The sequence below is a fragment of the Falco rusticolus genome, chromosome 10 (genome assembly GCF_015220075.1).
Source record: "Falco rusticolus isolate bFalRus1 chromosome 10, bFalRus1.pri, whole genome shotgun sequence".
Lineage (NCBI taxonomy): Eukaryota > Metazoa > Chordata > Aves > Falconiformes > Falconidae > Falco > Falco rusticolus.
The window spans coordinates 23,739,016-24,027,373 of NC_051196.1; the positions used below are offsets into that span (position 1 = coordinate 23,739,016).

The window sequence follows — 288,358 nt, forward strand, 5'->3', positions numbered from 1 at the left end:
AGCACTTTTCGTCCTCAGTAGAGTAAGAACATTCTGCACGTAATAAGCCATCAGTTTGTCAAAGAAATCACATTCTAGAATAAACACGGGGATTTCTCTACTAGACAGTAGCTTTTGTATATATGAGTTTATATATTACTTACATATGCACGGATATGTGCTCGTATGCTTCAGAGAGAAGTACAATAAGAAACAGTGCTGGCTTTTTCTTCAAACAAATGAAAAAGTGGTAACTATTGCTGTGTGTCTGAGCTGAAAGCCACTGCTGATTTCCGCAAGCTGGCAACCTTGCCCTGTCTCTGATAAGACATGCATTAAAAGTATTAATGATGATAACAAAGAGAAAAGTGGGATGATTAAAAATGGAATAAAATAGCAGGGGAGGGAGGAGGTCTGGAAAGTGCATCAGAGACTGTTTTCAGAGATACAAAATGGGCAAACCAACCCCTTTTTCACATTTTTAGAAAAACTTCTGTCAGACGAGCCGCCCGATGTGATGCCTGCCCAGTTGCCCACACTGTAAAAGCACATCCCATGGTGGGTGATCACAGCCCACCCAGCAGAAGGGGGTTCTGCAAGGATGGGTTTGCCTTCCTGCGTGAACCTGCAGATAAATAAAAAAGCAATGGGTCTGCGAAGCTCTGCAATGCTTTTGCAATGCGAAAGCACTGGTAAGATGAGGATTTTATTCAGTGTTATCTTTTCTCTGGTAGTAGTAAAGCTGGTTTAAGACACTTCAGCTGTCTGTCACTGAGGGCTGCCCTTCCCATTACAGTGCTTTTTTTTTTCTTTTCTTTTTTTTATTGAACCCTAACTGTAAAAACCAAAATACTTTATTTCAGTGATTGATTTTACACCCTAAGCTGCGCAGTTAGCACAGCTGGTGGAGGGTAAAGGATCAGAATTAGCAAAGCTGGAGAAAATGTAATAGCAAATTGCATGCCAAGAATCCTACTGCCGAGATCCTGATCGTCCCAGTGGTGCTAATCGGGAGGCTGCTGGTGTCGTTAACAGCGCTGCCGTTTCAGGGGCGATCAGGAGCTCCGTTAGATGAGCCCAAGGAAACTAGCCAGTGCTATGCCTCTTCCCCAAGGTCCAACTGCACCTTTGGGATGCCTTTGTAGAGATGTTTGTGACAGGGCAAGGCCTTTGCAATCATTTAAACTTACAGATATATATATGGGTCGCTCTGAGGTGATGTGATGTAACCGGTGAATTGTTCCAAGAGTTCTTAACACCTGTTGAGAAGTAAATTCATGTGAAAATAAGCTGGTTTGTAGTAAATTGTATGAGTGTGCCACAGAGTCCTTTTGGTGACCTCCCGCGGTGCTTTGCATCCTTCTCTGGCAAATAGATTCATTAACTTGTATGGCCTCTGCTGCTTGAGGGTCAGGATGGGTGTCTTTTCACCTCATGCTGAATGCTTCAGGAGTCAAGCATAGTTTACTTGTTGTTGTTGTTGTTGTTGACCCTATACCGTGTTTGGTAATAGTACCTCACAGATTTATGTTTGACTTTAATGGACTTGGACTCAACAGTCCTTACGGGTCCCTTCCAGCTTGGGATATTCCATGATTGTATGATTGATTCTGTGTACTTGAATCTTGGCCAGCACAGTTAAGATATGACTTCCAGAAGGTGAGGGAACCGCTCTGACTGGGGTCTTTGAATTGATGTACCTAGATCTGAGAATCCGTCTGTCTTTTAACAACCAAGTAGTGAATTCAAGGACTATGGCTAAAAAACCTCATCTTTACTCCAACATAGTGACTAAAGCTGGAATTTCCTCTTATGACCCTACACTCATATTACACTCGCATACAAAGCCCTGGGAAATTGAATGGTATTTTAGGTGCCATTTGCCTGGAATTTGTTCCCATATGCATCAGTTGCAAAACTCTTGTGGAAGATAATAGGTACAAAATGAGGTCTTTCTGTTCCTCACCTGCCATTCCCATTCGTCTGTGGATTTTCAGGATGTGTGGAGGGAAGGATGCAGGGAGCGTAACTCCCAGTTAGCACCATCTGGCACAGCTCATGCTTGGGCTTCCCTGTATGTGATCACAGCCATGCAACTGTTCCGTCCCCACATAGATGGGGGCCTGTGCGTGCTGCTGGCACTGCGTGTTCTGAAAGGAGTTTCTGCTTTTGTTTAAAAGAAACAAAACACAAACAAAACCATCACCATTAGAACAGGGAAATGAGGGAGAGAACACAAAAAGCAGAATTCCAGCAGCTCTTTGAAAAAAAGAATTGTTTGTTTAGGGCATGAGGGGTTGTGGAACATGATGTTAAGAACTGAAATACAGCTCCCTGCCCTAGGGAGCTCTCTGTCTTACCTTACTGCCTTTTGTTCTGCTCCAGACAAGCTGGCTGTATTGCACCATCCTGGGAATCATTTCCTTCTGACATGGAAAGTTTCCATTAATACCTTCCTGCTTGCATCTTTGTTTCTGGGCAATTTCCAGAGCATTAAGCCACAGCACATCCACTTATTCTAGGACTCCCCATCTCAGTCATTAGCTTCTTTTGCAAAGCCTTGTCCACTGCATGCTGCAAACCTAATTGTGCTCTGCCTGTTTCCTCCACTTTGAGTGCTGTAGCAGTTACAGCCTCAAAGAGCTCCATCAGATTAACCACAACTGTTCCTAGCTGAAACCACCTTGGTCCCTATTACTCAAGCTGTGCTTTTGCATTTGATCTTTTAAATGCTTTGTAATGCTTACCCCACCTTTGACGTGAAGCTAATTGGAATGTAACTTCCTACAGCACTTCTAGATCTTTTCCTGAAATGACGCCAAAAGCCTTTTTTTTTTTTTTATCTCTGGGGTCTGCACCTGAGTTTAGCTGCAAAATAACAGGCTTCCAGGAGGCAAAGTTTTGCATCAGGATTTTGGTGGTGTAAATGTCTGACTTTGCCTAGCCATCAATTGCTGGCTGCACTGGGAAAAGGGGGAGCCTCCGCTGTGAAGGGCTCGTGCTGCCAGCAGGCAGTCTCTAGCAAAAGTCTGCCAGGCAGCATGGTAAAAGAGCCCCCTGTGTCCTTCTGCTTCCACTGGCCAGTTTCCAGTGCTTCCTTGCTACATCCCATTTCCACACACATAGACACAGGCATTATTAATGATTTCTGGACACTTAGGTGTCAACTTCTCATGCCTTGCACTGTGAGCCTGCGACATGGTTGCACCTGGGTTCGGCAGCCTTTTGCCTTGGCATCAGCACTGCACAGCCTCCTGCAGCAGGACCCCATGGGATGTCTTTTATGAGGGTATCAAGCAACAAAGAACCCCTCTAAAAGGGATGTTGCCCATTTACAAGCGTGTGATACAAGTCCTCTTTCCTGTGAGCTGAGGTACAGGCTTTTGACAAATTCTCTCATGTGCACATAACCCCTCCTTTCCCTTGGTTCTGGTTTTTTCCCCATCTGAATGCAAGAGATTTGACACATCATGTTGGGTGATTTCTGTAGATATCATTTAAATATCGCTTCTCATTTGGAGATGCTGTTGGGAAGAAGGTGAGCTAGGTGCCAGCTTCTTGTGTTGTGCAATAGCTAAAATCAAGCTTAGTAGCTGCAAGCAAGCCTTTGATCCCTTCCTTGCAGAAAAGGTGAACATGTCTAAATCAGCTGGCATTTCCATATGGGAAGGGATACCAGCTTTCCTGGAATGAGGTGGTAGGGGCAGATTGGAGGTCACCACTGTGCTGCAGTCTCCCTGGAGGCTGAGTATTGCAGTTAACTTGGGAAGGGCAAGGTTGGGGAGGGGGGACCTTGCACTGTCTCTGGGGTCTGGGAATGGAGAAGGACCACACTGATGTGGTGCTCGGTTGGAAAATTCTGTGGAAATGACTGGAAGGAGGGAGAACTAGTTGCTCAGCTAAGGGTGAGCTAGGCGAGGAGACGGTAACCTTCAGCTGGTCTGTTCATCGCAGCGCTAACTGGCAGGCCCGCGGGAAGGGCCGTGTTCCCCTCACGCTTCCAGCCTCGGCACTGTAGACACGGGCACTGGGCCGTCATCCCGCGCCTCCGCGGAACCCGCAGCCCCGGCATCCCCTCTCCTGCCTGCAAGATACAGGACCCGAGCATGAGCACGGCTGGTGTTCTGGGTGTTCGGAGGGGGCAGGGCACGCAGGGAAGGAACCGGGGCGCGTATCCTCCGCACAGAGGAGCAGTTCACGCCTGCCCTGCTCGTGCCTCGCAGCTCGTTTCCCCGCAGGGTCCCGCAGGGTCCCGCAGCCCCTGGCTAAGGTGGAGAGCGAGCGCCACCTCGTGCTCAGCGCCAGCCGTGCCGGCCAGGGAGAGCCCAGCGCGGCTGGCACCTTCCGGGGGGACACTGGGCACCAGGAGGCAATAGGGCTGGCTGTGGGGGCTGCGGGGCTGGCTTCAGGGCGGGCTGTCGGGCTGGCTGCAGGGCTGGCTATCGGGCTGGCTACTTGGATGGCTACTTGGATGGCTATTGGGTTGGCTGCAGGGCTGGCTATCAGGCTGGCTATCGGGCTGGCTACTTGGATGGCTAATGGGCTGGCTATCGGGCTGGCTACTTGGATGGCTATTGGGTTGGCTGCAGGGCTGGCTATCAGGCTGGCTATCGGGCTGGCTACTTGGATGGCTAATGGGCTGGCTAATGGGCTGGCTATCGCGCTGGCTACTTGGCTGGCTAATGGGCTGGCTATCGGGCTGGCTACTTGGATGGCTAATGGGCTGGCTAATGGGCTGGCTATCGCGCTGGCTACTTGGCTGGCTAATGGGCTGGCTGCAGGGCTGGCTACTTGGCTGGCTAATGGGCTGGCTATCGGGGTGGCCTGGCTCTTTTCCTCGGTAAGACCGGGAGGGTTTCAGAACTGAGGCAGAGTAGCAGAGCTGATAGGGGATGGGGAGGATGGACTAGAAAGGCGAGGGTGAAAGAATCTGGTAGAGCATCGCCTGTGGCTGTCGCTGTGAATGCCAGAGCAGAGCGGTGGCTCTCGCCGCTGAGAAAGCAGGACTGGGCTGGCAGGAGGAGGCAGAATTGCCGCCTCGATTCAGAATGAAATTTAATTCAAGCCACAGTCGGTGGCTGCGTACATCCAGGATACGGGATCATTCCTGGGCGGTGGAGCGGCAGAAGCACCGCCCGGGTGGCCACCGCGCTGGTAGCGCATCCCCAGGGGCTGGGGGCGCCCCGGGGGCAGCTCCTGGCACAGGGGCGATGTCCCCCGGGAGGGTGGCACTGGTGCCATCCTGCGGTCACCCGGCCCTTTGCAAGAGAGAGGGTGGCTTTGTCCCGCTGTTGTTTTCTCTGCTTCTGCAGGAACTGGTTTTATCTTGGTTTTCTTTTTGTAATAAAGGCGATAGAAGTTGAAGCAGGTATTGCCCACTGCAGCGGGGCGGCAGCTGGCGGGGGGGTAGGGGGTTATGGGTGCCCTGAGGAAACGAAGCGGCTGCTCTCGCAGCCCTACAGCCGCTCTGCAAACTGCAGGGGAAGGCTGCTCTAAAGCACAGGCAAGCCCTGCAGTGGGGGAGGCTGTCACCTTCAGGGTCCCTTGGCCTCCTGGTGTCGAAACCCTGGCAGCCCAGGTTGGGGAAGCTGCGCTGCGGGAGAGGTGAATCGTTCTGATCGCCTAAAAAAATCTCCTCTCACCTGCCTGGAGGGTAGGGCAGAGTCTGAGGTCCTTGAGTGAGGGCTTTGAGTCCTTCCCTGTCCAGCTTTGCAAGTGCCCTGGGCACGTCCTTTTCAGGGGACAAGAAAGCTGCAGATACAGCTGTATTACATATATATATATATATAAAGATATATATATATATATATAATCCTACACACATCAGATGATTGCTGTTTTCCCTCTGTTTCTGCAGACATACCCAGGAAGGTGTGCAGTACATGGAAAGGAAGCTATTAGGAGGTGAAAGAAAATAGTAGTCCCTCTGGGATGTCACCTGGGGGTATTATACCTTGGTAATGCTCTCAATTGGTGTTGAGCTGGCTTGGGACAAACTGTGTGATGAAGTAATCCTAAACAGGATTACTTCCATAGGATTGATGAAGGTACATCCCATTTCTGTCTTTCCAGAAGAAAGTGACACCTTGAATTTAATCACTTCTATTGGGATGCCTCAACCTTGCTCTTATATGAGGATGGCAAGCCTGAGCTTTCACAGACAATGCATTTGGTCATCGCCACTCGAGTGGTGGTACCTTTCCAGTTCTCTGTGGTGACACAGACAAACCCTTTGGGCTTAGGAAAAGATGTGAAGGTGGCTGGGGGCTTATTCATCCTTCCAGGGGAAATAGATGTGTGATGCCACCTTCTGCACAAGGCTGGAGGGACCAGTGCTGCCTTGGGACTCCTGCTAGGTGCTTCTCCACTATCTTCTGTAGGCAGGAATTTCTCCTCCTTCAGGTTGTTCCCGTGCTTCCCTGTCCTTTCCACCAGAAAACTCTTTTCCTAGTACCTGCATCATCCCTGCTGCAGGTCAGGCCTGGTACTACCTACACACCTACGGAAATAGGGTGGTTCCCTACCCTTACAGCAGCCTTCCATGTGCTTGATTTACCCTCTTTCCCCTAACCTCTTTCTTTCTTAGGTTTACCCACCCATGTCATAAAACCTTCATTTAAGATCGGGCCTCTGCCCAGATTTGTTTCTCCTTATCCTATTTGCAAGCAGTCCCTGTATTTCTCGATGCAGGTCAAACCTGAGGCCTCCCTGGCACACACAGTGGGACGACAAGATGGCTCCATCTGCCGTGGGGTGATCTGAGAGCAAAGATCCAAAGGTATTTTTTTTTAACCTGTCCTTAATGACTGATGTCAGGACTTGTATAGGGTGAGGCCATCATATGCAAAGCCATTCCCTGTGCGATTGTCTTAGGAATGAGGAGTGGAGACTGGTGCTTTGTGTACATCTACAGGGAAGGGGTGCTTAGGGGCCTGGGGTAAATCTTCCTTCTTGCCCCATCTTGGACCCAGCTGTGCTTTTCCCCGGGGAGCGGAAGCTGTGTAGCTCTCCTGAGTGTGGAGGAACAGTACAGGGGAAATAAGGTGGTGATTTCTCCTCTGTGGTGACTCCATCATGGACTGGCCTGATCCAGCCCCACCGTTGCAAAGACAAGCTCATATTCCCCAAGGCTTTTCCATCAGGAAACTGGACTTGGCTAAAGCTGAGGCTGGCACAGGGGTACGTCAGATCTTGGATAAACCCTCCTTCTGAAGGAGGGGCTGCCTGGAACCGGGGGTGACTTGGTGTCAGCGCTGTCTTTGCTGTGTGACTAGTGGTGTTGCTCTGGGGGCTTTTGTCATCTAACCAGCCTGCAGGATGTGTGACCTCCTGGAGGAGGTGCCCCCAGCTGAACCCTGAGCCAAGCCAGCCAGGAATCGCTGTAGGATCAGGCTAAGGAGATCTCTGGGATCTCTGACAGCAAAGTGGGACCATATCCCTGAGACCGTGGGATCACACCGCTGAGCAGAGCACACGATGGGGGAGGTGGGGGGCAGCTTTATGGACATCCACAGCCCCCTCTGCAGGAACCCTCTGCTCCCAGGCGACTGAGCCTTGACTTACCCAAACAAAGGGGGGTCAGTACACCGGCAGAATACGTGCAAAGTGAAGCCGTGGCTGGCTCCATCACCAGCCTTTCTTGCTTTCCCATCTGCCAGCCGTAGCTGCTCTGACTCTTGCTGGCTCGTGCTCTTGTCTCCCTTGATTTCAGACTGCCGTGAAAGGCTTGTTGCAGTGCAGCAGCCCCGCAGCGCATGACCGTGCTTGGTGGGGTGGGTGTGAGCCAGCCCCCCTTCGCCATGCTGCAGCCATCGGCTTGTGCACGCGCAGCGGGGAGCACGTTTGGGGCAGTTGTGCTGACCCCCAGCTGCAGCCTGGGGATGGGGAGTGCTATTGCCACACTGGAGCAATACACATGATGGCCTCGGAGGGGGCTTTGTGTGGGGGAAGAGGGTTATGTCTAAGCGGTCTAACCTCCTAAATCCCATCTTGGCTAAGAAGAAGGGGACACATGGGAAGCCCAAGGGAGGAGAGGACATGTGAGCATCGAGGCAGTCCTGCTTGCTGAGGAGTCTGTGCGACTCCCTCCCCTGCAGACCTGGAGAGGGGTCTGGTCCAGGATGAGCATCTGCCTTGTGCCATCTTGGCACAATCGATCTTGATTCTCAATCCCCGTCGTGCCCCAATCTGGGGACCTGGCCCAGTCCAGTCCATGGGGCCCCACACAGCCCCCAGTTACCTGCGTTCCTTCAGAGCTGTCCTTGGCCTCTTGGTCCCTGGAGGAAGCCAGCAGCTTTCCTGCTGCGCTGTAGATTACCTTGGAGTGACTTGCTCCCTTCTGTCTCTCAGTGCCAGTTTTAGGTTTACTGGGGTCTGACTCCCTGCACTTGGCTTCTCATCCCTCACTACCTGCTTTGCAAAGAACCTTGGACTCGTTCAAGAGCAAAACTGCCCCGTGGCTGGATATCTGCCCCTGCAGGGTTGCGTGGAAGAGATCAGGGTGGTATGGGTGTCCCTTCCCCCAGCAGTGAATCCAGTCACTGCATAGCCCCTGACTTACGGTGGGGGCAAATGAGGTCAAAATGTGTCCTGTGACCTCGCAGCGCTTGATGGACGTGGGAGCAAGTGGGTCTCCGACACCTTGGTACTTGCGCTGATCTACTGGGAAAGAGGGAGGGGAAAAAATCCAGCTTCTTTTAAGGATCTCTGTGCCTCTAGAGCCCTCCTGATGAAGCTGAGCCCTCCTGCACCTTGCAGTCTCTTGCCCTGTGAGCTTCTGCAGTTACACGGTACCTGGCCTTGCTGGAGCAACGCTCAGGATCAGGTCCACAGGAGGAATGGGTTGCTGCACCGCTTGATGTAGCCGTATGGGCATCGCGTGCTTCCTCACTCCTGCCTCTTGCCAGGGTTGGAGGCATGACCCGTTTGCAACCACTTGGTTGTGCGACGCCTCTGCTGCAAAACAGCCTCGAGAGCGGGGGCAGCTACCTTCCTCAACACCGCTGCTGTCCTCCGAGGCCCGCGTCCTCTGCTTCTTCCCTTTCCTTGTAATGCTTCCCCCAGGAGCCCTACCTAAAAGCGCCTGCTTTTCACAGGCGAGCATGAAATCAAGTAATCCCACAAAGTACAGTAAGGCTTTTCTTTTCCCCCTCTCCTAAACAAGGAAAGTGTTCTGCTACTGACATCTCCGTTGCAGACAAGGTCGTTGTCCCACGTCAAGCACTGCAGGGATGGAGGATGGAGATGTCTGTGGACTTGGTTCCTTGGACAGACGCAATGCTGATAAAAGTGGAGCAGAGATGAAGAGGGGAGGGGGTGCAGAGAGTTGTGTGTATGCGGCTGAATCCAGCTATAGGGCTTTTTGCAGCCAAATAATTAAATCTTCCCTTGCCCAAGCACAGCTCTCAGAAGGCTCAGACTTGGGGCTCGGCATGTCTTTAGGAAGCTGAAAACACGAGTCTTACAACAGAGATTTATTGAGGTCTAAAACCTAACCTAAGAACCGACGTGGGCGACTGCAGTCTTGCTGGAGACTGCAAAAGGGGGGGCGTCCCACCTTGCGGGCTGCAGTGCTGGGGCCAGGAGTGGCACTGGGGTGGCTGCGGTACCGCACCCCCTCGCCCTGCTGGACCCATCCGGCTTTTGGAAAAAAGGAGGCTCGTAATTTAGTTCGGAGAAGAGTTGAGTCGCCGAGGGGCTCTGAGGGGGGGCGGGCGGGCAGGACAGGACCGTGGACCCGTGTTGCGGCTCCGCAGCGCAGCAGGGGCTGCATGGCCGAGGCCCCGCGCAGGGCAGGAGCGGTGCAGGGATATGGGAGCGGGGCTGCAGGGGGGCAACGGCCAAAATAATGAAAGAAAAAACTAAAAAAAAAAAAAAAAAAAAAAAGCAAGTGAAAAAAATAAAGCTAAAAGCACCCCCCCTCCCATAAAACTTCCGAAGGGGTGGGTTTTTTGGGGAGCTCCTGTCGAAGCGCTGGGACGGAGGGGTGTCCCTTGCGCTGGAGGGGGGTCCCCCGCTCTGCAGCGAGGGGCCGCTTGCCCCCCGCCCCCGCCCCGCCGCCGGAGCGCGCGCTGCCCGCGCCCCCCAGCCCTGCCCGCATTGTCCTGCCGCTCCCCCGGCCCTTTGTGGGGCGGGAGCCCCCGCAGCCCTGGCGGGGCCGGAGCAGGGCCGCCCTCCCGCCTCCCCCCCTGCCCCCGGTAATGCGAGGAGACAGCTGCCCGGCCGGGCTGCCGGCATTGTTACTCCTATTTGTCAAAAGGCCGAGGATGCTCCATAGATCGCTCCGTGGCTGTTGTTAAGTGTAATTAGAGGGTTTATGTCCCCAATTTCCATGAAAATGAAGCTGTGAGGCTCCTCTCTTGGCATTCACCGCGTGCCTTAATTGTATGGACATTAAATCAAGGTCCGCTGTGAACACGCAGAGAGGGGCTCGGGCTGTCCCCGCTCGGAACGGGGCAGGCGGCGAGCGGGGCTTGCGGGAGAGAGGGGGGGAGAGAGAAAGAGAGAGAGAGGCTGTCAGTGCAGGGTCCACCCCGCCGGGATCGCCGTGGCCCCCCTTCCCCGACCCCCCCCCCCCCTTCGCCCCGCCGCCCGGGGCCCCCCTCCGCCGGGGCGGCCGCGGAGGCGCGGCGGGGCCGGAGGCGGCGGAGGGGGGGGTGGGGGGGGGTGGGGTGTGCGGGGGGAGGTGGGGGGGTGGGGGGGTTGCTTGCGGCTGGGTGCCGCTGCCGTCGCCCCCCTCCTCGCCCTGCCAGGGTCAGCAACACCCCCCAGGCTCCGCCAGCCGCCCCGCTGCATCGCACCCGGGCAGATGCTGAGCGCTGGGCGCGGAACGGCCCCGGGGGCAGAGCGACCCCCCGAGCCGGCCCTACCAGCGATAAAAATGCGGCTGAGAATAATAATATTAATAGTAAATAAATAACTAATAACGATAATCAAGATAATAATCGTAAAGGTAGTAATAAAAGCCGATAGCGCCGAGGACAGCTCGCAACAAACCTCCGCTGCCGCTGCCGGTCCCGGCGCGGAGGCAGGAGCCGCCGCAAAGCGCCCGCAGATGCTTCGCAGCCCCCCGGCTCCGGGCTGCGGGAGCGGGTCCCCCCGCCGGGCCGCCGCCGTCCGAGCCCCGGGCAGCCGGCGGGGGGCTGCGGGGGGCGCAGGGACCCCGCTCCCTCCCCGGAGCAAAAGGAAAATCCCGCTCGGGTGTTTCTCCTTGCTCGCAAGGCAAAGGAGCCGGTTTCTCTCCTCCTGAAGGGAAACCGGCGGAGGTTAAACACGCGTTTCTCAGCTTTCCGCTCCGCCGCGGTTCGGCACAATAATCGCTCCACTTAAAAAAAAAAAAAAATAATAAAATATATATATATGCAAAAATAAAATATTGGGAGGGATTGAAATGGGGTAAAGCAATTCAACCGGTTTCGCTGATCGCCGTCGGACTTAGAGGCGCCTTATGAATTTAGGACGATTTCTCTCTCTAGATACCGCGTCTGAAAAATCCTCACCCCCTCCCCTTCCTCCCCTTCCTTTTTGTCCAAAAAAGAAAAAAGAAAAAAGAAAAAAAAAAAAAGCATCACAAGCCCATTAAGGTCGCTTGCACAAGGGGAGAAAAAAATCCTGATGCTCTTCCAAGTTAGCAATAGAGCTGGGTCGCTCTCCCACCATTGTCGCCCAAACCCCGTAATTACAGCTCGGCAAGCCTAGCTCTTAGCAGATTTACCCACTCCAGTGGAAGCAGCGCTCGGCTCCGGCGGCACAAACTCTGCTGCCTCGCTCAGATCCAGTGCAAACGCCCTCCCGTGGCTCAGGACGCTTGTTTTTGTGTAGGCAAGCTGGAGATGAATAAGAAAGGCGCCTAGTCTCTCATTATCTTTGAATTTCAGACTTTTTTTTCCTCTCTTTTTTTTTTTTTCCTTTTCTTTTTTTTTTTTTTTTTTTTCCTTCTCTCTCCTCCTGCCCTGGAACAATGCAGAAGGACCTCATCAGAGTGAAAACCAGGCTCCCGCTAGGCTTTAAAAGCAAGATGAACTTGGTGCACCACCCATCTTTCTCTTCTCTTCTCCAAAGCTCTTTAAAGGGGTTATGAGGCGTCTCTCTCAATTTATCCCTTTTCTCTTGATCTTCCTAGCAGAGGGGTTTGGGGTCTAGTCCTGGCTGTTTCAGCTGATCTCATCCAGTCTAAGGGATTAGAGCTTCTTCTCCGCATCCCGGCTCTCAGCACATCTGCTGATTGGGTTCAGCACAAGAGGATTACATTGGGACCCAATGACGTCACCGCTAGGACATAAGTTCTCCTCCATTAACCAAATCCTCATCAGCAAGATGTCCTTGAAACTGGAGGAGTAACATTCAGGACTCCATCGCCAGCCCGTCCCCACCTTCCTCCCGGGCGGGCTGCTGGGGCTTTCGGAAAAAATATTGTTTAAGCTTTGAGCACTTGCAGCTGCATCAATAATGTACCACTGCAGGCTGGAGGATCGAGGCGTTATAGGAGAGCGCGTACCCTATAAATAGGGTTCTGCACCTAAACTGTTAATCAGAGGAGCTTTATATATTCTGTTGCTTTTTCTTTTTTTTTTTTTCTCTCTTTTTTTTTTTTTTTTTTGGTTGGGAAGGGAGGGGGTGGAGGGGCAGAGGGGGAGGGGAAAAGCTGCATCCTACAGTTATATTTCCAAGCTCAAAAAGACATCAGCGATAATTTTCTTTAAAGCTGACATGGATGTAATTTTAAAATATGTTTTCTTTTTTTTTTAAGGAATGTGTAGGATTTCACCCCCGTTCTCTCCAAGAAGAGACAATGTGTCCTGAGTTATATAAAGTAAGAGGTTCCCTTTAAATATACAATATGAATTTTATATTTTGGGGTTTAATGCTAGATTTTTCTTAATATTACATGAGCACAGACTCACAGGAGCAAGGACCTGAAAGGAGATGGCTTTGACTTCAAAGTGACAAATCAAAAGAGTATTTTTTTTTTCTCTACGTTAAGACTTCCACCTGGAAAATGCTGAAAGCACCTATAGATCTGCTACCCTCAACCTGCTCTAACCTATGCCGTGGCATCCAGGCAGCTCTCCTCACCGTGCCATCCCTCTCGGGCATCCTGCGCTTGCAGTTTAGCTGATGTCTCACTACATCCTTCCACCACATCCATTTTGCGAGCTGGAGAGCAGTCAGACATGGGTTTGCTGTGGCTCTTGTCCATTAAACTTACAGATCTCATCACAGGGTGGCTGTTACAATGGAAATGGGCACTGCGATTTGTTTATTTATCTAGGGTCGCCGAATTTCATCTCTGGGGAGAGAAAATGTGTTTAGCAACAAGCAGGCTATGTCCAGCTAGGAGAGGTCTTGCTTAGAAGCCTTACGTGCATTTAATTTTTCGGTAAGCAAGCCGCTTCTTCACTGCTAATTATCCAACCCTCTCCCTCCAAATGCTCCCCCCCCCAAAAAAAAAAAAAGAAAAAAAAAAGGAGCATGTGCTCACACACTCACATTGGTTTTTGTGATGGGAGGTGTAGGTCAGTGGGTTTCTACACATCCTTATTCCCCATCTAGAGTAACTTTTATGGCCAGCAGTGCTATGCGTATTTGTTAGAACAGCTTTCAGGCAAGGATTTATTTGCCTGTGTGTATTTCCAAGCACTGTGGTATTTTCCTTCTTCTTAGGAATGGGGTAAGGCGGGGGGAGGCAGGATACAATTGTTTTGATGGAAGGCATCTTGCTACAGCTCTGGAAGTCTCTCCCTGCCCCAGCAGCATGAGCATTTCCAGGACAGCTGGGTAATTGCTGGAAGAGAGATCTAGTCCCTTCCACACTATATCAAAACAATTGTTTTGAGGACAGCGTCTCCCCTTCTGAGAGCCGTGCCACGCCAGACCAGGCTCCGAGGGGGAAGCTGCCTCCAAATAGCATCTCGTAAAAAGCTGGTGGGCCATGTTTGGCTACCGATGAATGAGCAAAATTACTCTGCAGAGAGGTGAAATATCACCTTCCGCGCTCAAAAGCCATATTTAAGAGGCAGCCACAGTGCTGCAAGCCTCTGTCCCTATTTGTGTGCATTTTTATCTTCCTCTTTTATAACGCTGCAGTTCATGACATAAGCACCAAACCAGGGACAGTCAAGTATTTGACATTACGCAGTGAAGGGAATTTTCCCTTCACTTTTCGTCTTCTGAAACTTAAAAAAAAATAAATATCTGCTTATTTAGAGCCTGTTCCATATTGACCTATTTACTCCAACAGACCAAGGCTCTCAATCTTTTATCGATTTAAAAGAAAACAACCTAAACAAATTAACAGGGAGGAAACCGCTCTTCTTATCCCCAGGGCTGACCGCCTGCACGCCCCCCCCCCCGCCCCGCCCCGGGTCAGGCTCAGCCTGGCCTCCGCACCCAGCCCCGGGGCTGCGGCCTGCCAGGCCTGCGCTGGGCCGGGGGAAGCTCCGGGGGCCCCGGGCTGTGCATGGCAGCCTCCCCCCGACCCCGACACGGCCTCAGCCCCGGACTGGACCGGTCTTACCCCCGGCCTTAACCCTGGCCCGGGCCGGCCTTACCCCCGGCCTTGGCCCCGGCCTCTCCCCGGCCCGGCCCGGCCCCAGCCCGGCCTTACCCCCGACCTTAGCCCCGGGCCTGGCCTTACCCCCGGCCTCTCCCCGGCCTTACCCCCGGCCTTGCCCCCGGCCCAGCCCGGCCTTACCCCTGGCCTCTCCCCGGCCTCCCCCCGGCCCGGCCCGGCCCCGGCTTCGCTGTCCATGGTATTGAAGGAGCGGGACGGCGGCAGCGCGGCGCGGGGGCGCCCGGCTTGGGGCGGGGGCGCGGCGGCCGTGCCTCCCCATGGAGCCGGGCAGGCGGGGGGGGGGCCCTTCGTGCCCCCCTCCAGACGGGCCTGCGCTCAGCTGAGGGGCCCTGCGGGGCAGGCCGGTCTGTCTGTGCGGGCACAGCGCGCTCCCTCACCCGCCTCCCCCCCAGCGCTCCGCGAGGACCCATGGGGTTCAGTTTATGCCCCCCCGCAGCGAAGCGGGGACGGGGTATTTTAACCCCCTGTCGGAGCCAAGCCCCGTGCCCGTGCTGAGCCGTGTCACCCGGCGGTGGGGCAGCGCTGCTCGGCGGGCTGGCGGCGGGGGCTTTATTTCTCCTTTAAAACAAACCCCACCAACAGCTCAGCCCCTCGAAAGTTTGCCATTAAATACCTTCCCCCCCCCCCCCCCCCCAGCTTCCCCCTCAGTTCCAGGCTTTAAAGGCAGGCTGGGCTTTGGCTGCTATTTTATTAACATTTCCAGTGAGACATTTTGTCTTAAGCATGGCCCTTCCTTAATCTCTAATGCAGCATTTCTACATCCCAGAAGAAAATAGTCAGATGATTTGCAAAGGGCCATTTTTTTCCCCTCTCTTTTTCATTTCTTTCTTCTTCTCCCCCTCTTTCGCTCTCTGCCTTTTTAAACCTACCACCTACTGTTCCCCGAACAAAGAAATCCCAGAGACAAGCAACATGCCTCCACTTTCCTTCCATTTCCAAACCCCGACTCCGCCATGCGTAGATGACCACATTAGAAAAATACACAAGATTGAACCTGAAATCAACTGCGGCAAAACAAACCCTAGAAAAACGTACGCTTAGCCCCGTCCCGGCCAACGTGACACACACGTACACACACACACGCATACACACACACACACTGCGGAGCGCTCACAAAACACCCGAAAAATTTCATCACCCTCCTCATTTCTGCTGAATAAGTCAATAACAAAACAGCCTTTGTCTGTTTGTTTGCCACCAGGATGCGGCCCAGGTACCGGAGCGGCTCTCAGCAGCCGCTGCCCCGTCGCCATCCCGAGCATCGCCTCGGAGCTGACCCGCAGGCTGGAGGAGAAAGCAAAATCTCTGTAAAATGAAGCTCCGATCTCTTTCCAACCTCAGATAAAGGTTCTGCAGATTCTAGGCCTCTGGTTTCTGCCCCAGAAATCTTGCTGCGTAGGAAAGAGATTAACAGAATTTGGTCCCTGCTATAATTTCAGGCATTCTTCTACATTTTTTTTTCTTTTTCTTAGAAAGCAATTCATTTTCTTAGAAAGTAATTACACTTACAAGAGGTTTGGGAATCAGATTTTTCTATCAAGTCTCCTCTCCCTCTTTTTCTCTCTCTGTCTCCTTTTGGTCTTCATGGCTGCTGCAGGGCTCTTCCCCCCCCCCCCCCCCCCCCGATCTGTAATAAAAAAAAAATAAATACCCCCCGTCCCTCCCCTCTTCCCCTAGAAATATACAATTTGCTGATTTGCAAAGCCTCTTCCTATGTGGAGGGAAGCTGCTTGCTCTCCCCACGACTCGCTTTCCTGGCCTCCCAGCTCCTTGAGAAAGGAGGAGGGCCTTGTGCATTACAATTCCATTCAATCTCATTCATTCTTGCCTCTTTCTAACGGTCTTTGGACAGCAAATCCACACCAACGGGGGGTCCGAGCCCCCTCCTCATGGCCCCCCCTAGCCTTAAACACACACAATAGCCGTCAGCTAACAGCACAGCAGCAACTTTGAAACATTCAAGCTTCTGAAGTGAAGAATGCCCGCAGCTCCCCAACCCCCACCCCCTCCACTTGTTCCTGGGCTTGACATTTAAAAAACATATAATGATCTTAATTTTAAAAAGGGGAAGTAAAAAAAAAAACCCACCAATTCCTCACTTGGGTCACACATGGTTTCACAGGGCAGAATTCTGGTGTCAAGAATTTCCTCTGCAGGAGAGGATTGCTCCATCACATAGCTAATTACCTGCTTCCCCTCTCAGTGCTCCACGCTGGAGAAAGTTTTTTTTTTTTCTTCCCCCCTTTCCCTAGAGATGTTTATTTGGTTGTATCAATCACCAGGATGGTTTCCAACCTAATTTTTCCCAGTCACCTCGTGAAGGCACGGCCTAAGACCGGGAGCTGCTGAGCTTGGGGAGGGCTCCTGGTTATTGTGTGCCTGTGGTGCAGTATGGACACTGCGTTTGTGCTAGCGGGGCTGGGAGTGGGGACCGGCATCTCCAACATGGGCAGAGCGGGGGCTGCCCTGGGGGTCACCCCATCTGGGCACAAGGGGGGGACACAGCCCCTCCCTGGCTGAGGTGGGACAACTGGGATGAGGGGTGCATCCCAGCAGGGATGGGGAACCCTCTCCCCATCTCTGCATGGAGCGAGGTGTCTCCTACCTTTTGGGTGGGATGTGAGCAACGTGCCACTGTGTCCCCCCAGAAGTGCTGCCCCTGGCCACAGCTCACTGCCTGCTCCCTGCCAGCTTGGGCTGGGGAACTCAGCCCCACTGCCTCAGCCCCATCTCCAGCCTCCACTGGCTGCTGCTGCCTTGGGCAGGCTTTTCACCATTTCCCCACACTATCACCACCTTTTGCTTTGAAGCTTATGTATTTTCTCCTCTTTCCATTTCCTAAGTGAAGAAGGTTGCTTGGAGCACCTCTAACCCACTGCTCACCCCCTCCTTCCCCAGGGAGCACCCCTGATTCCAGAAGTGCTCCCCCAAGCCCCAGGACATTGTCCCAGGGTGGGTTTTGTCTGAGAATGGGGAGGAAAGAGGTCCCTGTGTGTAAGCCCCCACTGCCGCTCTCTCTGAAATCGGGATGTCTTTGGTTAAGGTCTTGGCTCAGGGCTTCAGCGGTGGTGGCGGGGGTCCCTGCCCTCAGCACCCCTGGCTCCCCTGGCTCTCCAGGCACTGCTGACTCCCCTGACCAAGGCTGGAGCCACTGTCCCCTGCCTGTGGAGGGGGAGAGGCCCAGGGATGCTCCTGTCCCTCAGGGGTCAGCCCGGCTCTGCTGGCACCCCCCGGAGATTGAGGCTCCCCAGCCAGGAGGAGCAGGGATCGGGGCAGTGCAGGCACCTCCTGGTTTGGTTTGGCTTCCTGGAAGGGGAAGAGGAAAGGGCTGAGGAAGGGAAAAGGGAAGAGGAAGGGGAAGGAGTGCACAGCGGGGTCAGGGCTCTGCTGTCTCCACTCGCTCCTGCACTGGGATTTTGTGGTGGCTGCAAGCGTGAGCATGAGGGGGAGGCCAAGTCTTTGCTGTACATATTTGAGGGAAAAGTCCAGTCCTAGAGGCAGCTTGTGGCTACTGCAATTCTTTTAATACAATTAAAAATCAATGACACTCTGTGCACGCACACAAATAAACATCACCCCTCTGCATCCCTGCTTCCCTGCCCACCCCCTCTTGAGGCCAGTGGGGAAAGCATCTTCTCCAGAGCCTGTTCATTACTGCTCTACTTAGGTGGGGAATTGCTTAACCGGTCTTTCTCCAGTAAATCATATTAACTCCAAGCACAGCTATTTATAAAATGTTCCACAGCCCAAGAGTACGGCATCCAGATCACTCGAAGAAAATTAGGCGATTAGGCGTGCATAATCCAAGCCCAGTGCGTCTATGTACAAAGCCTCGCCAGCCAGCCTGCCTTCAGCTATTCACTGACATTAAAGAAATCACCGTTTTTATTGGAAGCCCAGCCCGGGCCTGAGTCCCAGCCAGGGACAGGGAAATAACCTTTTGCAGGGCAGAGCATTCCTGGGTGGCTTCTGATGGCTGGGAAATGAAGCCCAACTTGGGAAAGTCTCCCCCCCCAGGCCTTCTCCTTTCCTTCCTGCAGAAGAGCCCCTCCAGACATAAAATGCAGCTCTCCAGGCTGGGTTTCTCCCCCCCTCCTCCTTTTGCGACCCATTAAACGTCTTCTATACATTTCCTCTTCATCTTGTCAAGGCCAGTTGCTCTATGACTGCTGGTTTCCCAGGCAAATCACACCAATTTCTGAGTTGATGTTGAAGGTCCACATTGGCTCAGCGGGGGTCCCAGTGAAGCACTCATCCATGGAGCCGGAGGTCAGGCTCTGCCCTGCTTTGCCAGCTGAATTATTATTATTTTTTTTTAAAGTCGTGTTGCTCTTTGAACATTTACAGATCTGTTAGTGATGGGGAAAACAACAATAACCAAAGGAAGGGCGTCCTTGCTGCAGACGTGCTTCTGAGCTGTTCTGATAGCGAGGATGCTGAGCAGGATGCGGCTCCTCCATCTTTATTTCAGCCTAAACCCTTAAAGCAAGAGGTTCTTAGGAGGAGACCGACGGCGTGCACATGTGCACCGCCCCCACATCTACCCCAGCTGAGAGCCTTGCCCGGAGCACTGGGCAGCTGCAGGCGCCCGCTGCACGGCCGTGCCCCTCAGGGTCTGTCCACGCGCATCCAAGGTTGCATTCCCATTTTAACAACATAATTTGCTGAAGGGTATTTGGATGCCTCATCTGTGCCTTGGCCCAGGAGCGCAGGCACACGTACGGCCGTGGGCAGCGTGTGCTGCCGTGCAGGCGGGCGCGGATGCCATGTGTGCGCAGGCAGGAGCGCGGGTACTGCCCCACATGCCCCAGCCCTGCATGGTCAGCGTTGTGCTGCTGCAGAGGTGAAAAATAAACTAAACCCGGCTGCTACTTTTGCACTCTTATGCTCTTTTTCCTTTTCTCCCTTCCCCTTTGCCAGCTTTAACATTTTTAATTAAATTACAAGCCTCAATAATGTTTTCCTAACTACAGTTCCGCGCTTCCTTGTGGAGTAGCGTGCGGAAAGGTATAATTTTGCAAACAGTTTCTTTAAGAGCTGGGCCTGAAGTACCATCAGCAATGTGTGTGAATAGAAAAAGAAACACCTCCACAAAAGAAGGGATTGTTAATGGAGGACAATCCAAAGGGGGCCCACTAAGGCCTGTCCTTTACAATAACGATGGAGGGCGATGATTTGAATGCAGGGGGCCCTACTTTCAAATCTGGACAAAAACAAAATGGTAATAAGGGTTGAATCCCTCACTGGTCAAAGCAGTGGGCAGCAACTGGTCTCTTTAACTCCCCCCACCCCCTCCTTCCCCCAAATCAGACCCCAAACAAGAGGAGCTCTCCTCCTCTTTAACTTTATTTCCTTGATTAGCTCTAAAAAAATAATCGCCTGGGTGGACTTAGGGGAAATTTTTTAGGGCTGTTTGAAAGGAGAGGGCTCCTCTTCTGCAGGTGGTGAGGGGACGTGCCTCGCGGCGGGCAGGTAAGCACCAAGGGGCTTCTCTTTCTTACCACACTTGGAGGCTTCCGAAGGCTGCCCGGGATTTACGAGGCAGAAGCCGGGATGCGGCTCGGTAGGGCCCTTCCCATCAGCGCAGGCTGCACATACGGATGCTCCGCAGAGATGCTCTTGCCTCCCTGGCTGCCCTGCCTCCAGATGTTGCATCATTTTGCGGGGTCAGTTCATTTTATAACACTGCTTGTAGCTTCCTCGTCTTGGAGCCAATTAAACCCTCGCATTCAAGGGGGGGCGGGGGGGATGTGGGGGGAATTAATAATTACAGCGCTATGTTTAAATACCGCTCGCCACTTATTTAATGGGGTTTCTGCAAAATATTGGTAAATGGCTCTGGAAAACCGGGTGCAGGCTCTGCCTGCATCGAGGGCTGCGGGAGGGGGCTCTGGCTGTGAATGGGCCCTGGATGCCGGGCAGAGGGTGTGAGGGCTGTCCCCCTCTCTGGGGACATCTCTGGCTGGTGTTGACTCCCCCCCCCATCCAAGGACACCCCATAATTACCCACCCACCCCACCCCCCATCCCTCTGGTTTTGCTTTCCCTTGATACCCCCCCCCCCCCCAAGTCCAGCCATGGATGTTTATTCCAGCTGGGGGGTACAGAATGGGGGTGCTCAGACCTCCCCCCGTACCTTGGCACAGCCCCTGATCCGCCTGGCCCCGTACCCCTGCCCCACTCCCCACCACCTGCTTGGGCAGCCCCATGGCTGCACGTGGATCTGCCTCGGGGAAGGCAAAACGGGAGCAAATGCCCCCACGGCACGGGTGGGCTCAGCTGCAGCCCATCTCCCACGCGTACTATGCTGCCCACTTGTCAGGGAAAGCTTTATAGCTCCGTTTGCGTGGCTATACTGAATGCACAGGGGTTTATTTATGTATCTCTCTCTCTCTAATGCATATATAATTGGGGCGGCACATATATTTATACGGCCAGGCTGCATGTGTGTTTACGCACCATGTGTGCTTGTAACGCCCTGCATGCTCCAAATCTTTCCAGCTGTGTTTGTACAACTTGCATGGCTTATTTACTGCGTGCAATATATATCTAGTTTATGGAGATATTTTGCAGAATATATCTTTAAATTCCTGTAGCTCCCGTGGGTACCGAGCCGGTATGTCTGTGCTGCTGTCCATCTGTCCGTACAGGCGGGGACACCTCTCGTGTTGGAGGTCTCTGCAGCCGCGTCTTCCCGATTCATGTGTAATTTTGGTGTTGTAGCCCTCAGTTTCCCCTCGGAAGTTGAGCAGTGGCATTAGCATGGTCATTCCTCCACCTTGGAGCAGTGACTGAGCAGGGGACAGCCGGGGCTGAGCCCAAGCCAGGCTGCTGCTCTGCAGTGGGGGCATCCTTGCACCCCCTCCCCTCCAACCCTGCACCCCTTCCAGGAGGTGACTTCAGTACTCAGCTCTGTGTTCGGGAGAGCAACATGGCATTAGGTAGTGCCACCACATAGGCTGTGGGAAGTCCTTTTTCCTAGAAAAAAACATACAGAAAAAAAAAATTCCCCCTGTTAGGGAATAGATTTACCTCAAGCCATCCCTAGGAATATGCTTCTGGCTGTGGGGGCTTTGGAGAGATTGTTTTACTCTAAGGAATGGGGCGGGGGTGGGAAGTATTGCCATCGTGGGTTTCCCACCTTCCCTCACCAAATCAGCCCATCTCTCTAATGAGGGTCCCAGTAATGGGGAAAGGCACCTTCCTGCTCCTGATGCTCCACTCGCCAAGCAACTGCTGAGGGGACAAACACACATTTGTGTTTTGCTGGGCATCACTGCCGTCCCCTTTTCCTCTTCCTTTATTTACCAGGAGTGCTTTAAGAAGGAAAAAAGATCTCCCACCCACCTCAAGTTTCACCTCTCCTTAAATATTTGCCCTAAAAATATTAGTCTTTAATGGAGGCAGGAGCCTGTTTGATTAAAGAGAGCTTTCCAAACAAATTCAGCAGCCTGTCAACAGCCCGGCAGCATTTGCCCCGAGGTACCCGGCGCCACTGCAAGCCGCTGCTGCAGTCCCTGAGCTGCAGCATCCTGCGCCGGGGCTTGCACGGGGAGAAATCAAGTGCAAATAGCTGCAAATACCACTCTGCCAGACAGCTCTGCCTTTGATTCCTCTGTGACAAGCATGACAATCCACTGAAATGAAGGCACCTCAGAGTTCATTATGAGAGAGTAAAACTACTGTATCTTTGCTGCTGCAGCATCAGATCTGTATTTTCTCCAGCAGAGTTGTTTTTTTTTTTTTTTTGGGGGGGGGGGGGGCAGGGTGTGGGTGGGTGGTACATGGGTTTAGTGTGCATTGACCTGACGCTTTGGTGCTACCTCCAACCATCAGTTCCATCTATTTGGGATTCTGGGTAGAGGTTTCAGTCTCGGGGGTTGGTTGTGCTCTTTGATGCAGTAGTTTCTAGAGGGAAGAGTGTGTTTGTAAACACCACCTCTGCTGCTGAAGGGCTGGCTGGGGTAACGCCGGGTGAGGCACGGTTACGGCGCTGTGTCAGTCCTGCGCTCCCCACCAAAGGCGCTGATAATCTCAGTTTAATGCCGAGTTTTCAGGTGGAGGAATAACGCCAAATAATTCTTTGTGCGGGGAGAATTCGTATAATGAATAAATGCAAGCTCAAATATTCCTCGTTCAGACAAAACAAGAACATATTTAACAATGCCTAGTTAAAAATAAAGGAGAAATCTATTAATGTAATAACTAAATTGCTATTATAGGCATCAAAGCACCCTGATGCTTTGAGGTAACTTTACTTCCATCAGTCTTTTTAAAGAGCACAACATTAAAAAAAAAACAAACAGCAAACCCTTACCATCGTGCCTCACTGAAACCCTGCCATTTTACTCATTAATTTTGTAATTAATCAGTTAAGAAGTTCTGACTTATTGGATTAAAGGGACAGGGAAATGCAATTCCGCCCAGCCTAATTTCAATACACGATTGTGAAATTGCTCTTTTGAGCCTCCTGCCTCGGCTCCCTGCCTGCCCCGAGGTGTGGGGCCAGGGGGACCCTCCGGCTACAGCCCCCCCAGCCCCGGGGACCTCCCGCAGAGGGCAGGCGCTTCCTCGGCCCTTTGCAGCAGCAGGGGCGGGGGGGGGGGGGGAGGCACAGGGGGTCTCCTTCCCCCGGGGGTCCCCTCGTCCCCTCCCCAGGCTGCGAGCAGCCCTCCCGGGAGAGAGCCACTGCCTGCCACCGCTGGCCCAGGACATGGCCTGGCTCCCAAAATCCTGGCAGAGAGGCACTCCCCCCTTCCCTGGCTACCTGGAAGCCATCCCTGCCTGTCCCTGCCTATTCCTGCCTGCCCTGCCTGCTCCTGCCCTGCCTGTCCCTGCCTATTCCTGCCCTGCCTGTCCCTGCCTATTCCTGCTCTGCCTGTCCCTGCCAATTCCTGCTCTGCCTGTCCCTGCCCTGCCTGTCCCTGCCTATTCCTGCTCTGGCTGTCCCTGCCCTGCCTGCCCCTACCCTGCCTACTCCTGCCTGCCCTGCGTGCTCCTGCCCTGCCTGTCCTTCCCTGCCTTTGCTCTACATACGCCTGCCCTGCCTATTCCTGCCCTGCCTGCCCCTGCTCTGCTCTGCTCATCCCTGCCCTGCCCTTGCTCGGCCTGTCCCTGTCCTGCCTGTTAGTGTCCTTGTCCTGCCTGTCCCTGCCCTGGTTGTCCCTACGCCTGCCCTGCCTGCCCTGCCCACCCTGCCCGCCCTGCCCGCCCCTGTCCCCTTGCCAGCCTGCACATCCCCCCTCCTGCTGGTGGCCTCTGCCCTGTCCCGGGCGGTGGGGACAGCTCCAGGGGGATTTGGAGGGAGGGTGGCTGCAGTTTGGGGTGGACAAACTGCAGAGCCCACCCGGCCGTCGGGCGTTTGGGGAGGGGGCAGACGTGCAAGGGAATCCGGCCTCTCCCCATCGCCTGTAAAAACACACTCGGGCATTTGCATCCCAGAGGTTTTTTCCTCTGAGCGAGCATCGAGTGGCAACGAGCTGGCGTGTCCCCAGAGTGCCACCCCGGGTGTCACGGCCAGCGGCCCGGTGACCTGCTCCGAGCTCTCTCCTCCAAAGGCTCCGCGTTTGCCCTCGCTGGGCGACGCGCTGGCGCAGCGGGCAGCACCGCGCAGGCAGCGCTGCAGCATCACCGTGGCCATTCCCCGCCACCGCTTGCGCAGCAGACCCAGCGCTCTGCAGAAGGCAGGGAGCAAGTGAAACAGCCAGAGATTCATTTTTTATTTTACCATATACACTTTGCAATTAGACACGTCCGGTGGCTTATTTCTCTACCTCTGCCTTTGATCTTTTGAAAACTAGGCAGCTTTATAAATACCATTCCTCTGTTTTCAGCCATTTTGCATCCCTTGCACAATTAATGTACAGCAGCGATCTGTTTCTTTTCTTCTTCTTTTGCCAGTTCTTTTCAGAACAAACAGGCCCTCGTGTCCACACTGTCCCCGTGAGATTTATTTCCTCTTTCTCTTTGTGTCATCACCGACACACTAGAATTAAAAAGTATGTATTTTGCTGGACAATTTTGATGAAATTATGGTTGAGGTGTAAACCCAATGCCCCGAACCTACAACATGAGATCTGTTAATATTATTAATTTGTAAGCCTGGCAAGAATTACATACACAAATGGATGCTTTATGATAATTATTTAGTACAGATTTATTTATTTTTTTTTCAGCAGCAGCAAATCTCTGGAGTTTCTGCATTTGTTTTGCACTTAAAAGAACTTGGTGCAAATGTAATCAGCACATTAAAGTGCATCTTTCATTAGAGGACAGGATGCAGGGAGGAAATTGTCCCACCCGCCTCCATGCCAGGTGACCTTGGAAGAGTTCATTCATGTGGAGTTCTGTGTTTGGGTTCTATTAATATTATTGTTGTTGTTGTTGTTATTATTTTTAGTAGCAGTACCCTCTTTTTCCCCCTCCCTATAGATTTCCCACCCTCTCCCAAGGCATTCAGGGAAATTCTGCAGGGTTAAAGCACTTTCCCTGGCTTTGCTGCTAGAGATGTGGCTTGTTGCCTCCAGAGGTGGAGGTGGTGTGGGGTGGTGGGGAGGTGGATGGGGCTCCACACCAGACTCTCCAGCACCGTGGGGACCTCCACTTCTCTATCTGTGGAGATGGTAATATGCAAAGGCAAAAGAGTTTTTCTTGGAGTGGAGATGGGTTGAGGGGGACTTAAGAGATCTTGAGTGGTTTTTTATCCAGGTCACTCTTTTGTTACATAAAAATAAAACACAAAAAATGTTGTCCCTCCTCTTGCTCTGCACACAGATGTGAGAGAAAGGGGCAGCTGGGGAGGTGACCAGGGCAGGGAGCCTGTGTAGGACCTGCCCGCAGAGATGTCAGGTCTAGACTCAGCAGAGTGGCAGCAGGGAAAAATTATCTGAATGTCACCCTATTTGGCACTGAAACCTTCCTTTATCAGTTTCAGCTCTGTCTCTTACCCTGCTGGGCTTCTCCCATCCTGTCCCTCTATACCTTGCAGGTCCTCCTAAAGCATCTCTTCATTCTCCCTCAAAAAACAGACGAGCAGAGACCTTGTCCTGCTTCTTTCTCTTTTTGGCCTCTTTCTTTCCCTTGTGTTGGTTTCTGCTCCTCTTTTACTTCTTTCTGGCAGTCCTTGCCCCCTCTCTCTCTGCAATCCCTTTCTGTGAGAAAGCTGTTCTTGATGGGCATGGAGGTGAAAATCCAGCTGGAGACAATAAAATCCACTGGCTTGGCTATTTTTACACCTGAAGATCATCCCTCAGAGAGACAGGAGAGAGAGCCAGACATCGTAAAGGCATTTTCTCACTCAGCCTAAGCCATGAATTTTAAGTCCTCGGGACTGAGACCATTCATAAGGTGTGTGTTTGTGCAGATTCAGCACAAGACAGGGACCATACTGTTATTTCCCCAATATTTCCACTTCCCTTACTCCTACTGTGCCACTGTTTCATCTTTACTAGAGACACATGCATTTTTACATCACTCTTTTTCTTGCCATGCATCTGTCTGACTTTGTTCTTCGAGGTTTATAGTTTTAGACATTGTTTATTATTCATAGTATTAATAACAGGTATCATCCTGCTATAGCGATTAAATAATTACACAACTCATTCCGGTTTGGTCAGTCAGAATGCCCTGTAGGGTAGAAATATTCCTTATAACGTGAAGAACTAAGCATGTCCATAGCTGGCACCAAGTGTTCAGTTTTGCTTTCCATAAACTTAAATATGTGCATTTCTTATCCAGTCGGATCCTCCGTAGACTCATAAAACAAGTGATACAGTGATCTGCTCTTAAGATGCTCTAAGAGCTTGGAGAAATTTGTTGAGTGCTACTTCTGTAGGCTCTTGTTACCATGAATTGGTGATGAGATTCACTGTTTGCCTTTACATCCACTTCTCTGGGCTTTCCCAAGCCCCAGGTATCCTCTTGTTGGAACCAGGGCACCATTTGTGACACTGGTTTTTGTGAGATGCTGCTGAAAAAGGATCATTGCCCTCATTCTCTAACAGCTGATCCACTGCCCAATGGTCCTCATGCTACCCTGATCCACCCCTCACCTGCCCAAGAACCACACTATCTGGGGCAGACGACTGGACCGATGCACACCCCAATTGGCGCAGCACATAGATGTGAAACTCATGAAGCAGTAGAGCCCAGCCTGCCTGAGAAAGCATCTCCCCACTCATCCATCCTTCACTGACTCTCCACTTGGCAACAGACGTGGTTTCATTATGGCACAAGGAGTTCCCAAGGCTTGGAGAGGCTGCTGGTGGTAGAGACCCTTCACTGCACTGAATCACAGCCATTTGCAAATGCCAAGTGGATTTTTCTCTTCCTCAAATAAAGAAGAGAGGCTGAAGATTGTGAGAAGAGAATCAGAGATGTCAGAGGTCTGAAGGGTGTTTTCCGTGCCTGAAGGTCTGTATTAGGTCTAGCTGGGACAGCCTGAGCTCTGTATCCCTGCATGTCCCTGCCACCCTTCTGAGGATGGGAGAGGAGGTGAATTTTCAGCCTCTTCACTTTGCTCCTTTCCCATGACATGACAGTTCTAGTCCAGCAGAAAGCTCATTATTTTATGCCCTGATTTCATTCTTGGACCTTTTCTTCCCATCAGATTCTGGTATTCTCTGTGTGTGTGGTAATTCACTTGTGTATTAGCAGAGCCAGACCCTGAGTGATGCAGTGTTGCCCATGCCCATTGCTCACGAACTCTCAGAACAATGGACTCAATGCAGTCAGCACTGAAAACAGTATTATTCACTTTTCACCTTGCTGTCACTTAGCTGGGATCATAGTTATAGCAAACTTGAGGACAAGATAAAAAAACTCACCTAAGTAGGTGTAGATACTCAGTGAGGTCTGCGGAGCTAAACCAGCTTCCATGGGTCCAGGACTGGGTGGGAGACACGGACCACACCAGTATCTCTGGGGTGTGCAAACCAAAGGCTGAAAGCTTCTAAAGAGGATGCAAATGGAAAAGTGATAATTATCCATGCTTTTAATACTTCTTTCTATCTTGATGATATAAACCTCTAAAAGGTTAAGAAATAAGGGCTTGATTGGAGTCAGAGTAAATAGTAAAGGAAAAGAGAAGTTCACTCGCAAAAAGTGAATTATTTGTTTTCCCCCCTTTACACTCTTTCTCCCCTCTGTATCTGAAGGACAAACTTTGTCCACACACCAGAGTTTAGTAAAACTGGACTAAAACCCCATAGAAGTGAACCATGACATTCTAAACATACAAATAGAGCCAGCAACTTTTTGCCAGCTACTCCTTTGTTTAAAGAAAGGGGAAAACATCTTTTTTATTGTGCACTATTTCAATAAATCTGATTTCTACACTCGAATATGCAAACCTGAATTTCAATGAGGTGTCTGTGTCCAGAAAAGATCAAGCCTTGAAGGTTTTTCAGAATTCCTCGGTAAGAATTTGTATGACCTGATCAAATAGTTTTAAAAGCCAGCATTAGGAAAAAGAAAACAAACTGTTGATGACCTAGAACATATATATAGAACGAATCAGATGATATAGCTACAAGGTCATAAATGTTTGGAATATTAAAATAAATAGCAGAGCTCTTGAGTTAATGAAAAGCCAGTTAGGCCAATAAACATCTAAAAGAACACATATGAACAAACATCCATCTTCTTAGTTCATCGAATGTGTGCTCTTTACAGCTTTCCCAGATTTTAGGGCCCGTTCCCATTGGAGTGGGCAGTAAACAAGTGAATCAGATGGTTGCGGTGCTGGCCGAATATCTCAGCCATATATAACGGAGTCCAACAACAGGCATCCCTGCCTAACTGCTGAGCATCCACGGAAATGCAGGGATGCTGCACGCCTGTGTGGGTGCAATGTGTGTGGGGCTGCGTTCATACACCTGACACCCTGTGCGCAGCCTAATGGGTTGCATACAAAGGAGATATGAATATATGACAAAAGGGAATCCAGCATCAACCCTGAAGGCAGAGCTTGAAATCTCTTCTGCGTAGTTAATATCCAGCGCTGGCCTAGGGGCTGGAGCCTTTCTGCACGGCATAAGGCTGAGCCCATGTATTCAAATGATAGCAGGTCAATCAGGAATATTTCTTGTCCCTTCTTTTATTTTGCTGCAACCTCCCTCTGTGTTTTTTATCCAACAAAGAGCTGGTACCCAGACTGGGTATTCGCCTCGGTGGTACGATGTCCTCCTTGGCCACTTTGCACTCCAGCTAGGAGTGATCCGAGAGTTACCCAGTGCGTTCAATTTCACCCCCAGTATATGTGGGGAAGGGAGGAAGGGTGCAGTTTGCATTTTAAATCCTGAAAACATATTTTAAGGGCTCTGCTTCTGTCTGTTCTCCAGTTCCTGAGAAAAACTCAGCTAAGGAAAGATTTTGGTAGAAACCCAAAACTGACATTCGCCTGCCTTTTCCAGGTAATGCATATGCATGCATGCAAAACTCAGGCATTGGTTGTTTCTGCCTCAGGATTAAAAGCTATGGCATGAACAGAAATAGAAGCCCATCTTTACAAAATTGCTTTTAAAAATTCCATATGCCAGTTGCATACCCTGCAAAAATGTAGAGCTTGAGTAGTGGTAAGGAGATGGGGCTGCCAGCCAGGAACATGAGCAATAAGCTCAGCTTCCTGGCAGGTCTGTTCGTCGTCTTTGGGTCATTTCTCCCTCCCCAGATGGTTTTTCCACCTCTAGAAGGTAGGAGGTTAATGCTAAGTATTTACTTGTGTCTCAGAACAGTCCTCAACAGGAACACTTTGTCTGTGACCAGGTGATTGACCCAAAATTGCCCAGATCTTCTGAATTCCTGTGAATGGACATTCATGTTTGGCATGTGCAAGAAACACACGGATGCTGCTACTTAAAACCTGCTGCTACTTAAAACCCAGGTGGGGTAATAATAATAAGTAAATGGCCCATCAGAGTACCAGGAGTTATGTCAGAAGAAGATGTGTAGGACAGCTTCCTGAAACACAGAAAAAAAGTGAGATTATTTTGGAAGAGAAGTGAAAGTGCCCTAAACCCCTCTGCAACTTAGCAAAAAAGCAGCTCTGACTTTAGTTGTTGTTAGGAAAACAGCAAACCAAGTCCTGCTTGTTCTCCATCCTACTTTGAATGACTTCTGGGTAGAATAAATCTTTTTGGCTTTCAAAATAAATGAGAGAGCTTCACAATGCCAGGGCCATTTAAATTTACAGTGACATAACGCCAGGAAACGATTTGGGCTCCAATTTGTATTCCCAGTGTTTTCCCCCAGCTGAGGAACACAAAGTTACACTTTCGCCTGTGGCTTGGTGCTGAGCGTCCGGCCCCGCCGCCCTGCAAAGCTGATCAGAATGCAAAAGCGGAGAGTGAAGGAGCCGTCCGGAGCAGAGGGTGCAACTTGGCTTTCCCGAGAATCTGCAAACGGAGCATCCTCCTCAAGGTCACACCCTGCAAGGGACTTTTCCCTTCCCCTGGATGCAGAAGGGGATGGGAGAGCAGGGCTGGGCGGCTGCTTCCATCTGCCTCCCCCAACTCTTTGTTTATCACAAAAGATGAACCTTCCCGGGAATGCTGCGAGCAGCGCTACAGCGCAGGAAATGTTCAGCAGCTAAAAGGTTTATGATTTTTGTCAGATGCAATCGAACCCCCCCCCCAACAAACCACAACCAAACCAAATGAACTAAACAAGGCATTGGAACCTTGTAGATAAAATACTGCAGTCATTTGGGGGGGGCGGGATAGGCTGGATTTACAGTCAGGAGACTGGAAATAGTGGGATGGTTTTCTCTTGCCCTTTGCTGAGTGGTGGTGCAATATTTTGGAGTGTGCATTTTTCCTCTTTCTAGGCACCTATCACAGAAAAGATTTCTTTGGGTTGTTTGGGGAGGTCTGGGAACTGCCATTTTCTTTCCCTGCAAAACTCCTATTGGAAATGTCAGGAGCCTTCCTGATGATTTTCCTGGCCCTTCATTAATCCATTTGATTTAATTTTCTTTGAAGGAAAAATGAGGTGTTTCCTGCTTATTTCTAGCAAAATTCTCCAGTCTGCTTTTGTAGCTGCTACAGCTTTATTTTTGAAAACTCGGCTTTTAATCTGAGAAAACATTTTGAAGTGGCGTGCTTTTAGCGTGGAGATTTGCATTAGCTCTAAATGTGTGTGCGTGATTCTTAATAGCGGAAGTTTTATATTTCCTAGAACTTTCATGATGTTTTAAGTCAATCAAAGGGAAAGGTTTTAGGGAGGGGTAACTGAAAATACCCTCTGCAGGAACAATTTGAAATAGGTTTCGTCTTTTTCAAAAGATTTCAGCTTTCTGAGATCCGGGTTGGAGCCTCCTTCTCCTGTGACTAACGGCGGCATCGCTGTTGTCTCCATGCAAGTATGAACTAGTGCCTTTTTGTTAGTCTTTTGAAGTCAGTTTGGAGGATGAATACTCAGACCCAAATTGCTAATGTGAAGCTGTGCAGTCCTGGGGAGAAAAAAAAAAAAAAAAAAGGCAATGATGTTAGCAGGCAGCTCAGTGAATACCTGTTCATGGTGCTCTTTGAACAAAGGTAGGTGAGCGGTACGAAAATGTGATGGCACATAAATTGGGGATGAGGGTACGATATTTTTTCTATATTTACATTTTCAGACTTGGAGCTCAAAACTGGTTTGAAGTTTTTGTGTCAGTTGTGAGCAAGCTCAGCAAATTCCCGGATTCCAGCAGGATGTGGTCTCATCCTTTGGGTAGATAAAGCGGCAAATAGAAAAGAGTGGCTAAGGAAGTTTTGCATCATTAAGGCATGAAAAGAAGATGCACATAAAACAGGTTTTTCACTCTTCCCTCTCTCCTTCCTTGCATTGGGATGATTTCTATTTTGTTTATGGATGTTGAAGAAAAGAGTTTCCTTTTTTCCCCTCTAACAAAAAAACCCCACAAGAAACAAAGAAATTAGAGCTGATTTGAGCTAAGAGATCAACATTTGAAAACTCAGCTAAACTTGCCCGTTCCCCCTCCCATCATTATTCTGCATAAGCTGGATCAATTTTTCCCCACTGCAATCAGCTGTGAAGGAGAACTTCCATTGATTTCAGTAGGAACAAGCTGGAACATGTTAGATGTAAATATTTGAATCCTCAGCTGTGCTACCCAGGCACATCAATCTGTCTTAATACTTTATTTCAGGTTATTATATTTACAAAATTCAGTGATATGCTATAACAAAATTGCATTACATGCTATCTCTGTGTTTTCAGCTATCATACTCTGTAGGCACTGGCAATCCTGCTCTGTGTGCAAGCGATCGTATGTGAGCTCTTTCTCTAAATCCACTTTGAATATGCTATATTTTTAATTCTTCAAGAAAAAAAAATAATCTTTTGGAACAACAACCAAACACACACACACCCCTTCTTAGATTGCGAAGAGGGATTCTCTCAGATTTATATCTCAAATAATACAGAGAGAAAGAGCAAACGCTCTGGGGTTGGATATAGGTTGTCAGGTGTTACAGCAAACTGTGCTGAGGGATACTTCAGCCAAGAGAATCCAAATTAGTGACCTATATTAGGAATAAACTGGTAATGCACTGCAAACATGATTCTGTAATTAAAACCCTCCCTGGTACAGGCACAATTGATGCACAGGGTGTGCGTCGAGGCATACAAAGCAAAGGAACTTCGCTGGGAGAGTGAACTTTTTAAATCTGGTGTCTGATGAGATGTTGAAAATACAAGTTGGAACGTACAGGGGAGCATCAGTTCTTCCTAGCCCTGAGGTACACAACTCGGACGCACACATGGCTGCAGGGAAGGAAAAGCAAGCAAGGGAACAAATACAAACCAGATCCAAATGTGGAGCTTAATCCCTCTATTATTTAGAGACAGAGAGTCCGTTGCTGCATACCAGCCTCTCCCGGTTTCACTTAGAAACCCTCTCTTTCTAAACTGGGGCTAATTCTGCAAAGCATGTTTTTGGCTTTCGGTGCAGACTGTCCCGGGCTTTGCTCGCCTCTGCTCGGGGTGAATTCCAGCACTGCTGGGGCTGCTCTGACATCAGGCGCCTTTGCTGAGTCAGGTTCTGCTGCACATCCAGCCACGCAGCACACTGCATCTGCTGGGAGAGAACACCCCTCCAAAAAAACCACAAAAAAAAACCCCAACCAAAAAAAAAAGTTAATTTTTAACTATTTAATGCATGAGGTCATACTGCAGCGATCGGCTGTGCTGCAAGGGAGCCAACGTTGCCTGCACCAGGGCTGCTGGCTGGGGATGGTCACCCCAGGAGCTGCCTCTGTGGAGTCTTTCTTCTCCAACAGACGATTTAACCCGTTCAGCTTTCTGACAGCTGAATAAATAGGCAAATGAAGCAGGGCTTAATCTAGTGTCCACCCCCTCCAAAGGCCCTGTATTAAAGAACTTAAGGAACTAATTGCTTCTGTAGTGCTATTGCTGCCCTGCGACTGCTGAAAGACTCCTGGAGGTTTGCCTTCGGTCTGTGCTTTAAGCGCCAGCCTTATTTTGTTAGAATTTACTATATTTCCATATTAAAACAGCCAGGCTGGAGGGGGAAAAAATGGAAGAAGAAAAGGAAAAGAAAAAGAGAGACTCATTAAAACTGCATCATGTCACCCAGCTGAACTTCCCATCCCTCCGCTTCCCCCTTCAATCAGCAGCAAGGATAACAATTAGATGTGATCACTATTCCTAATAGGCGGCAGTTAGCGCTCGCTGCTCCAGCTCGGGCTAAAGCAGAAGAGCCCTAGCTCATCCCCTACGAGTTTATAACTGATGAGGCACAGATTGCCAAGTAAACCTCTCCCAAGCAGGATAGGAACCGCAGGGCTTTACCCCCTCCATCTTTCTGGCATGGCAGCGTCAGTGAGTGGCACAGCCCGTCCCGGGGCTGCGGCTTCCATCCTGCCCCCGGAGCTGGGGACCCCCGGCCAGGGCGGCAGCACCACTCGGCATCCCTCAGCCAGAAAATTTGGTATTAGGAGTGGGAGAAAAGGTCACCTTGGAGGATCAGAGATAGAGAGTTAAAAGAAAGGGGCTGGGAGTGGGGGAGAGGGAGGAGGTAGTGGGGGAAGGTTGAGGAGGGAAGGGGGGAAGGGGACGCAGGACTTCTAAGCAGGCCTGACCCGGGAGGATAAAATATCCTGTTTTCATTGGTTCAAATGAACCATTAGGGAGAGAGTAATTTGTTGACCTTTTTGCTGCCTTATCATGAGATGAACAGCCTTAACATGGGCTTCACGTTTGCCTTAACCCCACCGTAAATCATAGAAGAATCGATTTTGATTTTTTTTTTTTTTTTTTGGCAAAATATATAAATAAATAACAACAACCAGGAAACCAGCTTGTATTTCAAGATGATTTAGCAAAGCAAGGCCGGGTAGACATGTGCATTGGTTAGATTCTGCGGATGACATCACCCACCTTCTTATTCGTTTTTGTTCTCTTTTGGCTAAGTGAGTGGGAACCTGGGCTGTGCAAAGGCACTGCCTCCTTTGGGAATTAAAACTGGAAGACCGTGATTTTCCTCTTATTTCCATCAGCCTAGCTTGGCAGTAGTTCCAGTGAAGTCAGTTTACACTCTCTAAAGCCAGTCTCTTTCCCCAGCTCCTGCAGATAGTCTGGCATGATTTTGGCCTAAGAAAGGCAGGACCGACATGAGCGTTTGGTTGAAATGACAGTTTTAGAGTTCACTGTGGACCTTCCATGCAAGGTTGCCATCTGTGCAAGGAAATCGAGCTCACGGAGTCTGGAATATGTCAGCTTGCTGGGGGTGTACCCAGGGGCTGCTCATCGCTGAGCCCAAACCACTCTGGTCGCGCCAAGGGCTGCCCGCTCTTGGTTTCCACTCCAAACCTTGACTTTCAACCTTCAGAGGCTTCACAGAAGTCTGGGCACTGAACATCAACGACAAATTCACCCCATATATTGCAGCAGACCCAAGCATTTTCAAAAAACATTGGAAGTGTCTGTTTTGGCGTCGGCAGAGACCACCAAAAGGCTTTCCCTTCGTGCAGCACGGGTTTGGCTTACCAGCCCTAGGGTCACTTGCGTTTGCTGTTGAGTAGCTGTTAGGGATGAGATGGGATCCTGCCAGACAGTTCCGGCACTTTGAGGAAAATCAGACTCAGCTGCAAGTCCATAGCCACGACTCCCACCCAGCTGAGCTGGTTCAATGGTTCAATCTGTCTATAGTGTTTTGCTCAACTTCACTTGCAATATTTTGTTGTCTCTCTCCGGCACACTAGGGGAACCGTACCACTTCCACACTGAAAAAATTGACCAACTCCGAATAGAAAATTACTTGAAATTGTAGGTTAGCTATGATTTTTTACTTTGTGACACAGGTATGTTTTGTGCTTCCATTGAGTCTCTTATTATAGGAAATTTAGATATGGAGCAGAAGCATCTGGCCTTCAAAGAACTCTGAAATTGCCATGGGATGTTATGATAATGCTGCTTTTATGTGACTGATCTTTTCCATTTGTCCTTTGCTCTCTAGGTAACAGCTTGGAAAATGTCACCTTTTTGTAGGTAAAGAGAATGCTGTTCTGTGTAGGGTTTGTGATACGAACTTCTATTATAATCATTCTACATGAGATGCGGATCTTTAAGCAGCCAGCAAATTCTTGTCAAATGAACCCAAATCAGGAAGGTCAAATGTTCTCATGGAGAATGTGAGATAAGGACGACTTCTGTGCCTGTTCTTGAATATAGCATCTTCTTTGATTGTTCAGAAAGATATTTAAAATTACTTCTAGCAGCAGGCTGGGTAACAATATACCCGTGTGTGCCAGGCTAAAAATAACTGTTGGAACTGCATTTGTACTACGCTGTGAAGTATGTGATCACTGGGAGAGATTTCAAAACTTACTTTCTTTTTCGCTTTCTGTCTTACATTAATTACACTTTTCCTACACATCTTTAACGTATCGCATGTTAGGTTTTCTTTCTCAGTTGCACATTCACCTTGGGTTTTGGAAGGCGTTGCTAGATTTTTAGTGGTTGTGTGGCTATTATGAAGGTGGATTTTATTACATTAAGAGTTTAAAGAAGTTACTGTCATAATAAATTACAACCCAAAGAACAAACACATAGAAATAGGGTTTTATAAAGCCCTATAGCAATGGCATAGATCCTGTAGTTTAAACAAAAAAATGAAAAATCAATTATAGAGCTTTATTTTAAGACTGTTCCTATGCAGTGCTTGCAAACTAAACATTACAACATTATAGGAAAGCAAAAAATGTATTAGTTAATCCATCTTCTAAACCAAAGTGGAAAGTGAATGAAACATGTCTAAAGTGAAAAAGAGGAAAAAAAAAAAAAAGACAACACAGAGGAAATGAAGGGAGGAAAAATCCCTTCTAATCATCTTTATTTTCTGTTGTTTTGTGTTTTTTTAACTGGTAACATCCTTGTACTGAGCTTCAAAGTAAGAGTGAATGAGTGACTGAATATGTGTGTGTGTGTCTGTAGGACTCCCTGACACCTCTGAACATGTCTATGATGATGGTTGATCTTCATCCCCATTCACACCCAGGTGCTGGCTCAGAGCATCCTTGGGGATGGAAATCTGCACCTTTCTGGTACCTTCCTGGGGCCTTTCATCCTCCATGAGGTCCTGGTACACCAGGGCTCCTGCCAAGGGACAGGGACACCCACAGCTCAAGATACTGCCGTGGTCAAGCCCCCAGTGGTTCCAAGAACATGCAGGTTGTATGATCAAAGCTCTGGCCAATTTTCTGCTAGCAGTGCAGATGTAATCAGAGGGACTCTGGAGCTGTGCAAATTTATGGTAGGATGAGAATCTGGTTCTCCTAAGCCCCGAGGTATTTTGTACCCATGGCATGATGCCATCCCATTTGGCTGCTCCCTCTGAAGCCCAGCTACCCTAAAGGAAAGCAGGCTGGAAGTTTTTATTAAGGCCTTGAAATTTCTGTAGTAAATACAGACCGTTAACAGCAGCAAGAGAGCCAGAGACATTGTTCGTTGTTCGTGTGGCCAGGAGAGCCCTGGGAGCGCCCAAGGGAGGAGAGGCGGCCTGGCTGTCCCTGTTTGCTGTTGAGGAAACTGAGGCATAAACTGTGGTGGCACAGGCTGAAATCCTAAATTAAGATGAGGAGGGGACTGGGCCCCTGTGGAGGAGCCTGAGGAGGTGTGAGGGGCCTCAGGCTCCGCGACAGCTCCCGGCACTGCAGATGGTCCTCGCTGGGCTGCAGCCGAGGCATCTCCAGCGCCCAGCACCCACAGATGCATCCACACAGCATCCGCAGTCCTTCCCTGCGGGGCTGCCGGCATCACCTTTGTTTCCAGAACTTTAACAAATACCTGAAGCACAGCAGGTGGCTGCTCACACCTTTCCTCCTAAAATGTAGCTAAAAAATGAATTCCAGATTTCATGAAAACCAAAGAGGACAGGAAAGAGGCTGAATCTGTCCACCCCCTTCCCGGTGCCTACAGAAAATGCTCGGAAGTAGCTGTCAGAAGCTATATTTTGATAATAAGAATGAAATGAACATGTGTACACAGTTGTTTTCCCTGACTGGGGTCTGTGTAGTTCTTCCGGAAGGTTAATAAATGGTATGCAAATCCTCTTAAATGGCCGTGTTTACACCAGAGCTTAGTGGCTCCAGCCATGTCCTCTACTTTTAACTCCGTTAAGTTTTAGTGCAAAAAGAATTTGCTTCCCCACGCTTTTTAGAGCTCTCCCAGGTTTTGTTCCTGCTTTTGTTCAGCTATCCATTCTTGGGATTGTAAAGGACATCACCAGAGGAAAAAAAAAAAAAAGAAGCTAAATTTGCTTCATTGGGAAAAAAAACGGAAAAAATAATGTTTTGCTTAAAGACAGGAGGCTACTGTAGTGTAAAATGAATGATTAATAAGGATAAGAAAAACCTAGTTCAACAGGGCAAATGCTCAATAACAGCTCGTTTAATCATTGGCAGATTAGCTGCAAATGCAAAGTGTCTGCAGCAGCACTGTGTTAACTCCTGCTGTAAAGTGTTGGCTATTCCTTTAATGACAGCATAACCTTTCATTGTGCATTTGTTTTAAAATCCAGTCCTTAAATGCTGGTATGTTTGAGGGTTTTTTTTCTAACACCCCCCCACCCCCACCACCCCCCCTTCTCCTGCTCTCAATGAATTTTAGACAGGGATACACACTGAGTTGTGTCACCTTTGCAAATATTGCTGGGCTGGAATTGTGTCTTTGGGGGAGAGTCAGATTTCAAAAGGTACAAGCTCAGCTTTGGCAACCACTGACTTCTCTCTCTTTATATCATTTTCTGGCAGCACTGATGCTGTCCTTGCGTAACTGTCCTTATGAGAACCAAGTACACCATAACAAGTGCATTTATTTGTTACCATGAGGAAAGTTGTCCAGCTTTGAGAAAGACATTGATGTAAGATCTCTTGAGCAATGTAATCATTGCAAACAGAGTTCATGAAGGTGCTTTTAAAAATATATACTTATTTCTCTTGGTAATTGCCCGAAGGATCATTTGTTGTATATGGATTGTATTTATTACTTGCATTCGTGATGAACATAGGAGTCTCTTACTAATGGGCAGTGGGCACTTGGAGGAAAGGTCTAAGTAGCTTTCCAAGGTGGTGATGTGCAGCTTTCCAGACTGAGGGAGACAGCTAACAGCATCATCTATGGCCTCAAGTTTGCAAGGCCAGACACGGCAGGCTCTCTCCCTCTCTTTTTTAAGAGAAGGGGCTGTTTCCCCACATTGCTAAGTAGCCCTTCTCTGCACCTACCTCAGCTTCACTTTACTTTGCTTAAGCATGGACTACCACATCTGAGTTAGTGTGGGACACAAATAAAGGTATTGTTGTAAAAAAAGAAGGTCTTGGGCAAATAAAAGGACAGAACTGGTGACTGAATCAGTACAAAGATTGACACAGAGAGCTGGGCTGGGCAAGGATCTGTGTTACTCACGGTGGCCTCTGTGAGCAAGCCCTGGTGCATGGAAACACCATGGCTGCTACTCGTCACATCTTTTGTGGCACCGGCCACTTCAGCCTCATGGCATCACTCCCCACGTGCAGGTTAAGTGCTGTGATGATAGCATAAGCAAGAGGCAATTTCCCTGAAGACACATAAACATTTCTGCTCAAATTCATAGCGTAAAGGAAAAACAGTTTGAAAAAGGGTGGGTGAGCAGCGGGGCAAGCATTGTAAATACTAGTTCACAGTAATGTCAAGAATGATTCTGTTTCACATTAGGTTTTTTGTTATTCATCATCATCCTCCAGAGTTTTCAGATAGCAGGGATTGTTTATCAGTAGTGTACTCCTTAACCAAGCTCAGGGTTCTGTCACTCCTCAAACGTGTTTGACCAGCTCTCCTGGCAATCATGATTTCTGTCGCATTGTAATTCTGCAGGTCGCCTGTCACGTTGCCGAAGAGATAGAACCAAAGTAGTGTGTATAGGAATTTGATCATTTGAGCTGGTTTTAAGCTCATTTCAATTAACTTGGTACACTATTGGAGATAAGCTGCCTCCGCCTGGAGTCACCTTCACTGATAGTCAGTGTAAAGGATGTGAGGTGTATGAAGTTCACCATAGATTCAAATTTATCACCAATAACTATACAGCGATGAGAGGCTGATAATGCACACTCTGTCATTATCTTTAGCACGTTATATATATATTTGGCTTCCATAGCAGAAATGTTCTCATGGCTGTTGTAAGTGAGGCATCACCTGTGTAACAGATTTTCTGACGCTTCCACTTGCTTCTCAAATTCCGAACTAGAGGTGTGAGCGCGATGGGCTCCAAAGGTGGTGGGAAGAATGAGGAAGACACAGGAGAATCACAGTAGCTATCAGAAGGTCTTATGCAGACTGGAAGCGTTTGCATTCCCTCTTTGCAGGTGGGACTGCATCACAAAATCTGCTTGTAGGCGCATGACAGCATTATTCCGCAGCAGGACAGGGCTTTCCAAAGCATCTAACTGCCTTACGAGCACAAGTCCATGGCCTCTGGAATCTGCAGAAACCTTTTCCTGGCAGCCACCTGGGTCTGAAGAGACAGTAGCGTGAGCAACTCCATAGAAATCAAGACCAACATGAACAAGCGTGTCAGGAGCTTCATAGATGTGCTGTTTCCTAAAACTTCATTGTTAAGTCCCATATAAAAGGCTGAGGTCCCCTACAGCCCACCACAGCCAAAGACCTGCTTTTTTAAACCATTCTGCAGGGAAGCTGTGCTGCAACAGGCGTTAGCTGGCCAGAGACCCCCAGGCACTGGCATTTTCAGAGGGGATCTCTATTTTAGAGATCGAAGCTCGTGATGGGGTGTAGTTACATTCAGGAGGCAGGTGATCAGGGATTAAAACTTTGCTTTGGAAAGATGGGCTTGGCATAGGAAACGTGGAGTAATGCTGAGATTTCTTCTTTGACTGCTGGCCACAAGTGGAGGATAACACTGCAGTTAGTAACTGAGTACCTGGAGAGGGAAAGTTCACTGCAGGTGGCTCAGCTGTACTGTGCACACTGAGGTCTTGTTGTATTTCCCATCCCATAGAGGACTTTTAAAAAAACAAAATACATAACCAAACTGCCAGAATTTGGTTAATAAGCAATTCTTTTATCTGGCACACATCCCCCCCCCCCCTTTTTTTTTTAATTATTTGAAAGGAAGCGTAAAAATCTAGATACATGCCCTTTGTTGCCCTTGGACTGATGTTTGTTTCAGTATAAAGCAGCACAGACATTCGGCTTCTGCTGGCTTTCAAAGCAGCGATAGCAGAGCTGTTATAATCAGGGAGCAAGGAGTGCTGCTGGGCACGGGGAAAAGCAGCTTTGCTCCCCGCCCCCCCCGGCATACCCTCTCTCTATGGGGGACGCAACCCAGCTGTACAGAAACTATTAAAAAAGCCTGTGGATGATGCCACTGAGTTTTTGGCGTACGTGTTCTGATCTTTTCCACAAAGCACTTAGGCTGTGTCCTTCTGTATGCCTGTGTTTTTTGTGTTTCTCTGACACCAGGCCCATGCTATTAACTGTTGGGTTCTCTCTGGTGGGGAATGGAGAGGGTGATCGATAACCAATATGTATTTCATAAACACTTAGCCAAGGTCAGTAAAACAAACACAGGAGCAGATACACAGTACCCTCTCGCTAGGTCCATAGGTCTCTCAGGAATATTCATTGCTATTGGGGTGCAGGTGTTATTTCTGCTTCTCTGTTTTAATTCAGTTGGTCCCTGAAGAATCCTTATGGGCTTTGGAGACCTTCTGGCCACACCTTTTATCAGCTAACGCTATCCATCTGTGGCGCTGAGCTGGCCTTCCGTGTGACCTATCTTCTGTGTGACCTTGATTTTGCCCCACCACTAATCTGTAGAGTCAGTTCTGGCCCCTCAACTATTTAACCCTTCAGTATTGTACATCTGCTTTTTCTTGCACCACAATGGGAACAGAAAGCCAGCTGTACGAGCAGCTTCTGCGGCTGCAGGCAGGGCCGTAAGCAAGGGAGGCAGGTCGGTAAGCAATGGAAGCAGGTCCGTAACCAAGGGGGGCAGGTGATCACATTTAACTAACAGGTTTTGCTGGGGCATTTGGGCCAGTCGTTGCAGACAGCCACTGGGGGTTATTGGAAACACCTGGGGGTGATGCTGAGTGCCTTACCCAGGTGGGACCACTCAAGTCCAGTGGTGCAGTTAGGTTTATAAAGCCAGTAAGAGGAGATGTTATGTTTCCTCTCTGACCCTTGAGCCACCAGATCTGCCTGCTTCTGAAGTCACAAGGTGATAGCTCCATCTTTCATTCTTTTTGCCTTTAACAGTTCTTTAAAGAAATTTTGTTGGACTTCTTCCCCAGGCCTTGGAGTAACCAAAATATGGCTTGACTATTTGGATTAGTTTAGTTGTTTGAAAAAACTGCCATCCTAAATAAGAGACAGTGTATCTGCATGTTAGTGATTAAGCCCTGGTATGGCTCTGCTCAGATTAAAAGCCCTGTTTCTCTCCCTGTCAAACAGTGTAAGGAAGGAACTTCATCTCGGTAAACCAGCCAGTTTAAGTATTTGAACACTAAGTGGAAGTTTCTGGTGATCAAAGTAATTTCCTTGAATAATGTATTCATACATAAACCTGAAAGAAATGTCATAATTGCAATAAGGTGTCTCTGGAGAGTTTGGTTATCATGATATAATCACATCCCTGGAGAGCAAGAGGCATGAGGCATAGCCTTGTGCTTAATAACACCCCAAGGGTGTGATTATCTCATAGCAATTGCACCCTCGTTGTGCCATGTGGCCTGAAGAGCTGCAACAGGGGTGGAAATCCACAAAATTTAAGTAGAGGCGACAAAAACATGGAAACCTTGGGTGTTTGGACACCAGTTTCTGCATTTGTTTAGGTAAAAAGAAAAAAGCGAGGAGCAGCATGAAAAACAGCAGAGAGTGAAGCTGTTCTCTTGCAGAGCAAGAAAGAATGGGACGCAGTATCTGTCCTCAGCCATCTGCTATGCCTTGTCCTGCCTTCCCTCTTTTATTTTTTTTTTTTTAATCCACCAAGTTGAATTAATGTGGTAGGGCTCGTTCTGATGCGGCACAGATCTGACAGTGCGTTGGCAAAGTGGCATGCTGCCTGTGGTACCTGGGCACAGGAGGCAGATTGCTTCCTTCTATGGAGAAAAGCTTGCAGGGATGGGCGAGGGGTGGAGGATGGGGAGTGGAGGGCTCTGCGCAAACCCTCCCTCTCCCCATCCTCCTCTCCTCTCCCAGAGTCCTTCTGCTCCAGGGCAGCGGAGAGGGAAGGTACAGGCTTGTGCCTCATGGGGAAGGCAGGTGGGATGCCACGTTGGATGGTAGCCGTGCTGCTTGTGTGGGAGGCTCGGGAACCCGGGGACCCCGCTCCTCGGGGCCGATCTGCTGGCGCGTCTGGAAGCTGGATCTAGAGGAGAGGCTTCCTTGCAACAGCCAATACAGCTTAAAGTTGCATTATCTTCTGTGCAGCCTCTCTGTTGGTTTCCACCCCCCTGGATGTGAAGGAAGGGTGTTAACAGGGTATTTGCTCCTTGCCCTGCTGCCACTGTTGCTCCCCGTCTGCAGATGCAGAGCATGTTACAAGACCTTTGGATGCTATTGCCAAGGCTGTGGTGAACAGTTTTGGCAATAGCACGTGGATGGGACAATGAGGTGTGATATGAAAAGAAAATCACTGAGGTTTGGTTGTGTTTAACCATAAAGGCAAGAGGAAGAAGTAATGAATGCCCAGCACTATTGCTTTGGAGGCAGTCTGCTCTTGTTGCTTATGGAGGTGATTTCTGAGATCCACTCACACATCTTGCCCTGAAGGTGTCCTGCTACGCTTATCAGGAAAAAGGACAGTCATAAATGCAAAAAACCTTGAGTTTTATGATAGTATTTTCCCTAATTCTCAGGCACAGCCCATCTAATATATAACTGTATGGGCCTAGTGCTGTAGGATTTGATTGGACGCATATATTGTTCATCAGGGAGAGTCAACATCTTGCCTCTCTAAGTCTTTCTTTGTCTCTGTGATTGAAAAGAGCCATAATTTGACTCCCTTTTGATAATGTACAAATAAAGCAGTTCCCCAGAAAACAGGGGTTTGTAGCTTTCCTCCTGCCTTTCCCTGCCCCAGCTCCACACGTACAATCTTTGTGTGCAAACCAGAGGCACCCGCTATACTCACAGGATGCTGCAGAAAATACATCATGTTTATAGCTGTTAAAAAAAAAAAAAACAAACCACAAAAACCCTGTTGTTTAAATCTATTGTATGCTCTCGAAGGTTTGCAAAATCGGAACTGTTTGGGAAAGAACCATTTTTTAATTATTTTTTTTAGAGAGCTGCAAGGTGGCTATGTAGGTATGAGGGGAAAAAAGATATTTCATTGCGTGCTTTGTGCTTTGCAGTGACTTGCAGATGTGGGTTGGAAGGATGAGAAGAGCCAAAATTCTAGCAGTGCCACAGTGCAGCATTTCTGGGCTGTTTCCGATGGTGGCCTGAAGGGTTTTGTAACAAAATCATTGTTGTTTTCTGTAGCACAACCTCTCCCTGACTTAGTGTGCCCTGTCACTGCTTTACTCTGCTTTTAACGGCTGCAGAAGATGAAGGAGGGTTTTGGGGAGCTAATGAATTGCACCCAGAGTCATCCGGGGTGGCAAGTTTTCAAAGCAAAGGGGTGTGCTGGGTGTCAGGCAGTACTTGTTTTGGGTGCTCAATTCAAGTCGGCCACCACTGAGCAGGCTGGCCACGCTCCCCTCCATGTCCTGGCTCTAAGCTTCGCTGTCCTCTGTGACTGTGAGCTTGGAGTTTTTTATTGATTGGATGCTTCTCCTTAGTTTGTTGGATTGTTCGCATATTTCACAGGGCTGATAAAAGTTGGGTAACAGGCGTGGTAGGAGCTTGCTGTCTCAGCCGGGTGTCAGACCAGATCTGGCGATGGGAAGAGAAGGTGTTTCTCTTCTGAATAGTTACTTTGCGGTTTGGGCACTGGGAAGCCTTTTCTAGAGACTTTTTTTTTTTTAATTTGGCTTTGGGAAAAACACTCTGTGGACAAATCTAGTGCGAAACCCTGCGGGGGGAGAGAAGAATAAAAGAAATTTGAGAGGTTGGGTGCTTATTGCCTAGTCAGCTTATTAGATTTCTTCTACAATGTTTTTTTTTTTAAATCTGAAAGCCCCCAAGGTGTAACTAGCATGCTTTATGTTTTTATAGAGTCTAGGCAATTTCCACAAATTGAAAAATCATTTTAAGCTTTCAGAACATGTCAGGATGATGAAATGAGTAAATTCTGTCTATTTTTTTATGACATTTTCTCATTCTTGCGCATGGTAGGCTTATTTTTGTTTACTGTTAGGTGATGTCAATGAGTTCTGAGATGCGTTGTTCATTGTTAAAATAACAAAATGTACATTTGATCTGAGGGGAAGAATGCATGTGAATGCAGATCCAGCACACACAGGGGAGCGAGGGAACGGCTGGTCAGGCTGACCGCTCTTGACAATGTCTCTTTAAGAAAGCTCTGTACTCTCTTGCAATGTTAAAGTTGCTAAGGTAACTGTGCATTTTTTTAGAGCACAGCAAAGTAAATAGGTACATGACCTGTATAAATTCTCAGTGCATAAATTACTAAAGCCCTCAAGCTAGTCTAACTTATACACTTCCTTATTTCCAAATGACTTTTTAGCTTCTCTGCATGTCTAATGCATAACAATTTGATATGCACAGTTCAGGCTGCAAAACATCCCCAAGAAAACCTGGGGCACTGCTTTCTCCTGTGGGTTTGGTGCAAAGGGGAACCAGTGGGGCTTAATGGCTTGTAATGGGCCCTCAGGGGAAGGAGGGGCGGCTGGGTGGTCTGTGCCCCTCCAGACCTGCACTCCAGCAAGTCTCGCCAAGTCATTTCTGCATGGAAAAGGGTTGGCATGAGCCTTGTGTTTAGCAGGCAAAGAAGCTTGGGCTCTCACTGGAGATCTGTGTCTTCTGCTGCAGCTTTGCCTGATCACGCATCTGGGTGCGATTCCAGGAGTGGTTTGGAATAGGCTGGTGGGTCCAGAACTGGTAAGTCTGAGGTGCTGTAGCAAGTCCTACAGCGTGTGCACGGGTCCAGTCTGCATCACTCACAGCAGGGCTCTTCAGTGGCAGCTCTGCACGGTACCTTTTCTGTGCTCCTTGGGTTGCGAGAGGCCAGACTCTGTTAGAAAAACTGAAGTTGAACAGCTTCTGCTTTGATGCCAAATTCTACAACCCGCATCCGTGTCCTTTGTCCTCTTTTGCTATTGTATTTTTGCAGCTTCCCTGAATGCAGAGTTGCTGGAGGGGATAATGCAGCTCAGTTAATTTTATGCCTGTGCACACTGTTGCTGTGTCTGCACACAAATTGTATGCGTGGCTTCAGAGCAGTGTCGGATGTTTGGGACCTGCTGTCTTATGATAAAAGGTGTCATGCTCCTGATGGAGGTTCCTTGTACAGAAATATGTGCGTATACACCGGGTAACACATGTACAGTGATTTTTCAAGCTGTGTTAGGCCTGCTGCACATATGCTGCAAAAATAGCTTGACCACTTGCAGCAAACCCAAATGCGCCAAGATGATCTGTGTGTGCACGGGGCCACTCGTCTGGAATTTCTGGGTGCCTGTGTGGCCAAAATTTTCATACTCTATCCAGACAAAATGTCCTGGAAAAGGGCATGGATAGGCATGTCCAGAGGTAAGACAGCCCTAGCTTGGTGGGGCTTACTAATGGTTACCAATTAGGTGAAGGTGATACAATTTTATTTCTAGAATTATCTGCTTGCTAACATCAGACTACCCACATGTGCCTAGCAACATCCAGAACACAGCTCTGCGGTGAGGTCATGGACCACCGCGGGGAACGCAGGACTGGCAGTGCCAGTTCCACAGGCTCATTGTCAACAATACCATCTGCTGGATGGATCACTGCTTGGAAAGGGATCGGAGGACATGGCATCTGACCATGGCGTGCAAGACTTATTTCATACTTACCTGTGGATACAGAAGGGCCTCTGTATAAAGAAATGCTTTGGCAAGGTGGCAGATTACCCCCCGCTCCCTGTTCGTTTCCATGATAGCAGTTACCAGGGGTCTGGCTGAGACTACCTGGATCTCCAAAGCAGAATCAGCTTGTGCTGGAACAGATGTCGGGTTGGAGAAATAATTTATCATGGAAACTTTTAGATTGGAGAAGACATTCAGGGTCATACAGTCCAACTGTTATTTAACTTGCTCCTTTCCTTTGGTTCCTGAGTCCTTTCTTCTTTATCAGCCAGAGAAATGTCTCCAGAGACTTCTTGTATGGCATGAGAAGGTGTGAGCAGCCCGATGCCGACAGACCCGAATGGTGCCTGAAGTCAGGGGATCTGCTGGGAGCCATTTTGGGAGGGCTGCTCCTCCCCAGGCACCAGGGCTTGATGTACAGGCAGGTTCACTCCTACTGATGACACACAAGGTCCTAAATCAGCAATTTCATCCTCAGGCTGCTGGTTCTTCCCTTGTGTTGTGGTTTTACAGTGATAGTGTGGGAGGAGTGACCTGAGAGCACATCGCAGCAAGCTGGGAGCCCAGTTTAGGCTAGACATTTGAGTAGAAACCATTTTGGGAACAGAAGGTTAGAAGGAGCTGCTGTGGGGAGAAGTCTGATGCCACAACTGGACTGATCAGTGTTTGCTCACATTGTTGTATATTGTCTTATTTTTAAGACAGAAATAAGCTGATCTGAAAGTCCCATCTGCTCTCTCAGGGATGGAGCTGGTAAGTTCTGGTACAATTATACTGAGACTCAGTGGAAAATACCGGAGAAGTTATGCAGAGATTTTTTTCAAGCAAACCAACAGGAGGTGGGAACACTCCTTCCCTCAGCTTTCAAGGAGAGTTGCTGTCTTATGACTCCTCACTGCAATGAAAAGTTATTTCCTTTCTCCAGGGCAGGAGTTTTGCAACCAGATTAGCTTAAATCAAATAGGAAAATTTAGCAGCTGATGCGTTGCTTTCTCCCCAAATCCTGCGGGCTGGTTCCTGGTCTGTGGGTCTCCCATCCGCAGTGGGGGACAAAGCTGTCCCCCGAGTCTGTGCAAGCAGGGGGGTGTGCAGGTTTTTTTTTTTAATTTTTTAACTGGTGCACTATTTTCAGGAGGAGATGGACTGAGCTGGCGCAGGGCCAGAGGCAGCCCTCTCCTTGCCAGGAAGCCAGATGCATGGTCACATTGCCTGGCTCTCCCTGGCAAGGCTGGGAAAGCTTCAGCAGGTGTGATCAAACAGCATGCGGGAGCTGCAGGTTCAGAGCAGCCTGCCTCCGAGGTACCACTAGATTTGTCGTCATGCCGCGGAAGCCCCTGGACAGCAAATGTCACTGCATTAAAACAAAAAAGTCCTTGGTGAGTGTCCCTCCTCCCCGACCGGGCTGGTGCATCCTCCATCAGGCTCGCATGCTATGGCTTTAAGGGATGGCTTTGGAGCAAGGAGCAGCAGCAGGATGAAAAGGCTCTTTCCCCTGCCCTCCTCCCCCGCAAAGCCTTCCACCTCCTCAGCAATGTTGCGGAGAGAGCAGAGACTCACAGTCAGCAGACTGCAGTGACAGATGGCAGGTCATAAGCCCTCTCGCTAATCTAACACTGCAAAAGAAAATAGGGCTGGGGGTGATTCAGCTGCTAGGCCTCAAAGCGAGAGGATGACGGGATAGCATGCTCCTCTGACATGTCCTTGAAGGATGCTGCATCCCAGAGGACCGCGGGAACAAAAGTAAAGTGACGATGAAGCAAAAATCTGTTTGCAGAATAAGGCAAATTTTGCTAAAAATGGATAATGTGCTCAGAGTCATTCTGAGTAATTGGATTTCTATTAGCAAGATGCAAATATTACTAATAGAATTCTCTAGCAGGAATAATTTGTGCTCCGGATCTGAAGCTACCCGGGCATTGTCATCTTCCCATCCTTAATTGTTCAGTGACCAGAGCTGTCTGCACCCCTAAAAGTATTTATCTATCAAACTGTCTCTTTATATGCGCAGGTCTGAAAGCAAGCTGAATCCATTTAATTCAGCACAGCATTCTGGAAACATTCATGTGGCAAGAGGAATTTCTTGGCATTTATAAGCTGCGACTTGCATTTAAAACTAATATTAATTTTTTTTCCCAAGAAGGCATACAGGCTGCATCCTGAGCCGCCTGCTCCTGCTGGCAAGCACCCATCTTGCTGAAGTGGCAAAGCTTGTGACACTATTGGAGGCAAACGTCAGAGCCTGTCGGTTGCCTCCATCCTACCATGAAATCGGTTTAAGGTCGGGAGATGAGCGTTACTGATTCGCAGGAAAAACCTTGCAGGGGGCATGGAGGATGCTAAGGCTACGGATGCTTCTGAACTGGGTGGCCCTGGTGAAACCAGTGGGTTTTTTGCTATGGGAGGCTACTTGTTAAGGAGGGGACAAATAAGATTTTTTTAAGTGTCTGGGAGTAGGGATGATGGGCCAGGTTTGCAGCTATAAAGCACCATGGCTCTGCTGAAATGGCTAGAGCTGTGGACATGGTGGTCCTGGTTGCTGAGGCTGCGATGGGAGCCCCGTGCCCCGGTTCGTGTCTAGCTGGCAGGGCAGGTACCGCTAGCCCTGCTCAGTCACTGCTGAGGCCACCCTGGGGGAAAAACAACCAACCCCCTTTTTTTTTTTTTTTAAACTGATTTCTGAAAAGAGTATTTTCAGGATTCTTAAAATGAAAATGTCTTTCAGTGGAATGAGTACCTGTATGTGATGTTCTTCATATTTTCTGGGGAGGATCCCCCCCACTTATTTTAAAACAGCTTTTGCAATAAGTGTTATGGGGCTTTTGAAATTACAATTCAATTATTTTTAACTGAAATGTTTCAGTTGTTGCCCCCCCAAAACTTCTTTAAAAATTTTTGGTCTTGAAAACATTTTAAAGTGATAGGAAATCAGGAAGTTCTAAAAAATATTTTGCTGGAGGAGAAACACTTGTGGGCTGGTAGAGATTGTGACATCGATTCTGATTTTTAACTTGGTGACAAGCTTGAACTAGCTGAATGCAGAGCAATTTGTTCTGGTCGTTGCTGGTTCCGGTTGGCTTTCTGCTGGGAGGAGGAAGGAAAAAGAGAGAAGACATCTCCTGCTTGTACACTTCTGTATCCTGGTGGCGTTATAATGTGGGAAAAGGTATACAGAGAAGGAAAAAAATCTTGTCACAGCATATAGCAACACCAAAACATAATATTGAAATTCTGTTGGCTTTTGAGACCTTTAGGAATATTGTCAGTGCTGAAGTAGCCCAAGTTCATGCCATTTTGAAGGTCTGTCCTGAAGTTTATCTTAATGTGGTGGCAAATTGACTTTACACAAAGAAATTATTTTTAAAAAGTGTCAGGAAATTGAATGCTTCTTTTTCGGTAATGTTGAAACAAATGTCAATGTTCACATGAAGGTTTGGGATGAAACTGAAGCCACATGGTGTGCAAAGGCAATCCAGCAGGAGGTCAAATGAGAAGAGCTGGCTCCTTGGCTTGTTTGGTCCTTGAAGTTAAACTCTTTTGAAACTTCATGTAGCCAAAGCCAGAGGAAGGAGGTCATGTGCCAAGGCCCAGCTTTTCCATCATTTGGGTGCAAAATGAGTGGTGTGACTGCACTGACAAATAACCGTGTGTGAGTGGAGGGAGAGGTCTGAGAGGACACGCTGGCTTCTCCCAGCTCCAGGAAGGCTTTCGAGTTGTGCAACCCTATTTCATATCTGAGATCAATCCCTTCCAAGGATCCCGCACTCCATTGCTAATGACCTGCTCATTGATCTGATGGGAAAGGTCCATTTAAATGTATGAACCCCCCAACAGATAACTAAATGTAATGATTCTTATGACTGCTTCTTGGAGAAGATTTAGCTATTCTGAAATCCAATATAGATCAACCTTTGCACCTGAGAGCTACAGAAATACAGCCCTTTACTAAATGCTCTGGCTTTTGCGTTGTAGTTTGATCCTTGGAGCAGATACCTTAGAAAAGGGTTTCACCAACTCTTTGTCTAGGCAGATGGCAGCAAAGCTGCTTGAGATGGGCAAGGAGGGTTGGGGTTTTTTTCTCAGTTAAGATAAACTTTGCAAGAAGGTACAATTTCTACAAATAAATACCATCCCATTGAGTAACGTATATTCTTAATGTTACCGATGTGGGGCCTTTGGTTTATCTGGGCAGGGTCTTCCTGAGAACCTGTTGTGCTGTTTGGGAATCATAGGAGGGTAAGCACAAACTATGTCAATCTGCCCCAAAATCCAGAGGGCTGGTTTCAGTGATGGCTCAGCTGGTTCTTGGAAAATCAGGTACTTCCCACCATTATCACCACTGAAAATCTGACCTGGGAAAAGAAGTGCAGATGCAGAAGAGAAATTGATGTACTTTGGCATGCCCTCTCTGCTGCTGGGATACTGAAATAAATAGGGTATTTATGGTTTTACCGGCAAATAAAGCAAATGTAGAAGGGAGATGAACAAAAAAGGTGTTAAATGCAGGGTCCTGGTTGTAGAGTCCTAGTGTAAGCATAGCCAAGGCGCTGGGGGTGAAAGAGCTGCTGGCTTCAGTTATGTGACAATAATAATAAGTAGCAGAAGTAGTGGCAAAGCTGAGGGAAGGAGCTTGGGCAAGGGAACTCTGTGTAAGTCGGTTTGTGTAATTCCCCCAGCTCTCCTTATCTCCCTGTGCCTTTGGTTGGCATATCAGCCAGACAAAGAGCTTAACACAACTTGGCATAGTGACTGGGGAAATTGTTTAAAATTTCCAGCAACTGGAACAATTAAGTAAGCTTTCGAACCTGGGAGAATAGTTGTCCCCTTAGGATTCCTATCACTGAAGGATAACATTTCCAGGCTTTGTCCAGCAAGAGATGTCACTTCATTTACAGAGATTCTCACGATGTTGAGGTATATTGGATATTGGTTATTATATGCAAAAGACTATCAGGAATCATCTCAGCTGGGCTAATTGTTCCTGAGTTCAGGGCTGATGGAATTTTAATTTCAGTGGTGGTGGTAAAGTTTCCCAGAATTATAAAAGATGATGAAAAAGCCATGGTTTTTAAAAAGTAATAATAATGTCCCGGATTCATAGAATTTATTAAGACTTCAGTCAAATGCATCCCCGAACAAGAGAGCTTCCTGAACTGGGGCTTACTGCTGTCAGCCACCCCTTTTGGGATGGAGACGGGATGGGGAATTAGTGTCTTCTACGAGAGATGACTGTTGCAAGGGCTTGATTCCCTAATAGTCATGTTGACATCACGTTCTTCAATGTTTGTTTTTATAGCTTGCAAAAAAGTGCTTGCCCTATTTTGTCACTGCTGATCTTTACGCTCTTTCTAGGGTGCTTCTCTTCCCTTTGCTGCTTTTCTTTATTGAAACCACACTGAGGATGTGTCATGCCTTCAAACCCGCTCCCTTTGGGTGGGGGGAAAAATGGAAAGGGGTTGGGGGAAGAAGCAAGGAAATTACTCTGTGGTGCTGTATAAATAGTTGCTTTATTATCACAGAAAAAAATTGCACTCTAAAGATTTTTAGGATCAAAACATACCAAAGAAAATGTAAAACAAAATTAAAATGAAGTCAGTATTCACATTGTCAGCAGTTATTTTGTCACTGCAAAGCATCTCCTCAAAGGAATATTGTGCAGCACAGCAGCAACTGAATGAAGCAAGCAGCTCCGGCGTTTACTTAAAAGGGAAGTGCAGGGACATCTTCAAACCGCGGTAATGGATCCCTGGGGTTTCTCTAAAGTCTGATAGTGGCACTGACATTTCCTGTGAAGTTGGAGGCTGGCAGGTTGTTAAAACTTCCCGGTTTTTAACTGCATCAAGTGTTGCTGTAGTTTGTTGAACGTATAAAATCACTTCTCCACCTCCTCCTTTTTTTAAAAAATTCCAGATATCAATAAAGAACTTGAGAGAGGAAAACACTATAATTATAGCCAAAAAGCTGGCACAATGCCTGCTGTATAAACCCGTTATTTTGGTAGCATAGAATTCGGTACTGGAATAATTCTCTGGGTGGAAACTTGGCAAACATGATCTCAGCCTGTGAGCTAATCTTTTCTTTTTCCTCCTGTAATAACGTTTTTTCTTCTCTACAGATTTAGCCATTTTAAAATTGTGCATCCTATTACTGAGATTGTGTATGCACAAATGACCTATGTTATGGGTCTCTGGGGTGATGTGAATGTAGACAAGAGATCTGCATGTTAGATTAAAACCCCTTCGCTGGAAAATTGGTACCCTGTAGATTCAAATACAATTAGCCTTGATCTGAACTGCTGCCACGATGGGAACTGGCTATAGCGAAGGGTGGTATGGGAGGGCCTGGGAGACCCCGGGCAGTGTTTGGGGATCAGGCTTTTGATTTGCTGTGTGGTGGGGAACATTTCTGGTTTAGCTCCTCGATGGTTCAGTCTCAATAGCCTCACAGCTATTCACGTACTAGAGCTCTCTAGTCTGGAGAATACGTGTCTAAATACTTGCATAGATTTGAGGATCCGGGTCCTTTGTGAACATGGAGGTGGTTCTAGCTCTGTAGCATTGTAAGAGGCTCCATGAGCCATGAACAAATACCAGGTTTTATTGTTAGCCCTTATTTTTAAGAGAGCTGAGATGCCAGAGCACCTCTGTGAGGTGGTGAGGAGCTCAGATAACGCAGGGCTCTAGTAACATTTTTTTCATTTTGACCTAAATCTTCAATTTTTAAGGAACAGTTTGCCTCCGCTTGCAGGTTCTGGGAGCTGCAGATGCTATGGGAAGACAGTGAGGCTTGGATTGAAATTCATGTCAGCCTGCCATAAACATCTTTCTAAATGAATATAATAAGATCAAATCTATCACTGCTGTTGTCGCTCCATCCAGAGTGCCTGGCTGCTCGGGTAGCAGAGACTGTCCAATGTGTTGTGATGGCCTTGGTGGGAGCCCAGGGGGCAAAACTGCCCCAGTGGCACTTCAAAACTGCAGTGTAATTAGTTCCACTTCCCTGCAGCAGAAAGGGGGGACTGCAGCCACCTTTGAAATTTTCTTACCAGAAAATGGCATGTGCAGTTTGCTGCTAATTTTCAGAGAAATCAGTCCCTTGATTGGGGATTTTGTTTGGGGTCTTGGGAAAAAAAAAAGTGCTGTTGGAGTTGAAGTGAGCTGAGACCAGAGATGCTTTGTGGCTGCTTGTGCTTGCTTTGGGTGGGCAGCAGACCTGCCTGTAGCTTTTAACCTTTCCACCTGGAGACGCATAATGGTTTTTTTTTTCCCCCCAGCCGATGCATGGGATTGACTTTGGGGTTTTTTTGCTCCTGCTCCTGAGTTGGTGCTGAATACAACTTGCAGCAGCCTGCAAGAAGCTGGGTGCCCTGGTGGGTAGGTGTGAGCAGCATTGGTGCTGGTAATAACCCCCTGTTTATTACCTTGCTCCGTATTCAATCAAAATGTGATTCAAGATGAGGAACCTAACATTGAAGGCATGTGTCTACTCACAGGATGTGTCTAAAAAGGTGATGACTTTTAGCGAGTATTAATTGCTGTGGCACTACCAGAGTAAATAAATCTCTGGTGCTTTGTACCAGCCAGAGGTTTTCCCTCTGTGGAGCTCGCTCTTGAATCTTGCTGTCAGTTAAAGGCAGTGCTCCATGGGCTTGGGCTGAAGTTGGTGGAAAAGCCATAGTAGGTTTCGAGGCAGGAACAGCACTTTAATTTACCTGTTTGAGTTGTTCTGGCTGACAAGGAAGCAAAGGCTTTGCAAATGAAAGGACAATACTAAAGATTGCCGTGACACAGGAGCTACAAGGCAGATCCAAAGCACAACCACGGAGAAGCTACTGTTCTTTTGGGGGGACTTTGGATCAGGCTGACTCCTGTCTCCAAGCTGTGGCTGCAATTGCATACTGCTCTTAACTTTGAAGATGCTGAAGCATCGTTGGCCAGCACACAAGCAGATGCTCACGTGAGCAAGTATGTAAGTATATGTTTCAGTATTTATTTTTTGCAAGTGCTCTGAGCTGCCTGGACAAAGCCGGCTCTGGACCCTCAGCTGCACAGCTGCATTTGTACAGCTCAGTGCAGAAGCTGATGTGCTTCGCTGATACATCCTCTGCTGCAGCTCTCAGCAGGGTTCTTTGGTTCCAGCCCAGCACCCTGCTACAGTGGCCAGAAAGCTGCTGGAGGAGAGTGGGCCTCCACCCAGCCAGCCTGGCATGGGGCAGAGCACAGGTCCTGAGTGGTTCTGCCCTTTGTCTTGGGTGGCTTGTGTTGTGGATGGGTGTCTGAGGGTGCAGGGCTTCACCCTGTAAAGCTTCTCTGTCTGGACGAAGAGATTGGGCAAGTTTGGAAGAGGAGGTCTCATGGGGAGCAGAGCAGCTAAACCGATGGTGCAACCGTTCAGCAAGTGTGTCGCTGTTCTGCCCCAGCACTAGAAACCCAGCGGTTCCCCTTTCGGTACAAATGTGCAGGGTTTGTACCAGTTCTTGGTGCAGGGCTTGGGAATGACAGCTTGGGGGGGGTGGGGGGACGGGACACGGGGTTGGTTCTTGAGAGCAGATTCTGGAGAAATAAGCCAGACCCTCTCCATAGCACTCCGGCTGTGACCACTGACTGAGCCCTGAGCTCAGCCTGGCCCAAGGGAGCCGCCAGTGAAAGGCATTTAAAAACATGAGGCTGCTCAGCTTCCCTGGTGGCACCTGGGTGGAGTGCCCTCTGCAAGCATTCATGAATCATGCGAATTGTAAATTATGCCCCAAACACCTCATGCTCAAAAAAAAAAAAAAATCATGAGGGCTCAAGGGGGAGGGAACCCAGCGTGCTGCTTTCTTTTGCCTTTTCCAGAGTTTGTTTTTAACCTTTGGAGAATTCCTGTTTGTGCTGCAAAATTTCTTGGGAACAGAGAAAAGAGCATCATGGAAACAAAGCCAGATTATTAGCTTCCCTCTGCAAACCCAAGTCTGTTGTCCGGGAGGGGAAGGTGTTTTGGTGGGGTCTTGGTCCCTGGGAAATGGTTTTACATCTTTCATCTCTGCTACCCCCCTGGAGAAGGAGGAAAAAAAAAAAAAAAGCAACTCTCAAATATTTTATCTTGTTCTGCAGGACCCTAGCAGATCTCTCCCCAGGGACCATAAATTCTTTCCTGACTGTCGCTGCTGCTCCTGAACTCTGGTGCGGCACATTGGGAGAGTGAGCTTTGTTCCTCCACAGCACAGAGGACATGCCACAAATAATTTAAGGCACCATTTTTCTTCTTATATGACGTTAAATATTCTTTACTTAAAAAGAAAAAAAAAAAAATCCACACCACTTGGCATAAAGTAATATATCCAGAAGAAGGGCAGATGCTGTTTAATAAAAGACACAGTGCTTGCTTCTGCTCTGTGTCTAACCTCCTGAATCTTCTCCCCGCCAGTGGCAGGGTGCCAGTCCGCTCCCACCTCTGTGCAAGGTGATGAGGCAGACCAAGAACAAGCTCTGTGCTGGGCCAAAACTCTTTAAGGACATTGTTGGTACCTGCAATTGAACTGCAGGAAAAAAGGAGGTTGTGATTTGGTTGAAGCTGGCTGGAACGATGATCCCACCCCAATGTATTCAGGCATCTTCCCTATCTCCGCGAGGAATCCTGTGTTTGGAGCCCAGGCTGAAGGGGTGCTGCAGGAGGCTGAGCTGAATCCCTTGGGATGCCTCCTCTGGGGCTTGCTCCTGTTTCTATTTTGGGGGGGGGGGGGGGGGTACAATTATGTCTGGAGAGGGGTTTTTAATAGTAGTGCAGAGCTGGTAGCTGGGGGAGAAGTCATCTTGCTTTTAATGTCAATGCGTTTGACCAAGAAAGCAGTAAAAGAGCAAATGTATAGAACTCCTCTGCTCCTATATTGTCTTGGGTCTCTTTTTCAATGGAGAAGCATGCAATAAACTGTCCACAAATGGCAATTACAGCAGTGAAAAGCAGAGGTGTAAAGGGAAAAAGCTGATTTCTGACTCACTTTCTCACCTCTGCTTTGGGGGTGGTGGTGTTTGTCCCCCTGCTCTACTTCTTCCCTTTGCTTTCCTTGTTACAGAAACAAATTTGGAAAAAAACCCCAAAAAACCAAAACATATAGGGAAATGGAAACCAGCAAAATGTTACGGGAAGGAGTGAATCAGAAATGGAGTAACACACACCCAACTGGTTTTCAAAGGCCCTAAAAATATTGTTGTGACTTGAGCAACTGAAACTTAAGGACACCTTGGACTTGGAGAAAAGTAGCTTGTTTTCCAGTCCCTCACGCTGTCATATCCCAAATAAACCCTTCTGAAAATGTGTTCCTCTAACCTTTCTGTTTCTTTAATGGGCTCTAAGTTTGCCACCTGCTTATCTCATTCCTCCTTTGAGCCTCTGAGAGGCACCTTCAGCTGTTTCTGAACCCCTCCTCCAGCAAGAAGCTATATATACATTTTGCCATGTGAGGAGAGATTTTGGAAACAGGGCTTAACTGGACAAATCTTGTGATTTTGAGGTAAAATAAGAAATAATTTCTTATGAATTTTACTGTTTCAAAGCTTTTGATGCCTGGGTGGTTTTTTTTTCCGCCTTTGTTAGGTTCTGCTTTTCTTACGCTGTTTGCCTGATTTTGCCTAACACCTTTATTGATAATTTCCAGGCAATTCCATCTGAGAACCTGAACTGGTGTATTGGTGGTGCAGGACTGGATGATGACTTGCAGATTCCAGATTGTTTGGCAACTTCTTATGCCTTGTAACAATTTAATTTCAGACAGCCAGGGAGCCAATTTTAGAGCAGAACAGGAAGAATTTCATGGGTGGCGTGAATGCCATCAGTGCAAAACCATCTATGCCCCTGCGATGTGAATGCTGAAGCATGCCCATAAACTTGGCTATGACTATTCTGAAGAGGTGCTGGTGGCGTTAGCAGGGCTAGGGCCTCAAAATTGTCAAACTGCTCCTTTTTTTCTTTTTTTTTTCTTTCCCACTTTCATTTTCATGAATGACATAGTATGTGTTTGTGTGTTTTTATACTTATGTCATAGTGTGCTAGATCTGGGTATATTAGGCATCTGCTTTGCGTAGTTCCCATCTATACCATGTTAATTATATTGCTCTGGTGACATAATAAACACTGAGCGAGTTGTGAGTAGATTATTTACGATGCCACCTGAACTCTAAGTAATTATAGCTGTGTAATTTAGCTTCCCCCTATTTCATTTTATATATAATGCAATATTTCAAGATATTCCGGTGCACATCTATCTTTAGCTCTGTGTTTGAATGAATAAATTGTGATTCTCTTTCAAAGGTAATATATCAGCAATGCCCTTAAGGGAGGGCGCTGTAGCTCTGTCAAGAACAATCCATAAACTAATTCACACATAAACAGAGACAATGGATACTTAGAACAAACGCACACCTTCATTCACAGAAAATAATACTGTACTTACCTGTCTCGGTGTATTTAAGCCTAATGTTCTACTGTCAAAGCACTAAAGGCAGGCATACAATACGCCTCAGCCTAATAGTTGTTAATACAGGACTTTTCCTGTAATTTCAGCTGTTGGGACAAAACTGGTATCGGGCAACAAATATTTTGCAGTAAATGGAATGAAAGTATTAGTGTTTGCAGCTGGAGAAGTAAAATTACTTTTATCGGAATGTTGTTTGAGGCTGATTGTTGGTATTTGTATATGGGCTGCATTCAGCTTCAATCCCTAATGCAGCAGCCTGGTACTTGGGAAACTAGACCTTTGCATTATTTATTAGTTGTTTGAGGATGCAGAGTTGGTGCTGCTGGAGTGTGAGAGGCCCTGACAGACCCAGTGTAAGCAGGGATGCTGGGTGGTTCTGGGCACATCCTGGGGGGATTAGCCGTGCCTGGGCGTTGCTAGCAGTGCTGTGAGGGTGCTGCTCCCTCTTCCATTGCTCCTGGCTCTGCCCAGTTAGCACATGCATGTGCTGGAGTCTCTCTGCTCTGTCCCTTGCTCTGGAACTCAACAGGCATTGACTCCTGGGCCGATGGCCCTGACTTCCCTTTGCCTCAGTTTCCTCAGCTGCAGATCCTGTAAAATAACACTCTTTTTTTAAATGGGTGAGGCTACATTATTCAGTGTTTGAACCAGGGCAGGTCTCTAGAAAGTGCTGAACAAGAAGTTATAGACTTAAATGATGCTTTCATACTGAATTAGGAGTCAGGCAATCGGCCTCAAATGTTTGCTTTTTTTTTTTTGCTTGGAGATCCTCATATTGAAGGCATTGTAAATGCAGTTTATTATCTTGTTATATCCTTGAAAACCCATCCACTATGGTTTTGCCCTCTCTTTATTTCTTTAGAGCCTTGTGGGCTCATTCTTCCACGTCCTTAACGCAAAGCCATGGTTAATGACAGTGGCCTTGGGTGGGTGAGCAATGCCGCTGGCCTCCATTCTACCAGAGCCATCACACCCAGGGCTCCTGCAGTACCAAAGATGTGCACACATTTATGTCAATTAAAAGGTACTTAAGAGAGTCAGAATCTTTTTTTTTTTTAATTAAAAATGTCAGGATTCAAACTTTACATGGGATTTGTGATGGCTCCAATTCCCGGTTGGCATGTGTGAGGCGGCACCCAGGAGATTCGAGGTTTCCATGACATCATACGGTAACTGTGAGCCTATCAGTTAATTAAATACTATATCCATGTATTCTAGTTAATTGATGCTTCCTTTACATGGTTTATTGTGCTGCAAACTGGTATTGCTTCTGTCTCACTGAGCAAACACAGAGAGGGAGAGAGAGAAAGAGACGGTGGGATGCTCCAGCTCACGGCTGGGGGAGAGGGAGCTGTTGGCACGCCTGTGCCGTGCCCAGGGGCATCCTCCAGGAGAGCCCAGCATCACCTACACACCAGGGGTTTGAGGTGGCTCTGCGGGTCAGATGGAGATCTTTTATGAATGAGCTGAGCAGAGCCTTGGGAATGAATTGCAGGCATAAGCAAGCTGTGCCTTTTTCCAAGTGCAGCTTTGTCTCGGGCTTCTGTGGTCCTGTTTACGCAGGTGAGGACATGCAGAGGAAGGTGCTCCATTGGATTTATGCAATGCACAAATGTGGCATCACTTCTGTGATAACTGTCCCGCAGGAATGTGACCCTGCCCAGGCCAGGCTCTGGGATGTAGCTGGACCTCCTGCATACTGACCTTAAGGGAGCGGAGAAACATCATCTTTGTATTTTTTTTAGCAAATAAAAGTGTTTTATGTCAGGAAATCCAGCTCGATTGGGAGTTGGTAACATAATGTGATCTGGCAGCAAGGTCTGACCACTGACCTCCAGCAGCACACCTCAGCCTCCTGCAGCTTTCCTAAAGGGTATTAAATCCCCCAAGGAAAAGCCAGCCCAGGCTGGCTGCTGTGGTTGGGCCATCTGCAGAAAAGGGCAGGGCATGTCACCAGGCTTGCCAAGAGAGGCGAGCGCAGTGGTAAGTGACGTGCCCAGAGCGAGCATGACCTTGTCCACTGGCAACACAATGTGGTGGAGTGGAAAGATGATAAAAATTCATCATCTCCACAGAAATGAGCCCTGATACCTGCTCTTTTCCCCTGCCCCAGTCAGCTCCTGGTGGCAAAATCTGGGGTGCTGTAGCCTGCTTGTGGGCCTCGGGGTGCACCCGCCTGTTCTTCTCTAGCTTGAGCCTTGACCACCCCTGCAAGGACCAGAGAAAATGTTCTAGTGCAAAGAATTTTTATCCAGAATGTAACTTCAGCAGCTTTTAACCAGGAGTTTGTTTGGCTTGTAGCCTAGGGCTGAGAGGTTTTCTGGTCTCGTGTTCTGATCTTCTGCGGTGTTGAGGTTGTTGGTGTGCCTGGGTGGGAGGGAAAAGGGGGGTTATTCCATGCCAAAGCAGGACTGAGGGCACTTAATTCACAAAGATGAAACAAAACCCAGTTTTAGCTCAGACTCCAGTAGTGAAACTCTGACACATCTGTACGCTGCTGCGCATTGCTGTGTCCATGCTGGTGCTGGAGAACCTAAAACACAGACGCTGTCAAGTTGGCAGCAGGAGTGTTTCTCTGCTTAAATTCCCAAGGAAAAGCTATTCCAGAGGTTTCAAATGAGAACATTTAAAGAAAAGTGTCATACCCCATAGGCAACCCAAACACTGGCTACCTTTTGTCCCTCCTTCTTTGTCCTCTTCCATTCTCTCACCTCTTCTTCTTCACCAAATGTATAATTTCTCCTCTTCTAAAAGAAGCTGAAATACCGTAAGTGTGATGAGAAACTTTTCCAAGTATGATCTTGTAAGGTTTCCATGTTTAGTCGCTCTCAGCAACTTCCAGGCTGTGTTTTTGCAAGCTTACAGCTTTTTTGTCCACTGGCAGCTGCATATTTCTGGTGAGGGGAAGAAGGACCAGAAGAGCTGCCTTCCCCAAGACGTTTGCTTGTTGGTGCTGGCCTGGCCTTCTGGCTATCTTCCAAAAGGCAAAGTGGCCCCAGCCCTGTCAACAGACACTAGAGATGAAGCCAGTTCAGATGGGCAGGGGGAATTGCAACAAATTTACATACTATTTCAGTAATACCCCTCCAAATTATCACCTCTCTGATCCTACCGCCATGCTAAGTGCTGCAGTGGTGGTGCACTTTGGAAAATGGTGCTGTCTTCTATTAAAGGCAGGTATATTTTTTCTGTAATTCTCTTTAGTGTTGCCTTTAGAGGCCCCTCTATGTGGCTCCTTTCACTTCTAATTACTGCACTAGGAGATTACAGTGTGGTGCTGGCGACAGAGAGAGGAAGGGGGAGGAATGGGATGGTGGAGAGGGAAAGATTTCTGCGGTAATTTGCATTTAAAGCTGGCACTCAGCATTATATCTCCCTGTTCACCCATTGTCTATAAACATTTTAGCTCTTCCTTCTGCCTCATCAGAATGAATTAAGCATTTTCATTGCACCACCAGCCTAATTAGAGTCATTTACTATGTTGACACAAAGGGTTTTTTTATGAGCATCTCAGCTGTAATACACTACAGCAACATTGGAAACCTCCGATCAAAAGGTAAATGTTTGGGGGTCAGAGATATTTTTCAACATTCTCCCAAGAATACAAACAAGTTCCTGGAGAAGTGACGTGTGCGCTTGCAGCTCTGCTGGGGCCGCGGCGGGTTCGAACTGGTGTGCTCGCACGCTGCCTCTGCCTCCCAGTCACACTTGTTGAAAGGGGGTGGCTTCGTGTTCTGCAAGCCCCGAGCAGCACCGAGGGTTTGTTGGGTGAGTGGGTGAAGTCAAAGGGCAGGCAGTGTGGGTGAAGGGGGCGCAGAGGTGGGCTGCCCTGGTTCTCAGAAGTCTGTGCGGGTTGGGCACAGTTGCCCTACGGTGCATCTCGGGGCTCCCCCGGAGCTGTGGTCTCCACGTGGGCACCTTGGGTGCAGCAGCGTGGGAGTTTCAGATGGGTCTTGGTGGCTGGTAGGCTGCGATATCAACTGCGACAAGGCATAACCTCTTGCATTTACCCTCAGGACGAGACAGCAGGACGTGAAGTCTTCTGGGTTTGGGTCCCCATGTGCACACGAGGAACTAAGAAGGTTGTGTTCTTACTCAAAGCTGGAGGCACTGCTTTTGACTCCCCCTAGCCTGAGTTTCAAATGTATTTATATTATGTTATGTTGCTCACAACCAAACCCAAGAGTAGGAATTGGTCTCAAGCTGAATTCAGGGAGTTCCTCTCTCTGTCCTTTCCCAGTATGCATTTTCCCAAAGTCACTCCTCTCACACAGGAAAGATTTTTGGGTTTGCCTGATTTAAGGGATTTGGAAACCTCTACCCAAGATCTCCTGGAGTGGGGATTTTTCAGTCAGATCTGAGGAACATACCCTTATCACTGTCTCTGGGCAGGCTGCTCTTAGTACCTGCCTGTGTGCATGCAGAAGTACGGATTTGTAAGGCAGAACTGGCTGAGCTGTACAGTATATCATAATTTTGGAGCGTAGTCATCAATCACGAGAACAGAGATGTGCAAGGGCATGACAGAAAATCCTTCCATACTTGCATTTTCACTAGCCTCCAGCTTGTCAGCAATGTGTTTGATGGCTGTCCAGCAGACATCTGCAGTCAAAGCTGACCTCAGGTCTGCTTTCTTATGAAGTTTCCGTTCCCTTTGCATTAGAGAAATACCATCCACCACACAATCATAGATCCAGGTGACTACAATATTTATTGCTGAGAGTCCCATAGAATGCAGATACCAGTAAAATGCTGGGGGACAGTGGCTATTTGTTTCAAGTTAGAAGTGAAGACCTTGGCTGTCAGGTGTGACATGAACTTTGTGCTCCTGTGTTGGTGCAAAAGGTCTGAAACATCCAAATGAGATATGCAAAGTATCAGGATTACCAAAGAAGTATGGTGAGGGTTTGTCTGGTCCAGCACCCTCTGTCCAACAGTGGAGTGGCCTCCTGACAAATACAGCTATTCTTTTTTTGTTTCTCTGCTTACCGACATTGTTTTATTATTCTGTCATTGGGTATAGTGAGATCATTTAGAAATAAGTAATAAGGGTTGGTTCTCAAATAACTTTTTATTGGCTGCAGACTTTGTCGTGTTGCTGTTTGCGACCTTTTTCAGGTCACTTGAGCAAGACAAACCCCAAAGATGCTTGGGATAATCTACTGGCAACTTCACCCACTGCAAAAAACCTTTTTCTCCCTGCCTTTGGCTTCCCCTGTTGCAATCAGTTATGAATCTAGAAGGGGATGTTCCCTGTCATGCCAGGAAAGTTCAATTTCTTCAAAAGCTTTTGGAGAGGGAAGTGGCCAGAAGCTTTTCAGGGATGCAAGTGCTGTGTCACAACAGGGTCACCTTTATATTGGGTGAATGAGTCACACCTCAGAAATCTACCACAGATCCTAGGAATTTGTGTATGTATATATAATGGCAAATATTTTTTGCTAGCTATGCAAGTCATATTTACGAGTCTGTAGTCCTTGGGTTCACCCTTGGAGCCCTTTTAAGAATTGCTGTGACATTTCACACCTTTATCATGGCTGATTTCTTCTATAAAGTTGTGCTGGCCCAAGGCAAGGAAGCCATCCTGTTGGTAAAAAAGCCCAGATGTGCACAGGAATCTTCGCTGAGGGCTTGATCCTCAAAGTTTTGAACAGGAAAGGTCCCCAGCTGATCTGGTGGTTCAGGTTTCTTGCAGCCATCAGTGCCGCTATTGCAAGGAAATCTGAACGGCCGTCTTACCAGAAATTTTGCAAATTGAGAAAGCTGTTTCTTGTTTTTGTAATAAAGAATTGGTTTATAAAGCCATATTTGAAAAGTATGGATAAGATTTTTTTTTGAAATTTCATAAAGAAAATTACTTACTGTTTTTTTTTTTAAAAAAGCAAATTTCATAGAATCACAGAATGGCTGAGGTTGTAAGTGACCTCTGAAGACCATCTTGTCCAACCCCCCTGCTCAGGGCCACGCAGAGCTGGTTACCAGGGACCATGTCCAGAGGTTGGGTTTGTTTAGTATCTCTAAGGACGAAGGCTCCCCCACTTCCCTGGGCAACCTGTGCCAGGGATCAGTCACCCTCACAGGTGTTTCCTGATATTCAGACAGACCTCCCTGTGTCTCAGCTGTGCCCGCTGCTTCTGATCCTGTCACTGGGCACCACTGAAAAGAGCTTGCCTCCATCCTCTTTGCACCCTGCTTTCAAGTATTTATATACATTAACAAGACCCCCGCTGAGCCTTCTCTTCTCCAGGCTGAACCGTCTCAGCTCTGTGCCTTTCCTCATCTGAGGGATGCTCTGGGCCCTTGGCTGAACTCTCTGCTGCACATTCGCATCTCTCTTGTACTGGGCAGCCTGGTCTGTGGGCACTGAAGTGATGTTCCAAGCAGGGGAACAGCTCAAATAGCGGAGGTTCCTCTAGTAATCATTGCTACAACCATGGTCCGCACCAGGAGATTCCTGGATAAGGTCTCTTGGAGCCACTCCTTGTTCTGTGGCACATAGGTCTGCCTCTGAAAGCTGCGCCCCTCCCCACTTCTTGCAGGGTGGCATGGGCATCATGCTGCAGCAGCCTGTGGTAGCAGCTCCCTCTAAATATAATGTGCAGCAGATGTAAGTTTCGAGTGAGGATGAGAACTTAACTCTGCTTTCTTTTAAGGATCTTCAGGGGTTTTCCCCTATTTTAAACTATTCTTAAATGCAGTGTTTGCTTGGCCTGCAGGAATGGCATCAGTTTTTTATTGGTTTTAATGCTTTCTGTATGTGACAGCATTCGTTTTCCTAGCAGTAGGTGCTTTTATCTTTTGGAAAGGGAGGCAGAATGTCCTAATCTTCCAGGATCCTTATGCCTTTGGGTTCTAGATCAGTCCTTGCTCTGCATCTCCCTGTCCCATGCAGGGGCTCAACGCTGCTGCCATGCCCACCACTCTGTGGGGTCAGTGCTATCATTCCCATCAGCTGTGCAGCATGGCATGAAGCCAGGGGCACCTACAAGGTAGACCTGCAAGCTTAGAAAGTGTGAATTTATATATTTCTCCCCTCTTCATGAGAACTATTGTTATCTTATGCGCTGCATAAAACTCATTTCTCCCCCTCCTTGAGTGCTGTGGTGGAGCTTTCGGCATGTTCCCATGAGCATTTATGTGTCCATGTGTAGACTCACATAAGCTGGCCACAAGCTTGTTCTGTTCTGGGAAATTAAATACTTATTTCCATAATCCTGCCAGGCCTAGATAAAGCCTGATGCTTCCCCTGAACTCCTTAGACCAGTTGCTCCGCTTAGACACGTTTGTGTCCTGCACTTCCCAAGTTAGGGCCAAATTTCAGCTGGAGCAAAGCGTTCCTACAACACAGCAGAGCAGCAGGATGGTCTGGAGGAAAAGCCAGATCTTATAAATATATCCCTGGGATCACCAAAGCCTCAGGCATCTCTAGCTACATCTGCATCTAGTAATTATTCTACAGACTGCAAGGAACAGTGAAGTGTTGCTTCAATTTACGCGTTTTCTGGCCTCTCTGCATTTGTTTCTTAGTCAGAGACTAATGGGTAGAGCACTGGACTGGAACCCAGGAGACCTAATTTATTTCAGGCTCTACTACCAGCCTGCTGGGGAGCTCTGGCCGAGCCTTTTCCTTCCCTCTCTTTCTTCCCCTCCGTAAAGCGGAGAATAGCGATAGTGAACTTGTTTGTAAAGTTTCTGATAAAATAGCACCAAGTAAGAGTGAGTGTTAATAATGTCGTTCATCGCTATAAAAAATGGATTTTAGGCACTGAATTATTAGAGGAGGGAGGTAGTTACCGTGTTATTTAAGTGCTAGTAGTGGGGGGAGAAACTGCTTTTTCCTATACTTGTTTTTTTAACCGGTCTGCTAACTGCTTCCCATGTCCACAGACCCAAAACACGGCGCCGGGGCTATAACAGAGCCCGGAGGAGGGGGGAGATAGAGGGAGCAAGGACGGGGGCTGAAGAGGAGGGGAAGGTGTTAGAGGGGGAATATTGGATGGGAAAATAGAGCAGAGTGGGCAGATTGGAGAGCGACAGATTGTGAAAGCGGGGGAGAGAGAGAGGGGAGAAGAGATCCTATTAGAAATACCATGTGTGTGCATGCATAGAGGGGTACGCATGCAGGGAGGAAGGGACGTGGCTTCTACTGTAATATTATTCAAGCAATCACATGTATCGTGTATTAGATAACTCTTCTGGTTGGTTAGCATCGCGAGGTCTGTAAACGTGTTTTACTTTAATCCCAGACACATCACGTTTTTAATCTCAAACGCATCAGGCTTTTCCTGCAGGGTTTGGGGAGTTTGTTTTTCAAGAGCAGACGGATGCAAAAGTTCAGGATCTCCACAGCTTTGGGGTGCTCCTGCTCTTGACGATGGGGAGGGGGTCGATTAGCCATCAGGTTGCCAGAACCGAACGGTGAGGAATTTATTCTGCCTGGGAAAATGGCTCCTGCCTTGACACAACATGCACGGGATGACTTGAGGCGGCAGTGCAGTGGGAAATAGCCTCCTCGAAAACATGGCATTTCAAAAGCGGATCAGAAAGCCCCAAGCTGTCCTCCTAAATTGTTGAAAAATCAAACTTAAAGGGTCTGAATTAAACAGGCGAAACATAAGAAATACCGAAATAGGGCTCAAAACTCCGTATTGACACCATCAGCCTTAATTTACCCCAGAGTGCAGAAATAAAAATTCATAGAGTCATGATGAAAGGCTGAGAGTATCAGGCAGGAATTCAGAGACTTAACCCTGAATTTACTGCTCCCGCAATGGCTTTGCGGTCAGAATATTTTCCATTGTGCAGACGTAGATACCTGGTTTGTATTTTTGTGGGTGTTTTTTTTAATAGTTTGAAGAATTTGCCATATATCTTAGAAGCAGGATAGATGCTGTTTGCTGTCATTTATCTGTACGTGTGTATGCATGCGCACACATGCACATGGCTCTGAGCATTTTTTTGATCTTAGTATCATTCACAATACAAGCACAATAATCCTGTAGTTCTTACTCTTGTGTAGGTTTTGAGCTAAAATGCTTTTCACAGCTCAGGCATGCAAATTTTACCCAGAATAACAGTATTTTTTTAAAAAAAACCAACCTCCTCCAAGTAGAAAAAGAGAATTTGATTCACATAGAAGGGAGATGAAGAGAATTGGCAAATTGTGGGCAGGTGCTGGGCAAGCTTCCTCCATATGAATTCGTTAATGCATCTTAATCCTGACCTGTAACACCCTGCCTGGCTAATGCTGTGGCCTCTCGTGACCAGGAATTGCAGACTGCTGAGTTGCATGGCACTGGAGTGGGTTTTTGTGGGATTTTTTCTTTTTTCTTTTTTTTCCCCCTGTACTGTAGGTTGCTAGCTACATTTCAATTGTGACCCAGTTAGAATCTGAATCCGATTCTCTAAATATTTTGTAAGAATGGAATTATTCTCGTTTTCTTTGTGTGTACATCTGTGTTTGCATCTTGCCCCCTGTGAAGAGATTTCCAGTGCACATAGATGAAAATGTATTATTTTGAAAAAGAGCCCCCAAATTCCTTTAATTGAATGTGGCAGCTTAACACGTTCCCCTTCCTTTCCTTTTGTTGTTCTTTTAATTTGTAAATAGGTAATTATTTGTTGTGGTTTTCCTTCACATTTGGGTAAATGAAATGTGTTACCCTGCGGAGCTCAGTGTTGCTATGCAGATTTCTGATTTTGATGGCAGAAATGTAAAGCTCTGAAAAGAAGGGCGGCATCTCGGCAATCCGGGAGCGCGCACACCAAATCGTGCCTGCGATTTCAGCCTCCCAGCAGCATTAGCCACTGCGAGGTGAAGCCCAAATGACTCCCAGAGTCCAAACAGGTGCTGAATGTTTGGTTGCAAATGAAAAGATTAAAAGTTGGGATAACGGCATTAATAGAAGGATGATGTACACACAGCGAGTTTGCAGAGAAATTGCTTGCAGTGCTTCCAGAATACAACTTGCGTAGGAAAGCGTTGTAATTCCCTGTTTTCCACAATTTAGTGGCATGCTAGAAAAGCACATATCTGTTTTTATATCTATAAATATATAAATACACGTCAATATGTGCATCATCCAACAAAATAATAGAGAAATCTGAATGTCCGTGGAGTTTATATAATGGAAATAGATTATTTTTTTTAGTTTGCAATTAAAAATAATGTGAACTTTCCCCACTCGTTTATGCTCTGTCTCACTTCATTCCTCTTCAACTACTTTTTCCTCTTTTTTCTTTTTTTTGTTTGGAATTAGTTGAATTGCACGTATAATACCTGAAGTTAGTGTTGCCCCTACCACACTGTAGACTCTGCCTTTTTCTGCATCTTTTTCCTTCAGTTGCTGACAAAGATATGACCTCAAATGCTTGGTTATTATGTTCAGGTTTTCCATTCTACTCATCAGATATATTACTTACAACTATTAATAACTCCCCTCCAGGAGAGTCACAACTATCATGTAAATGCATCTTTCTCTGACATGGTTCTGTATACATAATACAAGAACCTGAGAGACTTTTCGAAACAAGCCCAAGAACATGATGAAAATGAATGTATTTTCCCGGGTTAGGTTGTAAGGGCTAAATTCACAAATGTGGGATTTTAAATTTTTTTTTGGCCAACAATTTTTCATTTATTTTTAATTTAATCACATGTTTTAGTTTGCAGGGACATTCTGAAAAATGATCTTTATAAAATATGCAGTCCTCTTCGCAATCTTATTACATCACTACTGCACTGGGAGAAAGACATCTCCCTAAATTGAAAACCATTTTTAATGAATTGTTGTTTTATTTTAGGATCCCTTTAGGTTTCCTAGAACATTCGGTCTGAGTCCCCTATCTGAAGGAATCCTGATCTAACAAATCAGTATAAAAAAAATATTCCACAGCCCTTGACCTGGCTCACAGGAACTCCCTGTGTTATAAAACAAAGGGCTGCAGGGATGGGGGAGAATCCCACTGTGAAGTAGAAAATCAGCATTATTGCTTAGCCGTGGATTCAGAATTAAATCGCACACGAGATTTAAAAACTTGATGGAAATCTCTGACCTTCTGGCTTACCTACAACTGTAGTGGAAGACAGTGACCCTAGAAGAGCATGATTTACTGGTGAAATAAAGTGAGCCGTAAAATCTGAGTAGGATGGGCTATTGTCAGCAAAAAGCATAAAGACAGAAAAAAAAAAATACCTAAACCCTAATTGCCAGGGTAAGGAAATGTAGAGGAGGAAAGAGAGAGATGAAGGGGAGAACAAGAGCATCCCCAGTGGCAAAATGGTTAAAAGAGATGACTAAAATCCAGCAAAAAATCAAGCAGTCAAGTAGTTAATTGACTTTGCTTTAATCAGCCCAATGAATATTCATTAGTGTGCTGGTCCTAATCATGGGGGCCATGTTGTCCGCATTTAGCAAGCGCACGCTCAGCATCATGCATGCCTCAACAGCTTCCCTTCCTCTCCGCACTGACATTAAATTTAGAGGCTTTGCGCCTTCCCAGCTCGAAGGGAGCGGGGATTGGCCCAGCTGCTCGGCTCCAAGATGCCATAGCAACCCCTGGCTAGTTGCCTTGGCAACATTTTTTTTAATTTTTTTTTTTTGTAAGGGCCTGAGCCAGTAATCCATAGGCTTAACGTAGAAAATATGCCTTTGTGGGGCATGTGTATATAGATATATAGATGTAAAGGAGAGATTGAATGGGCGGAAGGTGTGCGTGTCTTCTATTGTGCGACTTTAATGAAGGGAATGGGTTGCAGGATCTCATCATCATCATCTCGAGCTGTGTTTTGGGTTATGGTCTTTACATCTTTTTTTTTTTTCCTTTTTTTTTTTTTTTTAATGTAAAATGCACCAGCTCTCTGGCTGCACAGTTCATTTCCAGACCCATCCAAAGGGAGGAGAAATAATTCTTTGCCATAATTCCCCCCCGCCTCCCCCCCCGCCCCCCCCCCCGAACACTGGAAAGCAGCAGCGACTGCTTTAAGAGATATAGGACCCTATTATTCACATCGAGTTGAAGTTCCTCCTCCTGAAGGAGGTGGGTCTGGAAATGAGCTGCCCCATAAATCAATGGAGAAGTGCAGGCATGAAACTGGAGTCACGCAGCGGTGAGTCTGCTGCTCCTCACGTTCACGGCTGCTTTTTCCTTCTTGCGAGTGGGGGGAGGCTCCTGCCGGAGATTGGTTCAGCCAATGCAACTCCAATCCTGCTCCAGTCTGTTAATATTCCAGATGTTGCTGGGGAAAGATGATGTCCTGATCCTGGTGTTTTAGGAGTAGCTTGTGTTTCTACCTTCCTGAAAGGAGAATGTGAAAAAACAATCAAGTCCCCAGCTGTGTCCAACCCAGCATTCCTAGCTTTAGAAATAGAATTTAAAAGAAAAAAAAACCCAACACCCTAATATATTCAGAATGCCTGCAAGGAATTTTGGAGCTGGGAAATTGAAATGGTTAATGTTGTCTTGTAAATAAAGCTCATCCTTTAAACAAAAAAAAAAAACCCAAAACAAAGTCCTGACCCAGTGAAGCATCACCTCTGATGGCACAAAATAGCTGCAGGGGAAAATGCGCAAAACCAACCCGTCTTCTTTGGAATCGGGCTGTTAGTGTGCGAGGTGTCTTGTATAACACTCGGTGTAAGGATGAAAGCTGCACAGGAATCCAGAAATAGTACTGCAGAAGATTAAGGAATAGGTGCTTTTGAAAAAGCATTAGTAATTTCCTAATATTCCCTTCTATCGTGCTTTTCTTTTTCTTTTTTTTTTTTTTTTTTTTTTTTTACAGCTCTTAATATAGAGCAGAAGTGGCTACAAGCGAAAAACTAATTCAGAACCTGCAAGAGGAATTGGGTTTGGTCTCTACGAGAGGTTTTTTTAATGTTTCTATTATCGTTATCTTAAATTATTCAAAAGTGTCATTTTGAGCTCATGGTGCAGGCACACGGTTTAATAAAGGCACATGAAGAAGGATCCTCCTTATTTCAAAAGAGGGAAGTGTTGTCCTCACTCCTGCCATCGGTAATGGGAAAGGTCCCCCTGATTCAGCATCATGCCCTCAGGGGGGAGCATGGCAGAGGAGAGGGGCTGATATTTCTGGCCCATCGGGAGAATGTTTTGCAATGATGATAAATTTAGGGATATGCAGGACTGGTTTCCAGGGCAGTTGTAGGGCAAGATAGGAAGGAGCAAACTTTGTTTTCCTCTGATTTCCATGTACTGAATGGCACCGAACCCCCTTTCGAGGTCTGTGCACCATATGGAGGGTGCAGGGCTTGGGATGGCACGTTGTGCGTTGGCTAATGGTCCAAAGACAGGTCCTGGCCAACGTGGGTTGGAAACTGTTTCTCAACATCTGCATCTGTGCATAAGAAGATAAGGTTAATCAGCCTCTGATTCCCCCTCAAACAGAAGTACTGTGGTTTTTCAACATTTTTAAGTGTGAAAAGAAGAAATCTGCCACCCACGACCAAATGTCAAAATTGAAGGCATGTGGCTTGATCTCCAAGGTCTTGAGCAGCTCCCATCTGGCTTGGGCAGTCCCACTGCCACCCGCAGCACAGACCACTGGGGTCACTCCTGGCAGGAAGAGATGGAGAGTGTGGGGGGAGAAGGTTTTAGGGTGCCTTTTAGTTTTTGGGGTTTTTTTTTGTTTGTGGTTTGGTTTTGGTGTTTTGTTTGGTTTTTTTGGTGCGGTGGTGGTGTTTTTTTTTTTTTTAATAAAATTAAATTCACCAGTAATTATAGCTGCAAGAGCGAAGAGGAGAGAGAGGAATTGTGAAATGCATGAATCGAGAAAGAGCTGATTTCAAGTGGCCTATCAGAGAGCTGCTGGTGAAGATCATTTCATCCCAAGAAGCATCGAGGCAGAAGGACTCATAGAATCCAAGAGTGGCAGAGCACTGATGTGAGACAAAAAGCTCCTGGGGAGGGGAGTGAGGAAGAAAGTAGGTTAAAAAAATTATTTACAGTGAATCTCCAGGGGAGATTTTTAATCTTGATAAATCCATCTTTCCATAAATGTTTTGGGAAAGCTCTCAGATATGTTTAAGAAGTCGAGACCAAAGTACTCTAGAGAAAATCGTTTATGTAGCCCTACTGGGTAGTATTCATTTAAAAAAAATCATAATGGGAATACTTTTATTTTTGTAATCATATTTTGTTGATTCAAATCTCTGAATGGAGTCTCTCTGCTTCCATCTGGTTAAACTTTGAGAGCTGTATGTGGTCCATTGAAAAGACATCATCAATTAATTTTATATGGGCAATGTACAAACAAATGCTGAGCACAGTGAGGCTGTCCCTTAGGCTGGTACTGCCACGGGCTCGGTGTCTCAGCTTTCCTTTGGTTGGGACAGGGTTTGTCCTGGTACAAATGACTGTAGGATGTGGGGAGGTGAAGGACAGGGGCTGTTCAGCTTGGAAATCAGCACAGAGGAGAAATAAAAGGCGGTGAGCACCCACTCACAGGGGCAAGCGGCACGTGCTGCTCAGAGAACCCACCTCTGCGCCTTCACTCGACTGCCGTGGGGCTGGGGGAGATTGCACCGGGCTGTGTGCGTGATTGCCCTGGAAGTTGTGCCAGTGGTACCTGGAAACTCATCTTTTGTTAACTTGGTGATGGTTTAATTGTCCAGTTGGGGAGTAGAAAAATATACTGAGTTTGGTGATAAACTACCCAGGCGAATATGAAATGTCCCAGAGCAGTCCTGGGACCAGCCTCAGCTTTAGATGTGGCGAGTGGTGAGGAAGGAAGGGGCTGGAAGGAGAGGAACGCTTCACGTGAATAGAGATGAGAGTACTGATGTTGTCCAGCAAAAATGAGGATATGTTACAATGAATATTTATTTTTTTAATCTGATCAGTTGTGATACTGTGCGAAAATCAAAATAAACTGTAAAACATATAGAGCTTTTTAGAAGGTATGCTGACATAATTTCTTCTTTTGGTTTGTTCCTACAATTTCTATTTTTTTTTTCTCCAGCCACAAAAAGCCCAGTGAAGCAGTCCCTGTTGCAGAAAAAGAAGCCCCCCCCCAGCCCAACCAGCCAAAATCCAAGGTAAGCATCAATTAATTTATTTTTTTTCCTTTATCTTTAAGTTGTCCGTAACTCAGGTTTCTTTAAATGGATTCTAACCTTGGAGTATGACAGTGTTGTATCTGCTGAGCCACAGAGCTGGTGTCTGCACAGAAACATGCGTTTTTTTCATTAGTGATGCAAAAGCAGGGAGATATCCCTGCCCAGGTGTCCCTCTTCAAGGTAAGCACATCACACGGGGTGCAGATCTGATACGACTACTCCTTCCGCACAAAGGCTGCTTAGAAAAGTGTGAAGCATCATCGCTGGTACCATTTCACGCCCGGTGCCTTCAATAAAGCTGAAGGCAGAGCAGGCAGGGAGCTGGAGGTCAAGGGGCAGGCTCGGCTCGATGCATCACACAGCCTCCCTTCAAATCTTACCTGCCTAACCTGCGCCGCTTTTGCAGTGAGGCGGTGTGTAAACCAATCCCCCTCTGCGATTAAAGATGGAAAAATCCCTTCTTTTATGCAATTGTGTCTTTCCTCATCTCTATTTTTGTCATTGGCTGACAGGGTGGGAAGAGAGAAGGAAAGGATGGGGAGGGAAGCACCAGGGAGAGGAAAATTACCGCCAGATCAGGCAATTTAAAGTGAGAAAGGAAGAAAGGGAGGGAGAAGGAGAAAACAGATGCTAATTCCTGCAGCTGCCCCCTGCAAACAGAGTTCAGGCTCCTTTACAGATGCTTGAGCTTGGCGAGTCTGTGTTGGGATCATAAAGCCGAAACCTGGACAGGTTTCTCTTCGACGAGGGCTCATCCCCTGACTTACTTGCAAGGCTGAGCAATGTGCTTGTGAGGGCACAGCGTGCTCATGGTGGCCCGTGCAAGGCTGCTGCACCACTGCGTGTTTGCTCCGAAACTCCTGGGGCAGCAGCCAGATGGGCAGCTGCTACCCCAGACAGTGCTGACACCAACTGCAAACAGAGCTCGGAGGGGAGGAAGGATGGAGTTGTCTGTGCCCAGCCGCCTTCCCCAGCCATGCCGTGCTCCAAGCAGGGAGGCAAAACCAAGGGTGTTAATCTTCTGCTTGCAAACCACGGCGGTGCTGCAGAGATCTTGTGTTTGGTGGTTTCACGCTGAAACTGGAAGGAGGCCCAGTGCTTGTCTTAGATTTATTGATTTAGGAAGTTCTCTAGAGGTTGAGATTTCAGCAAACTTTGGGGTTTGGGCTTGGAAGGGTTGGCTTTTTCAATGAGAACCCAGCTACTGTGCAGCTAGCTGCGAAGTCTTGAATCAGGAAGAATATGTTTTGTTAAATTGTTCTGCAGAACAATGATTTTGGAAAACAAAACAGCAGCAGCAACCAGAAAGAAAACCCCAACAAACAAAGTAATATTTATTTCTGCCATGGCAGCTCTGTGAACTGAAAATGGGATCTTTTGTTTTGCTGGGCTTGTATGCAAAAAGTGATTGTATCCAGTTGCAGACAAAAAATGTGTCTGGGTCTTGGAAGGGGGAAGAGGAGGGTGGGAAGATCTATGTCTGCAGAATCACTGATGCAGGAAGATGCAAGTGCTGTGTTGTGTCTAGTTGCATCATGTGTGAATCCATCAGCGACTTAAAGAAACAGCAAACTCGGTGCATCCTCTTTCTGTGGTTTTTCCATCTGCTCCCTGATCTGCTGGTGATGAATGTTCAGCTTTGCTACCTCCTACCCTTGAGAAGTCCTTTGTGGGAGCTCCTGGTGATTCTTCTTAGCTGAAAAAATATCCAGGAATGTCTGCAAACTTTTGTGAAAAAAAAACCTGTCGAATTGTTACAGCGGCACACTGCACAGTCATTATAAAAGTGAAAAGTAACATTTGTTGATGACTGCCTTAGGGTGTCTTTTAAAAGTTTTGTTGTATCCTGGTTTTACATACCAATAAGATAATTTTGGGTAGAAAAGTAACTGCTCCAGCTTCTCGTTTGGACCTTTGGGTTCATGTGTGGGACTTCAGTCTGTAACATGCTGATTGCGAGGTCGAAGCTACTCTGGAACTGCTGATTGAGGCCAGTCTTAGGAAGAATCGTCCTCCTAAACCCTCATGCACAGCTTAGCATTTTACTCTAAACCAAACTCTTCTCTCTCACGTTGCTCATTGAATCTCGGGAGAGCTGTCTGGCTCCACAAGGAATCTGCCAGCCTGCTACCAGCAAGCTGATATCCACGTCTTGACCTGCTCAGGGACTGACCATTTTCATTTTTAGCCTAGTTTTTCTTGGGAAAGCAGTTCTGTGCCATCCAAAGCAGTGTGTAGGTGTCTCTGTCTAACAGTTTCCATAATATTTTTTAAGCCTGTCAGCTAATTTCTGCCAGTTTTGACAGAGGTAGAAGTCTCAATGATATTTAATCCCTACAAGTTTTCATGCATGGGCAGTGGGGGAGAGGGGAGAGCCCCCATCACTGCTCCCCTCGAAGGGATGGGAACTGCACGGTTTATCCCTCTGCTAGACATCAGAAACCCCACCTCAGTTCTCTACCTCAGCAGTAGGTGTTTTGAAAAATCAAGCAGAAACACAACTAGTTGATTTATTTGCTTGCTTACCCACCGAAGGATCTGTCATCTAAACAAGCAATGCCCACCAGCACGACGTTTCTGGGGAGCTTTGGCTCGGTTGTGTGCGGGGCTGGCATCAGTGTAGGGGGGCTGGCCAGTGCATGGTAGGAGCTGGGTCAGAAAGCAGGATGCTTCACGTTCTGCTTGTCCTAGGACCTCCTTTCCCAGGCAATACAACGTCTTCATTTGTATTGGTTACAAAACCCTTTTTTTAATTGACATCTGAAATACAGCCTTAATTATTGTGGGTGGTTTCAGTGTTAGTTGCATTGGTACCACATTGAATTTGGTTGTTGTACAGGAACACCTCTGATTTCACTGACCCGTAGTGAGAGCAGGGATAATGCTTGGCACAGCAGAACCCCCCCGGGACATTTGCTCTGTAGCAATTGCAGGAATAGCACGTTAAAGTGAAACAACGCCATTGCACCAATGTTAGGCCAGCTTGTACCACTGGACTTTATGCTAATGCCTGCACAGAGAATTACTTGGATAAGACAAGAAAGAAGCTGAAAAACTGTTCACCGCTACCACAGAGATCCTATAGGGGTTACACATCGACTCCATTGTGCTATCATTTGTGCACACGAGTATATTACTATAGAAGGACTGTTGTATTAGCAAAGGCTATCCTCAATGGTGGTAATTTGGTTTTGTCATGGTAATACAATGCCAATACACTGCAGACACAAAAGTGAGTTCTGCATGGCTTGGCAAAGAGATTTTCACATGGCTGCTGGTTTCATGAGTCCATTGGTTTCTCAATGTTCCTAAACAGGAATGGGTCAATGGTAATTTTTAGGAAGGCAGATGCCCCTTGCTGAGCTTGTCTGACTATAAAGTGCTACACTAGACATGCAACGTACATAGCATCCTCAGCCCCTCCGTCTAACTTGCAGACTGTTAAAACTGCACAGCAGGAATGAGGACTCTTTTAATCCACTGAATTTGCTGTTTAGCATGACCTGAATAATCTGGTAGGGCTAACGTGATCTTCAGCACTAGCACTCAACTGCCTGTTCCTCTCTTTGAAGCTGCAGGATATCAAAAATATCTGACTGGCTTGGACTGAAGAAAGTCACTTGGATAGTGTCTGTGTGTAATTTGTTTTTCAATGACGTTGTTCCAGGCCCTGCTCTTCTCGATGCCAGTCAGTCTGTTTCTGTGTGAACTTTCTAGATAGGATCTCTTCGATCATGCTACTTCTTCTGTTGACCACAGCTGCCTGTTCATCGTTACTCCCTTTATGTTTTCTCTTTGGTAAGAAATGAAAAGCAGAGGAGGACAGAGCTGGTGCAGGAAAGTTAAAAATGTGTCAGTAATTGCCTAGCAGGAGGGCAGACTCTTTCCTCCAGATGGCCGGATACATGAAGGTAGAGCCTAGATTGGTGTAAATTGCCATAGATGAGAAACTATTCTTATTTATTCAAATTTATAGCAGCTATATGGGTGTTTAAATCCTTGCCCTTGTTCAGCAGCACCATGACCACCAGCAGTACAGAACCAGTGGGATGATGGATATGAAGAACTGGACCAAAATGTCTTTTCCCATGGCTGCTGGTCTTGGTGGCCAATGTTTGGTGACATCTTTCCACATGCAGTAACTGGCTGAGTGTGTGCATTCCTGCTCTCCAATCCGCCTTTAAAGAAATAATCATGTGGGAAAGGAGGTATAATTTTGGGAAGGGTCTCCTGTTACTTCCAGAGCTTTATCGCTTTGTCTGACTTATTATCTACCCTCTCCTTTCTATCACTAATGTTAAGAGCTTCTCTGGGGTTATGAGAAAAGGATGTTGATAAGGCAAACTTTCAAACCTAGCATCCTTAAGAGGGCATCCAAATGCTGCACTGTACAAAGGAATTGAAATTAGCTCTAAATGCAGTCAGCTTTACCTGCTTTATGGAAAAGAGAAATATATTTTTAAAGGATATGTTTCATGTAATCATGCTGGGTTTATCAAGTGCAGAAAAATGTCTCCTAACAATACCCAGGAAGATTACAATTGTCAATCAGAGCAGAGGTCCTGTTCTTGTCTCTTTGCCTCACTCCCCTGCCATTCTGCTTTTCCTGGGCACAGCAGCACTGAACAAGGCAAAGAATGTAAAGAACTATTTAACCACCAAAAGACGGTGCCAGCCAAGCATGGCACTGAATTTCAGCTCCTAAACATGCCAATAATGAAGGGAGAAACTCGCACAAAAGCAAAAGTAGAAGCCATCCTGTGTGGTCCTGTGAATGGTACACACTCTCCTTGGGCTTCTCGACAGCGCGAGGGCTGCTGCAAAGTGGGCAAAGCCCTTCTTGAAGCTCGAAGGGCTCCTGGAGCTTTTCGGCTCATTGCAGGATCCTCAGAAACCCTCAGCATCATCCTCCCCTTGGCACGGCAGGGTCGATAAAATCAGATCAAGGCTTAGCATTTCTAAACAAAAGGGAGTGGTTAAATGGGCTTTTAAACACTGGAACCTGTCCAGCTTGTTGGGAGGCAAAGCCTGGAGAGGCGGGGGTGAGGAGAAAGCACAAGGTGCCAAGCAGGGAGTAGAGTGGCACTTGTGAGCAAAGTTGTTGGAAAGTCATTTTGTTGCTTGTGTTGTGCAGCGTGTGTGTGCGTGTGTGCGCAGAACAGATTGGCAGACGCCTGTGCCCACGAAGGCGGGCTGGGGGCTGGGGGGAGCTGCTTTGGAAAGGTGCCAGTTGTTCTATGGGCTTTCTGCCATCAGGATTTTTTTTATTTCCCCCCCCCCCCCCCCCTTCCCTTTCTCCCCATCCCAGCCCCCAAACACATGAACAGGCTGGCAGGAAGAGCATGTTGAAAAGGATCTGACAGTTTGAACAACACTCGATGACTTAGTTTGTTTTCCCTGACTTTGCGCCAGCAAGCAGGTCTATGGATGAAAGACTTTATTAGGCTTTTAAAGCCACTGACACAGGTCTTTCTTTGACCTGAGGTACTTGAGAAGAAATGAAAACAACGTGTAACTTTCATGGAGTTGAAAGACTGCCCAAATCGAAGAATACGGTTTACAAGGGATCCAAAGTATCACAAAACGTTTCCCAGGGTGAAGCGTGGCGGAGCGGGGGGGGGGGGGGGGGGAGCCCGTCCTGGGCAGAGGGAGAAGACATTCAGTCGCTGCTCATGATGAGGAGGAAAGCTGATCCAGCTAATTAGGATATTACAAGATGATCGCATCCAGCAGAAGGTGCCATAACTAGTCATCAGCTTTCTGGGTGTCCAAGGTAGGGAAGTGATGGAAATCAACACTTATTACTAGGAGCCCATAGGCATGCAGGTGGTCCCAGCGCTGCCCGGGCACCAGCACGGGGCTGTGTGCTCAACGCTGCAGCTTCTGCACCACCTGGCTCTGCTCAGACCTGGCGGGAGAGCTGTGGAAGAAAAGCCATGCACTGTTAGCAGTGGTAGCATCCACAAGGAAAATGTAGGACAGTCGGAGCCTCCTCCTCCTGCAGTAATGCTGGAGAGTCTTAAAAGGGTCAGAGCTGGTTCCAGTTATTACCTAAATTATCCCCTCTTTAATCCTCAGGGGTAGAGGGAGAATTTCTCATTAACTTTCTGTATGCCTGCTTTGCTCCTCAAGGAGCTCGGCTGAGGGATTTTAACAAGAAAACCAAGAATTAGGCTTTGCTTATAAAAAATCAAAATAAACAAGCCCCTTGGTGAGGAAAGAGAAAGCATCAAAGAAAGTGCAGGTGCCAAAGAAGTAATGGTGCAATGGATGCTACAAGTAAGTGTGTGAAGGAGCCCCCACTTGGAAGAGTAATAGAAAAAGGGTGATTCATCCTTTTTTCTTTCTAAAGCCTCATAGAAGGAAAAAGACAGCAGGCCAGGTTTGTAGAACTGAAATAGTTTCTCAAAACTGGAGACTAGAAGACTGAGAAACAAGTAATATGGATGCTGGTGTATCAGTCTTGGAAAAGAATCATTGAAACTGCATCTATTTAAGCCTCAGTGGGTTGGGGAAGGAGTTTTCATGGTTATAAGCCATGACTGAGAGTTTTTCTGGAGCTGGCTACAGGCCTGATCCTTCCTCAGACTGAAAATAAAATGCTGCAGCCAGTGGAGCCCATGACTCTGTCCAGCGGCTCAGTGAGGGGCCAGAGTTGTCACACGAGGATATCTTCTAGGAAGACTCCAGTGAAGAGCTGCTTTTTTCATGCAGGGCTCAGAATACCTTCTACTCTCTTAAAACCTTGTTCTGTTGGTAGCACAGGGGAACAAGGACGTTGGCGAGGCTCTGTTCAGCTGTCATTGAGGTGAACATGACAACAGCCACCTTTGCACAGAGCCACCGCTACCTTCGGTCCCTTTAGCACAGCTTTGCTCTCTCTAGCAGAGTTGCTCTCCAGTTTGCTCATAGGCAGGACTTCCAGGAGGTTGGCATGGAGCTGCAGCTCGGTGGAAGTGCCGGGTGGTGCCTACTGGCCTGCAACGCGCAGCCAGGGTGCTTGGCTCTGCATGGCATCTCCACTGTGCTCGCAAACGGGGCGTCTGCGTAGATGCACCTCACCGGAGGGTCTGGTGGCCCGCTGAAGTCTGTGCCCCTGTGGAAGCAACATGTGAACCATCTCTCCAAAAGTTTGATGTTCACAGTGAACTTGTGAACAGGAAGCCTGGAGGAGGCTGACTCGAACAGAGAATTTGCTCCCGTCCCTTTTGTTTCAGGTCCCAGCACCGCCTTTGTGTGCACGTGTGCAGGAGTGCAAGGACGTGTCTGTGTTTCTTGTTTCCTTTCTATAGGACTGAATGTTCTCAGCGATCATGTTATTGTATGTGTCTGATGAGCCATATGGAAGCTGCGAGGCTTAAGGGGTGTTTTGGGAATATAATGCCAGGAACTGATAATCTCAGCAGCTCTTCCTTCTTATTATCACATTGCTTTTGCTGCCATACACACTTAAAGCTATTTACGCCCCTTCCCCAAGAAGCTGGTATTTTCCCACCACAGTCCTCATTCTCTGTGGGGTAGAAAGGCTTTGGGAAGTGCCGTCTGAGGCTCATTGTGACTCGGTAACACTTTGCAGAGCCTGTGCTGTTGTCAGGCTGCCTGCAAAGGGTTTGTAGCACGAAATAACTCAACCCCTCTCATCGGAAAGATTCCGTTTCTGCAGTACTATTAGGCAGACAAAAGGTGAATTAGCCCCACTCTGTGAAACAGCCCTGACACGGGGTGGTGCTGCTCTGTCACCAGCATTATTTTGCAAACTGGTTTTCTACGGTCTTTGATTCCAACAAGGCAACTTGCAAAATGCACAAAGGATCAGGTTGTATCTCCTAGTGCTGGCCGGCGTTTCCCTCCTGTGGGACATCGGCAGCTGCTGCTTTCTCTCTTTCCACACCTTTGCTTCTCCTGACCTCCTTCCAGAAAACCCACTGGCAGTTGTTTAACAGTTTCAGTAGCTAGTCGGGCAGTGGGCACTATTCCATACTGTGTGTTTTTCTCCTCCTGTGTTCGAAGAGCCTGTTCTTCCCCTGCACCTGTGGAGCTTGTTAATCTCTGCAGAAGATTCAGTTCTTTGACTGCAATCCAAGCCTGCACCATCTGAAGCAAGCTGCATCCTCCTGCCCTCTGAATGATCCTGATCTTATCTTTTGCTCTGGCTCAGCCCTGCACAAGCAAGGATGGCTGGCAAAACTGGGCTTGGATCACGTAAGAGGGGTGGACAGTTTGAAAAATTATAATCTTCCTTGCAGTGCATCTGGTGCCCAAGACAAGACGCTTGACCTGGGGGTGAAGCTGGGGCTCCACGTACCTCCTCTCCTCCCCGCCATGGACATGACCCGTTAGCGTGGCTGTACTGGAGAGCCTCAAAGTACCGAGGATTGTGATCCCTCGTGTGACTGATGAAGTCGTCAGTTACCACAGGGATAACAGCTCTGTCTCCTCCATGGGTCCTTATCGACGCGGAGGCGTACAGCCCCAATGTTTGACCGGGACATCTCAATGGGGCAGCTCTTTCCAAGGGATGGGCTGTTCAACGCCCACCACAGCCTCAGTTCAGGAGGTTCAGGATCATTTCTGTTTATCAGTTGACTTTTTCATGCAAAGGGCAGGAAGTGCAAGACCTACGCTAAAGTTTTGCTTCCCCTTGAGTGGGTGAATGCAATTTAACTAACTGGAAAGACTTTAGTTGCCACCCGGTTCTTGCAGCACTGGGGGGAGTGTCTAACCTGGGTTAAGTGCTCTTTGAATACTTTCAGCCCCTTGAGTTTTCTTAACCACTGTGATATATTTTGTGTTCCTCACAGCCTCTGTGTGCTGTGTTGGGGATAAATGCCAGGCAGTTTTAGCATTATGCATGTTACGCACCCAGCTCAGCCCTCTATGGGCTGTTCATTTCCATATGAAACATTTCTTTAAATAGCAGCAATCTCAGGGGCTGATTTTGTTGTCCTTGCTGTGGCTGATCTCAGTCAGAGCACCCTTCTGAACATCCTGACTTACTGTTTATTTCTGGTGATCTTTGTGGCTCCATCTTTGCTTCTTACCCATCCATTTTTCATACCAGGAGCCCTACTCTACAGTCTGGTCCCAGACCTCTGCCATGTTCCTGCCGGCGACACGTGTCTCTGAGCAAGGATCTTGCTCTAGCAATAAAACCCTAGTCTTTGCAATCTGTCCCCAGATCTGTTCCCCAAATCTCCAAAGGAGTGAAGGGGCACCTGCATCACTTTTTTTGGCTGCCCTGGAGGGAAGGGGAAGTAAAGCCCCATTCCAGTGCCCAAGGTGGTGGGGAGCCCCACGGGATGCCCAGGCACACCCGTGCCTTCCCCGAGCCAGCCTGCATGGGAGGACAACCTTGGCCAGGCAGCCTCTGTATGCTGGAAACCAAACCCTGCTGATGGAGAGGACCAAGTGTAGCAACAGGCAGGGAAATAGAACGATTTCAAAAGCAACACGTAGCCCCTCCAAAGCAAGAAAGACAAGCCAGTGAAGTGGATATTTTATTTGAGCACTTCTTGGTGTTTCTAAGAGGATTGGCTTTAAATAAAAAGGTTTGTAAACAAGTTTTCTTTTTCAGTACATCCTTTTGAACGTATATCTTTTTTGATAATGAAACTGCTTTGTGCATGTCCCCCTGTTTCGATTTCCTTTTAAATTTAAATTTGCTTTATAGGAAATAAATGCACCTGATTATTTCCAAATAGCTTTTCTGTTAGTCCTTGCAAAGTTGTCCACAGACATACATATATTTTTCCCCCCCGGTTTTTCTTCTTTTACCCAAATATGTGCACTGATCTTCTGTGTTCTTTTAATGTCTTCCAGGAGAATTCCATTCCCCACATCAAGTCTTCCTAAATTGTCTCTTTAATCCCCAGGTTTTTAGTGCTTGGCAATGCTACTTATTCTGAAGTGCCGTGATGGGAAGGTGCAGGGTTTTTTTTCCCCCTCATTAGCTGCTTTTAACATTCACCTCCTTTGTTTGTGTATCTTCTTTAGATTCCCTTCCCTTTGTGGGCAGGGCTTTGCTCTTCTGAGGTGTTAATAAGCCTCTGGCAGAGACGACATCTGTGGCAGAGGACATTAAGTTCTGAAAAACATACTTCTTGTGTTATGGGGCCCTTACCTCATCTGAGCAGCAACTACAGCTTTTAAAGAGCAAGGACAAAGGAAACACTGGCTTAGGGCTGCTTCATGGTGGGTGTTTTTTTTTATGCATCAAGACTCTAGCTCAAAGTGTTTGTATGGGAGAAGGGGGGGAAGAGACTGCCGAGGGGAGGAACATTAGAGGAAAACTTGTGAAGGGGAAAGGAAAAAGAGAAGAGGCTATTTAAAAATACTGTGCATTGCTTAAACCAACACCTAGTGAAGGATAAAGGCTTTACAGTGTATATACGTGATCCATCCATCTGTTCATGCCTTTTATCCAATCCTATAGTCATGGGTATCATAAGAAGGAATAAGAGCAGTTAAAGCCTCCCCATCACAGGCATGTCAGATGTTCCACACTGAACAAGATCAAACCAGGGATTTGCAGCCTGTGGGATGCAAAGAGATGTCATGGAGGGATAAGTGCTCTTCCCTTCCTATATCGACAAATGGGAGGGGATCGTTTTTAGCAGGACAGAGAGGAGAACGCTGGCATCACCCACACGAGGGGATGTTAATAGCTGGAATACCACCTTGCTGCTACCAGGTGTAACTCTCTAGAAAGTTGCAAAGTGAGTACGTCAAAACCTTGTGCCTCCTCCTTTAACCTTATATCCTGATCTGACCTATCTGCTAAACATTTTGGGGCAAAAAGAGGGCTGGTGTTAATTCAGACTTTAGGTGTTTGCACTCCAAAATAATTTTGAATTGGAATCAAAGAAAACTGTTTTCTCTCCTCCTCCCATTCCATCCTCCTTTAAATTTTCTGTGATTTACCTGGGAACATTATTTTTGCAATATTTTCATTAATTTCACGTTGTTCCACAGGATGTTGTAGTGGAAACACAACAGTACGCTTTCTGGTCTGTGAAACTCAGTCTGACAGGACACACTAGCTGACATATTCCAGTCTATTTTAAATGAAGGTATCAATTAGTTCGCTGCTAGCTGAGCTCCTTCTTGGCTATCGGATGGTTCTGTTGCAGTGTTTTCATAGTTGTTGGTATCTTGAAAGCTGAATAAAGCAAAAAGGTTCCTTGCACAAGCTGCAGATCTTGATCTTTCCACCTCCAGTGGTAAGTGCATGGAAGAGAAGTCCTTGCCACAAGCTGGGGGCCTGACTGATGGCAGCTACGTCATTGTGCCTGAGCCATGTCGTGCCTGTGCCGTTACACAGCTCTCGGCAGCAGTGGGGGGCTTGGACCATGCTGCCTCGATGCTGCTTCTTCACTTCATCAAAATCCCTCTCCTGCCCCGACCCACCGCGTGGGACCAACCTGGCAGACCCGAGTGTGTGTCCTTAAGCAGCAAATGCCCTTTGCCTGGGGGCTGCTGTTGTCTCCCCAAGGACACCTTTCCTGAAGTATCTGCTCTCGACTGCTGAAAGGCATCCAAACCCCTGTGTGAAAACTGAAATGAAAAACTGGCTGGCACATGTTTTCACGGTGGAACTAGGTGACTTCTGTGCCTGCAGATTGACGGTATCGCTGCTGCTGGCATGACAAGTCTCTGCGTGTTGTAACCCTGGCACCAATCAGTGCCACGGATGTGAGCTAGCCTCCTCTTTCATTACTCTCAGTAGCTCCTTCCCTTCCCTGCTTAGGAAAAAGAGCTATTTATGGACCTGGACAAGGTGACCTCCATATGGCAGATTCTGCCACTCACCGTGGGGACTCGAGCTAGGCACATGCTCCTCGGGCAAGGCAGAGAGACACGCTCAAGCGGTGGCCACATACAAATGTATGTTGCTTTCAAAGCAGCAGAAAAGGTGGGTTTTTTTTAAAGAAAGAGATAGTAAGAAAATAAAAATAAAGACTCAGAAAGCAAAGGCTTCTGACTTCCCCATGCATCTAAGGAAAACAATGCATTTCTGCAGATTGCATGTTTGTAATATTCTGAACTTTCATCTGGAATATTATGAAAAGAAATATTACAAATACCCATCTATGTATTCCCCAGAAGTAGAGAATTTAATTCCTGTGCAAGGATAGCTGTCTTTCTCCCTGTAGCATCATTCCCTGCTTTGTTCGTGCTCTGGGGAACGGCACAAATTCATTGGGCAAAGCCGTGCCTATGTAAGCAAGCTGACCCAAATTTATAAAGAAAAGGAGAGGATGAGAAGGGTGAGGAAGGAAGAGCATGAAAGATGCAGAATGCCTGGGATGCGGAGAGGTGCTGTGCTGGGGAGCGGCTGTGCTGCTCAGCCAGGCTCACACAGGTCGCACGAGGCTGCGCTTCTGCATTCGATCCATTTAATTTGATCAGGCATCAGTGGAGTTACACAGTGACCAAAGTTAGAGGAGAGGAGCTCTGTTCCCTGCGGTTTCAGACCAGTAAAAGTGTGGATTACCACCGTCCTTTGCATGCTATGAGCTAGAAAGCATAGTCGAGCCCAAGTGCCACCGTCTCCATACCAAATTCTGCTGTTAGACCTGCGTGGTGCAGCCCTATTGGTATAAATAGATTTATACAGGTTTAGCCACTAGCTAGTTTTTGTTGGGGTTTGTGTGTGTTTGTTTTTTTTTTTCCCAAGCGCATCTAAATAACTGTCAGTATTGCAGTAACAAAATTGCAATTTTAGTGAAGAATCGCTCTTAATTATATGAGAGCACAGATTCCCTTGCAGCTCTGCAGCCCTAATTTCTAGTGGCAGGACCCAGACATCCCCTGGGCTGCGGTATTTTCTGTGAAACCCTCTGGGTGTAGTAGTAGGCTTTCAACAGAGGCATTACGTGCTGAAAGATTCTAGTTGCACAAAATGGCTTTAAAACAGAGATATGTGATCTGTAAGGCGAAGAAGAGCATATCCTGCCCCGTGTACCGTTGCCTCCCATCGGATTTCCTCAAGGCAATGCAATTCTTCATACACAGCTTCCCAAGTGAAAAGTGCTGTTTGGGTTGTTGCAGGACATATGCAACATACAGAAATGCAGCATCTGATCTTGCTATTTGTGGCAATTTATATTTGGAACTGCTTGAATAATTCATGGCAGATCTTAACTATTTCTTTTTATGTGATACTTATTCAAAGGTAATTTTTCTCATTATCTGACTCTGTTTGCTGGTACGTTTTTGATACACAGTAATAGGTGTAAACTAGTAAGAATTACTTCCTTTTAATGCTGAACAAGGAACTTTATTGCAATGAGCAAAACAGTTGCAGCTCAACAGTGTCTGTTTTATTGGACATCTGAAGAGATTGCGTTCTAACATCTTCTCTCTCCCTTTCTGCTCAGCTCCTCACTAGTATGCTCGTCAAAAGTAGGTATCGTGCTCATAAATCCCTTCTTAGGCAGTGATGAAAGCAAACACAATGGATATGTGTTTCGCAGCCGGCAGCAATCCGTGGGTATAGGCAGGCACAGAGTTTCACAAGAGGCATACATTATGAGTATTTAAGAGTTTGTTTTAAAGAATATGTTAAAATCTTTCTGTTGACGCTTAAGTTAATATTCTGGCTGTGTTTACAGATCTGAATATCTTATTGCAAATGTGATGGGGTGTCTTAGGATGGTAGTTCAGCTCTCTTTGTGCAGATGCATGCGAAAATCCACGTTTCACTAATCGCAACCATCATTCTGCTCTCTGCCCGATTACATTTCTGCTAGTCAGGTCTCGCTTCCAGGAGTGCCCACCCCGTGCTAGCTTCGGTAAAACAGCAAACAAGGCAGAGTCCCTACCTGGGGGGGCTGCAATCACTGTGCTTTTTCGGCCTCCGAATGCAGATTCTAGATGCTTCATTAGAGCCACATTTGGAAACTGTTCTCTAGGGACACAATCCAATGTCTATTGAAAGGAGGAAAACAAAAACCTCCCATTGACATCAATTTTAGTAGGCTTTGGATCAGCCCTTAAATGTTTTCCTATTCAGCATGTTTTTGTTTTCCTTTTTTTGCATTACCTTTTTTTCTCCCTCTCTGTCTTTCCCTCATCCCTCCTCTTTCAAAATCAAAGTCACCAGGTCGGAATGTGATTCTGCTCTCCAGGCTGGGCAGATTCGCACTGTAGTGGGAATTTCTCATAGAGTACAAATATATCTGGAGGACGTTAGCTGTCCTGTGTGACCTGCTGGCTGTTACTTGCTTACATAATTTATTTTAGGGTTGTTTGGTTGGATTTTTTTTCATCGGGATTTATATCTAAAAGCACCTCTCCTAAGCTCTAGATGCTTGCTAACCCTGCCCGGCAGCCTGCCAGTTCCAACCAGCCAAAAATATATCACCTTACTTGGCTTGTGGACATTTTTGTATCTTTAAAAGTTAATCCAGCTCTAAGATGGATTAATAATGGAACATCCCTTTAACCAAAGGCACGTAAGGTCATGGCAGAGCTACATGAGTATTCCAGAGTGGTAACCACAGAAATAATTTTTTTTTGTCCTATATAGGACCTGATATGATGTATTTTAGCAGTATTTTTCTTGCTGGACTAAAGGAGGAGCAAAGGAGTGTGAACAGGGCTAGCCTGAAGGAAGAACAGGCACTCTGAGGGTCAGTGGTGTTGTGGGATGTTGGCTGAGCAAGTACCTAAAGGGAAGACGAGAGACGAGAAAAACATTCTCAGCCTTTTGGTGGGGGAGAGTCGGAGGGCGAGATGAACTCATCGCACAGGTTACAGAGAGGCAGGCTGGCACAAGGACGCCTTTTGCAATGCTGGACTGACAGCAAGCACTCTCAAGCTACACTGGTGTGGTTTGTGTCATCACCAGGGTACTTTGACGAGCTGGGTCCCCCTGTCGCCCTGCTGCCTGTCATTTGCTGGGCAGCGCTATATAATGCACTGCTGAGTTCACTGGCTGCACACCCTTGGAGCAGCAAGGTGCTTCTCCCTGTTACCCCTTAAATAAAGAAGACACACAGAGGTCTTCCGATACTCTCCTCCTACCACTTTCAGTCCAGAACCTTTAAAAAATTAAAGAAAAAGTAAATGGAAAGCCTGGGTTTTGCTTCCACGTGGGGCTGGTTCTATCACTGGGTGCTTGGCTGAAGCCAGTTGAATTCCCCAGGGCTTGGAAGCGATGTGAGAGCAGCATTGGGCCTTTTGACCCCTGAAAATTGGTGGCAGAAAGGTGGTGTTTTGGTACTGGAGCAGTGTCCTGGTGAAGCATGTGTTGGGGTTGGATCCAGCAGTACAGGCGTTAAACCACAGCGAGCCCAGGCTGCTGCTCCTGAAGGCAAAAAGAAATTTAGGCAGCTTGAAGTCTGTGGTTTGGGGGCTGTTATTTTTCTCTTGAAAGATCATTCTCTTCCCTTTCGTCTCTTGAAGCCCAGAAATCAATGCTTTTAAAAGATCCCCGATGGATAGGTTTCTGAAGTGTTCTCTTTATTGTCTGTTTTAGTGCTTTTTCCCCCCATTTCTCCTGCTCTCCGACAAGAGCTGCTGGGGTGGGGGTGGGGGGGGGGGGGTCGGGGGGGCGTGACACACTGCATCTCATCAGTAAGGGACATGGGGCAAAGCATCATGGCTCCAGTCTGAGCATGTTCACTGGGTGGGAGATATATTACATATGTGTGTGTGTGTGTGTGTGTGTGTAATGGTCCGAGGTTAAGGGCTGCATCCAGCCCCGAGGCAGCGGGTGCTTTAGGGATCCAGGTGGATGGGGGATTTCACCTGAACAGGCAGATGTAAATCAGAACTTGGTTAGCCTTACTCTTCAGAGAACAAGACTGACTGAGCCTTGCTTTCTTCACGCAAAGCCATTTCATTCATTCCTTCTGAGTCTTCCTGGCAGAGCCTTCAGCTGTTTGGTGCTTTAATAAGGCTATAAAGAGGAAATAATATAACAGAAACAGGCTGTAAATTTCTTATAGAGGGGGATTTGACCTTTTCTTTGCAATGCTTCCAGGAGCCAAGAGAGCGGCAGCTAGCTGAGGGGTCCAGCTGGGCACCCCGACTCCATCAACCCTCAGACCCTGCACTTCCACAGGTCAGACACTTCAAATCATCAGAGTACAAGCTTGGATTTGAGCATAAAATACCTTATAGCTTGGACTGTTCTGAGGGAATCGGGCTTGAAATGCATGTAGGAGACATATTCATCTATTTAAATGTACATACACATAGTTATTGCTGCTGAAGCATGTTTATTGAACATCTCGGCATGTTTATCAATGATGGATGAATCATTGATATTTTTAATACCAGTTCCCCAAAATACTAAACCAAATGTGTTAGGCAGCAAGATCACGAACGTAGCCACGCAGAGATCTCCGAACCAGGCCAAATGCTTATTTCTTTACCTATAAAAACCCATGTTATAAGATACATTAGCTGTAAATTTTTAACAGATGGGGCTATAACAAGCTGTTAGAGAGCATCTCCTCTGCTGTGGGGATGCACTGCTGAAATAATGCCACGTGGCTGTCTGAGCCCTAACAAAACTGAGACGAGCTGGAGGAGGAGGCTGTCATCTGTCTAGGTGTTGATGTCCTGCTCGTCAGAGAGAGATCTAGTCAAGCAGTTGACCCCTTGTTAAACTCACTCAGCTTTTTTGCATATTTACGGAGGCATGAGTGCCTTGACGAGAGTTTCCTCTTGTTAAACAGGCGCCTTTGCTGTCCTGAACATTTCACAAGTGATTTGGAGATGGTCTAGAGAGCGCGGCAGCGCAGGAGAGATGTTCAGTCAGGCCACATGCATCTGTGAGGCATTACAGGGTCTGTTCTGTGCAGGGTTTTCTCTCTCCACCTTTTCTGATGATGGAGACCTGTGGAAAGCAGGTGAGACTGTATACGAGCCGTGACTGTGGCTGTTTGAGTTTTGCTTTGCATGCACATGCAGACCTGGCAGCGTGTGTGCAGTTGCGGGAATGTATATAAGCAGCAAAATGTACACAAACATATACAGCTACAATTTTATATTTGTATAATGAGCAAACCTATTTAAAGAGAAGGAGAATTGAGGAGTAGCTCATTTTCCCAGAGAAGGAGGTTGATCTACAACTTTTCAACACGACAAAGTAATTAATAAACATTAGAACTGCTTTTATACAGAGGTGGCATATTTCATTAACCCTGTGTAACCCCTCGAAACATTTCTACTACTCCTTGTGATTTAGGAATGCATTCCCATCTACGTTGCATTTGAGAAGATGATAAATGTTTTTTCTTGGTTTTAGAACATACATTGGCTTTAATCTTGTGTCATTGTCCCCCATCCCAAACAAACTGGAGGTCTTCTGAAGCCTTGTAAACCATTGCTCTGTAATCCCATAATGAAAAGCAGGATTATCTCCAGTGTAACACATGCAGGACACATCTTTGCATGATGCTCATGCTGGGCTTCTTACCTGGATGGCGGTCTCAGCTGCCCCATAGGACGGATACCGAGTCTTTCCTGGGTCCCTGCAGCATCCTCACCTCATGTGAGCTCCCTGTCCTCTGCCGTGGTGGACTCCAGGGTTTCAGTCTACCATTTTATCAGGCAGTTTGCCCTCAGACTGAGTAAGGATCAGGAGAAAATTAAAATGCTCACTAAAATCAATTAACAAAATCAAAAAAGAAAAATTTTTGTTAAAAAAAAATTAACGAAGAGTTTTTTTCACCAAATGCATGAGACTACCATCCACAAGTCATTGCATCCATGTGTATCATGCGTATCACCCATGCATCATTCTTTAAAGGTGAGGATTTAATATTTAAAGCTCAGCCCCAACTGCTGGGTTTGGGCTCGGTTGCAGCAGTGGGTTGAACTTCCTCGCCGGCGCAGAAGCGGCAGGCCTGGAAACGGGCCCCCTGGGCGACTTGTGAATTATTCAGGTGTCTCAAAATCACACGAGGGAATTTTTTTTTTTTTTTAAATAACACCTAATCAGCCCTTGGCACACAATGCCAGAAGAGTTTAATGAGATTCTAAAAAGAGCCATCTCTAAACAGCTGTGGGTTGAGCTTATGTGTGTAAAATACATAATTTTGTGTATGGGTGTGTTAATGTGTATATACAAACACACAAACGGACTAAAATAGTTGGGGAAAGTATTCTCATGAATGCTTTAAGGAAAAGGGGATTCAAATGAATTCGGTATGGCCTAGCTGATATGCTTTTTTTAAAGTGATCTTCTGAATCTTCAAGATGTCCTTGTTTATTTTCTTTGATTGTGCTTTGATTTAAAATTCTAGGCCCATTAAATGCCATAAAAAGAAACATTTACATAATTTACAAGCTCTTTATATCAACATTTTAATAAAAGAACACACCTTTAAATCAAATCACAGAGGCATATGACATCTTTGAAGGAGAAACTTAGATTCCCAAACACAATAAACATTCTTCTATTACTATGTTAATTTGGAAAACAGGTCATGGGAAATTAAATTGCTTAAAATAGGTCACCAATTATAACTCTGCATTCTATTAAAGCAAATGCATCTCTGAAATCTTTATTAGTTTATTTTAATTAAAGGCAGAAAAATATTCAGTGTTAAATTATTGCCATTTGTATGTTTTACAATGATACGGACACACATTTATTATGCAGTGTAAAATGCTGCACAACTTTTTCATTATGATGCCTGTATTGTTCTTAGATACTTTACCCGTAAAGTAAGTCTATAGTAATGTTGTGTTTTAAACATAAAAGGATGGGAGCCCAAACAAAGCAACGGTGCAAATTTAGTTTGACAATTTGTAAAAAGAAACGGAAAGGTGAATGTTGTCTGTGTTTGAAAATAGTTATTGACCTCCTCAAAATTGTTGTAGCGTAGGAAAGGCCCCAATTCCATTTGTGTCAGCTGTTTGCACGTAGTATTGCAGTTTGTATTATGTTTCAAAATTCAGTACCTTGGGGTATGTTCCCCATTGATGTTCTCTCATAAATTCATTAATACTAATGGTAATTATAGTACAAACCTATGGTAAGGGCTGGAATCTACCCCACACATCTATGTTTGCAAACACCGTTCCCAAATTACATTTGCAGCTTTCGACAGAGATTGAAAGGAATGTGACCGGAGTGTCTGAGCCTCGGGGCCACCGTGAGCCCCCTGGGTTAGCCCATGTGTGCACGCTCGTCCCTGCACACATCCAGCTTGCGCCTTACAGCAGGCTTGGATATCATCTGCTCCTGGAGGCTGAAAGAGGGTCCTGAAGTGGCTTCAGCTTCAATAAACACCAGACCCACGTAAAGGAGTGTCACGACGCAAGGCTGTGCGGAGCGGTGGTGGGGTATCACCCCTGCGCCCGCCTGGGCTCTGCCCCACCTCTTGCCCCATGGAAAATAAGGGATGTTACCTGTTAGTGCATGCAAGAAATGGAAATGTTGAACGTGTGCAAACAGATAGGATGACAGTAATGGTTTTTATGGAATACCGGGAGCACCTGTGTGGGGTTTGTAGGACCGTGTTAAGGAACATTTGTGAGCATACCCTTGCTGGAATTCATTTCGTGTTCTCATGTCAAACGTAGTTGCCCGGCCTGGCTGGAGGAGGCCACTGCAGCTTCACAGAGCTCTTCAGAAATGGTTGGCCCTGATGCCACGGAGGAATTTGATGCTGTAATCCTTCCAAATCAGGATGGCAAGGGTCTGGGACATTCTTAAGAATTAGCAAAGAAATATAAATACCCTTTTACCTTTAAGCTGTAAGTTCAAATTCTACTTCCTTTCATGTTCCTTGGTCTCTGGACCCCAAGAGTCCTCCCCCCACATGTGGGGCTGATTGTAAGCCCTTCCGCGAGCTCCAGCTAGCTGCTGGGGGGCAGCAGCTGGATGGGCTCCTCTTCAAGGTGAGGTCAGACCTGCACCTTCATCCTTCACTCAAATTCTTGTCTTCTGCATGAGGAGAAGCAAACAGTTTTGTTGCTCAGTCCTCTTCTGTGAAGACCTGCCAGGGCAAAGCAGAACAGGACAGCAGTTTTGGTTTCTTGCCAGTGGAGCCACCTATAGATTACTTGTGTACATTTTTTTTTTCTTTTAGCTGCCTAAAGCACGTCCTTAAAAGAGCCTGAAGAGATCTTTAAGACTAAGCAATAAAAGACCTATTACTTACTTAGGAGACCAAGAACAGCTCTCAAGGGTAAACCCACATTAATTATGTATTTGAGTATTTGTATGTTATGCATTTAGACAGCATACGTGTTATTTACTGAATAGCTGGTAATGGCTGTGAAGCGGTTGTGATGATCTAGGGTAAATACAAAAGTCTGAGGGTTTGAGGTGATGCGGGCGGACACAGAAGCTGGTGATGGAGCACCAGGCATCTTGCCTCCCTCGCCTGGCTGAATTGTGCCTGCTGCTGGTGTGTTGTCAGCCTCAGGATGAAGTAAACATGAATGGTGGTAACAGAAAGCCACGTACTCTCGCTGTTCAGGTCCTCAGATTGTTCCGTCGCCAGTTCAAACCCAGTAAGCTGTACTTACTTTGATGGTTGCAAAAGAAAGGAATGCTTGTTTGTGTGTGAGTCCCTAGAACATGGGAGCTCTTGAAAATCCAGACTTTCTTCCCTGTAACCACAAATGTAAATTGCCTTTCAAAAAAACCCCCAACAAACAAAAACATATATGGTGCTCCTGACTGAATACAGTGCTTCCCCTCTGCAGCAACTTCAGGGTTTCACTAGGGATTGCTATCAGGTACTGCTATCTCCTTCAACAGAGGAAGGCAAAGCAGCCAGCCTGCACCAGCCTGCACGTCAGATTGGTGGCAGGATCAGAAATCGAACCTAAACCCCAGCCTGGTGCCATCGGTTGTGTTGGTGCTGGCACAAAGCTGGATCCAGCAGCGACTCTTGTAGAGAAGCCATCCCTCTGCAAACCTGCCCCTCGGGACCCGCTGGTGGGGAGAGGGGGGGTGTTGGCCAGTCCTGCTTCCCATCGTTGTGCACTAAAAGGTGTTTCCAGCAGCGATGCTTGCTTCCTGCATGACTCTGTTTTTTCTACTATTTATTCAAATGCAGCGTTGTAAATATGAACTAGATGGTTTTATGAGGATAACTTTTATTAGTGACTGTGTAGCTATTATATCAGGTGGCAGTAAAATAGAACAAGCAAATCTAAAAAAATTAAGATACATCAAGCACTTTTGTTGATTCTCTTCTGGAATCAAATTTGCCGAAGGTATTAAAAGTGCATTATTACTTCTCTCGAATAGCGTATATGTATTTCTTCCCCACCTTTCTTACAGCTGAAAGCAGTTCCTTGTTTTCACTAAAGATGTAACTTAACAAGTTACAGTCATTATTGATCACATTTATCATCTGTATTCCTCTCTGTGAACCTAATATTCTTCCCGCTAGAGCCAGTGAGCATGTACACTTTTGCTGGCAGTTTTGACTCTGATACCTGAGGAATTTGCACAGACATGAGGGGTCTCACATCACACCGGGTGCTTGTATGAGTTAAGAGTAATGTGTTGCATGATTGGGTCCAAAGATGAGATGTGTTCTCTAAAGCCCTGAATCAAGAAAATATTTCCTTCAGAGAGGCACTGAAACATATGTCAACATGTCACTGCAATCAGTGGGATTTAAATGTGCTTAAAATTAAGAATCAACTCGAGTATGGATGGGTTTCAGTCTGTTCTGAAATACTTCCTTGAACTGCTGTTTGGATCTGCTAAGTTTTACGTTGAACTCATAAAAAGTAATTTTGCTCTATTTATCACAAAACACAGTCAGCTGAACGTGTTCACCCTGTCTGCAGCTTCAGTCCTGTATTTCTGTAGGAAAATTGACTGGGGGTTTTGTTTGTTTTAACTTGCAGAGTATCGGGTTTGGTTTTGTTTTTAAATCTTAGTCTAGGCGCTTCAAAATGAAAAAGTTCAAATTATACAACTGTGCAAACAGCATTACTATAATCTGCATAAAGATGGGTGGTGGTATTAGCAATTCATTAATATGCAATGAAAAGCTTGTTTGCACTTTGTCTAAAAGTAATAGTAACTTCAGTTTTTCTCTCGTTCGCATAAACGATACAGCACAGGACTAAACCACTTAAATAATAGTCCTTAATAGGATAATCATGTAAGGATTTTATGTATAGGCTACTGAATTGTCCACTTAGGCACATTTAAGTTAACATACAGTATACAGCTAGGAGGATCATGTTAAGGAATGTGCTAATTTGCTGCATCCAGTTTCCCAGGCAGCCTTTACAGGGGTCGTTTTTCATGAACTACTGTAGTCACTTAAATCATAATATTTCATAATAAACATCAAAGGCTACTGTACGGTGGGGATCATAAAAAGGCAACAAAGCTGCCCCGTGCTTGTATTTGCCTTCAGCTTGGACCACTGCCTGGCTGGGGGAGCATCATCCCTGATTTTCAATCATGAGAATTTTAAACATATTTACAGCTTCACACCAGCAAAGCTCAACATATAATGGTGCCTGCTAAACCTGCATTAATGACCAAAATCATCTCCCCTAGAGGTGCACTTGCCCTCTAGAAAATAAATCCTCACCTCTAACAGATAAATGGCTACGTCTTTGCTCACAACAACCCTGCTGCTGGGAGTTGTGGCACGGTTCTGGGAGAAGCAGCCTCCAAAAGCTGCTCCCCCTGTGCTTCTCCAAAGAGATTTTTGGGGTTTTAACTTGTGCTGGTAATCCTTGCGTGCTTTTTTGGGTTTGGCCCCACTGGGCTGCCAGTGCTGCCAGAATTGATCCCCTTCACCAAAACATTTAATTGTTAAGCGTTCAAGAAAAACATGCTCAATTTAACTTCTAAAGCTGTCCTTAAACCCAGCTGGCTTCGCTGGGGCTGCTCGTTGTGCAAGAGCAGAACCCGTCCCTGCTCCGTGCTGGATGGGGAGAAGATGCTCAGGGTTGAAACAGGCTTTATGCAGGCAGCAGCTGGAGGGGGATGGATCGAGGACCTTCCCTTTTTCCTTTATTTTTTAGCAGAAATACCATCATTTTTCAAGGCATACACCAACTGCTCCCCAATGGGATTAGGCAGCTTAACCTGTGAATTGCCTGCTGGAAAGATCTTTCTGTTTTCGTCTGGTGCTGGCCCCTGTGGTGGGTGCACCGCGGGATCACGGCCCCTCTGCACTTGCTCTGTTAGCGTGAAAACAAGGATCCTTTCAGATGAGACATCAGTACCAAAAGGAATCACACCAAACTTTCCCAGTGCCTTTTCCCACGTGCATTTAAATGGTGACACTTGGAGGAACTAAGCAGACGGTGTTGCCTGTTGCAGATGCGCAGACAGCTGGGAAAAGCATGTTCCAAAAGGTGTAGGTGTAGAAGCTCCATCTCCCCTCCTCCCTTCTCCATCCCTTGGCCCAGCAATATTGCAGCTTTGGAGCTTGATCCTGAGCAGTGCTGGCCACCCACTAATGCCAGAGGCTGCAGAGCTGCTGATGGGTATGGTTATGTCCTTTAAAGCAAGGTTTTCCTGTCAGAGAGGATTTTAACTGATACAAATCCATTGATTTTTGTGTGTTTGGCCGCTGAGTTGCAGGCAAGCGCCTAATCAAGCCTAAATGTCTCTAACTTTTATAACACCAGCAACCTCTCCGCAGATGAACTCTGATGTGAAATATTCATTTTGGTGGCACATCTTAATTGCATTGCAATTATTTCTGAAGTTACTCTGAGTGCTTTTCCTTGGCTGCCTCTACATTTTCCGTAGACTCTTACAGCATTCTTTAAATCAAATGGTGCTCAGATACCATGGTGATGGTTGACATTATTATGGGTGACCTCTTTCTTTTGGCCTCAGACAGCAATGGCTGACAATAGAGAAGAGCATCTGCTGCTTCTGTGTCAGGATATGTGGGTGTTTTACAGTCTGCATGTGAGATGGTGGGTGCAGATTAAACTGTGGATTTTAAATCATAAAGCAGGAAGAATAAAAAAGTCAAATGTGCAAATGCCATTATCCGAGGCTCAGCTGATTTCTTGACACTGCCATCAGCATCCCTGACATCACGAATTCCAGTTACAGGGAAAACAGATTACACCATTTTTGTAGGGGTGGAATATGTATCTGCCGAGAAAGTGATGTGATTTTCTGCCTTCGCTTTGTGTGTGTGCAAGTCCGTTCTGGGTGGGGAAGGGTTAGGTATTCAAATCTTTTGCCTCTGTAACAATAAATGTCTTGATTTAGCTTTGTAGAAAAAAATAGGGTAGGAAATTCAGCCTGCAAACATGATCTCATAGGGGTGTCTGTCAATTCATTTTTCAAAATAATGTATGTATGTGTACACACATGCAAACACGGAGAGATGTTTCCCTTTGGACTACAACATTTTCATTACTTTATGCACAACAGCCCTGGTCAAGCCTAGGAGAATAAATTGTAAAATGCTACAGTGCGGATGGATCTATAAACTGAAAAATCCATATTAAAAGCAAAGGGGGGGGTGGGGGGGTGGGAAATATCTGTGTCAAATTTCTGACGATTTTATTTGACCATGAGTAGAGTTTGGAATTTGCAGCCTGAACCTTAGAGACTCGGAGCTGGAGAGCAACTGCTAAGCTGGCTACCCAGCAGCTACACTCCTGCTTTGAATGTTTAAACATCCTCAAAACAGAATGAATTTTTCATCTATCACTTCAGCAAACAATCTGGCTCCTGTGTGCTGAGGGGATGAATAGCCACGCGTGTGGGATCTTAATGGAAAAAGACAAGAAAGCATGAAGTGATGCTTTTTAAAGAGGATGAGAGGAGCCCACCTCAGTTGCATTTCAGGAGTTAGGTATCAAGAATTGTGTTTTGCAAAAGCATGACTTAATAAATTTTCCCTTTGCTTTCTTCGGTGATGTTGTCTCCTGTGCACACAAAGGGCTTTTTGCGTGGCATAGTTTTAGGTTGCAGGATTTTTCTTTGGGTTTCGGAAGCTCACACCTGATTTAAAGAGGCTGTGACAATGTCTGCTGAGCTTCTGCATCCCTGGCTCATCTTTCATGCCGTGCGGGAGGCTTTGATAGAGCACGTCAGCACTTACCTTCCTGTCTGCAAGGCTGTGATGGAGGTGTCCAAAAGATGGACCATCTCCCAACCGCCTTCTGTTGCAGAAACACAGGCAAGAGAGAATATTTATAGAAATGAAAACAGCTCTTTACAGTCCCCACCCCATTTCTTGATTCTTTTTAATCTTCATTCTCCATACTGGTGACTAAGTATCAGCTCGGCTTACTATTTGCAGCACTCCAATTGCTTGTAAAAATAGCAGATTTCCTATTTTAATTCTTTTATTTTTCTATTTCTGTTCTATTTCTATGCTGTCAAGGTTTTAAAATTTCTTTCCGCTTCCTAGCATACTAAATATTTAAAGAAAAATTGCTAAATCAGTGTGACTTCACATCTGATCCATTTGTTGTCCTGGTTCAAAAACCTTACGCACACACCCAGGTCCTTATTCCCTTATTTCAGGAGACTTGTTACGAGATCAGTTGTAAAGACTAAAAGTGATGAAGCTCCCTGTTGCTGATAATGCATTTAGAGGTAGGACAAATGTGCCGTTCAAATGATGATGACAATAATGATAACAACAACAGTAATAATAACAATAATAATGAGAAGAAGAAGACAATGTTGATGACATTAGCCAGGGAAAAACATGTGGTCTAAAATCAACAGAAAATTGTACATTAAAGTTTAGGAAAAAAAGTTTAAATAATTTATGAAAAATGTTTCAGCTTTGCTTTCTCCCCCCTCCCCTTTGTTCTTCAGGTATAAAGAGGTTCAGAGGAAAATGAGACTTAGGGATGAAAAGTTTACAAACGCTAATATTGTGAAAATTTTTCATTCAAAACTGACTTTTGGAAAAGACTATTTCCTTTAGAAAAGGCCATACAGGAGACATTTTAACACATTTAATTTATGAGGCATCTCCTATGGAAGCAGATGCAGGGCTGATTCAGCTCTGGTCAGCAAAGGTGACATTGAAATGCTGATTCTCCCACTGATGCTGTTGAGGACAACAGGAGTTTTCAGGGGTTTATTCTGTACAACAGTTCAAAATACAACTTTTTAAGTATTTCTTACTGAGTACAAGGCTGTGGAAGCAGAGACAGCCACCTGTGAGCCTTACGGGTATTTCACACAGAGCTCTATCTCATGGGTGTCCATGCAGGAACATCAGTCCCACCACCACACCATGCCCAGCCACCTGTGCCTGGTACAGCACAAAGTCTGGGGTAAAGAGAGAGAAACTGATGGGAGGCCCAGGGGTGATGGTTATTTTGGTTGATTATATCGCGTTGGTCTAACTCCAGCAGTGCCTGCAGTCCCATGGTCTTGGCTGCTTTCGCGTGCTGGCAGTGCACGTAGGCGCCCACGGCCTTGGCCCCCCGCACCGCCGGGGAACCCTGGCTGTGTGTCCTTGTAGAGATGCTTTTGCAAGCAGGAGACAAGAGCTCGCCTGCAGGGCCTGGGTTCCCAGAGGGTTGCACTTGGAAGTTGTGATGGCAGCATTGCCTGCACCCCCCATGTTCAAAACCTTGAGTGAAGCTGCAGCTGATGTCACTGGCTCAAAAAAAATCTTAGCCTCCGACATGAAAAAATCCTAATGTGTTGCATTTCTTTTGTTTGATTTGAGCCATAGGGGCAGTTTTCAGAATAGTTTGTAATGTCTAAAGAGCAGCTTAGCCATTTTTAATAAAGCTGGAAAGCTGAGATTCTCCCACACCACCTTACCAGGAGCTGAATCTGAAGAGCATTGCGTGATGATAATTTGCAAGAAAATCTTGCTCGTCATCAGCAACAAATTGTCTCTAACTGTACTTCTGGTGTCGCATATACACACACGCAGGAGGGTGGTCACTCAGTCATATTCTAGTTGATTGCAAACTTGACCACAGAGAGGGAAAATGCAGGTGTTTGCAGGTGGAGTTCATGTTGCTCTGTTCTCCTCCTTGTCCATAGTGCAGGTCCACCCAGTGGAGACACCTTGTGCTAAACTGTCCACTGTGAATAAAGCTATCAAGGGAGAGGTTTACTCCTTCAGCAAGATTGGACTTTCTGGGAAACAGGGGTAAGAGAGGAACTAGCAAGCCTTCAGCTCTATCTGCTTCCCCAAAGACTCTCAGGTATTTAACAGTATCTCAGTACCGGACAACCTTAAACAACCATGAAGCTTCCAAAGGTACCAAGAGAAGGACAGTTCAGAAGCAACTTCTGTCTGCCTGCTGCTATTTCCCTGTGAGTTTTGCTTTGGCATGACAAGCTCATGTAGCTTGAAGATGATGGAGCTGTAGTGTCTGGCTTCGGCAGTTTGGAGAAGGTACTTGGATGCAGTGCATGGGGGTTAAACCCCAGCTGACGGAGGCAATGGTTTGGTCCAGTGAGGCCCCAGGACTGGCAAAGCGCCATGAAGAATTTGTCCATTACAGAAATACTGTAGGACCATGGTTTCATGCCAATCTGCAGGGTGAGAACAAGTGAGAGAGAGATGGAGCTGGAAGAAACGCATTGGTAAAGAGGGGAGGTACACCCCAGAGCATGCTGTGACTGGTGTGTTGGTGGATATCAGAGCAGTGATAGTAATTCATTTAATTAACAGCAGCTTCTCTGGCTATTTGGGGCAGTAAAAGTTAATGGTACACATGGCTGTGCAGGCTGGGGCTTCTGGAGCAGCTTTTCTTGGGAAAGCTCGCTTTTATGCGTGTGTTTCTGCCCTCACCATTTAATCTAAATGCTTGGGAAACAATTGGTATATTAAAAGCTCCTGCTGCAAAAATACTCCTGGAAAAAAAAAAACAAACAAAAAAACCCAACCAACAAAACAACAAGTGTGAGGCGTTAGTATCCCCTTGTAATTTCGTTTTTATGGTTTCACAAATACACGCTGCCAGTCTTTAATTGCAGACAACGCACTGCAGAGCAAGGAGGGATCTCCTTGGTATGTAATAGCTGGCCAGAATTAGGCAATAGCTCTGCCCCACCCGCAGCACCCTTGGTGATTTCCTACAGTACTCAGTACAGTCGACGGTATGTGTGGTGCATTAGTTAAGTTAATTACAACAGCACAGAGATTCATTGCAAATTGTTCCTAGTTAAAACTGAAAATTCACTGGAACAAGGAGTGCTAATTATATTCCACTTGTTACTGCTGTGTCTAGTTAATATTCCAACAGCTGCTTTGGCAAGATAATGATGGCTCCAGCAGAAATTACTGAACAAATAGATTTTTAAATCAGTAACAACATATTTACCAGGATTTTTTTTCCCCCTCTTCATACACAAAGTTAAGCCCTGCCAGAGTTGAACATTCATATTCACTGAAAAGTAGAGATAAAAAAAATCAACATTGCCATTATTGTGTTAATTTGGCACAATTCAAAAAAAAAACCCCAAAACCTAAGCAAGAAAATATTATTGATAAATAAATGTTTCTATCCTCTTATAGGGATATAGTGCTCTTCTGAGGTTCACAAAGCCGGGCGTATCTTTCTGGTTGACCACGCTCCGTTAATTGCCCAGCGTTGCAACAGACAGTGTGGAGAGTGGGCAAGTGCTGGAGCCACACGCTGGCCCGGCGTGGCGTGGCATGGCATGGCGCTGGCTGCCGCTCGCCCAGGCTGCTTCCCAGGTCGTCACCACTGAAATCTGCAAACGGATTTTTACATCGCAATAGTGGCAGTGTGGCACGCTCTTACTGCCCTTACTAATGGAGCTGAGGCATTCAGCAGGGACTCAGGGGAGACAGTTTCCACCGCCTGCTTCTAGCGCAGGGTGGCTTGAGGAACCTAGAGCAAAAGTTTTCTTTTATCATCGACTTTTACAAAGCACACAGACTCGCTGCACGAATGCTCGTGCAGATCTTGCTCTTCCTCCACAGCCTGAGTAACAAAGTTAAATGCTTGTGAGACGGTGTGAGGCAGAGAAATCCTTCCACTGAAGCTGCAAAACCGTGCCATGGAAAGGGCAGGAGCTGCTGGAGAGGAGCAGTAGAGGCTGCTCGGGCTGTGCTTTGTACCCACAGCCGCACGGCATGGGGAGACTTAGGCAAAAGTTTCAGCTTGCATGCAACGCACCAGCACTTGTGACCTGAAACAAATATTTTCTACATCTGAGAGAGCAAGTGGAGTTCCAGGGCTTTTGAGTGTCGACATCTCTGCCTGTGCAGGAGCTCGGAGCCTCCCGCAACTGGACTTGGAGCCTGTCCATGTGCTGCAGCTCGGCCTGACGCTGCATCCAAGTGGTGATGCACAGCTGCGTTTCAGCAGGACATGTGTGCATCATCAGCCAACTTCTGTGCCTGGTTATACCCCAGATAATTCATCTCTAAAGTTCCCAGATTTTTCTCAGTAGAAAAGCATCTGCCTTACAGAAGTGGGTAAGGCACCACCACCTCCATCCTGCCCTCTGAGCAGCTGAGGCTCAGCAAGGCAGAGAGAACCACCTAACCTCACACCAAGGCAGTCACCTAACTGAGGGGAGAGCTCGGGTTTTGTCACTCCCCCCATCTTGTGCACTTATCTCTGGGTACACACAGTAGCCTGTGTGTATGAAAAGATGCAGGATATTTTTAATGAGTTGTGAACAAGAAGTTCAGCTGGTGCTGAATGTTTAAAATCAGAAGCAAAACAAACATGCTAGAGTGTCTGGGGTTCTTTTTAATGGATAGCACAGCTTCTGGTTTATTATTACTGCTATTACAGTTTGCAGCTGCAAAATGATCTGAAATTTCAATAGCAGCATGCCTCTTCATGCTGCTACAGGAACGTATATGCTCAGTCGTATAAATCGACATGCACCTCTCATCCAACCAGGCTGGAGCTGTGGATCACACCATTGTATAATTCATCTCCCAAAAAGGGGAAGAGATATGCTTTAACACCTCAGCTAACAAGGGGGAATGTTTAGCGGTGCTTCCACTGAGCGAGCCTCTACTTTTCGAGGGAGAGCATGCAGCAAGGCTGTCTTGCTGGAATTACTTACATTTTCAATTAGTTTTCTTCGGCGAGAGGTTTTCTTCCCACTTAGTCCTAACACCAGGATGTGTTAAATAAATTCACTCGGGGTTGTTCCCTGTCTGGCAAAATAATTTGTGAATCAAGGTGGGGGGGGGAAAATATCTAGTTAGCAGCAATTGAATATACAAAGTGGGGTGACCAGTAACACTCTGCTACTGAGCCAACGTTGATATATGTCCTATGGTGTCTTATGGGAGGTTTCTAATTGCAATATGAGTTTTGTGTAGTAACCCACTGGGAGAAAGGGAGAACGCAATTGCTTATCAGTTTATCATTACAACCTTTTATTAAGGTTTTTTTTAATTAAAATGGAGCGACAAATGTACACTCTTATCCCTATAAGCAATCTTATCTAGTGTGACTGCTGCTATATTAGTGAACTAAATCCTCTTGATTACATTGGATGTGATCTTATGAAGTATGACAGCTTTACATATTAATAATAGGAACTGTCTGAATAGGCTGTCGCATGACCCTCTTCTCTGTGACCCTCCACCAGCACAGTTTTAATCTATTTATCGCAGTTGCTTTCCAAGATATGCTGTTGTACTCTCGGGAATGTGCAGTTGTCCCCATTTCACAGATGGGGCGTGGAAGCACAGAGTCCAGGAAAGACCCAGGACCAAATCTCCACCTCCAGCGCTTTGGCCACAGTCTGTCCCAGGAGCTCCAGCTTGATCCCTCCCTTCTTTAGAGGTGCAGAGCAGGACGGACCTATTTTGTGCTCCGGATCTCAAACTGAATCTCTTGCTGTTCCCAGCACCAAATTTCTACTTGTCTGAGATGAGTGACCACTTTTCTTTGGCCACTTCTGCAGGAGCAAGGGAGCTGTTCTGGGTGGCTTGGTGTGCAAAGGTGCACCCAAAATGGTGTGCAGGTGACTTTGTGGGTCCACGTAGCTACACGCATGCAACTGAGATGACAAAATGAGAAAGGGGGTCTAAATGATAGGATTGAAGGCGTACACTCTATATCCAAATTTACCATCACTAACACGGGTTTTGTATTACATAGCTACAGGCTCTTTATTGAACTATTTTTAACTGGCTTTGCTCTTACTGAGAAGAAAACAAAACTCTATGGCATGAGAAGCATGGAGAAGGCTCTTGTTTGCTAGCTTGTTTGCTTGCCTGCTTTCCCTCACACCGAATTAGGATCCCCTTTAGGCCAAGGGAAACCAGAGTTGCTCCATAGCCACTTAGCTGCTATAAATCCAGAGATGCAGGGGTGTAAGAGCTGTTCGCTTCCACCTTAGCCTTACAGCAAAAAACCCCACATACTGTCCTGCCATTTCCAGTCGGTGGCCCAGATTCTGCTCCCTGCAGCGTCAGTGCAGCGTGCTGAAGTTAGTGGAGTTGTTCCAGATTTGCAGCGGTGTGGAATGGAGCTGTGTGCTCCCGCGAAGCCGGCTCTGCCGCTCATGGGAAGCTCTTAACATCTGTGCCTTTTATGACAAGCCAGCAGAATCCCTCCAGAGCCAGTGGGTTTTTACAGCAGACAAAAAATCAAAGCGCTCTCTGTGGGTTAAAATTCAGAAAATCCGGAGATACAAATGAATGAAAATGAGGCATGGGATGTACGATGCGGTTTAACTGTCATCGTGCCCTCAAATCGTAACTGCGGCTAGAAGCGATCTCTGAAATCCTCTAGACCAACATCAAGCCAAAGAGAGTCCCAGGCACTTACAGCTTCTGTGATTGTGTCTAAATTGGAGTCTGAATGTCTCTTCCCACTCACAACTCCACATGGCAGCCCAGTTCCATTCATGTTCTATTTCTGTTTCGTAGGAAGTTTGGGGAGGTTGTGTTCCCTTTCACCCTTGCAGGTAGCGGTACCTTGCTTTATAACATCCATTCACTTCTCTTTGTTGTGTTTTAGAAGGGCAGTTCGTTACTATTCCTACATTAATTGCACTTTGTTATTTCAAACTTCACCTCCTTACAGGAGGGACCTGCTTTAATAAAGATATTTCATTAACTACAAGGAACTAAAAAGAAATAGCCTTGGTTCCTCTGACATTCCCAAGCCATTACAACAGCATCCCACGCGTGTTTGTATGACTTTTATGAGTCCTTTCAACTGGGCTGGTTCAGAGGACCTGTGGAGCACTGGGAGGACCACCACTGGTCCTCGTAGGCTAAAACAGATGAGCAGTGAGGTTTTCTTTCTGTACAAGGAAAAAAGATGCGTGAGGAAATGTGCCAGACAGTCCAGAGGAGAAAAAAATCAATCCGTTCTCCAGGGAAACAGGAAACTGTGATGCCCAGTGGCTCATCCATGTCTTGGCGGGGGGTTTGGATGGTGCAGCTTGACCACGGTGTTCGTCACCTACTCACACCAAAGATGTATCTTACAAGTTGCTGAATATTTGGACACCTGGGAAGTATAGATGCTTGGATAGTGGTCTAATATGTGGTTTTAGAAAGAATCCAATTGTGGAAAAGTGGGTGTTTAATAAATCTAGTAATAAATCTTCTGTACTCAGATTTGAAGATATATCTCTACCTGGGGATAAAAAGCACCAAAATATAAAGGTCATTATAAATAATCAAGTTCAAATAAATGCTTTTAATACTCAGCATAAAGTTGATTCAGAATTGAGGCTGAATCCTTCCATGATGCCTTTTCCACTTTAACAAATAACCGCTGAACGATTAATCTCAAGGGCCTCTGATGCCCCAGCCAAAGAGTTGACGTGAGTAATGGTTATGGCCCCGCGTAATACACAAGGATCATAAACAGTTAATCTTCACCAAAAGGGAGAGTGAAATATTGTTTGATATCATTTTTAATAAAGAGAATAAATTAGGCTTTAAATATCATAGCACATCTTTAAATGTTGGTTACAGCTCCTGCACGCAGAGCGAATTAGCAACTGAATAAGTGTGTCAGGGGTTATCGGCTGAATTATTACCTCCTGGTCCACTTTGCATTATACTGGCCGTTGTGTCCATGGTAGCTAGCAAGCTGGCCACCTGCTTACGATGGCTGTACAGATAACCAGCTTTGTCTGGTGAATTAAAATGGTGGCTTTAATCTTGTAGTTAATTCCTAATTCCACTAGTAACATCAGTCACGTGAGGGAAGAGTGCGTTGGTCTCTGTTTACTTACTGATATTTTAGGTTCTGATGATGTCCAACCTCCCTGCAATGGTAAATTTAACTCTTCAGGTCTGGCCTGGAAATGCAATAGCCAGGGTTGTTTATTAGTCATCGTAAATCCAACGTCAGCAAACAAAAAAGGAAGGGGTTAAAATGAAATTCAGTGCACGCATCCCTTCCCTCTGGCTGTGCATCAGATTGAATTCTAAGAAAGATTGATGGTGGGCTTTAAAATTAATTGCAAGTACAATTGTTATTATTAATACACACGCATATAGATCTAATAACAGTACGCAATTCTTAGGAATAACCATGCTATGAGAAGGTAAATTAGATGTAAATGCATAGTTTGGTTCTATTTATCAAATAATGCCCACCGTTGTTATAATGCTGCCTTCAAGAGCAAGAAATAGTTATTAGAGCAGTTGATGCAATGAGGTTGATTATGTTGGGGTTTTAGGCAATCCATGAGGAACAGCTCTTAGTAGTCCCCACAGCAGCAGCGGCGGGAAGTGATGTTGTTGCTCCTTGCACGGGATCGTGATTTGTCGTACTCTGATGTACCCTACTGCTTTAGGATCTCTGCAGACCCAGCCAGCAAACACTGCCAGCACTGTTAGAGGCTTGCAGTGCCTTGCTTTCCCGCTTGATACAACAGAGAGTACTTCATGATCTCACCTTGAAGATTAGTGGCCAAGCAGCTGTATCCTAACTAATAAATAACTCTAATGTTAAAACTAGCAAGGTATTTTTCCCCTTCTTTTCTAAACAGAGGGACAAACGCTGCTTGCAGGTATGCTGGTATAAATCCAGGATGTCCCCGTGGAAGCTGTTGGTAGCGTGATTCATTGCTGTGACCAAGTATAAAACCCAGTGTGGCGCAAAGCTGCTTCTCTGAGCTGTCTGAGCTACTTCTTCTGGATGCAGGGGCATTGCCCTCATGCCCCAGCAGCATCGCAGCTCGAGCATCTTGCAGGGTGAACACAACCGTGCTGCTGCTGGCACTCCAGCTCATGCTCCTGCACGGCATCTCTCTGTGCTGTTCAGGTGCAGTCACTTGGCATTAGGACAGGGATCCTCACGCCATGTCCATGACTTGCTCCAAACCCAGCATCCTCCCCACCTTGTCCCCTGGGAAAAAGCCCATGAGTGAGGAGTGCCTCCACCATCATCCAAGTTGTACTGGCACTGAAGCCAAATCGGTTCCTATAGTTCTAATTCCTGCTGTTCACATACCTTATTAATTATACCACCTAAAGCATATTTCCAGAAATATACATATTTCTCTTTTAAAAAGAAACCCACATTTTTCTCTGCCTAGTAAAAAAAGGGGCAGAACTTGAGAAGATCAGGAAAAAATAGAACTGAAACAGTTTTCTTTGTCAAGAATTATTTGATTTTTTTTTATTTTTGAGGGGGAGGGGGAAGTCGTAAACTTTGCATTTCAATGGATTTTTTTATTATTATAAATCCATCTGTGCACACACACACACACACACAAAAGTCTTTTCTGTACAAGGCACAATTTAAGGCATCTTTCAGAAATAAAAGGCAGAACAAATGTTATTGTTATTCCCAATATACAGATGTTTATTCTTATCTGCCCCCCCCCCCCCCCTTTATTTCTACTACTGTCTTTTCAGTGACATCATAAGTAGGACTTGTCTCTTTATCATCTTGCAAAGACTTTTGTCTTCTGGGACAGGAGCCTATTATGTCGTCACACACTGGAACAGTAATAATCTCCCCCCTCGCTTGGAAGTCTTAATAGAAGACAATGAAAGAAACCATATTGTTTTCTGCTGGCACTAAATAGACGAGGCAAGGGAATCTGAAGGGAGGGGGGGAATTGCATGAGACGCAGTCACACTGGCATTTTGCTTTCTAAATTAATGTTTGGGGTAAAGAGGGAGAGGGTTTCCACACTTAACAGACAAGGCAGGACATCTTAATTACTAGGTCAGACACCAGCCTGAATGGCACGTCAGGTGAGAGGACCTGATCCTGGAAGGAGCTTGGCAGATTTGGGGGAACAATCTCTGCTCCTTACCCCTGCGGTACCCAGTGGCTGGAGTTTGCCCTCAGCACAAGGTGACAGTTTGTAGATGGAGTTAGTGCTGCCCCAGCTATCCAGATGCTGGAGCACTTGAACTGCTCCAGTGCTGGCCTGTCCTCTCCAGCTGTGCCATTCATCCTTGCAGCTGGATGAGTGGGCTTTCAGAGACGTGCAAGCTTTTCTTATTGCTTTCCAAGTCCTTCCCTGAAGCCAGAGAGCTGGCACAACCTTGCCCTTGCTTTTCTCTCAATAGCCAGTGTCAGAGGGAACATCTGAAACAGAAGAAGTCTGCCTGCACCTTTCTCATGGTCACAGACACATACCTTCATCAGGATTGAACTTTATTGCTGCTGCAGGACCTAAACCTTCTCTCCAGTTTCTGGGATGCTCTCCTCTTTGACTTCCCTTGAAGCAAAAAGGGAGGGCTCAAACCCCCATGGTAGGAACCAGCCCTGGAAGAGGTACCAGCTCCAAAGAGCAATGTCCATCTGAAGGCTGATTACCCTACAAAGGAGTCACACGTGTGAGTTATGATGACGAGTGTCTGAGCCATCTTCTAGTTTGCTTTACCTTCTCTTTTCTCCCTCTGATTAGAAACCGATAATTTCTTGAGAAAGGAGGATGATGCTGCAGACTAGAACTACTGAAACAAAAGCAATGCCCTTTTTTTTCCCTTTTTTTTTTTTTCCCCTCACCTATATATTGGGAGACAAGCAGATAATCCCCTTACTTACTGTAACATTGTGCAGCAAAGAAGGCAATATAATAATAGCATATGGGAATTCAATGTTCTTCACACTGTGGCTGCCTCTCTGGGAGTTACTCTGTCTAATGTGTTATCCCTTTTTATCTCTGATTTTCAGATATATTGAAGAGCTTGAAAGGAAAGATAATGTATACAAAATAAATGTACATTAAACTAATACTGTGGCATGAGAGTGAGCCTTGAATCCCATTTATTAAATAAAAGCCATAGGAAGAAAGTTTGCATCTATGGGGCCAAATGTTCTAGGATAGGCTTTGCTCCAGCTGGAGAGACCCTGCTGGGAGCAGAGCACCAGCTGGGAAGGAGAGAGATCTGTTCTCTATTTCTGTTCCTGCCATCGACCTGCGCTATGACCTTACCTCGCTGCTTTGTTTTCTCTCTCTGGCTAAAAATACCAGCTCACCTAAAAAGCAGCTTTTGCTTCTTGCTCTTTCGGAGCGTGGCTGGGCCATTGGCCCTCAGCTCTCTACTCCCGTATAAATCCCTGAGCAATAATGAAATTCCTTGGTTTCACCAAGTCTGAGGCTTTTGCATGGGACAAACTAGACAGTGCTCGTGCTCTCCTCAGGCATGGACTGCAGGGGTTAGAAAACAGCAGCACAGAGGGCTGTCACTCCCTTCTCTGCCAGTCCTGGTTCAAAAAGGAAACCTGTACATGAACTGCAGCTCCCAAAGCATATATTTTTTTAATCTAATGAATCACTTCTATCTATAGGTTGCATTGAAAATATACTCCTAGGCAGCCCCATCAACACTGAGACTCATCCCTTATGTGAGAAGTGATCTCAGAGGAATTCTTAGGGTGCGATCTAAAGTAACGTAGCACTCTGATACCTGAGCAGAGTAACATTTTCCATTGAGGCTAATATTTTCCAGCAGGTTTTCTGGGTACACTCCTGCATTAAATAACATTTTCATACATAGCTCTTAGAGAAAGCAAGGTCTTTCATCTCAGAGAGGCGATCTCTTCTAAATTGGCCTTAGCTCTGCTAAGACTGTGAATGATAACAGATGCAAACCTTATGACTCGGAGCATGTTGTGAGGGTTGGATAGAGTCACAGTGCACATTTCTGGCTGGGAGAAGGTGGTCACAGATGCTTTTCCAGAGGCAAAGCTGCATGGAATGAGGTCTCTCTTTCTTTATTCACAAATCGCATTCTTCCTCTCTCTCCCCTCCTCCCAACAAGCGACATTTTTCATCCTCTTTGTGCCTCTAGCCTGAACGCTGAACACTTCTCAAGGGGTTGGCTTCCACTTGCAGTTCTGGGCAGCTTTCTCACTCCTGTGATGCCATTGCTTCAGCCTGGTTCCTACCCCAGTGCTCAGAAATTCTGCTTCTACTGGGAACGTTATGGGAGAGGTACTACTCCTTTGAGTCCAGAAAAGGTAGAAATCCTGTGACATTTCAGTAAAGCCCACCCTGAGAAGAGATGCTAAAGCAAGACTGTCCAGCTCTGCCATCTCAGAAGCTGAAAAGCTGTCAAACAAGTGGCAAGTCCCACACAGGGAGAAAAAGGCATTCTGAGATCAAATATTCTGGTCACAAAGTCCAGTGATATGAAAGCATGGATGCATTTAGTAATCTGTGCGCAGGGCGTTCATCAGACCTCTCCAGAAGCTCACATGTCACGGGCTCATCTCTTCAGTAGGTAAAGCCCGCTTATTACTTCGTATGTGCACACACATTGCAAGCAGTGACAGCAGAAGTGACCTGAATCACTCTTAAAACAAGTCCTTTATAGTTGGTGGCACAAATACAAAAGTCATCCATTGACTTTTGGGCGTGTTTTCTCATAAAAGAGGTCTGCATAAGCTATCTGCACATTGGCTCGTCTTATTAAGTCCCTGCAATATCCATACTGGTTTGCAGTGTCAAGCACTTGTGATCTAGGTCAGACCTGCAGAAAAGTCCAGCTCCAGATCTGATGCATTCATAATAATCTGACTTTGTCAGAGGAGTTCCTGGCATCAAACACAACCCCAGTGAAGTGCCCGCTGTGTAACCGGCACCCAGCCTGCTGAGTGCTGCTGAAAAGCTGGATCTGCTGATATGCACCACATTTATTTGAACACCTGGTGGTCTATGACTTCATTTTTATAAAGACTCTCTGGCACTCCATCCGTGTCCTCATTTGTTTTGTCTTTTCAGTTTACTAACCATGCATCTGTGTCTCCATCCTCTTTCCATCTGTAAAACCTGCCCCTCAGAGAAAGGTTCTGATAGACAAGAAGGTCCTGGGTCAAAACGCCCTGAAATGATATGTGTTGGCCAGACAGAAAGTTGAAAGTCCTTTTGGATTCAGAATAGATAGGAGGTGTTGTACTGGACCTTTGCAGAAAGTATCTTATTTAGCCTGGCTGAGGTTTGAGATATATTTGCCTTTTTTGAAGTGGTTCAGTCGCTCATTTCTGTCAACTACCAACTGTGTCCTTAATTCCACCGAAGTAGAAAAGATGTTGCTAAGATCAGCTTTTGGTCTGTATCATTAAAGCTTTTTTAAAAGCAATTAAATTGCATACTATTGTGAGAAAAGGTGTAGAGCAGAAATCACCCTGTAGTGTTGTCGTGGCAGAATGATTAATGAGTACCGTTTTCTTTTCTCTGCCTCTTTAAAGTGGTGCTGACTTTTGAAAGGGTGGGTTTTAGGCTGAGAAAAAATATTGTTGAAGGTCTCAGTGCTGGCAGTGGCATTAGCATCTCGTTAAATTGCCAACAACATTTCAGCCAGGCTCTTCTTTTGATTTGCTGCTGGTCAGTGGAGGGATGAATGCCAGGGGCAAGGTGTAGGCCATGCTGCCTGTGGGGCGGTGGGAGTCTGGGGAGATGGGGGGCAGTGCACCTGCAGATCCCCCCTCCCTGCGGCCCAGTGCTAGCTGTCACCTCGCACCCCTGCGGTCACGTATTACCCCCATCACACCGACGTCACCAGAAAGTTGCAGTGAGGGTAAGGCTAGAACCGCTGCTTGGTAGATCTTGTGCCTCTTTTCTCCTCAGATAGGCAACTTCTTATTTAAACGCAGCTAACATGAGCAAGCGACGTGTGCTAGAGTCTTGGTGAAGACAAACTGAATCAGAGATCAGGGAGACCATGGTCTCCCAACCTCACCTAATATTTGCTGCCTTGGATTCTCCAGTTTTACCTCAGAAACCACAAACTCAATTTTCGTGCACGCTCCGTAGGCCAGCCTCATGTTCAGATCAGTGGCTAAACCCAGACCTGAGCTCAAACTAATCATCTCTGTTCTTGTAGATTTGATCCAGTGGAGACTGTGACATTTAACTTTTCCTTATGGTAACTAAGGAGACTCCCACAAGCTGATGTCCTACCAACTGCCTTTTGTGCTCACGCAGCAACAGCCTTGGCGCCGCGATAAGAACATTCCACCCTCGTCTCCAACTCCAGAGCCAGCTTGGGTGGCTTTCAGGGCAACGCGTCGTTTCCAGATGCGTCTGTTCTACTCTGAACAGCTAGTAGGGACTGACATTTGATTTTTAATTGAGTGTTGATGGCAATGAAAGCAGAAAAATTGCTGTCCGGATCTAGCTCCGGAGTAGAGTTGCAACCTTCTTATACCTCGGGTTGATCTGCTTGGAAACGGTGGTGTTTTTCTACTCCTGCTTCTTGCCAGGAAGACAATTTGTGGATAAATTATGCGCTGGGATCAGGACATAACCCTTGGCTACTGTTTCAGACATTTATCCTCTCCCAGATCAAGTGACGCTACTTGAAGACATTAACTTTCCCCAGCTGTCTATTACCAGCCCTGCAGGTAGGAGTGATGCTACGTGTGCTCCCGAATCCACTTCGGGCAAAACCAGCCAGGTTAGTGGGAGCTGCCAGTGACTGTGGGTAGGAGATGGATGACCACGTGGAACTGATTAGGGAGCACTCACACGCTCCCCTCTGTTGGCAGGAAGGAAAGAAAAGCTGGAGGCTGGTAACATCTTCCATCAGTCCTGCAGTTTGCAAAGACATATCTCTTCTAACTTGTGCTCTCAGGTACTTTGGAAACCTCCTCCTGTGAGGACGAGGTGGTGTGTGGAGCCCAACGGTGATGGCAGGAGCCAGCATCCGTAAATAGGTGATGGGGCTTTCCAGGAAAGCTCCCTGCAGTGAGCACTTCTCAGAATCGTTTTACCTACTCTCTCTTTTGGTTTTGTTCTTGAAATAAGAGAGGATATCTCAAGGACAGTCTCTGCAATGAGAATGAGGAGGAATTTTTTTGTACAGGGAGTACGGAAGGAACTGTCAGGAGAATGATGTCGGGGTTTAAAGTGGGGTTAATGACAGGTGTTTTACTGTGGTTGGTGGCAGCCAGGAAAAGCTATTCATGGGAGAGCAAGGACACACAAAATATCTAACTGTTAGGGAAAGATCAAAGGAAAACAAAAAGCTTGGGGAGGAAAATCTTTGTCTGGAGATGATATATGGGCCCGTGGATGAAGGCTGGCCTCCAGCGGTAAATGTGCAGGGGGCTGATGGGGATTATCAAAACCTGCAGGAAGATATCAGAAAAGATGGAGAAAAGCATTGCCAGTTAATGGTAGAGATTTATGGGTCTGTTATGAATCACATTGACCTTATGAACCATGTTTCTCTCTCCCCAGCACCTCCTTTGCCCTTCCCCTCAATGTCCTTTCATTATTAAAAATGCATGTTTCTGTTCTTAATTTCATACATGGGAACACAGTGACAATCAGTCCCATTAGTCTTGGGACTGCCAAAGACATTGGTTTGAACAATGAGCAGAGGATGCCAGAGTCCCTTCTTTGTCCAGATTACAGCCACCACTGCAGTACTAGAAACATGGTCCTTGAGCAGCAGCTTTCCTAGGGCTCTTGCTTAGTTCCTGACCCTAAAGATGGTAAAGACCCAGCCTGAAATACAGCCTGGTGTGGGAGAGCAGGCTTTTATGTGACTGTGGAGGGATGCCAGCCTGGGAGCTGTTATCCCATCCCCTGCCCATCCCTCCAGATGTTGGGTGGTTGATGGTCCTGAAGAACAAAGGCCAGAGGAGGCATTTCTTGCCAGAAAAAGGGAGAAGAGAAAATACGAGAACAAGCTCATAATGGTAAGAAGTAGGAGGGAGGCAGCAGTAAGGAAAAGCCTAGGGTCTCCCAGAGACACAGGGAAGTACAGCAGAAAACTCTCCTCCAGCTGCTTTCCTCCAGGCAGGTAAAATATGGGGAATCTCCTATTACAACACATGTTTTTGAATTGCCTGTTAAGTAAATTGCAGTTTTCCATCCCCATTACTCTACTGGTAGCTATCACTCATAACACAAATATACAAAATAAATTAATTAAAAAAAAACCAAAACACAACAAACTTGTAATGATTTTTTCAGGCTTAAGTTTTCAATTACATCAGCTATCTCATACTCATTAGAAAGACATGAGCCCATATTCATTAAATGTAAAACTAACTTTCCAACAGCAAAAAGGCTTGGGTGAAGAGGGTAATGATTTAATTTTCTTCATTTCAGAGAATTACATCTCTTATCCTGGGGCAATACGTCTGTAAATGCAGACAAAGTGCTGTTTCAGACTTGGTTTAAATTCCTAATTTGGTGGAGCTACTTGGTAGGAAAGCCTGAGTAAGGTCCAGGCACCCATTTTGTCTTCTGCACTCCACCAAAGCAAATTAAATGTTAAAATTATTGAGGATTCCAGACAATATTTTCAAACCCAACCACCTTCAGAAGAGTATTTGTATACATTCTTCTATATTCGCCACTACAAATATCAGCCCATAATTGTAAAGACTCTTCTCTGCCAGAAAATTCATATAGATTTCTAATGCAATGTTCAAAACTTGTGGCATTTAGCTGCTGTCAAAGACGACATTCAAGAGCTTTCAAAAATCATGTTATGCCCATATGCACCTTCAGGTGCCCAGATATTTAAAATTGCAGCAAAAATCCACCTGAATGTGTAGATGTGGTTAGTCCCTCTCTTTTGGAAAGGACTTCAGCTCCAAGGAAAACTTTTAAAATTGTAATAAGGATTTCTTGAACTTGCCTAAGTATGTCAAGTATTTAATTCTCTTTGTTTTTTAGTGTAAACTACATCTAGATCTGTGAGGCTTTAAAAAAAATAAAACAGAAAACCCCAAGAAAACCCAATACTAGGGGACAAGTATTTTATCTTCTAAATATCTGCAGAATCACATACTAGCTTCTGAATGTAAATAACTGAAATGGAAAGTTTGCAACTGGCAAAATTTTGCACATGAGGAAAAAAAAAAAGCACAAATCAGCCCATGTGGCTGTGCAGCCCCTGAAGGTGACCGGTCCTGGCCGTTTCATGAACACAGACTGCGTGATAAGACACATTCAGCATTTTTCGTGCAAATTTACCTGTGAAACTGGGTTTCGTTGAACGACAAATATCAAAATATAACAAAAATTTACAGATAGGTATCTACCTTTATGGAAAGATACTAATTTAGAACAAAAGCATTGTTACCTGTGTATTTGGGTTTTTATCTAGTGTATGTGAACGAATGTGCGCTGCTTCTTCCTTGCATCTCACGGTGAAGCATCTTAACTGGAACCAACAGGGAGGGTGTTTTTCACTTCTAGTGCCTTCGCTTTGCATTGACCGTTGGTATTGTGCATTAAGAGGTGCAAGTGGTCATACAGTGCACCACAGAGAAATGTCAAAAAAAATCTACTCATTTTGCCTTTGATAAATCTTGCCCCAAGTCTTGAGCATGGATCTCTGTCTTCTGGATGTCAGTAGAGCCAAATCATGATCTGACATGGGAAATTATTTGGGAAAAAAAACCCAACACCCAAAACAAAGCAAATATCCCAGAAATGTACATCTCTAATACATCTAATGTCTTAGAAAACTAATTTGTTGTTTGACTGAAAAAAGAAAAAAAAAAGCTAATTGCTAACAAGTGCACTGAATTGTGTACATCGCTTTTTTTATCATCATGGATACTGAAGGTATAGAAAAATACTACTGGGACCACTGCCCTCCCTGCTCACTTAATACATTATGGTCACATAGGAGGACTGAACAATTGCATTCCTAGAAAATAATTTTTTTAACCACTGATAAAACAGATGCAGGGAACACTGATTAACTGCAGGCCATGCCCCAGAGCCCCAGAACTTACAACCTACACAAAGTATATGCCTGGAAGTATTTAGACCTGGAATTATTTTTGATAACTCCAGACCAGAGGTGACAGATTTGTTGTTCACTAGGTAACCCTGTTGTCTAACACCACTTACGCCGGTACACATCTTTGGCACAGTTGTTGTTGCTCCATTGTGTAGAAACTGTTGAAAAAGTTCACCAGTTTATAAAGGGCTGGTACTGGGCAAGGCAGCGTGCTTGGCTCAGCCATGCTGCAGCGTGCGGTCCTTCAGAACTGCTCTGAGATAACATCTTCCCTGTGTGTGGCTCCTCAGAGATGCACCTGTGACATTCTATTTGCCTATTACTTACTATAGCTGGTCAAGTTCCTGGGAAAACCCAGAATTTCCAAAGTTCTTACTGGTTTTAGATATTTTTTCATTTATTTCTTCAAAGGCGTGCATTACTTTTATGAGATATAGCACAACGTTCGCTGAGTTTTTATAGGCTGAATCGAATCACGAGTCAAAATGGAAAGTTTTAATGGAAATTTCAAGATTGTTTCGGCAAGAAAAATGTGGCTGATGCCAAAAATCCACGCTGAAAAAGCCATTTGTGTTCAAACAAAAAATCTTTCCCGTGGAGCAGCTCCTCAGATCAGATTCTTCCCACCCAAATTCCCCTGTAGCTCTCCGATTTTTTTCTCTTCTCCGTCCAAACTAATGAAACAGCTGCATTTTTATCAAGTGTGCTCTCCCTATCCCAGAGACAGCTGCATTTCACTGGTGGGAGAAGCAATTTTTATGCACAGTGCCACTTAGGGAGCCTTGCCATAGCGTGTGATGTGGGGGCACCACCCGAACGCAAGCTCAGGACAGCCACACAGGCTGTATTTCAACGTACCTCTATATTGCAGGAACATTCCAAACAACGCCTAAGTGCAGATATTGCTTTCAAGCTAAGTTTTTCCCTCTTGAAGTTTCCCACTCTGTTTAATAAAGGAGCAACGTCGGGTTTCTCATTTCTCTGTTGCTGGCAGTGGCTGCAGGGCTCTGCAGGCAGAGCGATCGAGAGAGCAAAATGTTCTGAGCGGCAGCTCCAAAGAGATGTGAGTTTTCTTCTAAAATCTGGGTCCATGTTAATGCATAAAGATCAGCTCTAGTTCCAAAATAGCTGCACGGGGTTTTGTGAGAGTTGGCAAGCTCCGGCTGTGAAGTCAGCCGCCCAGCATGGACCAAGTTAGAGGGGGCTACATGGAGCATTTGATCATTTGGCCTTTTTCTTATGTAGCCATAAAGATAAAATACCTTCACACCGCTCTAAGCTTATCACAGGGAAACTAAGCCAGGCAGCCAGGGTAGGATTTGCTTTGGTTTGCAGAAACCTTTGCAAACAACAGAATTAAAGCCTTGTCTGCATGCCAAGTGTGTGGCCCAGGCTTCATCCGTTCAATGCCCCTAAGCCCGCAGCCTGCGCTTCAAACGAGGTGGTTTCTGTGCAGAGGTGACTTCTTCAGAGCAGGCCAGGATACCCCTCAAAGAGCAACTCTTTGGTACAATTTCCTAAATTAATTTTTTGAGGTTGCTTTTAGGCGGGTTCGTGTTCAGATTTAGAGGTCAAGGTTCTGAGTTTCAGCAAACTGCCCAGGTTTGGTTCTCTGGAGGGGGGATTTGCTCAGTGGAGGATGTTGTCCCACGTGGGGATGAGGATGAAGGATGCCCTGAGGGGCAGAGAAACAGCTTGAGAGACCTCAGGCCTCACATCCCTGCTCTGTCATAGCCTCCCTAATGGCCTCAGCTCCTCTGTGGAGATCCAAATTGCAGCTCTCCCTTAGTGTATTGGGAAACACCTTCCTGCAAGTCTTTGTTAGAAGAACCACAACTACAGTTTTTGGCTGCTGCTTTTCCCAGCAAAATGAAAAGAGTGAGGGTTGCAGGGTCCATCTAAGTCTGCCAAAGAGTCACCTTCAAAACTGGAGGGAGTTCAGGGAAGTGGGTTTGGTGGAAGTTGTGCAACGAATGAGTGACCCCCATCCTCCCTGGGGACGGACTAGTGTGGATCTAGATGAAGGCAGCAACTGCAGCCCAGCCACCTGCCCCCAGCTCACGGTGATGGACATGGGACCGGTTCATGCCCTCCTTTCTAACTAGGATGACAACTGCTGCCTTTCTTTCCCAAACATAAGCCATTCTCCCAGACCAGTCTACAATCCTCCTCCTTTCACTTGCGCGGCTTTACATGGCACTGAGTGTGGAAGGTTCGCATCTCCCAATTTCTGTGGGAGAGGACAAGGGTGCAGCAGGGTGGGATAGGAGGAGAGATGGAGGGATGGAGGGAGGACTGCCAGCTGCCATGGGAATCTCATTTCCAGCCTCTTGCTGGCAGTATCCTGTGACTTCCACATCACAGCACTCTTGACATAACCTTGGAGGAGATTCAATCGAGAAATCCCAAGGTAGCCTGCAAACACCGGGGGTGAAGGAAGGGGTGGAGGGGAGGACAGGGGACGGGGGCTCACAGCTCCATGCTCTGCCTCTCCATGTTGGAGATGTTCATCCTGGGTTTGAGAAGTTCTGGGAAGGCAGGGAAGAAGCAGTTGTAACTTCTTTAAAAGTTATTTCATATGATTCAGGGTAGTCGGTTGTCATTTATTGTAGCCTAAAGCATGAAATTAATTTTGGCATATAGGCCTGTGACTAGAGGATGGGCTGTTTTTCCTTGTTAGAAACGTATCCTTATGTCTGCAGTAACATTTTTTTCTCTGAATGACTGTGTGCTGGTTGTAAATCTCAGCAGAAGTAGTGCAAGTTGGGCAACAGCTGTAGCAAGTCCATTTTTTGCTGAATTTTGAAATTAAGATCAAATTTCAGTTGTGCTTATTTTGGATTATTACTGCACAATAGAGCAGAGGGGAAGCAGGATTTCCAGGGAAATCCTGCTGGACCAGAGCAAAGCAGCATCCAAATGGCTGCCAAAATCGGAACTGTGCTGTTTAGTTCCAGATAACTTCTTTTCCTTTAGCAGACCAGCTCCTGAGCTAACTTCTAAATAACACCTGAGATATTTATGAATATAAATTGTAAGTCCTGGATCTTGCAACTGAGAGCTGCCATCCAGGAAAGCTGCCATCCGACTCTGGAAACCAAAAGTGTATTCCCAGATGTCAGCTGGACCCTACAGTGCTGCATTTGCCAGCAGCCACAGGGTATCCTAAATTAATACCGAGGCACAAGCACAGGAGCTGCCATGAACATGTTGCATTGTCACATTGGGCTAGTTTTGCAGAAACATCTTTCTTTTGGACTCATCTGAAGTCTCAGCACTCTATGTGATTTTAAGTTCAATGATATTTCTGTCAAAAATAAACTTTGCTCTTGAAATAATTAGCACATCATCAGTTGGAAATAAGCCCCATCTTGAGTGAAAGAATGGAGTTATGTGGGTTATTTTTAAATAGCACAACAATATATGCTAGAGAAAAAAAAATCACTTAAATTATTTACATTATTTACACTATTCTCCTGAACAGCATCTTCAAAAACATGTTTTTTAAAAATGGCATTATTAATTGAGGGGGGTTTTGAAGCATATTTTTTGAAGTTTTTTGGAGAGATGGTTAAATACTGAAAATGACCTCAAAACATATCACAGAATTATTTGTCATTTAACTGGGTTTTAGATCATCTGTAGAGTTTGGACCAGCGTAAGTGCCTTCCCGGGGTGGGCGAGCATCTCCTTACAAGAGCGGATCCAGGGCAGTCAGACTTCAATAATGTGGGGAATCAGCCATCTGGCCCCACACAAATCAACTTACAGCCTGATCCCCCAGCCCTCCGTGGGTGTCATTTTACTCCCGCGAGTAACCCAAACGCATCTACTTGCACACGTAGGAAGATGCTCTGTGTGGAAGGAGGTCACTCTGGAACACATTGCGCTTGGAGATGGGAACGGGGCGAGGGACAGTGCTGAAGCAGGCAGCCTCTCGTGCCGTGCCGTGCCATCAACAGGGTCTGGAGGCTTCAGCGTGAGGTTTGCTGGTGGAAACAATCCTTTCGAAACTCAGAGCTTGTCCCCTCGGTTTATAAACTGAAATTCCCCCGTGTATCCCTGGGACGGACGTGGGGCTCTGGCGGGCACCTCCATCTGCGTCCCTCCGCTGTGCGGCGAAGGACGAGCAAGACGGGGTAAGATCAGGCCTGAGCTCCGCGCCGAAGCCTGACCCTTTGTTTCGGCGGTGTCTCTGTTGGTGACAGATGGTGATGCTGTCCTGGTGAATTTGTTACCTTCTCGATGACATGCAATATGTCTGCATCCTGACAGTGAGAGGAGAGACTCCAGCTGTCCCTCCAGTAATTGACAGCAAGGAGCTGTTTTCACTTTTGACAGAGCTAAGAAGCATTAGCATCATATTGGCTACTAGGAGGGGTTTTATTATTATGTTTATCATCTGAGAAAAGTCATTGTGATGTGGGACTGGGTGGGTTTTCTTTTTTCCTACTTTGCTCCTGCAGCCACTCAGTCCTTGCATTGCAAACTGTCACATGCTCCAGCAGAAAAGAAAGGGAAGGAAATGGGGGCTCTCGCTGCCTCGTCCCCCACGCGAGCCCTGCTCCTCTCACGCAGATGGAAATGACAAAATCCCACCTCCTTTCTTCAGAGGCAGGAGGGGAAGGATTAATTTAGGATATGAAAGTGCAGAAACTAGGGTCCTGTCCTGTTCCTGGCACGCCTGGTGCTTGCTGAAGTCGCTACTCACAGTTTGGGTCAGGTCCTCTGCTCTCTGGAAAAGAAAAAGAAAATAGTCTTGCTTTTCTGTGGGTTTTAGGCTCTGCTGGCTGCCATTCTGGATGATTTATGTCTGGTTTGCTTCCCTTTCACTCTTCCTAGCTCGCACATGCACCCCTCGCTAGCAATAAAGGGCACCTCTCCTGTACCCTCATGGACTCTGCAGCAGTCTCTACTCTATAATAAGTCCTTAATAAGATTGGGGGAGTAAAATCAACTCCGAGCACATAAGTCACAAAGACATCCATACAATAAAGATTCCTCCCTAAATTAGATTCGAGCTGACCTAAAACAAAGGTTGGGTCTCATTGCAGATCTAGCAGTAGCAAAGCTACCCAGACAAGCAGTCGCTTCACAAAGAGCTGAATATTTCCCCGCAGTCCCACCAGTTGTAGTTCCCTGTGTGAAAACCATGCACCGTTACACTGCTGAAATGATAACAGAGGAAATAAGCCCTCACCATGAAATTTATTCAGGGTATTCACACAATCATATCTATTGTCCCCTCGGTGTCTTCCAGACAGAGAGGTAAGGGTCACCCGTGCTTTTGGGCCCCTCTTGTGTCTTCTGGGTTTGCCAGGCACCTATAGCCTTAGGTCCCATAAGGGTGCTGATATCAGAGGCTGGTGTTTCATGCTCGGTTAATGAAAGTCTAAGCACGAGAAAGCAAATGCAGCCCAGCAAAACCATCTCAAAGGGAAGGAAGGTTTCTCCTGGCATGGTAAGCAGCCCAGTGGTGCTGCTGTGTTTGCGGGTCGGTGGAGCGGGGTGCTAGCACGGGTGCTGTGCCCCAGGAGGGCAGCAGCTGTGACTGAGGAACCCAAACTTCAGCTGTTTCTGGCCACAGAGCATTTATTCAGTTCTCATTTTGAACTATTTCGAGACTGGGTATGATATTTTAATATTATAATCCCATTATTTTCACTGTATATGTGACTTTGGAAATTCCCAGGGAATTTTTTAAATCTCCAAAGTGACTTCTGTGGATTTCTGGAGAAGTAATAGTATAAACAAATAAAATACATGGGTTCTGCTAGATTTACAGAAAGTCCTTCAAAGTTTATTGAATTTTAATTCTGAATCTTTCTGTAAAGAACCATGTCTTCAAATCTCATGTCCGCAACGAGGTCCTTTGTGAAAACCAATCCACAATGTAAAAAATGCAAAAAGTATTTGTCAACTCTGATTTATTATTAATCTAGGCATTTTAACAATGGTCGCTACAATACTTCTCCAGTTTCTTCAAACAAGGATTGATTTTTAAGTCTCATTGAATACCTTTGTTGAAAGGTCCTCTTCCAAGATAGCTTTAAATATGCAAGGATAGCACTCCGCTGCGAGGCTGTTTGTGCTGACTAAATTCTGAACTTATCGATCTGAAAGCATGGCACTGACCTCAGAAATTAGCTGGCTTGGGAGCAGCATCAAACTCCTAAACCCATATCAGAGTTGACATGAGTGCGTGACAAAAACCCAAGCCAAGTTAGTGTTACGCAGAGAGCCTGGTTGCTGGTCCTGATTTGGGGCCAACAGCTTGACTCATACCTTGGACCAGAGTTTGGAGGAGGGTGGGTTTTACTTCCAAGCCTTTTCATTCAGTAATTCCTGAGATCTGAAGCTTGATGCAAAGGAAATGCACATATCCGTCTCTGGATGAATGACCATGGATGAATGAGTGCAGCTGTGCATTTGGGTTTAGGGGCCAGGACTGGGATCCAGGATCCACCCAGGGATGCGCAGCCCCTGGAAAGCCCACTGCCTTGTTTAAGAGTGAAGTAGATGGATGCTGTGGAAAGCCCATGCTATCTGTTAGGTGCCTTTATGAGCTGGTATTAAATTATTCCTATTCCTTTCAATACCACGATATGTACTGCACCTTCCTGGTTCCAGCTGTGAAAGATAGTGAGGGAGAGGGCATGGGACCGAGAGCAAGGGGGGAATCCACTGCGTAACCAGTATTTGTCAGAAACGGGAGTAATTGCTGCTCTTTGGCGTGATTTATTGAGGTAACAAAGGTTAATAACAATGCCACTCAGTCAGTTTATTCTATTCATTTTCATGTCATTACAACATATCAGGCACGGTGCGTTTTGCAGCTGGGGTAAGGACTGCATCTCTCCTGGAGAGACGTGCCGTTCTTCCTCCTGGCCACCAAAGCCCCTTGCTGAGGTGGGTGGGGGGCTTGGGGCTGAGCTGGAGCCTGGCTGGCAGGGTGGTCATCGCAGGTGGCAAAGGACTGTCTCACTCTTAGCATCTCAGAGGCCTGAAATTTTAGACAAATTGCGGAAGGAGCTAGCATGAGTAGAAGTTACCATGGGGCCAACACACAGAGCAATGCTTTGCTGGAAGCATGTAGGAGTGAGGGCAAGGGTGGGCAGCGAGGGGGTGGAAAGCAGCCTGTGACAGCAGATATCCCCACAGGATGCCTCAGGGATGGATGGGGCTTCTGTGGGAAGAGGTGGATAATGCAAAGGAGCCGTCTGTCATGCAAATGTGGTGGCAAGAGGAGTATTCCTGGGTGAGCTCCCCAGTTGGCTCTGGGGGAGTAGGAAAGGCTTTATAGTGGGATGATGCTGCTCCAGCCCCTGGGGCTCTGCGGGGGAAGCCTCTTGCAAGGGGAGCAGAAGGAGGGGCAGGAAGCAGGTTGGGATTACTTTGTTGTTTTGTTTAGGATTTGGCAAAAGCCAAAACCCACAACCGAGGAGTCTGAAAGTGGACTGGCACTTCAAACTAGAGAGATTCTTTGTCCATTGATGAGGATGCCCCCACCTACAAGAACGTGTACTTATGGTGTAGAGATTTAAAACACACTCCAGGCTGAACCTTCATTTATCGGCAGCTTTTGCTGAAACCTTCTTGTTCCTACCACAATTTTTTATTGCAAAAAACTTTTTTAGGTGATCGCAGTATCTTCTCTGAGCTTGCAGAAAGAAGTCATCAAGGCTTGGAAACTTAATGGCAGTGTGATTCTCTGCTGTTAGGAGTCGAGGGTTGCTGCTGAGCTGGGTGCAGAGTGCTGTGGGAGATGCAAAGGGCCTGAGTTTCCAGAGTTGCTCAACAACGACAGCTCCCAGCAAACTCAAGCATTTCCATAAGTCAAGCCAGTGCTGTAAGAAATCCATCAGACCTTTTCTCCCCCAGCGCTGAGTACCAGCATCCACATGTGGTTTGGCCGCACACACAACCGTACAGGTCCCCTCCCATGGGCTTAGCCCAGATCCCCCCTTCACTTAACCTGCACCCAAACATCTGCAGCCTTTAAATCTCTGTGGCTCAAAGCTCCCAGACGAACGGGTGCACGGGCTGCTTTTTGTGTGAGAGAGGGTTAAAGAAAACCCAACATCTTGCTACAGATCATCCCTCCCTTCCACCCACTTCGACGCTGGCAGTCTCACTCTGTTCTTTCATCCAAGTGGGCATCAGCACCAGCCCCATATTCGTAAGTGTCAAGAGGTGTTGATGCACACTGCATACGGCTGTCGGCTGCTTTTGCCCACCCTGGAGACTAAATGCCTCGCACCTCCACTCGGCTGCTGGGACTTGGCTGGCTTTCAGATTTTAATTTTTAGAAGGACTTTGAAATTTTTCCAGCTCTCTCTCTCTGCTGTTTTTCACTGCTTGCTCAGTGAGGTACCTGGGCTGCTTTGTTCTCAGAAATGCATTGGTAAATAAGCAGTCGCAAGCCATGGCAAGCGCTGCTTTTCTACATTGTTTTGACCAGTCTCAGCTCCTGTTATAAGGCATGAGATGGACAGCAAAGGACAGCAATGCCTCAAAACGGTACAGAAGTGTCCATCTAATTGCTTCTGCTACAGTTTAGGGGAGAGGATGTGGATAGAATCAGCCAGAAAATAGCAAAGAGAAAGACAAGCTTTCACCACCCATGGTCAGAGTCCTAATGGCAGTGGTAGAGCATCCAGCTGATGTGTCAGCTCAGACCCTGGCTGTTCAAGAGAGGTTGTCTCGCTCAGAAATCTGCCTGCTGCACGTTTCCAAAAGGGTCCTATGACAGGTTTTGGTACTGAAAGAACTGTTGGTGTGGATGAAATTTTTGAAAGTCATTTTTGAAAGTCCTTGAGTATTTTCTTGATGCTTTCTAACCCTTTGGGGACAGGCCATCAGGATGCATGTTTGTTGGTATCTCACAGACATGACAGTAATCCATGGAGGAATATTGGAGCTAGTTAGCGCTGCCTGGTTTGGGACTGAGAGCAGAGCTGTAAGAGCTGTATGCAGACCCAAAACTCAGCCAGGAGTAGTTTGGCATACAGCCCAGTAGAGAGATCTGTGTGTTTTTACAGGTATCTAAGCTAGCTCATATAAATCTTGATCTGTAAATTTTTGCTTCTTTCGGCTACTGGCAGCACTTCATGACTAGATCCAAAGTTGTTAGCTTTTCCAATTAAAAAAGAAGTCTCTCAGTAGTTTCCAAATATACTGGATTGTGAGAGGCTGGGACACGGTCCAGGGTTTGCAGCACTAACCTGTGAGGCTCTAGCACCTGAGATCTCCAGGGAGGAAGGCAGAAGTCTGCTCACAGACCTCTTGCTCACCCATCAGCCCAAAGTGGAACCATGAACTCATGCTGCTGCAGGGTCCCAAACTGCGCTGGTACCTATAGCACCTTGCTGTAATGCCACTAAGCCAGCCTGTGACACACTGGGTGGGACGCTGTGGCCTGAATATGGGTGCCTCTTGCTGCTGGAGGTGCTCTGGCATGTCACCAACTGCGTACCAATGGGTAGAGGTTACTCATGGCTCCTGTGTCATAGCTGCCAGTCCCTCAGAGATTACTTGGTTAAGCTACAGAGTCTAAAATAACCCTAAACCTCTATGCTGAGAAGGCTGAATGTGACTGAAGGAGCACAGGGAGGGGCATGGAGCAGCAGGGATGGGGAGTGAGGAGGGGAAGGTCCTTGGGGCTAGAGCATGCTGCTTGCTTTGCTTTGGTGTGGCTGTGTTGGTCTCCTTCATCATCATCCTCATGTTTGAGGCATCCGCCTTTCAACCCTGAGCCTCTCCCACTGTCACGCTGGCCATTTGGGCCCCACTGCTGCACCTCCTGTTAATCCCTCTGTGTCTGAAACCCTCTCATCCTTCTCTCCATTTCCAAACCCAGTAGCTGTGGTGCTGTTGCAGCCTCTTCACACCACTCCTGCTCTGCCCTGCTTTCCTCATCAGCCCTGGGATATTACCCCATTTTCAGGGCAGGACCCGATGCCAGACCTGGGAGCAGCATCTGTCTGGGGAGCTGGGGCTCTGCTGGGTTGCTGGAGGAGGCTGTTCACTGCACAAATCCATCCCTCACTTCAGATGCTCCAGTCACTGCTTTCAGTTGAGAAGCCCAAGGGCTGAATGGACATAAAGAAGCATAAGCTGCAGGTGGGTTTGGTCCTTTCCAACCCTGCTTCTGAACCTTTGCGTATCCATTTCCCTTCTGCAGCAGCGTGCAACACTTTCGTTTGGATACCTCTCCTTTCTCCAGAGAAAGGAGAAATCCTTTTTCTTTAACCTCATGGGGACTCTCAGCCTCTAAAACACATCCATGGGCATATGTTTGCCTTTTCTTTAGTAGGGAAGTAAATAATTTCTCTCTCCCGCTCCAGGTCCCATAGCCCTTGTGTGTTTGAACAAGACCTTGGGCTGGAGCAGGATGAGTCCCACTGACCCAAGCTCAGCTCACGAATCGCTGGGTTACTCCCAGCCCTCCCCCATCCTGTAACATCAAGGTCTTTCTTCTCTGTAGCAAGGTTAGGCTCTATATGTCTTAACCATATGCCCCAAGTGAGGAATTCATTAGCATTCATTATGCATTCATAAGAAACAAATGGGCAGAGGAGTGGGAGGTATTGCACTTCGTCTCAGCTGCTCCTTCACACCCGGCCTGGCGGGAGGGGTACCCGCCGAGCACGGGTGCTGGGCCCCCGCCAGCCCCACCTGCCCCCACCACACGCGTGCGTGCACGGCCGACCACCCTTGCACGCCCGCCCTTGCACGCGCTTCCCACACCGGCGGGTGATTTACAAGTGCTCAGCTGACAAGCCCCGTCCGCCTGCGTGAGTTCCCCATCGGTTCATTTAACTCTACAACATAAGCTGATTATGGAGGGAAATGGCTGAAGCATAAATCTGGCTTCTTTCTTTTTTTCTCTCTGTTCCCCCCCCCCAACCCCCCCTTGGTGGTAACACCTCGCTTCCCTCCCCTGCTTTGCCTCCCCTTGGTTCCCCACACAGGGACCCCAAGGCAGACCTGTGGGCTTCACTGTCCCCCTGTTCCCAAGATGTCCCCACACAGGGAGAAGAAAAGAAAATCTTGAGGGTTTTAAACAATAGCAAGCGGTTTTCCTTGTTCAGAAACACAGGGAACGAGTCAGCGCAATCCTTAACTGTCATTAGTATCTACGTAAGAGTTTGGGTCAAAATCAAGTCAACTAAAGATATTGTGAAAGGGTAATGCCCTAGGGCATGGGGCATGGTGCAGGAGAGCCTGTCACCCAGCTCTCGGCTCTCACTGGTGCACAGACACCCTTGCTTCAGGGGTACCAGTACTGCAGCAATAGCAGTTGTGGGTTATTTTTTATTTCATCCCTTCTTTTCAATCGAGAGTGACGAAAAGGTTTCAGGCTGCCTGTGAAAGCATGTCTTGAAGATGCAGGTAACAGGCAGGAGGATGGTGAAATGAGCTCTGGTTTGTGGCTAAGGAGCTCCAGGACTGGGTCCAGCACCTCACTGGCAGGTTTCCCTTAAATGTGATGGGGAACACTCACCCATCCTGGGAGGAACAGTTGAAGGGAGAGGTGGCTTCCAAAAAGCTCCTAAAGAGAAGCACAACGTTCTCTGTCTCTGTCCAGGATTTGGGCTCCCAGCTCACTTGGTAGGAGGTTTTTGAACCTGCCTGCATTTTGGCTTGTCATTTCAGAGTAACGTGGACCCATTCCGATCTCCTTTGACAAAGCTCAGCTCCAGGAGCAGGAAAACACTGCTAACGCTGCCACCTGCTACTCTGACAATTTGTTCAGCACATCTACTGAGCAAATGTAGAAATCCAACCCAGGGAAAAATTTGTAAGTCTCATCTGATGCATTCAGAGATAGATTCCTGGTGTCTTTGGCATCTGAGCATCACCTGGGACCCCTGGTGAAAGACAGCTCTTGGCTAGAGCCGTTTCCGCTCTTTGCTGTGCCACTGTGAATCCCGACTTGCCTCCTGGTGGAAGGTCTCATTACAGCAAGGATGGTTTCCAGCTCCAGGAGCTATTAGAAAAAGCAGGACATGAGCTGCAAAGACCTTCAGATGAGCCTGACAGGGAAGCGAGTGACTGGCACGGCGCTAAACCAAAGCCATGAAGTCACCATGTCGCCCAGCGCCCTGCGCACCACCACGGTGCACCACACCACAGCGTGCTGTGGGGATGAGGCATCCATGCCACATCCACCAGCACCAGCATCTCCTAACCCAGCAGAACCTAAAAGCAAAGCAAAGAAAATGAAAGAACCCATGGCCCTGGGAAGCAGTGTGTGTCTGCTGTGCTAGCGATGCTGAGTTCTCCCCACAAGCACTCCTTTGGACAGTAGAATATTATAGAATATCTGTCACAACAGGGGAAAAAAAAAAAAAAAAGTACTTAATGTGTTTTTATCCTGCTGAGTGAGGGCAGCACCAAGGGCACAGGTTCTGAGGAAGGCTACGTTAGTGCAGCTCAGTGCCCAGCTGAACTTTGAGATGCCTCATACAAAGGTTCACATGATGTTCAACCAGGTGTGAGGACTTGGAAGTCTATTTTATTATGTAATCAGAGCAGTGGATTTCCTTCCTCAATTGCAGTGACACCGGCACAGCCACACACCCATCCTCGTGTCCTCCTTGGTGGTGACTCCCCTCCATTTGCCAAATCACCCTGCCCCCCCTCCTCCAGCACCTTTCAAATGCCCTGGACATCACTGCCGCACACACCACCGCCCTTCAGGTAGCTGTAAGCCAGAAACGTGTCTCTGATGAGGGCTTGTGCTCCCCTCATGCACGGGTGGATTTAAAGCAAGGAGCTGCCAATGAGCAGAGATCCTCGGAGGGTTTCAGAAGTGCAGGTAATGAGTGGAAATTTCAAGCTATTGAAAATCCCAGCAGGTCTCCGTGCATGTCCCAGCTCCTGCCTGCAGACACCCGCCCATCCGCTGTTCGGATGAGCCTGCGCAGGCATCCAGAGCTGCGTTCGGCTGCTCCCGGCACAGATCGCTTACGCCATGTGTACAACCTCCAGCACAACGTCTCTGCCATAGCTGGAACCTCATCTTTCTATTCAGAACAGTATTTTTTCAGATCAAACCCTAGGAAGAGCCATCCCCCAGCCGCTCTCTTCTTGCAGTCAGTCTTCTCTCGTTTGCTTTTTTTTAAAAAAAAAAAAAATTCATGAAACAAACTTCATTTTTGACCTGGAAGGGATTTTAAAGAGTTAGCAATTGCTCATATCTATAAAACTCTAACCAGTACAGAGTTCTGGCTGCCTACCTGACTCTCCATCTCTGAAGGGGCAGCAAGGCAGGGAAAAGCATTTGCCTCGCAACAAGCAGCGCCACTCTCCAAACAAGCACCGAATCAGAGCCGTGTGGCCCCCTCATTAGCCGTCTAACATCAAGGACTTTCATGCAGCAAAATTAACTATTTTTTGTAGGATGTTTAACAAAAGAAGAGATACTAATGAGGTTAGTTAAAGGGTGGCCCTCTTTCATTAGCTCTGCTGGGCTAAGTCTGCCAGTGAGGAACTATCAAGAAGATTGCTTTTTTTAATTACTCTGTTAATTGATATAAAACAAAAAGGACGCAGATTAGTTGCATGCAATTAGCAAATTAATTCTTAGCAATTACAGACTTAATAATGGAGTACTTTTGCTGCTGTGTGTTGGATTCTGTGGCCTATATTCATCGCCTGTATGAGCTGAATAATTTATTTTTTATTTATTTTTAAAAAGGAACAAGAGTTAAATATAGACACGCACATGTTTCTTTGGAATTCTCTCAACAGCCTGATGAGGAAGATAAAGTGTATTTTTCACCTTTGACATGGCGGCACCTCGTAGCATCTGTATTGCCTTGTTAACACCGGAGCCTAAGGTGATGCGTAACGCAGCGCTGCCGTCTCACCTAATTCTGACTCCTGTGTGTATGACTTCAGTGAGACAAGAAGTCAGGCACAAGTTTCAGTTTCTTTCTGAATGGGGCCGATGGGCAGAAATATTGCAAATCAGGTCCTTAGGGTCTAACCTCAATCTAGGACTCTTCCCAAGCTGCAGCACTCTGGCAGATCAAATAGGCTGAAAAATACCCCAATTCTCCTTGAAAAGTCACAGTTTTGGGGTGGTTGCTATGGCATGATTAGAGCAGAATAATGATGATGGCAAATTCCCCTTGCGATACACGGCTGTCGCCTGGCAGTTGGATGCTCTCCCCTCTCCTGGGCACTGCGGGAGGAGGAGGAGGGCTGGCAGGCAGCGAGACGTCTGGCTGCTCCTCTCTGTTGGCCTGGGGTGGGCAGGATGCTGGGATGGAAAGGCGATGGTGTATCCCCACACGAGGAGTGAATCAGCGCAGAGACTGGAACACCTCCCAGTGCGTGACTCCAGACCGGGTGAATCTGATGTTATTTAGCGTTCGGAGCGCAGGTCACTAGGATGAGCGCCCTGCAAAACCGCTGCGGGGACACAGGATCTTGGAAGAGGTGGGGAAAGCAAAGCCAGTGGGAATACCTCCTCTGACATCTGCTCCGTTGCAGGGGAGCTGGGCATTTCCATGAACCACAGTGGCAGCAGGCCTGTTACCCATGCCCATGAGACTCTCCTTGGGCCCCAGATTTCCTCCCTCTCTGTTTTTTTTCTGCCTGCAGCTTTTCTTTGCAAGCAAACCTGCAGAGAAGTCAATGGTCGTGTCCATTGCTTTGCTTGTATTGCTTCCCATTTTTCTTATTTGACTCAAGACTGAGCCCATGTGTCTTTGCAGGCTGATACGAGGCAACAGCGATCAGGGGAAGAAACAGTCTTGATGGTGAGACACACACGCACGGGAATAGGGGTAGACACATACATGGAAGTGCTTAATCCACAGAAGTTTAGAGTCTGGAGAAGGATTTTCTCTCTGACTTTAGTTTGTTGGGGATTGTCATTCTGGTCTGTATTTGGAGAGCACCTAGCATAGCAAAGGGTCACGGTGTGGGCTTCTGCTTCTTTTTTCAGTCAAATTAGGATTAGCATGAATAATGCCTTGTTTGGACTGTAGGATGTCAGCGAGGCTGGCTGTGCAGCACAGGTTGCAGAGAGGTAGCGAACAAAGGAGTTCACATCCAGTGTGATTAATTTACTAACTGAAATAGTGGCTGTATGTGCCGTGTTTCCCACTGACTCTGATCTTCACTGGGGGTATAGCATGATGCAATTCCTCTGGTCGGCTGTGAAGTACTAAAAAATATCCTCTCTGGCAGCTGAGAGACCGTATTCTGCTGGGTAACAGCTTTGATTCCATATATTAAAACAGTGAAATTAGTCACTGAAGGTGTTTTTAGTGCCTCTTCCTGTACAAGCTCTTGCCAATGAGGCAAGGAATGAAACCTCTGTGGAGAAAGGACACGCGGGTACCTGTGCAACGAGAAGCCATGGGGAATCTCTCATGGGAACAAACAGCCTTGCAAGGTTTCACTGCAAGAGCACGAGGCTTTCTGCAGCCATGTGTCTCCCTTCAGCTAGTTTCGAGCTTCCTGGGTTGAAATCTGGCTTTAAATCCTTATTTGAGCATACCTATTTAATTTCATTGTTACTTTTAAACTCATACTAACAATGGGTTTTTTTCTTTAACCCATTCCTTCTGCTGTTAGCAGCTTTCCACCAAGGATATGTCATTTTCATGCATATAAAACAGCTTGTTTCCATCTCATTTCTTCTAAAAGCCTTCGACTACTTTTAAACTTTAAAATATTGGACACGCTGTTAAGCGACTCTCAGGCAAGTGAGAAGATCATCCAATGCATCCAGTGTTTTGCCTCGCATGAACTCTCAGTATTGACAGGGAGGAAGAAACCTGCAAAGGGAATAGATCAGACTCACTCTTAAAGGTCTCTTAAACAAGAAAATAACCCAGCAGCCAATAATTAGATAGCTTTCTCACAACTTTCTAAGCCCAGAGTTTGTTTCCAAAGCCTCACTTCCAAGTACCAGTTCCTCAGAGTCATTAGCGATGAATTGCTGATTAGTTCAAACTTAAAGCACCGGCACCGTGAGCATTAACACGCAAGATGGACAGGGCTGGTGTAACCGTGCCAGCGAGCACCGTGATATCTCAGGAAGCGCTGGGCTTCTCTGTGTTTCTAAACAGAAATAAAAATCAGAATGTAAAAGCCTGAGGAGCCAGCTGTCAAATGAAGTCAGGGACTCCATACCCAAGTGCTAAATGTTTGCATGACTGCAGAGCTCGTTTTTTCTCCCTATTAATGGTAGCAGCGAGGAAGGTGGGCAGTGGGAACGGGCTGAAGCACCTGCAGAGATCCAGTGGCTGGGATGTGTCAGCTCAAGTACGTGATTACAGCCTGAGGGGCAGATCCCAGCAGGTCTCTCTGTCCCGGAGCAGGTTGTGACCCTCATTGTTTTGTCCTCCCCCGAGGCAGGGTGCCAGAGCAGAGGGTTTTGATGTGCCCATAAAAACCCTCCACTGAAAATTCAGCCCCTGACGGGGGTGCAGGGAGAGCGCAGGCAGGACCGAGCTCTGGCCCCAGATGTTCCCATGGAAGTTGCCCTGGAGCGGGCAGGGGGCTTTGCACCGAAGCCATGGGGCTCCCCGTGCCCAGGCACCAGTGCCACCCAGCATGTTTGTCCTCCCCCTCCGCTCCTAACTGGGGCAGGGAGAACCAATTGAAATGTTTTTTTCCCCTCCAGAAGGAAACTTTTGAACTGTGGAGGCTGCTTGGGGGAGGCTGTGGAGGAAGCAGCCGTGCAGGAGGGCAGCTTGCTGCCTTGTGCTTGCGTTGGGTGGTGGTTTCTCTTCCCTCCTCTCACTTGTCTTCAGTGCCCAGCAAAGCTCAGCTATTATTTAGGATATATTCCTTCCCATTTATCTAAGCTTTTCAAGGGGAATTACTCCATGTAACTGTCCTCTTTTCACTCACTATTCCTTTTCTACAAAAACATGTGCCTTGCTTTAAATTCTCTTCTTTTTTTTCTTTTTTTTTTTTTTTAATGAGACATCTTGTTTATTTTTTTCCCCTGTCTTTTCTCCCCCCTTAGTGCGGCTGCTTCTCCTGCTGGTGCTGCATTGCCGGTTGCCAGAGAAATGTTTTTCTTTCACTTTTATTGTAATTTATTGATTTTTTCCCCCTTATGGGCTCAGAACCTTTTTCTTCTATCAAATAAGGCACTAGGCATTAACAACATACGATATGCAACTTATAGTTAAATTAAAATAATGAGGGCATGCTCGTGTCAAACACAGTCAGTTAGAACATGAGAAGACCCGAGCCACAAAACAGAAGCCAGCAGCATTATCTGCCTGACCTCTCCCACTCTTCCCACACATGGAGGACATTTTTTCTCACACTTCTGAGAGATTTCTGCCTTCCCCTGCTCCCTGGCTCCACAGACAGCCACCCCGCCTGCTCCCCACTCCATGTGTAAATGGGTTGTGGTTTGTTGGATTCAATCCTGCTTCCTCTCCAAAGGCTCGGAGAAGGGGAGCCATGAGCATGGACTTTGCACCAGCTCCTCTATTTCTGATGTAGTTCCCTCCTGGCCCACACTCACAGTCCTTCAGGAGAACTTTAACTGGTATTTTCAGAGAACCTCTACAAAACTGGGGTGATTTCTTTCCCCTCCAGCCCTTGCTCAGCGTACCATGGGGCCATATCCCCACCAGCCCTGACCGCTCTGGTTCCCCCTCCCTTTTGTGAAGGGCGATCCCCACACATGCAAAGATCTCCCTACGATCTTCCCCATTGCAATTATTTTTGTCTTGATTATTTGAGATCATGGTCTCCCACAGATCCCATTGGCTTCAGAGTTACATGGGCTGAGAGCTTACAGAACCCTGATTTGGGGGGACTAACCCACTAATCTGTCCCCTGGTACCTCTTCTGAGCTGGCTCTGAGGTTTCGGAGATCTCGGTTTGCAGGAAACATGTCATGTAGACAGGAAGCTAACTTACTGCAATGTACTATATGTTTGGCATTAATTTAAATGAGAAACGCAAAGTTTAGTCACAGGTTTCTATGGATGGTGTCACGTTCCTTCCCAGCTGCCAACCTGCAGATCCCTTCTCCACTCTCCCCTTGCACCGCTGGTCTCTTGACACAACATCATCTACATGTGCAGCAGGGTAGGAACTGCATCTGTCACTGCCCAATAATGCTGAAAGCAAAACTCTTCCACCGGTGGTTTTGGGTTTTTTTAAGCTAGGAAAAACACTTGTGGAACAGAGTGCTGCTCTGGGGCTGGGTCTCCTCAGCACTGTCACAGTAACACTTATATGTCGGTTTTTTCCAGATTTTTTTTTTCGCTGACTGCAACAGGACTAAAAGATAAAGACAAAAAACCCAAGCCAACATTCCAAGTATTAACATCTTGTTTTGCAGATATTTTTTTCACATACACAAACCTTCAGAGACAGAAAGATGCATTTGCCAGTTCATAAAGATATACATTAGTCTTCATAAGTATAGGTTCAAGAAGTTGTGTCAGATCCTCCAAGTTTTTCTTACACCTACGACCATATTTCATCAATAAATTTGCTATCTAGACAGTACACAAAACTAAAATTGGACCAGCAGCTGACAGCCTGGGGACTGAGCTAGGGACTGTCAGAGCTGGCAGTGTTTGCTAATTGAGTTAAAGGCAAGACGTCCTTTTTCTTGACTGGGAGAGTCTGACACATTTTCTGGGGTCAGGCAAAATGGGATCCCCCCCCAGCTGCTTAGCAAAGAGCCTCTTTTTAAGCAGCAAGACAGGCTTGGATGCAGGTATCCAGAAGCTTGCATGGTTCAGACTGTGTTATTTGCTTTTTCACAGTCAATAGGCAATCATACATGACAACAAAATATTGGATCTCGCCCGCAGCGCCGTATAGCCTTTTTCTTTAATGTGCCAGCGCTGAGAAAGAAACTTCCACAAGTTGTGCAAATCACTGCTGGTCAAACGAAAACTTCGCTGTAGCATGAAATGTGAAGTGGCACCTTAGATACAACTAATGGAGCTATCATCGTCCTAAAAGTAACTCTCAGGGCAGCTTAAAGGGATTCATTTCCTCGCATTCAGCCTCCCTGTCTTGCGGGGACATTTTTCATGGCTTGTCTCTTAGTCCCCATTTGGAGTCGTTGTTAATCATCAGGCACTGGGACTTCCAGGCATGTAAGAGCATGCTTGGAGGAAAGCTTGGACAATGCATCATTTCAGGTGAGGATAATTCTGAGCTTATTACGACCTTGAATATACTGCAGATAAAAATACCGTGCAGGAGGGTTTGGGAATCTGTTCTTGGAAGAAGAGTTCAGATCGGGCAAGATACCAGGAGTGCTGAAGTAGGCGCTGCAGGCTTGCAGGGTGCTGGGGAGGGCAGCAGAGGTGGAAATCCAGCACAGGTCAGCCTCTGCCTCTGAACCCAGTTCAGGGCTCACCCCAAACTTGTCCCAGCTCCGCCAGACCGACGCAGGGGATGGAGTCCAGCCACAGTCCCCCATCAGGGTCCAAACTCTGGTCCAGCAACAGTGGATGTGGCTTGACTAGCTCCTAGCCCATCTTTAGTATGCCAGAAGCCCCTTCATAAAGACAGGAACCTGATTGTGGAAATGGAAGCGGAAACATCATTACATTTTCAGAGTAATGAGCTAGGCTCCCACCCTGTAGCTAATTAAAACTGTGGAAGTCTTATTTCAGCAGTAATCAACCTAAATCTTAGCTACAAGCATAGCAAATATTTTTTTCAGTGTGCGTGGCTTTGCTTTTATGTTAGTAAGTGAGCAGGGGAGGAGACAGTGTGTTTTCCTCCATGGCAGAAGCTGTTTTGAGGTTATTCCTCGACTGTGCAGGTGATGCAGTTCCTACAGGGGCAAACCCAGTCCTTCTGCTCTTATTTAGGTTTGGAGATATTTCAGTGCTTCGAGGTTTCAACCTAATCTAGGATGGGTCGATGCTTTAAAAATAATGATCAGAAAGGTAGAAAAATAGGTAACTCATCTCTCTTGAGCTTCAAAAATGGGTTGGTTCAAATTTTAGGTACGCTGTTTCTTACTTCATCTGTGTTGCCTGCTCTCCCCAGCTGAGCCACATTAATGCAGAGACTGAGATTCCCTTCGCAGTATTTCTAAATGGATGGAGGAATCCTCCTGAGGCACACGTGAGGTGAAGGATATTTAAGAAAACCCTCAATTTAGCGTTCTAATAAGAATTAGGCATCCAGATTTCTTAGACAGCTTTGCAATCTCAGACGTGAAGCACAAAGGGATCTTCTCCCCAGCTCAGGGGCACGACACACTTTGGACCAGGCACAGAAGAACTGCTCTGGTCTTCTCCACTCTCAGCAAATTATGGTTTTCTTCCTCAAAGGCTCTTAGTTTTATTTATATCATGAAATATGGAGTTGGGGAAAAAATCCTGATCCTTTAGAAAGCTGCAATACTGGCAGGCAGGCAGATGCTGTGTGTGTTCGTAGGGAAAAGAGAGAGAGACCTCTTTGCTAGATTTTGGGGAAAAAAAAGGCGTGTTCAAAACACTGAGCACACAAACGTGTGCACACACAAACCCTCCAGCCTCTGTGCATCTATTCACCAGGGGTTCAAATTAAACTCCAAATCGTGCAACTGTGATCTGTACAGATTAGAAATGGGCTTAGATTGCAATTAAGTCAAGGGAAGTCAAGAGCTTAGATAACGATTATCATTTTTTCCTATTTGGAAGAACCAAGGGGGCGAGGGAGGGGGAAAGAAAGAAAAAGAAGATTAAAACACACTATATCTGTGTGCATGCACTAATAAATTGCCATTAAACAGTTCCATCCTTATTGTACAAATGGAGATACTATGAAATATTTATAATTAGCAACACAATTTATTAAAACTACCCTATCTTGGCTTGGTGCTCTTTCACAATCAAATGCAGTTTGGGATTTTGCAGCCAACCATTTTTTAATCACCAGAGCACTTCATTTTTAGTAAATCCAACCCTAATTTTTGTTATCCCCTGCTGGGCTTTACTTGAAAAAAAGTTCAATTTGGTTGAGATCTCCTCAAAATCATCTCTGCTTAATGCCTTCCAGCCTTCTGCAGTCTGTCTGCCCATTTTGTACAAAACATACAAGCAAGCAGTAATCAGCAACTATACCCGAGTCTTGCATTAAATGTCAGGTTTGTGCTTTGAGATTTTCAATGTGCTTTTGAAAAGTGTGTAGCAGAATGCAGCCCCCAGAAAAAAGAGATATACAGCAGAAAAATAGTGTTCATTATCGGAGAGAAGTAAGTAAATGATAAGAGATGATTTAGAGATCCTGAATGTAAAATGCATGATCCAAACGTTCAGAAATTGACTGCTCCTAGACTATTAGGAGTTGAAGGTCACGCCACATGTCATTGGAAAGGTAATTTTCTCTAGATTTTGAAATAGGATCTCAGATTTGACCTATGCCCTCCGTGTCAAGAACATCTGGGCATCCTTAATACATCTATTCCTTTTACTTTTTTCGTTTTTCCTTTGTTCCCAATGCTAGAGGACAGGCTCTGGTTTTGAAGAAAAAGGAACTCCTGAATTTCAGTTTTAGTATTGCCATGGACTTGTCTGTGACCCTGGACAAGTCATTTCATGCCTTTTAGTCCCCCCTTGTCAGTAAGATGGATTTGGTATAGAAATGCCCAGATAGCTCATGCTTAGGTCTCAGTACTTGATTAATTAATGCTCGTAAGTTATTTTGTGATCTTCACATGAAATGTTACTCACAGTGCATGCAGATGTGTTTCCATTGGTTTAACAGGTTTGAAAATGAGATTTGTTTCGCATAAATAAAACAACTTTTTTAGTGTCAGTAGAAATTGAAATGCGATCCCACAGGGTGCAAAATAATATAAATAATTTGAAATACTTTTACCAGACACTTTCCACTACCTTTGGAAGCAGAATTAAAATCCCCTTGTCTTAAAACTTCTGCTTTTATTGGGCTTGGCTAGAAATACAGATGTTTAGTGTATCTGGAAGCCAGGACATCATTTTCTGAAGTCAAGCATTTAAAAATACAGTGCTCTTTGAAAAACACAGGTGCCTATATGTTTCATTTTCCCTCCTCTTCAGACTGGGAAAACTGAGATTTATCTATACAGACTAAAGGGAGAAAGGAGGAAGAGAAAGCAGAAAAGCTTCCAGACAGTTCCTGCAGACACCTTTCCTTAACATTCTGAGACACCCTCTCCATGCAAGTCACAATTTCTGCTTCTGTGTGAAAATCCAGCTCTGCAGCATACTTGGATTCCTGATTTCCAATGAAATTTTGGAAAACTAGAGGTCAAAGCTGCTCCAAGGCTTGAATTAAAATCCTTTACCTTCAAAAAAAGCTCTGTTCACACCATTAGCAATGCTGTGGCATAAAGAGGGCAAAACACCCATAAAATAGATGTCTCCCCACAAGCAACAGCAGCATATCGAGAGGGGGAAACTCGCTCTGCTGGTGTTGGGCATTTGCTGAATGAAATCAGGGGAGGTCTGCACTGCTCATCAAACCTAAAATCATCAGTGCTTCACTCCTGCTTTAGCACCAGCCTTGTCAGGGTCCCGTCTGAAGCAGCACAAGCCTGGAGAAGTGCCGGAGCAGAGCCCCTGCTCCTCTAGGGATGCTCTTCCCGACAGCCTGGCATCCCCGTGCAGCCACCGGGCTCCTCTCCTCGGCTGCTGCCCCTTCAGTTCTCATTTCTGTTTATCTTCTTCTGATGAATGGAGCCCAGCTAATCGGCTAGATGGCCAGGATGCATGTCAGAACACACGTAAAAGGATTTAAATCCCTTTGCCTCCTTCAAGAATGCTTTTCCCGGCAGTGGGAAAGGGGTCTGTGCTTCTGGCTGCCCCTGTGATGCAAGAGAGCAGGGGGGTGGGTTGTGATCCTCGGGGGCAGAGCAGCTATTTGCAGACATGGACTCGGGGTTCATGTTAAATTCCTGGCTAAACATCCTGTCTAAGGTGAACTTAAAACCAAAGTCATCCTGCAAATACATCCCCCAGCAGGTTGAGACATGCTGTTGAGGATAATGTTAACTCCCTGCAGTCTCAGAGAGACAGGGAGAAAGCAGCTTATTTCCATATCTTAATTAAAATTTCCATTAATCCCATCTGAGGCCTCGTAACTTCAAAAACTTGGACAAAAAAACCCAACACTTATTTCTGATAAATATTTTGGACTAATTGTTCTGAGGTAGCAGACATCTCTTGCTGGTGAATATCAACTAGCCGTGGGTCTTGCATACTATTTAAATGCGAACCGCCAGGGTTTTGTTTGTTTGTCCTCTGAAAATTACTGAACATCTTAAATGCCAAAGATAGGAGGCACAGAGAGCAGACGCAGCGGGCTGAGCCGCACAGCCGCAGCCTGGGCAGGATTGCTGTGACTGCACACAAACACCGTTCTGCCGTTTGGAGGCTGCTTCTATGTCGTGCAGACACCATCCTGCAGGCTCAGAGTCCTGCTGCTTCCCGGGCATGGGCACATGCCAGGCAAAGGGTCTCAGAGCTCAGGACAACATCTCGTAAGGATGCTCTGTGCAATGTCCTTATTCTCGAAGGCAGGAGGGTGTTTATGTGAGAAGTGGATGAGTATCAGGGGTTTGAAAGCAAAACACATGGTTTCCTCAGCCAAACCAAGAGCCTAGAGGAACTGCTTTGGGAAGGGAAACGTGGGATCTGTGATGTGCATCAAGACAGAGGTGCTCATGTCAGTGGAGGAGGTCCCATTTGGGATGGGACCTGGCATTGCCTTCCTCTTCTGCCGCACCCCAGGGGCCAAGGGCTCCTGGGTTCCCCTACATGCAAAGCCTCCGTGTGGGCTGGAAAAGCCACCGCTCCCTCGGGCATGTATCAGGGACCCGGGTGAGGTCAAGACTTTTCCCTCCATGGAGGGAGATGGGGTGTCTCCTCCTTTAAACCAAGATCACAAGCAATACTTAAACACCCTCAGCCTTAATTCCACTGATTTTTTCCATCTTCCCATAGCTCCCGTGGCTTTTCCAGCAGTGACCCCAAACCTTCCTAGAGAAACAGAAGAGCGAGCACAATTAATGGCAGCTTCAATTGCCTGCCTGGCTACAGGAGACAGCTGAGAAATAGCAGCAAGTTTTAGAATGGGTAAAAGAAACAACACGGTGAAGGGTTTTCCTTGCTATTTCAAATCACGCTTCTGCCCTTTCCCAGGCTGACTGTCTCTGAAGTCTGGGGTGGAGAGGCTGGAGTAGCATTGTTGGTGCTTTTCATCAAAACAAAATCTAACATTTTGAATATTATTTAATCATTATTCAGTGCACCCAAGCAAAGAATTGAAAACATTGGTTGGGGATTGCCTGACAGCAGGACTTTGCAGCCGCTGCCCTTCAGCCAGGTCTATAATTAGAGCCTAATGGGGCACAGGACCCCTTCGCCCACCCCCAGGAGCGCACGGTCTGTATCTGCTCCAGGGCTGCTTCTCCTGGGACCCCAGCCTGCAGCTGGACTGTCACCTTCAAGCACGGCTCCAGGATTTTCAAGGATGGGTGGTTTTCTGTTCATATCTTTGCCAGGGGGTGAGAACAGAAACAATACATCGTGCCCCGCAGCAAATTGGAGTTGTGCATCTTAATTATCTAAAACCTCTGCTTTAATAAAGAGGAGCCAAGAATAATGGGTTTTTTACATATTAGCAGTATTTTCCATCCAGCTCATGACTAACTACCCCAGGTCCAGCAGCCCTGGAGTTGTGGCAGGGACACAAAGGAGGGTCTTTTTGCAGGGATTTGTTGTTTACCTCCTCAAACTCCTCCATGGGCAACCGGAAAGCTGCAAGTGAGGAGGAGACCCAGGGTCACCGTTCCCACACCTCTGCCACTGCAGGCACCGCAGCAAATTGTCGCTTCTGTGACAATCAGAGGAGCCTTCCTAATGCATTCACAGAAACCACAGCAGTAATGCAAAGAGATTTTTAGTGTTAAAGTGCTGGCTTTGATGAGGCGGAGAGAAGCAGGTGAGGGGAGCAGAGAGCCTGGGGGCAGAGCCAGCGGCAGCTGGGGGACAATCGCCCAGAGTCTCGACTGTCCATTTTGCACAGTGCTACGATCACAGGAGCCCAAAGCCCAGCTCTTACATCCCCTCTTCCCCCTCTGCTCACTTTCCTCGCTGCCCAAAAGTGAGACACTGGTTTGGGATAAGAAAATATTGATTTAGGCTTTGTGGAGTGCAGATGGGTCTGAGGATTGCACAAAAGTGGGAATCGGTTGTATTGGGTTTGGGCTCTTTCCCACATACAACTCACCCTTGTAGACAGCTTAACAAATGAATTTAATGATCTTCCACTTAATTTTAAACACTATTAATTTAGTCTGTGGAAAGAGGCATTTATTACTGTTTGAATGCGTGCAGTGGTAAGCAAAATGCATCCAGGTTTCTGCTGGGCATTTGGAGAAGCACAGAGAGGGCTTTCCAGCCATGGTGCTGTGTCGCACAGGATTAAACATGTGCAAGGGCTTCTCAGATGCATAGGTGAGAAGTGAGCCAGGTAACCAAGCCGAAGCTGAAAGCTGCAGTGGGAGGATGGGGTGGAAATCAGCACAGGTCATCCAGACCTTCTGCTGGGGCAAGGCTGGGGATTTGTGTGTAACCTCCTGTATGGCACGGCTGTCGGCGTATGGAAATGTGAAAGGGAAGAGCTCCTCTCCGGCTTTGCACTTACCGTGTAAGTGGCAGCCAAGGAGAAGAACAGCCATAATTAAACCGTGATGTTGAGCCCTGGTGTCCCTTAGGTAACATCTTCAAAATGAACTGAACATTGAGAATGGCAAACTGCAAGGGATGTAGTGACAGATTCTCTGTGGTCATAGATCACCTCTGAGTGACAGAAAATTGGACACAGATCACGAGGAAGGCAGGAGAGAGCACTGGGGAGGGGGGAGGACAGGGAGAAAGCAACCATTCCTAAAACGAGCCTAAAATCTGCCTGGTTGCTAGGGAAGTGGGACTCCTGGTAAGTAATTTCAATTTGTACCTATATTTATAACAGTATGAAGATACGTTTTATAATCTGTGTAATAAAGAACCTCATCAGCAACTTCTCAGAGAAACTTGTTATTACGGAGAATGACACTCTAATTGCCTCCAGACATTTAGCTTGTCTAGTGAGTGAAGTAACCTGATAAGCTATTGAGCTATTAAGTGATGTAGAATCAATTAATGTAGTTAGATAAGAAAGTAATACCCTACCTAGGTAAACTAAGTAGTATGTGTCAAACTAGTCACTGTTAATTCAGGTCCAGAAAAGCACAGTAGACCCATCTAATTCCCAGTAACCTTCATAAAATTGAAGAGGTTATGTTCTGACCAAAGAAAACTAGTTTTCCAAAGATCATTTGTGAAAATAAAAAGACAAATTCATAATACATTACCAGGGTCATTTTTTGAAGAATATTTTCCATACTTTTGAGATATAAACAACTGAATAACAGCACTGCAGAGATGGTTAAATTATAGGCACTGACTTTTTGAGTTTTGGGAAAAGAGAGAGACGTGGGGAAAACACTCCGTGAATTCCCATGCCTGCATGGGAATGCACAGGGGACTCAGATAACCAGGCGTGCGATTGCCTGTGTCACCTCACACATGTGCAGGCGTGCACACACGGCCACGGAGGACAGCGTACACATAACCGGGAATGTCTCAATATCCTTTTCGCTTAACAGCAGAGCGGGCTTGCATGGCGTGGGGAAGTTGGGCTGTTAGCTCCTACGGTTGACGTACAGACAAGGTGACAGATAGGGAAGGGTCACGGTGCCTTGTGTAGATACAAGCAAGAAATGTGTGAGGACCGAGTTCTAGTTCCAGTTAATTTTGTCCCTGTCTGATCTAGCTTCGGGTGTGATTATCTGGAGTGTGTTAGAGCAGAGGAAAGGAGAACGGGTGAGAAATTATCATCCTGTCTGTCTCGCTGCTGCTGCAGGTTTCCTATCCTGATATATTGTCTCTCCGGTTGGGGAGTGCGGAGGGAGGTTAATGAATCTTAAAACATTTGTAAGTGGCACAGTGTAGCTCCAAGCAAGCCGGGGTATGCGTGAAAGCGAGTGCGAGTCCCCAGGTCTGCATCGCTGTGCTAATGTGGTGCTCAACAAGAGCTAATTAGCCCTACCTGGGAGTGCACAGCACCGTGGGGACACGGCAGCACTGCCGGCACCGGGGCTGGCTCTGCCGCCTCCAGCCCTGCTGTCTCCGCCTGCCTGGTTTGGGGGACTTTCCTTCCATCTCCTCAAGTTTTTGTAAAAAGATGCTTTCAGCTATAAAATTACAATCTGATCTAGGTCTTGCTGTAATGGGTTGTTCTCATCCGTGTCTCTAGCCTGTCTAGTTATGTGCAGTATAACATATATTTATATATGCACACACACACACCTTGCTGCAATATTTGGAGACCCCTGGAGTGCATGGGCCAGGGTTTAAGACAGAGTCCAGGAACATTTGAAGACCTTCTCCCCAAGATCGGGTCCATCATGGAAGGGGTGTTATCATGCACCTCTCCCATTTGTACAGACTCTTTGCTCTGCTGAAGGGCTCAAGGCAGCGTGTCAGAGGTGGGGGAACACCCCCAAGTCCTGATGGCACAGATGGCATTAGTATAACCTGCCATCGTTAGGTACCAAACATGTAAAGTTCCTCAAAATCCTTGGAATGGCTATTTGCAACTTTGGAAACTCACAATCCTTTGGAAACCTGAGCCTAAAACTGTGGGGGAAATGGCAAACTCTTGCTGGAAGCTTTATTACATTGTGGATGATCTTATGGCAGAAGAATATTGGGGAAAAAAATAACATTAACATCCCTAAAATGCCTGCCTTCCAGCCCGTGACATGAGGTGTAGCTGCATAGTAAGCGTGATATTTCTTCTGTAAAAGACCACAGCAGTTCTCTATGGACCACAGGGCAGAAGTAGAAGACCAAATCGGCTGTGTTAAATGCAGAAAAATAAAAATATCATTAGCTAATATTCTAGTGCTTCAGCTCTAGCATTTAGATGTGGTTCAGGATTTGAAATTTGAAATTTTGTTTCTGGTCTTCTATAAACAAGAACAACGCAGAGCCATCTGAACTGATTTGCTTAATGTGCTGTTCAGCATTCACAGCGTAAATTGAATTGTTAGCCTCTCTGTCTTTGCATTTGAATGTTTTGATTCTAATATTACCAGCAGAGCAACCTTCCCTAACTGAATTGTTCTCGCAAGTAATGCTGATGCTTTGCACTCCCACTCAATTGATTTCATTGTGGCTACTGACAAGAAGGTGCCTGTTAGAGTGACCGAGTTAGGACCAGATGAGAGAGTGACAAATCAGAAATATCTCATTGTTCATCAGTGTTCTTTATTTCAGAAATTATTTTTTTTCACCAGTTACTCACTTCCTGCACTTCTGACAGGGCTTGCAGTTGCTTTACACAACTTCTGTGTTACCCCCTCATTGAAGCTGTACAGGAACTAATCCTGTTACATGACTGGGCTTTGTGCTACCACAGCAAAGGGTGCTGAGGACCTAGCCTGGATGTGGCTGCCCCTTTGCATACAGCACAGAAATGTCCATCATGAAGCCTTCTTGCAGCTGAGCATCAGCCCCATGACGCTCATGTGTCTGCACAGTCCTTGGTGCAGTACTGGGAGAGAACCCAGCTCATCCCATGCCTGCTGGAGCAGATTGTCCACACTGCTGGAAACCAGCATCTTCTGGGGTGGTTGAGCTTCTCCCAAGTCAGCTCTGGGCCCATATGGAGCCACTGTAGCTCCAAGAGAGATATGGATGGACAGACAGATGGATGGATGGATGGATGGATGGATGGATGGATGGATGGATGGATGGATGGATATAAACATAGATATATAAAAATTACTTGTTTTCAGTACATTGGATCCAGAATAACAGAGGGTCATGCAGCAGCATGACAGCTGTGGACTTCTGGAGAGTAGTTAATGGCAGGAATTGTTCAGAGGGTCTGACACTGCAAGACCTTGTTAGGCTGATGTTTTAGCGCTGCTGTGGGGAGAGGGATTTCAGTGTGTCTCTGATGCAGACATTAGCTGGTGCCTGGGTCTCTGTAGGTTGGATCTTGGTAGCAAACGAGTGTGGGTGCAGCAGAGACCACCAGGGACCAGAGCCTTGGGGTGGAGAAGGTGGTAGTGGAAGTGGCAGTACAACCATACTCATCAAGAGCTGAGAAGCAAAAGGAGGGGATTTACAAAAGCTGTAGAAAACAGCGTGGAAGACTGAGTATAGTGTTTTGGATATAACAGCAGTGAATTTGTCACTACTAGATCTCAGCAAAGTTTCTCTGGTAATAGAGAAAGGGAAAGGCAAGACTTGGTGCAGGCATCCTTTGTACACTAGTAACTGTTGTTAGCTACGTGGGTTTTAGTCCTTTCCAGAGTTTGATGTTGCATATGTAGACAGTTGCCAGGCAAAATGTTTGCTTACACTGAAATTTTCCATTTGCTGCTAGACTTCAGGCAGGTGAGTGCAAACTGTTCTTCCTGCATCTCAGGATTTTGCATCAGTGTGATCACTGTGAACCTTCTAATTTCTTTTCCTGTAAAAAACAGTTTGGCAAATCAAAGCGTCTGTTCAGTTAGTCAGTAAAAACACCTAGGCACCACGCAAAAAAATACACAGGCATAGAGATGGACTCTGAGCTGGCTGTGCCTCAGATTAGATACTCAGTGATGAGGGGTACTGACCATTGTTTATTTTGTCTTGTCTGCATTGAAACAGAACTGTCATAGATGACTATAGAGGGAAGAATAACACACACACATTTTCTAAGTACCTTTATTTGCACAAATTCCTTTGCCATATTTTCCAACATGGTAAGACGGTGGCCATCAAGAGAAATTCAGAAATCCAGCCACTACTAAGAGGATGTCAAATGGCGGGGGTGGGGGGGTGAAGGGAATCAGAAAGAGAGTGTTTGTACTTTGTAGGGTAGAAGTTAAGGAGACATGATTGTGTTTCTTGCCTTTCAAATAATTTCCATTTTAAGCCAACAATCCTTATGGTGGGACAGCAAGTAGGAGGTAAGGATTTTCCCAGAGAAAGATTTTTAATTAGTTTGAAAAACTGGTAAATTTTGAGACATTCACCCAGATTGGTTTATCCACAATAAATAATAGCAATAAACTCTCCCCCTCTACTTACATCTTGCATATATACAAGCACACGCAAGCCCAGGTTAGCAAAACCACACGTTCTTTTGTTCTCTTTGTTCCCTTTGTTCACTGTGCAGTAATGAAAAATGACAGCCATATTTATTGTAACATTCCTCCAGGAATGCAGAGATAATTACCTGCCCTTAGCATGGGAGAGGAGAACGAGCGTGAGCTCCATCTCCTTCCAGCTCCCTGGAATCCGACCAATGCATTGATGTGAAACATGAAGTGGAGGACATCGGGAGCAGAGATCTGCTGCCTTGTGAGGTTGTTTTTAGGGTTCAGGTTTTTGTGTTTTGCAAAATAACACCTGAGAAGAGCTCAGGCAGCTCTGTTAAAAGGGGATTGCTCTGAATTCCATCGAAATCCTCGCCAATTTCTAAAGAAAAGGCTTCTGCGTGTTCACTCGAAGTAGGCTTGACTTTGTTGATAATATCACCATTTTCATGTGGACCCTTGTAGGGTCTGCCCAGACCAACCTGGCTCCAGCCCTGGCTGGTTTAGCACTCAGTGAGTAACTCTGCTTTCCATTATGATGACCCAAATGTCATCCTATCTGCTGTAAAGTGGGGTTGTGGTGTTTCTGAAAAGTACTAGATTAATAGGCATTGGAACTGAAAACCTCTAACGTAAACCAAAAAAAATGTGCGTTTTGGAGCTGTAAGAGCACGTGTGACCTGGCTCCTGTTCACCCTCCCGGGGTGTATGGTGGTGGTGAGCTCAGCCATAGTGCTACAGGCTGTGCACAGGGAGGGAGGGGGAATGGAGCCTGCCTCCCCCCCACACAGTGTGAGCCCCAGCACCCTGGGAGCCCCTGCTCCCCGCTCTGCCCCTGCTTCTTCGGGGAAACACCCGTGGGTGAGCACTTCCCCATATCTAAGATCCAGAGCAGAAAACTGGGGGGAACCCTATTGCTTTTAGTCCTTTGTTCAGCAAGGACAACCCATCCCAATGAGGTCTCCAGGCAGGTAACTTGGTGCCTTCCCATGGTTTTTTATGATTATTTTCCAATATGCGTTCCTGTTTAATAGGAATTTAAAAGCAAGACCTATTTAGCCTTTAATAAGACCAATCTTTTCATATCTTAGTATTTTTGTCCTCTGCATTTATTTCCTCACTAGCTGGGATTTTTCAGGCTGATTATTTTTTAAGGTATTAAAAATATAATCCACATGATATATTAAAATATAATTAAGACTGTTATCATATTTTCAGCAGCGTGTTATGCCTAGGGAGATTTTACAAGTTCAGATACATTTTTGCATCACCCACACTAGTGAGGGAGACCAACTGGCCATTTCTAACCCTTTTTACTGATAGGAAAATGGAAACAAAAAAAGAGGGGAAGGGTTTTTAATGCTTCCAGGTGTTTCACCTTCACATCATTTTCTTTCTGATCCAGACCGTCTCCCAGTGGTGCAACAAAAGGAGATAAAAATGAAGTTCATAGCCTGGATTACCACGTTTTTCAGGTTGTGATAAAGAAGCCCTTGGCACGGCAGCGGAATGGGGATGTGGGTGGCCCAGGGGTGCAGGGCGGTAGGGTTTGCATGGCCTAATCCTCTGCCCGGGGGGAACAGCACAGCCTGTCCATGGCAGAGCAGCTACTTCTGGGGTGGGCTGGGGGGCTTGTGGAGCTGGGATGTGGTTGCGATGCAGCCTTGCAAGTGGGAATGCACAGATTAGTGTGGCTGTGCATTCAAGTGAGTCCTTCTGGAGACCTTTCTGTGCTTGGAAGGAGCTCTTCAGCTCTTCACCTTTGCTTCATGACTCAACACATCACCTTCCCAACCTGGGGTGGGCAGTTACTGCAGAAGCCCTGGTCGTGGGTGTATGTTGTGATTGTGCCCTGATGGCCAGCTGTAGGCTGGATCACTTTGCAGGACATGGTGGGCTGAACCCCTCAGACCCCCTGCCCACCCCTCCTCTCCATCTCTTGACCCCCCAGTGCCATTCTTCAACCCCTGGGTGAGACAGGGAGCTTGGCAGAGGCTGGTATTCATGACGGCGTGGCAACGAGCCAGCATGTGGGTGACGCCTGGCTTGCAGTGGGAGGTGGTCATGACACACGGCTTGCAGAGGGAGGTGGTCATTCACTGCCCAGAGGGGCCAGCAGGAAAATTCCTTCATGGGGAGGAAACGGGAGGAATCACCATTCACACGTGGATCTTGAGCTGGAGGTGTCTTGGTGCAAACAAGATTGAGTGGCTAACAGGGCTTTTTCGGTGGAGGGCTCTCAACCTCTCATCTTCTCTAGCCCATACCCAGAAAGATTTGCACTGGGAGAGCTGGAAACCCATTTTTTCCTCAACTGCCCACAGAGAGGTGAAGGGTTCAGAAATGGAGGGTTTGGTGGCTGAGGGGTGAATCAGGGGGCTGTCATCACAAATGGTACTAGTGCGGGCAAGGAGTTAAACCATTGTGGCAAAGTCTACTCACAGGAGAGTTAGCAACAGGAAAGTAATTGAAAATAAATATAATCAAAGTGCCCAAGTGTTTTAGGAACTTCATTCTCTTTATTCCTCCTCTCCCCTTTTCCCCCGTGCCCCCAGGAACTACTGATGTTCCCACAGCTCATATTTTCAGTAGTCTTTAAGCAAGTGTTTAATGGGATTTATAAAAACACCTGAGCAGGTTAGATCGGTTATAATTCCCACTGATTCCACTGACCTCTCTGTAGACGGGACACAGCCCCCTGTATTGCACAGGCTTACTTGAGACTACTATTCAAAGTATGCTGGAAAATATTAGCCGTATCAGATTTGTTGTTTAAGTTCTGGGAGGTGCCGTCAGAGTTGGACTGATGCATAGAAATATAAATAAACATAAGGGTGTCTCGGTACCTGCCTCTGTGTGTGTGTGTGTGTGTGTGTGTGTGTGTGTGTGTGTGTGTGTACAGTCTTTATTGGCGACTGAAAACCCACTGCCTGCTCTTTGGTTTTCCATTTTAGCTGGCCTATTATCAGAGATTTCTGGAGTGTGAGTTTCATAAGTAGAGGTTATCATACATTGCAGGCCATCTCTCCTGCTGGGGAGCAAAATGAAGGTTTGATAATGAGATCGCCCAAAGGCAGATAAGAGCTCTAGCTTGCTGAACAGTCCCTCAAGGTTTCCTGTGATGGCAAAAAAGAGGCAATGCAATTTATTATCCTTCTCCCCTTGTACCTTCCCATTGTTTGAGAAGTCAAAGCAGCAAAACTATGTGCGTTCAAAATAAATAAATTAATAACCAGAGCAGGAGACCCGGTGTGTTGTTATTTTGCTCTGAAGAAGGTCTGTGATTTGCTCTAACACCACGAAGGAAGTCTCTGAACTCCAAATCCTGAAATTCCATTTAAAGGACAGGCTCTCTCCCCCGCTCCTCCCGCCTTCTCCCTGCTAGGATGGATATTCTAAAATTGAGTCAAGTGCTTTATCTTGATAGAGGATGGAGGATGGCTCTGTCACCGCTGCCGATAACCTTCCCATCTCCAATGCTGTTTGCTCTTCTTTCATGCTAAACGCTACAAAGTGCATTACAGTAAAGCGAAAGGTCAGATCTAATCCGTAAAACACGGAAGATTCAGAGCTGAAGTTGCCACATCATTAAGTCACAGCATCTTCATGCTTATGTTTTCTAGCACATATGGTATATAAAATCACCTAGTGTTTCACAACCCTCTTAAATAATTAGGCACAACAGGGTTTGCTGGGTGACCACCTGGATAAAGTCAAAACAGTGGCATCTGCATCAACCAGATGGGAGTCTGCTCTTCGCTGCCATCAGGAAATGGACAGCCAGCTTCCACTCGAGTGAACCAAAAGCTGCCTGCTTCCAGATAAGAAAGGGAAAGGACAGTTTAGGGGAGAGCGATAAATTGTCTTCCTTCAATTTTCAGGTCACTGAGGCTTTACTGAAACCAAAAGGAAGAAATCCTGTTCCCCAGCCTGGGAAGCAGCAGGGAGGAGGTAAGGTAAATTTGTACGTAATCAGCAAGCCGTGTACCTGGCAATGGTGTTTTGAAGGCAGGTTGAACAAAGGCTTATATTTTTATTTGTTTCTGTCATTTAAGAGGAAAAAAAAAACCTGGGGGAGGGAGAATATTAGCAATTTAGCGTGAGGCTCCATTAGATCAAATCAGTGCCAATGATAGTCACTTATTTCCTCCATTTCATAATGATTTACTCTATAAATTAATGTCCGCCTATTTAAACATACTCAGTGATTCAGCTCTGGGTACCATGGCAATATGTGACAGGGAATAGGGCTGAACCCACCAGTCATATGGCTCTCCGTGCTGTCATTATGCTATATGTGTGCCGGTAATGGGGGGCTATGTGAGAACGTAGACAGATATTATGCAAACATATACTGACTTAAGTATCAATCTGTCACTGGTGTAACTCATTGTAATGGCTCCACCAAAGTCATTACAGAGTAATATGCATTACAGCATGTTAAACATCTATCACGGGTGGAGGTTCAGAGAAGCCATGAGGAAGCTATAAGAAGCTACCAAACCCAGATCTGGAAGATACTCAGATGTAAGGTTTTCAGTTCAGCTAATCCCTGGCAGAGCATTCCTTTTCCCCACGCCCCTTCCACTCCAAAGATGAATCTGAAAGAAATATCTTACAGCTTTAAGAAGAAAAAAAATAAATAAAGAAAATCCTCCCGAGCTTGTATGTATGAAGCACACGCAAGGTAACTGCAGCAGTTGAATTCCCATCTTTCTTGCGTAGACATACACACAGACGCAAATGGGGTTTGATGGTGGGAAAGCTTTAGCCTGGCTGTGCTACACAGCGGTTTTGGTATGTGATCCCCTCTCTTGTTACCTTTAGAAGTCACTCAGCCTGATTTTGTGGTACAGAAGTGGAAGGAGGATGTGACCTCTGCGTCCCTCTTCAGCTAATCCATGTCCTCTCCCCTGACACGCCTGGGTAGCATATTAGCACATCCATAACACAGCTCAGTCCTTTCCCTGGTACCAAATTAGCTTGGTTAATAACTACCAGGAGTCTTCAGCCTGAGGTTTTGCAGTGGGTCATTCCTCTTTCTGATGAGCAAGATGCTGTTCAAGACCAGACACGGTAAGATTCCTCTTGGACAATGCCAGTGGCTTGGGTTAAGCTCTTCCCCTACCCTGCATTTTTTGATTGCTTTTCAAAGAGCGGTGCTGCGGCGCTGGCTCAGCAGCCTGAGGTGGAGAGAGTGTCTGGCGTGGGCAGGTGGGGATATTTCATTGTTCAGTGCAGGCTTGGCTATTTTGATAGCATGATATACGTTCTTCAGCCAATCCAACGGATTAGCAAAATACTCCGTTTAAAGGTTAAATAGCTGATGCTCCATCAACATGTATGGGAGGTGACACACAGATCCAGAGTGATCCAAAGCGATTGGATCAGTCTCCAGCCAGCTGGGTGGTGTAGCCAAGGATAAATGCAAGTGCACAGATATCTAAAATGAGTTTACCCACTGTGTACTGCTCAGCCTGGGCACTCAGCGGTGCATTTACTCACTTTTTTGTGTACTAAAGCAGTACTGATACAGCTCACAGCATCCTCAAGCAGTTGTATAGAGGGTCAGGAGAGAGGCTTAATAGACTGAAGGTGCCTGAATGCAGTGTTACAGTAAGTAACCCACTCTCTTAAAAAGAGAGACTGGTAAAAGAAAAAGCCCAGGGAACACTGGATCTGTTGTGCTGTTACCATTTAACCTGCATTCACTGCCAATTGAAATGCACTTTACATTACTTCAGTCAGATACTTCAAAGGAAATCCTGGAGATGGGAGCACTTAAGCAAGAGCACTTCTGGTGGTAATGTGTGTATTTGAAAGCCTGGCAATTGGGAAGGTTGTGAATGCAGCAGCGTATCCAAATATAGCTGTAGCTTGTTATATGTAAATGGCAAGACTCATTCTGATATTCCTGCTCCTATTCTGCCCTTCCTCCCCGCAAAACAGTGTGATTCCTCCATCTGTCAGCATCTCCAGTATTTGTGTTTGCGTGTAACAATGTTCGCCTGTGCGCATTATCCCACATGGCAGCTCGGGTGCGAATAGCTGATCTAGTACCCGGTTATAAAAAGCCCAAAGGAGATATGCAGGAAAGGCTCTTGGAGGGAACTGTTGCTACTTCTTCAGCGCTGCCCGAGCCTCCCGGGCCCGTGGGGGAAGGCAGCAGCGCCAGGCGAAGCCATGCACACAGCCGAGGGCAGGCAGAGGATATGCAGGGTTGGTGCCGAGTTGGGGCTTGTTGGATCAAGCATAACCAAGAAGATCATGGGGTAAAGGTGTAGAGCTAGAGCGGGTGAAATCCTTGTGTGGAGGCTCTCACCTCACTCTAGATAAAACCTCCTGAACGGGAGTACCGCAGAGCTCTGCTGTGGGTCCATTAGTGTGTGCCGGGCACTGGGTCCCTGCAGCTCAGCCACGTCCTGAACTGGGACATGTGGGGTCTTCCATCCTCAGACCCTTGTGTCCCTATGTGTGCACCAGGACTGAAGAGCAGGCTGTGTCTGCATCTGAGATGAACAGACTCTTGCAGTTTGCTGGGACGTCACCTCCCCCCTTGCCCACCGCGTGCCGGTGCGTGCTGAGGCTGGAGCACAGGGCCAGGCGTGCACGTCAGCATGCAAGAGGATACTTTTGACTCTCAAAGGACTCCCTGTTATTTAAACCTTATTGTAGGGTAGATCTGCTGCAGCCCACCATGAGCCATAAAAGACACAGGATCAGGTGGGACGTACAAAGTGCATCCATCATACAGCGAGGGCAGTCTGTGAAATGTTGGACAGCATGTGGGTAAATCCCCATCACCCAGGAACAAACGGGTCAGGCAAACTTTTCTGGTTACCTTTCCTGGAGAAATTCTGTTGCTTCGTTGCCTTCTGCATTTGGGCGCAGTGTAGTCTCTGTCTTCATTGTCACGGTGGATGAGAGTTTAAAAGATAAATTCCTTTTAGGTTCTCAGCAAGAAATGTCTCTTTATGAAGTGAGCTCATAAAAAGTAGTTGAGAATTCCTGCCTATAGAATAAGGGGGGGGTGATATCTTGGAGCTGAGGAGAAAAAACACAGCTGCTCTCTCTTTCCCCAACACAAAAGGCAAGAGTGACCTTTATACAGCAAAATTAAATGCCATACAAATAAATACTAATTCTGTTTAGCAGCGTTGCTGCTTTTATCTCCCTGTGGCCATAACCAGGTAAAATTCCCCTTTGCTGACCCGACCATCTGTTGACACATTTAGGGCTGTGGCACGCAAAGGAGAGGTCCTATTTGCTTAATCCCTGAGCAAGGATGTCTTCTTCTCACTCCAGACTCTTACATTTGATTTGGAAAGGCAGCTGAAGGGCAGGCACTCCTGCCTTTCCAAAAGGCAAGGAGTGCGGAGGGTGGGAGGCAAAGTTGTGCCGCCACAATATCTGGGATGGTTCCTGCTTTGCAGGTGGAAAAGCAGAGCAGTGACTGCCTGGACAGCACGTATGGCAAACCTCATCCAAGCACGGGGCATGTTCAGAGAGAAGCATCTCTGAAATTTTATTGCAAGCAGACTGGTTGCTCCACCTCCTCTTAGTTTTGCTCAACTTGCGAAGACAGTTGTAAAGACTCTGGTTCCGTATCTACTGATAATATCTGTGGGTTTTGAAAGTTAATGACATCTATTTTGTGCCATTTGCATGTTCATCCATAGGGTTGAAATCTTCCTTTTCTTGAAAAAGCCCACGCAATCCCGCATTTCACACTACCATCCTGGAATGGCGTACGATCCGCCTGTGGTTAAGGCACAGCTCCAAGCCACTCAGGTGATTCACTAGAGATTTTAGCTGCTAAAAATCAAAAAAAGTCTCTACTGAGCATGTGCAAATACTAATTTCACAAATGCATTTAGCACGGCCAAATCTGAACAGATTTTCAAGGGAACTTCAAAGGACAAAAGGCATATTCCCTGCATAAAATTTTTCTACATCCCCCCTGTAATAGTCAAAAATTTAACAGAGCAGATTGCCATTAATTTTTTAACATGGGAAAAAATGCTTGGGTTTGGTGGTGTGGTTTGGTTTTTTTTCCTTCTCAGAAATCTCTAACCTGTATTATTTTATTTTTTTCCTAAATTCACCATCATGAAACTTCAGGCCATATCATAAATTCCCAATAAAACCAAACTAGAAAAGCTAGCCCTGGATTTAAGACAGTCGTCTCTAAAGACCCAGATAATACACCCGCTTCTACCTCCCTCACAGAGTTCCTACACAACATGCTAACTTTTCTGGAGTTGTTAGTAGTTGCAAGCTGCTCATTTTGGGGTTGATAGCCTGGAATCTGGTCTTACAGGGGTTCTGAGCTCCCCCAGCCACATCCAGGCAGTGTAACAGAGAAAGCACCCAGGGCGTGAGATACCCGGCTCTGCATCACCGCCGGCTGGGTGCTGCAGATCAGCGCTGTTTGGTGAACCTTCTGTTGGTGACTCGGCACTTTCCTCCGCCGCAATAATGTCGCCCTTCTTGTTAGAACACTAAATATATATGAAGATTCAGTAAAACGTGAAGACACTCTGCAACATTCTCCTCAATTAAAGTTAAACTGATGAATGTCACAGACAAGCCTGAGAGGAAATTAGTCACTGCCTCTGGAGCAGAGTCTGAGTAGTTTTCTGGAAATAAAATATCAAACAGGTGCTCTTTAAAGGAGCTCTGTACTTTGCGTACATGGACACTTTGGAAAAAAAACAGCATGTGAACATATAGCTTAAAGATCATATAAACATGTATATCCCCAAAAGGAATCAAACTGAAATTGTTCAGGTATATTTAAATTGACATTTCCAGGCTATATTACATAAAGACTGCACATATAATATGCTTATGCTACATAGTCTCCCTGAATCCCAGATTTCAGTGTCATAACATCAGAAAGGACAGTATCCTGGTGGTATTATACTGCTTCAGGGCCAACTACCCATCTTTGTGGTCCTCCCTCCTCCTCCTCAATCGGAGCTTCCAGCTGGCGCACGCCCTTGGGAGAGTTTTGTATTAAAACTAATCAAAGGAACACCCCCGACTCCAGCCATTTCCGATGCTATGATCAGCACTAGGCTCTTCCACGAGGTTTGGAAATTTTTCCCTCCTTCCAAAATCTCAGCTTCAAAGCTTCAGTTCATTCTTATCTCAGACCAAAGGGCTGCTTTAAGGCTGCCTTGCTCCCTGCACCTAGGGCCAGCCCAGCCACGAGTCTTTATTTCCAGCTGACCCAGAAGGCTGTGGTTCGAGCATGGCCAGCACAGAAAAACTCGGGCGGATTTGCTGCCCTTCCCACCACCATCTTCCTCAGCATTTCTGCACTGCACCGTGGCTGTATGTGCTCTGTTTGTCACGTGGAGGCTGGGCAGGGACTTTATGGCAGTCATTAAGTGCTCAACAACTTCCCACAGCCTGCCATGAACAGTTGTTATCAGCGCTAATTAATCTACAGACGTATTAATTGCAAGAAGAAATGCTTACTGGAAAAGTACGCCTGGCTCCTACCCTTTTCAGGAGCAGCTTCTTGAGATCCTTCTGCAGGACCTGTGAGTAGCCACCAGCAACAGGCAGATGGAGAAATGAGTTTAGTAGCTCCTCTGCAAAACTGATAAACAGCCCTGAATTAATATATATATATATATATGTGTATACATACATATTTAAGAGCCTGATAATGAGTTGTGCGACTTTTGTTGCGTCTTTTCATGTCTCCAATGAGTCCAGGTTCCCTGTCTTTAAGGTCTATATTGCTGAGACCTTCCTGACATCACCCACACTCGTGTTTATCCTCTCTGAAATGGAAACCTGACCATTTCTTGCTGTCTGGGCGGGGGGGGCATCCCACAGTCAATCTGATTTTCTCCCTCTCCCACATGCTTGTTGAGCACTCCCTGTCCCATATACACTCTACTGATCCGGCATAGCCAGCTGGATCCTGACCTGCAGTCCTACCCCTGCCCGAAGGGTGAGAACAATCACGCAAAACCTCTTTAGGGTGATCAGGACTATGATTCAGGTGCATGTTTTAGAGCTGAACCTACAGAGTAAAAATGCTGTCCATCAATCAAGGAGAACTCAGGAAACTAGATATTTTTGGTAATTACAATATACTGGAAAAGGATATGCAAATTCCCTTGCAGAGATTTGTTCCTACCGCACAGACAAAGCAGCTTTGTTGACACGTTATTTATTATTTCAACAGATATAACCTATTAATTATTTGTAGCATGTTCAAGAGTAAACACACGCTCCAGGGAGGAAGTGAAAGCTTTTTAAAGTTCAGCTGTTTCTGGCTCCCTTCGCCTGTACACAGATGTCCTGGGAGCACCGCAGGGAGGGTGGGAACAGGAGTTTGTATTCATTTACATCTTTATCACTAGTTCATAGGTGAAGGTGTTTTTTCAGTCTGTAGTCCGATATTCCATGCTCAAGGTGAGAAAAACACGAACATGTTTCTACCTTGGCAGCATCGTCTCCACGTGGGTCTCTTGACTTTGCTAGCAATCAGAAGGGAAAAACCTATGGGCAGAATTCCTCCTTGTTCTCATCTCCAAACTCACAAAACTCTTGAATTAATTTTATTTTTCATTTAATAAAATAAAATTGGTGCTTCAAGTAGGAAACATTTGAGGACAAGTTTCAGCTCAGAGTACTTTATTATGGCTGAGTTTTAATCCTCGGTGCATAAGAAGGATTATGCTGAGAACACTGACACCACCTTAAATATAGCAGCACGAACATGCCAATGTAATAAATCTTTTCAGCTTTTAATTTCAATTCAAGAAAAATGTTGGTAGAAAATACCTTCTTTCCCAGTAACCTTCCCCTGTCTCAAATGTGCCTGCTCTCCCAGGCACCATCTGACTCAGCCTTGTCAGTCAGGAGGGTGAAGAGGTGCTACCTCCATCCGACACAGCACACCTCCAAAAAATCTTTTGCAGACCCAGATGCAGCAGCACAGCGCTAGTTTTACCTGTCGCTATTGCCGTCGGGGCAGAGAGGGGGACAAAGTGCCTTGTTAAGCCATAACAAAGCAAGTTTGACCAGTAAAAGCCTGAGCTCGTGCTGGAGAAATTCCCCGTTACAACTTTTTTGGGTGGTATCGCAAAGGTGGAGGTGGCCTCGGTGTGTAGCTCCCCGGCGGCTTGGCAGGGGTTGCTCCTGGAGGGAGCTCAGGAGGGGGATGGGACCCAGTGAAGTATCCAGGAAGGGGAAATTTGATTTATAAGTAAGTGAAGCATCAGCAGATGTCTTAAAAGGTCTCCTGAGAGTTTGTAATACTCTGGAAGAGCCAAGAGTAATAAAATGGAATAAAATCGATTATAGAGCTAAGCGCCTATCCTGACTGCCGCACCTAGAGGAAAACGAGCACTGCTTCTTGCGGGCAGAAGTGGCTGCGCAGCCCGGCTGGGGATGGTCCAGCTCAAGCTGAGCTCTGAGGGCATGTGCTTTGCCAGGTATAAGAAACATCCTCCCGGCCGCTCCACTATCGCTCGGCACTTTTGTGATTTCCCAGGGCGTTTAATTTTCTCTTTTGTCTTTAAAATATCGTGGGACTGCAGATATGTTGGGAGGTTTGCGTGGTGACTAGAGCAAAGATAATATCTAGGTTTCTTGCAGAAATGTCAGATGTTGAGGAATTGGTCTATAAATAACACAATTTTGTGCTCACAGAATATTTGCCGGTTGGTTTTTTATGAATTGGTATTATAGTTATCATAAAAGGAGTGCTATAGAGCCAGTTACTATGGTACATAGATATCACCAGTTTTGGCCTGCAAGTGATGTGCTAGTAGGATCCTTCCTGGCAAGATACATGAAATGTTACAGTGCTCATTTTGCTAGAAAAAAAAAAAATAAAAATCCCAGCTACGATATCATCCATCTTTTCCTGCATATGGAGTATTATCTGCAAGTGTCGCTGGGAGCACCCGAAGCTTTAAGACTGGCCTGATAACACACCTACCATCCAAGATATGTGCAAGACAAACATGTGGAGCAGCATCGCCAATCGCCGCTTTGGCAGCCAGCGTTAATGGTATGGTTTCGTGGAAAAGCGCAATTCACAACGTTTGTGGGTGAACATATGCAAATCAGCATATAAATCAGGCTGATGAAGCTGCAGCAGCCACCACAAACCAAAAATAAGTGTGTCTTTTCCCTTTAGGCGAGGACTAGCACTAGCTGAAGTAACAGCTGCACGAGCCTGATGAGGCCCAAGAAGGCCATTAGAGTCTCTATCGGTGGTTTCGAGCATAGTGGACTGAATGCAAAACCCTCTTTGCAAATTTGTGGTCCTGCTAATTTTTGAAATTTTTTTGTTAGTTTGAGCAGCATTATGCTGTTGCATATGTTTTCCCAAAAGGGTCTGCACAGGGCTGTTACCTACATGGTGGGGGAAAAACAGACTTTGCATTATAATTCCTAGTTTAAAATTAACATTGCAGTTATTTAAAACAGGCTTAGTTTAGAGTTGGTAAAATCTGTGGTTCAGCCTGATCTGTCTTCTTTAAGGCTGTCAAACTGAAAGGCATTAAAATGCAGAGAAAATTATTTAGAAAAGAAAATGCAACTTTGCAATTTAACTTTGCTACAGGGATAAAGTTTTAAGAAATTATTAGCAGTCTGGGTGCCTTTTGTCTTGGCAGCCTGAGGTTAGATTCATTAAAAAGAAACAATATTCAGAAAATCTTGAACACCCACCTTTGGAAAACCTGTTCTCTGCAAGTAGCTAAAGATGGCCCCTAAACTCATGGTCTGTTTGAAAGGCTCAGCCTAACCTTAAATAAAATTAAAAAAAATTTTAAAAAAAGAAAAGAAAAGAAAACATTAAACCACGTACAACGGAGTAGCTGCAGTACTTGACATGCAGGAAGGCAAAGAGATGCTTTGAGAAAAAGAAGCACCAGTGTAAAGGCAGCAGTGATGCTCATGTTAGAAGGAGATGAGGTGGAAATAAACATTATTCTGGGCTAGGAACAGTAGATACAGAGCAGTGGTAGGACAAGAAGGGAAGGTGGCCGATCTTCATCAGTTGTGCAGACAGAGACCGTCAGGACCCCAGTATCTTGGGACCTGTTGCTGCTAGTTCTAAAGTAACATAAACCCAAGGACCTGTTTGTATGTTTAATGGGCTCTCTGTGGTTGATCTCCTTTCAGGATGATCATTTTGATGCTGCTGGGATTCTGCTGCTTTAAGAAAGATGAATAGGGAATTTAAAGCCTTAGATGTGCATCTCATCTTTTAATTTAAATTTAAATTTAAATTTAAATTTTAAAAAAATGTCAGGAATAAAAACAGAGTGATTTGGTGTCACTTCCAGAGCTGAATAAAATGCTGAACTTAACTAAAACCTACCACCAATGGTGAAAAATAAGCCAGGAATTTAAAATTAATCCCATTATTGTGCTCTAAAACATTATTAATAGATGCAGAGGTTTTGGCAAATCCCGTTATTTGAATACTATTATTTCTGCTAAATATTTCATAGCCAGTTTTTATTTCTTTTATCAAACAGTCACTTTAGAAGAAAGATAAACTCTCTATTAGTGAAGTTCAGCAGCATGTGACCTGCAGGGCCTAGCGAGGAAGATTTTTGAAGGGATCTGTAGGAATGAGCATCCATGGCAAAGGAGGGAAGAGGAACCGCTGCGTGGGAGCAGTCCTTCAGGCTGGGCACCGCTGCATCATCCCAGGTCTGCGCGGCCTCAGCACACAGCTACGCATTGCTGCCCTACGATAATATTGCATTTGCAAGATGATAATATCATGCTGATCAATTCAGGACCACAGAAAACCATATTCTGTAATCCCTATGCGCTCAGAATAATAACTGTGCTTCGCAAGTAGTGCCATTCATTCCAGTGGGGCTCTCTTGTAATCAATATATTTGTTTCCAAATTATAGTGTTATTGGTCCAACTTGATCTTTATTCCCGTTAACCAATTGCATGTGCGGAAGGCCTGGAAACGATGCCACAGCGAGGGCTGCTCTCGTCCCACTCCCATTGTTCAAGGACTCCAGTCCTCAGAGTTATTGTTCAAGCTGCCAGTTATCTCCGAGTGCTCCCAGCAGATGTTGGGGGGAGGGGGCACTTTATTTTTTTAAATTTTTTTTTTCAAGAAGTTTGCCTCTTTAAGGACCAAGCCGGATGAGAAATTACTTCTGTTTGCTCTCCCCTGCACTGTGTTTTGTCTCTTAAAATCAGAAAATATTTAGAGAGGAAAATGTGTTTTCTTGCTGTTCAAAATGATAATAATTTGCCAGTGGAAATTTATTACTGACTTCAAAGGGAGCCCTAAATTTACTGATAGTAAATAAGGGGCAATCCTGCTTTCACTACAGTCATTGTAGCTGTTCTCGCGGGGTTTTGCGGGCACTGATTTGAATGCAGAGCTGTCCACAATGTGATATTTCCATTCTGTGAGCATCCTCCAAAGTTCAGCATTTATTTTGGTCTGTGGTGGAACAAAAAAAAAAAAAAAAAAAAAAGAAGAATTTAAGGCCAGTTTTCAAAGATAGGATTGTATCAAAATACTAGGTTTTAAATCAAAACCTAGCTATCATAAGAAGTTTTCTTAGATTTGGGACTGTTGGATTATCTTAATAAACAGAAGAGTCTTCTGGGCCATAATATGATCTCTGGGGTGCTGATCTTAGACATTAAAGATGCAAGGTTGAAGCTCCTTCTCAAGAAGAGCTTTTCACTCTCCATCTTCTGCTTCATGATCCACTCAACCCCAAACCCAGTGATGGAGTATGACAGCTCTTTCTTTTCTACTGTCTCTCATGTGCACGTAAGAAATAAACAGGGAAGCTGGCTGATACGGATTTGTCTCCATGGAACATTTTTGGTGTAATGATCCATTCTGTTGTGGTGCCATTTCCTGAAGAAGACAAAGTCCCAGCCAGTTCTGCTTGAATGAAGGTGAAAGTGTAGAGCACCTCAATGAATGAAGCCTACAGGATCCACATGGAGAGCTCACGTCCTACACTTGGAAGTTCACATCCCATCCAAAGGGTCCTTCTTGGCTTAGCTCCCTGACTAGCCCTAACCTTACTGCTGAATATTTAGCCAGAACAAAATGAATAAAAAAATTAATCCACGCCATGCCTGATTAGGGATTAGAAATGTTAACCGGCCAGTGCCTTTTTCTGCAGGGGCATGCAGCCCCTATACCTTTAATTAGAGTAGCCTGTGGTACTTGCCATAAAGCTGATAAGTAATAAATAGCTGCCTTTGTCACATGCAAGTTCAGCATTGTGAAACGGCACACGGACGGCTTTAAAAAGCCTTTGATTAAACCCAGCACTACAGTAAATCTACAAACACAGAGGAAAGAAAAGAAGCTATTTAGTCTGTGCCAGTTCCCGGCATTAAGTATGCAAATTTCTCGGTGTCTTCAGCTCCCAAGAACAGCAGGCGCTGAATGCAGCAGCAGCAGCAAGCGGCACGACATCATTCATTTCAATCATTAAAACAAAAGCGGGATAAATCGCTACCTAATTTGTAAAATATGCTTATCATATAGGCTCTTTGGTCTTTAAGAAAAGCACCAGCTGAATGAGAATCACTGAATTATTTTGGAAAAAAAAAAAAAAAAGCTTGAATCAATTCTGGTTTTCCCCTTTCTCCCAATGATTGTTCTTTTCTTTCTTTTTCCTTTCTTTTTCCTTTCTTTTCCTTTCTTTTTCCTTTCTTTTCCTTTCTGTTTCTTTCCTTTATTTTCCCTTCCCTTCTCCTTCCCCTTTTTCCCTTTCCCCTTCCCCTTTTTCCCTTCCCTTCCCCTTTTTTCCCTTTCCCCTTCCCCTTTTTTCCTTTTCCCAATTTCAGCTGAAACCTATCTGTAGCCTTCCCTCAAGCTCCCACCCCAAGCCACAGGAAAACTTCAGTCTTTTTTCCTGACCGTGCACAACTCGACATTCCCAGGTCCATTTTCCCTTTCCCTCTTTCAAAAACCAGAAGGGTGACACCAGCCGCAGCCCAGCCCCAGCTCCCTGCCCAGCATCCCCCATCGCCCCGCTGCTGCCCCGCTGTCCTGCAGCCCCCCTCCCATCCTTGTGCAGTCGGGCAGCATTCCCCCTTCCTCCCTGCACGGCAAAATACGCATCCAAGCAGCCTCATCCTGCAACCTGCTGGGAGCTACCTGTGGAAGGAGCCCAGCTGGGTGGTGGTCAGCACCCTGGCCTCTCTCCCCCGCCCTGGGTGCTCAGCTCAGACAGCATCCCCCTTTTTACATGTAGCAGTGAGGATTATCGAGACACAGGGAGCGCCATCACTGGATCCCCGGGAAGGTAAATGCAGGGTGGCCTGCAGGTAGTTTATTTTGCCAGTCACACTGTTCCTGCTACACGAACCAGTTCACCAGCTTCTCTTCAGCTCACGGCTGCTTGGGGTGCTGAGGGCACAAACGCTCTTGCTGAGGCTGCCCCCATAATGTGTTGCTGCCCGCGTGGCTCCTCTGCCCCCACTCCATGACGTGTGTGCGATGAGAAGCATGGCCAACAACCCTGCTCTTCTACGAGAAGTGCCCCGCGATGATTTCCCAGCTGTTCAGCCGTTCAGCTGTTCAAGGATAGCGCCTCTGGCAGTACAGCTCCCCACTGTTGTTATGCTGGGGCGTCAGCAGATGGAGCATATCATGGTTATTGAAGTTGGATACAGTGACTGTCAGGAGCCTTGCATGGCCTGGCATATGCAAATAGACCCCGGGCATCTGGTTTTATCTTGGGCCGGCCACATGAAAAATTACGAAAAGAAACTTATTGGTTAAGGAGACCCAGTGGCCGTGGCTTGGATGGTACCGTGCCACAGTCCCCGTGCAAGTCGTGATGTGGTAGATGAGCCAGGGAAGGAGGAGTTTTCAAAAGGAGTAGGTTGTGCGACCAGCCGTGCAAAATGCACACCTGACAGCAGACCTGGGTGCTGCCGGGACAGGGTGGGTGCGATGGCACAGCCACGGCTGGGTGCAGCACCCACACGCTGCCGCAGCGCCAGGGGGTGTTATCAGAACAGGGGTTCAAACAAAATACTTAGTGCACCTCGGATGCTTCTGTGATCTTTTACTTCGCTTTGGTATGATTTGGTTCGTCGTTGGCAGAATACTCAAGAAAGGGGAGTTAAATGTCAGCTTATCCCCAATGTTTTTCGGGGTGACCATGTGTCACCCAGCCAGTCAGGGGATGAACAAGCCAGGTCCGTGAAAAATCCAGCCCAAATTGGTGTTGCTTGCTTCTAAGAGCAAACTCCATGCCTCTCCACATGGAGCTCATAGTCCTGCCACAATTTCTACTAATTTCATGTGATCTCCTACAGCCAGGCCTTATAACTCTCCAGTTGAGTCTGCAAACGGATTTTCAGCCTCAGTGCCTGTAGGATGGCGACTCTCAACATTGATACATGGAACAGTGTTGGAGATGGTTTTGCCTTGAACAGCATCATTGCAAATCATCTAAAAAACACAGCTTGGTGCTAGAGCGTAGCATGCAGATATATGATGAGGGACCACTGAGGTGCAGTGTTGTGATGTACAGGTATCGCAGGTGTCAGTGCCATGACGTGGCAAATGCAGCAGGGTACAGCCCTGATCTTCTTCCTTGGGGCAAGTTGGGAAAATGTTTTCTTTGCTTCCCCAGCAACGCCTGGCAATACAGAAGAGCTACCCAGAGAGTTTTCTTTGCTTCTCCTCTGGAGATGAACCATGTTCTCCTCTCCTCCCTTCTGCTCTGCTTTGTCCCGGCTCTGCGGAGGGTGGGAGTGGAACCGCAGCATGCCAGTGTGCTGTGCAGCAGAGGGCCGGCGCGGGCTCCGGTGCAGCACATCAAACCTCCCCGCCTCAGCCCGGCAGTCTCCTGGCACTCTACCATGCAAATGCCTTTCCTAGTCGCTGCCTGCTCCCTATGCCTCATCCTTGGCTCTTTTTGCAACATCAGAGGAGCACAAAATGGGGGAAGGGAGAGAAATAACATCCTGAATATTGTGCCTTCTAATTAGGCTGGCAGTGATCAAACAGCTTTTCAGGAGCACACTGCGTTGGGCTTGCTGGCACGGGGCTTTCCAGCCACACGGGTTATTTCTAGGGGAAAAGTAGCTCCATCCTCGTGGAAGCGCCCATGATCTCCTGGGACCACAGGGCAGCTTGAACTGATCCAGAAAGACCTGGAGGAAGAAGTTGCAATCCAGATTCCTTCTCTGTCTTTGGTTACGGTGTCCTTGCCGTAAAGGGACTTGCAGAAACTTCAGCAGCACAAGCTGTTCCTGCGATGTTGTTGTATAAATATGTTTTATGTATAAATATGCATTTGAATCCGTGTTTGGACTCAAACCTGTCTGTTCATCCAGCTGTCGAGTAACCTCTGCAAACAGCAGGGTCCTTCGTGACAGATTGAAACCAAGAAAACCGCTGCCTGTTCTGCAAAACATATTTAATTTGTTAAAGAGATGGGAACTTTGTTGAATTAATAAGATGTGCTAGAGAAGGGAGCCGCTCCCCGAAGAGCTGAATCCTGGTTACAAGTGCAGTTTGCAGCTTGCTGGTAATCCTGCAATTAAAGCTACAGTACCAGCGTATCACAAAAATGGGATTTGCATAATTTGAAATTTGAGGAAAATCTCTAAATACTTTAATTTTGATAGAAACTGTTTCCACTGCTGACATGTGTCTACACCTATAATTTCAGTTGATAAATTGCTGTAATTTCTCCTCCATTTCATGTTCTTTCTAACATTAATTGTCAGTTGTAGAGTAAAACAGTAGAAAGAGAGAGAGATAGGGAGAGAATAATGTCATTGTGCTTTTGTGGTGTGAATAGCCTTCTGAGGAATGATTATCTTCCACACAGATGCAAATAAAAAAAAAACAAGAGAGAGAGTGAGACCTCTGGGCTTGCACAAAACTACCGCAATGGGCATCGACGTCCCGCTGTGAGGTAGGGAAGCAAGGGGTTAAAGCCACGTAAAGGTACCCAGGAGTGGATGTGGCCATTTCCCAGGCTGCTGGAAGGAAAGATGGACTTTCCACTGGGCTGTGGAGCTGTGGAGGGGCATGGTGAGGCACAGCTGGGCAGGAGGAAGCCTGAGCTGCAGGGTTCCAGGGGTTGAACCCTTTGGTCCAGCTGTCTTCTGCCCTGAGTGGGACCCTGGCAGAGCCAGCAGCAGCGATGGACTCACCTGGTTGGGTTTCCCCAGCCAGGGCATGAGGAGATTGCCCGGATCGAGGGAATAAAGGCAAGCGGCGAGTCCCTGCACGGTACAGCCGGCCGTGCCTCCTTCACCATGGGTCTGCTCCCCATCCCACCTCTCCAAACGCCACTTTTCAAGCTACTTTTAAATAAAATACCCTTTCAAACAGAGGGCTAGTGGTACTAAATTATTCTATTAATTTATTATTCATGATGAAAAATTATTCTAATAAACGGTGAAAAATTATTCTAATAACATTCTATCCTATTAATATTCTGGAGCCGAGCAGTTAAACTCACTTCCTGTGGCTGCCCCCCTCCTTAGCGCTGATCTATTTCTTACAGAGTTTATTGAAATTAAAATCTGCTTCTTTGGAAATGTGCTGCATTTAACAAAACCAGTGGGGGGAGATGAGCTGTGAGCAAGGAGAGAACCAGGCACCGATTTTTCCCTGCTGCTGACAGAGCAAGGGGTTGCACGGCATGGTGCGAGCAGAGGGAATCCATACAGCAGCAGGCAGGAGGTAGTCCAGCCTGGGTCATTTGGGTGCTGTCACCCTGTAGACCGTTAACTTTTACACCTCGTATCGCTCACTGGTGTTTCCCTACATTTCTCAATGCAGGGAGATGGCTCCTTGCCTGTCCCTTGCCCTTGGCTGGTGTCCTGCAAGCTCCGCTCCTGCACCTACCTCGAAACCCTGAGCTTGCTTCTCTTCTTACGCCCATTCCTCGCTGCAGAAACCTTCCTAAAGCCCAAGGAGCTGCACTGCCATAGCCTGGACATCAGCCTCCATGGGAACGAATGGAGCTTGTAGCCAAATCAAGGGCAAGGCTGGGGACCCTGCTGTCACCTGGACCTTGGGGCCGGTCCTGGCAGCATCCCGCTGCCCCTCCTCCCTGCAGCCTCCCTGTGCGCTGGCACCACGTGCTTGCCAGGCTTCGTGCCAGAGATATTTTCCTAATGGTTCCTCTGCCTGCTTTGCTTGCTGCTCTCCTCGCCTGCCAGCTGGCTGGTGTGGTCCTCCACTGTTGCAAGCAGCTGGGGAGGGGTTTCATGGGTATGCAGGGCTTGGGAGCCCTGCATACAGGTGGCAGAGCATCCCTGGCGCCTACTGCAATGTCCTTGGGGAGCCCATGGTTCCCCAGCAGGACCCAGGGCATGTTCTGAGTCCTCAGAGCAAAGGGATGTGGGAGGCTGTGACGGGGGAATTCCTGGTCCCCAGAGCCTGCAAGTCTGCAGAGCCCTCAGAGGTGCGTTGGGGAAGCAGCCTACAGAGACGTCTCCAGGGCTGTAGATAACTCAGGGTTTCTCTTGTGGCTGGATGCACTGTTTGAATGATTTTGGAGAGTGAATGGCAGATGAGCAGGTGCCACTGGGCACTTCTGAACCAGCCTGACCAGCCACTAAGGTGCCGTGTCATCTGGCTTTGCTCTCCCAGTAATATGGCATAAAGAAAAAAAAAATCTCTAACTTGGCAAAGGAGCAGCACATCCATGTCTGTGGGTCTGTTGGTCATAGGTGTTGCTTTCCCCAAAGCTTCTCGGATCATCCTTGCTTCTGGCTGCACAATATCTACTCCATGCCAGAGCCAGATCATCTGCAGACCTTTTCTTTTTGCCATCTTTTTTTCCAGTTGTCTCTACAAACTTAATAATTCCTTGCACAAATATATCAGCTTCTACCTGCACCTCCCCAGCTGGGACAGGTAGTTACGCCGATTGCACAGAAAATTAGATGCACAAGTGTATGTTAAATGTTCCTGTGACTCAAAGTCCTAATAAAAAAGCTAACCTCCAGGTGACATTATTACAGCTTTAACAAGTAGAGTGCCTTAGTAAAAGGACTTCATCTCAAAGGACTTTCACTGAAGCCATCTTCTTCGCTGTGTGTTCCTCCCTCGCAGCATGGGTAATTAAAGGACCAGCCACCGCTCAGAAGATTCCTTAGCTTTTGCGTTTGAGGATATCTTTCACTCTATTTTTTCCCTCTCCTCTGATGGCATATTAGATCAAGCCATTAAGCAACATCCTCTGTTTCTCCTGAGAATATTCATCAATAATAATGAATAGTACTTGCTCCAGGGCTGCCCCCTCCTTGCCCAGGAATGTCGCTGGTACATGATACAGCCCTGTTGGAGTAACTCTGGCATTTGTTTTTATTTCTGAGATTCATTTAACGTGTAATTTTTTTTCCTCTCTGGGGCATTGGAGGCCCCACTTTGTTCTGGGTTTGGAAGCAGACACTTGGCTGAAGCTGCGGTTTTATCCGATCCAGTGGGGAAAAGGGTATACATCAAAGTAATGCACAAGTGGAAACTCCTTAATACCGACTGAGCTCATCGCTGTGCAACTGACTTACCTTAATTACACACGGACTCCACTGTATTGATGCATTTCTTTTTGCCCCAGTACAATATACTTATTTAACAGGCCTGGATGACAGCAGAAGAAAACCAAGATGTTTTCAACAAAATTTCTTGGTATTGGATTATTTGTCCTAAACCCAGAGGGCAATCTCAGAGCCAGGCACTGCAGAGCCTGGAAAGGGACTTCTCTGAGTGATTGTCCTGCTCCTGTGCAACAGATGATGAATGAAACCTTGAAAGAATAATTCAGTTGAGTAAAAAAAAAGGATTGGATTCAGGAGATGTGGACAGCACTCCAGAATTAGGAATAGAGGCACACATCCAGAGCCTCTCTGAGCACCAGAGCATCTGGTGCTGGTGTCTCTGTGCACACCAATCTTCATTGCCCTGGTAATTTTCTAGATTCAATCAGACTAGGAGCAATGTAAATCTTCCTTTGCACCCTTCCAGCATGCCTGTTGCGTAAGGGATTTTCGTGAAAGTAACTACATCAATTACACAAAGGGAAATTATTGTAGTCAGTACTTTAAACTCCCTTTGCCTCATACAGCTTATTTCTTCCTTCTCAGAGAAGTTAATCAAGAGGTTTGATTCATTCATATTGGTAAAATTTTTCAGCCATCCTCAAACATGTGCAGCCACCTGGTCCTGCCCCACTCCACCACCAGGAGAGTGCACGTTACTCACGGACTTGAAGGCACAAGGGGTGCAATCACTGCGTCACACCCAGCCGAAACCTACTTGTGCATGTAACTACAAAGCTCTTGTTGCTGAGCTCCTATGTTCATCCCTGTCCCTGTTTGCCCACAGTATTGCACGAGCTGCTGCTTTGCAACTGTCCGTGCTTGTTGCAAACAAGCGACTCCACTGCTGTCGGTCGATAACTGGGATCAGGCACTTTGGGCTCTCTGCGTTTTTGTTAGGTTGCTCTTTTGGCATTATGTTTTTTGCAAGCATGGTTTTAACTTTCACAAGGTGAGCACTTGTCCCCAAGACGATTATCACTGCAGTGAAGGGCAGAACCCCCCTTTGGTGCCGGAGACTCCCTCGCTGCTCTCGAGAGCCTTTGCGCATCCCTCCTTGCTGTACCACTTTCATGCAGCACGGTGCCTCTTGATGTGGGGATGTTTATCTTCTCTCAGTTCTTACCCATTGGTGCGTCTCTGAGCTAAAGTGCTTTTACTCAGATTGTGAAACCCACTGTAGTCCTGCCTTTGTTAAGAAGATAAGCTACAGCGGGAAAGCAGCAGGAAAAAAAAAATATCCTCTAGTGCGTTATATCTTTTTCTCCCAAGGAATATCACACAACTTGGACAGCTACTGTAATGCTAATATACAAATCAAAACTCTAAGGAGCAAAATAGAAACATCTAACCATATTAAATAAGTTTGTGTGTGTGTGTGTTTCAAAGCTTACAAAAAATGTAGATATTAAATTGATGTCCTGGCACTTGTGCAGTGTAACGGGCAGATTCAATTAAAAGAAAAAAATATGTCCGGTGTGTAGTGTGGGCTAAGCAGCAATAAAAAAGCAAATCAATTTTTCAGGAGTTTCAAAGCCTAGTGCAGATTTCCAGAAGGCAGAAGCCAAAAATATATTTATTAAAAAAGACCCTAGGGGCTCAACAGTGTCATTTTAACCAAACTACTGCACCTTCAATATGATGAACTGTCACGATATTTTGAGAAATACTTTGTAAATAATCCATTTATATGTATAGATATAACATGTTATATATGTGTAAATGAATGCATATGCTTACGTCGCATATATTCAATGTCATCGATTGTTTGATAGAGGTGCAATGGTTTATTTGATAGAGGTGCAATGGTATACTGCAAAAAACCCACAGATCAAACCAAGCTGTGGTTATTTGTGTTCTCAGATACCCAGTGCAGTGTTTTCTATAGTTTTCATGTATTGCATTTTCATGTGTGTGTGTGGATTTCTGCATAGCATTAAATTAGGGAACTGTCTACATATATGTATATTTACATACATATGTGTGTGTGTGTGTAAATAATGTGTGTATATATATGTGTCTGTATGAATATGCATGTTTGCACGCTCATACATTTAGATACACGTGTTGATGGGTTATTTGCAGAATATTCCAGGGGTCACTGTACCAAAACTCCTGGTTTGGGGTTCTTAGGTGTGTTGTTTTCAGTAAGTGAAAGCCACACGGGGTGCTGCTCAATGTGCGCGACTGAGACCAGAGTTGATCCAGCCAGTGCAGGGCATCACACAGAATGGCAGCTCAGACATCCCTGCTCCCCTCCAGGTACATGGCAACCTCCAGGAATCGAAGGGGGGGGGGGGCGGGGAACCTCCCTTTTACTTTATAATTCTATTCCGGCAATATGTCCACAGCCACAGCACAGTTGTGACCCCACTGAAATCAACTGTAAAACTCTTGGAAGAATGGAAGAAGGGTTGCCACCAAAAAAATTACATTAAGGAATCCATTTGAACTTATGGCTACTAGTTAGCTGGATCAAATCCAGAGATAAAGAGCAGTAAATCCCACAGCCAGCCATAGACTCAACTTCTGGTTAATCCCGAGCCAGTTCTGCACGCTCATCTCTCTGTTGCAACACTAGGGAGGCTCCGCCATCCAACCAGCTTCTAACACTTGACACTTGCATGAAGTATTTTTACTGTCTCTTTTCTTTACCCCTTGGCTTTTGTCACCCTTGTCGCTAGAAACCGGTGATTATAAAATGTTTCACCACGTTCAGGCAGCAACCTGAGAAAAAATAATTTTCTTTTGTTACACTGAGCCACAGATTTATTTCCCTGAAGAAACCCAAGTGTGACTGCAAAGATAAAAAAAGAAAAAAAGAGGGGTAAGCACCCTGGTGGTGATGATTAAGGTGCCCTTCCAAGAAATAAATAAAGAACCCCAACCTCCTGGTGCCTTCGTGTAGGTCTGCATTGCATCCTGTGTCATTACACCAGTTCTCTGTGTAATCAAGACAGCAAAGGGCTCAGCAGAGCGAAGACCTCCCATTTCTCCCATTTCAGACCCTCAGTGCTAGAGACGCTATATACCCAGCTGGCAGGATGGATGTGTTTTTTATTTAAAACACAGACAAACATGCACACAGAGGGAAAGAAACCCTGCAAAGCCAAATTTCCTTCTAAATCTATTTACGTTTTGCAAGACTCGAGATCACCTTGAACCATCTTTGCTGTTTCCTTTGAAGTTGCAAGTTCTACATAAGCCCTTAAAAAAAAAAAACAAAAAAAAAAAACTAAGAAGGAAAGGGAAAAAAGGAAGTGTATAAAGAGCTATTTGTGATATGTATTTTTTAATACTGACATTTTAAAAGGTTGAAATGTTATGGCGTCTTTTGCAAAGTTATGCCATTTAAACAAGATAACATGGCATTTTACCATTAAAGAAAAGACCCATACTTTCCACTCATACCTTTGAACAGTTTATCATTTTGCAATAATATCCTTCAGCTATGTAGCTCTCTGTTCTTTTTCAAATGGAGGACAACATCTCTTCTAATTGTGCTTATGATACCAATTAGCATTGGAGTTTTCTGCTTTTATTAATAAACAGCCTTTTTAAGAGTACCATGGCTGTCCTAAATATTTTTTCTCCTGTATAGGATTCAGGAAGAAATCATAATTAATTCCTCTTTCAGTGAAAAAGCAAAGCTATTTTTAAATTGCATGCCTGATTGAATTAACAAAGTGTTAGACAATTAACAGTCTTTTTATTTTTATGTTCTTTAAAATGCAGATTCAGTTTAATACTGTTTTCCCCTTCATCCTTTTCATGTGTCCTAATTGCTAGCTAAGTAGTGTCAGGACTGCGTGTTATCGGCCAAGGCAGGTGTCAGGTTTAATATTATTAAAAATGCAATTACTCCTTTCTCAAGCACAGCTTGTCAGTTTAGCTCATCAATGTATATATCAATACATTTTTAAATGAAGAAAAAAAAATACATCTCTTTTTCCCATCCATAATTATCTCTGTGGTATCTCGCCCCTTGTTTTGGAAATGTCTCTCTAACCTTAGTGCGCCGGAGCCCTGGGGAATATAATGAGGTCTGACAGTCTGGGGGAGCTGCACAGCTGACTTCTTCCTAGGATCACAGAATCCTGTAGGTTGAGAAAGACCCCTGAGATGCTCCCAAACCCCAGCCTGCGAGCTGCCAAGGATGCTCTCCTCTGCATCACCTCCCGGGGCCACCACCGTGCCCAAGGGCACCTGTGAAAGCTTGGGCGGGGAAAACCGACACTGAGGAGTCGGCTGATCTCTTGGCATTGCACCTGCGTCACATAAAGGTGCTAGGAAAGTTGTACTGGAAAAGGTTGGGTTATGGTGTCAACACCCATGACGGAGATGGGAATGAAGGGCCGGGAGTTTGCGTGCTGCCGAGCAGAGCTCCAGCTATCTGCTCTGGAAGCATCACAGGGGAAACCCTCCAGGTTCCGTGGAGCCAGGAGCTGAATTTCTCCTCCTCTGTCCTTGGAAAGCCAGCAGGTTCGAAATGCCACCACCCCTGATGGCGGCTTTTGGGTTTTTCTCCAGTCACCATCGCAACTGACTGTCCCAGAGAATGTGCTGGATGGATGGTTTAGTCACTAAAAATTGGGTTCAACATTAATCAAAACTGTTCACTAAATAGGGCTTGAATCCATAAATCTCTTTAACTAGCAAAGGTGAAAACACTGAAATAGGATACATTTTTTTAGAAATTTCCTGAATTATATAGCCCCAAAATTTCAGACTCGCGTTGTCCTTTCAGCTCTGGCTACATTTTATTTTAAAGGAAGATTAGGAATCGGATGGTTCGTTTTGGATTGAACATGCTCCGTTTGACCCAAAATGAAGTACAGATGCACACATCCCAGCAATTTGGCCACCATTCAAGAAATCAATTATTCTCAAAGCTTACACTGTGCCCCTTGAGGGAAATTGTTCTCTGACCATTCCTGGTCAGATGAACCATGTCCTGAAGAGTATATAAGCCATGAACAGATAACAGTTTAACAGATCAAGTGATGGTTTATTCACACACCTTCTTCCAGCGTAAGCACGCCAAAGGTATTTTCAGTCTGACGCTTTCCTCTCCCATTAGTGTACAACAAGCTCTTTTTCAAGACAAGTGCCCAGCAAATCCACAGCCCATATTTATTACCACTTGCATCTTGTAGACGGGTCATTTCAGCAGGAGGGTGATGCTCATTGCCAACCACCTTCCATTTACCATGGAACGCTGCAGATATTCTTTGCTGCGGGATCTAATCTGCAGCCAAAGAGCTTCTGAGCAAACCCAGCTGAGAGTTCTCCAGTTGAGAAAAACATATAAAATGCAATGGGCTATTTTATTGAAATCTAAATTTTTATGGGAAATATATGCTCCTTTGCTGTTTCCTCTCAGAATGTTGTGATCAAAAGCATCCCCAGCAAAGGAAACTTCAAAAATAATTGGCCAGATGTGTAAAAAAATAGCTAACGCCCCTCTCCTCCCCCAGTTCTTTCTGTTTTCCACTGATGAAAACTAAAGCACAACAGGCTCCACTGACACGCTGCCGCTCCAGCACGTGCTGCTCCCTCCACCCTGGCGATGCTGCCATGGGTTTTGGTGCCACTGCTGGAAATGAGCGTGGCCGCTCAGCCACGTCGCATGGCAGCAGCTGCTTTGGGCTGGAAGTGGGGTGGGAAGAGAGTGGCTCATTTTGGGGATCGTTACTGGGTGATTTCCAGGGATCCTTGATGAATGAGTGGTTCCCTGCTCCGGTGGGTCACGCATGTCCTTGCGTGGGCTCTCCATGCTCCCATCAGCGTGCCGGTGGCTGCGCGGGCTGCGCGGGATCCTCCGGCTGCCGGCTGGGTTGTGCATGGCTGGAGACTGACAACTAATGGTTAGTTTGCAAATAGCTGCATAAAAGATCAGAGGATAATGTGCAAGGGGCGGGGAAAAGAGAAAGAAAGAAGGGGGATGACTGACAGTACTTAAAGAAAATTGATTCCCATTTAATTTTTATTTAATTCTATATTAATTCTCAACAATAGCGTTCTTACTGCAGAATTTCGCCCAGCTTTCACGCAGTATTGGGATCTGGCAGGGTGGTAGAAACTGTGACTGTAATTAAGAGGGCCGCATATTCATCTCAAACTTAACTTCTCCAGGATTAATTCTTGTCTCAACCCTGGACAAATCAGAAATAATTTTGTTTCCATTAATACATTTCCTAGCTGTGTGAATCTGATGGAACAGCACAGCCCTTCAAGGCCTCCATTCGTTGTTAAAGAAAAGACATTTACATGTGCCATGGCATTACTGAGAATAGGAAATATGAGATCATGAGATCAAAGTGATGGAGCTTTGTGGTTTAAGTTTTTGAGAGAGAGAATAAGGAAAAAAGAAAGAGAGTGACCCTTTTAATGAGAGCCTCTTAAAGACAGGGCAACTTAGGAAAATTTACCTTTGTGTAAGTAGAAATTCTGGTCAGTTCCCATATTGTTATAGACTAGAGGGGAAGAAAAGGGAAGAGTGGGACATCTCCAAGTGGAGGCCTCCATGGCTTCTCGCCCACTGCCCAGGATGTGAGAGCATCTGTGTGCCCTCACGGTTTGGCCAGACCCTTCAAGCCTGTCATCTCCCACCCCTTCCCCAGAGATGCTGCAGGAAAATGTTCTGCAGGTACCGTGGCCCCACCACCTCCCAGGAGGTCACATCTGTCCCCCGTGGTAGTGGGGAGAGAGTGGGGAGTCTCCACTGGAAAAGCCTGTAAAATGTGTCTTCTGGGAGAGCATAGGGCGTTTTGGGCAGACAGGGTAGGAGGAACAAGAGGTCCTGGGTCCATGGGCTGGTAACAGAGACTCTGTGTCAGGGAGGGTAATGGAGAGGTTGGAAAAGGGACGCCCTGGTGCCTGGAGACCCTCTGAGCTTCTGCACCAGAGGCTGAGAACAACAGCCCTGTGAGCGCTGCGAGGAGGAACATGGAGGAGGAGGCTCTGAGACTCTGAAAGCATCCAGTTCCATGGGAGCTACCTGGCTACGTCCTCTCCTCACCTTTAAAACTCACCACCCACCCGTGAATTTTAGTGCTGAAATTTGCTGTCACGAGGCAGTCGTGCTACTGCTCTGCTATAAGACCCTTTGCGCTATATTGGCAATAGCATTTGATTGTTGCACTTTGATATAACTGAATAGGTAATCAGACCACTCTTTATTTTAGCCTGAGGATATGCCTTTGATTTGTAGAGGCTGGCCATTTCTTATCTGAGTTTGAAAATGGGATTATTTAAATGTGTATTGATGTTTTTCATGTGGTCTAACTGTGCAGTTCAACATGGTAATTCAACTCATAGCTATAGCAGATTGTTATCTAATCTGATAAGATATGAACAGCACAAAGCCGAGATGATGAAACAATCAGGATTGTTGACTCACTGGGGTCCTGCTAAATCCAGTCTGCTTTCATACTTAATTATCCTGTCAAGTTTCTCGAATCTTAGCTCCTCCAGCACTGCGATGGCGAGAACGGTGGTAGTGACACCACTTGGTGAATACATAAGTTGATCAAAATAATTTCAGCAGATACAATGGCTATTTATGCCTCAACTGCAATATGAAAAGCTACTGATTCAAATACCCTAGACTGAAAAATTGGCCTTTTTAGCATTTCTAGGATCACTGAAGGCTGTTGTTAAAGGCCTCTGGAAGTTAATGTTTTGCTAACATGAGCTGTCACCTGACTGTCTCATACCAGAGGGCGAAAAAAGAGTGAGTGAAAATTCAGCCTTCCTCGTTTCCTTCCTAAGCTGGTCTTTTCTCCCTGCCTGACCTGGAAAACTTTGCTGGAAATCTACAGCCCATCCCTCCTGACGCTGCTTACATCATATTATTATTATTACTATGACTGTCATTTTTATTAAAGGATAATTAAGCTGTATTAATTAGATCTAAAAAGATAAATTTTAAAGGCTCCCCCCTTGCAAAGAGCTTGTATTTTCAGTCTGTTTTCTTGATCATCTATGGGTGTAACCATGAGAACAAGTGTTGCATCACAATAGTTGATGGCAGAGGTAATGGTGCCTATAGCAGGTGAAAACAGGTATTTCAGGTATTTAATGAAACAAGCATTAAGGAACAAGCAGAAGCAGTAGAAATATTTTAATGGTCTGAATTGAAATCATACTCCTGTAAGTTTTACAGGGGTCTTTGCTGTTAATTTGAGGTCAGCATCTTGCTGCCAGGCAGTATTTAGTTGTAGAGTAATCTGGGTAAGAAGGAGACCCACTGATGGTGGGTTTAAATGGTCAGAGAAGGAAAAAAGGCCCCATAAGTGTTCATGGAAATTCCAAGGATCAAAATATCACTGTGTCAAGCATCTTCTGCTGATTAACTCACTGGCAGATTCACCTGTGGACGTATCTGGAACAATCATTAAGAGCTTTGTTACGGTGTAGAGCAGCCAGTCAAGCATCCTTGTATTTGAAATCGACGCTAAAAAATATCCAGATATTGAAGGATGCTGCTTTATCTACTAGATGTGTTTTAAAGGGAAAACCACAGTGTTATCAGCTGTGAGATGGAGTGATTTAGATCAAAGATGTTCATGTTCCCTTTGAGAGGCAGCACCTTGTAAAAATTCCTGGGTTTCAGAGAGCTGAGCACCTCACCGCGAAGATCGGTACTACCACACTTCTCAGCATCTAGACCATGGAATCTTCTGGCCACAAATGGTATGGGAGCCTTAATCCACTAGCCTTTCATGTTGGTCCTCTTGAAAATTGTAGCTATTATGTTTAAATTAATTACGCTGTTTTTCTGTTGAAATTGCAGAGTGCTGCGTGAGAGAGCCTTGCCCAGCCCCGGTACACACGGGGTGACGGGAGGCCCTGCCCTGGTCTTTCAGAAAGGCTGTAATTAGCATGGAAAGGAAAGACCAACTGTTGTTTGAAAATGTTAATGCTAAAGGTCTCGTTTAAGCCGGTGTTTCTCGTAGAAGCCCGTATCTCTCATATAAGCTGATGAAAAAAAAATTACTTTTCTGCTCTGGCATTTTCCTTACCCCCGGTGGGGAACTGTGCCTCTCAGGGGCTCCCAGAGGTGGGTTCGAGCATGCCCTCCCGCTCAGCCCCCTCCCTGACCCCTTCCGTACCATTTCCCCAGCTTTCCCAGCCCATTTCGATGCAGCCGCCGTGCCAGGAGCCTTTCCCAGCCCCTGCTGCTGACCACCTCTCTGCCGTGCCCCCCTCGGTCCCGCTTTGTCCTTCCACCGAGGCACCCCACCGGTGCAGGTTGCAGCGTAAAGCCAAGCCAGTCTCCTGGGAAAAATCTGTGGAGATCGATCAATAGCTGCTCTGTAAAAAAATAAGGTGCTGGGAAACCTCCCTGCCTGGGCACACACTGAAGCTGCGTGCCACCCCTCTGCTTGAGACTGTCACCAGTGGTGGGACCCTAGCCTCATGTTTGTCCATAAAGCTATAAACTTATAGAAATATATTTTTAAAAAAGCGGTCAGCACCACAGCCAGCCAGCCAGCATAGCAGACAGATGCTGCGGCTGCAGAAGAGAGTGTTTCCTCCACGCTGTCTCTGGGGATTACAGCCTAAGGAACCAGTTATGTCCATGCATGTGACAAGGTTTCCAAACTGGATGAGCAAAGGTGTGTGAGGGGACGGGGTTAGAGCCATGGTTTTTTTCTGCTTGTCCATATTCTTTGTGTTTGAAAGCTAGGGGCTGTTCAGTGCAGGACCCAGGTCCTTAAATATTTTTTGGCATAGCAGAACCGTGCAAGCTGACATCCCCAGCATCCGTTGCTTACACCTTCCTGCCTGGCAGATAGGTGCAGAGCATCAGACCTCGGGGTCCACATCAGTGGTCAGGCTGACCAAACCTTGCTCATTTGGGAAAGCACTGAATAATTATTTTCCTTTTTGTAAATATAAGCCCTCTCCTCGTCAGACTCGTCTTCCACTCCAGACTCGTCTTCCACTCCAAGAGCTTCTTTGTGTGGCTGCCACCTCCCAGGGCTGCTGTCACGTTCCCCCTGTGCACATGGACCTGGTGGTGACCCTCATTCCCAACCACACCTGGGCTTGCTGATGAGGTTCAGAATGCCTTAAAATAGGTTAATTTGTGGGAAAGTGACAGAAATAAATTGCTGGCACTTTTGTGTGCTGATAAGTTTAACCTTTTTTTTTCCCCCAAGCAGCTAAATTGCCAATCATCCGGAAACACACTGGAGTTCACCCATTACATAAAGGAAGCTGTTAGTCTCATTTAAAACAATATTGACCTTTTTCCCGTCCTTTCCATTTTGACTAAATTACAGGGTACATTTTTTGAAATGTGGCTTTTGTCTGACTGTAACCAGGTGACCCTGATTTTTCCTCTTTCTTTTTTTTTTCTCACTTACAGCTTTCAACCTTTCCTTTCTACTTCTAATGCAGTTCTTAGTTTAACCACTGAGATTTTCAAATCCAGAGATATTAAAACAAGAGTTTGCATGATATAAATATATTTTCCAGTTACAAAAATCTACACCTGGAAACTAAAGAAAGCTTAGCTGGTGCACACTGAAATACGGAGGGGGGGGGGGGTGAGGGGGCGGGTGTATCAGGGGGCATTTAGAGAACGATGGAGAAGTGTTTCTGTTCTTCCACATTCAGATCAGTGAGGGTGTATGAGCTTTCAGTTTCACTCAAAATTAATTTCAGATGCAATGTTACTAATAAATTATCTTCTGGGAGCAAAAATAATTCTGCTAGCAAAGAATTGGGGTTTTTTCCTTATTTTTATCTTCAAATCAGGCTGTGAGTAGGTATGGCTCCATGTAAACCCAACATAACTCATTCTGAGAGACTTTTTGCTGCACAGGAGCATTTTTTAGTTCATCTGGGGCCTTGGGCTGAGCCTCTGATGGCCATTTCTGAGGACATTACAATCTAAGAGTGAAGCTCGTGTTGTTTTTCTTCTACCCAAGCCCTCTGACAGCAGCGTGGCCTTACAAATACATTCTACTTATGTTTCCTTTGTTATTTCATGAAGAAATATGAAGGGACAAAGTCTCCCTGCTCCAGCTTCCTTCCTTCCCGGTTAGTGCCTAGTCCCCCTTGGCATCAACAGCATTTCTGTGGACCGAGCAGAAGGCTCAGCCAGGGTAAATCCCTGTATCTCCATTGCAACAAATGATGGAGGCTTAGTTCCATCAGCCGAGGATCTGAGCTGTCCTCCGGTACATCCATGAATGTGCTTACGGCATTTGTTTCTTGTATTAACTTTTCCTGGATAAAAGCTAAATATATTCCCATGTACGTTCTGCTAGCTCTTGGCTCATATAGAAATGTGTCTTCTAATGCCAAACTTAATTTAATACAAGCATTTTTTTTAATTCAGACATATGTTGGTTCTTTATATTATTTCTTTCTAAATCACTGAAGTGTGGGTTTTTTCCCCTGTCAGTCCTATTTTGGTAGTTCCAGTGCTTTTTGCAGGAATCCTGAGATGTAGGAAGCTCTCGGAATCTTCAGGATTCCCTGGCAATGGAAGCATTCGTACTTCCATTGAATTTGGAAAATACAGGTCTCATCTGTGGGAGCATTTATCCCACAGGTCTGATGCCACAATACTGGGAGCTCCAAGGGAACGTGATATCTTCCCGCTTCAACCCCATGTCTTCAATATTTGACTGATCTGAATCAGTGACATTGAAAATGGCCTGAAATGTTTAATCGTCTTCTCTAGGGAAGAGACACTCAGAAGCCAGTGTGCCCTTCGGATCAAACTGCCAACAGAGAAAATAATTTCTTCACATCGTTTACTGGTACTGTGTTCAATCCATATGAGAAAATATTTGGGTTGCATTACTAGGATTTGATTGACTCTCCTGCCAACACCAAAATTTTACTAAGCTATGAAGGGACAAATTATTCCGACCACTGTATCTGCATTTTGTGACCAGGCTTTGGGAGGAGAGGGGAACCCTTGCACTTGATTGCAGGTGCAACCGCCTGGCTGCGCCAGCTACGTGGGCTGCAGGCAAACAAGACCCCAGGGTTAAGCAGTGTGTGTTCCGGCGGTGTCCATGCCTCTGCTTCTCCTCCTCTCCTTCCCCGGAGAGGAGCAGCCCCAGCCCTCCTCCTTCCTCTGCGGGGCACAAGCATTGCCTTTTCCCTTGGGGCTGGCAGAGCCACGAAGGTGCTGCTTTGCCAAAGGTTTCAGGATTTGTATTTAATTCTAGTAATACTGGTAGAGCAATTTCTTATCTTTTGGTTCTGCTTTAAAGCATAGGATCCAAACATCCTTTTCAGAAGCACATGATGCAATGATGTGCACACCGGACTTCTACAGTGATAGGAACAAAATAATCCTACCTGCTGTATGCATTACAGATTATCTGATTTTACTCAGCAGTAGTATGTGCCTGCATGTAAAATTGCCCCGCACAATTATTCAATCTCATGACAACTATTCAGTTTGCAAAGCAAAAATAATCATGTGATTACCCTGTAATTAGCTGATAGTTACTAATCAATTACATCTGCAGAGACTGCCTTCCACTGAGGAGGTGCGCTGTGGTGATTTACGGGGAAGGCACGGTGCCTGCCCCGAGCAGCTTACAGAGGTTCAACTTTGCTTTGCTCCGTGGCCGAGCAGTTGCTGGAGGAAGAAATATGCGACTGAACTCTTCATCAGAGCTGATGGCAGGAGTAAGGCATCTCATGTACCAGCTACAGGGTTGGCGGGATCTGGATGGGACATGGATAATCTTGTGATGGGGGGATTAATGCTGAACAGGTTGGCGACACAAGTGTGTTTGAATGAGGCTGAGGGAAGGAAGCACCTTCCCAAAACATTTGGATATTCCTGTTGTCACTTGTCTTCCCCACAGGCTTAGCACAACTGGGGCTGCTTCCCTCACTGGGGCGGTCTGACAGCCCTGCAGCAAAAGTCAGTGCAAAGTAATGTGCATTCTGCAGGTATTTGTTTACCTCGATATTCCCCCTGTCCTGAAGGGGTGAGCGTTACAGGCTACATGCAGGCAAAAAGCAGCTGTTAGTACGTACGCTGGCAGCGTAGGTTTGCTCTGCTGGTGTGCAGCTGGAAACAAGGCACTGGGCTTACCCATCCCTTCCCCGCTCAGTGACAGTGCCCGAGTCCGGAATATTTGCATTTGGTGAGAAATGGGGATTGGCAAATACCTTTGAATAGTAAAAAAAAATCTGATAGGGTCCCTAACCTCTGGGCACACATCCACAAAAGTCTCCCAGAACATCCTTGGCTCGAGATTGAATGTTCCTTTTGTGCACGGAGGAAGGGATGATTTTGCAATATAAGGAGCAGCGCTGGGAAAACCAAAGGGAGAAGTTAAGCTACCGGCAGGTTTGAAGAAGAGTTTGGTAAATATTTCTGCTGTGAAAGAAGGAAGTAAGACATGAGAAGAATAGAGATGTGTCCATGAGAAGTTAGGCAGGAATTTAAAGGGAAGGCTGGAAAGCTTGAACTTGATGCTGCAAAGGGGAAGCTTATTTTTGGGAGAGATGGGGGAAAAGGGGGAAAATATGATGGAAGGGGGAGAGGGCTAAACCCTGAGGTTACAAATCAAGAAGAGACACGCTCAAGGGAGCAAGAGTGGGGAGGCTTGAGGACCTTCAGGCAGAAAAATGTGTAGTCAGATGCAAGCCCCTGTCACCTGCCCAGCCAGTCATGAAGGCTGGCAGGACTGCGCCACAGTGCTGCTGCTCTGATCCCGGGGACTGCTTCCAGCCCAGCTCTGCCCGCACCATGGACCGGGGTCCGGCCAGGAGGAGCCTCACCACTGGGCTGGATGCGTGCACCTGCACGGCGTGGGGGGAATTCATCCTCCTCAGCAGCGCCTTTCACCCTCCCTTTCTATCATCCAAACCACCTATTAAGAAAGATCCCAACAACACCATTAAAATGTCTTGCGTCGATTGAAAATTCATTGTTCGCTACAAGCTAATCAAAGCGGGGTAAACACAATGGCCCCCTTTTCCCCCAGCCTGACGTTTCATTTACACAAGGGCTCAAGCCGTTGCACCGGCGCTTTGCCATGCAGCCGTCAAGCATTGATTGTGCTATTCAGCAGGATGGCTCAATAATTACAGCCCCGGATCTCCAAACCACACCAAAGAGCAGGCTTACCACCGCTAGCCTTTGTTACTAATTGTCCTTCAGGATACTTGAGATGAATTACCGTGGCTTACATTTTCCTGTTTTTCCTTTCTCTTCTATTGGGTTAAAAAAAAAAAAAAAAAAAAAAAAAGAGAGAGAGAGAAATCTTTCCACTTAGCAGAGCTGGACAGATCAGACAAGTGTAGCATTGACTGTTGACAGCACTTCATAAGAAAACCCTCTGACTGCAAACTGTCTCATTGATATGTTCAGCTTGACACATCGGATTGATTTTTGATTGTTTTACAAAGCTTGCTTGTGTATGTTTTCATTATCAAGGCTGGACAGTTTTCATACTAACACTTACGAAATGTTAGAGCTATTAATATAATTTGATATCATCTATACTGCATCTAATTGTAACAAGTAATCCAACAAATTAAGCCTCTTTCACCAAAGCTCTCCAAAATAGATTGCACTTCTGATTATTCTTTTAGTTTGTTTTGTTGGGGGGTGCTTGAAACAGTAGCAAAATTATCTTAGTTCTAACTTTTTAATCCTGCTGGTTGTGAAGACAGAATTAGAGCTGATAGTTTTAAATGCAAGACAGGCGAATGCCATCAGTGTTGAATCCATACTTATTTCCAGCAAATTCATTGGGAACTGGATTGGATCTCATGCAAACTGTGCCGGGGTGGTTTGGGAGGTGATGGAAAGGTTTGGTGAGGTGTCAGGGAGAGGACATTGGCAAACATTCCCCATGCACATGGGCCGGTAGGGTCAGTGCTTGTCCTTCATTTATTAAATGTCAGGTCTGCAACCATCCCTGCAGTCACCCCCCCACTGATCCCATTTCCCGTGCCCAGCCGCCAGGCTCTGATCCACCCTTCCCCTTCCTCTTGTTCGTCTTTCTCCAACAACACTACTTCATCCTACGCCTCTCCGATCCCTTGGAAACCTGGGAAAGGAGGTGCCGTGTTGCTTGGTCTTTCCCACACAATCACTGTGCTCCTGCTGAGGACCCCGAGGAGAGTTTTTGCAGAGCAGTGGCTTGGAGCTGATCCAAACTCCCCCAGAAATTCAGGAGGAACTTTTCTTCCTCCTAAGACAGGTTGAAGACATGGGTTAGGGCTGAGTAACGTGAGTGCTGTGAGTAGCTGGCCTGCGTAGAGATCAAGCTCCTTCTGCCAGTCCTGTTCAGCACCTACCTCTTGGAAAAAATGCTGCCTGCACTGCCTTTGCCTTTTTTTAAATGCAGTATGTAAAAAGGAGGAAGGAAACCATCTAAGCTGAATTTTAGAAGGAGGAGGCCCACAGGCCATATGTGAAGCTGGAGCTGGGTTTGCCTCTGCATTCGCTTTCTCCGCGTGCGCAGCCAGTGCACTCACCCACCCCGGGAGCCGAGCCGCGCACAGTGACCCGGCGGCCTGTATTTCACAAGATTGTCCTTTTTTGCTCCAATCACCAGAGAAAAAAAAGAAAAAAAATCATTTCCCATCACTTTTACCCCTATTTTCCTGCAATAAATGAAAATGTAATATTCCTCATGTCATTTCTCTGAACCTGAGATACAATTACCCCAGTTCCCATGAGATGGGCAGGGGCTGGGAATTTCCACTCAGGAACAAACGCCCATCTTAGTTTTCCTTTTATAAAAAAGCGTGGCCCTAAATAGTGTGTAAGCATTCTCCTGCAACTGTGCACCCTCTTCATAACCCCTCCACTCAAAGAAAGTGATTGTCTGATCCGAAATCGCTTCACTGAGATGATTAAATTAGTTCCTACATGCCACAGATGTACAGAGGTCTTGACATTTATATTTGGGTACTAGATTCTGACATTCAAATGTATTCGAGTTTGAAAACAGTGTAATTTAAAAAATAGCATAAAATCCATTAATATAATAGAGAGAGAGGGCGATGCTTTAATTTGGGGCTGCGCAAAATGATCGTTTCCAGGGGCTGCAGCAAGGGCAGACCTGCGCGGGCGGGGAGGACCTGCTCTCCCCAGCGTCCCCCCGACGCCAGCACCCCTCGTGCTGGGGTGAAATATTAAACCCACAGAAGCCAGGGAAAAATCAAGCTTAGTCTGCATGTAGCTGAGATGTCCCTAATCGCAACAGGTTTATTTTAACATGATACAACCCACTATTTCTTCCTGCAGCTTGAAGTACATCTGTGGCCGGGATGTCAAACCACCGAGGACACATGGGCTAAATCTCCAAAAAGGCAAAACAAACAATTAATGATGTTCTCAGTGATCCCAGCAACTGAAGAGCCAGAATGCATTTGCAGGCAGCTTATTCCAAATTCAGCCAGCACCCCTATAAAGAGAATCTGACCCGACATGAAGTTCTGTGTTATGTGATGAGGGTGCTGTAGGCTGTTGGTTGCCCTTATTTAAAAACCAAAATTGTATGATTTTAAAATTATTTTTGGCCCAATGATACAAATATTTAACATATATTTTAAAGACCTCTATCAGCATCCAAATCCCATTGTTTTATCATGGCTTGGAGACCCAAGCAGACACTCTCTTTTGCCTGGAAATAGGATTTTTAACTTTAGCACAGAGCAGCATTGCCACTTTTCTATGTTATTTTGAATGAGTGAATGCAAATGACATTATTCAATTTGCAGAAGCGGTTTCATTCATGATGTGACATTAGCATCTGGTACCTAAAGGAAACATTCTTAACCAACTAAAATAAAAAAAGTCTGATTGATAAATTCCTGAGAGCAAATTCCCTGCTATGTCAGCAGCAAAGCAGCCCAGTAGTTTCATTCTTTTGCATCAAAACATCACTTTCTATTGGGATATTCATTTTTTTCCCAGGATGTCCCTCAAATGTGTGGGGGGAAATGACCTGTAAAGATCTAGGCTGGAGCACACCAGTGTGCATGACCCAGCAGAAAGGAAGAAGAAGCCTGTGTTAAGCGTGCGTGCCCACATTTTGCTGGCATGTGTCTGCCCATATTTATTATTCTCATCTGCAATATTGATGACCAAGGACCGATCTCACTGCACATGCGTCTTTCTGCCCGCATCCATTTTCCTTGACTTGCGCAGCTGAAAAACGCTTAGATTTTTTTTTTGCTGTTGCTGCTTTGTTTTTCAGCAGTGAGCAAAATTCCTTGATGTTAATGCCAATTCATTTTCCCAGGTGGAAAAAAAAAAAAAAGAAAATAAGAAAATAATCACATCAAAATAGCAAAGAGAGAAATCAGGGCAGGCCATTGCAATCAATAGCGCTCAGGGCTTGGGAGCAGGTCAGTGGAGGGGAATATATTGTGAGTGCTAAGTATGAAGATTTTATTGTACAGGGGAACCCTCGTTTTAAAGGGGCAGGATAAAACCACATTCAGGATGAAGATCAGTCTTCAAAGCAGTGAAAATTACTCACATGGCTAGGAAGACTGGTACCTCTTTTTTGGGAAAACAACTCTCCGTTAATTGGGGAAAAAATTGGCACGAGAATAAGTGTGAATATACATATGTATACATGGATGTGTGTACATATACATAATATACTTATTTATTATGCACGTGCAGGAGCGTGTATATGAGTGTGTTTATGTATGATAAGAATAATGAGCTATAACAAAAATGAGGGGACAATTATTCTGATCTTTTGTAACCCATCTTGGCTGTGCAAATTATCATTTTGAGCAGTATGAAAACAGAAAACTAAGCATAATAGACTATAGGGAGGCATATTTAAAAAATAAATTAAGGAATAAAATGCACAGAGACAGAATGCCATGTTTTGTTATGTCATTCCCTGCCTGCCTTTCTTCAGGAGAGAGATTCCACATTAAATTCAAAGACTTTACTTTTAAATAAACAATGAAAATCCAAAATAGGTTTCCTTGTTAAAATATATATCTCTCTATTTCCTCGGTTTTTTTTTTTTAAAGTAATGCAGTACTGTGCAATGGTATCAAAAAAAAAGAAAGAAAAAAAAAAAAGGCAGGGCATTCAGTATTAGGATTCCAAACGGGATAGTACATCTTTAATGATACATATGATAATTAAAGAATACAATAAACACAATTAGCATATGTTTTAAACAGTTTATTAGTGAAGCTTACCATAAAATCAGAATATATAGAGCTCCAGGGTTTGTTGGGATAACAGCTTCTAATCCTTAGAGTCATAAAATCCCTGGCTTGGAAGAAATGGGCATCTTTAAAATGATTGAATCAGCAGGCCTCGAGTGAAAACACACAAATTAGCAAACTCCAGCAGTTGGGCACTGCGCGATGCTGCAGCGCGCGGAGGTGAAGTCATCGCTGACACTGCCCCAGCAGCTCTGATGGAGCGCAGCGGGGATGTGGTGCTGCTGTGGACATCCAAGGAGATAATGACTTTAACTCCTTCCAGACCAGGCATACCCCAAAAATAAAATAATAATAAATCAATTTGCCTTTATTTTGCAAAGAGGCATTATGGGGAGAAAGGAATGTCTGGATAAGTGATGGGTGCACAGGCGAGCGCGGCTGGCCGGAGTGAAGGGGGCTTGCTGGGACCCCCCCCAGCCCACCCAGGGCGCCGCTGCCAGGCGGCACGGGGCACCCAGGGGGCCGCAGGTGGATGGCCCCCAGCCAGGTGTGTGCGGCCGATCTGGAACCCAGCGGGCTCGCTGCAGGAATTACTGGGAGTTTAAAAGTTGCATCATCCAGTTAACCGGTCCGGACGGGCTCTGCCAGCACTGCGGCACGGCGGGCAAGCAACACTCGTGGCAGCAGCACGTCGCATTTCTGCCTCTTGCCTTTTTTCTTTTCCCGATGTCCATATTCTCCCTTTATCTCTCCCTTTCTTCCTTTCCGACTTCAGGGTCATGTGAGCCATGGGGATTTTTTTTCTGCTGATGATTAACATATAAGCTCTTTACGTTCATCACCTTACCGTAGAGATAATTTCTTCCCTCTTTTGTTATTTGTTTGTTTGTTTAGAGGGGGCAAGGATGGGTTTAATCCTGCAGTTTGGATATTTCAGGTTTCTTAAGAGCGGCAGGGAAGGTTTCAGATGAGAGTCAGTGTGGGCTGAAAGGAACGCAGCTTGGCTGAGTTTTTTTGAAGGGAAGGGGCAAATTGTCAACTTTATAATGAATCCTCATCAGACGTGATGACTTCCCAGCTCTGCAGCAAGGGAGAAGAATAGCAGTCAAGTGGTGTTTGAACACATTCTTATAGGGAAATTGGAGTGTTTGGATCCTGAAATTAGATCTGAAGACAGCCAAATATCTCCATAAAAATGGGAGCTTCACTCAAATGAAGGCATTTCAAGTTTGTTCAGCTCCTGGTCTAATCTGAACAAATTCAATCACAGCTCAGCACAGAGCAAGCGTTTTGCTTTTCCTGCTGCATGGCGGGACTGGTGGGCACGGCGCTGCTTTACATGAAAGAGGCTGCCTGCTAATTTGGGTGGCTGGGAACGAATTCTTCTGAGTCATCTTCAACACGCAAGGAATACTGAGAACACACAGCATGTGTGCATGCACAGGGACAGTACGTTGCTCCACATTTATCCCATACCTTGGAATGTGGCTGATATTATCTTCCTTAACTTCTGCCTGAGACCTCGAGTCCAGGAGATGGATACGCTACGTAGTAGCAATACAAATGCACAGCATCAGCCACATTTTGCCCCATAGACATTAGTCTATTTTTGCCCTGTATTAGTCTAAATACAAAAGAAATGAGCTGGAGGAGAAATGAAGGTCCAAAAAGATGAAGTGACTTGCCCAAGGTCAAACAGCAGGACAGTGGCAAAGGCAGGAATATAAACATGAATTATATTGTCACTCTGCTAGAGGAAAAGGTTGAAATGCAGCTTTTTTTTTTTTTTTTTTTTTTTTCTTGTAGTTTAGACCCAGATTGGTGTACTTGACCTCTATTGAGCTGGCCAAGGTCCAGGGAAAAAAATAGGAAAAATAGAATTCTCTGTCTATTCTGGAGAAAGACAGGAATGTAAGCTGACGTGTGTCATGGGTTAACTCAACAGCATCGCCTGGTTTAAGCGAGCCAAGGGGTGAGCCAGGGTCTACTCAACTGACATTTCTATTGCCTGGGTTGGCTAGAGCTGCTTTTGAGGGACAAAGAAATTTGGCCCAGCAACCTGGGAGGAGGGGAGGGAATGTAACAGCACCTATTTTTTTATTGTAAGGTTTCCCTATTGACACTCCCATGCTGATTCATAGCCGGCAGCACTTGCCAGACACGAGAGTCAGCACACTACCGGGAGTTTTGATCGCAAGACCTGAATTTTAGCTCCATCTCCAGTTTTTAGCAGAGGAATTCAGCATCGGGTGGAGCATTCACAGCAAATTGACAGGATAGCGTGGAGCAAAAGCAGCTTGGCATCCTGCTTAGGGTGGTGATTTCAGCCTGTAAAACCCTTGCCCAGGGCTTGCCCTTACCTGGAGAAGGTTCTGCCCACCTCCATCCCTGCCTTGGCTTTACACACTCATTTTGGGGAAGAGTTTATCATCTGGGAGGTGTTACGTCGTAGGCAGCCATCTGATTATTGTACATAAAGCCTACTAGCAGACAAGTGTTAAAGAATAATATATGTGCCGTGCGTAACTCAGGCGGAGCTGGCCGTGCTGGAGGTCCCGGTCCCTGCTCCCTGGTGCCGGCTGCCCACCCATGTCCCCCGTGATGGGTAAAGGCACACCAGAGGAAAACTGCAATACTCAGGAGCAGAATATCCTCCAGAAATGAATGGTTATATTAGCAAGAATGAATCTGGATCAAAACCAGACACAAAATTTAGTGTCAGCTACCCCTCCCTGCTCTTGCCATTCTAGAGAAGGCCACCACATTTTCTGAATCTCAGAATTTAGAGCAAACATTTTAAATAACAACCTGTGCACTGTCCTCTTTTCCATTCAGGTGTAAGCACAAAAGAATTTTATTATTTTTTAACCAATTAAACATGTGGCACATGCATTTTCTTATTTTGAATATAAGGTCAACTCAGCATATGCAGAACATTTTCCTGTTCACTTCCCATTAGCATCTTATATTCATTAGTGAGAAACTCAGAAATGGCGGGTACTGAATTCAGCTAAAAACTAATTCTGCACTGAATATTTGACTAAGACACCGACTTTAAACTGTGTTAGTTATTTTTATAGGTATTCCAAAAATAATACCATAGGGTTTATTACTTAACCCATATCATCACTTGACATTTGAATGCTGAGGGCTCGTACGTATGTTAAAACAGTGAGAAAATATGCACAGAAATTTTTCAATATCTTTAAAATAAAAATTTAAAAAACCAGAAATTTATTATGTGCCCCAACTGCACTGCAAATTGAAAAACTGACAGTGTTGAGCAGCCTATACACCGACATTTATCAGCTCGGTTCCTCTGCACAGACTTTTAGGATGCTCTATCATGGATTAATGTCTCTCAGCAAAGAAAGTGCTATAAAAAAATAAGGAATGCAGCTGATAAAATTAATGAAACAAATCATTGTTGAAAAGCATTTGGTGAGGTGTGAATCTGAAAGCTAGTTTCCTAATACAATATTTGTAAAATAAACAGAAATTAATATCCATTAATATTAACATAATTATCCTAACTGAGAATGTTGAACTGTTGCCTGTTTTGTCCTTTTCAACTGCAGCATCTCACTACAACTGTTTTTGTAACTGGGGAATAATCTGCCTCTGTACGCTGTAATGACGCAAGAAATAAAATGTAATAAAAGGAATAAAATCTGAATTCCCTTCTCAGCAAAGAGTAATTCCACAATCCATATATTTTTTGTTAGCTTTTCTATAAGGTGGATGCTTCTGCATGGCTTTAATTCCAAGATCCATTTTCACTGCCACCTTGAGTCGGGCTCACACGAGAAACTCATTCTGCTTAATACAAAACCCTTTCCCCAGATCTTAAAACGGCTCTGAGTGATCCCAAATTTCTTAAAGCCTCAGAGGGTGATGTGAGCAGGAACAAACACGGGCTGCCCCTGCTCCCTTCCTTCCAGCAGGGCACGGGAGCCACTAGCTCCGGCAGCAGCGGTGGCCTCCCCATGGGGAAGCCCCATCTCATGGCCTTTCCCACCAAGGAGGGTGGGGGGGTGCTGGGTGAGCATCCCAACTTTTGCATGCACATCAGAAGCAAACTTGAGACCTTCACAGCTCTTCAGCTCAGACTGGCTAAAATGTGAAAAATATGACATTTTCCATGAGAAATGGCTTATTTTTAGTTCTGCAGATACCGCAGTAGCTTGCTGGTGAAACCAGGCACTATGTGGACTAAAATAAAAATACCAATACCTCACAAAGTTAAACCATGGGCAGAAAACAGGGAATTTGCTCTTCTAATCACCCAAGCAATGTGACACACGCTCACATCCCGATAGTTTGTCAGGTTGTAATTTGCCAAATGCCAATGACGTGGTGCCAGATGTGCCGAGGGGTGAAGGGGCACGGGGTCTGGGGCAGCCCAGGAGGCAGGAGAAGCCAGATCCATCCCTTTGAGTTTCAGACATCTCGGTACTAAAATCAGAGAGCAGCCAGCTTTATCACGAGGAAGCCTCAGCAGGCAAGATGGGAGAGTTTTAGCTGTGGCTTCGAAAAGACTTCAGCTCTAATGCGCAGTTTGTTAGGTCCCGCGTTAGCATTTGCACACCTGCCCACACGAAGGGGGTGACATATGTTTTAGATAGGATCCTTTCTTGGAGCAAAATGAAATGCAGAAGGTTTTCTTAGCAGATAATCTCATTTTAAAAACCTCTCCTCATCCCTCTCATGCAGACGTGTGTGTCTGTCCACCACATTGCCACTGACGGTCGTGTAAAGTATCCGTCAGGTCCACTCCGGGGGGACTGGATTTATGGGAATAACTGAGTTTTCAACTCATTGGCTCAGCAACATCATTAATTTGGCCTTCATCAAAATATTTCATCCAACCTGAAAAAAAAAAATAAAATGTTTTACCTCAACATTTCTTAACCACTTCTATTATTACTATCAAGATTTTAAATTTTGTTTTGAGGGGAAAAAAAACTCTGAAAATTTCATTTTGGAAGTGTGGAAGTGAAACTTTTTTTAGTCTCTTTTCCAGCCTGCCACGTTGCCATATTTACCACGGCGCTAACAGTTGTCAGAGATTATCTGGCTGAGTCACAGCTTTTATGGGCTCGACTCCGGTACTAGAGACGCGAAGCAGCTCCTCTGCAACCCAAGGTTTATGTTGGCATAAGCAAGATCAGAATCTGCCCTTCTGTTTACCATTTAGCTGAATCACCCCATCACAGACCAACTGTCATCTGTCACTCCATACTTTTAATGGTACATTGCACTGATGTTGTCTATTTTTTCCCCTTCCTAGCAGCCCTGTCACTCTGGTATGTGCTAATCTCTTCTTCCAGGCTTCTGTTGGATCTCTTAATGATAACGCCACTGCAATTTAGGGGTTTTTTGTTTGTTTGTTTGTTTGTTTGTTTTTTAAGGCAAGAGAGACTTTGGGGAGCTAGAGGCAGAAACATTTGCCCTGTAACTCAGGATGCAAGGCATTGGTCTTTTGGGAGGTGCCCCCCAGGATGTGTTTTACCCGTGCAGTCCCAGGCATCGCTTTAGCTGGGGAGCGGAGGAGGTACCCCTCCCACAGTTGGAACGGGGCTGCAGCTCTTCCACTAAGTGCGTTGCAGAGAATTAATTAAATTTAAAATTACATTCTATTCTTAATGCGAGGGCCTCGCTGCAGCTCTCTATTCCTATAGCCAGTGGACCAGAAATCTTTACCCCGTGCTCGGCTTCCTTGGGGCCCCAGTGGTGACAGCCCTTCAATGCTTATTAACCCATGCGGTGACAAAGGACTCGCCTAGCCCTGGCAAGCGCCTTTGCATATCATCCAGTGCCCAGTTCACATCCCCAGATGGGGAGTTGCTTTTCTAACATCTGCAAGATGAATCATGTATTCTTTTGGTATTGTTATTAAAAAAACAAAAAAAAAAAAAAGCAGGCAGAGCGATGCCTTGCAAAAGGCAATTCAGCTGTGGGAGGAACTGCCCACCCAGGGCAATAAAAAATATGTCAAGATATTAATATGATTTCCTACCCTCACAGGGGTATATGTGGGTGTGGGTGTGGGGGGAATTTAAGCTACAGCAATCTTCTGTGAGTTTTTCTTCCCATTTTCAATTTGTACACAGTTAGATGGTTCATCTAATAATTTTAGCTTTTTTATTATTATTATTTTTGCAAATATCTACTACAAATTCTGAAGTTTGTTCGTGGCCTTTCCAAAATTACCCATGTGTATGTGAAACAAGCGTTAACACTGAGTCGCGAATTCAGTGTGAACTATCACTTTGCTATTGCGGGTAGCGCCTGTGCATATTAACCCGTTTGGGGGTCCACACGTTTTTCTGTTGGCCAAGTTTTTTGTCCCTGCAAAATGCAAGTGAACATATGCACCGTTCTGAGGAGTCCAAGTTCAGGATAAAAATTGTTCCACTAGTTCAATCGCTATACGTATGCGGCATATAGTATACATAACTTGTAGAGGTCCATCTGGTAAAAGAAATAATACTGTGTCATTGCATAATATGTGTCTGGGTGTGCGTGTATTTCTCTGTTCTCCTTCTTTGTCATGATTCCACGGTTTAATTTAAATACGTGTTTCACTTCTCTCCATATTTCAGGTTTATTACAGAGTATGAAAATCAGGAAGCTTTTTTGTTCACTTCATACATCTCTTCCAACAAAGCCAGACATCAGAACCCAGCACAGACTCCAGAGTGATTATTGTTACACTTGATCTATGGAGCAGATAAATTACAGCTTGATTTTTATAAGGTATATTGAGCCTGCAGGCTTCAGCAGAAACAAAAACAAAACAAAACACAAAACCTTGGTTTAACTAGTAATTTGAGGAAATATGACAAACCTGACATGGAAGTCACAGAGCAAATAAATATGCACATCCATCATTTTGTAAAATAATGCCTTTGCTAGAGAGACCTCTGCTTGCTGCTGTCTGCAGCGTAGAATTTCTTTGTGGTTTACTAGTCTCAGATCCTGCTACACGAAGAATCAAGTTAGTTACTGCTGAAAGAAACAATTGCATGAGTAAGAGAAGCAGTGCCGTACAGTAAAATAGTGCAAATATCAATCTGCATGAGTCAAAACTAAGTTGGGTTTAGAACATATTGTAATATTCCTGGAATGTTTAGATGTGTTTTTTCTTCATAAGGTGATTGCTAAAATACCGATCAGAGAGTCTTTTCTTTTATTGTAAAATAATCTAGTTCCTAGAAATAAAATCACCTGGTGGTTATTGCAGATATTAAACCCTACTTCATACAAAATACAACAAAAGGCAGCTCCAGAGCCATCTTCTGAGCACAATAGTTTTGTTGGTGCACTGGAAAGAAATTATGTACACAATTCTCACCTCAGGAATTGCCTTTTGGTGCCTACTTTTTTTTTTTTTTTTTTTTTTTTTGCAGCTTGCCATCCTTTGGAAGGTTTTGTGTGATGCTGAGGAGCACCGTCGGTGCCCTTTGTGTGAGATCTGCCTCTCCAACAGCCCCATCCCTGTGGAGTCAGGGAGCTGCCAGTTATTGCAGTTCACAACACAGCAAAACCTCAAAGAGGAGGCTGCAGTGTGGGCATCGAGAGGGATGTCACCTTTGACATCGGGAGGAGGGTTTTGCTCAGAGTTTAGGGGTTAAATTTAAAAATTTATGTCAAACTGCCCCCGAATAAAGTATAAAACAGAACCAAGTGCTCCACTCCTAAAGAAGCATCTTCATCAAAGCCATGACCCCTTTCATACTCTGTTCCTGATCCAATGAGTCCTTAAGTTTTTCTCCATTTCCAGGGATGCTTTCTGAACAGGCAGGATGGAGAGGAGCCAGATCGCCACCACACACACACGCATCCACATCACCAACCAGTATAGAGAAGGAGCCACTACCACGTGCAGGGAGGTGGGTTGGGGTCTCCCAGGCAGTGGCAGGACCTACATCTCCAGCACCCTGGCCCTGGTCTCCCCCACGTTCAGAGAAATCCCAGAGGATGGTCCCTGGAAGAGAGTGGGAGAGCCTCTGTGTCCGGGTTCCCAATGGGGCAGAAGTAAAAACCACATAATTCAGCGGCTCGGCCATGTCAAAACTGCCGTAACTCTGAGGATATCCAGAATATTGCTGTAGGTACCAGAGAGCTCTAACATCCAGAGTTGGGGTGCCAAAAAGTAAAGGATTTCTGGTCAGGAAGTAGGGCTGCAGTCCCCTTTGAGGTGTTTGCCTCCTTTATTAGATACAATCCACACAGCCTGGCCAGAAGGACTTCAGGAAACTGTCTAAACTGGATTACGAGCCTCATGTCTTCCACTCTTCACCACAAGACCATCTATGCACACAGCAAAGGTGGTGGTCAGAAAAATGAGGCTAAGTTTGACCTCTACACCAGCTGTTTTGGTCTGATCTCATAGTTTTTGCTCCATGGGTATGATCCTACATTTTGGTTTGGTCCTGTGGTTCTTGGTCAGGCAAACCTTACCTGAGCCACCAGGAGCACGGCTTACGTGAAGAGTCCATCACCTCTTTCACTGCGCCTTCCAAGTTGCATCTTGCAATTTTGAAGCAAGATGCACGTTCACTACTCTTAGCATTGCAAAGCCAAAATAACTGTTTTGTGCTTCATCCCTCACATTGCCAGCTAAATCTTCATTCTGGAGTCATTACTCCAGGTGTTTGTCAAGGAAGATGTACAAAGCAGACAGAACATGTTTAGCATTTCATATACCAGGTTGAGCTGTGGGAGTGACAGGTTGAAAAATCTTGTTTAGACTCATAGACTGAAACCGTTTAATATAGAAGTCACTGGTGGACTATAAATATGGAAAACCAATGTGCCATGTTTTTATAGAATCCCCATTCTGCATGTCTTTTAAACATATTAGTGCTTCAGAGAAGCTGTGGAAGCTAAACTCGCCAATTTTTGCTTTGAACATCTACAATTCTTCAATGGGTGAACCTTCAGGAGCCCAAATGCCTGCACAATATACAGCTCATTTGAATGTGCGCTTACATTAACTGACCCCACAAAAGCCAACTCTGTTCATTTAGCCTAGGAATTACCCAATTTGCTCACATAATCTCAGCAATTACATGTTCATCTTGTTTAAATATCAGACCTATGGTGTCATTTACGTAGTATCTGATCTTTTTACTTAACCTCAAAGATATTAATCTTTATTAAAGAGGGTGAGAGGCAAAAAGGGGGAAGAGATGCTGGTGACAGATATTCTGACAGCTAGGAAAAGTCATTTATAAAGTGAACATCAGTAAACATTAGGGGTGACATATTGATATCAGCTGCAAGTAAACGGATGGCCAAGCTAGGATGAGGTATTACACCTTAAATTGTGGCAACCATTTTTTTTCCCAAGGTTGATCTTTTATATTTTTTAAAGAGAAATTTACTATTATGCCTCCTGCTTCCCCTATGGTAAAATGCCAGAAATTTGACTGAGATTTACTTAAAGTGACAGCCATGCCCCATTTTGTCCATGAAAGATGATTACTAAATGTCACGTCTATCTGCTCTCGTGTGGATCACTTATTTGACATGTTCGTGCCTAAGCTTCATAGCAGTTTGCAACATGTTTTCTGGTGCTCTAAGGCAATTTGAAATCTTTGTGGTGAAAATGTGAGCTGGCCAACGGCAGTTCATTAAAATAAATAAACAATAAAGCTGGGATTTGTTCCTCTCCATCCCAAGGGTGTCAGGCCAGAAGGCGGCATCAAAAGCTCTTACAAAACCGGACCAAGAGCGTATGCTTCTGGTCAGGCTGCGAGAAGGCCATTGCTGGTGAGATGCTCTTGCTATCTCAGCTGAAGGAGAAGCACACCAAAAAGAAAACACCAGTGTTTAAACATGGAAAATAACCTTGTACAATTTGCTTTTTTTAATATTTTTTTTTTTTTCAGAAATCTGTGAAATGGTACAAAAATCTGCAATGGAGAAGAGCGTGGGTTCTCCCACTATCCTGCAGAACTGGCTTCTTTTGCCCCCACTTCGCTCAGCTCCCGGAGGGGGAGATGCAGAACCCAGCCAGGCGCAGCGGAACTGGCAGCATCACGAGCATGAGCTCCTGTGGTGGGGCCTCCACTTAAACCTGCTCTGCTGAGCCTCAGAAGTGACCTAAGGAAAGCCAGGTAGAAGCTTTTTTGCGCAAAACGGAACAGTAGTCATGAATAATTAATGGATTTCTACCTTCTCTGCCATTTTAGCTCATCTTTCTTAGCGGTTATTGCCTTCCAGTCCAAAACTGTGCCTGTGGATTGATAAATTAACTCATGCATGTTTTGGAGACCATAACAGAGCAGCCTGAAGAGTGAAGAAGGAAGGTGTGCACTGGAGATGCGACCTCCCACCAGACCCACCTTTCCACAGCGGTCCCCATGGTGCGGAGTGGGGGAACCTTGTCACACACATCCAGGCTCTGGGACCCTCTCAGCAAGGGCAAGCGCTCTTTTCCCTTGTCCTGCTTTAAAAAATTCTTACCAGTCCTGTTCAAATACAGTGGTTAGCCATAAAAGAGAGGGTTTAAGTTCTGAATGCAAGGACAGAAGTGCATCTGATGAGAAGTACACACCTCTGTGTCTGTTCAGCCAGCCTGTGCTGATGCCTATACATTTATGAATTTTGAGGTGCAAATACAACGGTCACAGAATAAAGCAGCAATGTTGAGTGCCCTGTGCTATCTGTGTAGTCGTAACCTCCATCACATGTGCATGATCAGCCTGTCCCAGACTAATTTTAAGCTTTTTCTTGCAAATACTCCTCTAGACGCCCAGTTGCCAGCTCACACATCAACACTCACTTTAGTCACAGTTTAACTCCCAGAAAACCCGCAGAAGCAACAAAACCAGCTCTAAATGAATCCTATGTCATGTGAAAAGAAGGGGGGGTGGCGGGGGTTAGTGGATGGTGGAAGATTAAAGCCATTTGAAATGAAAGTAGAGTGTGTAACTGGATACAAGATTTCTAAATAGGTGGCACATGTCAGCAGGCATTACAACAGTGTCTTTAGGTGAGCCTTTGATATAGACTGCTGAATAGTTCAGTGAGATACATGCAACCATGAGAGAGTTTCACAGCCTTGATTTGTTTTCCAGCTAAAATAAATCTGAATAGAATAGGCTTAAATTACCTGTGATTTTTCTGTCTTTAAAAGGACACATAAAAGCTCATGAGATCACTGTGCTCCCTGGGAAAAAAAGGGAAAGGAGGAACAAACCCCAGGAAAACTATGAAAGATTCATTTTAATGGAATCCAGGTTTAGCTGTTTCATATTTAATAATGTTTAATATTTCATTTACTACTGGGGACTCACCTTTTTCAGAAGAATGTAAGATTCAAGGCACTACCATGCATTAAGATTTTATGCCTGACTGTAGCAATATTGTAAGGGTTGGCATTGGAGCCGCTTAAACCTGATGCAGAGAGCCTGGAAGCAACAAGGTTTCCTTCTTTTTTCCTACAGCCAAAAGAGAAGCCGAAGCCCCAGCAAGCAGTGGGGTATAGCTGTGAATCCTAGCAACAGGCGGAGAGAGAACTGTACGTTTCTTCACGTCCTCCAAGTGTTGGTGCCTTCTGGTACATCACTTACAGGGAGCGACAGAATCCTTGGAAAGGCCCTTCGCGCCGTGGCAGCCAGAAAGGGCATGGGAGGACAGAGGTTTTCCAGTGGGGTGGGTGAGTTATTGCAGTCCAGGGGGGAAAAGCAAACAAAGCAACACTCCAGAGTTGCTACTGTTGTTGCTGTTGCACTTTCCTTCTTCACAACACACTGCCTATTGGTGTGGGATTATTTTTTTTTTCAGTCTTCTGTGCTTTTAATCTTTTTTAAGCCCTTCTCAGCAATAATGTGGGCTTTGCTTTTTAAGCGAATGCTGAAAATTTACACTCGAAAGTGTAAACTCTTGCAGAGTTCCTGCAAGAAAAACCCATAATTCTGCAGTCTGCAATGAAATCATGTGTTAAAAGCTGCCACCTGCGTTTTGCAGAAAGGAAACTGAGACCTAAGCACATAGTTCCTGGAAGGAGAGGCTCCTTTTAAATATGCAGCAGGTCTTGTCTTGCCAATATTAAACTAGCTTTTCTTCCTGGAGACTCTGTCAATATGGTTTGACCTCTCTCTATGGATATCCTTCAGAGCCTGAAGCGCTCAGATATTCTAAAAGGGTCCCCCGACACCATCCTAGGAAGGAGGTTTTCAGTCAACTGGCTACGCGAAACCTGGGACAAAGAGCAAGATGGGATCTCCAGACTCCTTGGTCCCATCACCCCATTTAGAAAAGTACCGTTTCCCAGCTGATGCCAGTTTTGTTAGGTTTTGCCACCAGTTTTCCTGCTGGGAGAAGCTCGCAGGCTCTTAGGACTTTTGCCTGGCTGAAAATTGTGGGAAGAGGGGCATTGAGAATTGCTGGGATGGAGGGCATTTCCTTGTGCGACAGAGACTGCTGCTTCTGTTAAAAGATTAATTCTGTAGTCAGTAGCACTAGTGGGTTGTTGCCTTGGACTGGACCAGCTGCTGCAAAGATGAAGCGCAGACTGAGACAGAAGGCTGCAGCAGAAGAGAAGGATTTGGCTCCCAGCTAGCACCAAAGCTGAAGAAGGGTCCTACGAGACCTTCTGCCTAGGCAAGCATGTTCAAAATGCACTCCCCTCCTGGAGCAGCTATCTTCAAGATTTTCTAAAAAAGATTTATTGCTAGGAGAGGGCAAGCTTTTTTTTTTTTTTTTTTTTTTTTTGCTAGCAATTTCAGTTTCAGATCTCATCGAGGGGCTCTGGCATTTGCATAACTTCCCACGGAAACTGAATCAATGTTTGACATCACGGAACAGAATCTCAGGCGTGATTTAGCATTAGTAAGCCACTAGTCATCAGCATACTGTCATTTCTCTATATCTGACATCTTAATATAGCCGGCCCCATGCACACACATGTTCCTTAGCAGCAAATTCTTATGCTCTTGTCATACATGAGTTGTTTAACATGGGCTTGCACATACGAACATCCAAAATACACTGGGCCAATATGACCAATTTTCAGAGCTCAAAATGCATTTTCCTTTTAGGTAAGAAGGGAATTTTAAGTCCTTTTAAATAATTGAAGATACTACTGATACAATCAAAAGTCAAGCTCCCCAAGATGAAAATGTCTAGATGATGAATAAGTTAATGGAACTAAAATCCCAGTCGTAGCTGATTAGGGGACCAAGAGAGTTTATCAGAGATGGGAATGTACAAGCCCAGTCACAGCCTGACCTTGTAACGAATGAGAGCTGAAAAGCAATTAATTGAGAAATTATCAGGGAAAAGTGAAGTTGTATGGTTGGTTAGGTAAAGCAATATGTCAATGGGCCAGGGATTGATTTGGCTGGAATACCTCAAGGTCTCTGTTCTGATGATTCAGGACTTGAAGGAACTGGCCCGAGCCAAGCAATAAAAATAAAACAGGGTCAGCAGAGGGAGTCATCAGTCAGCGCGGTGGATCAGTGTTCATGTATTATTTAGCTGATAGTTAAGGGAAGTTCTCAAAAAAGAGTAGTCTTTAAACCCAACTTTTTTCTGCCAGGAGAGGGGAAATTGAGGGATGGAAAAGAAAATGTTCCGCTGTGCAAATGCTCACTGTCTTCAGTTAAAGCCCTGAGCCAGGAGACGGGCCCTGGGAACAGAGTGGCCATGAGCGTGTGTTGGTGGCAAGGGATGGTCCGTCTTGCCTGGGGCTGCAGTGGGGCAGCGACACAGACCCCGCTGACCCAGCCCAGCTCTCCACCCACAGCCACTGCACCCCAGCAGTCAGCACGGCCCTGGCATCTTCCCTCGGCTTTTCCTTCCTCCCTGTGCCTGCCGGCTGACTTTCTCATGTGCGTTAGAATATAAGCAAATCTAGATGTGGTTATTCAACCCCTGCTCTGCTTTGGTTTGACGGTGGGCATCATTTTCTGCTGTGATATTTTCTTCCTGCTGCCAACAAGCTGCACAGGACTTGTACTCCCATCTCCAGCAAATACCAGTACCTCTCTCAAGCCACCAAACTAACAGTGACCTCCTGCCCCCTTGTATCTTGATTAGATCAACTCATCAGCCTCCCACACCCTACACATTTGGGAAGCTATTGCTGAGACTAAGACTTTTAGAGTGTTGATTTGGAAACACAGCTCCTCTCCTTCACAAGATGCTTTAGGATCTGAATATGAAACAACCTGCATGAGAACATAGTATCCTGAAGCTCAGGAGAACCGCAAAGCAAAACAAATGGTATATAGAGTCTTCTAGAAAGATCAGTGGGCTGGGTGCGAATAGCTGTCTCTTTGCTTGTCTTGTGACAATTCACTGAAGAAACTGAACTCCGTGTCTCTCCCTCTGAAGACAGGAGAGAATCCCCACAGAACCAGGCAGAACATGGTCGGTGGCAGGACCGGGGCCTCAGACACACACACTGTTCTTTTGTGGGATCAAGATCCTGAAAATTTGGGCTGGAGGTTTGCTGGAAAACTACAGCTAGCTTTGCCACCAGGCCAGTATTTTAAGTTCTAGGTTTTTGGAGAAAGGCTTTCTAAATATTTCAGATTTGATACTAGGTCTTTTTGTCATTTCCTTGACAAAACCTAAATGACAGCCGCCTCCGTGGCTGAAAATAGGAATGTCATTAACATCACAGCTATAGCGGGGCAGGAGACAATGGTTTGGCAGATAAATTTAAAATGTCCAGTGATGCAGATATAGGGTGGGCAGTTTAGTGTCAAGGCTAAGGACTGCCGCCTGGAGATAACAAAAGAAAGATTATACCACAAAGAGGAACTCATGTATCCCCATCACAACAGAGATGAGTTGCCCTGGGCTCTGCTCAGGGTGCAGTGGGGAGGGTGGCAGAGATGCGTGTGGACCTGGTTTGGTTGTGGGTGTCTTGTGAAGGAGGACCCCAAATGGGGAGCTGAAGGAACAGAAGGAAACTAAAAGCTCCCCATGGGAAAATGGCTTCTTTGCTGAGGCTGGTCTCTGGCTGCGGGGAATGGTCAGAGTCAAGGAACACCAGGGACAGGGAGCCAAAAACCCCACTAATAAAAATTCAAACAAAGCTGTGATTTTAGCTTCTTAAATCCCAATACACAATAAATACAAGAAACTTCAATATTTCACTGCAAATAGCCATTGCTGCTGCAAACACAGGCTTTTAGAAGGAAATTCCAGCAGCAGCTTGGAGATAAAGGGATGACTTTATCCCACTGCCTATGGACATATCTCAACGTGCACTCGTTTCTGGGACTCACAGGATGTCATGCTCCATGAAATGCATTTCCCGTTTGTCCTGACCTGAGAGCTTTGCATTCAAGGAGCAGATCCTCCAAGTGAATTCATCAGGAGGAATAATAACCAGTGCACAGGCTTGGAGCTGCTGGGCCAGCAGATCCATCCTGCAGTTGTCAGTGTGCTGAATTTCAGGGTAGCATAAATGCATTCTTCCTCGCCTGAGGACCAGAAGGACACAGCAATGTTTTTCCAGCCTGTTTTATTGAAATGAGAGAGAAAGGGTAAACATCTAAGCAGCAGCAAACAAGACCTAACTATCAGTGCATCAGGGCACAGGACAGCAGAAGTGATCTGCTCAGGGGATGTGAAGACACCTGGCACAGGATCCTCAATCCGGTTGATGGGATGGGACAGGTGACCATCATGTTCTTTCATTTTTTCCTGACTTTGGGAGCTGTGTGCAGTCTTGGCTGTGTAAACCAGAAAAGTTTCCTTGGATTTGTACCATTTTGTGCCAGGATAGCATTGAATCTGAGGATCAGCCTGGGAGAAATTATGCCCTTTCTGGGCATCTGTACTCCCTCACCTCTCTGAGCATTTCCACAGCAGTGAGGCAGGCTCGGAGCCTCTGCTTGCTAGAATTGTGGATCACCCTGTGAAAGTCCCTCTTTTGTCTCCTCTTTGGGACTGCATCATTCCCCTCCTCTGAGGCTGAGCTGCTGCACAAGCACAGCATCCAAGAGTTTATGAGGTGATACTGCTGGCATGTCCCGGCACTAATCACATATTATCACCTTATGATAATTATCAAAGCTGGATCCAGCTGAATCCTCTTTGGAGAAGGTCCTTGGCCAGCCTTCTGCTGTGCAAGATGCACGAGGCACTGCTTGTGCAAACACAACAGTCACCAGCAGTAAAATCAGTGAAATCCAAAATGTGACATTACATTGCATGAAGAAGCTAGCTAGATGTTATCACTGAGACATAATAAATTCATGTTGTTATGGTAGGAATCACGAAACATTTGTAGATACATATAAAAATTCCATCTGAAAGAATTCTGTGATCCTCTGACAGTCTGCGTGTACACTTTACAGTCGGTGGCATGGTCTTGCTCATATGGCTTTGTGCAATTTGCAAGCCTGTGTAGCTGCAAAAACCCAGAGACCAATTCCTTGCATTATTTTCTTTTTAACTTAAATGTACTCATACCTGAAATTCTTTTGTACTCCAAATACCACTAGAAATAAGACAGCAAAGGCAAAGCAGAGGTACCCCAGTACAAGCAGAAGATTCATGGCTTTTGAAGCATCCTGCTCCGCAGAAGGTGCACTGGGCTGCACTCTGATTTCACAGAGCTGAGATGAAATGCATAGATTTGGCCTCCCTGTGTTTTCTTTATTGTTTTCACTGATGGTCAAAGACTTTCAGTATGAAGGCTGTGATGCACTAAGATTGTCACAATTCTTCCACAATTGTGGAAGGACAGGAGAGTTCCCAGTCTGAAGTCTGGAGTTTCCATTGCAAACTAAATGAAGAAAGCCCATCAGATGCATGGGACGCTCACAGCCATGGTAGCCTGGTGTGTCCTTCTGTATGCATGAGGCCACCAAGGGAGGGAAGGGCGGGCAGAAGGAGGGAAGGACCCGTACCTAGGACTCAAAAGAGTGAACTCTCCCACTGATTTTTCCCTTCAAGTCTTGTAAAATGTGGAATTATCTGATTTTCATGCATAGTCCTGATGGAGGGTAGAATGGCCACCCCAGGCACCACTGGCGCAGGGGTCTCTGGGACCACCATGTCTTTGCTCTCCATATTTGTAACAACAAATCTATTTATATTTGTGATTCTCTGAGGAGAAGGAAATCATTCGAGCAGGTAGGCTGTAGGTGTCAAAGGGGCCCCTCATTTCAAAATATCATGTGCTAGACTCAACCAGAGCTTGGCGTGAGAGACAGGCTTAGTTAAATCTGTAAATCTCCCGTTTGGGCTTCTTGTTGTTGTTGCAAAGGGTTAACAGACACAGCAAAACATTTCTAGGATGAAGTGCTAAGATTTAGTGTACTGAATTAATTCTCAAATTAGAACAGGGGATTTGCACATGATTTCTAAGGGAAATTATCTTCTGGGTAAAATTAATACAGGAGATGTTTCAACATCTGGGATGGCATTATTATGAGCAATGATTACTCAGACATTGCCAAAAGAAAGAGATCACAGTAGACTCTTTCTTTTCCTAACCAAAATAAGCAACTCACCCTGAAGGAAGGAGACTATTTGCAGAAGCACTGGCTTGTTTGGAAATGCACAAGAAGTAAATTCTACATGAAAAAAACAACAACAAAAAAACAACAAAAAAAACCCCTGCACACTTTGCTAATGGACAGCTGGGAAAGAGAGCTGCAGGCAGCGAGGGGACCCTTCGATACGGGGGCTCCGGGCGTCAGTCTGCCTCGCCTTTGAGCTCTTCATCAAAAAGAAGGTGCTTAATGTAGCGCTACGGCTGTCCAGGTGTTTAACGTTGGGAGGTTAAAGAGAAACACACTAGCAGATGCGACCTGGAAAATGGCAACAAGGGGTGGTTGGTCCGTCCGCTCCCCACCCCGAGACCACCAAATCCACCCAAAACGCCCCGTCTCCCTCCAGCCTTCACAGGGCTGGTTTTTCCCTGCCTAAAATTTAAGTAGGGCAGAAAGTAAAGCCAAAGCAAGACCTGCTTGAGTTGTTTTGTCAAAACAATCACACACCAGGAGGAGCTTATAAATATTTATTTTGCTTCGGAGTATTTCATTTTGTAAAGAAAAGAGAAGGGTGCTTGAGTGGGAAGAAGAAGACCAGTGGCACTGGCCCCTGCTCCTTTCATAGGAAAAAACACCGATGTTTAATTTAAAAGGGCATAAATATAAGAGAAATGCCGCTTTACTTTCATGTTAGTAGCTGGCTATTAAATTACATCACAAGTGCTACGTGTGGGACTAGGCGAGTGCATGGTTATTTCTGTCTTCTAAACCAGAGTGCAGGTCTCAATGTAATTACCTTGGATCCAAGTGTAATTACCAACTGATCTGCAGGAACATACACAGTAGTGACATCCATTCAAGGCAGCATTAAAGCCTGATGATAACACAGCATCATTAACACAGCTTAGCACTTTCATACGTGGCTACTAGCTGTGGTTTTCCTCAGAGAAGGGCTCACAGTTCAGCAACGGAGTCTGGAGTTCTCATCAGAAGATCTCCAGATCTTCTGACCTGCCCCTGATTATTGCATCTGTGTGTGCAGGTATGTGTGAACAAGTCAGTGCAGACAGTAGCAAACATGATATACTGACCATGGGAAATTAAGCCAGAACAGACTTTTTTCCAAGATACACCTCCTTGTTTTGGTATTTCTGTAACTCTTTTTTTTTTTTCTTTTTTTTTTCTTTTTTCCCAAAGTTTTGAACCCCCTGAGAAGAAGGAGGGTGCTGAGTCCTGTTGCCACCCCTGCAGTCACCTCCTTTTTGTTTAGCTTTTCTCTGTTTTACTCTGCTTTACTGTGACAGCATCATGCTCAGATTTTGGAATATTTTCTCTTGAGCTTATGCCTCATCTCTCTCCTTTTGGAAGACAGCAGGTAGAGAGATTTTCTTTGCTTTATTCTTTTACCTTTTTTTTTTTTCCAGGGCTGCAAGCATCACAGTAAACAACCCATTTATTCTGATGGTCTTGAAAGCTTTCTCTATACCTCCAAGAAGGTCAGAGAAATGCTTCAGAAAGAGCAAAGGGAAAAAAAAAATCCTTTCTTTAGAAAATTGCCTGGTTTGTTACCACACCTTCCTAGCGATACAGTTCTCCAAAAACAATGCCACAGACCAGCATTAGAAATTAAGATGTATTAAAGAAAAAAGAATTTTTTTTTCCAAGTTAGTGTATTCAGGTACCTTTAGTTGCATCAGTTCTAGCTCATAAATACAAACAAATGAAAAGATGACAAAACGCAGCTTGACATAATTTCCCATAAGAAGTATGGGACATAAGATTATACAAAGCAGCAAGAAAATATCTTCCAGCTCCTGTGGGTAGCAATATACTCGCACACAGCTCAGGTTCAGTGATGTTAAAGTGAGATTGACAGGGTAACTAACCCCTGAAGGAGGTTTTCCGTTTTGGGCAGTCCTGCTAAACCATGCTTGATGCTTTGAATGAGCTCAGTTGCACAGAGATATCTTTTTTTTCCCCTAGTTTTGCTTCTACGCCGTTTTTATCAGAGCAGCTCCGCAGATGTCAGCGAGACACATTTTGTTTTCAGTTACATCAGCGTAAATCACAACTGATCTGGTGAACTCAGAGATACCCGCTTTACAGCGATATCTGTGACATTAAGAGTTTGGTGCCGTGGTATTATGACAGCTTAAAGCCCCTCCATGAGGAAACAAAGTCAGGCTCGGCACTGTCCTGGAACACATTACAAAGCATGTTTGTTATTGCAAAGAAGACAGCATTTGCCTTGGCTGTGAAAAAGAAAACCAGATCTATAACAGCTAAGATTTCATCTCTACCATTTATCCAATGAGATTTCCAATCCTCTTGCACAGATACCCTGCTGCTAACATAGCAGTCAAGATCAGAGCACTTAATCAATCATTCACTGAGGACAAATATGCGTAATCTAAATTAGAACAAACCAAGGCATATTTTATATGACAGCCGTACAGATTTTTAAGAAAAAGAATTGGCAAGAAAATTGCATGAAAACAAAATTGTCTTGTGTTTATGCTTAAAGCCGTAGATTTCCTAAAAGCTGCTGCAGAACTAGGTAGCCTTGCATATATGGGGGAAAATTCTGCTCTCACTGCTTTCGCTTCCACATTTTCATTAATAAACTAGAGCTGCATTTGGCCCCTCTGGCTCTGAAGCAGAAAGCGCTGCTGCACACCTCAATATGATGTAGAGTCCTCCTTAAAAACCTTTCATATTTTATGATCACTGTCGATTCTCTTATGATCAGTGTTGGTTCAGGCTCTCATGAATCAAAAATCAGCTCATGGCATGCATCTTAGAGCAACCTATTTGTCTGCAGGTAGCAAAGGAAAGCGGCACTTTGAAGAATAAAGACCCTCTGCCTTCAGAACGGAGCATGGGCTGCATGGGAGGCTGGGGCACGAGCCGGCAACTTAGACCTCCTATTCAGGCTCAGCTCCAGGCATGCTGGGTGACCTTGTGTTCTCCCCTTTTCCTCTGGGTGAGATATTATTTATCCATAATAATAAAATACAGGATTCTTCAACTACGACTCATGGTTTAATCTATTGTGTCAACTCGCACAAGCTCCCTTGGAGGAAAAAAAAAAAAAAAAATCAGAGACGTTAAAAGGATTAAAAAACTAAGCAGCTTTAACTGAAGCCACGCAACTCTGATCAGAGGTCAGGTCCTTGTTGGCCTGACTCTGCAGGGGGAGATCTCCATCGAGGAGCGTCCTGACGATGGGCTTTGGGAGGAGATGATAGCTACCACACAGCCATGGTGCCCATTGGGTCTGGACACCCTTCAACACTGGGTACAAACCCAACAAGCAGTAGGAAGGCTTAAGCCCAGCCAAGCCACGAACAGGGCAGCCAGCACTGCCTCCTGAAAGGAGGACTTTAGCAAAAACGCTGAAAATGTCTGTGCAAACATCCCTTGCCCACGCCCCTCTGCAGAGTGGGCTCGAAATAGTTGCTCTGTCCTAGTTCTGCCTCTGCTTCTCCGGAAGGAGCAAACGCTCCCACAAAAGTTCACACATCACCCAAACCTCCCGTGGGGAGGGATTGCAGTTTATTGCCACGTCTGGGGACTTTTCAATAAGCGTTTCAGTCCCTGCAGGAGAGCGGGTCTGACCCGGAGTGCAGCGGGCGCGTTTCCTCTCCTCTGACTCTTGGGTTTGGAGCAACTTGTGAGGTTGTTCAGGGACGACTGTTCAGATGTCAGATTCTTCTACCAACCAGCTGGCTGACGCAAGGCATTGCCACCAGGGCTTCTGACACTGGCAGGTTTGATCACAGCGGTTAGGGAGATGTTGGTAGAACCAATGACCCAACATCGCTTTGATTAAAGGCAATGGGGAATACCCCAAAAACACCTGGAAAAACAGACTCAGGGAAATACTGAGGGCTTTGGAGAACTTTATCTTGAGTGTCTAAGTGGGAATTGATATGTCTACTTGTTTATTTTTGCATTCAAAGGTCAGATATGGACTTTACTAAGATCTCTAAGCAGGAGAACTGAGTCTCAGCTTCAAAGATCAGGGCTAATGTGAAGCTTCTTTGTGCTTAAGGACAAGACAGAGCCTTCATTTTGGTCTAAGTTCTCAGTGTTGAGGGAAACCCTTGCTTCTCTGAAGCCTCCTGGAGTTAAATCCTGAAGCGAGATACCTTCCTATTAGCACAGACACGCTCCGTAAAATGCGAAAAGTCTGCCTCTCTTTTGTCTCCAGTAACTGAAAGAACCTCTGCCCCTTCCCATCTAAAACCCATCTGTTTTTTAAAGTGCTGACTTCTTCCTTGTTTGCATCAGTCTCAGTCCACCAGCTCTTGACAGCTCCAGTCAAACGTCTGCCCAAACCTAGATGGCCCGAGCAACTGGCATGGTTGAGGCAGGGGCTAGGAGCGGCTGGAGTGATGTGGTTAGCATCACGTCTTGGATTCACCAGCCTGATGTATGAGGTACCACTGACAGGCTGGGTGACTGGGGGATGCACGAGTCCAAACTGACACCATCCCTCTGGGAAAAAAAATAATCCCCCTGTCTTTGTCAGTGCTGGGCCTTTGCCTTATTGTCCTCCCTCCGTTTTGTGGAGCATTTATGCATGTTGGAGCCAACTGTCAGAAGCAGAGAGGAAGCAAAGGCTGTGCAGGTACCAGTGCTCCCGTTTTTCAGCATCCATACAAATTTCCAGAAATCACTTTGAATTACATTTTAAACTTAGATACTCAGTTAATTCCTCTGCAAATCCCTGCTAAAACACCTCAATGCGTGGTCTGGCTTTTTTTTTTTTTTTTTTTTGACTTAGCTTTATTTATTTTTTTAACTTCAGAAGTTTTGACTCAGTCACTTGAGTGGGAGGCTGCTGTGTGAAGGTGCACAAGGATGGGACTGGAGCATCTAAACGGAGGCCCCCAAACAAGAGCGTTTTTCCCTTACCCTTCCTGCACCGTTGGGAATAATAATTCCTTGCAGGGCTGTTGCACAGCTTGATTCATTAAGGCTTATGAAGTGCTTTTAGCTCCGGCAGTGGAAGGCTCTGCGCAAGTTATTTTGGACTGCTCAGGTGTTAGGAGAAGAGGCACTGCAGAAGGAATACAAATAAATCAAGAAGAGAAACTGCCCCTTTCCTCCATCCAGCCCCTGCCCCCCACTGTTCTCCATCACTGTTGGTGTCAAACAGTTAATTTACAAGCCCAGCACTTTACAAAGCCCCTGGAGCACCAATTGTCCCTTTCTCATGCAACATCAGCTCCTCAAAAAAGCCAGCTGAGACTCCGGGGGTCACCCAGCTCCTGCCCTTCCCAAGGCAACTTCAGCCCCTATCCAAATCTGCCTGGATATTTGTTTTCGGACAAGTCAGATCCAGCATCTGCCGCTTGCAGCACGATGCTGAAAGCACTGAAATAACCCCGGGCTGCAGGCTGGCTGCTGTTGGAGCTCTGAAATGTGCCATGTGCCTGGCCAGGGAGGCGATCCTCACTGGGTGAAGGTGACCCAGATACCCCACCCAGCCCACCACCCATGAGGGCGGCGTCCCCATGTCCCCACACACCTCACCAGAGCTACCCAGGGACAGGGGAAGGCTCAGCCTGGAGAGCTTTGGGAGAGCACTCAGCTAAAGTACAAAATCCGGGAGAGCACTCAGCTAGAGAAACAGTCTCATGGCTTGGGAAGGGAAAGGCGGTGGATCTCTCACATGGCTTTTTTTTTTTTCCTCCCTCCCTCCGTCTCCCTCCCCTCCTCCAGTCTGTTGCACCGGAGCTGTCGGCCATGCTGTTCCAGTTCAGGGGCTCCTGCAACAGAAAAGATCAGCTGTTGGAGAACCCATGGAAAGCCCTGGGGGAGAGCCATGGCCGCAAGGTAATCAGCAGGCAAAGTTATTACCATTATGCTGCTAATTAATTCCCAGCTCATTACGTTTCCTGTGGCTAATTTGTACTCGCCGCTGATTTGATTAAACTCATCTCTATGCTAATAAATGTGTTTTCCATTTGTTTTAGCGACTGTAGGAAGAGAGCCCGGTATTTACATATTTTGACGTTTATCAAATAAAACGCGGCGCCTGAATTAATTCTGCTTTGATTTATAAGTGGAGGTGGGGGGAAGGGGAGTAAGGGGATGCGGAGGGTCAGGCGCACATCGCGGGTGTGTGGCAGGGAGGGGGCTGCGTGGATGGGCGATGCTCCTGGGCATTTAATCCCCAATGGCCCCATCCTGCCCGGGGATGGCTCCTGCAAGGTGTATGCCACCTCGTCAGCCATTCCCCTGCCATTTATTTCCCCTTCCCAGCCAAGTTTTGAGACCTGGAGCTTTGATTTGTAGGTACATCATCCGGTTCACCAACACCTCGTCAGGTGGATTTTTCTTTGTCTTTCAGAAATTGCTCTAAATTAAGATTAGACTTACAACTGCAGCACCTAATTATAAGAAGTGACTTTGTTTCCCAGTTCCCTTTGGCAGGACTTACTACAGTAATATCAGATGGCTTGGTGTTCTAATCAGCTAGGGAGGCACAGACACCTTGCAATGTATAGATAAATATATTTATATATTAGACACGTGTTTTACCCTCTCTCTCTTTAGTAAACAGCAGGGCAGAAAGCTTTGTGTGGCCCTCAAGCAGGTGCCTTTTAGACCTGAGACTAAATCTTCAGGACAGATCTTCAGCAAGTGCAACTCCATTCAAAACAGTCATCCCGTACCCTGTAATTAGCTGCTGCAGTATCAGCCTCCTCTTCATTTGGGGCAAATCCTAACAGAAAAATACTCTGAAAGTGAACGTCAGCGAGATTTGTGCTTTGACATCACTTAGGAGTTTGTGAAATCCAGCTTTTCCTTTTTCCTAGTAAAACTGGCAATGTTCACCAAGCACACCCCCTATATCTGTGTGTGCGTGTTCACGTGTATCATATACCATTGGTGCACGTACATATATCACACGGGATGGAGGCCAGACCCTGTGCACACAGCATCGGGGAGGGCTGGGATGGGGGCAAGACGGGGAAATGTTCCTATGCTAGGACTGGGGAAGGCACGACGACGGCTCTGCAGGGATGCCTGGGAGCCCGGGGTAGGTCTGACCCGTCCCAGATCCTCCTCCCTGGTTTTGTCTGGAAGTTTGGCTCAACCCAAAAGTGATTTTTTTTCTCCCTCTGCATGCTCCCTTTCAGCTGGTTTTTCAGGTTTCTCTCCCAGGTGCTCCATGGCCACACCAGTGGCCCTGGGGTAGCCCACAGTTTTCATTCACATCCCAGCGAAGGTTTCCCAGCAAAAAAGAGGCCCTGATGATGCCACTTCTCACTCTGGCAGAAAGACACCTTCCACCGCTGCTGCTTCACCCCAGGCAATCTGGAAACAGCTTGATTGCTTAAGTAACAATTAACAGCCTTGTCTTTTGGGAGTGCTTCTGGTGCACTGTGTGCATCCCCTGCTCCGGAGCCTGTGCTCTCTTGATGAGTTACCCAAACCGTGGACATCCCCCAGCTCCTTCCCACTCCCCATCCTTCTCTGTGCAAGGGTGGTGGTGGGCTGCACCGCCCCACCAAGCCCACCCCACGCTCAGCTGCAGGTGTGAGGATGCTTTCTCTCCTCTGGCGCTTGCTCTGAAGATGCCATACCTGTGCCGCTGCCCAGGATGCGCAGGATGAGGGTGTCCCGCTGGCAATGCAGCACAGGTCCCTTGTAGGGCGAGATCCAGTTGTGCTGCCAGACCATGGCAGCAGCTCCCTGGCTTGTTTTTAAACCAGATCCTCAGAGGACCTGGAAGAGCCCTGTCTGGAGTGAAGCTGTGCTCAGCCCTGGGTCTGAGCCTGAGCAATGGGGCAATGCCCAATCCTGAGCATCACCTCTGCTTCACATCCCACATCCCGAGCATTACACAGCATTGGCTCAGTATCACTAGAACAACCAGCTAAGCCATGCAGCAGTGTGATTGCTGGACTTTTCTCTTCCTATAAAAGGTTTTAAGCCTTTGCAAAACCGGGAAGTATTACTGAGGAAAAAAAACCCGCCTTGTTTCGCATTAACAGTCTTTGCTTTTCCTGGCAAAGGTGGGACAATAGCCACACGCTGCATGGTATCAGTGTCACAAAGAACAGACCCAAAAAGCTTCAGCTCAGGACAAATAAAAGTAACATTGATTCCTTTTTTTTTTTTTTCTTTTTTTTTTTTTTTCCAGCTGGTATCAATACATTAAACAGCCACGTTGGAAAAGTGAAATTGATTCAAGGCCTTCAGTGCTCCCTGCCAAAAAAGCCTCCTGCAAGGATCTATTCTGTATTGAATTACAGTCTGGAAAAGTTCAATAGGTTATTGTACAAACAGAGAGCAAAAGCCCGTCAACAATGGAGCCAAAGTGATTGTGCAGCTCCTTTGTGTTTGCCAGCCCCGCGCCCCTCGCAAGCTCGGATGTTAAATCAGCTTAATTAAAATGGTGGGCTTCAAATGCTTCGCATTTTTTTAGTGCATGTCCCTGTGTAAAGATATGTAGGCTGAGGTTTAAAGCTGCCTGCCTGCACTGACAGCCCCTCAATCCCTTTCTTGCTCCCTAAATTGCAGCAGATTTTTACAGCTGCTGAGCACTTTGGGCAGGCGCCGGGTCTGAGCAGCATCCTCAGCCTCAGCCACACCAGCACAGCTCAGTGCCTCCTGCACTGTCCTGCCAAGAGAGGTGGCCCCAGGGCTGGTCATGTCACCTTTAGCAGAAGGTGTTGGTGACACGTGGCACCAGTGAGCTGGGGACACATGTCGTGTGGGCACCCCCAGTGCGTTACCCTTCGGCCAGCCCCTGTCTTTGCAGGCTGGAGCTGGGCTTTGGGGCTGTATGTGTAGAGGGGACTTGGCTGTGGGACCCTCCAGCGCTGGTGTTCTCCCCAGAGGGACTGAGTGGTCCCCTGGAAGCAGCCAGGTGAGGTCCCCGATGCCACTGCAGGTTTGTCACGGGTCCCACTGGAGGGTCTCCTCCTCTGAGTGGGCAGGAGATACTCACAGCATTGTGCTACATCACGGTTTCTAAATCCCCTTCTCCATCTTCAATTAAGATTCAAATTGCGTATAGAATTCATGTGTAAGTAAGATGCTAATTATTAAAGTCATTGATCTCCCAGACAATAAAGCTGGCTGGCTTTTCTGGCCTGCCCCTGTTCTCAGGTAGCTCTGAGTCCTCACAATCGTAAACACCCGGGATATCTGGAAGCCACATTTGAGAATTCTGTAAACAATTGATTTTGCAGGGAGGTGAAGTCCCCATCTCACTTCGAACAAAACCCCTTTATGGCATCCCCAGCCCTGACCGACCCTGGTCACACATGTGGCTTTTGATAACTCAGCTCCTCGTAACAAAAAGCATTAAACTTTCTACCCCCACCTCGCTGGACGCCTACCCGGCGCCCTCGTCCATGCTGCACCATTGTCCTCATTTTTTCGTCGGAGTAAATGGGATTTACTGTGTTCAGGGGCTTCCCATCCTGATTCCTCGTGCTCCAGCTCAGGGCCACCCCAGAGGAGGGGGCCAGTGCTTCCCAGGGGGTGCAAGGTGTTTGGGGTACAAGGTCCCCAGGAGCACCTATAGACAATGCAAATGCATGGTTGTGCATGCACACAGCGAGTGCAGTGCTTTCTGGAGACACAGGACCCACCATCCCTGCGCACATGGAGCCCATGCCCAGCACCCTGGCATCTGGGGCTGTGGGCACCGACCCACCCAGCCGCTGTGCCCCGTGCCTGGGTGCCGTTGCATGGGCAGCCAGGCATGTTCCTCCTGGGCTGGCAGGCAGATGGCAGCTGGTTCAGAGCTCCTGCTCCTACTGGACATCCCACGGTCCTTCTCCTCTAGCCATAAAAATAGCCCCAGGAACAGAGAATGCGTTTGGAGGGACTGGGGCGTCCTTGCAAGGATGCTGCCTGGTTCCCTCTGAAGCTGTCCCCGCTGCCACAGCACAGGGAGGCAGCACAGCCTGGCCAGGCTGCTGGAGCAGGGCTGGGTGGGTTTCTCATGAGCCACACCACAAACCCACCGGGCAGGACGCATCCAGGTTCAAGTCCCTTGTCCCCAAACTAGACAACCTTCATGGCTGAGCAGCCTACCCAGGACTCATGGGGCTCGGGGATAAGGTGCACATAGTTTGAAAAAATATACGAAAGGATGGCTGAAAAATCGCAGGGAGAGAAAATGATATGGAAAGCAGAGCACAGGCAGTAGCGGGGCAGGCTGCAAGGTGCGGGGGGCAAAGCCGCAAGCTGGGAGGATGAAGGAGGCCGGTGCTTTAGTGGCCGCAGCAAGGCTGGACTCCAGAGAAAGAAAAGGCTTGGGCTGCGGAAAGGAGGGATGCTAGCCTGGAAACACAAAGTGCAGTACCACACTGCACCAAAACGCTGGAATTAACATCAAAGCAATCCTGGAGCAAATGAGATTACAGTATGCATGTTAATGAGGCAGCAGCGCTAATCAGCAAGGATGCCTCGCTAGGAGGGCTGCACTGCCAACTTGTGATTTTTGTTGTCAGGCTGGACGGGGCTTCCATTTGGAGTGAAGATTTTGTTTGGTTTAAAAGCCATCAGGTTTTTTTGTGGGGTTTCTGGCAATCTCAGATGTGATTTGATTTTTTCAAGTAGATGTCTGGCCCTCCAGGGTACAGAGAAGAACTTGGAAATGGGATTGAAGTGGTCCCCAGAGCCAAACAGAAAACCACTCGAAAGCCAAGGAGCGGATGAAAGTTGTCCAAAATGTCTTTTACTCTATTTTTAAACCTCATTATTTTTAAGCCAATCTCACCAGTTTGCAGAGAGCTGAATACATGGCTTTGCACACAACAGGCAGCATGTTTGTGCGTTAAGGTTTCCCAAGGAATATGAAGCCGCTCAAGATGCGAGGGGTCCAGCTCTGCTCACACCTGTAGCCATTTTTTTTCCCAGTGCCACAGCACTGATGTCAGAGTTATACTTCGCCATCGAGCTTCAAAAAGGGAGCTTTTTAAAGTCAAGAGCCCTAAAAGAATCATTTGCTTGGGAGTCATGTGGCTTCAGGCAAAAAGCTATAAAAGGGGCAGCCCCTCCCCAGGGAGGTTTAGCGGGGCTGGGGAAAAGGATGGCAGGAAGGTTAGGGTGAGGGCATGATGAAGAAGGAAAGGATTGAGATAAGGAAAGGCAGATAAGCGGCTCACAAGAATTAAAAGGGCAGGATCCACAGCATAGGATATGCATGAGCCCTATCTCTGCTACCACCGAGCTGCCTGAAATCTGGGATGCTCCCAGAGGCCAGGAGCAGATTCATCTTGGTCAGGGAACCTTTGGAGCAGGGTCAGGAAAAGGGATACCTTTCTGGAGCTTTTCATCTGTCTCTGTAGCAAACTAACCCCTTGGGAGCCAGAGGAAAGTGGAGAAGCAGCCACACCAGGGGCTGGGGAGGCTGCAGCGTGTGCCACAAAGGTGCAGGCTGCCCCGGGGAAACAGCACCAGCATCCTCAAGGTCCCTCTCCAACCCTTTTTATGGAAAACACTGCTGTGATCAACGGCCTTCGCAAAGAGACTAGGCTTGTTTTGATCTGTTTTTCAAACAGCCTTTCTTCTTGATTGGAGAAATTGGCTTAAATGAGTCTCTTTCCTTAAGCAAGGCTGTGATTCATTTCTGCTTCCTTCTCTTTTCACTGATAATCTTATTTGCTGAAATTGTGAGTAAACCAGAATTTGAGTGTTTATAGAGCAGAACGGTATGTTTGGTGTTCAAGTTTGCCAGGCAAACGTGTAGCTAGTGCAGATGGCTCTAAGGTGCAGCGGTGGGTGCCAGGAGAGCTGACACTCAGTTCCCAGCTCTTGTCCAGCTCTAAGAAAACATCTTCCCTCTTTTTGCTTCAGAGAGGGCAGCGATTGTGGTTCAGCTTCACAGAAATCTTCCGTGCCTCAAGGCAGAGGTGCTGCAGGAGCGGGTTCCCAGAGCTGCATCTCACTCGCTGCACCTACCAAGTGCATAGATCTGGGCAGAGCAGTGGAGGAACGGGGGAGTAACCAGACACAGCCCCGAGAAGGTGCAGATGTACCTCCCTTCTGCTGCAGATTTACATGGCTGGGAAAAGAAGCTGTTCAGTAGTACTTTCCATGCCAGGGAAATCATTAACAAATTAATCATTTACTAATTAAACGGCATGATACCCATGTAAGGGGAGTGTGATTATCCTTTTTTCTAAGTCAGGAAACTAAACGGCATTTCTGATTTTAGGCAGAATTTGCTCTTCTTGCAGCCCTGCAGCTTCTGCTGCCGTGACCTTTGCTCCTTGGCCAAAGAGCTTCTTCAGAGCACCCATCCCTGCACACCAGTGGGAGAAACCGCCCTAATTTGCACCATGTCAGGCACCGCTGCTGCCTGACAGCTGTTCCCAGGCTCCTTTTGGGAAAGGTTGGAGGCTTGGTTGGGGTTTTGCATGTCTTTTCAATGTGATGTGGATTCCGGAGGGCTGGAAGAACCAGACAAGAAGATGCAGCAGCACCCTTGCTAGGCATCACGAAGGCTTGCTGGGTGCACATACACCTTTCACCAGCCCTCCAGGTGAATCATGGTAGAGGAATGAAGCTGGGTCGATTAGCATTAATATACAGCTGTGGGCTGGCTTCAGGGGTGGTGGGTTGGTTGATGTAGATAAGGTGTGGCTGGTTCTGTTAAGTGGTTGGGCAGCCAATGAAGAGAGAGGAGGGAGAAGAGAGAGCACACACCTGGGATGAGGAGAGGGCAGTAGGGGGACTGTATGAAGAGTCTGTTGGTATGTGATGGTAAAAAGACCTTGTTACAGCTTGATAGTTTGGAAAGTGCTGTGACAAATCACAGTCTGCAAAAATTATCCACGGAGTCAGGAGAAGTAAGAGCAAAATGAGACCCAAAGGCTGATCTACTTCTTTTCACTCTCCTGATTTTATTTAGATCGTGCACATGAGATTAAGCCTCTGCTTGTCCCAAGTGAGTAGCCTCTGGCAGCAGGTGGGTAGGTGAAACTTCATCTGCAGCATATAAGCATACATTTATTTAATAAGTGAGAAGGAGTGAAATTGGGAAGGCAGAGCCATAGCAATGCTGTTCAGTGAAGACCATGGTAGCATCTTCCTCATTGCATGTTTGAAGCAAGCCTTTGGGATGCAGTGAAAGAAAATCTATAGTCAAAATGCCAAGTTATCGCATTGCAGGAATGTTGGTCCATGCTAAGACCTCTCACACCACCCCTACGGCAATGCCTTCTAATGAAGTGCTCAGGTATAGCAGAAACTCCCCAGAGCTAAAGCCAAAATGCTTCCCCTTACTTCACGATCTCGAGGTGTCCAGCAAACACGGCTGACACAGCGTGGCAGCCCGAGCCCTGTGCACTGCCATGGACTTGTCGCAGCTATTTACTTTTGCTAAGTGTAGCTCGTTATTGTTGCCTTCTCTGGAGCTGTAGTGCAATGAAAATTAATTCCCCATGGCCTTACCCAATAACTTTTGGAACAACATATTTTCCAGTTTTCTTTACTTTGTGTTATGGTTTCATATACTCAATCAGTTGTGGGTGTCATACAGTGAAGTGGTCCTACCTCATGTGCTGGGCTTTGCTGTGCAGTTGTTTGCTTTGTGTTGTATGCACAGAATAAAAGTTAATTCAGGAGCAGCTAGGAAAAAAAAGCACTGAGATCAGAAGCACAGAGATGTAATGGTCTGAAAACTAAAGCCTTGCTGACTCCAGGAAAGTAAGAGACATCTAAAATGGTTTCTTTCCCCATCGTAACTCAATACAAATAAATAGAAGAAGGTAGATGGAAATTGAGTAAATTATTTCACTGCCTAGAGTGACAGATGAGCAAAACCAACTGGGCTGGCTTCTCCAGGCTTTCAACACTTTTGCATGCCTTAAAGAATATCATGTTCAGCCACCTGCTACTGAACTCCATGGTGGCCATCCATCCAAAGGTTACAAACCAGCCCAGTATGGTTTTCCAGCTCGATTTCCTCAGCAGGATTTTGTAGGAATGAGGTGACATAGGGGTGATATCCAACAGCCTCTTCTTCCTCACCCATTCACTGCTCCTGGGGACACAAGGAGGAAGGTTTTATCCCTTGGGCACAACAGCAAAGTGCAGCTCGAGTTGCCTGTGAGGAATCTGGTTGGGGGTTTTGCTCCTTTTGGAGGCTCCTGCCCAGTGCCCAGCACACCGAGGACTAGCCCCATTTTTCTAAGTCAAAGCACATCTCTAATACAAACACAAAGTGAAAGGATGCTGGAAAGCCACTGGCCTTTACGGTTTATTAGGCTCCTTGTGCAGGCATAATTTTAGACTTTTTTTTTTTTTTTTTTTCCCCAGACTAGACCATTTCACCTCTGTGCTGGACTTCACAAAACCCACAAAGCCATTACCCCTCCTTCAAAATGATGGAAGAAGTATGGGGAAAATCCTGCCTTTGTTGCTGAAAGATTATATGACTATTTTTTTGAAAAATGAATAACAGTCACATTTCTAAACAGCTCCTTATTAAACCGTCCGAACATATCATCTGCACTGGAGGATGTAAGGGCTGACACCAGACAAAACCATCAGATTGTTCCGAGAAAATGCATTGGCTTGTCTTGACAATTTAGGGCTCTGTGGAATACGCTGTTCATATTTGCTGTTGATTTTAAGACTGAAATTTGCAGTATGAAAACAGACATGTCTAAGAAAGCATTGCTCAGCTTAAACTTAAAAGGACAGAGATGCAAGATTACAGCAGAGAGATGCAGCTCCTGGCTCCCAGCCCTTTCTTAGGAACCAGCTTTCACTTTGCCTTGGGCTTTTGGTCTATCAGCATCTAATGAAAGATGACAGTGCAGGCTCCCTTAGGGGCTAACGTGGGCAATTTCAGCTCTGGCATTTTAATTTATCTGTAACCAGCAGTTTTCAAAAGGGTAGAGCTAAAAAAGAACTTGGCTTGGTCACACACAGACAAAAAAGGGGGAGCTGTGACATAAAATGCATGAGGAGGTTTGCTTCGTTTTAACTCCTTGGGATCCTGAGGCTGCTCAGCGGAGCCTGGAGGTCTCTTAGCACGTTGGCTTGACGCTATTAACCCTATACACCAGGTAGCTGGTTTTTCTTTAGGTGAAGTGGATTCCTCCCTGGTTTATGGCTGTTGGTTTTAGTGCCGGGCACATCTGCTATATTCCTGACAGTTAAGGTCCTGACTTTTCCCGTTTATTAATCCCCAAAGTTGCATTCAGACACTGTAATGGCAAAAGGTTAGCTTAGGATCAGTAGCAGCCATAAATCCGGAATTAAAGGCTGCAGGTTCGTTGCCAACCCACCCTGTGGTGCCTAGGTGCTGCGGGTGGTCAGAGCCTGCTGTGAGCGGGCATGAGCCCTCACACACTCATTGCACATCTGCAGCTGCCCCTGCAGCATCTCGGGTGGCCAGGGGTGCTCAGCCCATGCCCCAGGGAGAGAGGAGCAGCTCAGCCCTCCGTCCGGGCTTCCCACGGCTTTCTCCTTGCTGGAGACACCACATGCAAAGGTTATCATGGCAAGCTGCATGCTGACACAGCCCGACGCTGCAGTGCTGCTGCTGCTAGCACCTGGCACCGGTTCATCTCTGAACCTCTCCGGTAGCTTGTGACAGTGCCGTTTATTTGTTCCCTGCCATGTTCAGTACCCCCCTCCAGGCACCTGGCTAACCTCAGGGCATCCCAAACCCTCCGTGAGTTCCTGAAGGATGGCTCCAATCCAGCCTCTGCCTGACCCGGGTTGGGTCACAAAAGCTTCATTCAGGATTGAACGGGTTAATTTTTATTTTTTTTTTATTTTGTTTTTTTGGGGTTTTTTTTAACTTCTTTCCAGGGAAGAATTTCACTTTGCCTTTTTCCTCCCTACTGCCTCTAGAGGACCAGGCGATTCACGGCACAACTCTAGCAGATGGTTTTGGTGATGTAAAGCACAAGGGGCTCGCTCCCAAGAGCTGCTGAGGCAGTTAAGTCAAAAATGCACTGATGCATGTGGCATGCCACAGCCCCTGTCCCACCGGCTTCTGGCACTTTCTTCCGCACAGGCAGCCTGCGCTGTCCCCACAGCCTCTGCAGCCGTTTGCACACCGAGCATCCTCCGCAGCTGGCCCAAAATCTGCTGGAGAGGGCAACTGGCCCTTTCCTAAGCACCCTGAGCCACTCTGAGTGGCTTTGCACTGTTCAAACACTTGTCTGGCGAGTGAGACCACACTGGGGAATCCCTTTGGTGATCCTGCTGGCCACTACATCGCCCTGCGGGACCCACCAGCAGAGCCGCCCCGGTGCCGGGCAATGCGGGCTGCGGTCTCGCTGGAAAGCCAGAGATTTTTCTTTTAATGTTGACATATTGTAATGTGAAACCTTAACCTTTTGTCCATGGCAAATATTGCCAAAGTTGTTAGAGAGTGAGAAAAGCAAATCCGTATTTTGTCAATATTAGGCCGATAAACAAAATTTGAGAACTAAATGCGTCCTGTGCTTAGCAAATGAAAATTAATTTCTGATACGTGAGAAATTACTTTCTCTTAACATTTCCCTTGCTTTAGTGAGATAATCTAGAGTTATATTAGGAAATACAAACATTTTTCAGAAGAACTATACATAATTTATAGAGAAGCAGATTTGAATTAGCTATAGCATTGTGCTGAGCTTTACTACAGTCCATACGTCTCTCGCCCCTAAAGCCTGGATCCGCTCCGTCTCTCTGACAAAACCCTCTCCCAGAAACAGTTAAACACAAGAAACCAGAAACGATCCATAAATTTGGTCCGGCTATAGGTTCAAAATCATAAGTTATGGCCTATTGACCTCCTACTCTGAGGGGAAATCAGAAGCATTTTTCTAAAGAGCCACCACTGGAGGAAGGGAGGTTTAATATATGGCACAGCAGAGCACTGATGCAAATAAATACAGCACCGCATAATTGCAGGGAAAATCAATAAATAGCAGGGTGGTTAAAATAAAGGTATGCATATCGAGGTTTCTGCTTCATATGTGTGAACGGCTGTTGCCCCAGCAGTGGCGGAAGGTTTTTTCCTGTGTAGAGCCTCTAAACATGACAAAGGCGACGGCTCCTCCACGGCCCCTTTCACAAGGAGCAAGTTTCAGCTATTGTCTTCCTCAGAACAGCTATCTCGAGTCGTGATTATTAGCATAATTAATAAGTGCAGTTTGCTCATTTGAAAAATTCCAGCAACATTTGCCGCCCAGGCATCATGTCAGCGCAAGACACAAAAAATCGCTGTGACAACTGTTTTGCGAGTTAAGGTTTTATTGACGAACGCCACAAAGAGACGAAGCCCAGAGCAAGTCCCTTTTCACTTTAATATTTAAACCTCTTTTAAGAGGATGTCAATATTAACTCTCATAATTGATGCTGACAGTTGACTGTCTGACCATAAAAAAAGACAAGTGATATAATTTTAAAAATCCCTAAAAATAGCAATTGCGATGTGCCAGCCACCGTAGCAAAGGACATTGAGATGAGGGGCTGAGGTCACCTGCATCCCTGATGGGAGCTGGGGATGCTGCCTGGGAAGGGATGGGGCCCTTCGGGCTCAGCTGATTGCATTTCCTTGGGCAAAGCCCTGGATCTGGGTGCAAACCCATCCTTGCTCCACCCTGAGACTGGCCAATGGTTTTAATAACTAAATACCATTTGTAACTAGTTAACCCCTGGATTTCCAGCATTAAAGATATTTCCCACAGGAGCCAGAGAACACTAGACGAATGGATAAATGCAAAGTTCATGGAAGTCCGCGGGAAAGGGCACGTGGCCCTTTGCAAATCCCAACGAGCAGGGAAAATACCCAGCAAGCGCACTGTGCGACAGGCTCCGGCAAGAGCTATTTATTGGACAGAGCTTTCTGATTTTCATTAATCCCATTCTGAGAAATGAGTCTATTGTCTCTGTTTAAAATTTGGGCTAAAAGTAGTCAAAATTTGAAACAATGTGAAACCAAGTTTTAATGCAGAGTGCTAGATAACCTGAATACGGGGTTATTGTCATTGCTCAGTCTATAATATAACCAGAAGAAAATGCACAGCAGATCGCTGTCTCCTTTTTTTTAAATGGAGGTATAGAGTACTTCAGCTGGCTTTGAGTTCTACTAATATGCAGAATACGGCATAAAATCAAAACCAGAGAGATAATGTGTTACAAAAGCTGATAGAGTATTCTGAATTTTGACTTTTTTTTTTTTTTAGAACTTTTTTAAATTAAAGGTAGGGAAACCAGTAAAATATCTTGTGCCCATTAAAAAACTGAGCTGAGTTCAGTACAGGGAAAATATTTCATGAATAGAAATTTGGGATGTCTAAAAAGTGAGGTTTAATTAAAAAATTGCCAGTGACAATACTTCTCTTTTTCTCCTGATCAGACTGAATGGCTGCATAGACAGAAATCTTTCCAAACAAACCCACGGCACTTTGGTGAACCCATTTTAGATTCACTTTGGTGAATCCACTCTTACATTCAGCCTTAAACTAAAACCAGCAAAAGTCCCTCTTAGCGATCCTCTCCCAGCAAACACGCTCTGCTCCATCAGTATTTCAGCAGGATGCCCCAGCCAGCCCTTTTCTTTATGTTCTTGATGTTTTTCCTCTGTGCTTTGGGGTTCTCCAGGCAGTTTTTCCTCTTTGCAGAGGAAGATGCACAACAGAGGAATTAGGATTACAGAGACAACGCGAAGTCCTAACCACCGCCGTGCGGCAGAGCACAGGTTACGGATTTAGGGCTAACAACAGAAGACAGGAGCTTTGTAGCAATTAAAGCTGGTCAAAACCCACCAAATGCTAGAGAAAATAAGGAGGGGGGGAAATCATTGTGGTATTATGAGTCTGGGAAAAAAAATAATCAATATTCTTATTGTTTCCTGTAAGAGTCTCACAAGGAGGGAAGAGCTATGCCCAGGTCTCAGGGCTGGCTGCAAGATAAAAGATTAGTGGTTAGATCCTTATCAAAAATGGCAATGGGAAGCTTTTGTTTAAAAGGTCTACTTAAAGGAAAGCTCTCCTGACCTGTTACTGCGTTTTATTTAAAGGAAAGACCACTGACATGAACTAGGTGGCAGTAAACAAGTGTGCTTTAAATAATTGCATTAGTTTCTACAACAAATAACACCAAGTTAAAACTGTGTCTGCGTGTGTGTGCACATGTGTGTGTGTGCCCACATGGGTGTTCGCAGGTTTCATGCCAAGGAAAAAGGCGAAAATGTGGCGATAAATGCATTGGCTTCCTCTTGGAGTTCTTCATTTCCGTTCTGGCATCACAAATAAAATATCTTGTGTACTGTAAACTGCTCTTCTGTACAGGAATGCATTTGTTACCACTATAGCTCTTATTTAAGCATCTGACTACAGTAATTGTTTTATACATTAACTATGCTCCCTGATGGTTGCTCTATTATCTTTTTTCCAAAATGGTGCTTGCAGATATTAGCAGCCTGATTACTTGGTTTATTAACAATTTCAGCATGTGTCAGTGCTGATTTGGGGAGCGGGGTGGTACTGTCGGTGACGCGGATGTGACGGTGGGCTTGAGTTTCTGCCACGCGTTGCGCCTTGGCTCACTGCTCAGCACCGGCCGCCCTCACCCCAGCAAAGCCGGCTTTGAAGCCTTGAGGGGTCTCGGGTTCGGTTTGACTTGCCTGCTGACAATCCATACCATCGATCGAGACACTTCACTGCAGATAACCATTTGCATTCAGCTGGCCATCTGGGCCAACACCATGCAAAAGTGATTTGTGAAAAACAGGCGTAGAAACCGATGGATTAGAAAGGGGCAGAAAATCGCTGTGAGGCAGCGGTGCAGGCGCCCATAAGCGCTGCAGATGCAACCACATGTGCGCAGCTCTGGGAGGGAGCCCAGACAGGCAGGACCAAATCTTATGTGTCTGTGGCCATGCCTTTTACAGCCAAGCAGTTTCCAGTGGCAAGTGGAAGGGGAGGAAACTGCTGGATCAGACCCTGGAAGGGGGCAGGCGAGGTTTCTGCAGTGCAAAGCGCTCCCCTGCCTTTGCTCATGCATCACTTGTCACCGAAAGGAAAATCAGAGTCTGATGCCAGTTATTAAATATCTTCATTATAAGGGCACTCCTTCCAGCTGACTTTCAATTTTGTTGTATCTAGGGGCCCCGTGTTAATAACTGCATGCTAAGGACAAGTGTTCTTAAAAGACACTGACTATTTAAATTCTTATAAATAATATGCAGCTTCCCGCTTCTGACTGATAGATATATTGTTCAGTCAAGCCACCATAAAGGCAATAAATATATGTACTGTTATGGGTCATGAGTCTAAAAATTAAATCGAATGCAGAAATTGAGTCTTGACAGGATCTGAAGGGATAATGTCTTGGCTTCTCCAATTACGCAGTTCAACATTTGGATAAATCATAGGAAAGTAAGTATTTAGCCCCATTTTTCATAATCACTATTAATGAGAACAAAATGGGAGCTGAGGGCAGAGGGAGAGAGTTCTGACAAGATAAATAGCATATGGGGTGTGTTGTCAGCCACAGAAAATCAAGGCTGTTTAAACCCCCTAAACAGCGGGAAGGAAAAAAAAAAAAAAAAAAAAGGGAAGAAGAAGAAGAAAGAAACGAGAGAGAGAATAGTGGTCATGTGTTCTTATCAGCAACAGTCTCTGTGTCACAGCTTTTGAGATCTGGCTTCCCAAACACCACTCAGGGCACACAAGCATCAGCTAGAGCTCTCGGCTTGTGTGAATGAATGATACCCAGAGCACGCGGTTTAACCATTGCCTTTTTTCACTCTAAGCAGCACTTAAAAGGCTGCTAAAAAACTTCATTTAAAAAAAACATAGATTTTCCCCCTGGACTGGTCCCTGTGGGTCCAGGACAGGCAGCTCTATACACCTTCAGTGGCCATCTCTTTGTTTCAGGGCAATAAAAACATAGAAAGAATCGTTCCGTTTGCATTGCGGTTTTCTTTAGCGTTCGTGCCAGGACACATGCAGGATGTGCAGGGCTTGAAGGCAGGAGGGGAAGGTATAAATTCTGTAGTCATTTTCTATCATCTTCTCTGTCTTTCCTGCTTTTCAGGTTGAAATCACTTTAAGCATCTGCAGCAGAATTATTCTTAGAGAGTCTCTCATGAAATTAGATGTCTCTGAATGGAATTCATTTCCACTCCATTTTGTCAGATGCTAACACCGTGAGAGCCAGATCCTGCTCTAATTGGCTTTGAGACGTGGCCTCTCTTTCTGCCCGCAGAAGCTGGGCTCCACACTGGTGCTGAGTTTTTCCCCATCAAGTTCGTGCCCTGCCTTTCAGTATCTCGGGGAGCACCCCTTGCTCTTGCTTGGATGCTCAGATGCTTCAGTGGCTGAATCCTGTTAGTTATCCTAACCACTTGCTAGGAACCAAATTACATCAGAATATTCCTACAGTATAAAGCACATGGTCACCTTTTGGCAGTGAATTAAGCGTTACAACATCCCCGCTAAAGTCAACAGCAGTTGGTGCCATTGGACACGTCTGTAGCTTCTGCTGCTCTGAAAATGAGCATTAGGCTGTAAACCTCTGCATTAAACTATAAATACCCCAGCAATCCAGGGGCGAAGGGACCAACTCGATAGCTCATGCAACATTAGCAGCTCACAGATTAAGCACGTGGGGCCTGGGAGATTATCTCCTTGAATCAATATAAAGCAGGGAAGCAAACAAACAGCTGGCTGGGTTCCCCCCAAATAAAAGCATTTGATTGTAGCAAGCTTCAAAGCAACCGGTTGACATGAAATAGGTTGGGTGCCCTCCCCTGCTGTGCCCGAGGAGCAAAGGGTAGCGTGGAAATAAATAAACATATAAAAATTACTGCTTACTCCTCCCCCCAATGACAAACCACCTCCCAGAGAAAACCAGGGAAGCAACGAAAACCGCCCCAGAACATATGGCGGAATCAAGCGCTGGATCCCCCGTAGGTTCGGGTTGTACAAGTAAATATTAATCTGGGGGGGATACTGGGGGCTGAGATCAAAAGAGCTGCTCCCGTTTCTATAGGGAAAAGGAGTGCTTTGATGTCCCGGCGTCTTCCCTGCGCCACCTAATGAACTGAAATTGTGACACAGTGACATCCTGCAAGGTTTGAAAGCACTTAGCACAATGACACATCTTTGGGGTTTGCTGCTCTCTTTTTCCATCAGGCTCCTTAGCGAGGCAGCCGGCGGTGGGAAGAGCTTCACCAGCGAGGGTGGAGGAGCAGTGGAGGGGGCAGACGGGCTCTGGGGACCCGCAGGTGACCGTCTCTCCCTCGATGACACACCAGAGCAAAAGGGGACTCACTCCATCACAAGCCTGGCCGGGGAGTACCAGGCAGAGATGCAAACAGGAGGGAAGCAGCGCGGCAGGGGGTGCATGAGCGGAGGCTGAGAGACCCCAGGTGTCCCAGCCATCGCACCCACCCCAGGCTGGCAGGACCGGAGTCATCCTCCTGCTGCACTTCGCGCACCCTCGTCCTCTGGCACCCAGCCCAAGTCACGGCATCCTCGTGTGATGGTGGATGTGGAAAGGGTTTCAGGAAGGTGCAGAGTCAGGTGCAGGATGAGCTGCTCGCCTAGAACCTTCCCTCGCTCACATCAGGGCAAGAAAACACTCAGCAGGTAGAAAACCCACGGCTATAGGCAACTGCCCGGTTGTGGCCAAACAAAGGGCCTGAATATTCCACGCAGGCTTCCAAGAGAAACCTGCTGAAACCCTGTGCCCCCACTGCAGGGAGGGCAGGGGAGAGCCGGGAAGACCCCCCCTGTGACGGTCACAGACACTCAAGCCCCCATCCCGGAAAGCAGAAAGACTGAAAATAAAATAAGTCCTAATAAACTGTGCAGCAAACCTCCCAGGGCAGCCAGGGAGGGAGGAAAGGTGAAAGTGGGAAGAAGAGAGCATTTTTTTTAAGAAGGATGACTTAACGGGGGGGAAGGGGGGTGGTCTTTAGCTGTCAGATCTACCTGCTTGCAGCCCAGAAGGGCTCTGCTGATTTTGGACGGATCCCCTCCAGCTTTTCACCAGGAGGTGGTTGACCTGCTGTTGCCTCTGGAGCGTGGGATGGTTTATTGGTCTTTTCTGGGAGCATCTCTTTACCCAGCCCGTGGCTGCTGGTGAGGACACCGAGCCCAGCAGACCCCAGGCAACGCCACTGGTCAGGGCTGCGCACAGCCTCTCAGCTAGCGCAGGGTTAAATCCAGTTAATCCCAGGGATTTATTCCAGATTAATCCGGGGCACTGAGTGCAGCGTTTGGCCCTATGTAAAAGGGTCAGGTTTTCAATGGCAGAAGAAACCCCCCAGCATCACCTGCTGCTGGGGGGGAAGGAGGGGGGGGGGGGGGCTGCAGATCCAGTTGAGAGAGTTGCTGAGGCCAGAAGTTAGGAAATGTCATACAGCAAGAGAGAGCCGCTGAACCAGGCGGGGAAAAGAAACTGTATTCAATCACCTGCTTTACTTATTTCATAGCTGAGGAAATTAATCTATTCCTTGGGCTTGTTTGTGCTGTGAAAGCTCTGTGTTGTCGCAAGGAAAAGAAACTGTGAGAGAGAATAAAAAGGGTGACACCGAGCTGCAACCTGTCTTAAAATGCTGCACCCGGATGGGAAGAATAAAACCACAAATTAGGAAAAAGAGCCCCACAGCTTTTCCAAGGGCAAGGATGTAGTCTGCTCACTCTTCACCAAGTCACTGGGATTAGGAAGGCATTAACAGGAATGACAACTTGACGGCTTTTAGCAAAGTATCGTGATGCTGTGACATTGCATTTCCAAAATGACCCATATTTGGGTGTCTGCACGCAGAAATATGGGTACGCACGCACCCATCTGCACAGAAGAAAAGCCTGGAAGGACTCAGGGTGTCGTTAGAAAAGCGTGAGCACAGCACCAAGCTGTCCCAGGAAGGGCTACAGAAATGCACCTGCATAATTCCACCAACTCAAAGGTACACAGAGCATGTTGCTGGCAAGGTGTTGCTGCTGGGGGAACACAACAATAAGGCTCGGGTACCCCGAGGCCCCTCTGCCCCCTGAAATGGGGGGGAGAAATGCAGGGTGGCTCCCAGCACACCCCCACCCCTGTGGGAAATCATTTCTAGAGCAAGGGAAGCTGTCGGTCACATGGAGCTTCTTTTACATGAAAAACTTGCTGCAGCAGCGAAAGGATTTGATTGCACAGAACAGACGGGGGCTGGATGCAGCTCCCAGATGCTGCTGTGTAGAAATATTCAATAATAATAACAACAATAATAATAATAGCAACAGTAACAACAATAATAATGCGATGGGAAAAGGCCCATCTTGAGGTGATCGCTGAGGGAAATTAATGCAACAGTGCTGTAGCCTGGAGGGGGTGGCTCCAGGCAAGGTCATGTTGTGTTGTGGTGGCCAGGACAGGGGACCAGCACCCATGGGCAGCTCCCATCACCCTCCCGCACGCCGCCTGCGCTGCGCCAGGAAGCCAGAAGTAAGGCAGGTCTCACGCAGGGTTGTCTCCGTGTGAGTTAGAGGAGGGCGATGCCCCTCACACACCACCACAGCTCCTATCTAGGGCAGGTTTCCCTTCAGAGATGCCATTCACCAAATCCCACTCAACCCTGATCTCAGCTAAGCTTCGTTTCATTATTTTTTTCCTCAAATCAGCTTTATGCAGATTCCACCCTCTCCACTAATTAACCCCTGCAGCACCAGCACACCCCAAATATCTTTAAGGGTTTGAGGAGGTTTTTGGTCATGAGAATCCTAAAATTTTGCGGCATGATGCAGCACCTTAGGAAGACCACCTGGCAATTTGCTTAGAAAACTTACCACAGGGGTCTGGGTGCCTTACCAGCCTTTTTTTTTGCACCTTTCTCTTATTGCAAAACCTATATGAGTCAGATTAAAGAAACCCTGTTTGTATAGCATTAAGGGTGTTGTACTAGTCCGTGTTAAGAACATAGATGTTTACTGCAATGTTCCTTAGTTCATAGCTGTATTGGACGAGTAAAGTGTGAGTTAACCAACATCCAGTTTATCCATTAACTGCTTTACTTACAGTTAGTTCACGTTTGAGTCGGGCTGGTAGCAGATGTGACTGTGCCCGTAGCTGGGCAGAGGGACGGACTAGGGACACCCACCCACCTGTGCGCTTCCCTAGCTGTGTCGTGATGGATACCCCCATCCCTGAATTAAGACTATGATGCTTGAATTAAAAGTTCAAACTCAGTATGGAAAAGGAAGTTAAGAAATGATGAGAAGCTGCATCATCAGATCCTGCCAAGTCAATGACTCAGCCTTGTTTTAGAAATCCTGAACATGATTTAGGCTTCCTCACAGGGATATGAGGTCTGACTGGGAATCCTGTCCATAACCCCTGCTTTGCTGTATGGACAACTGTCGTGGTTTAACCCCAGCTCGTAATTAATTACCAGCCAGGGTTAAACTACAGCAGTAACACAGGAAACTGCAGCCCACCACTGGCCAGCTGCAGTGACCACAGCACGAAGAGCCACCAGGCTGCTCCAAAAGGGGGCAAAACACCATCCACCTCTAGATGACACGAGTCGGTACACACAGAAAACTAACCCTGTGTAGCTCCAGGCCCTGGCACCACCTTTCCCTGTGCAGGACACCCAGGAAGGGACGCTGATTGCTGCAGGGGGGGGTCAACTCTGGCACTGGGTGTCCTGCATGCTGCCTGCAATCAGCCGGTGCACAGCCTGTATCCTGCATGCATGCTGCCTGCAATCAGTCTGTATCCTGCCTCCTTGCTGCTTGCACCCTGCCTGCAATCAGCCTGTACCCTGCCTCCATGCTGTTGCACCCTGCCTGCAATCATCCTGTGCACAGCTTGCACCCTGCCTGCACTCAGCCTCCACGCTGCCTGCATGCTGCCTGCAATCAGCCTGTACACAGCTTGCACCCTGCCTGCACTCAGCCTCCACGCTGCCTGCATGCTGCCTGCAATCAGCCTGCACCCTGCCTGCACGCTGCCTGCACCCTGCCTGCAATCAGCCTGTACACAGCTTGCACCCTGCCTGCACTCAGCCTCCACGCTGCCTGCATGCTGCCTGCAATCAGCCTGTGCACTACCTGCACCCTGCCTGCAATCAGCCTGTGCACAGCTTTTGCCCTGCCTGCACTCAGCCTCCACGCTGCCTGCAATCAGCCTGCACCCTGCCTGCAATCAGCCTGTGCACAGCTTGCATCCTGCCTGCACTCTGCCTCCACACTGCTTGCATGCTGCCTCTGCACAGCTTGCACCCTGCCTGCACCCTGCCTGCACTCAGCCTGCACCCTGCCTGCCCCCCCGCGCCCCCCGCCCCGCCGCTCCGGGCAGGCCCGTGCCGGTGCTGCCTCCTGCCGGCGCCGCCCGCCCGCTGCAACCGGCCCGGGCCGCGGTTGCCGCGGTAACGGGAGGGGGGGCCGAGCCCGCTGCGCTGGGGCCGCGCCGCTGCCGGGCTGCTCCGGGGCGCTGCGGGGGGGGGGGGGGCGGCAGAGCGCGCAGCGGCCGCCGCGGGGCTGGGGGCACGGTTACCGGTCCGCTCTTCCTGCGGGGCAGGGGGTGGGTGCGGGGCAGGCTTGCCTTCGGTAGTTCCGTAAAAACGGGCCGGGACAGGGACACCGCCGGGACACCGCCGCGCCACGTGCTGTATCCGCTGCTGCCGAGCCCCCGCACGGTCCTGCCGAGCCCCCCCAGTGCCCAGCCCGGGCTGCCCGCCCCCCCCAGCAGCCGCAGCGTCCCGCTGGGGCACCGCTCGGGCAGCCCGACGGAGCGCGGCCCCTGCGCCCCCCCCCACCGCGCCGCTGCCCCGGCCCCTTAGCCCCATCGGGGCGGGCGGGGGGGGGGGGGGGGGTCCAGCCAGCAGCCCCCGGCCCCGCTGCCTGATTAGGATTCACCTCGCATCCGACCGGCGGAGGGCCGCGTATCCCGGCATGCACCCGCCGAAACGGCAGCCTGGCTGTGCGGCAGCGGCCATCAGGGCGGCGGGCAGGGCCGGCCCGCACGGCAGCGCGCCGCGTACCGGGGCACGGCACCGCCGCGGGGGGCCCGCAGCCCCCGGCCCACGGCGGGGCCGCCCGATCCCGGTCCCGATGCCCATCCCACTCCCGATCCCGCTCCTGATCCTGCCGCGGAGGGGCATCCCGGTTAGCAAGGATTTCCCCCTCATAAATTAGTATCTTCCAGCTGTTCCCTTCCACATCAAATCTCTTCTATTTCTTCTCTTATTGCTTTATATAAACAAACATGAGAGCGACTCGTTCTAAATAAAGTTATTTGTCTACATAAATTAATATATCATATTCTCTTCTGAAATACAGAGAGCTATTTGTCTCCAGAGAAATCATGTTAAGAGTGACATAGTATAACCCTGTTCATTTGCATATGCAGATATGTCTAATTATTCAACTTGCAATTAAAGGCTTGTGTGTCAGCAAATGAGACTAATTAGAATCAAAGAATCATAGAATGGTTTAGGTGAGAAAAGACCTTTAAGATCACCGAGCCCAACTGTTAACCCAGCACCGCCAAGCCCACCACTAACCCATGTCCCTGAGCGCCACATCTACGTGTCCTTTAACCCCCCCAGGGCTGGTGACTCCACCACGTCCCTGGGCAGCCTGTCCCAGTGCTGGGCCACCCTCTGGGGAAGGCATTTTCCCTAATACCCAACCTAAACCGTTCCCGGCCCTGGACACGCTCCAGCCCCTCAGGGTCTGTCCTGCAGGAGGGGCCCGAGCTGGGCACAGGGTTCGAGTGGCCTCAGCAGGGCCGAGCCCAGGGGGACGGTCGCCGCCCTGGCCCTGCTGGCCACACCGTCTGGGACACGAGCCGGGCTGCTGCTGGCCGCCTTGGCCACCTGGGCACACTGGGGGCTCCTGCCCAGCCGGCCGGCGACCAGCCCCCCCCGGCCCTGTCCCGCCGGGCAGTTCCCCCCGCTGTGCCCCCGGCCTGGGCGCTGCGGGGCTGCGGTGCCCACGGGCAGGGCACACATCTGTGTGATAATCCACCTTATTACCAACGGAACAGATTTCCCTTTGCTTCCCAGGCACTGAGAGGTGCTGTCTGGAGGCAGCGCGGACTTCAGTCAGTCACTGCCGGGGTTTCGCTCTGCATCAGCCCAGAAAGACGCACACAGTCGTTCTTTCCTTTTTTGTGTCCAAAGCACAAACACATAATTTTTCAGCTTTTTTTCTAACTTTCTTTTGAAAATATCCCACTGGTGCAATCTTTTCTTTACTACAGAGCAGGGTATAAGTAATTACTAGAAAACAAGGTCTGGTTTCTAAGTGTTTCTAAGGCTCCTACGTTAAAATCAGTGGTGTGCATCCCCTCTGCAGGCTGAGACGACAAGTACGGGAGCAGTGAGGACGAGGACACGGCTGTCACCTTTCATTTGAGACAGGTGAAAGACACTCGAGCTCCTTCAGGTCAGACACAATGCCTGCAGCCCTCTCGCAAAGCACGGATTTATCCCTCCGCTTTCAGCCGGGGCTCAGCAAGGGTGGGCTGCCAGCACACACGCTCTGCGTGCTGGTGTGAGGCAGGGGAGTCGGGGGGCACCGAGGGGAAGGGCAGCAAGGACGTGCCGGCCTCCAGCCGAGCAACCCAGGCACTCGGGGAAGCTAGAAGGATGCTTTGGGCTGATCGTTCCCTACAAGGGGCTCAAAGCTATGAAGGCAGAACCTGGTTTCTGCTGGCAGAGTTCTGCTACTTTCAGGAAAAAATGGGGTATTTGTTTATTTTTTTCTGTGGACTGAGTCAAAGGCACAAAATAATACCCAAGCCCCCCATTTTTTAGCTAGTTGCTCAGACCAACAGAACGTGACAGACTCGGTTGCAATGCCTGCAATAGCAATATAAGGAGTTACTCCCTTCCTTCCATATAACATTTCAACTGTTTTGTTAGCCTGTCCAGCAACTACAGAGCAGTTATTTTTCACAGTTGCCTGACCTACATGTGATCTATTGAAAATAAAATAGCATATAACCTCTCCATACTGGAGTTAGAGCCAGTAATCCACAAAAGACAGGAGTGGGTTTTAAAGACAACTTTCTGCGAGCTCTTGCTCCTGGCATTGCAGCGTTTCCAGCTCACAGCCCCGGCGTGTGGGCAGTGCTGGGCATGGGCTGGCTGATGCAAAGGAGGAGGGGACGGTGCAGGTCCTGATGTCCTTGCTTTTCTGGCAAAGCATGCTTTTACACGTAAATAACATTAAAGAAAACATCTCAGATAGTACTAGAGAGGAAAATGCACCGGGTCCTGACATTATAGCAAGAGGATGGGTAACATGAGAGAGATGCTGAAATGATGCAGTGTCCCCAAACTTTTTGATAGCCTTTTCCCAATTTCCCAGTTACCTGAAGGAAGGCAGTGAGACACCTTCCAGGAGCATCAGATTCACCTTTAAACTGTAAAGAATGGTTGAGGGGGGCGGAGAAAAAAAAAAAAGAAAAGAAAAAAAAAAAAGAGTTCAAAATCTGCCTTCACTACTGCTGTCCCCAAAAGCATCCTCATGCGCCACATACTCGTAGTGTGACATCTGGCTCATAACGACTTCAGTATTTATCCAAGCACCTGCCAGCCCTGGTGCCTGCAGGACCTGTGTCCTTCCCTCCTGTTACCTTCCTGGTTACCCATCCAGCTCAAAACCAGGAGAATCCTGGAAATATTTGAATTAGAAACAAAACTGTTAGGTTTTGGAAATTGCCGAAACAATACTTTTTGGATTTTTCTCCAGAAATTCTGGCTAGACTTGTTATATTATGTTGGGAAGCAATCCTCAACTTGTATGTGGTTATTCAGAATGATATGAATGAAATTTATCATGGTCATTCGGGACAATTTTTTCACAATATGCACATTGCAAATCAAAATAAATGCATTTTCAGATAACTAGCTTATTTTCAAAACTGTGTTAGTTCTGGCGCAGCCACAGACAATTTTTCACAGGTATAATGCATAGTTACATGCAGGAATTATTTTTAGGAAAAGTCAAAATTATCTCATTTTGATCATTTTCAAACCAATACATTTTCCTTCTCTAATTTCAGACCTTCAGTGGGTTGTTTCCTCTCTGTAACTTTAGCCACTGACAATGCAAACATCTCAGCCAGGTTCCACAATCCGTGAGCACAAACTGCATATCCCTCCTTCGCATTTCTGACGACTACCTTCCAAGGAGAGAAATTATTCTCTGCGTGTGCCTCAATTTAATTTGAAAATAAAATGGGATTTAAAACAAAAGAAAGGGAAATGAAACAGTATCATCAATGTAAAACAGTGGCTTCTTCCATTCTTTGTTTTTCTTTGAGAAAAAGGAAAAAGAGGAGAAAGAAAATTAATTTCTAATTAATCCAAATATGTTGGAAATTTTTTATATTTCTCCGTTGGGTGGAGAAAGAGGAGGGGATCAAGTGAGGGGGGAAAAAAGCTTCTCTCCAAAAGCATCTTCCTGAAAGTGTGTTTTACAATCACCATTCTGCATTGTCTTATCTGTTCTGACATTTCAAGGGTGAAAAAGCACCAGCACAAATTGTAGGAGCACTTTATAGGTCCACAAATCTAGGCCTGAGAATTAGGGATCTTTACCTTTTCAAGAGACCTGAAATCCCTCTTAGGACCCTAAATAAGAGCTATACTTTCACAGGAGCTTAAACTCATTTGCTCTTACCATGATGCTTATGGCACCTTTCAAAGCCCAGCCGCTCTGGGCACTTGGGGGCTAGAAATGTCCTTTTTGTTCTGTGTTTCTTTATTACCCAGTTTAGTGGGATCTCATCCATCACCCGGGCTCTTAATGCTTTTACAGTAATAGCTGGCCTCTTCCCTCTTTAGCACATCTACTGTAAATTGAAATGATCGGGCCACAAACAGGGCTGTTGGTCCTGGGCAGGCTCCTGTTGCCTTCTGCATCGTGCATCTGGCTGAAACACAGTGGGGTTAAATAATTTTTATCATCTAGGGATCACTGACAAGAGTAAATAAGTATTATATAACCTTCCCCAAAAAGCATAACAGAATAATAACAGGAAAATGAGGTTAAGTGAAACCATTTCAATACTGTTAGAGGCCTGCTTTCAATCAATGAAAGCTGGGAAATTCAGCGTCTTTAGAGGCTGTGATTTCATTTCAGCTCCCTCCGCTGCTGAACTTCTCTTCACAAAGCAATGAGTTAAAGACTTAGCAGCAGATTCATAACACATCTGAAATGTACTTTTTGTGTTTAATATTCACTGGAATGGTTGACTTTGCTGGGTTTGGTTATCGAGAGGAATAATAGTTTTCAGTTTCATTGAAGCATAAGATATAATTCCATTATCTTTTTTTTTTTGATAAAATAATCTGGAAGAAGTAGAGCAAAATGGGAGAAGAAATGATTCTATAGACCCTGTTAATTATGTATCCATCATATAAAATAGCAATAATAGCATAATAATTTTTCATTAAATAGGGCACGGGAATATTTGCAATCTCATACTGTCAAGTAAGAAATCACTTTAAAAAAACCCACTTACTCTATTTCAATAATGCTAACTAATTTTGGAGCAATTAACACTAAATTTCGGTGCCTACTAAGTAGGAAACTGACAATTTGCAGTTCTGAATCAATTTGTGCATTGTTCCATACACATTAAGCCTGACTTCAGTGCCTGTAACTTCAGGGACTTAAAAGTTAGACGCCTGCTCTGAATGAGGTGCCTACACACGCAATATATATATATATATATATATATATATATATATATATATATATGTATATATTTCAGAGTTCAGGGACAGGGACTTGTGCTCGCTCCACAGCTTTGCCACGAAGCTGCTCTGTTTTCCAGCCTGTATCTGGATGCAGAACATTTGCATCACCATATTTTAAATTAATATAATTGAAAGAGGTGCCATTCTATTCTCCCTGCAGGGAGCCGTTGTTTAAGCATTGATCTTAATTTCAGGATGCTCATGAACTAACTCCAAGAAATTGCCAGCAGTTCATCTGAAATGCAAAGCACCATTCCTGATGCCCAGTAAGCGATTTAGAGAGCAGGTTCAGAAAGCAACATGACTCTACAGTGAGATGGACTGTTTTCTTCCCTCTGCTTTCCTGTACCATGCACCAGTTTTTGAAGATGCTCTTAATTATAAAGACTAACCAGTGTACTGGGTAACTCCAAGACACCTCAGCTTTTTCCCATACAAGTATACCCCACGTGTCTGTCAAGGAATGCCATGCCTCATGTTATGGGAAAATCCCCTTGCAGCTACAGAGAGTTGTTTTCCCATTCAAATGAAACCCAATAGTGAACAGCAGACCCATGCTGCAAAACAAGAAGGTTTGATCCTTGCAGAGGCGCAGCGCTAGAAAAGAAAGCAGTTGCATGTTGAAAACACCGACAATTTGATAAAGAGCACGAGAGGAAGGAAAAAAGCTGCTGCTGCTGCTGCTGCTGCAGCTTTAAATTAAAATGCTGCATCAGCCAGTCCCTCAGGACTTGATAGAAATCTAATTAGTCAGACAATCTGGCACCAAATGTCCTAATTTCCCCAATCCATGTGGGATTTGTGTATTCTCTTATTCACTGCAGTTCTAAATTTCAACCTGAGCCTTTCTAACCCCTCTCTTTTTTCCGTGCAGACATGGGACTCAAGAGAAGGTGATCCCTATCAAAACCTAATTGTTTTTCATAAACCTTTAATTAATTAGACTCAGGCTCATGAAAGACACTTAAAATACTAACAATTTGTTTAGAGACAAGTGCTGGATGAGGACTGCTGCAGCGCTGTATTTTCACAAGAAACCCAAATGTAATTAATGTGCATGGGCGTACACTCGGTGTGGGGTCCAGGGGGGCGGCTGAACCAGAAGCCCTCCCCGAAACGCACTGGGAGCAGACTGAGGACTGTGGCTGGGCTGTGCCGTGGCCAGCACCGCAGCCAGCTCAGAAGGATGGATGCAGCGTGGTCCTCTGCAGCCAAGGGTTAAGGGCAGGATCAGCCCCGGGGTAGTGGGTTTTAAGAAAAGCTCCAAAAAGGCATTGGAGTCCCCCCAGGTTGGCTACATAGGGCATGCTGAGAGCAGCAAACTCGTAAGGCAATTAGCCCTGTCCTAGGGGACCATGAGCTCCTGGAGCAAGGTGCTGAGTGCCTCTGAATCCCCCCGGCACCCTTGGAGAGTGAGGATCCAGGCTCACACAGGATTAAGCCATTCGGGAGTAACAGATTTGATTTTTTTTTTGTTTTGTTTTCCAGAGCGGCTATGACCTGTCATGTCAAAGCTTTTTATTAAAGTCTCTTAATCCCCAGATTATCACCACAATAGTTCCACAGGCCCATTCCAGATAAGGCAGGGCCCATTGTGGAGATGCACATTGGAGGAGTTTTAGTCTGCAAATTATTGGCATGCAAGACCATGAGGGGCTGCTTTGCTGTGTTGCCCGTTGCGTCAAGGGGAATTGAATATTTATAAAGAAGACTTCAAATGGGCCATGCGCTGTATTCCTCCCACACATGTGCAATCCCCATGCGACAGAGGGGCCCTGCTGAATGAAAAAAAAGCCACCATGACACACACGTGGGCTCCCTCAGAAGCCGTGCAGCCTTCGTGGAAAGAAGGTGAGCAGGGCTAGGGGGAAAGGTTGGTCCCCTCTCCAAACACCCCATTTCAGCCACATGGGATGAATGAGCTGATTTTTAGGAGAGAAACGATAACAGCAGAAAGGCAGAGCTGGTGATGGAAACTCCATTTATCTCTTAAATACCAGGGGAGGACAGCAAACAGATAGAGCCCCTGATAGGGATCCTTTGGTGACACAAAATATGCCATGTGGAGAGAAGGCTTATGCTGTATACAAAACTAATTAGCGGTTACCTTGTAGATTAAGGAACAACTCGAGCATCTGTTTCACTGAAGTGTTTTTAAAAAAAGAATTGGCCCTCTAAAGTAGCTTGACGGATTTGAAATTGTCATCCCTTGGGTCTGGGAGCTCCCAGAGGAGATGCTGAGGAGCCCAGGAGAGCCCATCCCCTCGGCAAAGCATTTCCAGGCTGCCGGGGAGTTGGCAAGGCAAGGCAGGACATGCCCTCTCTTCCCCCAGCGGTGTTTGTACAAGCATCTTGTTGCACCTCGCTGCAAAGGCCACCAACCAAAATTAACGCGGAAATGCCGTATAAACACTTATCGATTGGGAGCATCGCAAGTCTGAGCGGGGTGGGCTCAATAACAGGTGGAGCAGAGCCCATGGCAGTGAGCTGAACCTCTCCAGCTGCATGTGGGAGGTAGGTCATACATACTTACATGTATATACGCATATATATACGCATGCATTCTGCAAGATGACCAGCTTCTTCAGCTCTCCCTAGCCTAGATGCTGCTGCAGAAGGCCAAATCCTGGCTACCACTCACATAGATGCTGAGCCCCTCTTGTTCCTGCTGAGATCCCAGCCCCAGGTCAGGCTGTGGCATCCATCAGGGCAGATCAGTCTCAGCCCTCAGCAGCAATTTGAGACCTTCTCTGTCAGCAGATGAGGCTGAGGCTAGTCCAGGGCACGGCTTGGCTCTCAGCGTGTCATCTCCCGTTGCTCGCTAGGCGAGGATGTCGCCCAGTCACTGGGGATCTGGCTCAGGATCTGCAGACTTGGACTCAGCTCCGGCTCTGCCACAGCCTTCCTGTATGACCTTGGGCCAGCTGCTTAGGTTTCCTCCATACCTGTTTCCCATCTGTTAGAAAATGACTGGGTATATTAAAGGGTTCGTGTGAAGATAAGTAAACTGTGAGGCTATTATTAGCTATTACACTGATAGGGCCCAAATGTTCCTATTTTCTGTAACAGCTCAAGAACTTAAGCAGGCAGAAAAAGGCTTTGGGAAAATAAAGCATTGCCTTTCTAGGGTCTCCTCTCAAAGGAGGGAGGAGTGTCTTCCTTTACAGCTAGCTCTTCATGCATTTCACAAAATTGCAATGCCCACATTTTCCCTAACAGCCTTCGTTACAGCGCGTGAAATGGCCCCAAATAGCCTTTGGCTCATGGAAACCTTCCAACGTGCTTAATATTACCTGCAATGCCTATATTAATCATAACGCGCAGGTGCCAGAGCCACTGGAGGGAAGGAGAAGGGAGAGGCCATGTAATTTATCGCTATATGGCCCCAGCATGAGGGGTTGCATTAGTCCAAAAATTACTTTGCTTTCTGATTCCCAAAGTTCTTGGGAGTACAAAACAGGAGAGGGGGTTATCTGTGAATCATCTGTCATCGCTAAAGCTTTTGGCTACAACCTTTTCGTGACTCATGGAAAAAAAATTATAAATAAAGTGTGGGGGTGGGGGAAGTGACTAATTGAGTGCAGTAATTAAACACAGCTCCCAAAAAAGCTGAGCATGTTTCTTCAGCCATCAGCACCCTGAGTGAGGGGTGAGAATGCCTCCAGGATTTGCCAGGGCTCAGTTACTGCAGAACATTAGTATAAGGGGCAGCAGCATCTGGCAGAATGGGACGGAGCGTGTTTTCATATGACAGTCAATGCATGGGCAAAATGCTGGGGTTTGATGTGTACAGGCCTGGGCAGTGGAGCTGAAGCCAGCAAGTAGCTCTTGGTGTTGCCCCATTTGGGGGAGAGCCAAAATGGAGTGCTTAGCGCTGTGAAGAAACGTAGGGCGACAACCAATACCAGCAGGCAAAGTCAGAGCATTATGCAGTCACCTGGGCCACCAAATTCACAGGCAAGGCTACCAGCTTCCCCCAGACATGTGAAGGCACTAAATAAAACTGGTACCCAGCTTGGAAGACTTCTGCTCCAGCTAATACTACTTGCAGTATAAAATACTAGCATCAACATATCCCACGTGCCAAATGAAACCATTTGTATCCACTTGTTCCCTCTCTGGTTCAATTAATAAAGGCAGGCAAAGAAATAGCGAGCACATTTCCTTTCAGAAATCTCCCCAAACTTAGTGACATTTGGAATCACACAAGACAGCTGCACCGTGAGATAAGTAAAATGCTGTATTCAGAAATGGCTCGGTTTGGAAGGTTGCATCTTTCATAGGAGCCTGGCGCCGAAATCTGTGTTGTGTTCTCCAAATGTGGAATGACTCTTCTTCCCGGTTTACATATATTGATGAATACACTTGAAAGATGGCCGGATTTCTGTATAGCACAGTGCTTTCTTTTCCTGACACATGGATCCATCTGCCGACATCACAGACCTAATTAGTACTCTTTTATTTCTATTCACTGGCTAGTAAGCATGTGGCATCTTTCCACAAGCCTATAAATCCTCACTCTACGCAGACATATACCATATTGTGATGGGTGGGTTATAACCTCAGTGAAACTGGCAGTTGCAGTTGCCTTTCCACTGCGACTTAATGTCATGATAGCCAAAACAAGAGAGACCATCACTCAAAACACAGGCTGGCACAGCAAGGCTAGGGATGAGGTTCCGAGTTTCCCAGCCCTCAGCTACCACGTCCCCATCCCCTAAGAGCCACACACACAGTTCCTGGGTCAATCCAATTGTTTACAGGGCCATTGTTGAAACTGGATTTGTGTAATGGTCAAAAAAAATCCAGCAAAGAGGCTTGATCATAAAGGCAGATGTGATTCGTGTAGTTTAATATAATACAGCAAACGCAAGAGCTAGGAGAAAGAAGCGGCAGGGACACAATGAGCCCTGGAGACCCAGCTCTGAGAAAGCAGAATTAGGAAATCCTTTAAATAAAACATAAAAAGGGTAGAGGCATATCTCCCTTCAGTTCTCCTCCAAACAGAACAACGCACATCCCCTCCCAAATCTGGTCAGCCCTGCAGGTTAAAAATATTGTGTGAATATGCACTAGAGGTTATTGTTCTTCCCATGCTGGGGAGAGTTATTTGGAAGCCTCCTGCTGGTGTTAAATTAAATTACCCATATAAATAGCACCGGAGGTGACGGACAATAGATCCCACTGGTTTGCAAGCAGGCTGTGTTATAATGGGCTGAAAGGTAGAGCTATTGTAACATGCCCTAAAAAGCACCTATTTAAGTTAGATCTCATCAAAGGTCCACCTGGTATAAGTTACTTTACAGACCTCCCCCTGCAACAATATCCAGCTTCTTCTGTACAAGAGCCAAACCTACCAAATACCTAAGGAGTTAGTAACAAAGTGCCTTAATTACTCTTACAGTGTTATTTTTGGGTTTCCACTAATTTTACTAAAAATCCATTTGTGTCTATATTAAGATTTCCAACATTTTAAAATACTGCCTCTTATGAGAAAAAAAATTGCCTGCTCAACAATGACTCTCTTTTTCTTTCTTTTTCCTTAAATAGCCTTCTTACTTTGCAAGGTTACTCCCTACAACTCCTTTTTAAGATTAAAACAAGTTGTTAAAACAAGTGAGAGAATTAATTTTCCCCAGGGGAGCTAACAAAATTCATATCCCATCAAACTTACCAGCAAGCAGCATCTCAGGGACCAGTGATACCAGATAAGTACATATGATGCAAAAAGCTTGAAATATATCATGAAGAACATATATAGTGTTCACGTTGCTAGAAAAATAGCAGCAGCAAAAGGCTTGGTAGTTTTATGTTCTATAAAGGGTATGGAATTGGTACCCACCAAATAAAGGCACAGATAGGACAAGGGGAAATTTGGAGGCTTATTTCTTAAAAACAGAACCTCTCTCAGCCAAATTAACCCCTGACATAAGCCCACTAAAGCTGATGGCGCTAGTCGGCAACCAAAGTCAACCTGGCTCTTTTGCTTTATTTTCCACTTATTTTAGAGGAGACAGTCTGTTTTTATATTGCTGGCCAAGAGAGAGTGAGAGGATTAATAGTCAATTCAAGGCTGTAAAGTGCTGCATTGCTGTGAAATATTTAATTTTGATCCTTTTTGTGTTTCTGGGGACATAGCCTAAACTGTCTACAAAAAAAAAAAAAAGAAAAAAAAAAAGGTAAGGTGCAGCCCAGAACTAGCAGCGATGTAAAAAATCAGAAGAAAAAAAAAAAAAAGACAAGAAAATGAAACAACAACAAAAACCTATCAGAGAGTGTGAAATTCACCTGGATCCCTCCTAAGGGGTTTGCACATTTGTGTGATTAGAGTCATATTTATAGGAAAATCTTCTCACTTCTCCTCACACTCTGCGGGGCTGTAAAACACATCACTGCTGCTCTCAGTTTTTGGAAGAGCTGCTGAAAACAGGAGAATGTGTGCGGGAAGGACAAAACCTGTAGTTCAGGAAGGTGCCCCAGCCTGAAGTCCTGCCCCTGCACAGGCACGAGCTGTGGGTTTTGATCACAGTGCGCTGCCGACACCCACGGGCCAAGGGATTGTGCGACGGGCACTTTGCTGGAACAACACAAGCTGGAACACTTTTGGATGCCACTCCAGAGGCTTTGCCCACTGTCACAGCAGGGAGCTAGTAAACGAGGACACTCTCATTTTGCCTCTAGCTGTGGTTTACAGTGCCAAAGCACTGCAGAGGGACTGGGGAAGCATCCCCTTTCTCACCTAAAGGGTCCTGAATAATGTACAAGAGCAGGATTTCCCCCTGGCACCAACCTGTAAGAAAACAGCTGGCATTAAAATAAACAAGCAGGCAAACAAACAAAGGCTCCATTAACACCTGACATCCTCAATAATAGGCCCCCCGCTCAGATGTCAACTTAGAAATCTCAGTGAAGTCCAAAGGAGTTATAAAATCCAGTAACTGCAATTGCTGCAACCAGTGATTTCCCAAGCACTTTGTGTGCTGCTCAGGCGCAAGCGGCCACATGAATATATGGGAGAGAGAGGGAGAACCAGAGGGAGTGGGAGAAGAGGAAAATAGGCAAAATGAAAGAGAGGAAGAGCCCAAGTCTGTGCTGGCAATCTTCCTGCTCATCTAAATTGATATTTGATTTCCGAGCATACCACAACGTGGCATTGACAGATCTATTTCTCTTGCAGGGCTGTCCAGTTTTATACATTTCAGGTTGCCAGCGCTACGCTGTGAAACCTCACCCGACCCATTTTCCCCAGCAGGAGCTCCTCAGGCAGAAAAGGGGATATTTCTTTTTCCAGTTGTCACAGAGATGTGTTGGGCAGCTAATATATATATATAAATTTAAAAAAAAAAAATGAAAAGGCATGCAGAAAACAGCCAGAGCCCTGAACCAAAGATAAAAGCCTAAATAAGTGCACTGAAGTGTAAGGTTAAACGGAGAAGGAAAAGCCATCAGGGATAGTAGAGCTTTGGAAAAGAGTAGGAATAATTCTTAACGAGAAAGGGGTGGTGAAGTGTATCTTAAAGACAACAGAAGTCAGAAAAACCTGGAGAGCTACTGATGGAGTTCAAGACAATAAAAATTACCTTTCCTGGTCAAAACTGACTCTGGATCTCTGGTTCTGAAGCAAGATGGTATTCCTGATTGTGTACTCCCTTGCAAGGCCCGGCTGCCTGAATACAAACAGAAGCAGTGATGTCACCACAAAAATAATAAAACAGCAATCGTTTTGTTGGCTTGTCACATATTACAGCTAATTATTTAATTACTCTAATTTAAAGTTTTACTAGATTCAGCATCAAAGCATAAAAATCTAGTGATTGCAGTGTCAGAAAGGAATAATATAATTAACGTATTTAGTAGTAACATATTAAACTGTTGATTGCACTGCATTAATCAGCAGAGATGATATGATACATAGGAAGCTCTACGAAATACATGTCTGTAGGGCCTGTGTTGCCTTCCTCCCCATGCCATCACTTTCACACCCGTGGGGTGGGAGGTGCAGGTGCGGAGGAGAGTATGAGGAGAGAGGCAGACCCGTTTCTGCTGCGAGGGTCTCTGGAGGCAAGCTGTAGAGGAGCTGACAGCGTCCTCAAGAGGCACACGTCAACACAAGGCTTTGCACCATCTCCGCAACCAGGCCCAATGCACAGATGGCAGATTTGGGGCCGTGCCTGGCTGCCACGCACCATGCAGGCTCTTTGCCCCGGGGATGTGCTGGAGTGCCCCTGAAGCCGCTCGGATTTACACAGAACTGAATCCACGGACCTCGGGTTCACACTGTTTCTCCCACACAGACACATACCCCAGCTTGGAGCGCTTAAATGAATCAAGGTGTGTTTCCCTGAGTTATCCACAACACTCCAAATTCAGAAGCAGTTAGGTAGTCAAATTCTTGAAGCAATAGGCCCTTTGTTTCAATAGTGCCCTCCAAAATCGGCTTGCTGGTCATCAGGCAATTAGAATTAGAGAAGTTGTTTCTGCCTGACGTAACCTAATCACATTCCTTTTTTTTTCCTCCACTGCTCCAGAGCCAGGCAGCCAACAGAGGGAGCGCACATTCCTGCGCAGCGCTGCGTGCCTGGGCTCTCTGAACCCCTTGGCTGTGGTCGGCTGCTGATCCTGCTGGCACAGGCTCGGAGGCAGCACAAGGTGCCAGCCTGGGAGGAATGATGTGCTCCGAGCTCCCTTCCCCTGCGACAGGGCACGGAGCAGATCAGCTCTTCGGAGGACCCCACTCCAAATAAGAGCCGTGATATGAAAATACGAAAATGAAGCAAGACATCCGTAAGAAAAGGCCAGGCTGGAAAGAAAGGATGCAAAACAGTGAGAAAGAATAAACACTGATATTTTCAGGCTTAAGCTCTTCTACAAAATAACTCCCTGGTTGCAAAGGGAAAGACAGCAAGATGGAAAAGATACCAAGTGAAACGTACAGGCAAATCCAGACACATCTAATAATTACAAATTACACCAATTCATTTTTTTCAGATTAATTTCTGTCTGAAAAGAAACACTATATATTCCTTTTTCTCCCTCGATATGCATGGAGGCCTGCTTGCATTTCCTTTGAGACAGGTCACGTTCTCTAGGATCATGCAAATACATCCCACCACAGAAATGCTCCCAGGACCAGTCCAGTTTCCAGACCTACATCTACCCAAACACAGTTTACACTGCAGCCACCCCTGGGATAGTTAAGTAAGTGGTTTTTATGGCAGAGCTGTTTCTTTATCCCAGCTGAAAATGACATTATACTATAGCTTTACCTAAAAGCTACAGATTATTGTTAGCATTCACAGGCACAGCCAGGTTTGAACTTCTCAGGGTGCTGCTGCTTAGGACAATGCAGCGCCTGGGCTGCGATGCTCTGAGCTGAACAAACTTTGCAGGGTTTCACAACCAGGATGCATGCAGACAGCAGAAGGGCAGACACGTCTAGCTGATCCTAGCTGCTAAATTCAAGACTGCCCCAGCTGTGTGTGACTTCTGATCCACACACAAATGAGGCATTGTTGCAAGACCAGCACAAACTGTATTCTTCAAATTAAAAGAAATCATTTACTTAGGGGTTTTTCTACCAAAATAACAGAATTCGAATATATTATTTGAAAAAATACATTTTCGTTTTCCACCTCACTGCGTCCAATGATTGTGGTGTGATTATTAAACACTTCATAAATAATAATGTGACATTTTCAGATTGTGCGTCTGATTAAGCAGACATTCTTCTCTCCCTGACTGTGACTATGGACAGATGAGATTGCTGCAGACGCGGCAATCTTTGTGGCTTATTCCCTGGGGACCAGGGATCAGAAGTCACCTCTGTAACCCTATTAAATCCAAAAGGATATGAGCTGATCACTTCGGGCCAGCTCCAAAACTCACAGCCATCAATGGGGAATCTTGACGTGAACTTCTCTGAACTGCAGCTCTGACCCACAAACACAGCTTGGTGCATTTTCTACAGAGGATATTTTACACAGTGAGTCACTGTCTCTGCAGTGGGTAATGATTTTACTCAATTATGGTTTAGTATTAGGAAGCCTGCTCTCAGAGCAACCAAGCAGCTCCAGATGAAGACAGAACTCAATCCAGGGAACTGAAATATAAGACAGGTTTCATCTAGAAGCAAAAAAGTGGACCTGAGAGATAACTCTCTTAATGAGGGATCAGAGTCGTTTGAGGATCAACACATTGCAGAGATCCTCCTCAAAAAGTTTACTGCCCCTTTTTCACAGCAAAAAAAACCCACATTCAGTAAAGTTATTTATTAAATAAAGAACCAAAATCCAGTGGTATTTGTCCGGTCATTATTCCAGTGCCTACGATGCAGCTGTGCCTCTCAGAGCTGTCATATAAAGTAGCACAGATGTCAGAGAAAGGGACAATCTCCTAACCCAAATTCTCTCTTGCCTAGTACAGCATTCGGATGAGTTAATCCCAATTGGAAACCCAAATGCTTTCTTTTTTTTTTTTTTTCTAAGCACAATCACCATTTCATAAAAATGACCAAAGAAAGCAGCCCCTCTCTGTAAACCCTCCCAACCATCTGTCTGGATATTACTGACCTTTAATATTATGCAGGCAGGAGGTGGAAAGGACAGGGTGGGGGGTGGGGGGTGGGGGGGTGGAAAAATGTCACTGCTGTAACAATGGCTTAGTGCATTTGGATAATCTCACTTCTTGTACCGCTGCTAACATGGTAATCTTTCTCCACCTACTGTATGTCAATAATGCAATAACCTCACTCTCCCCCTGCATCAATAACACAACAGCCGCTCTCCGCTTTCCGTGGCACTGATGAATTCTAGAATTGCAACAGCTCAGATGGTCCATGCTAGCTTGTCCCTGCCTCCCACCCTCATTACATTTTAATTTCACTTTAAAGACAGTTGCTATCAGCATTGTTTGGCTACCGCTTCTGCAAAAGAAGATCAGGCTGTATTTGCACTCAGGAGGCTCCTCAGCTCAGCACAGGTGCAGGATACTTTCTATCAGTGGAGTTTCTTGGTATATTCTCAGCTGAAAAATTAAGGCAAGATTTGCCAAAGACTTAACTGGCCAACAGCTCAGTGTATTCTCCGAAGAAGCTGCTCTAAGCTCAGCACTTGGAGAATCTGTTACTTCAGCTTCAGTGTATGGAGAGCAAGTCAGATTCTCTGCTCACTGTCCCCATCACAGCCTTCAGATCTGTGCCAATTACACTTACACCAGTCCACCAGTTATTGATTAATCAGCGTTGGTTTAAAGCATAAACATACACAAGTGCTCTCCACAGACATGTTAAGCAAATTATGGTTAAAAAAATTGATAACAACAGCTAAAAAATAGTTAAAGCCAATTGATGTGACAGGTCAGAAAAAAAAAGATCTGAAAGCATAATCAAGTGAGCTTAATATCAGAGAGCATATGGTAAAAAGATCTTGTAAGAGAATCCTTAATAGTACAGTGGGCCTCACACACTGATTAATATCTGTATAGTCTAGCATGGATGGATTCAAGAAAAAGCTCATAATTTTCAGAAATGCCACTCCTCATAATGATAGAAGATGAGGGTTTGTAAGTTATGTTGAGAATTATCGGCAAAGGTTAGGTGATTTCCCACTGGTGCTAGAGGGAAAACATCTCTTGCAAATTACCAGCATTTGTCAGTACTAATACCACATCCCCCAGCCACCTAAACTGTCAACATTAATAGGTGTCTTTACAGCAAAAAGGGGTGACGATAGTCAGACCTGATCAGACCTTGAAATGAGAAGAGGACATGATACAGAGAATAAAGAAATGGAAATGTGCTTGCAGTGCCTCTTGCCTTAGCTCCCAACATCCCACCCATAGCTGTGTGGGTGGCACTGCTTACCACTCTCTGCCTATTATCACATTTGCTTCCCTGTTCACTCTCCTTCCCATCTCATTCACTGGGTAGATTTTGTTAAGCCTCTTCCATCCTCTCTTTCCAGTGACTGCTATGTTTCCACCTATCTATCATCAGCCCAGTGTTTCTTTTTTCAAGAAGCAAATGCAAGATGCCAATGCAAGATGCCTTCCCAAGACAAAAAATGCAAGATGCAAGGCAGGGAAGGTTTTCTGGTGGCTGGGTGCTGCCAGGCTTTGGTCATTCTCCTGCCAGTCCCCTGCACAGCAAGCAGTGCACTGGATCCCACTGGCCCGGAGCCCACAGCACTGCTCCCCAGGAGGGAGGTTAGAGGCAAGGGTCCTTGCCAGGCTTCTGGTAACTTCTCTCCCAGCTGGGCACAGCAGCAGCAATACCTATCCCTTGCAATATCTCACCCCCTATTTAAACCTTGAAAGCTTTCGGTATTACTTAGATTACAAGGTTTGGGTGAGTTTGGGGAACAGCCCCACACACAACCTTGTTTACCTGGCGTGGGAGTGTAAAGCCTCCACAGCCTCCTCGGATAAAAACAGTACACACAGAGATCTACGCTCCTAGCAGGATAGTAATCATCACTGGTGTTCAGCAATTAATTAGTGCTTTGCTGAAGAGTTGCTAAGGTATTTTCCCTCCTCACTTTCCCTCTGTACATCTCATGGTAAAAGACCTGCCATCCACTCCTCCAGCACTTGAAATTCAGCTCCAGTGACCTGCCTTTGTTTCAAGCAGGCAAAACAAACCGTGACTTCACTCCCTACATCTTCATCTTTCAGGCTGCACAGCCTATGCGACTGGGGACACGGATCAGCTTTGTCCCTGAGTAAACACACAGTCTGACGTGTGGTTTGGTACCCCTACCAAGGAGAGCATATAAAATACAGACATCTGCTCTCCTGAGCCTTTCAGCACCAGAGGTAGCATTAATTTAGGTCGGCCACAACCAGAGATAAAAATCATTTCCATTCGACTCCTCCTTCTGTCAAACTGAATAAAATATAGTTCACTTATTCACCTCGCCTGGCCCCTTGGTGATTAACATTAGCAAATGCAATCAGCCCATGGCCACATCACCACTCTACATTAATGCAAAACAGGGGGAAGGCCTCGTCTACTATCAGCACAAGAAGAGAGCCTTACCTTTTAATGTGCTCATTCTTCACATGGCTGCTAGTGATAAAAGAAGCCGTCAAAACAGATGGACAGGCCAGCCTAGGCTGAGATAGGAGATTTCTGCTGATTTCTCAGGGAAAAAGAAAAAAAAAAAAAAAAAAGCATGCAGTGAGCACTACGCACATCCTCAGCAGTTACCACTCATGGAGAAACCGAGGCTCTGGCAGGGCCCCGAAGGGTCACAAGCTCAGCTACCCTAACTCTGTTTTTGTGTGTGCTCCTGCCATCTCACCCGCTGCCATTCCCTCCCCACTGCAGCACGGCTGCTGTCTCTGGAGCACGGGCTGGGTTTCCGAAGCAGGTCCCACTGCAAATCCTGTCCAGAAGTGTGGCACTTGGGACGAGGCACAGAAAAGGGTCACTGCTGCCACGCGGTGCCCAGGAATGCCGCTTGCAATCTGGTTCACTTGCATTCCCTGTCATCAGCCAAAGGTACTTTTCCTGGAGGCAGGATTATTAATACTTCAGACTAGTATTTTTAGCAGTTTTTCCCACTGGTGCAGGTGACTAATACACCACAAAGTGCAGAATCGATGGCCCAGACCAGCAGTTAAGGGCAGGCTGCACACATGGCGCTCCCTGCCACATCTCTGCTCGGGCAGCTTTGGACACAGATGCAAATGCTGATTCTGCCAAAACCCCTGCATTGAAAGGGCCAAACCCCCAACACCACAGAATGGTTTGCATCTCAGAAGAGTTTAATTCTTTTATTGTAAAAATCCCTGATGCTGTCATCACTGAGCTACAAAAATATGAAAAAAAGTGCCAGGTTTAATGCCAAACATCTCATTCTAACCCTGCCTGTGATACCATGGCTCTGGGGCACACACCATCCACACAAGCATACATGTGGATAATCTAAGAATTAATAATCTGGTCTCTAACAACCTCATTCACCCTCTGTAAAAATGGGTGGAGTGAGACAAAGTTGGCTGCCCTTGGAACTGGCCTGTGGGTGTCCCTGGGTGCAGCAGGATGGCTTGGAAAGCTGCATGCAGAATCTCAGCCCACATTTGGAAGACTTTTGTCCTTTAAAATATTTTCTATGATCCATACTTGGGTTACAAAAGTTGTTGTTTTAAGGCAGTTGAATTCATTGTTCTTCTCGGATAACATTAAATGCTCAAATACAGTATACATTTTCTTTTATTTTATTTTTATTTTCCTTTCTTTCACTACACCCTCCTCTTTGGCAAATAGCACTCCCAAGTCCCTTCTGATCACTAATAACATGGGCTTTCAAACCCTTTTGGAACAAGTAAAATTTCTTTGACATCTTAACTTTGCACAAACAGATTTTAATGAGGGAATATCACCTTGCCTTGAGCTAACTCTCTTGCTTTGCTCTTCCAAGGCTTTTGTAGTCATTTCCTTACAACTTACAGAACATTAAAGTTCAGCAAAGTGTTTGAACACTGCATACCATTTCCCCAGGAACTTTGTTTATTCGCTTCAGACTGTCACAGGAGGGACACGCTTTCAAAGATATGATGTAAATCAGGCAAAGGAAGAACATCTTCTGCAGCCCTCCATCGTCCTGACATGGTCTTTCATGTCTGCTTGGGGGATTGCATACAAAAGCACTTCCCATTGGGTGACAACTAGGGTGATGCTACTAATATAAATAAGGCTCTGAAGGTATGGTGGACTCACCACGGCTGTGGAAAGCCTCAAGTATACCTTGAGTAACACGCACTTGTTGATCAGGAGAGCACAACAGATGTGGAAGACAATCTAGCTACTTGCCAGAGGATGTGTCGGTTCATGTTCAAACTTGCTGTAGGCTTAATGAAGACAACAGTCAGAGAGGACGTCAGCATCTAAGCTCTGAAATGAGAAGAGGGTATGAATCTGGAGTTAGGAAATATTGATCCTGTTGGCAAATTCCTCTCTGTGCTCTTCCAGGAGCACAAAGTTACGACAACAGACTGAGAAGCCAGACATTCCCCGTGCTGTCACTTTGAGAAAGGGTTCCAGCACAGAGGGGCACCAAGGGATGGACTTTCTCAGAACAGTTGTCCTCTGGGGTGGAGCAAAGTGTCACTGTGAAACATGGCACAACACTGAGATCCTGGGCAGACGTTCACTGAACCCATGAGTGGGATTCAGCTGTCCCCCTGCAAACTCTTCCCTTTGCTGATAATTTACTGTAATTAAACCATATGTAAAATTCTTTCACTCTGTCAGAAGCAGAGACCTTCTGCTGCCCATATGCTAGAAAGACAAATGAAGGGCAAAGCTCACATGAAGAAGCCAAACTTTTGCTTCTTGATTAAGGAACATTGAAGACACATTCCATAAATGTGCCTGCTGGTGCTCAGATGATGTTTTGATACACAAGCGAGATCCACAGTGAGACACAAGGAGCCCCCAAGAACAGTCAAGGAACAGCCAGTGACCACAGATTCCGTGTTGCCAGTTCCCCTACTGCTGTGGGAATGGGATGCTATCAGCATCAGGCCATATCCCCAGCACAGATTACTGCTGCTCAGGGCCTCTACTGTGCTAGGGCTTGCTCACTCCCTGGGCTTACACCTGTGTGTAAGGAGACAGCAGCTGTGGGAAGCTGGGAAACAGCCAGACTTTTCACAGCAGTGCCCACTGAAAGGACGAGAGGCAACGGGCACAAACTGAAGCACAGGAAATTGTTTAAATGTATGTGAAACGATTTTACTGTGAGGGTGAAGTACAGGAACCAGTTGCTCAGAGGGGTTATGGAGTCTCCATCCTCAGAGACATTCAAAACGCGAGTGGACACGACCCTGAGGACTAGGTGCTCCTGCTTGAGCAAGGGGGCTGGACTAGACGATCTCCAGAGGTCTCTGCCACCTCAACCATTCTGTAAGTCTGTGAGCTGAATTTGTGGTGCTATGGAGTACGAGGGAAGGAGCCTGAATTTTGCACACTTCGAACTGTCAAAAGTGAAATTATTCCAATTTCTTAAAATACAACAGAAAGGCGGGTTCTCAGCTTATAAGCAATTTGTTTCTGCAGACTTGCCAGACAGGAAAGACAAATATTTTGCTATTGTTGATCCAACTGCACTTCAACAAGTGCAACAAGAAAAAACTAAATAAGCTCAAACCTTACACAGAAGCTACAGTAAATGGTTAGTTTGTGTGGTGTTTTTTTAATTGTAAATATATAAATAAGGGCAAGAATCTGGAGTTTAGTGCAATAGAAACAGAAAGCTGATTCAGCAGAACAAGGCATAGTCATAAAAGATTTATTACGCTTTATCAGCAATATCCACAGTCTTTCTGTGATTAGAGTTGCATTGTGTGTAATTATCTTATAGAAATTCTGCTCTTTGATGTGCTTTATCCACCATGCTGAAATACAGTTCAATTCTAGTGGGTTTTCATGGTTGACTGGAATTTACATTAATTCCTTTGGGCCTGCAGGGCCAGCCTGGTCTGTCACTAGCAAGCTCCTCATAAATATTTATATATATATATGTGTATGTATGTGTGTGTATATATGTAGAAAAATACATCAAATTCTGTAAAGTCTTAGACACACTGGCCCAAAAAAATAGGGGAAAACAGAGTCTTGACTTCCCAGGAGTGATCTTTGATTAGTATTCCATAGTCCAGCCTTTCCTCCTTTTTACCATGAATTAGAGAGTGATTGAAATGTTTACAGTAATTAGCAAGCAGAGGTTACACTCTGCTTTTAACTTAAAATGTCCAAGCAAATTGAAGAAATGATTTCATTTCAGTTCATTAAGCTTGATTTTTCTCAATCAGAAAAATGTTCTCTTTTTATTTTGCTTTTTAAAGTTCAATGATTTTTTCCTTACCCCCTCTACCCATAAATGGTTGCTATCAGCCAGAAAAACTACAGGTGTTTGCAGGCCAACCTGTATAAGATGCAAATGCTTAAAACTACCTTGGTTGCATACCTGATTGTGCTTTTGTGGATTTCAGCATGGGGGAACTAATCACCTTCAATGGGAACAGAATCAGTTTTCTGAAAAATCACTTAATCCCTGGGAGATGCTCAGCACCATGAAGGAAAAAGAATGGAGAGCAATGAGGGACAGAGGTTTACAAAGTTTGGGGTTTTTTATAAGCAAAGCTCATTTTGTTCCCACGTTTGATAACTAAATGGAGGCTATTCTGATTAAATATGTCCAAATAACTCTCAGAATTGTAGCTCTGTGCTATTTCAGGCAACAGATAATGGTTAAAGTGAATGCAGAAGACTTAATTGTGTCTCTTTTGCATGAATCTCACCTCTGTCAGCCATCTACAGGTATTGTTCTGTGGGTACGATTTGGTTTTCGATTCAGTATCTGATATTAGAAGAGATGGAACTTAAACACTTTTTTTGTTTTTAATTCGGAGGTGGGAAAAAGCACAGAACTAATGAGCAGAATCCATCATTGCAAATTGAAGGGCCAGCCACCGGTGGGTCTGATTACTTCCCAGACCTAGAGAAGTCATAAGAAATCAGTGAGTGTGGTCCACAGAAACCAAACAGTGTCATCAAAGGCCAGACCTCACTCCAGCAGGAGCCTGACTCATTCCCTTCAGCAGGACCAGGGGTGGATCCCCACGTACACCACCTGGCCAGGCTTCTCAGCCTAGAGTGTGATTCTCCTTGTCCAGTGTAACTCTAGCACCTTCAAGTGTTGCAGTTGGGGAGCGTATTCCACAGTCAAATCTCACCATCAGGAACATATGCCCAACCTTTATAACTGCAAAGGATGCTTCATCGTCTACCCATTGATTTCCAAGGTGTACCTGGAATTAGATTAGATTCCAGGTCAGTTCCAGGAGGGAATAACATCCTCCATTACCAACTTGACCTGATCCTTACCTCTTTCCAGCCAGCCCTTCTGGGTTCATTATGTCCTTCTTTTGAACTCTTCCTATGACAGATTTCCTAAACACAAAACCATCAACATCCAGGTCATTAATTGGTGGTGGTGGTGGTGTTCACGGGATATTGACTTGCTTGAGGGTGGGGGAGTTATAAATCCTGTTTCCTAACCGTGCACCCACACTGCTTCTCGAGAAATGAGGGGTGATGGAAGGAAAAACTGGCCCAGGCTCTCCTCTGCTCTGTGGGTTTTTATCTGAATGGATTTTTCATCTGAATGGAAGTGGGCTTGAGGAGGCTTGGCATAACTGTGCAGGCAGGTTTGGGGAGAACAGATGCCAGCAAAACCCCTCTGTGTTGTGAGAAGAGAGGGAGAGGCGAAATCAATACATTTGAGTAAGAATTGAAACAAGTTAAGAGCTGTATGCTTATTAGCTCCTCACAGCAAAATAAACTGCTATTGAAAGCAGACAGAGAAGAATATCAGAATGACTGTAATGGAACACATATTGGTTTAATAGTATCAGAAACTCTTTTGAAGGCAGCTGTGTAGCTTAGAGCAGGTGGGTGCAACTCAACAGGGAGGCCTGTCTCTAGGTAGAGACTTTGTTAAAGAGAAAAAAGGGGGGGAGGGAGAAATTGAAATTCTGTTGTCAAGTAACATCACGCTTTAATTTCATGCCACATTATGACAATCTGGTCTGTAAGGCAGTCCCAGTGTGTGGCTGCAGAGCTGCTGTATTACAGCTTCTGCTTGCAAAGCTGATAGGCCCAGGAGACCTGCAGCCCTCAGCTAATTGTAAACCCGATTAAATAGCAGTGTGAAGAAGTTTGATTAATTCAATCTATCTTCATGCATCAAGACCAAAACCAGACATGGCACGAGCCCCAAATCTTTGGAGTATCAAGTTCTTTGTTCTTTGCATTTAAAATAAAAATATTAAAATGAAGCATAGGAAAATAATGAAATTATAACATTATGACATGATGAAACATAAGTGACAATTCTACTTTTCTTCCTAGAAAATCCCCAACCTTTCTGCCTTTAAAAAATAATGCATAAAACCCAATTTCAATTAGCATCTTTATGCGCTTACCCAGATAAATTACCATACTAATAAACTTCTGATAGACTTTCAGGGGCTGCTTAACCAAGGGCTTCTGATCCAGCTGAATTCATGGTCTCTTGGACAGGACGGATTTGGACTTGATTAATTTTAGTTGTTTCATTTGCAAAGAAACCGTCGATTGCTCTCGCTCTTCTAAGTGCATGTGAGAGAGAGAAAGAAGATGTGAAGAGGGACTGTTCCTGGTAACTTGTTTGGGCTGACTGACTGTTTGGAAACCACAGCATGCCATGCACCCTGCCCTGAGCAGTGCAGTGTTGTGCCAGTCCCCAGCAATACATTCCATTCAATTATTTTACACAGCTGATAAATACTTACAATGCTGCCTCCCACTTCCTGAAATACTGTGAAACTGGCAAACAGTATATCCCACTTAGGAAGTCACGTGTTTGAAGAGCAATTTTGACCAAGAAAAGTGTGATTATTCTGAGGGAACATTTTTACTTTGTATGTTCCTGTTTGGAGACAACTGCAGCTTCACATGCTTGAAGTCTTTGGTTCTTCAGCTATTTCCAGCACCAAAGGAACCGAGGCATTTTCCCATGTTCAGTTTGCAGGGAAAACAGAGCTAAGTAGTCAAGTTGCTCTTTGCAGTTTCTTTTAGTCTCTCACTACCTGCAGAAATGAATAGAGGAAACGGTTCAAGAAAGAGAGAGATACTAATTTCTATGTCTCATGAAGTGATCTGCATACACATCCAACACTCCCTTTCGCCCTGTTGCAGAATACCGCATGTGAAGCAGCTTAGTTCCTACCGCATCATGTATTAATAGTATGACTTGTAATAACAGCGATGACACAGCTCTACAAAGAGTAATATTAGATTATTTCTGTTATTCATCAGTATCACGGTTGGACAAAATCCTCTTAAATCTACCTAAAGTGGCTTCCCATGGATGCTAGTGCTACCACCAAAAAATAATATATTACACATACACATACAGCTTCTCAGCTACCCACCAGCTGCTTTTTGTGTACAATTATAAAATACCTGCATGACCCTCTTAAACTGAGAATGATTTTGATGGCAGAAGCTGAGCAACTGCAGTACTCAGAAGCCTTAAATATTTCAGAAGCCTTCTCCCTCCTCTTCCTTTTCTCCCCCGCTAGCAAACGCAGAGGACTTCCCAGGCCCCACCACACTCCTGGAATGCATTCTCTCAAAAAACCCACTGAACCTCAAATTATTATTCCATGGTGAGAAAAGCAGTGAACAGTAGAAAATGACAGTTTACCCATATGGAGGTGAAAATGCACTTTCTCCTGTACTTAAAAGAAATAACAGCTTTCAGCAAAGACCTAAATCCTAGCAACAAGCACTACATAAATGCAAAAAGGTCATCTCTTTGTTAGAGAAAGGTTACTTTGCTGAACACACACTTTAAAAAAAATAATCTACTAAAGGAAATCAAGCTTGGTAACATTTCTGTTGTATTTGCACATGTAGAGAACAGATCTGTGCACTCACTTTCAGTGCAAGAATGCAAAGGAAGGTTGGTTATAATTAACAGTTTTCTTCTTTGAGAGATACAAGGAAGAGATGTGTTTCAAACAAATGGCTATTTAAAAACAGAATTTGGGCTTAGGTGAGCAGAGCTAGCTGTCAGCTGTGAATTCACCTGGATGGCAATAGAGAGGGTCTATACCCACCCTGGTAGAAATTACAAGAATGGTGAGTGCTCCTGCACCCCTAATGCAGTCATGCAAGTTGTTCCTTGTCCTTCTCCTCTAGCCAGATCAGTGCCTGCCTTGGCTAAGAAAAAGCTTGGGGTAAAATTCTGGTTTTAGTAAAGACCACAGCAAAACCCCCTTTGCCTTCAAAAGAGAGAGAGTACCCCAAAGTTTGGGAGATGGCAGGCTCCAAAGCCAAGAACTTCCCGTTTGAACAGACAAGCAGGTAAGGGGTATGGAGAGAAACAAAGGCACAGAGGGCTGATCTGCGTAAATCCTTATTAAGCAGGAAAGTACATAAGAATATGTTTAATTTTGCTCCTAGTCAATAAAATAAGAGGCTCTGCAAACCAAAGAATCATCACAAGGAACAGGGAGGAATAAGATGAGGAAGCCAAATGTTGAGGGGAGCAAGGAGAGAATACATAGCAGAAAGTCTCTCAGAAATACCCAAGAAGTCTTGGTCCTTCAAAGGACACCAAGGAGAATGCAATAAACTACAGGCTGCATAAAACAATGACTCCAAACCACTTCAGCCCAAAGCAGAAAGATGCTAGTGGGGAAAGTGAAATGAAGAAATGTCCACAGGGTTTATTAATCTAGATCCATTTAATTCTTATGTGATTCAGTACAACATCATCATTCGTTGACCAAGCTCCATCTCCCAGATAACTGTTTAGAAACAACCGTGTTTAAACAGACATATAGAGCAATGGACTAGGCTTCTCTCAGTCTCTTCTTGACTTTGGGTGGAACTCTGCCCCATTCACATCAGTTGGAAACTCCTGTTGACTTTATTGGGAGCGAGGATTACATTGTCTTCTGGGCAAATACAAACATTTACCTTCAGAGCCATTAAAAAATGGAGGATACCATTAAAAAACGGAGGATAGAAATCTCTGGTCAATAAGAAACTATGCCTAGGAAAATAAAAATGCAATTCTATGTCACCTTGGAAAGATCAACATCATTTGTCATGTGGTGTTTATTCAGCAGAACAACAACTGCATTTGTGCTTTTAAAGGGAAAATGAGAGAAGAGAGTAGCAGGAGGGGGGAATGGGGGAGATCTGAGCACAGGAATGTACTGCCACTCCAGCCTGCTATCATTAAACCACATCAGAACTTCATAATCATGGTGTTTAATTAAACAACAGAGGCATGGGTTTATGCATTAATAATGAGGCCTGGCACTTTAGCATGTCAGGCTAAATACAGTTTTAAATTAATAATGTAGCACCGCAGCATTAGTGAGAAAATGAAATCTTATTAACAACTTAATAAAGTCCCTTATTTGCTAAAGTTCTAGCTCTCGGGGAACAGTGTTATAGCAAAGCATTTGCGTCCCTTAAGGGGGCAGCTGGGAGGAGGTGCTGCTTTCTCACACCCTCCATAATTCCATTATATATAGCTTGCGTAGTCACTAAATATTGCCTAGTGTCTGCCAACTAATGCCATATGTTACTTCTAAACCTAGGTGTGACGTGCTGGATACTCTGCACATGCTCTTCTTATACACCTGGGAATGAAATTTACTCACATTTTTCTATTACTGTACCATCTTACCAGGCAACACTGGAGAACGTGTATGGGACTCTAGCACTATCTACAATATCAAAGCTTTACAATCATTTGCGTATGATCCTCTCAGGCCCCAGGACTGCAAACATGGCTATTTTGAAGATGAGGAACTGAAGCACAGAAAGCAGCTGAGAGCGTGAGGAGCAACAGAAAGCAATTGATTCACTGTGGCTTACAGGGCTACCCCCCATCAGCTGATCCCTAATATTTGTCCATATAAGCATTCTTGGACTACTCTCCAATTTACGGTGCTTTATTTTCCAAACAGACCGAGAGCACACATGATGAGGTACTCCAGCTCTGCTGACAGGCAGTCACTTGTTAAGCCACAGAAGCTGTAGCACTTTATAACCAGGGTTTCACAAGCCTTTAGCTTCCTGACTCCCACTGATTGCAAGGACCTGGGCCACCTCAGGCACACAGTGAGTCAGTAAAAGACTGAAGACTGGAGCCCCAACTGCTCAGCCCTACAGCAGAGTCTGAAGCCCAGGGTGAGGCTTCCATCTGTCTATGTGTTTGGCACAAATTTATCTATCAAATTCCCTTAAATCCAGAGAAATTATTCTTTTCCCCCTTCTCTACTGGCAGTCAGCACTTCTGCCATCCAAGTAAGAGGTCTCTCTCCACAAGCTTGCCCATCTATCTTGAAAGTCCCACCTAGGTTTGCTTTGCTGAGGAAACAAAGAACAGTCCACAGGACCATAATGAACAGAGTAACACAGGGACAATATCCAAAGCCAATGAGCTGACTTCAAACAGCTGAACATTAAGCCATGAAGAACTGACAGCAGCAAAGCCACAACCAGCCACAGCCACTAAATTCAAGGGAGATCATAAAAAAGAAGATGAATAGAGACAGGAACAGACATATGTCCAGCTATGAGTCTGTCAAAGATGGACCTCTCTGGAATGTAAAGCACTGATCATACATCTTCTGTGGCTTGAAAGCTATTGGATTAGAATGGAAATCAGCCAGCAACACTGCTGACTGTTGCAGATTAGAGTGGCAAAAAGCAGTGGGCCAAATCCTGCCTTTGGTTATGCTCATGGGCTACAGCTATTTCCTCTTCCTTCCCCTGTGGTCTCCACTCACTAACTTTGCTCTGAATTTGCTGGACAATGTGCCAACATAAGTAAACTTTTAGAGTGCTGGGAGAGAATGTGAATGATGGGTGGCAGACACACATACACTTCTGCAGCCCTTGGATAAGACCCTAGCAAGTCCCCTTCTCATGGCAACAGCTCCCTTAAAACAGAGTGGTCTTCCATATTAAATGTCTCCAAACTTTCATTGGCATTTTCCATGTGTATCCTGCTACAGAGAGAATACTGATCTCGCAGAAACTGGACAGGAATTTCTCATTGTGCCCTTTTTTCATTCAGTTACTGTCCAGCTCTCTGGAATGAGGGGAAGATGGGGCAGAATGATAACTGCAGTTCTCATAGGAGAGCTCAAAGTAGGGAGCAGATTTCCTTGCAAACCCTGTGTGCATTAGGAGTCCTGATCTGCATGCAAGCATTGCCTGCCCGCTCCTCTCCTGCTTCAGCAACCCAAGGATGTGGGTTTCACTTGGGAACCACAGAGTTCATGGGAAGTAGCATCTTGCACGATGTTTGTGCAAGTGAAACATCTAGGACATAAAAATCATCTTGGTGTGCCTTGTCTTCCATCTCCTGTGTTAAATAATAAATAGAAACTTAATGGAACTGAGTATGACTGCAGGACGCAGTGTAAGTGAAGCCAGAGTAGACCTGCATCTCCCCCCTTACTTCATCATCAGTGAGTAAATGGGTCACTGGTGAATGGGATCTAAGTAAATCTCCACCCTTTTTATTCTATCTTTATATTCAACCCACTGCAATGATATGTAGCTCAAACTCACACACCTCTGCTACAAAACACTAAATAGTAATATTACAAATTATCTCATCAAACCCCCTTATGTTTCTCCTCTGAGCTCAAGAAAACTTGAGGAAACAAAGTTTATCATTCTAGAAATCCTTCATTTGCTTTTTAATTGTGCAGTGGCATGTCTTGGGATCTGGTCTTTTTCTTCCCCTTTTTTTTTAATTTTCTATTTATTAATATTTAATCTCTGCACGGTGCAGAAGAAAATCATTTCTGCAATAACATCAGAATGGGAGGGTTAGAAATCAATAGCCAAGCTCTCACAAGACACATTCAATCCCTTCTTAATCCATTTTTGACTGCTCCCCTGTCTTATTAGAACAGCCAAGTTTTCCCATACCCATTAGGTTGGGATATTCATGTTGCAGGCGGGAACTGCAAGCACCCAGAGAAGCAAAAACCTTCTGAAAGGCAGGTAAGAGAACAGAGCATTTGTCTTTGGGAGAAAAGTCTAGACCTTATTCTGAACCCAAATCCCTACTCTAAAAACCTTCTGATAGAAGGTTTGGCCCCATTTCTGTCAGCGGTGACACATCCTGCATCCACTGTCAGCCCTGACCCACGCTGGAACACCTTTTCATTTCAATTTTTCTTCAAGGCCATCTGTCACATCCAGATCTCTCAAGCATCACCTTCTCTAATGCACAGGTCAGCGCTGCAGCGAGGGAAGAGCCAAACAGACATACTCGATGGGAGAAGCCAGCGTCTTAAAAGTCAGTTAGCAGAAGAATCCCCTGCACCTTTCTTAATGCCTCTAAGACTTGATGATATGACAACAGGGACTCATTATTACACTGGAGCACAGAAATTAAAGCCTGTGATTGCCAACCCGCACTTACATGCACACTGCACAACCCACTAGCTACGCCATGACTATACAGTCATTCAGCTCTGAACACTCGGCCCTCCCCTTCCTTCTGCATTGCACTGCTTCCATCAGCGCTTTCTTCTTGGCAAACTAAGCACCTCTGTGTTGTGTCATGCAGCCCTCTGTGCCAGGAAAGGCCCACAGAAGAGCTATCTCCTTTGCTTTGGCTAGGAGAGGGATTCCAGCTGCTCTCTGCACCCAGACATGGAAAGTTACCAAGAACCAGAGTGACTTTATCAGAGAGTTGTGAAGAACAGAGGAAGGCATGCACTGAACCTTTCTTCTAGCTTAGAAAGGGACCCTGTTTAGCATTTGGTTTTGTTTCACTGAAGGAAGACAACATTTTTGCTTGGACTCTAAAGGGGCAGCAGGGGTCCTTGTCAGTGTCTTCTCTTTGGTAGGTTTCACGTTCTAGGATATAGCTCTGTGTAAGACTATTCAAACTCTCCCTGAAAGTACATGCTTTCTCAAGTCTGTGCAGAGCTCAATATCCACACACACCCCCACACCCCCCACGCCACACCCTGCCCTTAGCAGAAGCAATGGTGAGAGCTGTTCAGCAAGTTTGTAGAGGTGGAACCAGAGCTAAGGGCCCTCTGTGCGTTGCTGCCATAAAGAACTTTGTCCTAATACTAAAGGGCTGATAGTCTCAGGGGACTGGGAAGGAAGAATAGGAGGAGACTGGGACTTGGGAGAAGCAAGAACTGTATACCCGGTTTCAATATCCAGCATCCCATCTGCAAGCTTAAACTGCAGCTAGATGGGAAAAAGAGGCTGATCTCTCCTTGTAAGGGGCAGGGGCCACTGTGGCCTTGTGCCCAGGCAGCACATCCGAGGGTACCTCACTACGGCCCCGTCCCTCCTGCCCGTGCCCCCTGCTGTGCCCCCCCCCCCACCTCCAGGGCCTGCGCCCGCAGCTCTGCACAGCCACCCGGCTGCCTCAGCCTGGCTGATGCAAAAAGAGGCTCCGCCAGCAGATGGAACCGCAGACCGGACAATCTCTCCTTCCACGCGGACACATGCACCGAAGCTCGTAGCTACGCTGGGTCCCTTCTCTCCCGCCTGGAAAAGAGATGCTTCAGGCACCTCCACCAGTGCTTCTGATCCAGCTTGCTGACGCTTGGTTTCGTTGTTGAGGGCTGTGTGTGTACAGGGACTGCTAAGGAAATCCATTCAAACGGGAAAGCAGTTGAAAACTCTCTGCTTACTGTATTAAAAAAAAAAAAAAAAAATCCTGCAAACCCTTATACCTATCTTCTTGCTGCCACCTAGCGAAGGGGGAAAAGTATGACTGATGACATAAGCAGAGCAAAACTTATCCCAGAGGCTTGTACTTGTCAAACAAACTCTGAATTAACTGCTTCAAAATAACCTTCAAAGTTCCACGAAGGTCTTTTCCTTCCCTGTTGGAAGTCTCCTTCAGAAAGCACTCTGCTAGGTCCATGAGGGGACAGCTACTGACAAAGGCTGTACTTCATCACTTGTGTCTCAAGAGCAATACAATATCGACCATTTTGTTGCACTGAAACTCTTCGGGCTGGTCTTACAAGCTGTAGGAGTTGTGGTGGTCTTTACAGGATCAGACAGTAAAGGCAGCTTTCATTGTCTTTTATGTTATCATGAACACATAATTAGCATAGCCACTATGGCAGGGGGCATCATAAGCATAGACTCTACACATCCATCTAAATTCCCAGACAGGTTTTGTAATCAGAATCAAACTCCTTGTTAGTACGTGAGTGAGCTTCAGGTAGGACTGAGAACAGAAGCCTTATATCCAAAGTCTTGTGCCTGAGCCATAAGATCTACCTTCCTTAAAAGAAAAATGGTATGTTCCTGCACAGCTCAGGGTTTTTTTCAGAAGAAAGCCTCAGCTGTGTGACAGACAAGTGACAGACAAGAAGTCAGCAGAAACACTAACTTTGACAGCTCCACTTCTTCCTACACTCCTGTCATGCTTCCAGGCGCCAGCCGTGGCCTCTTGCTGGTCCAGACCTGTATGTTTGGCCAGACACCTGCCAGACTGAGCTCTGCCTGCCTTGAGTTTCTGTCCTCTGCCTACCCACCATTTCCCAACAGCCACAGCCAGCACATCGCTGCCACAGCCTGTGCTTTTTCTACCTGGTTGTTCTTGCTGACTTTCTACTGTTACACCCGAGAGAAGAAGTATTCCCCCACTATTTCCAGCAGTTCCAGTGGGGCTTTCAGTACAGTAACTCCACTCACTCTACCATTATTTTTATTCAGCAGGAGATGATCCATTCACGCACTTTGATGCTCAAACACGTCTTCATTTCCCACTTTCCTGGCATTTGTGTGCGTAAAAGGCCCCAAGACTGCCAGGCTCGCTGCAGGGACAGCTGCCAACAGGAACACGGCTGTATTCACAGGGCGGGTATCCAAAACACAGGGTGCGGGATGACAGCCCGAGACCCCTAAGCGCTCCGGGGTCTCATTGTCCCTGTTAGCCTTTGGGTTACTGCTGGATTTGTAGTGCTTTGCCTGCCTTTGCCTCGGCGCCGAGGAGGGGAGCTGGGTGCCGGCCTGACGCCGGGGCGCTGAGGGCGGCAGTCGCTAGGTGTCAGCACGGGACCGCCGCACCGGGCACCGGCACCGCCGCACCGGGCACCGGCACCGCAGCACCGGGCACCGGCACCGCCGCACCGGGCTGCACAGCAGAGGGACCCCGGGGGGCTGCCCGACATCCCCAGCCTCACAAAAACCGTAAGACCGGAGCATACCGGTCTCTTTTAAACCTCCCTCCTTCTCATCTTTTTTAGGGACTTGTTTTGTTCTACTTTTAGTATCCAAATCTGGCCGGTGGAGATGGAGACGCTTTGCTCATCGTTGCCCCCTCCTCTCTTCTGATGGAAAAAAATCCATTTGTGAACCGGTCCCTCAGTCAAAAATCCAGCAAAACAACTCAAGCTTTTCAATGAATGTGGCTATCTCCTCAACTGATTTGATTTTCTTACACATTTCAATAACAGGTCCACCCCAGACCCTGAGGTCTTTTAGTTACATGTGATAGGTAAGACATAGATAGCTCTGAGTAAAGGTTTGTGCTTCATAGCTTAGTCCTATCTCATTCCAGTCCTCTAGACATTCAGGCAGTAGGCACTGACACTGTAAGATGCATTGTTTGATTCAGGTTTAAAACTAAAACTGAAATTGAGGAAAATATGTAATTATTTTGAGCATTTTCTCCCTCTTTGCATCAAACCTGAAATAAATTGTATACAAGCTCTCCCTGTAGCAACAGGTGCTACAACCTCCAAATTCACTTTCTTTTCCCTGGATGATGAAAGCAGTCTCCAAGCTGCAGCTGAATCTGGGAGCTGTAGTCCTGAAATAGCCCCAGCAGCAAATGATGGTCAGTGCAGCCTTGGTGGTCTGTGCTACTTGCGGTTTGGTCCCTGTACACAGCCAAGCAGCAAGTGTTTCTCATTGTAGGCAGTTTTGCCTTGTCATGCTAACAGAAACCCCTTGCGTTTATGGAGCCAGATGGGGAGAATGCAGTAATCAAATCACTGATGCTGCCTATTATTTATAAAATGTTTTTGGCTTGAAAGACCCCTTAATAAAGGTACGGGTCCTTCCTTGAGGAACTTACAGGTACAAGAACTATTATAATTCTAGTGATAATAGTCTATTCTCATTAAATATTAACACCAAGTTTTGAATATGTAAAACAGTAGAAGAAAAGAATCCCACTTTAAAGCTGGCAAATACTTTACAGCATCTGATAAATTTACTTCCTATTGCATATGTCCATCTTTCCCCAAAGCACTTGGAAGAGATTATATTTTCTGCCGTGTTCTTCCACATGAGTCACTCCATTCTGCTATTTTTTTGTCTTCCTTTTTTTGTTCTAGTCCAACATGTCAAAATACAAATCAGATGTTTCTGTTTCTCAGTTTTCGGTGAGAAACCAGGTTGAGTATTTTCAAAGATGCATATTCGCAGCTGAAATTTGAGGGAGAAATTCTTCTGTGTGCATTTTTTGGTAGCACATTACACCTGACTAGATTTGAGATTCATACAGGCTCCAAATGATTTCTCTCTGCAGTGCATTTTGGAATTACATACGAAGCAGCAAATCCTTCTGCTCTGTTCTCCTGTAGTTGATACATCTCCGAAGCTGCCCTTCAGTGTTGAAATAACCCCTGAAGAACTGTTCTATTCATTAAACCACTAGAGAGCCTGTGCGAGAAATGTTTACTTCTAATTTTCAGCCCACTGCTGCTCCTGGCATTAGCCTTGTTAGATGCATACGACGTATTTAGAAAGTCAGCAATACTTGTAATGTGTCTTTACAATCAGAATTCCTGCAACATTGTAATACTGCTAGTCCTTCTCATTGCAAGATGTCAACACATTACAAAAAAGGTAAATCATTTCTAGCAGAGGACAATCATGCTTTTAACAATCCCTGCACATCTTTCTCACAGGAATGATTTATGCCAGTGATAATATTCTAGCACCTCCCTCCATTTGTCTAGTGTGGGACTGATTCCAGAGATGAGCAGAAGTTATGCTGTGCTCCCCTGTATTTGAAAGTCACCATGAATACAGACAGTGATCTGTCCCAGGAGTGAAGTGGTCAAATTCTCATAAAACAGTTAGGTGACTAAAACCAGTAATCAATCAGTCTTCATGGTCTGATAAGCCCAATAAGGGTAGCAAAAAAGAAACGTGACAATATTGTAACATGTTCAGTCACAGAAGGTGAGATGAGAAGATCAGTAAGAGTGTGATGGTCAAATCTTATGCACACTTCGACCGTCAGGCTTGGACAGCAGCTAGTTTTATGCTATCCACTACTCTGAAATGCGGAAATGCAGCTTTCCAGACTTAGATTCACAGAGCAGGGGAACAGCCTCATTCCATGCAGCAGTTCTGCAACCACGGGTGAGGGTGCATGTGTCACTGCAGATCTCAGCACTCTTGGTTCTGATGTGGAGAAGTAAGAGAGACAAGGTCGTCATTTCACATTAGTGCACTGTATAAAGGGAGGTGATGGGAAGAGGACAAGATAAGTACGCTTTGTAGGGGGCCTGATAAAAACAAAACATGTTCTGGAGAAAGCCTCGTGTCACCTTAAAGCCCAAGGTATTTATTACAGAAAATAACTAACCAGGTACACCTGCATCAACTGGTTGCATCTGCCTGTAGGCAATATCTACCTGCTCACATCTATATGTCACTACACAGGGTTCATCCCATCCTTTCTAAGCAGACACTTGAGGGGCCTGGGCCAGACACACATCATGCTTGGAGAAAGCCTGGTACGCCCTTATACTATCTTTATACCAAAAGTCAGTACTGTGAAGCAGTCTCAGAAAAAGAAGAGACTGGGACCTCTTTTTGTTGCAGTTAAAGATGAGACCCTCTGCCATCTCAGTGCAGGAATATCGGACAAAGCATCATGATGATCCTACCTTATGCAGCTCTCAGCTTTGCCAGTGGCTGCCTGGGATTCTCCTTGGGATTCCTCCCTGGGCAGCCACCCCACTGGTCACGGCAAGGGCTCCCCACAGCGATGATCCCTCACATGCCGTGGGCCATGATGTGGTTTGTTTCCTTCCAGTTACCAGTACCCACAACTGGGAAGGTCAGAGAGTCCCTTCAGAGCTGGGCCGAGTCACCAACGATAAAGTTTCTTTTCCTGGCACACGGAAGGGAGGCACAAAGCCAGGCTCTGAAGAAAATGCAAAGAGACGGGCCCTTTGCCCAGGAGATCTCTGCACAACAGGTGCCGCCTCTGCCAGCCCCACCTCAGCCAGAGCGGCCTGATCCGCAGGCCGTGCCCGCAGCTGCCACCCTGCCCCTCCTGCACTCGGGGCAGCCTCAGGTACGCGAGGCGACCCCCGGTGCTGCGCTTCGCCGCGGCGCCTTCTCCTCCGCCGCCCCGTCCCGCAGCGCAGCCCTGGCGGGCAACGGCGGCTCCTCTCCGTTCCCGCTCGCCCCTCACAGCCTCCCTGGGCCACCGCAGCGCCTCCCTCACCCCCACGTGCCCACCCGCAGCTGCCTGCCGCCCCGGGACCCCTCCGCCGGGCGCGCCTGGGCTGCACGAAGGGGCGGGGGGAGCCGAGACGAAGGGGGCCGGGGCGAGGGGTGCGAGAGTCCAGGCCGCCCCGCCGCCCTCCCCGCCCGTCGCCTCAGGCGCTGCCCGCCGCCCGCCGCCCCGCCGGCCCGGCCCCTCTGATTGGGCGCCGGGGAATCCCAGCGGGCCCCTCTCCGCGATATAAGGGCGGCGGGGCCGGCCCGGGCTCACTGCCCGCCCCCAGCCCGGGCGCAGCGCCGAGCGGCGGGGCCGCCTCCTCCAGTTCCTCCTCAGTGCCGAGGCAGCGGCGGCGGAGCGCGGCTTCCCCGCCTGCCCGCCGAGGCGATGGCCGAGCTCAAGTCGCTGGGCGGCGAGGCGTACCTGGCGCTGGCCCCGGGCTACGGCCCGTCGGCTTTCGCCTACGGGGCTGTGCGCGGCGGCGCCGAGGGCCCGCGGGGGGCCTACCCGGGGGGCGGCGGGGCGGACTTCCATCCCGGGGCGCTGGGCAAGTCGGCGGAGAGCAGCGGCGAGCAGAGCGGCGACGAGGAGGACGGCTTCGAGGCCGGGGTGAAGGGCGGCGCGGCCTTCGAGCGGGAGGGCAAGCTGAAGGGGGGGGCGCTGGGCAAGAAGCCCAAGGAGCAGCGCTCGCTGCGCCTCAGCATCAACGCGCGGGAGCGGCGGCGGATGCACGACCTGAACGACGCGCTGGACGGGCTGCGCTCCGTCATCCCCTACGCCCACAGCCCCTCGGTGCGGAAACTCTCCAAAATAGCCACCCTGCTCCTGGCCAAGAACTACATCCTCATGCAGGCGCAGGCCCTGGAGGAGATGCGGCGGCTGGTGGCCTACCTGAACCAGGGCCAGACGCTGAGCGCCCCGCTGCCCGCCACCCTCAACCCCTTCGGACAGTCGGCCGTGTACCCCTTCGGCGGCGCGGCCTTGCCCGGCTGCCCCGAGAAATGCACTGCCTTCACAGGAGCTGCTCTCTGCAAACACTGCACCGACAAGCCTTGACTTCTGGCTGCTTCGGGCTCTTTGGGTTTCCTTTTCTTTTTTTTTTCTTTTTTTTTTTCTTTCAGTGCACTTTTTTTTCCACTACCATCAGCCCTGGCTTCCTACCATCAGTTAAGTCTGGGTTTTCCTTTGGTTTCCTTCTTTTAAATACTCCCCTCCTCCCCACACCCCATTTGGAAATATTTGGCAGTTTACATGGACCCCCAAAACACCCACTTTGAACTTTTGTTACACCCCCCACCTCCCCATGCAACTTCATCTATAGAGTTATTTCCTTCCCAGCCTGTTAGGGGACTGTCAGCATAACATTGTTTTTCCACGTGTGCTGACTGTAGAAAAACGGGGAGGGAGAGGAATTGAGATAGAAAGCTCAGTGAGTTTTCTTTGGCATGATCAATCTGTGTCAAAAATGCTTAAAAGGGGGGGGGGGGGGCGGGGGGAGCAAAATCCAGCTGCAAACTATGCAATGTTTCAGAAGTGGTGGTGGGGGGTGTCCTATGTAGCCAGCTGGGCTTGGGCTGCACCAGCAAATCCAAATCAAAATGTCATTTGGTCAGCTCATGATGGGGGTGGGGGGTAAGTTCAGTGCTCTTGATAAAACTACAGATGCTTCAAAATAAGATGCTTTTTTTTTTCTCTCTCTCTTAAAAAAAAAGTTAACCTGTTCTTGAACTGAGAGGAACCTGTGATTGTATGCTAATGTTTGCTTTTTGCCTGTTTCTCAGCTTGGTTAAGTTTTCCAGATGATTTCCAAAGTCGTTGCATATCATGATAAACAAAGCAAGACATCACTTAACATATTTATATGTATTTATAATAAATAAAAGACATGAATAACCACTTTCTCTGTCCTACATGTCTCTAAAACCAGCTGGCAGTCAAAGCAAAGCCCCTGCTGAAGTAAGGTAAAGCAGAGACGGATGTGGCAGTCCTTTGCGGAAGAGCAGCTTTGAAGTTAGGTGAATGATCGGAATACTTGGAAAAAGCTTGTGGATGTTCAGCTCCTTATCAGCAGGGATTTGCTTTTTCTCCAGTTTCTCATGAATCGTGAGCGCACAAAAAAAAATTTATGCCTGACATCTGGAGTTAAGTAGGTAGAGACTGAGCTTGTGTGTATTGACACATGCTGGAGGATGCTGTGCCCTGAAAGTGGTGTTTAAAAGGGGTTATTGTAGCGTCGAGCTTGGCTCCAAGGGCACCCATGTTTTAACATGGCAGGGAAGGAAATTGCTTAAAGACTCTGCTTATCCCTTTGGTTTGGTTTTCTTGTTATATCTACAGCTTGACCTTAGACCTGTGTGTGGGGTTTGGGCCACTTAATATCATAAGTAAACTAATAATCTCTTGCCAAGTATTGACCGTGTTAGTCAAAGTTACCAAGTGAGTTCCCTTGCTGGCAAAGTTTTTGATGTTGCTTGTGTTGGTTTACTTCTGTTTTTCTGGTTTATGATGTTTAACGCTTTGGTGCCTTGTATGCTTCACTAGTCATTATATAATAATAATAATTGAGGCGCATTCAGTGATTTCTGTTCAGATTGGAATACCCACCCAATGTCAGAGCAACAGCGTAAACTGGTACAGTCGCAGCCTGAGGGGCTAGAGCTGTCCGTGGCCATTTGTGTTAGGAGTGGGGTGTAACTATTTAGGGCTATTAAACCAATTTCCATGCCTGTCGCTAGTGTTATGCTAATTTGAAAAGGACTGCCATCCCTCTAAAGCTGCTTGTCTATGGCACTTAATTTTAATTAATACATTTGCAAAAGACGTTTTGTGTTTGGAAAACAAAGTGTGTGATTCAGCCTCATTCATAAAGACATATGTTTAAAACTGGTTCCTGCTCATTTCCATTTTTATATCTTCATTTCTTCTTTTTTTTTACAGAATAGTTTTACAGAACAGTTTATCTGTTGTCCCTTTTTCCATAAAAGAAAACCTTCAAAATACCCTTAAAAGGCATCTGCTGAAGTGAAAGCCGACCAAAACCACTACTGAAGCAAAAATGACTGGAAACTGCAGATCAGCAAAGGTCACTTAAAATTTTGCAGACTGTGTTGTTGCTCTAGGTAATATCCTGAGAAAAAGGTCAGTTTAACAGAGAATTGTGATTTTTAGGTAAATATTTATTACTTCTGGTTAAAATTTTTAGCAGATTGAGTAGTTTGGAATATTTAAATGGAGATTAGTTTAACTGTTCATTTTTCACCAAAACTAAAATAGTTGGAGAATAAAGCATTTAACAGCTTAATACTAAATATGAGTTTGGTTTGGTTAAAGACTTACACTAATAATAATGGAATTTATAATTGCTTCTTTCTTAAATAATGATGGCCAAAAAAAAGTGGCCCACCAATTTAAGAGCCTAAAAAAGTCATCATAATCTCAGAGACAAACTATTTTTGGAACGAGATGGGTTTAGTACAGTGATTGTTTAATACTTTTCCTATAATTCACATGAGTAAAAAGCTTGCTCACATTACCGTATCTACCTAGAATCCTAAAAATCCACCTTCTGAGAGTCCTTGAAATACTCAGAAGGCTCTTTGAGAACTCCCGTTGAATTAAATGATCTCAGGAGGCTGAACGTGGAATTTCAAATATAGAAGATAAAACCTGCATTAAAGAAAATTTTGACAGAAGAAATAGCAAGCTTGAGTAACTTGAGTACTGTGAAAAGGCTAGGTATTAAAACAGAAATGTAGAACTTACCAAAGCAGTACTAGAGGAATTTGTAAATTGTTATTAAAATTGATCTTACAGTACAGAGTTTTTAATTCAAAAGTAAAAAGAAGTCCAATCATAACTTTTCCTGCAACAAACAAATTAATACTAATCTAAAACAAAAGTTGACCAACTTCTTTGTTAATCTGGAAGTTGTCCTGTGAGTTGCTTCTAGCCACTACGGACTCATCAGGTTTTAACTCTTCTCATGCAGAGCTGAAACCCATACTGAGCCCTTCGTGTTTCCCATTGACAGGAAGGCATCTATTTCGATGTGATTTGTGCTTTGTGCTGAGCTGCTGCTAAAACCACTGCCAAGTGAATGCCTAATACTGCTGGAAATATGATTTTGTTGGGAGGGGATAAACTAGCATCTGATTATTGCATTTGTGTATGTGAAGCGTCAGTGCTAGCCTTGCAAATGTGCATGGTTATCCTGGGGATGAGATCCTGTAACCTGTCATTTGTTTTTCATCTTCCCTGGCATATGAAAAAAAAACCACTTCATTTTGTGTACCATGTAAGGTTTTAGGTGTCTGCTTCCAGTCGGTGTTTCAGAGAATATAAGGGGAGGACTTCAAAATGCTGAAGATTATTTTCTTTTCTGCTCAGATGTTCTTGTTAGAATGCCTGCTTTTTTTCCAAGAAGGATTTTTGGTGTATGCTCAGATGGAACTGAAATACAGATCATATGTTCTAATGTACTCATTATCCTGGTATGTTCATACTTTGAAGAAAGCATAATGCCAACTTTTAATTAAAGATAATATATTGTTTTCTAACCTCACTTAGTTTTTCTTTGAACTTAAGAATGATAAGCATGTGGTGTCATTAGGAAGAAATGCAAAGAGGAGATGCTGCTCTGCTATGTTGCTTTTCTTTTTCTTTTTTTTTTAAGCTGTGTAATTCTAGTCACTAACCAAAACTAAAGATTTACTAAGCAACATGTATAACCTCACTAACAGGGAGTAAGTTTGCTGTAAGTTTGCACTGCATCTGCCAAGATTTAACATTAGCAGTCTTGAGCTTACAAGGTAAAACCTTGCTTAACCAAATACAGGGAAGCAACAGGTTTGAAGATGGAGGGCCCGGAAGGTAGCTGGCTGCGTCAGATACCAGCAAAAATTTAAACCAGTTATGAGTTTCTAGAAAGAAGCCATGAGAATCATGCAGTTTTCCTTGTTCTTTAATCTGTATAGCTGATTCCCTGACATACTGTTGCAATATCTGAATATTGCTGCATTGCCGAGCTTGTTTCTGAGACTTTAGAAAGTGAGTGGTCATTGTTCTCAGGTCATTTTTCAGGATTGTTCTTCAATTTCCATTGTAGAATAGTGGCTGACATTTTACAAGGGTGAAATGAACAGCAGGTCCAATCCTGCTGCTGTTCTACTAATTGCCAGCGTTCCTGGTGATACCGGTGACAGCAAGATGGGGCCTGATGCTCCAGAGCGCGGTGGTGGTTTCTGAAACCAACGTCATGCTGCCTTTAAGAGGCTCCAGAGGACCAGAAAAATCTGTACAAGCTTTATCCCTTTATTGTATTAGCCTTGTAGCGTAACTGTAAAGCTCAGGACACAGTGGATAAAGACCTCACTTAAAAGCTTTCACGATTCTTCAAACCAAACCCACTTATTGCCAGCTCAGCAGCGAGAGTCGCAGTGCGTGTCCTGCAAGGTTGAGCTCTCATATACGGCAGGTTTCTAGTCGCATTTTCCACAACTCAGATAATTTAGCTTACAGTTTAGGAGAACAAAACCAAGCATTCCACATTGCACTTCTACTGCCTGCTTCTATAGTGTGTGTTCAAATAAGTGTGCTCCTGAAAATAAGAGGTCAGACTTGGCAGCATTACTGAAATTTATTTTTAGCTATGCTCGTTGCCTGCCATGTGAATTATCAGCAGAGAAGTCATTGCTCTGGCCTCAAACAGGTGAAAATACTTTTAAAGAATACTAGAATACACCAACTGGTATTTTTAATTTCCAAAACTGCTTTTACTGTTCTCTGTCATTTGATAGAATTTTGATTAGTGTTGCACAGGAGAAAAGTTGGGTATTTTGTTTTCACTAATCCTGATTAAGGCTAGAAAAGACTCTTGATTACAGTAATTTTAATAATGTAAATTTGTTTGTGATACGTCTTTAGTCTTTAATCCCCTTTGGCATTCCGTTCAAAGGGAGATGAAAAATTCAGGGATTTATAACATTTAAATCAGTCATTCCATGAATGCATCTCAGGCAGTTTTTCTCATATCTGAAATAAAAAAATACCTAATGGGTATGTAACAGAATATTTTTCTATCAAATTAGAAATATGTTTGCCTGGTTTTTGTAGAAAAATAACTTGTTACCAAGCATTTTCTCTTTACAATAAAGCATATGTGTGTAAGAGAAAACTGAAACAATTACCAAAACAAAGAATGTATTTGAGATCTTTGCCATTCATTCAAATCTTTCCAAGTATGATTTTTACCATTAACCTTAATCTTGTCATTGTCAAAATTTGCATGAATTCTTTTACCTGTTACCTCAAATTCTTATTTTTATTTGTATTTATAAAGACATAGAGTTTTAAAACAGCCTAGTTAATTTTTTAAAATGTTCTTAGCTTCATTTAACTACAGGAAAATTTGAGTTTAAGTTACTGAATGTTTATTCCTGAAATGCTGAAAAGTTTCGAGCATAACTCTCAAAATTTCTTTAAGGCCAAATAGATTAATCTTAAGGTTGTTGTGTTAAAATAAATCGGTTTGTAGAGATACTTAGCCAATCTGTTTCACACGAAAAATGGGGGTTTACTTTTTTGCTATACTTAAGGTAGTAAAATTTGCAGAACAAAGACTTACAGAAAGCAAACCACTAGTAAGTAACGTCTTACACAACAGAGAAGCAGAGCATGCTGGTTTTCAAACTCCCTGCCCTAGTGAAACAGTTAAAATATATTTTTATTATTATTTTCATTTTTAAGTCATTCATGTTCATTAAAATCTGTTTTGTTAATGCCATTTCTGTTTGCTTAATTTCTGTTTCCCTGTGCTAACACTGATGTTTTGTGTGTGTATGTAGATTGATACGGAATTGTACTATGAATATAACCCACCCTTCCTCGGCTACCAATGGGGAGAAACTATCTGCTCTTTTGCCTTAAGTATTTCAAAGGGAAAAACATGGCTGAGCAAAAAAAACATCACCCCAGTTTTTCCTCCAAGCCCACTTTTGTCTAAAGTAATGAGGCCATAGTCAGTTGGCTCCGAAGAGCGTTGTGATTTAGTGTGACGTACAGTGAACCATTGCAGATCCATTCGGACTGCATTCGTTATTTTAATGAGACACAGGCAAATCTGTTTTTTGGCCGCAAACCTCAAGATGCAAGCATAATGCGAAATGTTTGTTGATTGCCACAAGGCAACTGACATTATAGATTTTTATCGCCATCATTATGCGGTTTAAAACTCACCACATCCCAAGATATTTAGACCTTTCCCTTTCTCCTGCAAATGACAGGAAAGTTACAGCACTGACATCTAAAAGCAAAAAGCTCATCTATTTAATTTCTGCACTTGTTAAAACCTTATGTTGCATCCTAGGGTCTGCACTGTTGGCTGGGGGTTTTTTTATTCACACTTTCCCAGAGGAGTAGGAAAACCCCCACCGCAACGCAGTCACCCAAAAAAGGTCACATTCAGTTGGGCGACAGCAGTACTAGGTTCCCCACCAGCCTTTGCTTGATGTAGTATAAGAAATGACAATGAGGCAGGCATATCTTTGCACAAACAGTAATCACAGTAATGGTGTTCATCAGAATTTACTAGTGCTGAACTTTTCTATGGTCTGTAGTAACGTTTCGTCCTCCGTTAATACCAGTATGGAATTTACTGTGCTTGTATTTGCCTTTAAGCAAACGGCACTCCATTGATTACTGAAGAAAAATACTTCCAAAATTAGGTTAGGTTGCTAAATGTGGTTGTGTGTGTGGTCATGTCTGTGTCAAAGGCACATCTGCATGCATGATATCTTGATGCGTATTTCTAATATCTTCATGTATATCTCACCTGTGTGTGCAGGAATGAATGTTTCTATAATTTACTTACCCAGTGTGTCTCTTTTTCCATCAATTGTCGGTGGCTTTAATGGAATGGTTTTGTTATGTTTTCATGAAACTTTGTACATCATTTGACTGTAGCACAGGAAGTGTCATAAAAACCACTGGGCTCCTGAATAATAGCTTTGACCTGTTCAACCTGACAAATCCATGAATAATATTTTTCATCATTATTTCCTCCCCTCCCCCCCCCATTTTTAGTTCTAGTTTTATTTTTAATTTTTTTTTAAATTTTTTTATTTTTATTAAAAAAAAAAAAAGCGATGTTGTGGGGCAGGACAGGGTGTTAGTTTCCCATTTTGCCATCGGCAGCTTTGCAGCGAGAATGACAGAACCAGCATATCTTTGCTGTTACTGGTTTCCAAATGCACGTGTCCTATTTTTATTGATTTGCTAAAAGTAAATGTCACACCTTGCGCTCTTTACAGAGATGTCATGAAGAAATCCTTGTGCCTCCAATTTGAGAATTACGTTACCTTAAGTATTTTTTTTTATCTTCTGGCAGCTTCAGTGTAAAGCAAACCACGCAGCTGACAGCCGTAGTGGGTGCTCTCAGTGTTTACAGCAGAACTGAGGCTGTAGGGGAAAAAGATGAAAATCTCTCGCAAAATGTTAACATGGCTGCTGACTTGGAGGCCTCTGGCTTAGTTTTACATCCTTTCCAATGTCCAAAAAAATACAATTTTACTTTTAACAAGTTTTCTCCCCTTGGCTTTTTCCTCTCTTGCCTCCATCAGTTTCCTGGAAGATTTGAGGACAGAAAACACTTTAGTTACAGGAGCTCTATTACTCCTAACAGTCCTTTTTGCAATTGAATGTGGCACTGTATAGAATAATCTCGGTACTGGGAGGTTGCACAGCGTAGGTGAGCTTGCTCCTGCACGGCTTGAGTCCTCTTTCAGGTGGTTGCTTGTAGGAATTTGCAAATACCCTTTTGAAGGGGGATAAGCAGTGCAGCAAAGAGCACCTTTTTTCAAGCGTTTCTCTCCTTTGCAGATGTTTGGGGTCTGTCTTGTATTTTATTTCATGAAAAGCAAGCCCGAAATCTCATGTCAGGCGAGAGATTTTCCTTTTTGAACTGTTGTGTGCACTTGTTAGGACCAGGCTGCTTGTGGAAGTCCTCAGTCTTGCAAATTAGCTCCTCTGTGAATGGGATCCTGATCCAGCCTGCAAACAGAATGGTTTCTATATAAATATGTGCAACATTAATTCTCGACCACATTGAGTGCGCGTGTCTGTAGACATTTACTGGGGTTTTGTTTTAGAATTAAACCAAATTCAGAAGCAGCATCTGATCGTTTCAGTGAAATGCTGTTGCTTTTGGCTTCCTGCTGCAGTTGCCTTGCCCTGAGGCACAGAGAAGATCAAGGCGTTTGCCCATGGACGCACACTGACTTGAGTGGCTCACCAGATTTGAATTCAGACGGTCTTGGCTTGCTGCTTTCCTAAATAAGCCGCCCATTACGCTGCCTCCTCTGCAGCATCCGCACTGGCATTTTCTCTCTCTTCTCTGCATGTTTGGGGTCCTTGGGAAGACCGAACCTCTATTGTGGTGGTGTCACCCACGTCACCTCCTGGTTCCTTCTGGAGCAGCGACAGCCAATGGAAAAGGAGGTATAGTTACATCTTGGCTATTTTCTAGCAATCTCCTGCCGCTACCATAGCCTGAGGCAACCTGAACCCACCCTGGGGACCAGCCAGTCCCCAGCTGCTTCCAGAGCAGAGAAGCATAAAGGTGGCTTCAAGCCACCTTTGTTCTCCAATCCTCATCCTGCACTGAGCACAGTCGAGTGGTAGGAGAGAATCTGGGCCAGAGTTTATGAAACGCTTTGCTATAGAAACATGCCCTCGCTGCAAAACGCAGCTCCCTGGTTCCCTGAGCTCCTGTCCTGATGCCCTTTGCTTCTTGCCCTGCAACGGGGTAGACGGCAAAGGCTCCAGCCGAGACCCTGGCCCTGCCTGTGAAGGCACCAGTCTGTAACACAAAGTGTCATCTCCGGGCTGTCCTTTGCCGCTCGCTCTGCGCCTGTCGCTGCTGGAGCCAGAGGCTCCTGCCTCAGAGCCCTGCGCAGAGCTGGTAACCCCAGGGAACCAGCAAGCCTGGCACGCAGTGGGAGGAGGAGGGGGTGCTATTGCTGGCTGAACTCTCTATTTTTCTTTTTACAAGGCAAACAGGCACTTCTAACAGGGATTTTTTTTATCCTTCTAGTCACATCCCTGCCTTAGCCTAGCGTTTCGTTTTGAACCAGCCCCGGTTTGCTCTTGCTCATCCTGAGGTGCCTCCACTTCATGCCTGTAACTCCCTCCCAGCTGGACACCCAGTTCCAGTCCCTTTCTCACACGAGCTTTGTACCAGCATCACTCTCCTGCATTCAAGGAGCCTTCTCATTTTCAAATGAGAAGAGTGCCAGCCTCGTGAAATCCACTTTTTGTCATCAGCATCATTTGGGCAGTCGACTTCCAGCACTTCATCCCTATTCCCTGGCCCTTCCCATGACTGCCTGGTGAAAGCCAACGTTGCTGATCACACACGTGTGCTTTTCTGCTGGCTGAAACTCTTTTAATGGCTGGGTTTAGTTGTCTGAAATGAAAGAACTAATTTCACCTACCCAATGGCATTAAAGGCTCTGCTAGGATGAGACATGAGGACCGCTCTGGTCAAAAGGAGACAGCCCAGGTGACCAGGTAAGCTGTAGAAGATACTTGATTCAACCCAGAGAACGAGCTGTGCTTCTGCTGAATGCGGCAGGTGTGCTCCACAGGAGCGTAACTCCCGTCAGGTTCCGCAGGAGGAGGAACGCTCATCTTTTGCACTTTAATATAATCTAAAAGCTCCTTCAAGGGGCTGCGGGTTGGGGTTTCATTGGGATTTGGCTAGCAGAAAGTAGCTCAGCCCAGTAGTGATGTGAGGGGTATCTGCTGAGACAAGCACACCCCGGAAGCCACCCAGTCATGGCAAAGGCTGATATTTTTGCGCCACAAACCTTCTGACGACTCCAGTGACTTTCAGTCTGCGTGTTACACTGGCCTATGATTCATTCACCACATTACCCTGGCTGCTGGCCTGAAATGCCCCGTGTCAGTTAGACCAAAGTGTATTCTGATCTCAGTTTCCATTCCAACGTGGGTTTACCCCATGTTCGGGGTTTCGTTTGGTCCAGCTGTTAAAATTCAGGACCGGTATACCCCAAATTTGGAGGCAGAGGATGGTGGAGTTTAATCCAAATATGAAAAAAACGCACTGTGGTCATTAATTTTGAGGTAAAAACATGAATAGCTTGGGGTAGACCATAGCTTGGAGACGTTCTGTTCACATAAACTTGGTCATCACAATTCAGTGATCTTGATTCCTGTTGTCTGTCTAGACAGTCATGGGCAGAGCAGATCGAGTATCTGCACTCATTCAGGAGTTGAGAAGTGGAAATTACATGTCTTTCCTCCTCATTTTCTCTGGGAAAATCTTTTAACTAATTTATGGAGTACTTAATCTGGTTTTGCACGTGTGTGGGTAAATGAGCATGTCATGTGTCTTTGTGTGCAGGAGAAAAAATTATTTCCTGATGGCAAGATAATGGAAACATATTGGGAGTGAGAAAAGGGTTTCATTAGAAAAGCACAGCTTTACGAATATGATTCTTGCGTATGAATCATGACTCATCTGCTTCAGACCGAAAAAAAAAATAAAAATCACTGGGAGTCAGATTATTGCACCTAACTCAACATCGAAGAGTCAGACAACTAATTAAACCTGGGCTGTCTCTGTACTGAGGAATAATAGATAATGGTTTCCCAAGGGTAATTCATGTCACTGCAGAATAGGTGGACAGGTCGCCTTCTGGGGATGCTTATCTCTTGACATTGACTGCAGAAGCTACACAAGTAGCTTGGAGTAGACGCCTGGTTTTCAGACACATAAACACAGTGAGAGAAACCCTTGCCTTACAACCTAGTGCTAAAATTAGGACTTGAAATGAGAGCTTAAAAGGTTCAGTTTCCTAGCAGTTAGAATAACCTGGCCCCGATGAGAAGCAGCCCATCAGCAGTCAGAATAACCCAAGGCAATGTGAAATTAAAAGCAGTTTTCATTAAAGCTGCCAAGGGAAAGTGTTTATATCTGCAGGAAGCAAGTGTGGTCACTAAATAATATGGGATAATAACAATGACAGAGATAAATGAATAGGGATAAATGGAGTACGTTATGCTGCGAAACCTCTTAAAGTTGAAGGTTGTGGGCAGTGCCTGTGATCAGGACATGTGATGTTAACCCAGGTCAGAGCCTCTTTCAGAAGCGTGTTTGAAAAGACCTACTGAATCATAGAATGGTTTAGGTGGGAAAAGACCCTTAAGATCACTGAGCCAAACTGTCAACCCAGCGCTGCCAAGCCCACCACTAACCCACGTCCCTGAGCGCCACATCTACGTGTCCTTTAACCCCCCCAGGGCTGGTGACTCCACCACGTCCCTGGGCAGCCTGTCCCAGTGCTGGGCCACCCTCTGGGGAAGGAATTTTCCCTAATATCCAACCTAAACCTCCCCTGGCGCAACTGGAGGCCGTTTGCTCTTGTCCTGTCACTTGTTACCTGTGGGGAGAGACCGACCCACACACAAACTGAATTTATCACACAAGATATTTGAGTGGGTTGGGTCAAGTTTGTCCTTCTCTGTTGCCCAGGAGCTGTGATGTAAGCATGGTGATGTTATTTGCTGTAGGAAGATGATGCATAGGCACACTGCAAAAATCAGCCAACGTGAGCCTAGTGGAAAGGCCCAATTCCATAATTAAAAACTGGAAAAAAAAAACCCTGCACATACAAGGTGGTATTTTGCACCTGAAAACACAGCAAATAGTAATGCATTACTGAAATGCATGGTATGGCACTGCATTATATCCTTACATCTGATTAATGGAATGTGAAAGCGGCCTAATGCAGTATGTTATTTGTCCTGATGTATTCTGGGGCTTTTGTGAACAAATATGAAGGAAGCTGTGAAGCTGTCATGCTTTGTAAAGGCTACTCAAAGGCTGTAGATTTAGTAGCTACAAATCTAAAATGCAATCGTGTTTTTAAACCATTTCTTTTCCCTGGGTGGAGCCTTCACAGATACCCAGAAGATGTTTTAATTGACGTCCATAACTTGTCCCTGGTTTAAGTAGGGCAGCAGAGAGGGCACCAATCCATAGTTGCACTGTGGTTTACTATCAAGACCTGACAACACTATTCCATATCTATCTACTGGAAAATACTCTTAATTTCTCCTCCAATACAGCCAGTCCAAGGCATCAACAAATCCTGAAATTCAGTGATGGAGTGAGAGCGGGGAGAGTCGTCATGTTTAACCCGCCACTAGCGCATTTTTCCACATTTTTCATCCTTACAAGGATGTTAGACGCAATGAAATGAGCTCGGGTGGAAGCGTGTGTCTCCCTGAAGTAGGCAAACAATAGGTTAAGAGAAAGTAAATGAAAGGTAAGATTAATAGCATTTATCATGGCAGATAGACTAGCAGTTTGCTAATTAAAGATGTTAGAACATAGAAGCAGCCAAGGATCAGTGGCTTTTAATGAGGATGTTGTAGGGTGATTTAGGTCTAATTTTCTGCTTAATAAGGCTGGTTTAAAAAGTAATTTTGTTGGGATGTGACTCTCCTAAACCTGTTCATTATCAGTGATGGGACTTCACTTCAACACTCCAGGAAATGTTGTGTTTAATTAATATTGTGTCGGCAAGTGGATATGCTGACAGATGAGAAAAAAATTGATGAAGAACTTTCAAGGACATTGACTTCATTACACAGCTTCATTATAGCCTGAATAACTGGCTAAATATGTCATTGGAAAGATAATGTGCCACTTTTAACTCTTCTCTGTGTGTTTTTCATGTAAGCAAGCAGAGTATATTTTCAAAATCATCACTATTGGGAAAAAATCGCATCCAGGGATCTGTTCTACAACATTTTCTTATTGCTTCATTCTCTTTACAAGATTTCTAAATGATGGTGGACTATTTAAAGCAAAATACTGTAGATTATTTACATTAATTCATCAACCATTTTACTTGGACAGAATAAGACTTTAGTAGGTGACATTCTTCACCGTGGGGTAATTTTCCATAGCACTCATGAAACAAAAGTAGGAATTCATTTTAAAGATTTTTATTTCTCTGCATAAAATAACATCCTGAGGTTAGGGATGGATTGATCAGTGGCTCGATGTAGCTGTTGATGGAGATACATTTACACTTGTTCGGCCACGACAAGTGGCCAGCACGACACCGGATGCTTGTCCATTTAAAGCCCGTGACCTTATATACACACATACAATTAACTTTGTGCATCTGGGCTTACTGGAGCAAAATTAAGTGCCCCAAAAGGTCCTAAATACTTTGCCTTTACACAGAGGAGGATCAGTTTTAGCAGTTTGAGTGTCTCATGAGGGTGGTGTGTAGGCAGGGAAGACTGCCTTACACACTGCTGTGAAAGCGGAGCAGGACAGGTCCTTACTGGCACTGCTGCTTGAGCCGGGAATGCTTTTAGTATGTGCCATGGCAAACTTGGGTGCCTGGGAGAGATCTCAAACAAATCTTTTCATCTCAGCTCAGAACAGCTACACGGCAATCTTTATTACCCACCGAGCAACACTAGTGTTAGCCCTGACCTAGTGGGTAGGGCATTTGCATCCTGAACTGGCAGCCTCTGCTTCTGCAGCATCCTTTAACCCTTCGGTGATTTTCTTGCAAACAGACTCATCTTACCCCTGGCTAAGGTTAAACTGTGAGAAAATCACCCTACGAAACAATTAAAAAAAAAGAGTTTACTAAGTTGAATAAATTTTTGGATCAGAGACCACTGTAGTAGGTTGCAGTTGTTTGCAGACCACCCTGCACCACCTCACCAGAGTCTGATCTTTTAGATGGGGTTTGGGAGAGAAAAAGTACTAAGTGCAGGATCTGGATCAGTGTTTACCTGGAGGCTACAGAAAAGCATCCAAAATGTGTCTTTATAAGTTTTCTAGAGAAAAAACAGGTCAAGCAGCAAACCACTGACTTTTCCTGGGTTTCAGTTGCCTCCTCCTTGCAAAATAAGGCTGTTTAAAGAAGGAAAGGGAGGAAAGCGAAGATCAACCTTTGAGGCTGAAAGCAAAAGAAGAAATACATTTTTTTCAGTTTTAATCATTAGGGATATTAGCCAAGAGAAGAGGGCCAGAGAGGGGACCGAGGGGAAGCGCTGACTGGAGGTGACAGCTGGAGTTTATCTGATGCGTCAGTTCTCTTTAACACCTCCATTCTGCGGCTGCTGTCACCTTCAGATGAGGACTTTTACAGAATGGGATCCACGAAAGCATTCGGCTGTAGCAGCCCTGTTACACACCGCAGAGCTTTGTCCCCACAGCCGCGTTTGCATTTACGTTCTGCTTTCCCATGGCCGCAGGAGCGCTGCCCAGGGGAGCCTGTCTGCGCCCGGGTGGCCACGGGCACGTGCGTAACTTGGCCCTCACCCAACACCTTTGAACTTTGCCCACATGCCAGCAACCATTAATAATGGCTCATTATTATTTTTTTTTACCCTCGGTAACAAGGAAGGCAACACTCGGCCCAACTGTTCGACGAAAGAGTAACAGATAGCATCCTGTCATCACCGCAAAGCTGAATCCACTCCAGCGCCTTATGTCTAGAGAAAGGAAGAGATGCTGGGTTTGGAAAAGATGAAGGGACTAATGAAAGCCGTCAATCTCCACCCAGGTTTGCCGTGTCGGTACATGTGTAATGACCTCCCTAATGGGTAATTGCCAGATTAGAACCTTGGAGTTTAAATATCGCACAGGGACATCTGTCAGTGGAGCAAACCATCGCCGGGCAGTGATACGATGCTTGTAGACACTTAGATGGATCAGCCCACAGGAGAGAAGGGGCCTGGGAGATGTAATGCTGGCTAAGCCTGTTAAACGTGCAGATCCTGAGAAAGTGACTGTACCTGTCCCCTTGCAGGCACAGCTGCCTGATTCTTGCACACGAGCATGGGAAGGTGCTGTGCAGAGCCCACGTGTGTTGGGACACATCACCCTTGCCATGCATGCCTTGGGAAAGCAGGGACCTTGTTCCACAGTGGCAGCAGGGAATGGCTGGGAAGTGGCATTTCAGGGTGCCATTAAATGTACCACCAGATATGCCATCATCTGTCAGTGATGTCTGATGGAATCAGGGCTGCTGTGGAGGACAGCATGGGCCAAACAGCTCCTAGGTGAAAGCTCGAGTCGTACCCAACTTGCATCCTACGGATACCTATCTCAACACCACCGCTCCTTCTCTCTCCTGAGTGAGGACAGAGTCAGGGTTGTGCACCTTTGGAAGCAGAAATTGTCTGAATTGCTCATCTTTCAGCATTTTGGGTGGCATGACAAGCACAAACCCTTAGGCACAGAGGTGATAACCCAGTCCCTTCATACTAATCCCCACAAAAATGCTGTTGGCTAATAAGTGATTAAGCAGCTTGTAAATGAAGCTCGGGGAATATTTTGTGGATTTAGTGGAAAACGTGTTTCTTTTTAAGGGCTGGTGTAATCTTCCCAAGGAACATTTCCATGGTGCTCTGGCCATTTTGGAGACCACCTCGTCTCCTGACAGTAGCTTTGGGCCATCCCCTTTGAGAAGGGGATGCTGAAATGAGGTTGCCACAGCAGTATCATTGCCTATAGCATTCCACATCCATGTGCACTGCCAACACCCGCAGATGGAGATCACTGTGTGCTCAAGCACTGGGGCATTATCATTTACGTCTAACGAGCAAAAGGCATCCACCCCATTATTAGCCACTTAGTGCACTTTGTCTCCTGTGATTTGGTTGGTTATGTGGCATCCTGGGTAAAATTCCACCTACATGGGATTTGGTCCTTGGTTTTCCAGTGGTTGGACAGCCAGAAATACCATGAGGACTTCTAAAATAACATCCTCCCCCACCTTGGTCCGTGGAGGGATGTGCCTTACCTATTTATCTGTGTTTAATTGGTTGTGTATTAGTGCTGGTGAATGCTCTGATGTAAATCACTCACAGCGTATGGCTCCCCATTCTCTGCAGATGTCTTGTTTTCAATAGTTTCACCTGTGCTACTTGTTTAAACACGGAAAGCCGGGGTCCAGTCACTGACCCGGGCTAGCCAGCCGGGAAGGGCTCTGTCTGTGCTCCCACTCTCCTGAGCCAGCTGTCGGGGCAGAGTAACCACCTCGTCCCTGTTCCAGGACCTGGCACCCTGGCATTAATCTCAGGGCAAGAAGTTCAGCCTGCATCTTCCGACAAGCCTGGTCGTTACAACTGCACCATCCCTTTTGGCTGTGCTCTATCACATTGCCCGGCCCCCCCCCCCCGAGCTGATGTATGAGCCGTGCCTGCAGGCAGTGGCACGGGAGTGCCTCTGTGCGTCCTTCAAGCTGCTCCGCTGCTCCCTCCTGTTATATGTCGTACTTACCTACAGCAGATCCATGTCTCAAATACACAGCGACCTGTTTTGCTGTGAATCCTCAGCCATAAACACTGGTCCATGTATTTGACCTCAGGGTGAGGTGCCCAGTGCTGAGCGCCAGCCTATTTCCAGGTGTAACCATCACCTGCAAAGTGTGCGGCTTTCTTCTGCCTCCCACTTAACTGCTGGTGAAAAATCTGGCTCCTTCCATGTCTGGTTGCCTGATGCCTGCTGCAGTCAAAGAGGAGCACAGATTTACTTGGAAATAAATGATTTACAGAGGCGAATGTTACTCCCAGGCTAGCACAGCTAAGAAGTAGATGCAGTTTTTCAGAGCCAGTTAAGCTCAAGACGGCTTGAGATCCATTTCAAACTCCAGCTCTCTCCATGTGGGCATGTATGCGGCTAAAACTGTTTCAAATATGGATAAATAAGTGCGATGTGGGAAGCTGATCCAAGCTTTTGCTTGGGGCTGCAGCAACAGAAAGACCCAACTGCCCGGATGCTCCAGCATGGCCACCGCTCTCCAGCCGGGATGCAAGATGCCGGCAGCAGGGACTGCTGGCTGCTGGCTGCCAGGCAGGTGACTCAGGGTTTTGTTCTGCTTTTGCTTTTCTTGCTCCTGAGCTTGCTGCTTAATTGTTCTCTGACAAAGGAGCTAATTTTTTAATTCATATGCAGGGCAATTAAAATACATCGGATGTGATCCGTTTTGTGGCACTGACAATGAGGTGGTGGAGAAACCAGCCCTGAACAGGGGAAAAGAGACATTCCCACTTGCCTTCTGATCTCGCCCCGAATGGAGCTGAATCCTGGGGCTGGGGGGTGACATGTTCACACTGAGCTCAGGTGACTGGGAGAAGGCAGCCACATTTTTGGAGATGAACCGCTCAGTTTATCCTCACCCCTGCCCTGGGCTGGGCATGGGGAAGCTTAGTTTAGTTACTCAAATTGAGATCTCATCTGCGTGGCCAGAAATTGAGAAGCCCCATCCTCTCTGCAGGGCACCTACTGGTTCTGCCAACAGTGTCTTGGGTCATCTCCTGCGCCTACGTACATTGCCTTCGTGGTGGCACCTCACAGGGAGGAGGTGATGTGCCCAGGGCCAGCGGGGAGGGCGGTGGCAGAGCAGGGCATCATCTCCTGGCTGGCTGGATCCCGTGGGTATGGACTAAGCAATGAAGCAGGTGTAAATTTGGAAGCAAAGGGCGGTAGCAAGCCAGGGATGTCAGCAGCACACACACTGAAGTTCATGAGAAGAGCCTGTTGCTCGTTTGTGTGGTTTCTGGAGATTCTCAGCTGAGCATCCACCTTCAGGGCTGGAACAGAGTCCCTCAGCACACGCTCTATAAATATTTAGATGGACTTTTGAAACCAAATGCCATTAGAAATTTGGCTATTGGTAGGCTGTTGTATAATCCAGTACAATGCACAATTACATAATTGTCAGATATCCAAGAGTTTAATATTTTGCAACATGCCAAAATCAAAAATGTGTTCTTATTAACATCCCAAATGTACTAAGTGTTTAGTAAATACTGGAAGATACATTTCTTGCCCCACAGAACAAAGTCTGAAAAATTAATATTGATTCTAGGCAAATCAATGTTTGCTTATTAAATCATGTGCTGAATACTTTATAGCACCCACACAGCTGCAGGGATATTGCAAGCGATGTCTCTCTGCGATGCCATGGAACACAGCGTGAGTCTGTATGCAAGGCTTCACCTTACCATGCAGCTTGAAAATTGTGGCAATAATGTTACTTAACAACATCCCCCGTCAGTAATAGTGAAGGTAAAAACATCAGACTTTTTCTGCAGATCCCCAACGGATTTCTTTTAGGCAAGGACCGTGTACATTAATACAAATCATATTTTATGTTAGTCACAGGACACAGAGACAATCAGAAAGCTATCTTCATAAACAGAGGGTTATTCATAATCCCTCACATGGCATTTCAATTATCAGTCTGATGACGATGTGACATTATGGATGAGGTTGTGATTAAATTTTCTTGTGTAATGACCCTAAGTAAATCTTTGCAATTTTCATTTTGCAGAGATTTAATATAGATTGGTGGCCTGTTGTTTGGCCCCTGTTTAATCCAAAATCACTCATTAAATTGGGACCAGTAAACATCTGATGATTGCATTTCATGGGCTGAGCTATGAATTTAACATATTAAATCTACATTCCAGATGGATATAAGCATCTGTTCTCATTATGGTTATTGGTGTTAATCTGAAACCCTGACCCGTTTCTCCTAGCATTACTCATATTAAATTCCATCCCAAATTCTAACAAATATTGGCATGATGGCAGAAGATAGCTAAAATACTTCCACGTGCCCGTAATCTGGTGCAAGATTAACCACAGAAATTAGGGGACAAATGACATGAACTTCTTGTTCTCAGGAGGTGGCTTTCAGTGCTGCAGCATGCGAAACAACTGCTTTTGTTTTCTACCATGGAAAAAACCAACCCCAACCTGAAAAATCCTGGTAGCCAATTCCATTTGACCATGTACTTGCTAATCACCAGGCTTGAACTGTATCCTTTACAGAGTGGCACATCCCTAATTTGTAAATCTGATTTGTCACTAAATCTCTGCAGAGTTTGACCCAGCATCTTGCAGGCACTTGTCTGGCAGTAACCAGGCTCCTCTGCTTCAGAGCCAGTCAGCTGAAAGTCAAATTAATCGGTGACTTCCAAAGACCATTAGGAAGAAGATATGTGTTACAAGGGCTGCTGAGAGCTTCTCTGCACTGAATGATTCATGTTTATTGCAGCTGGGGCATTTATTTATTAGATTGCTCAGTGTAATGGGAAATTTAAAATGACACACATTGTATTACAGGGAGGCTTAGCAAAATATTATCTCCCTGTTATGGTAAATCAAACAATTCTCAATGTCAGTTCGGATCACCTTTGCTCAGCACAAGTTTTTCCAGAGGGTTTGTTTAGTTCCTTAGGTTTTTTTTTCACTTTACTTTAAGCAAGCATGCCCTCTTCCCCACCTGATGTGTGAGACAGGCTGTGTGACTTTGTGCCACAGACTGTTGGGATGCTGGCTGTAATCCTGGACTTGCTGGGGTCTTCATACCTCAGTCCTGTGTATAAAGGATCAGACAAGTCATCCCCGTGGTAAAAAAAGGTGAGCCAAAAGGGTGCATACAGTTTTTGCCTTGTAAAGGAGGAAACCATTCACCATTTTAAAGGAGCAGATCTGTTCTACCCACCTGGTACCAAAAGGCACAACCCCCTCCCCATGCATCATTAGCTGATGCCCCAGAGTCTCCCCAGCTTGTTGGTGGCAGGGGAGCAGGAAAAATCCAGACTCTGGGGTGGTGGGAGAGGGAAAAATAGCCAGGAAAATTGTAAATACCAGAAAAGTCTGGCTGAATACTAGTAAAGCTGGCCTGGAGCCAAAAATCTGCACTAAGCTCATCACTGGAGTTTGCCCTCGCACAGCACCGTTACCCTGCCAGGGCTCTCTGCATGCAGCCCATAAGTAACTAATAGCAGGAATAAAGGTTAGGGGAAGACTTTGTGGGTTTTTAGGCACCAAATATTCATCTGTGACGTATAAATACTATACTTGCAGGACAATGTGTTGGAAAACGTACAAAAGCTCTGGTTCTTGGGTAAGAAGTGAGGTGCAGTGTTCCCCAATAGCTGCTCCCTGTGCTGGGCAGTCGCTCTCCTGTAACATTTCCCTGTGATTTTAACAGGTTGAAAAGTGCAGAAACACAAATATATTATTTCTAATATGAACTGAAATTTGTACATCAAACAAAGGAAAAGATTGAGATATGTACTAGGTATTAGAGGGTGCATCATCTGCAGAGAACTCTGGGGCAGCCTCCCGTACCCATTTTGTAATGGGGGAAAAAAATCTGATCTCTCAAATACCATCCCAAAGCCCATAGAAAGAGAGGGGGAAGAAGGACGGCAGCGTTCAGTGGGTGAAAATGCCCACTAAGGTGTGCACTTACCATCACTTGCGATTGTAACAGAAGGACACACACAAAAAGAAACCCCAGCCCTGTCATTAGTAATTAAGCCTGCATCATTCACGGGAGAGCCATTGTGTATATGAAATGAGGCTAATTATCTCCAAAGAACTGTCTGATTTAAAAGAGTTTGGTTCACGGGACCACGCGGAGGGGCTCACACAGCTAGGCTGGCCGCGCTTCAGTCGCAGCAGTTTGACTTCGGCTCGGAGGTGGCGGGGAGGGTCGTTACCGCTCATCAGCATCTGGAGCTCCTGACAGCTGCAGCCACGGGAAGGATGGAGCACGGCATTGGGATGACGGCAGCGGGTGCACCGGTGCAGCTTGAAGAGATGCCACCTGAAACGATCAACCTAAATTCATTTTTGCTCCAGAATGTTTATTTTTCATAACCCGGTGTTGTTATGCCGGGGTTTTGCCTGGTGGCTCCCGGGGTGGATACGGTGGCAGCAGGTTGGGTGTGGGGACATCACCAAGAGAGTCACCAGCTTGCCAGCTCAGGGGAGTGGAGAGCAGCCAGGGAGTGGGGTCCTGGAGGAGCTTCTTTGGCAGAGGGCATCACAGCAAACGTGTGTGCACAGGCTGCCTGGGCTTAGCCGCGAGACAAGGCGATGCTCGTTTGGGTCGTTATAACTAATGGTGCTTCCCGCCAGCTGCGGACCACGGCCACAGCACCGCGTGCCTGCAGGAGCAACCACCAAAGTGGCAGATATCGCTCCTCACCTAGAGACGGCCACAGCACAACCATGAACAAGGGGACCTAGAGAAAATCAGAATTAAAAATACCCTCCCCAGGAACAGATTCACTCCATCTGAAGTAGAGGAAGAAACTATCGATACCAGGGAGGGCAGTCCCTGAAATTCCCTCCAGCCTCCAAAATGGGAATTTTTAAGAGGGGATAATGCTGAACGATGGCTCTGGGGAACTATCCTGTAGCTTCCAGCACAGTGGCCCAAAGATTTTAATTGCTTGTTAACTACTATTGTCGCACACAAGTTAGCAAAGCTGAAACCGTCTGACATAAATCACACGTATCAGCCCAATAAATCTCCTCTCGAAATGACAGCTTTGCAGACAGCACTAAATCAGAGCGGCCGTTGCACAGACCTGTACTTACAACTGCTGCCTGCAAACCGGTGACAGATCTGTTGAGACCAAAACACTTGGCATTCTGCTAATGTCTGTCATTACCGTGATTGATACAGCCCCTCTATCACATTCTGCAGTTGTCTACATTTGCAAAGCTTTATTAAATTACCACGTCTCCCAACTG

The 288,358-nt window shown here is 46.1% G+C and overlaps 1 protein-coding gene and 4 long non-coding RNA genes across 8 annotated transcripts; 3 read left to right on the top strand and 2 right to left on the bottom strand.

Moving 5' to 3' along the window:
- Nucleotides 1-9,437: 9,437 nt before the first annotated feature.
- LOC119155113 lies at nucleotides 9,438-12,336 on the bottom strand. Its single transcript, XR_005106611.1, has 2 exons — nucleotides 11,693-12,336; nucleotides 9,438-10,450 (listed from the first exon to the last, which is right to left on the bottom strand). It is a non-coding gene; the product is annotated as an uncharacterized LOC119155113 (long non-coding RNA).
- A 339-nt stretch (nucleotides 12,337-12,675) lies between these two features.
- On the top strand, nucleotides 12,676-13,418 carry LOC119155013. Its single transcript, XR_005106584.1, has 2 exons — nucleotides 12,676-12,790; nucleotides 12,962-13,418. It is a non-coding gene; the product is annotated as an uncharacterized LOC119155013 (long non-coding RNA).
- A 6,646-nt stretch (nucleotides 13,419-20,064) lies between these two features.
- On the top strand, nucleotides 20,065-209,418 carry LOC119155062. 4 transcript variants are annotated; one of them, XR_005106594.1, is made up of 7 exons: nucleotides 20,065-20,217; nucleotides 72,464-72,539; nucleotides 149,654-149,723; nucleotides 195,403-195,630; nucleotides 196,963-197,174; nucleotides 205,799-205,960; nucleotides 208,708-209,418. It is a non-coding gene; the product is annotated as an uncharacterized LOC119155062 (long non-coding RNA). The 4 variants fall into 4 exon arrangements; XR_005106595.1 differs by lacking the exon at nucleotides 205,799-205,960; XR_005106596.1 differs by lacking the exon at nucleotides 205,799-205,960 and having other exon boundaries at nucleotides 20,066-20,217; nucleotides 196,963-197,170.
- Nucleotides 69,488-86,696, bottom strand: LOC119155063. Its single transcript, XR_005106598.1, has 3 exons — nucleotides 86,605-86,696; nucleotides 86,384-86,489; nucleotides 69,488-69,780 (listed from the first exon to the last, which is right to left on the bottom strand). It is a non-coding gene; the product is annotated as an uncharacterized LOC119155063 (long non-coding RNA).
- A 56,596-nt stretch (nucleotides 209,419-266,014) lies between the features above and the next one.
- On the top strand, nucleotides 266,015-267,439 carry BHLHE23 (basic helix-loop-helix family member e23). Its single transcript, XM_037403227.1, has one exon. The coding sequence runs from the start codon at nucleotides 266,125-266,127 to the stop codon at nucleotides 266,791-266,793; it is 669 nt and encodes a 222-aa protein (XP_037259124.1). The 5' UTR covers nucleotides 266,015-266,124; the 3' UTR covers nucleotides 266,794-267,439.
- The last annotated feature ends 20,919 nt before the right edge of the window (nucleotides 267,440-288,358 follow it).

Excerpts from the sequence above, each read along its gene's own strand:
- BHLHE23 (XM_037403227.1), top strand. The coding sequence starts at position 266,125 with ATGGCCGAGCTCAAGTCGCTGGGCGGCGAGGCGTACCTGGCGCTGGCC.